This window comes from Bacillus rossius, chromosome 10, assembly GCF_032445375.1.
Source record: "Bacillus rossius redtenbacheri isolate Brsri chromosome 10, Brsri_v3, whole genome shotgun sequence".
In the NCBI taxonomy this organism is placed as follows: Eukaryota; Metazoa; Arthropoda; class Insecta; order Phasmatodea; family Bacillidae; genus Bacillus; species Bacillus rossius.
The window spans coordinates 44,159,603-44,447,960 of record NC_086337.1 but is presented as its reverse complement, the minus strand read 5'-3'; the positions used below and the strand labels follow the sequence as shown (position 1 = coordinate 44,447,960).

The 288,358-nt window shown below is 38.4% G+C and overlaps 1 protein-coding gene, 1 long non-coding RNA gene and 2 other non-coding genes across 4 annotated transcripts in view; 2 read left to right on the top strand and 2 right to left on the bottom strand.

Moving 5' to 3' along the window:
• The window catches only part of LOC134536038 (uncharacterized), a 13,569-nt gene extending 4,524 nt beyond the window's left edge, over nucleotides 1-9,045 (bottom strand). Inside the window, exon 1 of the long non-coding RNA XR_010075750.1 lies at nucleotides 9,005-9,045. This is a non-coding gene — a long non-coding RNA (uncharacterized LOC134536038). The remainder of the gene's footprint in view (nucleotides 1-9,004) is intronic.
• Nucleotides 9,046-77,699: 68,654 nt separating this feature from the next.
• On the bottom strand, nucleotides 77,700-279,053 carry LOC134536329 (homeobox protein Nkx-6.1). The gene is made up of 5 exons (XM_063376082.1): nucleotides 279,016-279,053; nucleotides 196,412-196,957; nucleotides 195,976-196,281; nucleotides 128,736-128,901; nucleotides 77,700-77,918 (listed from the first exon to the last, which is right to left on the bottom strand). Exons 1-5 carry the CDS (start codon nucleotides 279,051-279,053, stop codon nucleotides 77,700-77,702), a joined length of 1,275 nt encoding a protein of 424 aa, XP_063232152.1.
• On the top strand, nucleotides 164,684-164,755 carry Trnad-guc (transfer RNA aspartic acid (anticodon GUC)). The gene has a single exon. It is a non-coding gene; the product is annotated as a tRNA-Asp (tRNA).
• Trnap-ugg (transfer RNA proline (anticodon UGG)) lies at nucleotides 225,980-226,051 on the top strand. Its single transcript has one exon. It is a non-coding gene; the product is annotated as a tRNA-Pro (tRNA).
• Nucleotides 279,054-288,358: the final 9,305 nt, after the last annotated feature.

Sequence of the window (288,358 nt, the reverse complement as noted above, 5' to 3'; positions counted from 1 at the left end):
CCAAAATCACAGTCTTACTGGCGACTGGCAAGCCGAGCCAGGCGGGGATATTGTTGCCTGGCTACGGCGAGTCAAGGTCACGCGTCGCTTTTCGGTTTAGTAGAAATCGCGTGAAAAAATTAATACACGTGATATCTCTCTACACCCCTCCTCCCCCCTTGTGATATTTCGTGATTTTTCCGAACCCCCCCCCCCCCCCTCCTTTCGAGCCTCACGTGATTAATGGACGATCCCTAACCCAGTCAACATTGGGTTGACCTAGGTGTACATGGGTAAACGCAGAATTAAAAAATTCTTAGTGCTTAGTTTTTATGTAACTTTGCAAGCCATCTTACTTCAGCCAGTCTTAAAATTTTTAGCAATGTCAAAACCCCCAAAAGCTGACTATTTATTATCTAAATCTGTGCAGGAGACTTGGAATAAGATGAAAAGTAAACCTAGTTTAATATTTTACTGAGAATTAGTAGCAATAAGTATAAACTAAGCACACATTCCTGAGAAATAAGCATTTCGCCTCATGTCCCAAAATATACTAAAACCGAACACAAGCTGTACTATTGAAACAAAATAGAAATAATAGAATACAAAAAGAATGCACGCAAAGGAACAAGTTATATGATGAATTGCAATAAAACATAACACGTGGAGCCATTACATCATTTGATTTAATAATACAAGTCAATTACTTAAATAAAATAATATTTTAAAAACCCTTTACCAATAACATTGAAATTTAATTCCTTAATTTTTATACAATGTAGGTCAGAGATTTTGTGAGTAGTTGGTAACAAATAATCTACTAATTTGATTATAAAAATTATTTACCTAATTTGATTGATCATGCTTTTATCATCAAATTGTTAAATTACTGATCCTGGTACATACTACGATCAATGGTTGCCCCCATTTTTAAAATTTGTTCCACACAATATACCTATATTATTATTTTGAATAAACAAATACAACTTCCATAATATAATTAATTAGCTGCAGTATCTAGGTATCCATGAGTTACATGAAAATGGATAGCGCTATATGACAAGTGTGGTGGACACTGAGAAATGACATACAATTACTGTTTGTATGTCTATTATCTATGATTTTCTGTTATAAAAATGAATTCACCCATGGTGATGGTTGAAAAGTCTAGAAGTTTATGTGCTACAGCGCTGTCTGGTGAAGAGTTACTAAAATGAATAGCATAAAAAACACTCTCCATGAAAAAACACTGATATGCCAACTTTCATGATGATCGGTCAAATGGTGTGTCTCATATGTACCAACATATATTTTTAACTACATATATCAAGTTTAGTGTAACTAGTAGTTAAGAACGTGTTATTCTTATAAATTTAATACTTCACCATCTTCATAAAGTAACAGCTAATAAAAATTAAACCAATTTTGAAATTGTAATATTGAAACAAAAATTATAAAAAATGTTGTCTAGGTGTACAGTAACTGTGCAAATTTCGCTATGGGTATTTCAAGTAAAATAAGGCCACAAAATTCTGCTTTCTTAACACTATAATTTTTCTTAAAATATCACCATGAAATCTTGATACAATTTGGGACATGCCCCATTGCTGTACATAAGAAACCTTACATTTGTACAAAAACTTTCATTTACAATAAAAGCTAAACATGCAAACACAGAAAACAAGCTAAAATCAGCCAATATAAAAAAAAAAAGCACAGAATTCTACTGTATATTTGTGCTGTTGATATTTCTTGGCACTACCTGCTTTTATTTTGTTTTCTGTGTGTTTGCACATTCAAATTTTTTGTATTTTAATTTTTCTCGGTTATTTTCAGGTTTATTAAGACATACAGTCATACAGCTATGGTTTATGTCCAAAAAAAATCTTTAGTCAATCTTACCCAATGCAGTAACCATTCAAAGACTGAACCATGAAATCTTGTCTTCAGCCATGAGGTATATATTAATACATGAATAAGTGGTGAGTTGTGTATGTATGTAGGCTACACACACAAAAAAAAAACCTACAAATGAAAAGATAAATTGAAATTTTGGCATTACTTTATAAAAAAATGTAACTTACCTCCACAACCATTCTGATCCCTAAACATCATCTACTCAAAGTAACTTTAACTATAATAGGCCTAAATAACACTATAATTGACCATACCAACCAAGTTTAATTATATATAATATCACTGATTTACCTATCCCATTATTTGTTTATTTATTTTATAATTATAAACAAATATTTTTTCTCTTCTTCTTACATTTTGTTGTATTTTTATTTCTTTTTTTTTTACTTATATTCATTCGAGCCCTTCCCATTTACTTTATTTTATAATAAATTTGCAGCTGAACAACACTGCCCATGTTATTAAAAAAAATTGCCAGTTTCACCCATTGTAGCCATAACTTAACATCCCCCACCCATGATCCAGTTCTACCAACATAAAATACCTACCCCTGGCTTAGAATAACTTTCCACTGATAGCCTTACTTTAAACTAAATTAACTTTACTTATTACCTGCCGCTTTGTTAATTTCTGCCAACTAAAGAGGCCTGAACAACTTACATTTTTTTTTGTTTTCCTATATTTTGTTTTCCCAATTATGTTGAATTTGCTTCTTGTTTCTGCTAAATTCTAATGTTTTTTCCTTCCCTGCTGCCTCCCACTTATTATAATCTTCATAACCATAACAACCAAGTTAAATAATATACAACAACCTGATTTGTTCATCCCATAACTTTTTAATTTATTTTAGTTTTCAACCTTATCATTGCTTTTTTTTACAAGCAGACTTTTTTCACATACTTTATTTTATAGTAAATTTAATCCTTAACAACCCTGTCAATGTTATTAGAAAACATTGCCAATTTCACCCGTCGTAGCCATTACTTTACCTCTCCCCCACCCATGATTCAGTTCCACGTACATAAATATATATGATAAATGCTGTTCTGCTAAAGTCTGCCAACTAAACAGTCTGACCAATCAGCATTATTATTATTTATCTAAATTTGCTTTACTTTTGTTTTCACTCTTGTGCTTCCCTAATGTTTTGTTTCTGTTAAATTCTAAAGTTTTTACACCCCATGCTACCTTCTGCTCATAAAAACTAGACAATAACTACATGACCACAAAATTTTAATCCAACCACACTCCACCCAGTTAAAATAAAACCTACACAATTCCAACCAAACTTGTGTCCCCCCCCCCCCCCCCCACACCACATCTTTAAAAAAAAAAAAATAATATTGCAATCAACTTCACCTTTTTCATTGTTTTATTTTCTTTATTATTAAGTAGCTTGCCCCACCATCTGAGGTAAAGTCTTGTGGGTGTTAGACACTTTGTTTACCATCAATTAGTTTTACAATGTTTAGCTGTTCATATTTTTAACCATCAGCTATTGGCCAAATTTTCTATCTGTACTTGAAATATCTTAAGCTTTGAGGGTATTAGACACCATTCTTTAAGCATCATGCAAGCTCTTCAAGCAAACCAATACTTTTCTTTTTTCAAAGTTTTTATTTGCTCAGTTTTTGTTTGTTTTTCCTTTTGCAGGTCTGAATTTTTTTAAGTTTGTGAGGGTTAGACCTTATGTATATTGGCAAGTGTTATATGTACTAGTATTTATTTTTCTTTCCAAAGTATAACATGAGATACTTAAGGCATGCTTAGATTTGCAAAAAGATTAGGCCAGTGCCAATGTCTGCTCTCAACTTTTAACTCCAATTTCTCCATTGCAATAACTGAATGCTTGCACACAAGATTTTTCCTTGCTTTGGCATGTTTACTCTGCCAAATTAACATCTAGCATCACTTGGTTTGTGTACAGGACTGACCTGAGGTGTCTGGGTGGTAGGGTCTGCCATGAGCAGACTTTTAGTGCCCTCAAAGGCTGCCACCTTTTTTATCTTAATTTTATCTAGTGTTTGCTTTTTGAAATAATGCCTGGCCAAAATGGCAAATTGAACATAATAATTAACTTCACTCCCCTAATTATTTAAAAACCTAATGAGGAGAGGGAAAGACACCCCTACCCAGTTCAGCCCTGCATACAACAGGGCTTGTGCATTAACTGTAGGCAAGCATTCAGAAAGATTTAACAGTCAGGTTAACTAATAGGCTCCCGCCCCTGTCGTACCACTTCCTGGAGTTGGCTGGGGAGAAGGGGGTCGCGGCGTACATGACTGTACCTCGGCTGGAGCTTGTAGGAACTTCAATACAGCCTGGTGTCCAAGCTTGGTTGGTCTCTCCGAGGCTGGTCAAATGTGCTCACCCTCAGATGGCGGGGCAAGCTACTTAATAATAAAGAAAATAAAACAATGAAAAAGGTGAAGTTGATTGCAATTATTATTATTTTTAAGATGTGTGGGGGGAGGGGGGGGGGGGGCGCACGACAAAGGTTTGGTTGGAATTGTGTAGGTTTTATTTTAACTTGGTGGAGTGTGGTTGGATATAAATTTTGATGTTTATGTAGTTATTGTCTAGTTTTTATGAGCAGAAGGTAGCATGGGGTGTAAAAACTTTAGAATTTAACAGAAACAAAACATTAGGGAAGCACAAGAGTGAAAACAAAAGTAAAGCAAATTTAGATAAATAATAATAATGCTGATTGGTCAGACTGTTTAGTTGGCAGACTTTAGCAGAACAGCATTTATCATATATATTTATGTACGTGGAACTGAATCATGGGTGGGGGAGAGGTAAAGTAATGGCTACGACGGATGAAACTGGCAATTTTTTCTAATAACATTGGCAGGGTTGTTAAAGATTAAATTTACTATAAAATAAAGTATGTGAAAAAAGTCTGCTTGTAAAAAAAAGCAATGATAAGGTTGAAAACAATTAAAAATAAATTAAAAAGTTATGGGATGTATATTATTTAACTCGGTTGTTATGGTTATGAAGATTATAATAAGTGGGAGCAGCAGGGAAGGCAAAAACAGAATTTAGCAGAAACAAGAAGCAAATTCAACATAATTGGGAAAATAAAATATTGGGGAAAAAAAAAATGTAGGTTGTTCAGGCCTCCTTAGTTGGCAGAAATTAATAAAGCGGCAAGTAATCAGTAAAGTTAATTTAGTTTAAAGTAAGGCTATCAGTGGAAAGTTATTCTAAGCCAGGGGGTAGGTATTTTATGTTGGTAGAACTGGATCATGGGTGGGGGATGTAAAGTTATGGCTACAATGGGTGAAACGGGCAATTTTTTTTAATAACATGGGCAGTGTTGTTTAGATGCAAATTTATTATAAAATAAAGTAAATGGGAAGGGCTTGAATAAATATAAGTAATACAAAAGAAATAAAAATACAACAAAATGTAAAAAGAAGAGAAAAATTTTTTTTTTTATAATTATAAAATAAATAAACAAATAATGGGATAGGTAAATCAGTGTTATTATATATAATTAAACTTGGTTGTTATGCCAAGTATAGTGTTATGTATTATAGTTACATAACGTTACTTTGAGTAGATGATGTTTAGGGATCAGAATGGTTGTGGAGGTAAGTTACATTTTTATAAAGTAATGCCAAAATTTCAATTTATCTTTTCATTTGTAGTTTTTTTTTTTTGTGAGTAGCCTACATACATACACAACTCACCACTAATTAATGTATTAATATATACCTCATACATGCAGTGGCGTAGCCAGGATTTGTGTATGGGGGGTGTTAAGAAGTATGGCCCCCTCCCCCCCTGTATTAAAGTGGGGGGTCCGGGGGTCCTCCCCCGGGAAAATTTGGATTTGAAGGTGTAAAATAGTACTATTTTAGCAGTTTTCGGTACTTAAATTTAAATATTGTAATGGTAAATTTTTTTATTAATTTTAATATGACATTTGTTTGAGTGATGAATAAGAAATTAATTAAATATTTGGTGCTAAGGGGGGGGGGGGTTTGAACCCCTAAACCCCCCCCCCCCCCGGTTACGCCCCTGCATACATGAAGACAAGATTTCATGGTTCAGTCTTTGAATGGTTACTGCATTGGGTAAGATTGATTAAAAAAATTGTTTTATGGACATAAACCATAGCTGTATGACTGTATGTCTTAAGAAACCTGAAAATATTTGAGAAAAATTAAAATAAATGCATGTGCAAACACACAGAAAACAAAATAAAAGCAGGTAGTGCCAATAATTAAAACTTCAACAGCATAAAAAATACAGTAGAATTCTGTTTTTTTTTTTACATTGGCTCATTTTAGCTTGTTTTCTGTGTTTGCATGTTCATCTTTTTTTGTAAATGAATGTTTTTGTCCAAATTTAAGGTTTCTTATGACCAGCAATGGGGCACGTCCCAAATTGTATCAAGATTTCATGGTGATATTTTAAGAAGAATTTTGGTGTTATGAAAGCAGAATTTTGTATTGTGTGGTCTTATTTTACTTGAAATACCCACAGCGAAATTTACACAGTTACTATACACCTAGACCACATTTTTTATAATGCTTGTTTCAATATTACAATTTCAAAATTGGTTTAATTGTTATTAGCTGTTACTTTATGAAGATGGTGAAGTATTAAATTTATAAGAATAACATGTTCTTAACTACTAGTTAATAATAATAGCTTTGTTAGGAATGCAGTTCTGAGGCACTTAAAGTAGCAGGTAGAGAGCAGCTATGACTGGGTTATCTTCGGAACAGGCAGCCTGCCTATAAAAATTATTATTATGTATCTATCTAAGTAAAGTTAGGAAGGGGCTACTTCCCAGGTTCACCGAATTATAGTTTAAGTGCATAGGTTAAGTTTGAATTTATTTAAGGACCGCAGGGAGCTAGGCTCCCTGAAAACATAGTCTATCCAAGTTTTTTGTATTAATTTGATGTACAGGCAGACTAGATCTGACTTCTCACTTAAATTCACTTAGCTGTATTAAGTTAGTGACTTGTGGGGACTAGGTCCCCTTTAAACTTAGTTTTAACCTCCCACATTTTGAGGTAGGGAACCGGCCCCAGGGGCACGGTGAGATTAATTTGACCTTCAGTCTACCCCTAATTTTAATTTTCTTCGGGTGTTTGGCACCCCTGTCCTATTTGGTTGTGGTTTTAATATTGTAAAGGTTTTTCCAGTAAAAGTAAGGTTTTTCTGGAGGAAGTTAAGTGTTTTTGAGAGGACTAGATGCACAGATGCTCAGTGTACAGGTCTTGGAATCAAAATCAAAAGTGAAAGGTTTCTTATGTAATCAGCCATACTTTAAATCTGTAAAATTGTCAATATTAACATTATCATAAAATATCTTCCTTTTTATCCCCTGATTTCTGAAAACTTGTTAAATTTTAAGACCTTTGAAGTCGAGGGAAATGGCTAGTTCTGATATATTACCATGAAACAAATATTGATTGAGATATTTAAATTGCTGTACATTAATTCTTACAACAAGGTAATTATGGAGAGTAGTGAATTTTGGGAAACCAGGCAAAAATTAACTTAGATGAAAAGTTGGTTATAATCATTCGGTTACATTTATAATGTAGCTGACCTAAAAGAAAAAAATCTATTAAAGAGAATTATTAACATTTTCCTCTTACAATCAGATCTCAGCAGGGTTACCAGAAAGAAGGTGCAGAAAAACACAGTTAATTATTTTTAATGTTTTTCACAAACTAATGTGACCCCTATTCACACCAATTTGCAGCCATTTTTATTGTAGATTACATAACCTATTCCTCACCCTCGTAGAAATTGTTTCGAAAACACGAGATAATTTAAAAAAAAAAAGTTCTAAAACGTTTGTTTTCAGGAATTAAAGCATCTCTCCTTCAGAATTACTGAAATACCATTGATTTCTTTAATTTAATTTATTAACAACATATTTCAAAAAATTAAAAGAATGTGATGAACATTTCAACATACTTAAAGAAAGCCAAATCCTTTTCTGCATTTATTTCCGTGACTTACGTGTTTTAGATTTTATTCTGGAACGATGAACATTTTTCTTATGAGTGAATGATGAACTTTTTTCCTTATGAATGCACTATACCAATTACAACAGCATTTCTTAAATTGCAATTTTTAATAATGCTAAACATAATGAGAGGAATACAAAAGTAGAAATCTCAAAATTATAGTTTTATACTTTCTGAAGAGCACCTGCTTTAGCACATTGCCAACCGAGTACAGCGGGTGGCCAGGAAACAATAAACATTATTTTAACCCCATTGGTCAATTTTGTTTGGGTAAATTAGTACGAAACAAAAGCTTTTAAGTGCATGCATAAAAAAAATTCATAGTCCCAAAATAAAATCCATTAGTATATAAAAATTACATTAATAAATCTAGAAACAAATTTTGTTCATCAGAAAGTACGTTGTTAATGTTCATTACATACTATGTTTTGAATATGTGTAGGCATAATAAATTAAAGCAAAGAATACATGCTTAGATAATACTGAAGGATACTTTCCTAAGATAAAAAACTTTCAAATGGCTATTTTTTTTTACTTCCTGACTTATTTTCAAATAATTTTCTAAGCTGACATTTGATACTTCAAGTTGTTCAATTTTAATGGTAAAAGTTCCGTATCGCGTATCTAAGTTGAGCCCTTGATCTTGATGGCATTAAACTGTACATTTTGACCCTGTGGTACACAATGCTTACTGTTTCAATTAAGTACATCATTAGATCCTGAACTTCAGGTAGAACAATAAATAAAGATTGTAAGTTGAATAAAAGTTGCATTTTTGGTTAAAGAGCATAGAATAAAAGTATTTTCGGAATTTTTAATTTTTTTTAACAAATATCGCCCAACTATGAAAATTAAAAAATTCGATATCTCCTTAAGTATTTATAATTTATATCCACCGGGTTTAATGAAAAGAGGAAGTGAAAGAGCATAATATGCATAATAATAAAAGTATTTTCGGATTTTTAACATTTTTTTTCTAAACTACATATTTACCGAAACTTGCGTGTCTTAACCTGGTTATATTATTGGTGGGATAAAAAACTTATATATATATATATAATATAATTTATTTAAATAAAAACAGATACTCTAATTGAACTTACCTTGCGCATGGACTCACAAAATTCTTCCGATTGTATAAAACTTAGAAAAATTGCTTGCTTTCTTCTTCCACACATGGCTGACCACGGTCAACTTCCAGACTAAGCTATTTTTTCATTACATGTAGCAGGTATTTTATCAATCTTAAAAGCAGTAAACTTAATTTCAACAATAATTAATATAAAATCACTAGGAATATCTCTTGAACAATTCCATATATATGCGAATTAAGAAACAGCAACAAAACACGGTAACACGGAATGCATGGGGAAAAAAACAAATGATAGTTCACGAAATAGGCCGAAGTACGCCGAAGTAAATTACGCGCATGCGTAGAGGGTACTAAACGGTGAATGAGAGAGAGGGGCGATAGCACAGCTATCTCTCTCTCTCTAATACCACCGTAATTTTACGGAGATTCCGTTTTACAGAAATACGAAGAGCGTTCAGTTTATTTACGGGTGTTTCTTCGTTGGAATGTCCGTAAATTTACTGTAATTTCTAACAGTGTAGAGGGGAGTGTCCAAACAATTCTGATCCAATTATTAGAGACCTGCAAAATTCGCGGTTTCGATGGCCTTCAGGATAGACAGCCCATACCCCTGTACACTCGGGCAAATAACGCAAGTTCATTGGCTGCCGAATTGTAAGTCGTTTCAGCTGGTTTGTCTGTGATTCGATCTTTCTTTGGTTGAGGGTTTATAACTGGTTGAGATTCGTCCAGATGAACAGTAAGCCAATAGAAAAATTATCTAAGAGGTATATGTGTTTGAATTCTAGCCCCTCACCAAAAGAATCCGCGAATTTTGCAGGTCTCTACCAATTATCAAAGCAAGGCAAAATGTATGCACGTTTGCAGTGGGTCGATTGCGATTAAAAGAATCCACGCAATTTCCGGGTCTCTACACATACTTAATTGCTATTTTACAGGAGAGAAAGTTTTCGAGCAATTTTCACTGAGTGTAATGTAACGCTAAACTAAATTAGACGTTCCTATAGTATCTATTTATTGTAGCATGCATTTTATCGCGAAATTTTCTGTCAGCTCATTAGAATGCAGTGAGGTATGCCCGTGATAGAAATTGTTTCTTTGTAACTGGCGGCCGTCTGCAAGAGAAACCATTCGCTTATTTTGCTAGGCCATTCAGGGCGCGTTTGCTTCCGCACCGAATTGCTGTGATTCCTGGGCCGACAGTGTGCGTTTACCTGAAATAAACGCAACCAATCACGACGCTACAGTGTTTTTTTTTTTTTTTTAGCTCGCAGCTATGCCCCTGAATGTAAATACGTTAGTAAAAATGATATTAATTTACCATATTAAATTGGAAGAACGAATACACAGGATGTCCATGAAAGAATGTCCAGTTTCAGTGTTATATAACAGTTTAATTTAGATTATTTGCAACAAATCATACATCAAATTGAAGGTGGCATGGCGTTGTGTCAGGTGAACGTGCATGCCAGCGAAAAAAGAGCTCTTGTCATCCCGACCATTACGACCAATCCAACAGTCATCCGGCTTTAAAGCAAGTAGCAACTGTAACCGGCATGGACTTTAAACTAAACGCACGTTGAACTGAAATTACAGATTAACTATTATCAAATTGCAGAACACAAAACGCTTTACGCTCAGGAGTCGCCATTTTTTGCGCAGGTGGCCGCTGCAAGGCGAGGAAACAACAAAGCAGTACTGGCGCATGCGCTTATCTAAAACGATTTTGAGTTGCTAACTTTAATTGTGACCTTGAACGAGCACTCTACAACGCTCACAGTTGACACCATTAAAATTTATTATAAGCACATAAATTTTTGTGCACTAATTTTATTTTAAGACTTGCAGTGGTGAGAATCGGACGTTGATATCAGTCCAATATTTTATACGCTTGTATTTATTGGTTAAATAATCTGAAATTAATTGTAAATTTTATTTTTATTTACGTGCAAGTCATTGTTTGGTCGTACTGCTCATTGATGTAGGGGAGGGGGGGGGGGGAGGGATAACCCAGGGGCTTGGTGTCCTCGTTTATATCTTCCCTTCATCAATACTTAGTTGCTTTTGCCGGGGGATGAGGGGGGGGGGAGGCCCCGTCAAACTGCGTAACGGGCCGTTCCCCCACCCGCTGTTCAGGCGGGTGAAGTGAGGGTGAAATGGACGTCCATTTGCAGTATCGGGCCCGGCCGATCTGCCGCGATGGTATCACCAGCAACGCGAGTTTATGGTTTGATAGGTCCGCGTCAGGCGTCGCGCCTGGGTGGGTTCCAGGAGGGGGGGAAAGGAAGGGAGATGGTGCAACGAGAGTGGGCTTGCGCGAATTAATTTTTTTCCCTCTGTAATTGTTCCTTATTGCGTATCCAATTTGTATTTTAAAATAAAATATTAAAAATGAAGAAATGAATTGGTTGTGTGTGTGACGCAAAGCTGAAGAATTTATATATATATATATATATATATATATATATATATATGTGATATTAAAAATAAGTATAAAACTTTGACGAACATTGATCCCGGGAGCAATTTTTCTCTGTAACATATACATTTGTATTTTAACTTAAAGTTATAACATAAAATAAGTAGTTAAATGTGTTTGTGATTTGAAACTGTACAAATTACTTTTTTTTCATTTTGAAGATTGTTTTAAATTATAAAGCATTATAAAGCTTTGATATAAACTGTATACACGAGAGAAATTGTTCCGTGAAACGTATCCAGTTGAATTTTAACGTAAAATAGTGAATTAAAGTAAGCAGTGTTTGTAATGGCGAAATTATAACATAAACAAACAATATTTGACTTGGGAAATATGAATTACAAATCTTTCATATAGACTGGATACGCAATAAGTAGGGACACCTGTATTTCGCGAATATATTTCGTGTCAAGGTATTTCACAAAATACTGTAGCTTTTCTCCTGTGGTTATTGGCTAAGGTCTGTGAGAGGTGTCGTCCCGCTCTTGACGGGGCCAATGAGAATGTGGTCACCTTACTGCTGCACGCTCACAATTTGCCATGACTCTTAGAAAAAGCTACAGTGTTTTGTGAAATACCTTGACATGAAATGAAATCGCGAAATACAGGTGTCCCTAGCAATAAGGAACAGTTGTCTTTTTTTTTCTTTGAACTATCGAAATTTGCTCTCGTGCTGACGAACGCAAAGCTGGGAGAACTTGAAGATGTTAGTTGCGGAAGGAGAGTGAAATACCCATGTATACGCTGGCAAGAGACAAGAACGACGAGGTCTTGAGAAGAGATGGGAGGAAGAGTAAATGTTTGAAAGTTATTTTTTTTATATATATACCGTGTGTTATTTTTGGTTTTCAATTTTTTTACGTAATTTATTCTTGAAAAAAAGTTATTCTTATTCACTTTTGTATTCTTTTATTTTTTCCAGTTTAGTATATGTTGCTTTATTATTATAATTTTTTAGTTGATTTGAGTAATATCTAATCGTTTGGTTATTGGTTTACAAGTAATTATCCTAACATTTTCCTTTACTGATGATATATATTTTTTTATTTGTCTAACATCGTTATTATTTTCTTAAAAAATAAAAATAAAATTTGCCCCTTTACATATTTCAGAAATAATATAAATAGTGAACATTTATGGAAACGCGAACTAATAAAATGTGCAATAATTGTGTGTGTGTGTGTGTGTGTGTGTGTGTAGGTGTGTGTGTGTGTGTGTAGGGTAAGAAAGGAAAAAAGGGGTTGAAAGGTCGCAAAAGCGAAAACCCTCAAAACCCACAAATATAATATGATTAATTTTGTGGTGGTTAAAATTGTGTGTAGTCGTATGTTGTAGAGAAATAAAGAAATTAACACAAAAATAGATTAATAGACACCATTTTTGCCTAGGTAAAAACCAATATTTGTAGGTTATTGAACCAACATGATTTTAAAAATTAATACTTAAAAATAATAACATTTAATGTTCTAAACACCTACCTAAAAAAAATGTCATATTCTAAACACCTCACTGACAATTAAATCTAGCGAAAGATGTTGCATTTCTTTGCGATTCTTTGGGTAAATGTTATCCTAGCTGTAAAACGAACGCGGCAGTACTGTTGCAGCGGTCTCGTCGAGTGTAATAAAACAAAAAAATATATATAATAAAACACCGAGAAAGCGCCACCTTTATGGTTCTGAAGTACATATCACTTCCTGATTTACATCGCGATAAAACGCTTCCCGACGCCAGTTAAAATGGCCGGATGAAAAAAAATATATATAAAATGTTTATTGCGGCTTTCCTCGTTCAGAAAACCCCCCCTTTCTCTCATTTTGTGCACAACCCACTCTAACTGCCCGCAACCACTTCCCCTTCAACCATAACAATTTTACAACACCATTTAAAAAAAAACAAATCCAGGGCACTCTGATTGCCTTTACGTGCAAATCAGAAATTATTCTACGTAGAGGGATTCCAGTATTTTACGTAGCCTATATCTAACTTCTCCGACGAATGGTTGTTAACATTTAAAGACGGAGTGTTTGAAATAGTGGTGCTACGTTCTAAGTTCGATGTTGGAAGTTTAAGACACAACGGTCGTTTGGATGTGAAACTATTCAGCTACAGGGCGAAGGAATTCGAAATACATCTTGACAATACAAATTCACGAATGATGGATCTTTTGACAGTTACTTTATGCTACAGGAACACTCATAATTATGCGTGATAATAGCATACAAAAACGAGTTGAAGTTCTAAATATAATTTTTACTTAAATTCCAGTTTATAATAATATGTTTATCTTAATTTCGTCTACAATGCCCTGTTAACACAGCGTGAGAGACAAAGGCATACATAGGGTTTCATGGTGTACGTTTATTTACAAAGGATTAGGATGACGAGACCTATTTCCGTTGTGTAATGTGCGCTTGTTTCATTACATTTCTGGTGCATACTAAAATTTCACCCTCAACGCGCATAAAGAAGTATGACCGCAAAAACGCAGGCAATGATAAATTCGATCCAAGGGGAAATGACACATGTTCAGCGTTGAGACATTTACATGCGCCGTGTTCGGTACTCCTGTTGTTCGGCTAGCCCTGAGATATCAATAGTACCATCTTGTTAAACAGAATTAATTATAGATAGGTTTTTACCGATTTTCCCTAAATTTAATATTTTTCGTATATTTATCACGCTCGGCATTATTTTAAAAGCATACTACGTTAAATTTGGTGTACTAGTTTCGTAATATAGGTTTATTTTCAGCACGAGAACACATCACTGGCGAGTACTGAAAGACTAGCAAACATTTTTTTGGTAATGAGTTACATTAGATAAACCATGCAAGTTAAAATAGAGGTGTCTTAAAAATTGCAAATTTACAACTAGGGGATTTAGTAACTCCAATGATGAAAGCCCGAGTAGGTTTTAAGACCAGAGAATCATTTGAATCAATTGGGAAGGATATCTCTACTACACTAAGCTTCATCCGCGAGTTAATTTCACTGTTCCCAACGTTTGAAAATCTACGCACATTACATAATTTTTTTGACGTACGGGGATAATCGGCTATGGGAAACAATAACTCCGTATTAACACCCCTCTCCGAAAGCAAACTCGTTATTACATGTGTTTCCCGGTGCTGGTGTGCGTCGCGAAAGGCGTTTTTTTTTTTTTTTTTCCCCGGGCGTCCGAATCATTGTTTGCCATCGGAATTTTGAATTTTTTTTTTTGAGCGGGTGGGGTCCGAGTGTGTTGGAAGGCCTGTCATCCACCTCGCAGTAACCCGTGCCCATCGCAAGTGGGCGTAAGGTTACCGGGAACTATTTTTTTCCCCTCCCTACCACACACACACACACACACACACGCCTCCTCCAACCCCCTGCCGTACGCCCGTGCCTATGTGTGCACAAGCGCACGCCGGCCCGAGATGATTTATCTCACAATGTTCGGGGACGTAATCTTTTAATCTCCGGGCCGTTACCCGGTCACAAATGAGCACCGGGTGTAATATGGTGCTCTGCTGCGGCTCGCGTCTGGAAGCGAAGCGCTCGCAGCGCGCCGACACTCGTATATTTCACAGCGCGCCCACAAATAAAACGCAGCGGCAGTATAGCAGCCCCGTGTTTGAACAGCGGGCCCGGTGCCACACCACACATACACACACACACACACACACACACACACACACACACACCCTCTTACCCCGACTCTAGAATCATGTTAAGTCCGCCCAGTGATCATGGCCGAGCCTTCGGCCATCCCTTTTCCGTTAAAAAAAAAAACAAAACACAAACCCCCTTTTTCCCTTCCCCGCCGCCAACTAACCCCCCCCCCCTCCACCATCCCTGGTGTGATTTCCAGATCGCACCATAAATCCAGGGCGGGTGTGTGTGCGCCCCTGTATAAAACTTCTATTTCCATCAGCAATGATTTTTCATTCTTTTGAATTAAAAAGTCAAAAAACGGCAACAAATCCCTTTTAACAATGACGGATGCGCGCGGGGGGTGTGTGTGCGCGCGTTCTCTCGTTGTTTGAGCTGGTGCTTCTGGGTACTCTGAAAATTGCAGGGGGTTTTACGGGATGTTGGAATGGGAAAACAGGGGCGGGAGGGGGAAAAAAAGGGTGGGTGGGGCGGGGGTAGTGAGGGATTCGACACAAAACTGGGAAAAGCCGACCCTACACGAAAGAGGGTATTGGTGGTAGGATGACGAGTTGGGTTGGGGGCAGGAACGGAAGGGGGGAGGGGGTAGTATGCGCCAATCCAGTTTGGGTGTGACTAGAAAATCTCTTCCAACACCCTTAAAACCTCCCCCGCACGAACCCCGCATGCGCGTCCACCTTAAACAAAAAGCTTAATTTGCGTGAATCATGGTATCATTGTCAATATTTGGAGGGTCGCGGCTGGTGCTAGGGCCTAGTGCAGACCTAACTCCCCTCCTCCTCCCCCCCCACCTTCGAACCCATTTCCAACCACCCTCTTTATCTTCTTCTCTCTCCCTCACTCTTTCTCTCTTTCTCTCTCTCTCCTGCGCGCCGGGAAAAGCCGACTCAACTACAGCCAGATAGATGTCAGTTGTCAGCGCGTGTTGGCGAAGTCATTTGTCGGCCACTTGGAGCGCTGGTGTTGATACAAAACACACACAAGCGCACGTGCGCGGTCATCATTTCCCCCTCCCCCCCCCCCCTTCTCCTTAGCCACCCATTCGGCACACCCTACCCCCCTATAGCCGGAGTGTTCGCTAATATTTACAGATTTACGAGATAGCAGAGAAAAATGACGCTGAATAATCCCTTCCTGAATATGAGCGGAAGACTTATCGATCGCTGATTTTTTTTTTGTTGCAGCCGGTTTAATGGAGGGCGTTGAAAAAAAAATAATAAATCCTATTAATAGCTCCCCCAATCGATGTCTGGTAAGTAAATGAAACCCTGTCATAATCTGTCGGGGATCAGTTTCGTTGTGAACGTTGAATGAAGTACGCTGAAAAGATAAACGGGTGAAATTTTTTTGTGGGAGTAATTTATGGAAATAATATTTTAGAGTGACTTGTGGCCTGAGCTAAGTAACTATCGGAACTTGAGAGGTTATATTTTTAAATCAATATTTTATTGTGTTAAAAAATATGTTTCAATATAAGTGCAAACAACACCTGTCAAACAAATATCGAGATAAAGGTGCAAATATCATACTAGTCAAAAATTCAACGTGTTATTAATTTCACATCTACTTGGTTGTATCGCCATATTATATTTTTAAAATATTAGCTGCAGATGTTCGTAGCACACACAGTCATTAGGAATTTAATTGATTTGCCCGAAAGAAAAAGGATCCTAACATTTTGGATACTTGATGAAGCCAGCATTCGTGACCATGTGTAAATATCACTCCGCTGAATAATCAGTTATATGACGATCCTCTTAGTTGTTGTATGCTGGAACATATTGTTACGAGCATAAAGTGGGGAAAATGGGTTCGTAAGGGATAGCCCAACTAAGTTTTATTAATTAATTATATTTACATTACTAATAAATATTGCATTTAAAAAATATCTTATCGCCAATCACTTGCGCTTAAAAATGTTTATTCGCAAGTGACGCAATGTCTGTCAAATTCCGCAGTTCACACTTCTCACTGGAGCTAGGCTCAGCAGTGATTCACCCCTTACATCACGCCTGTCCTCACACACATAACCTCGCGCCACTCAGTCGCACTCTCACGATCCCGTCTCTCCTCTTCGCGCCGCTCTCGAGGGGGTCTCTCACCCTCTTCGCCGATGTCGCACTTCCCTCCACGCGCGGAAATATCCGAATTCCTCGGAACTCCCGCGGAGGCCGGCGTCGTCGCTTACATCCCCGTGGCGTCCTTCTCGAAGGGACGAGAGCGGCTGTGACGTGTCGCGTCATCCCGGGGCCCGACACGACGCCCGAAAAAGTCCAGAAAGGCGACGTCTATTCGCGCCACTCCGCGCGGCGGCCTCGGGGAAACCCCGCATAATTCCCAGGCCGCTGCAAGTTGTCAGAGACAATAGTCGGTGGTTGGTAGGTGAGGGGGAAGCGGAGGGGGTGTGGGTATCCAGACCCTTGTATTCCTGCTAGGCACGCGTGGCATGCGTGACGTCAGCGCCCGTGCGGGGCCGCTGGCCAGACACGCTGTAAGGCCCACTCAGGTACCTGGCACACGTCGCGGCCTTGCCTCCTAGCACGCGCGTGACAATATTAACGAACGGTAGCAACGTAAATAAGATTCAAATATGTCATCTATGCTTTGTCTTGCCATCATTTGAACGAACAATAAAAAATAGGAAAAAAATAAAAATTATAAACTGAAACGAGGTTTTATCTGCCTTAAATTAAGTTAGCTTACAGTATTAAAACAAAATTGGGTTAAATTTGCTATTATAATTAAAACACTCAGATTAAAACTTAATAGTTACTTGTTTGTCATTCATGAAGACATATTAACTACATACATAACATATATTGCATCATTATCCGATTGATTACATACTCGACAGCAATATCGGAAGAAATGTTTTCTCGCTACGTGCTACTGTATGTGTTCATTTGAATTCTCCTACTTTAAATCGTAATTTTAAACTTTATGTTTTTTGAAATCAATTTACTAATCTTACGTACAATAGATTCAATTTTTGTTTGCCTACATGCAGAATTAAAAATAATTCATATACATTTTTGTGATTATTATATGATAGTATTTATTGTAAGAATACCTCACATAAAAATAAAGTACACTATTAGCATTCACACACAGTGAGTATTATATTTCCTGTAAAACATAGTGTATTTGTATGCATTAGACAGAAAAGAAATTATACGTTTTTATGTTTTTATACTTCCTTTATATTTTTAATTTTCCTTTTTTATTACGTATAAATTTCATAGGCTATAATGATTTATTCAAATGTTTAGCTTTTCTATTACTATACACAATAGAGACTTTCGTTTTGTCAAACTTAACTCCATTAATCAACATAAAAGGTGAAAAACAATACAATGGTTTTCCATGGTTCACAAGTATCAACAAACCTTGTGACATACAATAAATTATATTCAAAATGAACAGAGTTAAAAGTATTGTTTATTAACGATTACAAAGTTTGTAACGAATTTAATGATATAAGCGTAGTAATTAATAAAATTGTATTTCGGTGATAACCTATCCTTGGAAAATTGGTTTTTCAAAAACGTTCGTATTAGCTGGACCCGCACTGTGCAGATGAGCTTGGTAAAACGACCCTACACAGCGCCGCAACACCTTCTGCTTGTCCAATACGTCAGCCGAAATTGGTGGGCGTTGGTTATGCACGGAACAAATGCAAGAAAATAGATCCATCGATTTAAATTGCAAAATCAATGCATTAAATCTTAAAAAAAAAATATCGATATCGTTCTCCTGGCCTCTTTCGGCCAGCCCAGGGGTCGGCAGACTTTCGAGTGATATGAGCCAAATATTCAGTAAAAAAGATTCTACAATTTTTTTTAGAGAGCCGCAACATGTATTTTCTTTGTATCTACGTAGAATTTTAAAACGATAAAAAAAAATAGATGAAATAAAAATATTGTAAGAATTCACAAATTCAACATAAAGTCTTAAAAATAAATTCTACTTACGAAAAAAACAACACTAAAATTTCAAAATTATGGTAGTAATTAGAAGAGACCGGTAAAATTCGCGAATTCATTTCGCGATGGGCTAAAATACAAACCGTTATACGTCAGTGCTGCTTCTGCTATTGGTTCACAACTCACCTGGGTGACTCTGGGCCAATGAGAAACACCCAACCAAAGCTTTATCGAATCACAGGCTGCTACGCTGGAACGTCTCACAAGACAGCAGCCAATGAGTGGGTGGAATTTGACCGAGTGTACGTAGAACTATGGAGTTCATCCTGCAGGTCATTGAACCCGCGAATTTTTCCGGTCCCTAGTAATTAGTATAGCTCTATTGATAAAACAACAAAACCTAAATTATTTTAATTAATTAAGCAGCTTGGCGAGTGCGGGGGCGGGGGCGGTGCGATGGTAGGTGCGAGCGCAGGTTGAAGACGTGCCTTGTGACTGTGCCGCTTGACTTTGTTAGTGAGTTGCAGAGCCTTAAAAACCTATGAGTAGGGACTGGAAAAATTCGTGGTTTCGATGACCTCTAGGATAGACTCTACGATCCACTATGTATGCGGGAAAATTACACCTGCTCATTGGCTACTGACTCGTGACACCTGCTAACTGGGATGCTTGTGATTCGATTCTTCTTACGTTGAGGGTCATTCATTGGCTCACAGTTCTTCAGGCAAACTGTGTTCCAATCACTGAAGCGGCAATAAATTACACGCACTTGGATTCTAGCCTATCGCGAAATGAAACCGCGAATTTTTCCGGTCTCTACTCATAGGTAGAGACCGGAAAAATACGCGCATTCATTTCGCGATAAACATGTGTATAATTCTGCTGGTTCTGCTATTGACTCGCAGTTTAACTGGAGCTCTCTGGGCCAATGAGAGACTATCGACCAAAGAAGCGTCGAATCACAAGCTACCCTGTGGAGACGACTCACAATTTAGTACCCAATGAACACAATGTTTACTTGAGAAGTGCAGATGATAATGGAGGCTATCCTAGAGGTCACTGTATCCGCGAATTTTTCCGGTCCCTACCTATGAGAAGACCCGCATGCGGCTCGCGGGCCGCGGTCTACCGACCCCTGGGCTAGCCCAAAGAACTAGTTAATGTATATGTGTGTATATAACTTGCAGACACTTTTAAGACGAAGCAAACATTCCGTCTCGCACCTTGTTTTTCCGAAATCAAGCTAAAGAAGTTAAACATTTCAGTTGTTTCATTGTGTTGCCAACCCTTTAAATTTTTTTTATCAAGCCAAGTTCCTTGTAAGCAGCAGGAAAAATAGATTTATCATTGGGGACTGAAAAAATAATTCGCGGATTCAGTAACCTCTAGGTTTGATCCCACATTCCTCATACATACTCGGATATAAAAGTATCCTGTTCATTGGCTGCTGACTTGTGAGACGTCTGAAATAGAAGAAGAAGAAGAAAGAGAATTTCTCAGATTACGAGCTGGCAGAAATAATAATTGTCTGCTGTGAATCGGTTTTGATTATCGATTGTTAAAACGAAACGAGTTTTTGGCCATCAGCAGAAAAAAAAAGAAAAAGGGGAGTGGGAGGAGGAGCCTAGATTACGAGCTGGTCAAAATAATAATTGTGTGTTGTGAATCGGTATTGATAATCGATTGTTAAAATGAAACAGGTTTTTGGGCATCACCAGAAAATAAAGAAAAAAAGGGAGGGGGAGGAGGAGCTCAGATTACGAGCTGGTCAAAATAATAATTGTGTGTTGTGAATCGGTATTGATAATCGATTATTAAAATGAAACGGGTATTTGGCCTACACCATAAGGCGGGGCGAGGCGGGGTACGAGCCGAAAGCTGTGCCCACAACCCCGAGAGGAAGTCGCAGACGGAACTCGGCCCGACTCGCTGCTCCCCCTCCTCCCCCCCCCCCTGCCCCCCCTTCCACGAGCAGTTTGTACACCATTACATGGCATTTAGAGATGAGCGGGATCGAGCCGGGCGCGGGTTAGAGATCAGTAAATTGTAATTAGGCAAGCAATTACAAGGGGAGGACTTTCCCCCCCCCCCTCCACCCCTCCGCCCATCGTGCACCGAGAGGATCGACTTCCTCCCCCCCCCCTTTTCGCAAACCTACCAGGGAGGGGAGGGGGGTGGGAGGTCCCGCCCTTCGTAACGACTTCGTTCCCGGCGGTGTCGGCGGGAAGGGTTGAGGACCAAAGGAGAGAGAGAGGGTGAAGGGGAGGGAAGGAAGGTACGTGACGCTCATTTGTTTCTCATTACGGCCGCCAGAGTGTTGCTGCTGCAAGGCACGGCGCGGCCCGGTAGTGGGAGGAGGGGAGGGGGGGGAGTCCCCCTTGGAAGGTAACACGGAAAACACGAAAGCCCAAACAAGATACTAGTCATTTAGTCTGCTCCATCTCCCCGGTTTTCTCCGTCCATCTCTCTCTCTCTCTCTCTCTTTCTCTCTCTCACACACACAGTGGATTTCCTTTCCTTGTGCGCGCTGTCCTTGTCTGTCCCCCCCCCCCTTCTGTGTCTCCCTCCCTTTCGTCTCTCCAGCGAGTAATACAGCCGCGGGCGGACCGAGAGTTTTAATTGCTTCAAAAACACTCACTCGCAGAAATTACTGTCATCCCGTTATGCCCCACTCGCTTGCAAACCACCCCCCCCCCCCAACACCGTTTCTTCTTCTCCCCGCGAGATTATTCCTCGTGGGGGGTGGGGGGCGGAAAACACGCGCTTTAATTGAAGGCAAGCGTGGGATGATAACATTTCCCAAATCTCATGCATTCTTTAAAAAAAAAATATATATTTTTTAATGCTGTCGTGGATTGCATTGAAAGTCTTCGGATTCGGAGCTGTACTTAAAAAAAAAAAAAAAAATTGACTGGAATAAGGGCGGAGAGCAGAGAAGATTTTCATTGCCGTTGCAACACTTTTGCGTCTTTTATGTCTTTTTTTTTACGACGAAAGGCAGCATCTGATTCCAGGGTGAGTCGTTATCGTTGTACATTCAGCCTTTACTCTGCCCATGTGCAACTTCCTGAAAGAGTGAGATAACTAGATAGGATTAACACACACATTCGGATGAAACTGTTTCCACAGAGGACAGATTAAAAAAAAAAAAAGGAACGGACCCACGCAATCCTGACTGATTAATGTGGTCGTAGTTTTCGAGAACGTAAAAAAAAAAAAAAAAAAAAAACTATCATTGCCATAATGATCTAGCGCCTTTTAAATAAATCGTTTCAGAGTAACCTAACTAAACAAATTAATTTGGTTCTGTATTTTCGTTGTATTACAAATTAAAAGTAATATGTAAACTTTAAATAATGCTTTGGAGGGTTCTTTCTTTATATTATTCCTATACACGATTTTGAAAGAAAAAAAAGGGTGTATGTGTAGAGATATTGTCACTTTCAAACCGTGCCAGAATGGTGTTCTCATAAGATAATATTTCAGCTCATTTTAAGATTAAATTAAAAAATATCCCTGGCATAGAAAATTTTCAAACTGTCGATTTAAACAAAAAATTAACTGTTTGGTAGTTTACAAACGTTGGGGTGATGGGACGTGTATTTTTCTTTAAATACCTACATATATGTCGATAATAAATTCAATTTCTAACTTTTTGGTCCTTGACTATTAAACGAGCTATTCTTGTTTATGTGCACTGTTTATTTCGAAAACTGCTTTAAAATATTTTTATCTATGCCTACTTTACGAAATCGATATATCTATAAGTCCCAGCTGTAGGAAAAAAAATCAATTAACTACGCGTTTTAAAATATTAAAATACACGAAACTGAAAAAAAAATATTTACTACTTAATTGAAATCATGAAAATGCCAAACCTATAACACTTTTTTAAAAAAAAACTTCTTACTATCGTATGAGTGTAAACAAAGTTTCATTTCTTCCAAGAAACGCTCGGGTATGCAGATAATGTTTTATTAAAAAAATAAAACGTGGGAAAGGGAATATATTTGTTCAAGAAAATAATCACGTAGCACCCTGCACTGAATGGAGACGTATAATTATGCCAGCTGCATTCTAAATTTGATATAGGTAAGCTTCTCTAATCAGTGGAAATTTTGATTGCAAATCTGTTAGTCATCCAGTGCGGAAGCAAACGCGTACTGAATGGCCCCGGAAAAAATAAGGCAATGGCTTCTCGTGCAGATGGCCGCGAGCATACCCTTTTGACGTCTAATGAGTAGAGACTGGAAACATTCGCGGTTACAATGACCTCCAGGATAGACTCCACTATCCTCTACACACTCGGGCAAATGCCAACGGTTCATTGGCTGCTGACTTGTGAGTCGTCTCGACTGGGTGGCCTGTGATTCAACGCTTCCGTGAGCGAGGGTCTCTAACTGGCCCTCAGTCCTCCAGATTAACAGTGAACCAATGGCAGGAGCAGCACTAAGGTATAATTATTTGAACTGTAGCATGTCACGAAATGAATAATCGAATTTTCAGGTCTCTACTAATGAAATGAGCGATCAGATAATTTCGGGAAAAATACATGCCCATGATTATTGTTCATTTGTTACATTTTCTTAGAGTGTGTCTTTATAGGTATTTACACACAATGTTTGTGTTTGATTCTGTTTTTGTATTCATATAGTGTCAGCCTGGACAATGTCTGCTGTCTAGCACTATGAATATATTAATTAATTAATCAAATATCTCTATATAAGTTGATACCAGGATTCTTCTTAAAGTTTCGTAAATTTTCTAATAGTGTAGTCAGCAACAGCCTGTGGACTGAATTTCCAGTTGCCATAATTTGACTGTTTCAAAATACTGATCGACACTTGGAACACAACGTGCTCTTCTGTGGTGATTTTCATCCTCTCGGACACTCTTATGTCTGGACCATCGAAATCTACGCGCCGTGAGAGCTCCAAAACATTGAAATGTTCAATGATAAAAATTACAGAGTTATTTCTTCCTCGACAGGACCCCATGTTTTCGGAAACTACGAAAGCAATAAAACAATTTTCATCTACCTTAGCAATATTTATAACTTTAACCCACAGTGTGAACGGGAGGCATATTATTGAATTACTTTACTATCTATGATTGTGACTGGCCATCTGGTTGGTGTCATGCGATGTCGCAGAACGACAAATTCATATCCAATCATGAAACATCAAATAAGAAACATTTCACATGTAATTCTTTGCGGAATGCTGATGTGCTTCAAAAAAATTATTAGCGTTTGAAAAAAGTTAATGTATGAAAAAAAGAAAAAAAATAGAGCACTCAAATCATAATGGTTGTTCAGGCACATAAGTTTTGTTTTACTTACACGTAGAAACCGAAAACATATATAGTATTATATTTTCTATATTTATCACGTCATTTTCATTGTACGTTTTTTTTAGATATTACAAATAAGGTTGCTTCTAAACAAGATTTATTTTTAACAATCACTTCTGATTGATTTTATTTTCCTGCTTCAAAAATGATCTTTACTACAACTTACTTCGTTAGGTTCATCATTCTACTTGATTAGAAATAAATATTATTCCAGTAAGAACTTGTATCAAAAAGAAAAAAATAGGTGTTGCTTGGTTTCTGGGTTGTACCCGCGTCCAAGGCGAAGATATTACCGACGTTTCGGTCGACGTTGCAGTCGCCATCATCAGGGTAGCAGTTACCTTTTTCGTTACAACCCAGAAGCCAAGAAACTCCAGAAAATAGCCGCGAAAGCCTGCAATATTTATAAAAAAAATACATTAACGAATATGCAAACAGCAGAAACTGAGGCAATTTCAAACTTCTGAGCGATGAACATCATCAAAGTAGCTACCTATGTTTTAAGGTGGTTTTAGGAAAATATTGTTAAAAATAATAACCCTTTTCTCTTTATCATTGTTATTTATAACATTAAAATAACGTCAAATGTTTAGATTTAAATTATTAGAATAGTTTTGTAAAATAAGTAAATTCAATGCTACCTATACCAATAACATGTCCATCTCAGTGTGAGCATTTCTTTTCAACTATTGTAAGATATTAAATCCTTCTTTATCAAGCAAGCAAAAGTTTCAATAAAACTGTATCAAAAATATAAATATTTTAAACTAAAAAATATTGTATTTTTTTTTCTGTTAATGTTATTTGTAATCCGTTCCCCGAATAGCGTCCCAGTATTAACTGTCCACATTAATAAGCGTAACAAAACAAAATAAAATCAAAATTTTGAATAATCTATTATCTTTTCAATGGTCTGAAAAAAATTATACTTGAATGAAACATCTATTAAAATAAAATATTATGAGCCAATATCCGAAAGTAATACTCATTATTATCTCCAAAAAAACATATTTAATGTACGCAAAAATAACCATAGCCATTTGTTGTACAAAGTTACAATATCTTTATTGTAGTATTACAAACATTTTCTTGGCAATTGGTTTACAAAGGTATCTTTTGCAAAAGTACAGAAAAGGTTTTTCTGTGTACATCAACATTTCTTATGATTAAGAAGCACAGCCATCTTCGAAATTTAAGTACCAGTTGGCTTGAAAACATGGTTTTATTTTTTAAGATTTTATTTTTCTAATTCTCCGTGGAGGGTTGGCGAACCCTCTTTTCTCTGGGGATAATTCCCCCCCCCCTTTCCCGGCAAGTACCCTCTCCAAAATATAAGAGTCCTGCCAAAGTGAATTGCTCAGAAAGCGTGCAAAGTCTAGGCCGACACTGGGACAGAGCGAGTTGATATGGTGATGGGAGACAGCAGTGGTAACTACACCATCGTACGTAGTATGTCGGTGTTGGTTTTTTAATTAAGAATGGTTCAAACAAATTCGAAAATTCTAAATACCACTAATTCCTTAGTATTCGAAGGATTCGATATTCGAGGAAAAATATCAGAGGAACTAAAGCAAATCAAAAAAAATTCTACTCTGATATCCTCTGGAGTTTTCTAGGCCAATATCCGGATACCATTCATTACCCAAGGTTTTGTACTTTGAACATGTAATTATATAAATAAATTACTTTATGTATTTCTGGGAACCTAGTTCAAGAATAAACCATTTTAAGGGTTAAATTTCTCAACACCATAGTTAATAATTTTTAATTTTTGTACATTATTTCATTTTGGACCCTTGAGACCTAGATTCGGATTCGAAGAGTATATTCAAAGTACCTACTCTTTGGGATTCGAATTCGAGATTCGGATTATCAAAAATTTGGATTTGACCCATCACTAACTAGTTTTAATCCATTTCACTGCAGTGATATCTCATGATACACAGTGATACACAGTGATACACAGTGATATCAGCCTCGGCGTGTGCAAGTCGCAAGTCTCATTCCCGTTGCCCCTCAAAACTTCACCAACTCATTTTGCTTTCGGAATAATATTTAATGAAATAAGTACTGCGCTTCAATCCCTTCCCGCCTTCGCACACGCCCCCACTGTTGGGGTGGATGGGGGGTGGGAGAGGTTTGTTTAGAGTAACAACCCCCTCTTCCCTCCCTCCCCCCTCTTCCTTTTTCCGCCCACGACACTCCTCCAAAAGGCCACCCTTCATAAGCCGCGCTCCTAACTGCATAAAGCCGCGCTTAATTAAAACATATTAGTTCGGCGCGGAAGCCGCCAGAGCGCGGGACCGGCGAAATACTATTAGCGATGACAAATGACGGCTTGCTTCGCGCGCTCTGCCGCGCCGTAGTTTTAGCGCGATTAAACGCCAGCGAGGGAGGAGGGGGAGGGGAATGGTTTAGATCACCCAAGGGGTAGGGAGGTGGGGAGGGGCGGAGGCTTCCCGAATGGCCGACGCAGTGAGGACTGTGGGCGCGGCACAGTCACGTGACCTGGCCATTGTTTTAGTGCTGCCCCCGTCCCCTCTTTCCCCCACTCCTCCCCCTTCCCCAAAAATTCACCAAAACGTAAACACACCACCGTACGCGGGTTGGTCCACACCGCACGAAGCCCACCAATCCCAGCTCGGAACCACGGCGGGCTCGCCAACACGTGACCCTGAGCTCGAGTGTCCTTGAAATATTCGTGTTATTATTTGTAGGGACTGGAAAAATTCGCTGTTTGAATGACCTCTAGGATGGACTCCACGATCCTCTATGTAGTCGGGAATATTACACCAGCTCATTGTCTACTGACTCGAGACACCTGCTAACTGGGATGCTTATGATTCGATACTTCTTAATTTGAGGGTCATTCATTGGCTCACAGTCCTTCAGGCAAACTGTGTTCCAATCACTGAAGCGGCAATAAGTTACACGCATTTGGATTCTAGCCTATCGCGAAATAAACCCACAAATTTTTCCTGTCGCTAATTATTTGTCAGTTAACTACGCTGTTAGAGATCGGAAAAAAATTCGCGGGTTCATTTTAACTTTCATATTTATCTTAGGTTGGATATAAACCTGAACATGGTTCTGTTCTTTGGAACAACACTAATTAAACGAATAGTGACAAATTAAAATAAAGTAAAAAACAAAATTGATAAGAATTATAGACCTAAATAGGAATATTAATCAAAATGTAGATCTACATTCTCTACTTGGACCTTTATCATTAAGATAAATATTGTACATAATTGATACAAAAATACAATAAACTGTAATTTCATCCCGATAATACTGGAATTATAGTCAGCAATCATAAAAATACATTTAATATGTACACTAATCAAAACTAATTATATTTTATACAGAATCATCACAAATTTCAATATGTATATAGGTAAGTGACTTTCCTTTATCAGATAAAATAAGTGTGAAAAATCTTACCATCCCATATTTAATTTAAAAATTCTTTTGGACTCAAATAAAAATGTTATGTTGTGTTTTCTACTTTTAGCGGTTACTGTCATAAACTTTCATGTTCATGTCTTATTTTCTGATGTTGTATTTCTTGTAATTGTTATATGTGCATGATTTTTTTTTGTTTCGCGTTTTTCTGTTTATTTTGTTTTTGTTTCGTCTCCACGTATTAGTGTTTTTTGAATTGTGCGTACCATCAAAGGCTATAGGCCGTAAGTATGTAATAAATTTTAAATAAAAGAAAATTCGCGGTATGCTAAAGTTCAAGTAATTAACCCTTTGTGCTGCTTCTGCTATTGGTTCACTGTTAATCTGGAGGACTCTTGGCTAATTAGAGACCCCCAATCAAAGAAATATCGAATCACAAGTTACCCATTTGAGTCTTCTCATAAATCGGCAGCCAATGAACAGACAACGTTTGTTCAAGTATGCATAGGATCGTTGAGTCTATCTTGGAGGTAATTGAACCAGCAAATTTTTCCAGTCCTTATAGGCTGCAAACTTGAACATATTTTGATCATTTTTACGGGTTATTTGACCCAAACTGAAGGTGTAGACGCCAATAACTATACAGTTAGAAAAAAAAATATTTCTCTCGGTCATGTGTAGAACCACTGACCTTTCAGTCAGGAGCGTTTACTTCCGCACTGAACTATTGTGATTTGAGTGCTGATAGTATACATGCACCTGAAATAAACCCAGCCAAATACGAAACACAGAAAATTCTACAGTGATTTAACACGCAGCTGGTCTCAACTTCTATTCGCGAAACACACATGGCCCTAATAACCAGTTACATTACTTTGTTTAAATATGAAAATTTTCGTCGGTGCATCTAGAGCTTTTTAAGTTTGGGAGAACTGCCCGTAAAACCAAAGGGGGTTTCTCAGTAAGCTAGATCTCACTCTAAAGAGAGTGTATTATAATTTCTCGATGAGTTGTATATAGAGGCAAGATTATATGGTGAATGGAATAGCAATAAAACCGAAATAACAACTAAATTAATTCAATACACCGCCAAACACTGAAACGGAAGTTAATAACACAGCATAACACCGAAATGCAGCGAAATTCACCTCAATTACCTTATTATAGCTATTAAATATATAATGCATTTAATAAATTTATATTTTAGGATTTTATTTTAAAATATAAAATATTATATACAAAGATAAGACATTATTTAGTTTCTAGCTATGATTTTTTAAAATGAAATCAGTCTATAGTAGATGCCATACAGTCATGAGTAAAGGTCCATAGAGAAACATCACAAGTAAATGTACATCTACTATAACGATTTTGGGCTTTAACATTGCATAATTTTTTAACCGACTTCAAAAAAAAGAGGAGGTTATCAATTCGACTGTATGTTTTTTTTTTATGTTTGTTACCTCTGTACGTTCGACTGGGTGAGCCGATTTTGATGATTCTTTTTTTCATTTGAAAGCTGGTGCTTCCCGTGTGGTCCCATTTAAATTTGGTCCAGTTCTGACAATGGCATCCACGAGAAAACCATATAAGTCTTAAATTTTCATTAAATGTGTGCGCGACAAAAGGACGAATAACTCAATATCACGCCAACCGATTTCGATAAATTTTTTTTTATTGGAAAAGACGTACTCCAAGGGTATTTTAATGAGAGTTTGGTTAGGTTCTGATCATGGGATCCATGACAAAGTAACGGAACTCTTCAATTCTTAGGAGCCTGCCATGGCGCTAATTAGCAATAGCAACATTTTTTTTAAGTTTGTTATTTTAATTTAATTTAATTTGGTTAAACGTGACTTCAAGAGGCAGTTTAAAAAACATTTCATACCTGTATTTATATTTACGAACTTAAATTAAAAAGTATAAAATAAATAATACTTCAGAGTCCCTAAAAAATGAAAAAAATAAACAAACATTTTAACAAAAAAACCGACTTCAAAATAAACAATTCCAACACAAAATAATATGCACTAAAAAGTAAAAAAAATAATTGTGTATTCTTCTACAACTTAATAATCAAATTACTTTTTCTACTCATCAATATGTATGTACGATCTATGTGTTTACCACGCAAGAAGGTAGGTAGGTACCAACCCACTTCAAATATAACTCAACACATACCTATGAATAACAAACAATGATCAAAATGTTTTATAGAGTTCTCCTAAGTAAAATGAAATGAAAAATATTAGACTACTTAAAAGTCAATCAAATTATTACGATAATATAATGTAGTTACAATTATTGTTATTTTTGGAGTCGGTGTCAGCCAAGTATGCTAGTTTATTTGTTTCCTTGGCTGACACCGACTCCAAAAATAACAATAATTGTAACTACATTATATTATCGTAATAATTTGATTGACTTTTAAGTAGTCTAATATTTTTCATTTCATTTTACTTAGGAGAACTCTATAAAACATTTTGATCATTGTTTGTTATTCATAGGTATGTGTTGAGTTATATTTTAAGTGGGTTGGTACCTACCTACCTTCTTGCATGGTAAACACATAGATCGTACATACATATTGATGAGTAGAAAAAGTAATTTGATTATTAAGTTGTAGAAGAATACACAATTATTTTTTTACTTTTTAGTGCATATTATTTTGTGTTGGAATTGTTTATTTTGAAGTCGGTTTTTTTGTTAAAATGTTTGTTTATTTATTATCCAGTGACTTACTGTCATTAATAGTAGTATTATTGTTTAATGTACATATTTAAAGTGTCTTACCACGAATTTTTGAAGCAGCTGATCAAAGTAATTGTGCTTGACATGCAATTATTACATGTTGTTTAATTTTTAACGACGATAAAGACGAAATCACATATTTTTAATGACGGAATCAGCTTTTTTTTTAATAACACCATAAAATCTTGGCTCTAGTCATATATCTCTAGAAAAATTCGCGTTATTTTGTATGGAGTGAGGATGGTCTACATACACTTATACATTTGAACTGCATCTTCATTGGACCTTAGGTAATTTTCGCCCCCCCCCCCTCCCTCTCAAAAGTCATGACAACAATACCAACATCACAAAATTGAAATTACCCAATCACACGCAATCCAGCTGGGAGATAAAATGTGGCAGTAGCCAATGGACAATAAACGCCGACTTATTTGTGTATAAGTGTGTGGTGCTAATCCTGGTAAAAGAAAATAGCGGGAATTTTCCAGGTCTCTATTTATCTCACATGCAAATTCATTTTCTGTTATAATACGCTGCTATTTAGGTAGGTAACTTATCTCTATTTTAACTAGCCAATCAGGGACGTTGCTGGGATAGCGAATTTTTTTTGGGGGGGGGGGGGGGTTGTACGGATCCCTCCCTAACAGGATTTAAAAGAGAGAGAGAGATAGAGAAAAAGCGAAGACAGGATAAGAACATTATAGCGACGCTGCTACATAGTGTTGCGTAGCGATTATTTTGAAAGGATTAATATTAATCCTTAGTGGGCTGCAATAATGCATTTCCTCCCTATTATAGCCCTCGTACCCAGAAGCGGCAGGAATTGTGTTTACAAGTATAATCTATATTTAATGTCGCTTTGCACACGCGTTGTACTGTAAGCATGTCTTTCATACAAACTTGGCATGTATTTAAAAACTTTTGTATGTATTTACGACTTGCTTTAACGAAATAATCAAAAATATATTCAAGAACAAATGATTAAAAACAATTAATTAAAAACCAAATTTTTAAAATGTTCAGTTTTATTTTCTAAAAAAAAGAACCTTTGTAAATGTTGGCGTTTTAAAAGTCTACTGTTCCCTGAGATTTTAGTGTGACAATTTTTTTTTCTTTTAAAACTCTATTACAAAGAAAACTTACTCATAAAAATGACATAATGGTTATACTAGACCCCCCTCCTTCACAAAATTGTGTCTACGCCCTTGAATCAATTTTAGTTTAGCAAACCACAATATTTAATTTGAACTGAAACATTCAACCAGCACCAGTGTCTCAGTTACCCATTTACTTAATCCTATTCACTTTCCTAACGCAAATTTGCCCAGAATCGACAATTAACAATCGTGGGTTAAAATTCCCCGCAGCACACACAAATAGACTTTCGGAAGCAGGCGGAATTCAAGCAATCCCAAAACAGCACCGAAAGACAACAAACTGAAATGTCACTCGCGGGGACAGTTTTTTTTCTTCTTCTGATTAATCGGCAGAGAAAACAAATCCTTCTACATTTCATTCCGCCCTTTCTCCCTTTCCAATCATCGGAAGGAACCCCTCTGAAATGCAGTGTTATTGGTCACTTGAGAGAGACAGGGCTAGAGAGAGAGAGAGAGAGAGCGAGAGAGAGAGAGAGAGTAAAGGGACGATAGCGATTCAGCCCTTAATCACGGCGGGCGTCAGCCATCGCGCATATCCGTACAATGTAATATATATATATATATATTTTGTAATTTAAACAGATAAATTCATGTATAATTACATGAATTACAAATTTACATATTTTTTAACTTTGTACATTTATACGAATACAGCTGTATCACTACAAAATAGTGTTCGCAGTAATAACGGTATTTATGTGTAAACCGTTCCCTGATTAGCTTTCCAGTATTAACTGGGCACATTAATAAATATAATAAAGATCAAATATTCACTAGTCGATTATCTTTTCTATGGTTTAAAAAAAATTACGCCTGAATAAATCATCAATTAAAATATAAATATATGCGCCAATTTTTGTTAGAAATACTCATTATTGTCTCGAAAAAAACGTATTTAATATATGCAAAAATAACCATAGGAATGAGGTGTAGGTAAAAAGTTAAAATATCTTTCTTGTAGTATTAAATACTATTTTTTTGGCAACGTATTTCCAAAAGAATCTTTTGTAAAAGTACAAAAAAAATTTTTTTTTCTGTGAGTGACGTCGAACGACGGATGGGTGTTATTTCCCCACCCCACAATCAGAAAACCACGTGGTCAGTATCAACTCGGCCGAGATAATGAGAAACAGTCTCGCAGAATTTTTCCGAACACACTAGTTGAAAAAATAAACTGGGCAGTATGGCGGTGCATTTATTCAGAGAGCAATTTTCATATGAAATATTTCGCTCCAAGAGATGTAATGAATAAGACCTGTGAGTGGTGGTAACTCATAATTAATCATCATGTACAGTTTTATTTAAAATTAGTGATGTAAAAATGTTATAGGCCTACTTGGCCATTATAATTAAACATCTACATAGTGTGTGTGTGTTTATATATATACACACACACACACACACATATATATATATATATATATATATATATATATACACTATAGGGTCAGTGTTAGATTTGTATTAAGCTGATATGTTTCTTTAATGAAGTTTAGACCTTGTCATCTTTTTTTTCTCGAATATTAAGCCATATATTGTAGTATAGCTTCCGTATAGTATTTTCTCTCTTTACATGCATAATGACCTAGATTTGGGAAAATAGTGGTGTCAAAATTCGTTTACTAGTATAACAGTTATTATATATTATAGTTGACAGCATTAAATATTCAGTTATTTTCTTCCTGTGGTTCCTGTGGTTCCATATTCTCCACCGTACCACAGGTATTCTGTGTGGATGCCAGCAGTGTTGGGCACAGTCAACTGTCTGATTGGCTGAGTGATGCAGGGGGCTGTGCTGGGATGGGAAGCCTCAGCCTCTGCTCATAGCCGGAGACCTTAACGCCTTTCCCGATTACGTATACGCCCGGAGCGGTAGGGCCTAAGGCCAAGAGCTCCGGGGTAACAAACAAAATGGGGAGCAATCGATTCGACTTTTACTGTGGTTCCAGATTATAACATGTTAGTAAATATTAGGATCTACAAAGACTCATGGGGGGGGGGGGGGGGAATATTGTGCTTGAATATGCCATTAATTTGGATGACTTAACTAAAAATTTAACCGTAAAAAAAAACTGAAAAAAAATTGCAAGATTACTTGGACTAACTTTCCTTAGAACATAATTTTAATTGTAAATTTCAAGTCCCTGCCTTTGCTTCCGGTGCGAATCAGAGAGAGTGATAGAATTTTTGTTCCCCCCTCCCACTTATTTTTTTCGCAGTTCGTCTTCCTGCGCAGCGACACGTGGATTTGCTGTGCCTCTGATCCGCGACTCGGATTGACATTCCGACCGACGCCAACGCCGAGATACAAATTTCTGATGTATGAAATAAAAGAAAAAAAAACATTTCAACTCGTCCCTTGAGTTATTCCGCGTCACCCCTGGGACAAATGCGGCCGGTTCGTCCCACCCTTTCCCCCAATTTTTTTTTGTTCTCTCCCAGTTTCAAAACAATTCACAAAATCCACGCAGAATAATCTTTCACCCTCCATTCCCCACCCTCTCCTCAAAAAAAAATATCTCTCGGTAACGAATGCGTGGAATCTCAGTGTTAGGAGACGGATCGGTGGATCAAAGGGAATCAGAACGTGGGTGGATGAAAAGGTTTGGTTTGGCGTGGTGGAGAAGGGAAAGGGTGGTAGAGAGGTGGTTGAAGGGGCTGGAGTGAAGGGTATTAGGCCCTACGCGTGTTGTCTAGTGGGTGAGAGGGGCAGGGAGAACTCAGTCATTTATGCAGCCTTTTTTTTTGTTTCTGTGGTGAAATGCGGAGAGGAATGAGTGATTACATCTGCTCTCCCCTCCCCCTCCTCACCAAATATTTTACCTGGAGTTTTACTGAATGTTTTACTTACCATTATACACAGAAATTTTTTTTTTCTGTATCCTACATTTACAAAAAATTCTTTTGCAAACCAGTTGTCAATAAATAGTTTGTAATACATGAAATATCTTGTAACTTTGTAAAACATATGGCTATGGTTATTTTTTTCATGTATAATATAAGTTTTTCGAGATAGTATTTCTTAGAAAGTTAAATTTTAAATTTTGAATTAGCTCAATAAGATATAAGGTTTGTTTATAGGAAGTATTTGCAAACATACATATTCGCTTAAGCAACAACAAATATGCATACATATACTTAGTGTTATAATATGTGTTTTAAAATGTTTCAGAATAATGAATAAAAGTAAAATTTCGCTGAATATATCTGCATTTATCTCAATTTATTTGGTGGAATACGTTGCAGACAGACACCCAAATTATTTACAAAATTAAATTTTCAATCGATAAAGTACCCCTAATTTGTTTTGTGATTATTCGATGGTGAAAGTCAAAACTACCGTATTAAAATTGTCATATACGAGTATATGTAGCTACAGATAAGTAACATGACAAAAAAAAAATTAACGTTGCGATTACTCACGCTCGTCGAACACAAAATCTCAATTAAATTGAGATAGTTTAATTAGCTACTTGACACAAATAAAAAAATATAATAAAAATGTGCGAATACATGGATATATCGTACTCCGCGAGTGTCGATTACAAAGGACGCATTAAACTCGATTACCAGCTCACAAGAAGTTGTCCCAGAGCTGGCGCGCATTTTTATTCTTGGAATCACATTGCCAACTAGCTGTTTTTTGTGTGTGTGTTTTTTTAATGTTAAAAATTTAAGAGATAAATGTGACATATTTAAAAAAATAATAATAATTTTGTTACCTAACTATTTAGTCAACGAATGAATTAAGATATGACGTATCGATGATGTAGAAGTCGTTAAGGATGACCGAGAGGTGAAGTTAGGTCAGTGGAGCGTGCGTTGGATTGAAAGGATAGGGTGAAATGGGAGTATGCCACGAAGAAAAAAAAAATTACAGCCTCATGGAATCTCCCGCCACGTTTATTCATTACTTGCAGAAATATATATTCGTTTCCGAATCTGACTCGGAATCGAATCTCGGATCCAAACCACCCTTTTCCCTCGACTGTTCAGCGAGTCTTCGACGACCAATTAAAACACAGCAATTGTGAGCGAGCAGCTAGAAAATTGTACCAGTCTTTAGATATACTTGTAAATGAACAAGCGGAGAGCTGACGAGTCGACGTGATAACCTAAACTGTAAATATATATATATATTTATATATACACACACACACACATATATATATATATCCGTTATTTAAATATATCTACTGTAACGGCTCGGGCTTCTGACTCAAAATGTAACAGCTCGTGGTTCAGGAACCACGAGCTGTTAAGGTGTCAGTTTTGATGGGTACCATTTGTAATGAATGGCTTAACTTCAGGTTCTGACACCACCAGGGATCCCACTGTTAAGTGAAAGGAAAGGGCAGGAGTTTGGGATGTGGTTGGCGGAGGGATTCGGGAATTGAAATTGGGTTGTGAGTTCTCGATTCTCGCACATAACGTTTCCAGTTATGCTGTTTATTATGTCATCTCCGCTCTGTCCAGCACACTGACAGATCTTTGGGAGCTACCACTCTAGCAGGGATTCGAACCACGTACCGCGATCGCCAGTACCCTTCGCCCGACGCATGTCTGGGAGTGACTCTTGGCCTGCTGGACTCTGCTCTCGCTAGTCTAGTAACAACAAAACATCATCAAGTACATTGGCCCGTTGCAACTATCCACTGAGCTGGCTAAAGACATACGTACTCTGAACTAAGCTGTACTCTCTGCGCTCAAATTATTTGTCGGACACTCGTACTTATGTGTGTGGCGCGAGAAATCCCTAATTTGCATTTCCTTTATGTGGTGCAGAACCCCCTTGCTCTCTCTACTAGCTACAAATTTAGAAACTAAACATGATTATTAGAGTCCCGGAAATTTCGCGGATTCCTTTCGCCTCAGGATAGAATTCAAATTTATAGGTGTGCTCGACCCATGTTTACTTTCCCATTGGTTGATTTCTTAGCGAGAAAATTTTTATCCTTGTTATTTGGCACTACCTGATTCGCTTACTTCTCTCCTAGATGGTTATCGTTGGCTCACGGTCGTAGAGGGGCGTGTCCAGATAACTGCGGTCCAATCATGAACACAGTGCGACAGTGTGGAGGTTTGCATTCTAGCTTGCGACTAAATGAATGCGCGAAATTTCCGTGGCTCTAATGATTATCATCATGTTTTATTTTATGAAGGTCTTAATCATTTGGTCGGTCCTGTAAACTTGGAGTGAGTTTTGTACACGACGGGCGGACTCGCCGAGCGTAATCGAGCGTGGCGGACTCGCAGCTACGTCCACGCTCGCCCACGCTCGCCGCAAACCCTCATGCCAGCCTCCCCCCCTGTCCAGTTAATTAGCTTAGGGATTTATGCTATCGTCGGCACCTGCTAACCGGCTCGTAATCGATGCTGTTTGCCGTCGCGATTTGAACTGAGGTTTGGCGTGAATGGTCCGGGGTACGTGGTCATGTTTATTACCTCCTGTTACAGATTGAGCCGCTCTCCACGCGGTTAGATGAGGCGTGCGCGGCACTTGGGGTGTTGTCACCCGCGCCCAACGGCTACCGAGACCAAACATCCCTCAGTCGTTTGAACGGAACAGCCTTGTGCTGTGGTAAGACACTGCACTCTGTACACCAGAGGACCTTGGTTCGACTCCGGTACGGCCATCCTGATCTCCGTTATCCATGGTTTTTTCCCCTACATCGCTCCGGAGAAAGATGGATATTTCATTAATAAAAGCACGTATTAAAAAAATAAGAACATACATTTAAAAAATCTAATCAAAATAATAATAATAATGGAAGAGAAATGTGTATTGAAACTTTAAACATAGACGGTAAAATATTACCTTGCTATCGCTATTCCGACCTGTATGGATTTCATACGATTGGCTAAAAGTTATGTAGTTTTGTTGTTGGTTTGTGGTCCTTCATGGTGTATATAACTATTCATGTAATTAAAATGTGTAATTGTATAAATTCTATCCTGTCTCAGAATAATAACGTGAATTTTTGCATGCCCCTGCTTATGAGATTGTAATAAAGTTTTTTTATTTTCTTCGAGATAGTTGATGTTTTGTAATATTGCTGTTAAGTTTAAGGCAATTGCTCCGGAGTAGACCGTGTTTTCTTGAGCACACCCTTAATAATGGCGTGTTGGTGGGCGCCTCCTTCAATCTCGCCGCGTTCATGAAATATTACTTCATTCTTCCCCTCCCCCATTTCCCCCACCGCCCCCCTTCACAACACGGCCCCGTCTTACCCAGCGGCGCGTTTATTAAAAGAGTGTGCTCATAATACCAACCCCCCTCTTTTCCCCTTCCCCATTACTTGCCCACTCCATTCTACCCCCACCCGATCCTCGTTTGTCTGCAGCCGCGCGGAGAAATAAACGTATCTTGTTCTTGTTCTTTCCCCCTCCTTCCTTTCGTCTACCACGCCCTCCATTCTTTTCTCTTGTTGCTCTTTTGTCCGTGCTTAAAGGACGGATGCCGTCTATATTTCATGAGCAGCGTGTGAGGTTTCTCGAAGCTCTAATTTGCGCCTGTCGCCCGCCCCTCCCACGCATTATGTCTTTGGAAGTTGTGTTGCTACACACCAGCCCCTTTCACCGTTCACAAACAATTTTTTTTTTTTACTTTTGCACAGTGTGAATTTTTCCTTCTAGCTGATGTCCGGATAAAACTTTGTATTATCAGCATTTTACCCAGTTCCTTATTTACGTGATACTATTGAACATGTTGCGCATATCGGTTATAAGTGATATATCTAATTTCATTTTACAAGTTTTTTTTCTCAATCAAAGCATAGTTCATGCTGGATTGTTCGCTTAACGATTTAGAGGTACGAGATGTGAAGTTCACGAAAGTTTAAATAAACCTATTGTGTTTGCTAGCATAACCGCGAGAATTTTTCCCCTAATAGTAATTCCAAATTGTACTAAAATTTAGTAAAAAAAATTTTTTTTTAAACCTATTTAGGAGTTCAGGTCATGTTCTGCATACTAAGTTTCTCCAAAAATTTACTACTTGTCGGGATGTATGAATTTTTTTCATACATCTCTGAGAGTGATTTATTTTATTTAAAAACGAGAGAAAAGTGTGCTTTAATTACAATTTTAAGAACAGTCCGCTACGCACAACTTTATAGATTAAAAATATGTGAAATAATTTCGTCACTTCTAAGACTAAACAAAGGAAACCAACCAAAATTAATTGGATTGTATTCCGGACCAGTGCATCGTTTTCCACTTTATTGTGTACAATTCATCTTGATTGATTTAGTTTACTGATTAAAATGAAATTTAATTTTTATTTGCAGTGAGAATCTCTGCTTCTTGACCTCCGTTTATCTCAAAGTTATTTTACCTGGATGTGTTTTTTTTATTATTAATTTTCTTTGAAAACGTTTTGCCGAAATGTATTCTGTTTCGTTGTGCATGATTTTATTTGCGTGTAATTGCGTCGACTTCTCGTAGAGCATAACTACATTGTGTCTGAATTCGTTGCTTCTGAAGTTTTTTTCACTTCGTTTTTGATAGCACGTATCCTGTTTTTTTTTTTTGGTTCGAATTAATACATTATGTCTGAGTGCATAATATATATACTTATTGAGGCCGTTTGCGAATGGTAGCTTAGCTAAGTGATCCGTAGAGAATCGTAGTGGATGCTGTCATCGTCTATTCACTTCCGTATTCACACAAGGAATAAATACCTGCTAAGTGAAAACTACGAGGGATGCGACACTCACAATGCACTGTTGTGTTCTTACATTCTTCAGCTTCTGAGTTGTTTTGTTTGAAAACAAGATTCATTTAGATTTTTGGACTAGAGAATTGTTGAAAACAGAAACACTTTTAAGTTACAATTTACTTAAATATAGATGAGAGGAAAAAACACTCGGATAGAGATAATATAACCCCAGACGGACTTTGATGAATGAAAATGACTGTTTCCACTTTAGTACAACCACATGACTAAAGGTGGTGCTAGCAATAAAACTACTCGGTTATCATCCATCCTTTATAAAAAAGCGTCACTCCATTGTGGCTGCATTTTCTGAGGTATGTTAGGGGCACGGAAGAAACCCTACGTATTCGGTTACAGCCATCGTTTCTTTTTTTCCTTAACGGGGTATTGTACTAAATTATTTTGCTTCTATTATTGTCTATTTTTGCAAATGATCTTTCTACTTAAAAAAATGCACGTAATGAAAGCTTGCAATGATGTGGTATACAGCTATTCATTAACAGTTCGTATGTAGCGTTCGTCGTAAAAATTTTCGTTTTAAGTATTTCATTCGTAAGTCAATAAAAAATTAGGTCTTCCAAAAATCCTGAAAAGCTCAGGTTTCTTTGGTTTTGGGAAAACTAATTTTATTGAATTAGCGAATGATATACTAAAAATAAAGAGTTTAAAGATGAAGGCTACATACCAACGGTTACTCAAAACCTAATTTCGTGTTTTCAGTACCTGCTAGAACAGACATATATGTTTGCCTTTAAGTTCATAAAAACAATTAAATGATGACAAATTTTTTGTTAAAGAAGCCTTTTTTGTACTGTTAAATATGCTTTATTTATGAGTAATTTTATTTGAAACCACGCTGTTAGAAATTACAGAAAATTTAAGAATTTTCAACGAAGTAGTTACCTGAAATAAACGAAGAGTTCTTTCAAATTTCAAATAACTGAATCTTCGTACCAAACCGCCCCGTATTTGGACTTCCGAATTGTGTGTTTCGCTCTAAACAAAGGGAAAAAAAACACACGCATGTACAAAAGCAGAAACTTAACCAGTTTCGGAATGTTTTGTTAATATACCAAGAATATTCTTTTTAATTCGATTTTTTTTTAACCTAACTAAAACTAAGTGTATTTTGGAGGGGTCCGGGTTAGGGAGGGACCTAGGTGCGTCTCAGGCCGAAGCCTATACGCCTAGTCATGCTGGGATTAGCCATGCAGGGAGAGGGTCGCATGCATCGTGTGCTAGGAGGGGATTGGCCAGCCATGGCAACGATTGGCGCCATGACTAACTCCCCTAAACTATAACTAGAAATAGGTTGGCCCCAGGTAAAAACTGCATAGACACAGGGAAAAACCCTGGGCACATTCATGTAGGATGCAAATTGGCATGCTCATGCTCAGTGTCCGTGCGTTTACGAAGATGGCCGTAGATGTACGAAGATCCCTGGATAAATTGTAGGCCTAACCAGCGTTCTTTTGTAAAATTTAAGGTGAACACCTTTTTTTTTTTTAACAGTGCATGTTGCGAAATCGCCGAAACAATAAAGAGCGAACTAGTATTTTTTCTTGTCGCTACTTCAAGGCAAAGCGACGTTCGCGGGAATTGCAGCCATCACGTCGTCGTCGGGGCAACCTTTGCAAAGGCATCGTTCCCGTGTCTCCCGCCTCTGGCTTGGGCCGCGGCGGCGATCCACAAAAATAATTACGTCTTCGTGACCCGCGAGAGAGATGGTGAGGAGGGGTGGTGAGGGAGGGGTCAAGACGCATGGCGACGACCTGGTGTTCGACCCTTCGCTTCTAGTTCATGGTCGAGGGGCAGGAGGGACCGAGACGGATGTATATATATATATATATTTCACCGCTGCGCTTCCCCTCCCCCCTATTCCTGCTGCTACCCAGCCCCAGGACACTGTGCGCACCCTCTTGTAACAACAACTGTATCCCGGTCCGAATCCACAAATCTTTGCTGCCCGCGTCTGGCCAGAGTATACTCTGACCCTGTAAGACCACACAGCCCGAGTGGATTCCTAAATGATTATTTCGCGTCTATAATTTTTGAAGTGAAAAAAATCTTTAGCCGCGTCGTGCGATTTTTTTTTTAGGTAGGGGCAAAAACTTGTGGGTTCGCGTCACCGACATGCTAGTGACCGTGTTGCGCCGGACTGGCGACGCGCAGCGGCCTGTGTACATGTGTACGCTTATACGTACACCAATACATCGTATATACCCGACTGTATCACGTGCGTGTTTTTTTTGGATGGGTAAAATCTTGTGAGTTCGCGTCACCGACATGTTGTAATAGCAGTAAGTGAAGTTAAAATTGACCACGTGAATACATGACCTAGGTCTGACATCACTGGTAAGTCATAGCTAGGTAATGAATTTTTACGTAATTTTGACATACCACTGACATCTGTTGTGACTTAAAAAATGATGTAAGGCTAAATTATATAATGCTGACATCATACCGATATAATACCAAAATCATTTTCTGACGTACCTTTGAAGTAGAAATGATGTCATATTACACATTTAATAACAAAGTTTTAAGTTTTCACTTATGTCGACAACCCCCATGACTGCATTTTTTTTAAATGTGTAACATCTTAGCCCTCGGTGAACGGCATTAATTCGGCAGGAGTAATAATTTCGTGAATGCAACGGAAGTCTATTGGAACGGGAATGTATAAACACGGTGCTGCCATCTGTGGAAGTCTCGATAAGATAAAGGACTTGCGTGATTGATATTTTTGTATTGCTTTCGTGAACTTCACAGAATTTACACCACGCGTAAGTATTAAAAAATAAAACTTTATTATAGTCCAAATATCCTTCAATACGTTGAGTTATAATTTATAGTCATAAAAAGAAATAGCGACAACTTAAAAAATTCGTTAGAATCCTGGCATTGCAATTTTACAACTCTCAGTTATGATTTAAATGTAGAGATAGCGCAACTTTCGTCATAGTGTAGAGACAACAAATTGTTAACCTACATATATTCGACGCCATGTAAAGCAATATAATTTCGTGATGAAATTTTTACTCTTAATTCTTAAATGTTGAGTCAGCTCAATAAGGTTAAGGTTTATTTGTTGGATGTATTTACAGACTGATTTCAGTCAGTTGAGAAAAAATAAGCGAATATGCAAACAGAGTCTATACTTAGTGCTGTAATATGTGTTTTAAAATGTTTCAGGTTAATATTTTAGCAATGCCACAGACGTAAAACCTTTAATGTGTGTACCTAAGTACATACTCCGTTTTTAATTTAATTATTTCAATTTAATGCATAATAAAACTATTATCGAATGTATATAATTGGTTTTACCAACAACTATGAAATCCGAATTGAAGTCGACTTATAGCATAATTTGAGAGCATATCGTTGGTTCAAAAGGAAAAATAAAGTTTGTTACAAACATGAATAAGTGCAAGTACCTATACTCCTGTTAACAATGAAACCAAACTGTACTTGTCAAATCAGTTAATGTCTTTAAAACATCCGCAAGGAATATGCTCTGATCTTCCCAACGTTATACAGATACAGAAACCGTTTTATTTATCTTAGCTGTTACAAAAACCACCAAATTTCAAGAAACTTGACTTAGCAACTTCTCCCAATGACTCCGCGTGGTTCCTCTACAGTGTTTTAATAGTCTTTATGTTATAAAACAGTTTAATTTTATGATTACATTCATAAATCTCTAAAGATTAGTTTTTCCCCAAAACCCTGAAAACACTGGGTATAAAGAAGTTACTAAGAAAACTGGAAGAACATTAGTTTCTGAAAGAAGTTATTATATCATAATTAGCTTTGAAAGATTTGTGCAATGGGAGTGCATGACTTGATGTAAGTTTTTGGATATACGTTTTGGTAAAACTATTGTGTTCGTTTCGTCTTTTCGTTTTGTCGTGTTTTTGTCTCGTTTCAACTGTTGTGCTGAATTATTTTGGGTTCAATATTTTTGTTTTGTTATCATTTGTGGGGTTTTTTATCGTTCTATTCTGTTTTGGAAAACCATTGTGTTTGTTTCGTCTTTCCGTTTGGTCGTGTTTTTGTTTCGTTTCAACCGTTGTGCTGAATTTTTTTGGGTTCAATATTTCTGTGTCGTCATCATTTGTGTTTTTTTTTTTCGTTCTCTTTGTACATTTTTCTTTGTTTTTCTTTGTTTGTTGACTATATTCCTGTTACGGAATATTTTGTGGTGTTTATATCCTTGTTGACAACAGCAATTTTTTGCTTAATTTTGTGTTTTTTGTCTCTTTTTTTATTATTTATTTACTTTTCATTTGTTAGTTTTTTAGTTTTTCTACAACAGAAAAAGTTCTTAGCAATGGCGTATGTCCAAAAACTTACATCAAGTATATCATAATTAGGTTTACCGAAAACTATAGAAACCAGAGTTTATTATTATTTTTTTTTTAAGTTTTGGGAAATCATTCAAGACGAATATTACATACGAACGATTAATCCAAAATACGAGTTCATGCTTTCAGTACATGCAAAGACTGATAAAAAAAATTGTCATTCATAAAACCCATTAAATAAGGACTTGTTTAGTAGAAAAACGCATTTGAAAACAATTAAAAGTGGTCATATAATGGAATTACTTCAAATCATGTGGAAAAAAAAAAAAGAAATATTGGGAGCTAAATTATTTAGGATACTACCCACCTCGTCAGATGTGTATTTGTTTTAGTTAGGTGGGATGATAGGTGCGATACTCGCTGGTGCTTCTAGCGCGGTGTCGCCTCTAAGCGCAAGGCTCTGAACTAGCGCGCAGTCTTCTCGTCGTGCATAGGACAACTACGAAAATTGAGCGGTGACCGTAACATAATAGGGCGGAGAAATGAAGCTAGAGCTGTAAGGGAAAGTCCCTTAAGTGCTTTCAAGAATCTGTACAGGTTTGTTATATGCCTAAAAATAACTCTGAAAACACGTATTTTTTTAAAGTCATTTTGACCTTTCTAAAAACACAGTTTAAAAACTTAATCCGGAAATCAAACTACTTATCGGCCCTCAGCGAACTCTTAAATGCTTTTCGCGGACAGACCCCACTCGGATATCTTGAGTCGTTTTGAAATCGCGTTGTTTTCCCTGAAGCTCTGCGCACCGCATGTGTGCCCGGGCAGGCGGGGGCCTTAAGGGAGTGCCTCCCATTTCAGGTCAAGATTTTATTTTTTACAGTAATTACAGATAAACTTGTAGACTTTTTCAAATGTTTAACTTTCAAGAAATGAAAAAAAATATATACAGCGCATAGTTTTTGCATAATTAGCTGCCAAAGTTACATTTTTAACGTTTTTGGGTTGTACAAATAAGGAGAAATTAATTTATTGCAGAGCTGAAACTTTTTATTTTTAACTGCAATGCCACTGGCTACTTCATGATACGGTTTGCATTTCTATCACAAAAAAAAAACTGATTTCATGTTTCTTGGCTGTCAAATCGTAACAAATTTGAGAATTTTGAAATACCAGGTAAAATTAATTAATATTTTCTGAAAGAAAAGTCAAACAATTTCTTGAAGTAGCCAGTGGCATTGCAGTTAAACACAAACAGTTTCAGTTCTGCAATAAATTAAATTCTCCTTATTTACACAACACAAAAACTTTTAAAAATGTAACTTTGGCAGCTAATTGTGCAAAAAAACGTATGCGCTGTATATAGATAGGCTATATTTTTTATTTCGTGAAAGTTAAACAATTGGAAAAGCCTACAAGTTGATCAGTGATTAATACAAGTATAAAATCTTGGCCTGAAATGGGAGGCACCCCCTTAACGGTTCCAGAGGCAGGAGACGTCTGAACGATGCCTCTCAGCCGGTTCGCACGTGAAGCGATCGACCGGGGGACAAGCCCGTGAACCGTGAACCGGACCGATGGGGGGGAACCCGGTCACTGCGCGATGACCCGGAAGGATGTCTTGAGGGGGAAGGGGAAAAGGTGAGGGAGGGAATACATTTGAATCACTTTGAGGGAAGAAGAAAGTTCCCTCTTTCGAGCGAAAGATTCCGTCGGGAGTCCTCGAGCAAATACGCGGGTCAGGGGTCGGCCGTAACTCCGTAGGCGGACGGAGAACCATACATTCTGGACGTAAAGAACCAATTTGTACTGGACTCTGTTACACCATATTTTTTTTTGTTACGGGAGCAGAGATATTCACTAATAATTAAATATATTAATAAATTCGTACATTTAAATGAAAACAACTGTTTTCCTACAAAATAGTGTTATTTGTTAACTGTTCCCTGAATAGCGTTCCAGCATTAACTGCGCGCATTAATAACCATACTAAAACAAAATGATGTCCAATTATTCAATTTTTAATTATCTTTTACATTGTTTAAAATAAATATGATCGAATGAAATATAAATCAATACAAAAAATTATGCGCCAATTTTCGTAACAAAAAAATCTAAATATTACCTACAAAAACGTATTTCATTTACGCGAAAATAACCATAGCCATGTGTTGTACAAAGTTACAATATCTTTCCTGTAGTATTACAAACTAATACTTGGCATTTGGTTTCCAAAGAAATCTTTTGTAAAAGTAGCCTAGAGAAAAAATAATTCTGTATGTGGAACATAATTAACTGGAAATAATGCAATCGGCATTGGTCATCATCACTAGAAAAAAAATAACGAATACAATACTAACCCATTTAACGATATATATAAGTAGTATACAATAGGGCATACTGGCGCAGGTATCAGGATGTGGATTTAGATTGTCGGTCAGCCATCTTGGATTTGTGACGTCACGGCGGCAAAAATTCCTCAAAATTCCTCAAAAATGACTCAAAATGACTCAAAAATTCCCGTTTTAAGAAAAATTTTCCCGTTTTCGAGGGAAAAATTCCCGTTTCGAGGGAAAATTTCCCGTTTTATTCCGTAAAAATCCCAGCAGCTAGAAATGTCCATATGTAGGCTTAAGCATCCATGTCTACAGCCTCAGATAAGCCTCATCATGGATGATGTCACCGTTGCAATTTCCGTTACGCCCGCCATCTTTATCCGGCGCCTGGCGCCGGCGCGTGGAGCCGAGAGCCGCGCCACATCTCTGACGTCACGTCTATCTGTGACGTCACGGCGGCCATCTTGGATGTGCGTAACGGGACAAGTAGTACCACGACTTTGACCATGACCTTGACCCCGGCGGCCATTTTGAATCCGCCATCATGGATCCGCCATTTTGGACGACGTCATTGTGTTTTCTCGAACATTCCGGCGATGTGTTTTCCGCCATATTGGATGATGACGTCACCGTTACAATTTCCGTTACGATCGCCATCTTGAAATTTATTATCCGATTTTAATGAAATTTTTTTTAAAAATTATAAAAAAATTCAATTAATAAAAATTTAATAAATTATTTATTAAAAACAAGCATTTACGACACGGAGCTCAGAGTTTTCGGTTCGAACCCAGTTAGGGCAAAAAAAATAAAAATGGCGACCGATCCTTCCTCCACGGAAGTCACCTACAGACTAACCTACCACCAATGTCAAGGTATATATCGTCAGCTGGTATGACGTCATGTCCGCCATCTTGTCATCGTCTGCTGGAGACCACAATCTTGTTTTCGCCCGCTAGAGTGCGCTGACGCCATGTTAGTTTAATTCTTACCCGCTAGAGTGCAGTAATAATTGATTATTACTATGGTGCCCGCCATCTTGAAAATTGAGCGCCATCTTGGAAATCCGTAATTTTTATGCTAGAAATGCGGGAAAAATTTCAAAATTCATTAAATAAATTGGCAATAAATATTCTGATTGATTATATCGATTTTCGTCCTTGGTTGGTTCCCTGACCAATACCAAACAACTTTAATTTAAAAAAACTACCACAAAGGTGTCAGGTTAGAGAAATAAAACACAAGTTATTTTACAAACATAATATTTATTACACAATTTCTGTCATACTACAGGATCACTTGCGAAAGCCATCAATCTTTTAAATATTTAGCCCTGCATAGGCGTGAAATGACTAATTCTCAGCTCCAATCGGTTTATACTAGAAAAAGTCCAGCCAAAACCTTTACAGATTTCTCCAATAAATAATAAAGGCATATTTCTATTGCTTCGTTCCTATATGTAATCCCTGTTAGGGTATAATAGGAGATTTATCAATCTAGTAATAGTTTTATATTCAAATCATATAAACTTCATAACCATCTTCAAAACCTTTACAGACATAATCCTCCTCTTCTTGACAGAGTTTCTGGATACCGTTTTTAACAGTTTGCCTCACATCGTCAAAATTGTAAATTACTGCAGCCGAAGTCTTGAATGCGCACATCTTCACTTCGTCTTCGAATGGATACGGCTTTCCATATATACAGTCCAACCACAAGTTATACTTCAAAGGTCCGTTTGTTGCTACGTCATCAGTAAGCTGATTGATTATGTTCTGTCTGATATCGTCAAGAAAATTACAAATGTCTTTCGTCTCACTAAACGTATTTAGATGATAGTAGTCTTCCAATGTTCCACGAAATGCAGACTGCGCCAAGTAGAAGCCATTACCGTTCACTTGTAATGCGCCGAACACAGTCTTAGGTTTATTTTCATGTTCAGACGTCATAACAATCGGTTGCTAGGCATCTGTTTCTTTTTTTGGTTGTACGCTTTCGTGTCTCCAATCTAAAGCGAGGAGTCGAAATGTCGGCAGGTAGTTCAGCAGTAGGAGCACAGACTCCACCTTTACATTTTTTTTCGCATGACGTCGCAAACTGTCAATTCGAGTAAACCATTTAGGCACTCATCACAGCGAAACTTCATGCGAGAAGGATTCTTCGTGCATTTGCTCCGCTCATGTCTTCGTACATCATGGGAAAATGCGAACGACGTATCACAGTAGCTGCAAGGATACCGTGGTGATGAATACGAGCCTTTCAGACCTGATCCAGATACATACGTTGCAACAGTAGTACCATTTCCAGGCATACTCTTATGCACATCGATGCATCGTTGTTGCGCCGAAACCTTTACTTTCTGCCGCTCAGCAAGACCTTTGCATACCTTTATATGCGTTTTCATATTATCTTTTCTGGCAAACTGCTTATGACATTTCTCACAAACAAACATTTTACGATATAGGTTCTTGGCACATTCGCTCCTCTCGTGTCGTCGAGCATTGCTGCTGTTTGAGAAAATCTTGTCACAGTAACAGCACCGATGTTCGTTAGTTGTTGTCGATTCGGCATCCATTGAAGTCTCCATCGAGGGCGAAACGAAGTTCGTCGAGTTTTCCTGTACAGCCAGCACTACCGACATTAAAGTCTCTTCTGCTGGTGGTATCGCGTCTGATGAAGTCTCCTCCAGTCTTGTCACCGTGGTTGTCAACGGAATCTGCTTCTTCTCCGTCGTAGCTGTCGTCAAGGTTCCCGTAGACGATGGTACAACCTCCATCGAGTTCGACGTTAAAGTCGGTAAAGATGCCATCGAGGTCTCAAGAACAGCATATTGACACGACTTATGCACCAGAAGAAACAAACTAGGCGATCCTTACACCGCCGACGTCAGTAACAAACTGAGCGACCTGCTGTCTAGGACTCACTTATATACATTCACCGTATGGAATAATACGTTAGTCAAATCAAGAACCATTTACAATAATACTAGAGTCAAAACAACATTAAAAAAATAGAAGGACCATCAACGAAAAGGCAGCACATTTGGAAGCTAGGACAACGAAAAGGCAGCACATTAGGAAGCACCGCCAACGAAAAGGCAGCACATTTGGAAGCACCGACAACGAAAAGGCAGCACATTTGGAAGCACCGACAACGAAAAGGCAGCACATTTGGAAGCACCGACAACGAAAAGGCAGCACATTTGGAAGCACCGACAACGAAAAGGCAGCACATTTGGAGGCACCGAAAACGAAAAGGCAGCACATTTGGAAGCACCGACAATGAAAAGGCAGCACATTTGGAAGCACCGACAACGAAAAAGGCAGCACATTTTGGATGCACCATCATAAAGGCAGCACATTTTGGAAGCACCATCGAATAAGGAAGCACATTTTGGAAGCACCATCGAATAAGGAAGCACATTTGAAAGCTCCATCAACAAAAAAGGCAAAAAGGAAGCACAAGTTGCGAGATCTAAGTCTTAATTAGAAATCAGAAAACAAGAAATAAAAACAATAAATTTTTATAATTAAAATTATTTATTTTATTTCTTTACATTATACAAAAGCAAGTAAAATAAGCCATTATTGTATGTAGCCAGCTTTCCTCAGTTCCTTGAGTATGAAGGATATTTCTTTGATGCACGAATAGTTTCCTGCACAAAGCGAACCATGTAGAAGTCTTAGCCGGTCAACCAATATGTTTGGATCTTTCCATGATGTGTAATCATTCTCTTCTACCACCATTTTCCTTGCACCTTTATAATAAATATTATGATCTCTGGTGTCTTCCGTTTTACCACCAACTTCAGGGTAACTTTCATTTTTGAGACGGTGATCATCACAAGCTTGATCAGATTTATTTAATATATCACGTCGTTTCCATCGTTTCGGTCTCAGGACACCACCACATTCTTCGATCTTGTCAGCTTTAGGTGCTTCATCATAGTCTGTCTTTGTCAACAGCCTCAGAGTCACTGTAACAATCACCGTAGAAGGAATCGTCTTCACCCAATTTACCGTAAGAATTCGATGTTGATGATGTTGAAGTGTCTTCATCGTATTCATGCTTCCTTTTTAGGAGTCCATCATTTCTACAAAGTAGGAAAGATCTACTTGAATTCGGCTGGAATATATTCTCACTTTTCACGTTAAGGATTCTTCCACTGTCTTCATTCTTCCATAAATCATCAACCTCCTTCAATTTAAGTTCTTTGTCGAGATCGTAAGAGCCAGGAAAATTATTGTTGTAAAATAGATCACTCTTCCTTAGTCTAGTAGATTCATCGTTGTCCTCTAGCTTGTACGCAGGCTTGGCGTTACAAGTTCTGCCATGTCTATTTAAGCTCTCTCTCCGCGTAAACGACCTGCTACATCGAACACAACTTATCATATTGCGTAGTGGATTTTTTTAACACAGTCATTCTTCTCGTGTTGTCTTTTATTCTTTCTCAAGATAAACTCTTTGCTGCAAAACTCACACCTATGTTCTTTCGATACAGCGTCAGATCCTAAATCGGAATTCATATTAGTTACCGAGACTAATGCCAGATGCAAACTAAGAGTTTAAATTAATAACCATTACTTAAATACAATTTTTTTAATATTTCGTCAGCGAGAGTTAATTTATGTTATGCAAAGGTACTTGCTGCAACTAGTTCCGCTTTTCAACATCAGATGACGTCCGTATTGCGTGCAGGTAAATAATATTTATTTCTTTTATGCAGGATGCGGGATGCTCACTATCGATCGCATAAGAAGGATAGCTACGATAGTCTCCAAGGAGAAGGAAGTTCGTCCTTCCTGCTAGTGCTTCTCAGATTTCTCACGGTCCGCCATCTTGGATTGCGACGTCACGGTGGCCATAATGGATGAGTTTGACCTTGAACTTTGACCGAAACCGCAGGAATGATCGCAAGCACACGGATTAACCATCAAAATATTAACAAGAATAATCGGGAGCACACGGAGAAAACCACCATAATATTGACAAAAATAATCAGAAGCAAACGGAGAAAAACGGCACAAGTTTCCTTTGAAATCGTAAAATTTCAGGGTAAAAAAATATTTAAAAATAAAAATAAATTAATAAAAAATTAAAAATAAAATAAAAAATACATAAAATTCTGGCTTGTACTATAACTCTATATTTGTTCAACAATGAGAAGTTCACAAGCTAGCAGAATATATTTATGTATTTTTTTATTTTATTTTTTATTTTTTATTAATTTATTTTTATTTTTAAATATTTTTTTACCCTGAAATTTTATGATATCAAAGAAAACTTGTGCCGTTTTTCTCCGTGTGCTTCTGATTATTTTTGTCAATATTATGGTGGTTTTCTCCGTGTGCTCCCGATTATTCTTGTTAATATTTTGATGGTTAATCCGTGTGCTTGCGATCATTCCTGCGGTTTCGGTCAAAGTTCAAGGTCAAACTCATCCATTATGGCCACCGTGACGTCGCAATCCAAGATGGCGGACCGTGAGAAATCTTAGAAGCACTAGCAGGAAGGACGAACTTCCTTCTCCTTGGAGACTATCGTAGCTATCCTTCTTATGCGATCGATAGAGAGCATCCCGCATCCTGCATAAAAGAAATAAATATTATTTACTTGAAAGCAATACGTGACGTCATCTGATGTTGAAAAGCGGAACTAGTTGCAGCAAGTACCTTTGCATAAGATAAATTAACTCTCGCTGACGAAATATTTAAAAAATTGTATTTAAGTAATGGTTATTAATTTAAACTCTTAGTTTGCATCTGGCATTAGTCTCGGTAACTAATATGAATTCCTATTTAGGATCTGACGCTGTATCGAAAGAACATAGGTGTGAGTTTTGCAGCAAAGAGTTTATCTTGAGAAAGAATAAAAGACAACACGAGAAGAATGACTGTGTTAAAAAAATCCACTACGCAATATGATAAGTTGTGTTCGATGTAGCAGGTCGTTTACGCGGAGAGAGAGCTTAAAAAGACATGGCAGAACTTGTAACGCCAAGCCTGCGTACAAGCTAGAGGACAACGATGAATCTACTAGACTAAGGAAGAGTGATCTACATTACAACAATAATTTTCCTGGCTCTTCCGATCTCGACAAAGAACTTCAATTGAAGGAGGTTGATGATTTATGGAAGAATGAAGACAGTGGAAGAATCCTTAACGTGAAAAGTGAGAATATATTCCAGCCGAATTCAAGTAGATCTTTCCTACTTTGTAGAAATGATGGACTCCTAAAAAGGAAGCATGAATACGATGAAGACACTTCAACATCATCAACATCGAATTCTTACGGTAAATTGGGTGAAGACGATTCCTTCTACGGTGATTGTTGCAGTGACTCTGAGGCTGTTGACAAAGACATAGACTATGATGAAGCACCTAAAGCTGACAAGATCGAAGAATGTGGTGGTGTCCTGAGACCGAAACGATGGAAACGACGTGATATATTAAATAAATCTGATCAAGCTTGTGATGATCACCGTCTCAAAAATGAAAGTTACCCTGAGGTTGGTGGTAAAACGGAAGACACCAGAGATCATAATATTTATTATAAAGGTGCAAGGAAGATGGTGGTAGAAGAGAATGATTACACATCATGGAAAGATCCAAACATATTGGTTGACCGGCTAAGACTTCTACATGGTTCGCTTTGTGCAGGAAACTATTCGTGCATCAAAGAAATATCCTTCATACTCAAGGAACTGAGGAAAGCTGGCTACATACAATAATGGCTTGTTTTACTTGCTTTAGTATAATGTAAAGAAATAAAATAAATAATTTTAATTATAAAAATTTATTGTTTTTTTTTCTTTTTTTCTGATTTCTAATTAAGACTTAGATCTCGCAACTTGTGCTTCCTTTTTGCCTTTTTTGTTGATGGATCTTTCAAATGTGCTTCCTTATTCGATGGTGCTTCCAAAATGTGCTTCCTTATTCGATGGTGCTTCCAAAATGTGCTGCCTTTATGATGGTGCATCCAAAATGTGCTGCCTTTTTCGTTGTCGGTGCTTCCAAATGTGCTGCCTTTTCGTTTTCGGTGCCTCCAGATGTGCTGCCTTTTCGTTGTCGGTGCTTCCAAATGTGCTGCCTTTTCGTTGTCGGTGCTTCCAAATGTGCTGCCTTTTCGTTGTCGGTGCTTCCAAATGTGCTGCCTTTTCGTTGTCGGTGCCTCCAAATGTGCTGCCTTTTCGTTGTCGGTGCTTCCAAATGTGCTGCCTTTTCGTTGATGGTCCTTCCATTTTTTTAATGTTGTTTTGACTCTAGTATTATTGTAAATGGTTCTTGATTTGACTAACGTATTATTCCATACGGTGCATGTATATAAGCGAGTCCTAGACAGCAGGTCGCTCAGTTTGTTACTGACGTCGGCGGTGTAAGGATCGCCTAGTATGTTTCTTCTGGTGCATAAGTCGTGTCAATATGCTGTTCTTGAGACCTCGATGGCATCTTTACCGACTTTAACGTCGAACTCGATGGAGGTTGTACCATCGTCTACGGGAACCTTGACGACAGCTACGACGGAGAAGGAGCAGATTCCGTTACAACCATGGTGACAACACTGGAGGAGACTTCATCAGACGCGATACCACCAGCAGAAGAGACTTTAATGCCGGTAGTGCTGGCTGTACAGGTAAACTCGACGAACTTCGTTTCGCCCTCGATGGAGACTTCAATGGATGCCGAATCGACAATAACTATTGAACATCGGTGCTGTTACTGTGACAAGATTTTCTCAAACAGCAGCAATGCTCGACGACACGAGAGGAGCGAATGTGCCAAGAACCTATATCGTAAAATGTTTGTTTGTGAGAAATGTCATAAGCAGTTTGCCAGAAAAGATAATATGAAAACGCATATGAAGGAATGCAAAGGTCCTGCTGAGCGGCAGAAAGTAAAGGTTTCGGCGCAACAACGATGCATCGATGTGCATAAGAGTATGCCTGGAAATGGTACTACTGTTGCAACGTCTGTATCTGGATCAGGTCTGAAAGGCTCGTATTCATCACCACGGTATCCTTGCAGCTACTGTGATACGTCGTTCGCATTTTCTCATGATGCACGAAGACATGAGCGGAGCAAATGCACGAAGAATCCTTCTCGCATGAAGTTTCGCTGTGATGAGTGCCTAAATGGTTTACTCGAATTGACAGTTTGCGACGTCATGCGAAAAAAAATGTAAAGGTGGAGTCTGTGCTCCTACTGCTGAACTACCTGCCGACATTTCGACTCCTCGCTTTAGATTGGAGACACGAAAGCGTACAACCAAAAAAAGAAACAGATGCCTAGCAACCGATTGTTATGACGTCTGAACATGAAAATAAACCTAAGACTGTGTTCGGCGCATTACAAGTGAACGATAATGGCTTCTACTTGGCGCAGTCTGCATTTCGTGGAACATTGAAAGACTACTATCATCTAAATACGTTTAGTGAGACGAAAGACATTTGTAATTTTCTTGACGATATCAGACAGAACATAATCAATCAGCTTACTGATGACGTAGCAACAAACGGACCTTTGAAGTATAACTTGTGGTTGGACTGTATATATGGAAAGCCGTATCCATTCGAAGACGAAGTGAAGATGTGTGCATTCAAGACATCGGCTGCAGTAATTTACAATTCTGACGATGTGAGGCAAACTGTTAAAAACGGTATCCAGAAACTCTGTCAAGAAGAGGAGGATTATGTCTGTAAAGGTTTTGGCTAGACTCTTTCTAGTATAAACCGATTGGAGCTGAGAATTAGTCATTTCACGTCTATACAGGGCTAAATATTTAAAAGATTGATGGCTTTCGCAAGTGATCCTGTAGTAGGATAGAAATTGTGTAATAAATATTATGTTTGTAAAATAACTTGTGTTTTATTTCTCTAACCTGACACCTTTGTGGTATTTTTTTTAAAGTTAAAGTTGTTTGGTATCGGTCAGGGATCGAACCAAGAACGGAAATAGATATAATCAATCAGAATATTTATTGCCAATTTATTTAATGAATTTCGAAATTTTTCCCGCATTTCTAGCATTAAATTACGGATTTCCAAGATGGCGCTCAAATTTAAGATGGCGGGCACCTTAGTAATAATCAATTATTACTGCACTCTAGCGGGTAAGAATTAAACTAACATGGCGTCAGCGCACTCTAGCGTGCGAAAACAAGATTGTGGTCTCCAGCGGACGAAGACAAGATGGCGGACATGACGTCATACCAGCTGACGATATATACCTTGACATTGGTGGTAGGTTAGTCTGTAGGTGACTTCCGTGGAGGAAGGATCGGTCGCCATTTTTATTTTTTTTGCCTCACCGGGTTCGAACCGAGGACTCTGAGCTCCGTGTCGTTTAATGCTTGTTTTTTATTAATAATTTATTAAAGTTTTATTAATTGAATTTTTTTATAATTTTTTAAAAAAAATTTCATTAAAATCGGATAATAAATTTCAAGATGGCGATCGTAACGGAAATTGCAACGGTGACGTCATCATCCAATATGGCGGAATACACATCGCCGGAATGTTCGAGAAAACACAATGACGTCGTCCAAGATGTCGGATCCAAGATGGCGGATTCAAAATGGCCGCCGGGAATAGGTCATGGTCAAAGTTTTGGTACTACTTGTCCCGTTACGCTGTGTCCCGTTACGCACATCCAAGATGGCCGCCGTGACGTCACAGATATACGTGACATCAGAGATGTGGCTATGCTCTCGGCTCCACGTGCCGGCGCCAGACGCCGGATAAAGATGGCGGGCGTAACGGAAATTGCAACGGTGACATCATTCATGATGAGGCTTATCTGAGGCTGTATACATGGATGCTTAAGCCTACATATGGATTTTTCTAGCTGCTGGGATTGTTACGGAATAAAACGGGAAATTTTCAATCTAAACGGGAATTTTTCCCTTGAATACGGGAATTTTTTTCTTAAAACGGGAATTTTTGAGTCATTTTGAGTCATTTTTGAGGAATTTTGAGGAATTTTTGCCGCCGTGACGTCACAAATCCAAGATGGCTGACCGACAATCTCAATCCACATCCTGATACCTGCGCCAGTATGCCCTATTGTATACTACTTATATAGTTATGTATTCATCATACCTTTTTGTATGCTGAACATCGCCATTGCGCTTATCAAGCTCACAAAAAGACGTTTGAAAATGTTTCCTCTATACTTCCACGCGCTTGGTCACGCGCTCTTCTACCGCACACGACTGTCTGATTACCGTAGCGCCATGCGTGATACGTTTTATGCGCAGTCCTTCGGTGATCAATGTCCTCCCTGAATCTCCGTGCGCTACTTATACGCAACATGCCGGGCATTCAAGCCATTTGCAATTTGTGGATCTACTCCGTCAATTTTGGAATTATGACTCACATTTATAGGGGGGGGGGGGTGTCATCTATATCCAGTGGTGGACGCACCCTTCCCCCCTACCATTTTTTTTATACTTTAAAATATCAGTGATGCAAGAGGTGAGTTGTTACAACACCTGCTATTTCAACTACGTAAGAAGCAACGTCACCTACGGCCACTTCTTTAGTCCCACGTATCAATGTGTTAGTGTCGACAGTATTGTAAGGTTTTTTTCTTCTTTGTTTTTGATACGGGTGTTCACATTTAATTTACAAAAAAATTCCTTTAGTCTATCTGCCATTGGCTATATCAGCTGAGAGTTCACGTCGCAAAAATAGTGTAAGTTGTCTGCTTTGATCCCCCCCCCCCCCCCCCCCCCCGCCCCCGTTTCCCCGAGAAAAACCATGCTTACCTCACATCGCCCCAGGGCAGAGCAGGGCTCCGCATAGGCGCTTTTAATTTTTGTATTTATTTTTGTATTTTTTTTATTGGACTGTTAAAAGAAATATGGACACTAAAGGGATTAGCAAAACTAAATATGTATTATCCCGTAACTTAATGTGCTGGTTCAATACCTCAATGTTCAGCTCACGATTTCGTTTCAGAGAATAAATAAATATATATACATACATACATGCATATAAGTATTCCAAAGATTTCACCGCCACGTGTAATGACGTGATTGTGCCGGGAAATTTTTTTTTTGTATCTCAAGCACTTACAGGAAAACTAACCCCGAGGATAGGTTTTATGAGGAAAGAATGTCAGATCATCGTGAGGTATAAATGAGCGAAAAACAAATCGTCCGAAGCTTAAGTTTGGGTTTGGAAATGTTTGAATGAGTATATTTTACTAATTATCTATGGGGGTATTGGGTTTGGGATCGGGGGTGGTGGTGGCCTACAAAAAGAGGTAATCAGAGCCCAGGGTACAGGGTCCGTGTAGTCTAGGGCCGCTGCCGTCCGCACGTAGCGGCGGTAGCAAGCCTGTGCCGCCTGCAGTAAGGCTGGCTCTCGGCTCGACCGCGAAATCGCGCACTCAAAGAACAGAGAGGAGGAGGACATAGAGTCAAGAAGTTACTGTCATCGTTCAAGTAGAGGGTGTAACTTTTTTTTTATTTTTAGATCGCGATAAAAAGGATCCCCCGGCTGCAATAAAACCAGTTACGCCCGCCCAGTCGAGTGCCCCATTATAAAGGATATATATATATATATATAATTTTTTTTTTCTCCCGCAGGAAATTCTCCTGTGGCCGAAAGGAAAGGAAACGTGTAAAAAACAAAACAAAAAAAAAAGAACGAAAGGACGAATATTTTTTTTTCTTTTTACTTCATCCTCCCCTCCACACTTTTCCGCCTAATCTTTACGCCTGCCTTCCTCCTTTTCCTTCGCGTAACCTGAGATTCGTCCTTCCGGTGTGCGGGCCACCTTTTTTTCCTTTTTTTTTTAAAAAAAAATGTATATTTAAAAAAAAAGTGTAGAAGTTTTTAAATTGGGGGAGGCCATTCGTCTTCGCCGGTGACCGATCTACCGCGGCTGTGGCCTTATCAACTCTAACCTGACCGCATACCGGGATTCTAATTTGGTTTTTTTTCGGGGGGGGGGGGGGGAAGGGAAGGGTGGGGGAGGGATACTTTTTCACTGTGTCTCTCCCTACTTTTCGCCATTTTCTCGCGTCCGCAGTGCGGTCTGCTCTCCTTGCCACCCAATTTACGTCCTAATACCGACGATTCCGACCACACAATTAATTGCCAAGAAGCTTGCTAATATGTGAAAAGGGTAAGGGGGAATGCGTCCATTTTTTTTCTTCTTCTTCCTCGGGCGATTAAGTCGCTTACAGCGGCTCGGAGCACGGAATGATGACCGTACGAATTCAAATCAAGGCTGTCGTCAGTGAAATTAGGGGAATGAAATGTAGATACGGTTTATCCGCGGTTAATTGAGATTCTAAAAAAATTTAAAAAAAAAAGCGCCGCTTTGGGTTCATGCATCGGAACGCTTTTTGTGTCCTTCGACGGCGCGAGTCAAAGACAGCAACGCCGTAACCCCCGAGTCAAGCAGCGGAAAACCCCCCTCCCCCCAAGCTACCCTAGTCCACACCCGGTGTGCGGAGCTTCAGAAGAAACCACGTGATTTGAAAATTACTTAGCGGGGGTCTGTTTTTGAAAAAGCATTTACTTTGAGGGGGCAATGGTTTTTCTGTTTCAGTACTTCGTTTTTAAGCTGTACTTTTAGAATGGTGAAATGTCTATTAAAAAAAATTTTAAAAATAAAAAATAAAAAATTTGTTTTCAGAATAAGTTTTAGGCATGAAACACCCGGTACTGATTCTTGAAAGCACTCAAGGGAAATGCATTACACCTTTATCTAGATTTCTCCGCTCAAAGTTGCGAGAAGACTGCGCGCCAGTCCACAGTCTTGAGCTTAGAGGCGATACCGCGCTAGAAGCATCAACGAACTTCGCACTTATTCCGCCACACTAACTCAAATACTGTACACCCCTGACTAGGCGGGCCCCTTAAAAATTATTTGTAATGCGTTCCCTGAATAGCTTTCCAGAATTAACTGCGCACATTAATAAGCATAATAAAACAAGAGTCCAATTATTGGATATTCAATTATTTTTCCCATGCTTTGAAAAAAAACTATGTTTGAATTACATAAAATTAAAATATAAAAATTATGCGCCCATTTTTTTTATTAGAAATACTTAGTATTATTTTTCATATATGAAAAAATAACCATAGCCATGTGTTATATAAAGATACAATTTCTTTATTGTAGTATTATATACTATTTCTTAGCAACTAGTTTCCAAAGGAATTTACAAAAAAAAAAAAAATACAGTGCAATGACACGTCTGGCAGGGAAATGTGATGAGTCCAAAACTTCGCTGAACATCCAATCATATCTTATAATTATAAGAAGAAAAAAACAGAACTTAGAACTTTCATAAGTTAGAAACGCACAAGTTGGAAATATGCACCATAACTTAAAAAAAAAATCACAACGTAGAAATATCGTTACTTTGAAAATCAAAACGTAGTACTGTCACGACTAACAACTGCCTTAACTAATAACCATGTAACTTAGAAACACACGACGCCGTGTGTCATAATGCAGAAAAATTTAACTTATAACTACCATAACTTAGAACCGCCTTAGTTAAGAATCACACAAGCACACTTAGAACGGTCATACGACTTAGAACTATCCGCAGTTAGTACCACTTAATTTATAACCGGCATAACTTAGGAATTTATATTTAATGTGTTTCTGAATATGCATAATGTATTTTTAAGTTGTTTATTGCGAGTGCAGCTTTACTACACAAGATTAAAGTTAAAACAGTACCTAATAATATGTTTATGGTTTGGGTTTGAAACGTTCGAACACCGTAAAAACACTCATAACACTTTTCCCTCACTCTCCATGTAATAGTATTGTATTATTGTTTATTTACGTCATTATATTTTGTTTAATCGATAATTCCTAATATGTTTTAAGGGTATGCTATTTCAGCTTCGCAAATTATTACCGTTGTATCTGTTTGAGGCGGATGTAGAACATATATAGATATAGGCATTGTAATAAAAAAAAGGTTTTGCTTGATTGATATCGTCATTTTCACCCACTGGAAGTTTCATTTCCTGTGTTTCCACAGCTCTGCCAGGCATGCGACTTACTTCTGAAAACCACCAACATGGCGACAAGTAAGCTTAAGCGCCTCGTGTAAAAAAAAAAAAAAATAGGTGCGTGTATTTATGCACGCGTGTTAGAAATTATACTTACTTGGTGTAGTAAAAAACTAACATAATTTAGCATGGAGTAAATTCAGTTGATAAAGTATAAATTAAATTAAATTAAATACTCAGTAGTCCATATTAATAGAAAAAGTGTTTAAAATTAATTATTTAATTGAGTAAAATAATCGAGATAAAAATTAATCAATAATGAAAATCAGCAAATATTCCGCATGTTTATTCTAATTTATTAATTTTAATTATTGATTAAATAATGTAAATTTTATAATTTATAATGCAAATAATTATACATAAGGTAAAATAACCTTACTTACATAAAAACACTTACAAATACCGTTCAAAAAGTTTATAAACACAATTACTATCACTAATATTCAAAATAAATAAATGATTTCAATTATATAACCCAGTATTCAAAATAAATAATTAAAGTATAAGATTTAGAAGCACATATGTGATTTTAATTTGTATGTAGCCTTTTTTTTATTCTATGAAAATTTCGTTGCACGCGCCTCGTACAAAAAAAAAATCACTCACATCTTTTTTTTTTATAACGCGCCTAAAGATTTAAAACTTCAAAAAAAACTGGCCGCGGTCGCAAGGTTCGCGGGCGGACTGTACCTCCGCCTTCCTTCCCCCCTTTCCCCCTCCCACGGGAGACGATTCAATTATTGTGGACTTATCCGCACCTTGTCTTTATGTCGTAATGGTCCTCTTCCCTTCGGCCCTTCCCGGGTTCCACTTCCGCCCTTAAATCCTTCTTCCCTTCTCGCTTGATGGGCTGGCTCATAGAGAGCGCGCCGACGACGTGAGGCGACTCCCCCCCCCCCCCCCCCCCTCCTCGTGACCAACTACACTCTCCGGGAAACAGTATCGTGCCACAAGCCATCCCCTCTTTTCCTTCTCGGTCCAGATTTACGGCGTATCTCGCCGCAATCGCCGAGGTCTCTTCTGAGAGGTCCTCGGGAGAAACACGTTCTCTCGATGCTCCGCGCGGACAGGAAAGTACACCTACAACACCCTGGTTGTCGACGATACCGATACCTGCAGGTCAAGGAAGATGGGGGGGGGGGGGGGAACAACATTGATATCGTCTCGAGGTAGACGTTTATTTAATTTATTGAAGTACAACCTGTAAATGGAACAGAAATATTCATTTTAAATTTTATAAATAGTTGTAAGTGTGTGTGTATATATATATATATATATATATATATATATATACACATACACACATATTCGTTTTAATTGATTGTATAAATCCTTAAATTCTTCTAAAACTTTGGCTGAAACTATTTTTGATAAAACGAATTATTACCTACCGTAAAAGCGTGGATTGAAATGAAATAAATTGAACTTTTTTTGTATTATATTCGAATTTATTTTAAACCATCTTTATATTACTTTAATCTGGTGCACGACGTTATTAGTGCAAAGAAAAAAAAAGTGTTTAAAGGTAAAAAAAAAATTACCTTAGTTGGCCTATCTTAATATATGAATTTATTTCTAAGATATTTAATGCTCGATACATCAAGTAAAACATATTTGTAATATTTTCGCTGCATGGATGAGGAAATATTTAATCGATCATTTTTTAATATTGGAGCACATAAAAATGTCATGTACATTAAGTTCTTAAAATGTTCCGGAAGCTTATACAAGTTTCCAAAATATTTCCAGAATAAATAGGTACTTCGAAATATACCTGCGCCTGTATGATGTGCCGAAGATGATTTTTTTTATTCCTATACTTATATGTATGTGCAACATATAAAATTATTGTTTTCTTTTGTTGATTATAACATTTTTAAATCGCGCCCTTTTTTTCCCGAAGAAATTTAGGCTATGTGATTTATTTGTGTCGGTCCTAACTAATTTAGTCGCATTGAGGAGTTCTCTACAGTTTTGATTTTCATTAATTTATTTATCTTATTATCATTTTTTTTTTGGTTTTTCCCCTTATTGTACTTTTCATATTTGAGTAAAGGTTACTTGGTTTTCCCAAGGTTGATTAAATGAGTAATAGGCCTAATCACTACCAGATCTAGAACTTACAAGATGCAGAACTCCACCATTGCAGTTTCTCCTCTCGCAAAGTACGGGAGATATGGGAGAAGTGCGTTTTAAAGTTTCGTTTCCTCAGAGGGAAGCGAAGTTGCGGATTGTGCGTGAAGGAAATGAAAAGTGGGGAAAAAAAAAGAATTGGTGAGGGGGTGGGGATAGAGATAATGCAGGGTTAGTGGGAGGGAAGGGGGTGGTCACCCGAAAACGCATTGTTGCGAACCTCAAACGGGAGCGAATCGTAAAGATAAAACGTGATGGACTGTCTGCGGACGCCGTGATGGTCTCTCGTAAATGGTAACAGCCTCCGACGTCGTCGCGCCGCGTCCCGAGGGAGTCAGCCGCGGCTGTGTTTCCGGAGACCTCCAGCTTACCCAGTCGACATGCGCTCTGCAATCCGACTATACTTTCGTTTCGGCACCGATCGAGTCTGCTCGCGATCGTTTATTATTATTTTTTTGTTCACCTTTACGGATGGATTCGGGCACGTGTTGAAGTTCAATTTTTTTTTTAACACTTTGTAAAATGCCCTTTTTCCAAAAAAAAAAAATGCCGTCAGTTACGTACTTTATGCTCCGGTTAGGACAGCGTAAAAAAAAAAAATTGGTTAAGTCGGTTTACGGACGATAGTTTAACGTGACAACGTCATAACAAAACATTGATGAAATGATTGCATACTTTTATGAATAAAATTGAATCATTTTTATTGAATTATCACTATTTTGTATGGATACAAAGAAGGAGTGAAATGAAATCTACAATTTAATTGATAAATTTACTTTTATTTGCACTCATGAATTCAGATATTTTTATTACTTTAACGAACAAATTATTTTAACTATAACCTTTGTACATGTTTGTTATTTAACTTCTTCCAATCTGTGTTATTCTGTTAAGGATAGGACGATGATAGGAAAAGTAGGAAACGAATGGGAGTGTTTCAAGTTTAATGTGCCTCGAAAAAGTCAAATCGATGGTTGGTTCCAATCGAGTGGAAGAGAGATAGAAGCGACGCAAGCGTACAATGAGCGTAACGGGACACTTTTTCGTGCGTGCAGCCGGCGTTCATCGATTTATTAGACGCTGTCACGTCAAAAATGCCGTCAGTTACGTACTTATGCACCGGTTAGGACAGGGTAAAAAAAAAAACACGCCTGGTTGCGAGATCAGACGAACGAAACAACAATTGTATTCAGAAATGGGGCCGCTTATTAAAAACTTGGCTGCTAGAGGTTCGATTCATGACGAATTTAACATGACGATTTTATCCATTAACATTAGTATCCTATCGTGATTCCACGAGCGGACTGGTTGTCCAATAAATATGGAATGTTATGGAATATATTTAAGGTTTTTGAAGAAAGAAGGAAAATTTGTTCACTTTCATGATGTGATAAATATAATAGTCTAAAACCCCTTTTTAGGTGAAGAAAATTTTTATTATAATTTTTGGTGATGGCATATATTCAGAAGATTCTGAAGAAAGAAGAAAATTTTTGTTTAATATTATTTATTTTGTTTACTTTAACATTTATTTGGATAGAGGAAATTAATCTTACATGAAGATATATAATATGCATATAACATTAACTATGGGGACAAGTCAATATAATCTCTCACTAACCCCGATAAACCTTTTGAAAATAAGTTAATATGAAGATTATATGATTTGAAGATAAAACTATTACTATATTGATAAATCTCCTATTATACCCTAACAGGGATTACATATAGGAACGAAGCAATAGAAATATGCCTTTATTATTTATTGGAGAAATCTGGTTGTCCAATAAAAATAACCTCGCGTCTCCACAGGCCGGTGCGATTCCCTGGGGTCGGTGTTTTTGTTTTCGCTTCAGCCCCTCGGAACCGAATCAAATACTATAGATGGTGCCGTGACCCTTCAGAGGCAAGTTCGAGACTCGTGTTTCCTCTCCGCACATTGTCCTTCGAGGAGGCCGGGTCAGTGCCCCGGAGCTCTCCCGCTCCACCAATCAGCACTCCTCGGACAAACCCAAGTCCCGCCCCCCGCAGCCAAGTTTCATATTCGTGGCCAGAGTTTTCTTGTGTATCAACTTGAATTTTTTATGTTTGTGACACATATGCGTTGGTACGTGGATTCCTTGAATCAGAATTATTATTTTCATGATATTTTAGAAGAAGAAAAAGGTTTGCCGTGGCCTTTGGGTTTTTCTCAGGGTGCTCCCGTTTCCCACACTCGTTCATTCAATCGCCGCTCCAAACCCCTATCTCTTGTCAACCTCGCGCGTTCTTCAGGCCGGTCGGAACGACAGGTCTGTCCCTCGAGTAGTCGATGATTTTCATTTTCATCGACATTTGTAGTCAGCCTTTGTCACGTGACGTGTCTTAAGTAGTGCCGGAGGTGGTAGGGGTTGCAAAGCAACACACACTGCAGGAGGATAACGTGGACGGGTCGTTACCACAACGCCGAAATACCACAAAACCGAACGTACAATAACGCCGAATGCCAAATTGACCGCAACGCCGACAGCTAGAAAACTGCTGTGTACCACAACGCCGAAATACAGTAACGCCGAAAAATGTTTCTGCGGGGAGGGGGGCCCACAGGAGCAAAATGAAAAACAACTGAATGAATTTGAGTGTGTTTCTTAAATGTATCTTAACGCCGAAATACCACAACCTAACCTAACCTAGGCTAGCCTAACCTAGCCTAACCTTAACCTAACCTAACCTAACCTAACCTTACCTAACCTTTGTGGCAGTCCTGCAATGACATTTTTCGGCGTTAATGTATTTCAGCGTTGTGGTAATTCGGCGTTGTGGTACACAGCAGTTTTATAGCTGTCGGCGTTGTAGTCAATTTGGCATTCGGCGTTATGGTTTTCGGCGTTATTGTACGTTCGGCGTTGTGGTGCGTCCCCAACGTGGACTACTCTTTCGTGAACTGTCGTGATTTTGAGAAAAGTTACACGGCACGGACTGTACGGCTGGTACAGTCTTGTTTCTCGGTCGGCTACCAGAGCACTTCCAGGCACTCGTCGCTCTGACCAATCGCGTGAGCCCGACTCGTGAGCCGGCGACGAGATTTTGATTTAATTTCCAGGGAACCAGCTCTTTTGTTATGGGGGGTGGAGAGATAGGGTGTCTGCTAATAGAGATGGTCGCGCTCTGTCGGCCAGGGTGGGCGGCGGAGGTGGAAGGGGTGGATCTGCTAAGGGAATGATAGTGGGTGGCGAAGGGGAATTTCCACGTTGTTAACTAGATCCGACATCCCTCCCCCACCCCTTTTGCAGTCCCCTGGACCATTCAACTCCCGCTCCCCCCAACTCCCTTGACATCACCGCATCACTTAGCGTTATGATGCCGTCGCGTCGGCCAGCGTGGCGTGAATCTCCTCTCCCCTCCCCCCTTCATCCATCCACGTCTCCTCCTCCACCGGCTTCCCCTCCCCCCACCCCCTTCCGGCTTTTTTGTCTTATTCAGCGAGCACTTAGTGAAATAGCCGTCGAGTGACTTACACCCTTCCTCCCCTCGCGAAACAAGTCAAACAACCCCCTCCCGTGCATCGTCCCATCATCCCAGACTCCAACGCGTGCACGCGCTAGGTTGTCTTTACCCCAAACACCGCTGTCGGAATCCCAGGCGCGGCGAGTATCGCGTGTCACGAGCGAGCTGTACCTTTCCTGTACCTTTGCGTACCCGTTTTTGAAGTCAGAGGTAGGTATAGCCCTGATTAATATATATATTTGGAACAATTTTTGACGTGATAACGTCTTGTAAATCGATGAACGCCGGCTGCACGCACGAAAAAAGCACGACTCATTGTCACGTTCCGCCTGAGCCAAGCGTGCAAGAACCGGCCAACCACCGTGCGAGAAAATCTTCTATAATACCAAACAGGTTAAGGCGGGCTTTTTAAATGCAGCAATTTAAAAAAAATTTGATATGACGTTATCACGTAAAATTATCGTCCGTAAACAGACTTTAAAGACAATCCCCTTTTTTTCTCAAAAAAATTAAATTTACAATATAATAATTTAAGATAAAAAAATCTTGCTTGACATTAATGGTAGATATTAGCTAAAAATGTAGGTTTATGTATAGTTGGGTTTTAGATATATAACATACATTAAATAGACTGTCAGTGCATGTTAACGAGATATATGGTGGTCAAAGACCACAATAAAAGCGTGATAGCTCTTCTTGCTGAAGAGACGAACGAAATAATAAAAGAACTTTAAACAGGAGAAACGGGAGAATAGCCCGGAGGAGATTGAAACTGTCCAGGAAGACTTGAAAGAACCAAATACAGAGCGAAATAAGAAACAGCCAAGAAGAGGTGAAGAACACGCTGAATAGTGAAGTTGACGAAATCAAGAAGGCGTAAGAAGGTACGCGAAACGAGCTAGCGACTGCACAAGAGGCACTCGTCGTCTACGAAGAAATGAGAATGAGATGGATGAAACCAGAATTCAGCTGATTTTTTAAATAGTACGGATATATTTTACTGCTTGAAAAAAAAAACCACAGGACCTAGCCTAGACTCTTGTGTAGTTCAACACTCGTGCCCTAGGGTAAATATATATTCATTAAATTCCAGTCACATGCTGGAATATTGTTGTTTTTTTATCACCCAACGATAAACGTGTAAAAAATTATATTTTTTGAATGATTCTTGCAATGGGGAAGGTTTGACTAGACTAGACTCTTGTGTAGTTCAACACTCGTGGCCTAGGGTAAATATATATTCATTAAATTCCAGTCACATGCTGGAATATTGTTGTTTTTTTTATCACCGAACGATAAACGTGTAAAAAATTATATTTTTTGAATGATTCTTGCAATGGGGAAGGTTTGATTTAAAATATGTACATGTACATATTTACATAGATAAACATCAGTAACATACAAAAAAGGATGAATACAACAACACACAGGAAACAAGACAAAATAAACCGATGTCAATAGTTAAATGCATATACCACACAGAGAAATCCGTGGGAGGCCCAAATTAATAACTAATAGTATAGAGTGTAAACGTTAGGGGAGTTAGTCATAGCATCAATCGCTGCCACGGCTGAACAGTCTCCGATTAAAGTACATAATGCATGCTTAAGGCCAATGATTCTACGCGGACGCAAACGCGTTCAAAATGGCCTGGTAAAAATAAAAGCAATGGCTTCTCTTGAAAACGGCTACCAAACCACAAATCATAAATTAGTGCCCCTGACTCATAAATTCCGTATTGCAGTATTACAGAATGTTTCGCGAAAAATTCACGGTTTCAATGCAAGATCCTACCATTACTGCATGGCTGAAACCCAGCATGATTACGCTTATAGGGTTCGGCCTGAGTTGCACTTAAGAATCTTTTCCTAACCCAGACCCCTCACAAAAACAAAATACACTTAGTTTTAGTTACTAAGATTGCGCGAAAATATCCTGCGGTGGGTCGCGGGGAGAAAAAGATGGAGGGCGCGAGGCATTCCTTATTCCGTTTCCGCTGCCGTCGGCGGTCTGAAGTGGTGGGTTGGGGGGGGGGGAGAACACCCGTCTCCCCTTCCTTCCCCTTTCCCAACCTCCGTCGTCTGATTTAGAGCTCCACTGACGTCACATACATAATGCATGCCGGCGCGTAACACGTCGATGGTATTTATTGCAGGCGCGCGGGCTGTGCGCTTTCTACGCTCGCTCCGTGCCCGGCGCAGCACGTGGTCTTTTGAAGCTCTCGGGAAGTGCTTCAAACCCCCTCCCCCTCCCCCCCCCCCCCCAACACTTCCCGGTGTAGCTACCAGGATATCTGAGTTCTTGACAAGTAGTTAAGTTTTTTCCCCCTAGCCTCACTAATAGATATTAATTCTTGGTTAGGGAAGGTTCAAAGTGCGTCTCAGGGCGAACACTATATACGCCTAGTCATGCAGGGTTTCAGCCATGCAGAAACGGTAGCATGCCACCGTGTGCTTTAATCGGAGGAATGTGCCAGTTGTGGCAGCGATGACTAACTCACATATCATGAATCAAGATTAAAACATTGCTAAGTTGGGCCCAGAAAAAAATACCCTGTATATACACAGGAAAAACTCTGGGCACAGTCATGCGGAAGGCAAAGTCAGGCAAGCAGGTTTGGGTACAGGACAAAGAAGGATGGTAGAGGAAGAAGGGAAGGTCAGGGCAGAAAAAGAAACCAGCATACAAGGGGCGAGGAACAGGACATTGCTGTCTGCTTTGGTTTTGGGCAGATTGCTCTCGTTTCCCAGCGAAGAGCCTATGATGTACATTCTGTATTGCACAGACCCGAACAAGCCCGAATATCTACCTTCCGCCAACTTCGTCGGTTTTTTTGTTTATTACTTTACAAAATTGAGGATGGTTGGTTATGTTAGGTTAGTATAGCTACATTAAAAATTACTGTCAAATCATTTCAATATCGACGTTGGCCGAAGGTAGATATTCGGGCTTGTTCGGGTCTGTGCAATACAGAATGTACATCGAAGGCTTCCCTTTCCCAGCCGGTTACCAGCCAGCCCGAGAAGTGAAGAGCTCATTCCTTTTGACCAAAACACACACACACAGAGAGTTTGGAAAATAAAAATAAATATCCTCTGTTGAGCATGCAACGTAATTTTCTTTTAGCGCTGCAAGCAGTTAGGTGTTCAGTGGGTATTGAGAAGTGGAAATGGGTGTTCGTGTTGCATTCGTCTCGTCCGCTAACATCAGTTGTAAATGAACGCCGTCGTGGCGAAACCCCCTCCAAATGTGAATTTCCCAGATCCGTCACACGGCGATTACCACCTCTCCGAAGACACATGTGACAGTAACATTCGTCGCACCGCTTCGACGATGACAATGCACTCCGCGACGCTGTTGCAGAGTGGCTTCATTCCCAGCGGCAGATGTTTTTGAAGAAGGGACTTAATTATTTTTTTTAACGTACTGACAATTACTTCAAACTGTATGGCGATTAGATGAAAAGTAAAGTATAGTTGTAGTTTTCAATTCTACATAATAAAATTTTCTGTAACTGCAAGTGTCTACCATTGATCACCAAACGCAGGATTTTTTTTTGTTAGAAAATCATCCTCGTGTGTGTATGTATATATTTCCATACACCTATACGTAGAAAAAAAAAGTTTATTTACGGCAAAGAAAAAATCTCAACAAATTTTTTGTTAAAACTAAATAATTCGAAAATTTTAAATAATAATATAAAGTAAACATTATCTTTATAGTTAGTAACATATTTTTATCTATATTTTTGATAGTTGGTCATTAATATTTATTTAATGCTATTTTAATGATTTATGTTTATTGAAAACATTACATGTTAAAAAACAATTTTCCTGTAACATCAAAATTTATCAGTGGCTCATATTAAATAAATGTTTTTGTTGACAAACCATTTTTTTTTTGTGGCAAGTGAAGTGGTTTATGGTGTGGCTTAGAGATATCGTGATGTGAACTTTAGACACCGCATTTGCCTTCGTGGTTCATACAGTGTAATAATAACTAGAAATTTTGAATTATAACATACTTATTTGTGTTTATATTTAGTTCACTGTCTATATGGCGATGCCGTAGATGCTTCAGAAAACACCAAAAGAAGAACGTTCAACTACATGTTTGTGTATTAAACCATCGACATATGCTCTTGCTGTAGACATAAATGCAGTTATTGCATTTGTAAAATAAAAAAAATTAAGTAAGCTCTTCACTGAAATTTTGTTTCTAAATTAAACTTAATAATTATTTGTAAAAAATTATGAAAATAATTTTTATTTTCCATCTTCATGTTTGTGCATTATGCGAAATCACGCGACAATAATAACTTGCCATTAATTTGTAGAATGCTATGCTTCATGTTTCAGAAGAAAAAAAGCTTTCTCTACACAAGTAATGACGGCGAATGCATGAACGCACCAAAAATAAAGACTGTTTTTAGACGTAAAATAAAGACGAACCTAATTGACACACAGTATGAAGAAAGATATGATAGATACTACAGGATACAAAATTATTGTCCAGGAGTAGAGAAGAAAAATGATCGAAAATAGAGTAGACTTGAAAAGAAAAATTAAATAGCTGTTTAAATACATGGAACTTGGGTAAAATTCGTGAGCCTTTTGTCGTAGATAGAATATTGTTATACGAACTGTAATGGTAGCGTAGATTAACACAATTAGACATTTTAACTTTACTTTCTAGCTATATTTTAAAAAAAAAGTCAGGAAATAACTCAGTATAATGAAATATGTATTATGGCAAAAATACACAAATATTATTTTTAGCGAGCGACATTTCGTTTTTAATATGCGTTCAGTTCATTTTAAATTTCTTGATTCAACATGGCTGTGATTTGTGTAGTGTTGTTATTTGTTTGCTTACAAGATAAAAATTACGAAAAAGCGTCATATATATTTTGTTCTCATACACAGTTTGTAAGCAAATGTTTTGATTATATAAAATGGCCTCAATTTTCAGTGATCCAAAGCATGTTCGAATAAACAAAATCGGGGTTCTTTTGGGTATTGTGTGTTGCGAACCGCCTGGTCCATATTTTCCACCTCAGGTTTAGATTTGAAAATTCTTACTTTTTATTATAATTTGTATAATTGCCAAGGTTTTCACTTTCAAACGCATGAGAGCCCATCAATATCCAAGCTAACACACTCAACTCTCCTTTAAAGAGACTCTATTGGTCCACTAGCTTGAATCTCATCAGCCTGTGATGCGAAGGATGCAGCTCCACCACGAAATTAACACTCCAGGGTTTCGAATTAAAGCCCGCTGCCTGATTAAAACGCAAATTTAGGGGCACGCGTAGGGATAACTTGACATTAACGACTCTCACCCTATGCGTTATATCACACAAATAGCTTTCATGCGATGGTAGCCTGCTTTAAATTTAAGCAGGCCGACCCTCAGTGTATAAACAGAATGAGTCAGAATCCGACTCATAAACTTTGACTGCAGGTTCATCAAGAGAAAATATGTTTAACAATTAAAAAATAACGAGATTCAATGAAATCATTTTATGGCGCTTGTAGAACTTTGTTTAACTAAACATTATCCTGCTCGCTAGGGTTCCGTAAACTTTCTTTGTTACTAACCGTGTGCCCGATGGGAAAGTATGTATTTATTTGATCCTCATTTTCGACGAATTACCAAAAAACAACTGATACAACTGACTTTTATTTATAAACAGCCATATTTCTAGCTCAAAAAAATGACAGACTTTCAATCTTCTATTTAACCCCCTTAGATGATGAACTTTCAAAAATCCTTTCTTAGTGTCATCTATGATACGTAAGGAACTCCTTTGCAATGTTTCATGCTTTTAGGCCCACCGGTTTCAGCTGTGCGTTTTCTGTAAGTCAGTGTTAGAGTTTTATTAAGTATATTTGCAATAAACCAGTTGTTAAGCTCCATATTAGAAGGCTTATACCAACACTGAGAAGTAGGTACTTTAGAACATGTTTTAAATCTCCCCTCCACCCCAACACCCCCGTAAATCTGTACCCGTAGTTAGTAGGTCGAATTTTTTACTAATATTTTTAGCGGTTGTAATGCAACATTTTTTTTAAGTTCTAGAATAATGGCTAGGAAACAAATCATTATCTTCAAAACATTACGCGTTAAGTATTTTTTTTAAAAAACAAAGTAAATATTTTAGTTCATGGAATTAAAAATATTATTTATAAATCTTTTAAGAGGAAAGACGAATTATTTCAATGGATAGTACGTACATATACTGCAGTTTGACGCATTGAATACCTCATTTACATTTGTTCAACCATATAATATATATTAAATAATATATTCAAATTATTTTGTAGTTGCAGAGTGAATTAAGGAGAGAGACAGATTCACCCCTGACGACGCGGGTTCGAGTCCCGAACCATCAACCCTGATTTCGTTTATCCAGAATTCCCCCCCCCCCCCCCCAAGGCAAATGTTTGGATGGTTCCTGATGTCTGCATCGGATGTTTGTCTCACGTTTAGTCCGTTTCTGGCACATAAATTAAACTAAGTTTTTACAACAACAAAATGTGAGGGAGTCTTTCAGTACTCGCCAGTGCTGATGTGTAACATCTATCTTAGGTAGCGAACAAATTCATGTGTTCTCATTTGCTGCCAATACACTTATAATACGAAACTCAGACACGAAATTAAACGTTTTAATTCCTTAATATAATGCCGAGCGTGATAAATGTACGCAAATTGTGTTTTCAACTACATCTCTGGACGCGAATTACACTGAGTTCCGCACCCGCCACTAGAATTCGCTGCCGGATTCGCTACGTCGACTAACAAAATCATTCTACTTATTTGCAGATCGTAATTACTGTAAACCATATAACGATTTGGTTAAAATGCTAAACTCAGGGCTTTGGACCTGATTTTAAAACAAGGCATTTTATTGAAATACTGTCCATGTTGTTAAAAATTCATTAAACAGTTAAATGTTATAAGTTTAATTTTGTATTTTGTTCACGCCAGCCGCCACAGATGGCAGCACCATGGTCACACATTTACATTCGCTTCACAAAATTAAATCTACCAAATGCTGTATACCGAGACATAAGATGTTTCACATAAAAAAATAATAGGTTAAACTGTCAAATCATAAAATAGCATGAAATCTCATAGCATTTTTTATGTATGTTCGAGTTTAAAGCAGTAATTATTTAATATTTGCTTCCCAGTATTACATTGAAATATAGGGTCAGCGATAAATTACAATTTTACATTAAATTATTTTAACAAATCTCGTGGTTTTTTTGTGTGCATCATTTGTAAACAAATCCACTTGTGGGGTGGGAGTGGGGGTGGTTTCAAAAGTTGTTTTTTTTTCAAATGATTAAAGAACGAAAATTACAATTCTATTGTTAACAGAATTAGTCGGAAACCTCACATGTAATGCGGTATGCACAAATGACGTTTACAGTTATGATCATAGTAATGTTTACAGTCTTTATTATTATTATTATTATTAATTGTGGGTTTTTGAAAAGTTGTACATTACGTAATGGGTAAGGGGCCCGAAAAAAAAAATTGTTTCCCTCGGGCCCTTAATAATTTTCTTTCGACGGCCCTGGCATGTTTCACAGTTCCGATGGCCAATCGCAAGCCAGCGATGGTCCTCGTACCTTGTTGGTCCGTGGTGTGTCTACGCCATCGCGACTCTATGAGCCGGACCGCCATGGCGGGCGACGGCAGCGCTCCTGGCGGGAGGGCTGGCGCGGCGCCGGAGAGACAAGCCCCCACACGGCGGCGCGCCGGCGCGCGGGGGCGGCTGCCCCCTCCAGGGGGGAGGGAGGCGTCGTATCGACCAGTCTGGCGGGCGCAGGGGGGCGGCGCTACCGCCTCAGAGCGAGCCAGCCAGCAGAAGCGAAATGGCGAGGCAACGTCTCTCGTGAATCAACTACGTAGGTAGGAAGTAATTGAGGTGCTGTGTTCGAATTTTTTTTTTTTGCCGTGTAAATAAATACTTGAAGTCAAAATCAGAACGATCCTTCCCCTCAGCTTCCTACCACTTCATGGGAAAGCAAATCCAATTTTTTGTGTTACTAAATTTATGTTGTTTTTTTTTGGGGGGGGGGGGGGAAGTGTGGGTGTATATGATTTTTAGTAGTAGAAACGAAATTATACTTACCAGGAGTCACCTCGTATTTTATTTTGGCGGGTTTTTAGTTCAAATCATGCAGAATGTTTTATTTACAAAGTCAATCAGTCATCTGTTTCATTGCATCTATGCTAAAGTGTTTCAAACTTAGAGAGAGTATAACATAATTGTTCACCGTTGACACATTTATTTAACATATAAATTTGTACCTTGTTAAAAGTTATGTTTAATGAAAATATCGGGCTTACTTATAAGTAGGAACAGGAAAGATTAGCGGTTTCGATGACCTTCAGGATAGACTACACAGTCCTCAGTATACTCGGGAAAATAACGCCTGTTCATTGGCTGCTGACTTGTGAGTCGTCTCAAATAGTTTGCTTGTGATACGATACTTCTTTGGTTGAGCATTTCCCATTGGCCCAGAGTCGTCCAGATGAACAGTGAACCAATAACAAAAGCAGCTTTAAGGTATATGCATTTGAATTTTTGCGTATCGCGAAATGAATCCGCGAATTTTTCCGGTCTCTACTTATAAGTGAAGTAGTGTTAAATAGGCCTACTATATTCTGATATATTTGAAAACATTATCATCAAATAAATAAAACAAAAAAATGTGTAATCCAATCTTCCTATTAGTTTACCTTAACCTTTTATTTATTTCTATTAGTTTCCCTTTACCGTTTATTGAACTTATCTGACGTTGATGTTACATAAATAACAGCTTTTATGTAGGGAATAACATGCAAAGTCATTTTGATGCGTGAAGTACAATGGAAAAAGATTCGGATATCATATTTGTAATAGGCTATATATTGTTATATTTTATTAATAATTTACATTTTACAATATCCACTATAATTCTTTGGTAAACAGTAAACATTTTTGCTGTTCTCTTCATTAAGTCACGTTCTCAGATGAGACATAAAGTAAATTATATTATTTATGTACAATTAAGTGTTTACTCTATTTCGCTGCACACACTTAATTATTCGCATTAAAATCACAACTGTATTGTTTTAACATCACCATGTGAACTGACTTTCTGGTGACCCACGCAGTTGAGTTTTCATGTAAACCGTATACTCATTGTATAGTTTTTTTTTTTCACGTGAGCTTGGAAATAATTTACTGTTTTTTTTATTTAAAGCTAAATAACATATTTTCCTTCGATAATCACATAAACGCCTTCCAGAAAAAAAGAAAGCAAATACTTTTCACTTCACTTAGCTAAGACATTCTCCAGGCAGTTTTTAAAATTTATATCACATTTATTTCAACAATAACCCATAAACTTCGAACCGTTTTCTTGAGATGAAGAATTGCACTGGTTCCTCGCGTTCGCTTTGTGTACCTATATTTTCGCGAATTAAATCTTCACACACACTGTTTGAATTTTACACTTCAAATCTGCTCTCACCGTAAAATACTTATTTTCTTCCTTTCCCCATCTTATTGTGAGACATCGGTTTGAATACCTCGCATCGTTTACAAGATATCCATGCTCAGACGGTTGGAAGTGTTTTATAACAAATGTGGTCAACACGTGCACAGGTTTTGTCCAATGCTTCATTCCGATACTACGAAATCAGACAAACCAACGTTACCTAGGGATTAAAAAGTTGATGAATAGGGGTAGGCCTACGACTGCCCTTCCAAAACCTACAACATACCATGACCCAGGGGGTAGATATGAAAAGAAGACACAAAACTTTAACAACATAGTATAACTTGAAATATTTTGGTTGAGGAGGGTGAGGGATGTAGTATTAGTAATTTCGAAACTGGTATTTCACACAAAATAAAACTATACTATATGTTAAATGTGCTTAAATCCTTTCAATTTATTTATAAATTCTCAGAATTCACGCATTACTGAAAGAGATGTCGTAATATTTCCCATTAATGGCTTTCTTATGTATCTTCAATAACCATGGAAAGGAATGAAGACCTGAGTTTATGTAGCTAGCAGCGGCTTGTTCAACTCTTATGTGGGTTCGTTCTTAGACGGGCTGAAGGCAGGCAAATGTGGCAGAATTCCAGGAAAGCCACCATGGTTGAATTTTATCCAGATAATCGTCAGATATGTAGCCTAATTTCCCCCCATTTAAGGGTATGGCCCCGAGTGGATCTCATGAAGTGATGGTCATAGCAAAACTACAGAGCCCGTCATTCTGAGAGACCGTATAGTTAGCCAATTGGGCGTATTGGGCGTATCTTTCCCCACGTTTAATGCCAAATCGTTCTTATTATTGCTGATTCGTTAGTCTAGTGAAGTGTAAAGCTGGAAGGAGTCGCAATGCCATGACGGGCACGACACGACAGGCCCGACAGTAGCCAATGAAATACAGGATCACCGTGACGTCATCACGACAACGGGGCCCGCAATAAGTACTATATTCTATTTATAATTTCGTCGTGTCGTGCCGCACGACGGAAAGCAAAACGGAAATATTACAGAACTAAATTTCAAAAAAATATTTAACTACTTGATAAATCTTATTGCTGAAAACCAGAATTATTTTTTTTAGTTTGGGTACACGTTCACAATTGCAGTGTGCCTTAAACTGTTTATAACGATTATCATTAATTTTTAGCATAGCTAACAACAGAATTGTTTCCTGTCCGTTATCAACATATTAATAGCTTGCTTCCTCATATCTAAAATAAACTTAATCTCACTTTGTGCAATAGACGACTAAATTTTAACAGGAAATAAAAGTGCCTACACTGTTTTTAGCCCTTTCTGTACTGCATTTTATGGACGCATTTGGCTTGGCAAGACTTGCCGACTGTCCTAATTAGAGTAGGTCGTGTTAATGTTGTCGTGGTATTGTGATCCTACGCTATTAACTCTGTCGTACTGGAACGCTGTACGACGCCTAATCGGATTTGTCGTGTCGTGTTCGTCTTGGCATTGTGACTCCAGCTTTACGCCTTGTATTCGCAATATTTCGTCTTTGAAATGCGACGAAAGGCTTGAATACCATGAGTTGGTCATGTCACATATGAGAATCCCTCATCACTAGTGGTTCTTGGACAAGCAGCAAAAATACCTACGTCATTATTGAAAGCGAGACCCCAGAAATATGAAGAACCATGAGGTGGGCAACGGATCAAACAAAAGTCGCTCTTGAGATCTCTGTTGCTTCAGTTCCTGAAGACATCTTCAAGAACTAGTTGGAGGGTGACTTGACTCGGTCGCTGCCTTTACTGGTGAATCGTGCGCCACGCGGCTGAAAGATGTTATTCTCAGAGCAAAGACATCGAATTGTGGTACGTGCGAGAATCAAACACGAGATCTCCATCTTTTCGGACTGCGCCGTAACGCATCCAGGCAAGGAAAAACTTCGTCGCAACCTTCACGAGGGATTTCGAACTTCGGTAAGGAGCTTTTGAGCTGTTCTTGGATGAGAGACACCACAGACTCGGAGACCAAAGTCGGAACGCCAGAGAACGCGCAAGTTCCCCCCACGGAATCTTCCTTCGCTTCGGACCCTGTAAGTCATCATTGAACACCGAATAAAGTGACTCCATCGTTGTGTCCACTGGATTAAAATCTCCGAATGGACGCGAGGCGTCATTCTCGGAGGAGGGACATCAAAAAATTTGGTCGATCAAGGTTTGGGATGCAGCACATTCGAAAACCTTTTGTGGGAACTAGGTCGACTCAGAACCTGTGGCCGTGTAAGATTGCTGCCACCATTGAAGAACAGGGTAGACGCAAGAGGTTGGTTCGTCGTTCTCGAAGGAGGGGCATCAGAAACTGGACGACCAAGGTCGGGACGCGGCGAGGATATCCCAGGGGACCGCCGGGGACGGGGTCGCTCTCTCCCCGCGACGGGGCCATCACTGGCGGCCCGCCAGCTCCTCCTCTGCCGCCAGCTCCCGCCGCAGTCGCTTGGCGGCGTTGCCCCGGGACGACGACAGGTGGTGGTCTTCGTCGTCGCGGTCGCTGCCGTCGGCGAGGTCGGCCAGCCCCTCCGCCTCCTCCTGCTTGCGCTTCGCCGTCGCCATCTCCGCGGCGTGCTTCTTGCGCCACTTGGTGCGCCGGTTCTGGAACCACACCTGCAACAAAGGGCCCGCGTCGGCGGCTGGTTACCCCACAAGTGCTCCAGAGCAGCAACACTCCCCCATAAAGCAGTTGGGTCGTGGCGACAGCTGCTGCCGCTGCCACGGTCAACCAACCCCCAAAACAAAGCGCACGATTGCGCGCAACCCCTTCTTTCATGGGTGATAGCTAGAGACCGGAAAAATTCGCGGATTCATTTCACGACAGCCCGAAATTAAAATAGTTATACCTCGGTGCTGCCTCTGCTATTGGCTCACAACTCACCTGGACGACTGTGGGCCACTGAGAAACACTCAACCGGAGCTGTATCGAATCACAGGCCGCTATACGTTGGGACACCTCCACAAGACAGCAGCCAATGAGAGGGTGACATTTGACCGAGTGTACGTAGAACTATAAAGTTCATCCTAGAGGTCAATTAACCCGCGAATTTTTCCGGTCCCTAGTGATAATGATAAGAACTTCAGAGGTAACTCTGTTGTTACACTTGCAAAAAAATTTTTTTGTACGTTTTGCAAGGAAAATCTTTGGAAAACCAGTTGCCAGCGATACCACTTGTAAAACTGCAAGACAGAGCTTTGTAAATTTGAAAATGGTACAAAGCTCTGCCTCGCAATTTTATAATTGATATGTATCGTTGGCAACTGAGTTTCCAAGAAACATCTTTGTAAAAGTACAAAAAAAAAAGTTTTAAGTGCACAAGACACCAAGGAAAACAGAAGATTTTGTTAACCATATCTTTTTTTGTAAAGACCTGGATACATTCGCAACAGCACGCACACAGCACAGACGCGCGGAAGTTGGATGCACACAAACAGATAGCATCTACTGCATTGGAAAATAACACACTCACAGAAAAACAGCATGCAAACTGCCTACAGAAAATTATCAATCCCTTAAGTTTTCTTCTTGCTGTGCTTTGAATTTCCGTGCACGACAAATCATCATACAATACTTCATCAATATAAACATACGTTAGCGCCATAGAGTAGCTAGCAATTGTTTTAATTTGTGCATTTCAAAGATAACAGTGAAACATTTTAACGCGGTATTTATTTGCGAGATAAAGCATTGCAGTCAATAATTCGTAGCCCTTCAAAACTAAATGGCGAAATCAAATGCTTGAATTTAGGTACCTACTCATTTGCTTCATGTAATAATCTTATATGACAGTATGAAAACATTTAAAAATAAGAATTTCCTGGAAATGAAAGGAGGGAAAAAGATGGAATTTTTTGAACTTCTGTGTCGTGTGCGAATGTATCTTCGGATTCTGTGCTGAACGTGTGCCGCCATGCTATTTCCATGCTATTTGCGTGCTATCGCGAATGTAGCCCAGGCTTAAGCCGTAAAACAACAATACGTCAACGATTGCGTGACTTTATTTAATTATCTCGAATTAATTTGTAAATATGTGAAAATAACTCTTATTCCATGTGAGTAAAATCTTACTAACACAGGCAACAGATGACAAAGGAAAACTCTAAACTCTGTTGACTTAGTTCTGTATGACCTTGAATACGAGGTGCCGAGGACCAAAAAAGGAAGTTTTTACTTCTTGGAAAATATTCATGAATCCCATGCTAAGTTCAGTTTTTCCTACTTTTTTTTGTATAGATGGAGGTCTTTGCCCTCTTACGCGGAAAAAAAAAAGTACATGCAATTTGAAGCCGTCTGTCAGGATTCGAAGCGGCAGTTCTCATCCAGCTCAGCGATCCGCGTTAAAACCGGCCTTAAAACACATCCAATCCCTTATCACCTCCCCCCTTACCACCACAAAAAAAAAAAAGCGAGCCAGAGGCTGAAAGTGGTTGGAAACCGAAAGAAGTTCGGGAACGCCCATGAATCAAAGTGGTTTCGGAGTGTTTTAGCGGCGGCTGCTCGTTATATACGCGCTGCTACCCTCCTCTCTTCCCTCCTGCTCTTACGTATATACGTGTATATAACGCATGCACACTCGGGACGCGGCACTTAACGTCGTTTATTTTGTTAACTATCGACCGTCGTGACGTAATGAGGTCAGCAGCGGAAGATGGCGAAAACCAAGGGGGTGGGGAAGGAAAACCAAGGGAATGAAAAAGGAGGGAAGGGGGTAGGTAAGGGAGAGAAGATCGTGGAATGGGAGTGTGTGAAGTGGGAGGGGCGAAAGGTTCGCTAATTAGTTCTTCCTCCTTTCTCTCTTGTCTTCGGACGCAGTTTACTTCGCAAGCAGTACATCACCGCAGCCTTAATCATCCTTGCGCCTATCTTTTATCATAAAGTCCAGGGGGAGGATGTTGCTGGGAAGAGCGTCCCAAAACTCCCCCTCCCCCAACCCCCTCCCCCCGCTCCAGAAACCCCTCCTCCGCAGCCTCACTTCTCCTACCATCCGCCCGGTAATCAAGTGTAATTATGCGTTGTATTTGCAAATTACACGGTCTTTAGGCCGGCATGTAATGCTCATTAATCATGACCGGGGTGGGGCGAGGCAGGGAGAGGGGTGTAATGTACGCGGGGCCCTAAAGACCGCCCCAACCCCTTCGGACAGCCAGCCCCACTCTTTCCTCCCCTTCGCCCCTCCCTCTGGCGCCAGCTCCCTTATCGTCTAAATGAAGTGGTATTAGTTAGGCGGCTGTTTCAGGGGAGGGGCCTTGCTTGCAAAATGAGGTCGGGGAAAGGGAGGGGGGAAAGGAGCAGGATGTACGACAAGGATGAAAATGGTTGGTGCTCAGGCGCTCTGACGTTGTAAGGGTGAGAGATGGAAGGATATCTCTCTTCTTTCGCTTGCCGAAGTTGGTAGGGTTTTCCTCTTACGGGAATATCGATAGGTTCTTCTTACTCCAGTTTCATATTTTGCTGTTTTGATTATTGCTACTAAGAGAGTCATCTTGTACTAACTTCTTTACTTCAGAGAAATAATTTTTAAAATTAAATTTTAAGTAGGCTACAATAAAGAAATTACTCTAACCGAACAACTTGGCTTTGAGGAAATGCTTTTGGCTGTATCCTATGTCATGTCGAAAAGCTAAAATTTTGTAATCAAATCGGTATTGGTGGTTATGGTTACGTATTTAAATATCCAATATGGCTGCGCTTGATATCCTTAAATCTCTGTCGAAATGAACGACGAGTTTAAAGCCTTGAAGTGTGTGAAAATTTATTCAGATCTTTAAAAAATGGTCAAAGAATATTTTAATTGTTCATCACCTAATTTTATAGGATATGTAACGTTCTTAATAATATATGTTTAGGTTCTGGAAGCCGTATTGATGAATGTGGATTTTCACGAAATACACACACACAATCAGAGAGAGAGAGAGAGAGAGAGAGAGAGAGAGAGAGAGTAATTAATGAACATAGCAAGAAATAATACGATAGCTGCGGAAGATACATTCGGTAGTATTTAACAATGACGTGCGTGCGTAATAAGTATGCATGTATGGCTAGCATATTTTCTTGAGAGATTTTTCAATGGAAACATCTCAGCCACAACAGACAGTTTGGATTAAAACTTATTTATCTTCAACAGAAAATAACATCGCACTTCGAATACTGCTGCAAAAATTATATAATTATTCTCACTTAGGTTGCAGTGAAATTATGGAGGCACAGTACGAATTAATTTAGGTCTAATCCCATCACTTTAAAATCTCAAGAGTTTTCAAAACACCTTGCAGTTTAGAATTTAGAAATTTTGTGTAACGTTAGTTGGAGCAGTATCAACTTAGACTTAATTCAGATTATAAACCCATGTTTAATGATTTTATCACCTTTGTAATCTAAAAACAAACCAATATTTTATTTCAAGATGCAAGGAATAATAACTTAAAAATTAAAATTTAATGAATTATCAATTCATGTGACGTATCTGTGAACAGTTTTTTCAAGTGACAAGGACGTCTTTGTCATATGTTAGACTCTAGTATTAATGGTCCCGTATCCTTTTTCTCAGTGGCGAAACTACTTCCTGAATATTTTTTTTAAAAAACTGCTTGAATTCGTATTGCTTCGCCATCACGTCATAACAGCTGTAAACATGCTTGTCAACATAGATTTTCTTGCATTAAAAGATGCATGTCTACACACAAAGACGTTTCAAAAGTTTTTTTTTTACTTGATAACATTTATTTGCTTGTTGCAGTGATAGTCAGTTGGTCGAACTTTCTTGTGTGACAAAATATCGACAGATTTGAATCGATAATAACTACGAGACTAATAACGCGTCAAAAATGGTTGATTCCACCACGGATACATATAAAATACGAAACACTTATCATGATTTTATCCCGAAGTTTTAACGAATAACCTACGGCGCCAAACTGAACTACTGCTTTCTCTGTGTGTGTTTTTTTTTTAAATCAATCTCAGTTAATTCTTTCACATTGTTGCAGGATCACTTTCATTTTATCCATACTGAGCCTTCCAGAAAACTGGAATGCTGTTTTATTTACATCTTCTTGTTTGTTTAGCTTGTAAACTATCTGATAAAGGATTTTTTTACAGCGTGGAAAAGTGCAAATTATGTGTGTTTTGTTAAAATTAAAACATAAAATATATAATTTTGAAATGAAATAGATATTGCAACATTCGCAGTTTCACTGTGGCTAACCCGTACACATTCGGGCGCAAACTTCAATTAATAAAAAAAAAATTATTTTCTTGCTTCCAGTTTAATGTATATATATACGTATACACACACACACACACACACACATATATATATATATTCGACGCCATGTTACATAAAATAATTTCGTGATAAAATATTTACTGATGATCTTAAATGTTGAATCAACTCAAAAAGGTTGAGGTTTGTTTGTAAGAAGTATTTACAGACTGATTCCTAATGTTTAAGCAAAAACAAATACATATTAATACATTTATTGTTATAATATGTGTTTAAAATGTGGCAGGTTAATTTTTTTAATGTATATATTGTACTGCAACTTTTAGTTTGTAAAATACTGAACAGATAGCGCTGCGTTCATAATGCCTTAAAGAAAAAACAAAATGTAAAATATCTTTGACGCCATGATTGTTACAATTCAATTTTCGTGTCCGAGAAGACATGAATTTTATTCGTTACCGAGGTTAAATGTTTACACATCATTGGCGAGTACTGATAAAAACGCTCACATTTTTTTCTATAGCAGGAAACAAGCTCAAGAAAATACTTAATCACGTTTGTGGTTATAGCCTCTCCATGCAAAACTGCACTATTTTGTTAGTAGAAATTAAAGTTAAAAAATAAAGGCCTATTTTCAGCGAAAAAAGGCTCTATGGCGGTTACAGATATTTAATAAAATAATTTTTTTAAAGCAAAAGTAATTAATTTAGTTTTTTGTGTATGACTATGTTTCCGCTAGAAAACCAGTTTCCAATATACAACCGAAAACAATCTAAAAGAAAAAAAAAGTGACGTATTATACGTCACTAGCGCTAGAGCTCACCTCCGATTCATCAAACATTTTTGTGTAATTCATCACTAGACACCTATGAGTAATAGTGCCATAGTTTTCAAAACTGTAGGGTTTTTTTTTGGGTGAAGAACTATTTCGTTTGCGACCAACTAGGAGCGCATCCTGCGTGAAAGCGACAGTACATCTCGGTCAGCATCATTGAAGGAACATCCCGCGCGAGAGCGACAGTGCGTCTCTGTCGACATTCTGGAACGAACATCCCGCGTGAAAGCGACAGTACATCTCGGTCAGCATCATTGAAGGAACATCCCGCGCGAGAGCGACAGTGCGTCTCTGTCGACATTCTGGAACGAACATCCCGCGTGAAAGCGACAGTACATCTCGGTCAGCATCATTGAAGGAACATCCCGCGCGAGAGCGACAGTGCGTCTCTGTCGACATTCTGGAACGAACATCCCGCGTGAAAGCGACAGTACATCTCGGTCAGCATCATTGAAGGAACATCCCGCGCGAGAGCGACAGTGCGTCTCTGTCGACATTCTGGAACGAACATCCCGCGTGAAAGCGACAGTACATCTCGGTCAGCATCATTGAAGGAACATCCCGCGCGAGAGCGACAGTGCGTCTCTGTCGACATTCTGGAACGAACATCCCGCGTGAGAGCGACAGTGCATCTCGGTCAGCATCATTGAAGGAACATCCCGCGCGAGAGCGACAGTGCGTCTCTGTCGACATTCTGGAACGAACATCCCGCGTGAAAGCGACAGTACATCTCGGTCAGCATCATTGAAGGAACATCCCGCGCGAGAGCGACAGTGCGTCTCTGTCGACATTCTGGAACGAACATCCCGCGTGAGAGCGACAGTGCATCTCGGTCTGCATCATTGAAGGAACATCCCGCGTGAGAGCGATAGTGCATCTCGGTCGACATCATTGAAGGAACATCCCGCATGAGAGCGACAGTGCATCTCGGTCGACATCTTGAAAGGAACATCCCGGACGCAGGCGGGTTATAGAACGATCGGAGACAAGGAAAGAGCTAGGAGGAAGGGGGGTAAAAGGTGGATCGGTGGAGACGGGAGGGGGAAGGGAGCAGAATGGCGGAGTTTTCGCGAGAGAAGGATTACGTAACAGCATAATGGAAGGAGTGGGGAGAGGATGAGGACGAAGGAGCGTGGAGGGAGGAGTTTTTGGGGGTGAAGGGCAAGGGGGTTTCGCAGCTTAACTTACCCAACATTTCATTTCGTAATAATAAAGGAAACAAGCGGAGCAGAGCGGCTGTGCTAGGGCAAAGCCACCGATTATTAATTACGCGAGAACCGTGTATAACGCGCCATATCGGCAGTGTTCGGCTGCCTCGACGATCCTCCAAGGAGAAGGAGGAGGGGGAAGCAGCGGAGGGTGAGGAGGGAGATCCTAAGCAGATCCCTCCCCTCCCTAACCCTCAAACCACATCCCAACATCCCTTTCCGACTGTGCGAGTTCTGTGTGGGATGATGCGAGTCCCCAGACACGGATCGCTTGAGCCTGTACATCTTCCCCCGTTTGGTACCAGGAACTTTGTTGAAAGTATGACTAACGTCATCTAAAGTAACACGACTAATTAAAATCCAGAACAGGGAACTAAGTAAGTACATAGCTCTGAACCAGGATTGCAAAACTATTTTTTTTGCAGTGTGAAAAGGCGATATTTGCCCACGGAAAACAAAATAAAATATTACGCATTTGATGTTACAAAGATGGACGGATTATCTGTAAAAAAAAATACCGTGTTGTATTGATTCATTTGATTATCTTGAGTGGTAATGTATAATTAATTGTAAAGTATGCGATACTCTTAAAATCTCCAGGAACTTTTGGCGGAGAATCGCAGCCAACTCTAGCCGTCATCGCAGACATTGATAATAAGCATAATCTTTCTTTGAATGGTTATTGCAATGGGAAAGATTGAATTAAATCTTTATTTTGGACATACGCTATTGCTAGTTTAAACTGCATGTCAAAGAAAATAAACCCGTCATAGTGAGAATCCGTTATTCGGGCATACAGTTTAAAATAGCAATAGCGTAGGTCTAAAATAATGATTTAAATCAAGCATTATATTGGGTGAAATAATTTAGGGACTTTGAGCTATTTTTTCTACGGCAGGAAACAAACATTCTGGTAAGTACTATATTAGTTTTTAAATAGTGATACTATTTTTTAGCAACTTATTTTGAATTTCTATGAATGAATTTAATTATTTATTTAAAAAAAAATTAAATTAACAAGTCATTTTATGAAAAATACGGGTCTGTAAATGACGTAAAAGCCAAACTCAACATATTGGGTTAAGTTGACAATTTGCAAGGTCCTTGGTCGTAATGGTGACGTCACGCAAATACGGCAATGAAAGTGGTAGTGGGATGACTGACGGTAAATATACCAACACGTAGTCGGTACCAAGGTGTTCAGAGCCCATCATGATTTCGGAAGTAAAATCGAATTTATTATTTCTTTGTGTAAACATAAAAACGTAGTTATGTGGAGCTGAATACATTATAATTAGAGACGTGTCCGAATTAAATACGCATGTTGTGTACTTGCGTCCGTGCATACTTTACTTGCCCTTTCGGTGTAGTAGACGATCTCGGACACAAGTACAACCCATATTTTGTGTCTTTACAACTACTAAGTTTTAGCAGAAAAAATTAAGAAAAATATAAAATAATAATTAAAGGTTTCAATAAAAGATTTTGTTCAAGCCAAAATTTAGCTAGTTTCGGGGCATTAAGTGTTTTTTCAAGGCTATACTAATAACCGGAAAAGTAGTTCAGTTGGAACACTATGCGTCTGAATGATGTTATATTGAACCAAGTTTTACAACCACCTCAAAAACTTGTCGTAGCAAAATAATTTCAATGAAGTTATTGAGAGTGAGAATGCGTGAATTTTTTTTTTTTTTTTTGTAAATTAGGTTCTTAAGAACAACTACTCTAATAAAGGCATTTTACGATAGCGACACGTTTTGCGGAAGTTGTCGAATTTTGTTCAGTTCGACATTATCTATTCAGTTAGTGTTTATTCATATACCGTATACCAACCTTGGAAAGCACTTCAAAACCATAAGTCTTTTTGTTTTGTTTTCCATTTCCAAATTAATTTTTTTTTTTTTTTTTTTTTTTTTTTTTTTTAGTGGTGAACATGCGGCTGAAGTTGGTCGTTGGGAGTCAGACATGCCCTGGACGAGTCTCACAGATTGTAACGAAAGAAATAAACTCGGGGCTCAGGGTGGAACGAGTGTAGAAATTTTATTGGTGGAGTCGTTGTTTTGCATTTGGCGACGACCTGCCACGACGACGCGACGCCCTGAAGCCAGCTCGCCGTCGTTTTCCGTTAATTTTATTTGTGCGGCTTTGAGGTTTATCGCCCCACCTCCCCGCCCTTCTCGTCGTCCGGCGCGGGCATCCATCAGCCCCCGTGATTCGATTTCCGCGCCGCTTGTTTCTCGCGCTGACCACCAGTCGCGCTGAGGTCAACCGCTGACAATGTATGGCCAGGGGCGTGCCCCCCCCCCCCCCGGGGGGAAGGGGGAGGGAGGAGGAGGAGTAGGGGACTGGACCCACCACAGGAAAATGGAAAACAACGCAATTAATTTCAAAACTGTCGGTCCAATCATATTGATTGCTTTTTTTTTACCCCTTTTAATCTTCGGTTTCAAAATATTTTATTCTCCTCTCCGCAATTTTTTTTTTTTTTTTTTTGGATGACAGCTAACGGTCCGGAGAGTAGGTATTTTTTGAAAACGTTTACAGTTTCTTCTCCCCCCCCCCCCCCTTTTTTGAATTTGCTGATCAGTGGTGGATACAGAATATTTTTTTAGGGAAGATAAAAAAAAATTAAATTTTTGTATTATAAAAAATTACGTCAACAACAATGGGTTCGGACTTTTACATTATTACTCTCAACACGAGACACTTCCTGTGTAGAACGTTCGTTCCAAGCGTTGTGGCAGCTCAAAAACTGCATCACACACAAAAAGATCATACCCCATACACCAAAATATCGCAATTTTCGAAGTGTAAACATAATTTTGTAAGAATAATTTCGTGAGTGGAACGGTGCTGCCATCTGTTACACATATCTGGCTAGTACTGAAAGACTTGCTTACTTTTTTTTTTTTTCATAACTTCAGGGGAGGGGAGGGATGTATCCCTCAATACCCCTCCCACTTACCTTCGCGACCGCCACGGAGGCTGATCACATCGATCATGTGATATTTCCTCGATACTACCATCACTAGTTGCGTATAACGGCGTGATTTTCATTTGGATGGTTTTCAATAGCTTGTCTGTAGCGAAGGATCTGTGTTTGCACGCTCGCAACGGCGAAAATGGGCTCGGTGAAAGCGTGAAGGTCAACTTTATATATGTAGTCGTTCTCCCCAAATCCTCCCAACTCTCACCGTACTAGCTCACTCGGGACTCGATAGTGTATCGAGAGTATATAGTAAGGGGGGAGAGAGAGAGATGAAGACAATTTTCTAATAATGATTAATCGACAATAAATATTACTCACTGTTGAAATAGCCCACGCCTTAAAGAAAAACCGTAGGTGTTACTGTTTCTTCAAACAAATCTGCCATTTTTAACACGCCAAATCTCTGAACGAAATGCGAAATTCATAACAGGTAGCACTCACTATCTATGCGGGAAATGCAGGGATCGTTTCAACAGTGACCTCTACGCTGCTGGTTGAACAAGGAGGAACGCGAGCGCACTGGTAACAAATATAAAATTCAAGGAACTCACAGCTGACTGTATAGGATACCTATATATATATATATTTTTTTCTTAAACAAACGCATGCGCACATCTGTCTTATTCTTTTTTTTTTTAGGTGGGGAACGAATTATCATACAAAGAGGAGAACGAAAACGAGCCCAAAAACGTATACATCATAGTGCTCTCTTTACATATTATTTGCCATGTAGGCTACCAATTATCTGTCCTTTTTTTTCGTGTCAGTAACGTTTCACAACAATGTTTCGCGAAAACGTTGCGTTAAAATTCGGCCTTGGAAATTTTATTCTCGTCGCGCCCAAAAGAAGTTTCACTTCAGTGAATCGTAGTCGATTTCAGAGGCCGCCGCCGGAGATATATGTCCTCCTTCGCCGAAGATCTTCCTCTCCGCGGGCCGTCCTCTGCCGACGTAGCGCGCGACGAGCGGCGACGATCGTTTGTCTTCCTTCCCACCGGGGGGAAGCCTACAACTCACGTAGTTTCGGTTCCCTGCAAGAATTTCCGAAGATTTCCGAAGTTTTGCGTTTTGGTATTAACGCCACTTCAGCCGCTAAATAAGAAGTTTCCAATGAAAACAAGCATGTTGTAATTGACCTAACCTAACCCAACCCTTCGATTTTTTTTTAATTTCAATTTTTGAGAGAAATCCGAAGTTGCACGAACGTGGTAGGGAACCGAAACTACGTGAGTTGTAGGCTACAGCTCACCGGGACCTGGGTTTTCCGTCGAGCTCGGCTGGACGCAGCCTTTTTTTTTTTTTTTTCGGAGGGACATTTTTGATTTATCCGGCGGGCCGCAGACATCGCCGGGGTTTTGGGGTCGTGGTTTGCGCCTCCGGCGCTTCGGTGAAGGATGTGCAGTGCGTTCCGTGATCCTTGGCACGAGTCTGTGCCTTTTGCTGGCGGACATGCGACATGCCGCTCCTTCCCTTCCGGAGTGTCGCCCGACGCAGACCTATTTAATTATATACGTCCTATTTGTATATACGTCCTATTTAATTATACGTCCTACGACCTATTTAATTATACGTCAAATAATAACATGAAACGAAAAAAAAAATTTAATTTTATAAACTGAACATAGTCTCCTTTATTTATAAGTTCCTGGAGCTGATTGGCAGCTGGGTAGGTGACGAAGGTGCGGATACAAATCTAGCAATTTATATAACACTAAAAATTTATGATTTAAACTTTCTAGCCCGGCCCAACTTTTCTCCTGGATCGACTTCTTCTGTCTCATACTTAACCTGCCTGCTTAGTGCATGCTGTATAGCACCTCGCGTGACCTGAGCCCAGGGTTTCCCTGTGTCTGCGCAGAGCTTTAAGACATGGCAGTTAGTCATGGAATCAATCGCTGCCACGGCTGGCCAATTACCGATTAAAACACATGCATGATGAGTAGGGATACCTGTATTTAGTGAATACATTTCGTGTCAAGGTATTTCACAAAATACTGTAGCTTTTTCTAAGAGTCATGGCAAATTGTTAGGGTGCAGCAGTACGGTGACCACATTCTCATTGGCCCCGTCAAGAGCGGGACGACACCTCTCCCCGACCTTAGCCAATAACCACAGGAGAAAAGCTACAGTATTTTGTAAAATACCTTGACACGAAATGTATTCGCGAAATACAGGTGTCTCTAACCATGACACTTAGAAAAAGCTACAGTAATTTGTGAAATACCTTGACACGAAATGTATTCGCGAAATACAGGTGTCCCTAATTGATGAGGCGTATAGGCTTCGGCCTGAGACGCACTTAAAGAGTCTTCCCTAACCCAGACCACTCCCAACGCAATGCACTTAGAAGAATAAGTTGGGTCAGGAAAATAAACCTCAGTTCGTTGAGTTGCTTCTCGTGTTTATATACGGATTGTCTTTGCTCCCTTCTTTTAATTACCCTCCTATTTTCGTATTACGCATAGGTATGCACGTTCTTCGGAAGTATGGTTCTCATTAATAAAGTTTCTGCTCAATCGTGTATCATTTCTGATATCCATGCTTTTTATTGACATCTTTTGATTTAGAAAAAAAATATTCACCTTACTGTAATTTTTTTTAATGGAACAGAAATTTTCATGTGGAGTTACAGATATTTTTAAATCGGTAAATTTACATGAAAACAACTGTATCATTACAAAAAAAAGTGTTCACAATAATACTGGGTCCGGATACTTGCTCGAACATTTATGCTTTGAGTTGTCCTAGTACCTCCAATATTAAGTTATTTGTAAACAGTTTCCTTAATAGCTTTCCAGTATTAATTGTACACATTAATAAGCATAATAAAACAAAATAAAGACCAATTATTTAATATTCGATTATCTTTTCCGTGGTTTCAAAAATTATACTTGAATGGAACATCAATTAAAATATAAAATTATGTGCCAATTTTCTTAAGAAATAGTATTATCTCGGAAAACGTGTTTCAATATGAAAAAAAAAATCATAGCTACGTGTTGTACTAAGTTGTTACAACATATTTATTTGTAACATTATAAACTACTTCTTGGCAACTAGATTCCAAAGGAATATTTGGTAAAAGAAAAAATAATTTAAGTTCTGTGCACCTGTCAAAATTATGAATCTGTATTGGCCATTTTTTTATTATAATTGATTTTTTTCATTTTAACGAGCCTAAAAGTTGACAAATAAATATTTAGGGCCGGTTTCACCAACTTAGTTTAAGCAAATTAATCTCGATTAGTTTCAATATTAACTCGTTTAGTCGTTTCTGCGTTTCACCACATGCGTAATCTCGATTTTCCAGAGTAAAGCGAGATTTTATATTAACTGGCCAAGTTCATCCAGTTTGCGCAGCTAATCTCGCTTAACGTATGTAAACAAATGGCTCGAGCAGCTTACAATGTTATATTCGAAGAAGATTCGGATGGAGATGATTTTATTCCCTTGCGTCGACCTCGTACAATTCGCGAAAGGAGTAATTATTTTGAAAGCTATGATGAAGTGGACTTCAGAACCCATTTCCGTCTGTCGAAACAGTCTGCACATAGACTGATCTAAAAAAAACTGTCTTCTCATGTGGTGAAAGATTTGGACTTCTTTGTCGCATTTCTTTAATTACAGCTAAAACTGCACCATTACCAATCATGTTTATATGCGATATGACCATTTCCACGGTATTATAATTTTAAAAAAAAGTTTTTTTAGGTTGATGCGGCCACCATAAATTACGCTCGGCCAAAAGCTGCATATACATGAGGGAAAAAAAAATACATATTCGGGTATCTCCGACAGATATTCGGGAATATTCGCTAGGTAATGGGTGTTTTTATGTGGAAGGCATTTATAAATCGAGTTTTAGAAATCTCGATTAATTTAAACTTGTGTAACGATTGTGAAACACACGTCGGAATTAAAATTACGATTATACTTCATCTAGTTTTGTAAATCTCGTTTTGTAATAAAATTAAACCTGCTTGGTGAAACCGGCCCTTAGTACTCACCCCGACTAAATATTATGTGAATCACGATGTAGAACTAGGTCATAAAAATCTGTGGATGAAATATTTTTATTTTTTAACTTATTATTTACGAATATTTTTTTAATACATATATTCACAACATTTTTGTTTATTTAACTTTGGTGACCTGCGTCGGTAGGCCTTTTTTGTTTTTGTAAATACTTATGTTTTAACTTAATTTTCGTTCGTTTATTGAGTTTCCGTTCTTAAAGAGTTACGTTTTTTATTGATTATTATTTTTGTTTAAAAATGTTTGTTTAAAATGTTACTGAGTTTGAAATTCATATGCTCATTTTTGACGTGTGTGTAGGGCTGTCTATTTTTTTTTGTTAGATTTTTTTTTTGGATTACAATACAAAACGTTTTAGTACTATCTTTCCGTATTTATAATGAAGCCAACAGCGATACGCGGAACTATTTGTTCCTGCTGCGAATCAAGATCAGCAGATCATACAAACAGCTGAAACGAATGCGTCAATCGAGTATTTAAAAAAAAAAAATCGTTATTTCGTAATTTAGCGGCGACCGAACGCGTGTTAGGCCCTTGGTGGCGCAACGCTATACGTCGCAGGGGCTTTGCGCAGCACAAAATTCCTGCCCCCCCCCCCCCCTTTTCCCCTTTTCGGGCACTAGATTAATTCGCGATTACGTCACTCGCGAAACGCTGTCCCGATGTAAGCCGTGCCCATTATGAATGCAAATTGTTACGGTTATTAAATAAACCGAATCAAAATTATCTGATGGAAAAGAGAGCTCAAAAAGCCGTGGTGATTATGAAGCCCTATCCTTCGTCTCTCTCGCTCTCTCCCTCCAATCCTCTCTGCCCTCCTCCCCCTTCCTTTCCCCCATAATTTTTTTTTACCAAATCCGCGCGATGCTCTTTCTGCGTTCCCTTTCACACCATGTCCGCGAAAAAAAAAACACCCCTCAAATATAGATAATAAATGCACTGAAATGGCGCTGCATTGTTCGTTCGTGACCCGTTCGTTATCAAGCCGGTTAGGGCGCGGGGGGGGGGGGGGGGGGGGGGGGGGTGGTTTACGAGAAAAAAAAATTCACCGTGATATCGCGGCCACCAACTGTCATGTCCGTGATGTACTGCGCTCGGATTGACAAAACACCAAAAACCAACCCCTCGATTATTCTTTTTTATTATTATTTCCCGTTTTTATCCCGCTGTTTGATGCACACAAATCTGGCCCATACATATTCATATATAGGCGGAGGATACTTTTTCGTTTGCAAAAAAATGGTGCCTGGATATAAACAAAACAAAAAATGGGGGTGGGGAATTATTATTATTTTTGAGCGTTAGCCATACCCACGATCCCGAAACATCGTATCTCTTGCGTTCGATATTTATTACGCTATCGGAAAGCGTCCAAGTATAATTCCATAATCTGATTTTTTTTTTACAGCTTTCCCCATCACCACCCCCTTCTATCCGGGGCGAATATGGAAAAAAAAAAAAAAAAGGAAGGGGGCGAAGGCGCCAGATCGTCAGAGAGCGGATGCGTGAATGTGAATTATTATGGGGGAGAGTTTATTAATTGTTTGCTGCCCCCGGGACTAGGGAGGGATAAAAATACAGCGGGGTAATGATTGCAGCCTTAGCCCTCTGTTCCAACAGGCGCAATAATTAATTGGAAATTTATCGAAGTTTCTGATGTCAAAAAAAAAATTGTAAGCGTTATCGCAAAAAATCCCCCCCCCCCCTTTTTTTACTTTTTTTTTCTTCCCCGCTCCACGGGACCAGCAGATTTTAACAAACAAATAACGTTACGCTCTCTTTTGGAAGTATTTTTTTTTACAAAAAAAATTACACGGGATATACTGGCCAACCCTAAAAAAAAAATGCCAGCATTATTCCGGCCATTAAAATGTTTATGAAATAGGAGCTAGGGTGGAGAATAACACAAATGGAAAGAAATCGAGGATCAAACTTAATTACTTTTGATGCCAGAGTTGTATCTACCGGCGCTCGGAGTAATTACTCACGCCGTAGATTCCTACAGCCCGTGTTGGAAAACGAATTAAAAAAACGAGGGGCGAAGTTTCCTGATGTAGGATATGCAGGAAAAATTAAAATGATGGTCCGTAGCAACCACCCCCCCCCCCCCCCTTTTTCCCCACGCCCAACGAATGTCTGGTAACGAAACAAGCGCTCTTGCACACGCGCGATGTAATGAAGAGATCACATGCAAATTGCTTGTTTTTATAATGGAGCAATCGCACGATCTCGCACGATCACTTTTAATTGGGAATAGACACGCGGCTATTAATTTTTATTATTTTTTTTTTCATTTCACAACTCAGACAGATCTGTTTTGCGATCGGATAATTGAATTAATTTCTGTTCGCGCCGCTATTGCGTTACCTAATCGTGCTGATTTCAACTTGCAGTTTTGCTGTTGCACGAATGGGGTGTCGGGGCATTAAATTTTTTTGACGTTAAACGTCTACTTAGTCTAACCTGAAGAGAGAGATTTTTAAAATCATGTTGAATGAATACCTCAATCGTAGTTAGTAACTGCGAAAGTAAATAACTCAGGGAAGACGAAGAACATTCTTCATAGTTCTGAAGTTGTTAGTTATTAGATAGTTATAACATATAGGTACGGCCTACATTAACAAATTATCCAGGTATTTTTTTCGTAAAATTACGAATAATTTCGTATATTTATAGGTAATGATTTAACTTAATATGAAGTTGAACTTACAAAAAACAAGTGTTTGAAATATAACAAGACCTTACACAAATTGTTAAGTCTATATCAGAAACACTCTTCATACCTTCAAGAGCTTGTTTACCTTGTTTACAACGGAACGCAGAACTCAAAAGTCGGAAACTGGCGTAAATTATTTAAGTATAACAGTAGTTTTAGTTACATTCTTCGTTGAAGAATCCGTAAACTTAGATTGGTTGAACTTTAGAGCCTGAAAATTAAAAAATGACTGTAGTAACTAATGCAATTAAATGATGCTCGAATGCGAAACAGGTAAAAATGCTTATTCTGCGAAGCCAGTTTTAACAAAAGTGCGGTAAATGTCACTGTTTCACAGTGACAGTGACGACTGTAATAACATTGGTATAGTTAAAGCCGCGTTTATTTAATAACGGGTTTTGATATTGAGCCGTGACAATGAAAGTAAAGAGGGTGGGCGTCAGACAGGATTTAATGTTCGCGAGGCGCTACAGAACTAATAGCGGTGTTGACTGATCATGTAGGGCAATGGCAAATACACTAGAGACTAGTATCGGAAAGCTCTATACCAACACTGCGAGCGTGTAAAAAATAATCCCGCGGAAAGAAGCGTGACTACAAAACAATTTGATAAATAAATTGTTAAATTATATGTTCTGTTATCTGGTGTCAATATTGATTAACGTCTCATTGACTTAAATCGCGAGTAAAATGTATGGAGAGCCCACACTGTTAGAAATCACAGTAAATTTACGGACTTTTCAACAAATAATTCACCTGGAATAAAAGAAAGTGTTTTTGGTAATTTCAGATAACTCGGTCTTCGCATTAACAACGCCGTACTTCGACTTCCGAGTTATGTTTTTTCCATATAAACAGGACAAACACACGAAGAAGAAGAAATAATTGTGTCTTGGTAGAAGTATTAATCAGTTTTTAATTGTTTTTCTTGTACACCAAGGATATTCTTGTGGATTCATGTTCGAAGTATGTGAACTTAGTACCTACCTACCTACCTGAAAATTTACGAAGATCCCTGGATAATTTGTAACCAGCATTCTTTGTAAATTTAAGGTGAACATTTCTGACAGTACAGGGATCAGTTAGCTAAAAAAAAAACTGAAAATGGGTTACAACATATTTTACGGCAGCCAAAGTTCAAGTATAATGTGGTCTTGAGTAATAACATCGCCCTTTTAAAATGTATGTTTTAACATTATTGATACTTGGCGTAGTATGGTGCGATAACCAAGAGACTAAACATTTGACGAGTTCCTTTTATAATATTTATAGTACCTGACCTTTGCTTAAGAGCAGCACCAGAGTAAACAACTAGAACTACGCCTTACGTATCGCATTTTATGTGTCGATATGCCATAGAAGCTAACTTTGAGCACTCGCTGGAATCAAAATTTACACAAACTATAGTAATTATTTCGTCGGTTATTTTTTTTCGAGTGAAATAATACGTCATTTCATTCCAGCGATATCAGAATGGAGACTATTAGATATTAAATATCAGATCATAACAAGGGGTATGCGTTTAAAAAAAAGATATGATCTATAGTGTTAAATATCAGGCCAATAATTTGGGTAAAGAACTTAACATTTAAATTTAAAAATCGTAGCTTACCAGTACAATTATCAGAAAAAATTGCATAGCTCGTAACAAAAATAAAACGCATTGGGGCGAAATATTATGTAGAAGCTCTTGCTAGAACACATGTCTGTCAGTTGTCGGAAATGCGTGGAGTAATGCCCGCCAGTGACGCACGGTGCTAAGGACGACGCCTGCTGGTGGATCTACTGCAGTATCGCCTTTACGTGCAAGACTCTCAACTGTTGTTCACTTATATTCTACGTTAGATCGCTTCCACACCAACCTAAACTGTTTTTTTTTTTTTTTTTTGGCTACTTTCCTAAACAATGAATGAGAAATTTATTATAGAAAATTTTTCCTGTGGGTTTAACCTTTTAGTAAAAAAAATCTAGGAAAATTCTCATTGATTCATGGTTAGTTATTGTATCCAATTTATATTAGTTATTACCTTCCAATGTACAGACGTTTTGCTCTTACAGTTTTATTATTAGTATAGATAATAGAGACAGTGGTTAAGTATTCAAAGTGGATCACTAAGCTTCTGGATAATGTTTAATCGAATTTTGGTCTACAACCACCGCGAATTTTCTCACTGTAGAAAAATTAATACACGCCACAAAAATATGTGGAAAATAAAGTTGCTACCCACAATTATTTCAATGAAATAATTCAGTGAAATACTGTTTGTGGTGTAGGTACTAATCAACTTACTACGTATTATTCAACAGCTATCGTCGAGTTCCCTAGCTTTGGCGATCCACGCACTGTCAGGTTCGCATATCTTCACATGTTATCACCCTCACACCCCTTCCCTACTCTCTTCTCTGCCCGGACAAGGAAACGAAATGGCGTTCGGTTTCTCCGCGCGCACGACGGCATTTAAGTCCCGGAGGTCCAGAAGCGTTGTATGTTCTTCCCTCCTACCCCCCCTCCCCTTTTCCACAACACACACACACACACACACCAACACACTTCCTTACTTTTCCGGCCTGCTCCTTGGCTTTTAGCGAGCGGCAAAATGGCGGAATAAGGATTCCATCTCCTGCCATTTTTATTATTACGCCCTTCATCTTAGCTCTGCCCCCCCTTTTCCGCGGGTGTGTGTATGTATGTGTTTCCTGCTCTTTTTTTATGATCTCTGGGCCTCTTGCCTTAGAGTGCTCCCTGGGGGCTCGTAAGCCTTTTACCCCCTCTCTCCCCATGCACACTTCCCAATGCGACTCTTGCTTCATCCGGCCATGTTCGGTCGGTAAACTTGGGGCTTGGTTGAGAGTAAGAGAGAGGAGGTGGATGGGAAGGGGGGGTGGAGAGTTCGAGAAGCTGGGGTCCTGCGAGATTAAACCATACGCGAGAGCGGGCGCCACGCGGTCAGAACTATTAATGGCATGATTTAACTTCCGGCCAGCGAGCGCCCTCCGAGTAACACACAAATAACACAAAATGAAAAGGATTCGAGCCCGAAAGGGCAAAAAAAGGGAGGGGGGAGAGAAAATAAGAGAAGCGAAAATAGTTGTGGGGGGAAAAAAGGGGAAGGTGTGGATGCGAAGCAGAAACAAGGATTTTGTCCTTTTTCTTCACGCTTCTTCCCCCCCCCCTCCTCTACCACGTTTCCTACTCCTCCCCTCAGTCCTCCTTTCAGCTGCTCACCCGAGAAAATTGAGTTACATAAAGGTGTGGAAAAAATTTTTATTGAGGGGGTCAGATAACTTGGCTGGCCCTAGACTTGTTTCTTCTCTACCTCCCTCCCCCCCTTTTTTTCTCCCGACCACGTGCAGGTGGTTCGTCGTTTCGTCGCCTCGGGGCTGGATGGCTTCCGGGTGCCCGCTACCACCTCCTTATTCTTCCAGCTTGCTGGAGAACACCGGACCAGGGAACACAAGTTTCCGGAAAGACCCGAAGATACCTTTTCGCGTTGTGGCCACTTGATTTTTTTTTTGTTGTTGTTGTCGAAAGGAATTGGCCGCCTCTCTCTTTTTCCTAGCGTCAACTGGGCTACAGTCGAAGATAGTGCAGACATCCCAGGAGAAGAGGGGGCAGGGACCCCCCCCCCCATGGAATTAAAAAGCCCCTCACTTGAGGTGCCTCGCTTGCGGTTGCAAAATCGTGACTGTGAGACGGCTTTTATAAACGTAAACGTCAAAACTATGTTGTTTTTTTTTTAAATTTTCTGTGTATTTTTTTAAAGATTTCTGCTTATTGTATGCATACAGGCCAAAATATGGACAGTATACAACATACAAGCACACTATCCAGAAATGACTTGTATTGGTTCGCCCCACGTGCAAAACTCTCGGACCGTACCCCCTCCCACCCTCTGCTAATTTTCGCGGGCCCCTCTTGCGAATACTACATATTGTGCGCCCCTGGTGACAACCATGTTGTTTACTTACAGTTAGGAACTGGAGAAATTCGCTGTTTATATTACTTTCAAGATAGACTACACAGTCCTTGTGTATACGCGGGAAAATAACGCCAGTTCACTGGCTTGTGAGTCGTCTCAACTGGTTTGTCTGTGATTCGAAACTTATTTGGTTGAGGGTACCTCGTTGGTCCAATAGTCCTCCAGATGAACAGTGAGCCAATAGCAAGAGCAGAAGAAAGGTATAGGTATTTAAATTTTAGCCTATCGCGAAATTAATACGCGAAATTTTGCGATCTCTGCATGTAGCTAGAGCCGCGATTATTCAGCTTCAGGCTAATCAAAACTTTCCTGTAGCTACACAATCAAGACTTGTTAGAGCAGTCAACCACTTCTTCGCCTTGTTCATAACTAGAGGCCGGAACATTTCGTGGATTCATCTCGCGATAGGATGAAACTATATAATGTTGTATCCGGAAATACGGATGCTTCCGTAGCACACACATCACTACATTCCTTATCAAATGCCTGATGCATTTCTAAGGAATGGATAGTATCCGAATACTTTTACTGCTAGCACCATCTGTTTACAGTCGGTCGTACTAATGTGCACGTAGCTATTTTGAGTCGTGATATCTATGAATAGTTAGCCAAACGTAAATAACAAAGACCAATAAAAAAATTAATTTAGCGTGGATGCTATAAATGTTAACGATCAAAATGAAGATATTTTTATAAATATAAAAATATACTTATAATGAGCATTTAATACCCATAAGTATACGTTTAAGTTCGCCTTTCGGTAATTTTTATTAACGTTTTTATTTGTCTCTATTGGAGTTATCACTTACGCTTCTAACGTTTTAAACAAATCTTATGCAAAACGTCTGAAGTAATATTATATACAAACAAAATAAAACATTGTTCCGTGAATATTAGTAATAGAAATTGTGTTTCAAAACTTTATCAAGTGTATTTTTATAAGTGAGGATATGTAAAATTTATTTGCATTATAAATTATTACAGTATTATTTCATAAATAATTGAAATTAATAAATTATACTAAACATTCAGTATATTTATTGATTTTAATATTAATTAACATTTATCTCGATTTGTTTACTAGATTAAATAATTAATATTATATACATGTTTATATTAATATTGAATAGGTACTGAGTATTTATCTAATTAATTTTTGTTGCTATTAATTTCAAAACAGTTCAGTGTCTTCAATAAAAAATAAGTATCATTTCTAATGCGTGCACATAAGTATACATACTTTTTTATTACGTTAATGATATTTAAAAAAAATACTCCCATTTATTGTGCTAAAAAGTAAACAAAATAATAAGTTAAAACAGAAAAAAAAATCATTACTAGGATTCTCTGCTAATTGCATCAAGAAGGAAAGCTCGGCAAACAAGAGCGGGATAAAATATAAGTGTGTAATTTATCGAGATGACACGATGGTTGTTCGCGTTCACTTCCTTTCTTTAACTTGAATCTCCGCAACGCTCAAGAAGGAAAGAAAGAAAGAAATAAACTTAAGCGGACCCTCATCGCAGCCCCCAATTCCGTCTGCCACAATATAAACCGTCATTTATTTAATATTCTTAAAGAAAAAAAATGCTACCCTCCTTATTAATATCCCCCCCCCCCTTTTCCAACCCTTACGCTTTGCAGGAACTTTTGCCATCATCCGGCCTTGAAAAGGACTTCATAAGCTTCGTCTTGAAATTAAAAAAAAATGTACCGTCCTCGTTTCAGGAGGAACGCAAGAAGCTTCAGGAAGGGGGTAGAAAGATAGTAAAGGGTAAAAGTGTGCTCGTTGTTCTCTTCTACGAAGGTGGACGTCCAAAAAAAGAACAAGGGAAAAAAAGAAGTCATATACCGAGTTAGGGTAATGAGACGCCGCGGCTTAATATTCGCTCTTTACGTTCCCTTCTTTTTTTTTTTCCGCAGCAGGGAAGAATCTCGTTATTCCAGTTTTTTTTTATTACGATTTTCACTCGTTCTTCTCGGCGTGTGTTCGTTCCACCCCTTCCCTTCTTCATCCCCTTTATTTTTCACATTTCAAAAAAAAAAAATTCCCACGAACGCTTATTTCTTTCCTGCGGTATTCTTTCTTCGCGAGCTCTCCCTGTCCAGTCGTGTTTCGGCGACAGTGTTTCCCCTGGCGGCAGGACCGCTAATTAAAAGCGTTGCTGCGGTGGGAAGAAACTTGAACGATGTACAGTTCGTTGCGAAAAAAAAATATAAATAAATACAAGAAACAACATACACGAGAGACAGTGTAGTGAAGCTTTGTCTCGCTTCTTGTGGTCGTAACTCCGTGTCTTCACTTGAAAATTTTTTTTGAGCGGCGGACGGTACAGTTTTTGTATGTTGTACCTATCTAACGAGAAACATTTATTCACGTAGGTTATAAACACAACGTACTCCACAGAAAAAAAAAATTTCTGTACTTTTAAGAAGGATCCCTTTGAAAACCAGTTTGTAATACTAAAAGAAAGATACAACATATGCTATGATTATTAAGTATTGAGCATTTATTACAAAAATCGGCGCATAATTTTATTTTTAAATTGATGGTTGATTTATGAAATATTCTTTTAAACCATGGAAAATATAATCGAATATAAAATAATTGGACTTAGTTTGTCTTATTATGCTTATTAATGTGTGCAGTTAATACTGAAAAAAAATATTAAGAAAACGGTTTATAAATAACTAACTATTGGAGGTACGGGAACAAAACAAAGCAAGAATCTGAACCCAGTATTACTGCGAACACTGTTCTATAGTGATGCAGTTGTTTTCATGTAAATGTACAGATTTGCAAATATCTGTAATTTTACATGAATATTTACAAAAAATTAACAATGCATCGTGTTTAATTTAATGTCTATTTCGATATTTTCTAAGTTAAGTAGCAAAAACTTCAATAATACATTTAGATGAACTAATACAAGTTTACATAAGAGCTTTTTTTTTTTTTTTTATCAATTATAGAACTTGATCAACAGTTACGTTTTATTTCACGTCTTTTTAAGATATGGTTTAGATGCAGTTATGCTTAAGTAATTTTCGGAACTTGTATGTTTGGGAGGTCAGTTGAATGAAGATAATTAATTCTTTTTTCGTGTTTTTAATTTTATTTTAGCAGATTTCATGTTAAGAAGACGTATTGCATCAATAAAAACTGTTAGTAATAAATGTCAGTTCTGATTTCAAAATAAATATAAATTAATGAATGTTGTAAAGAAATTATTAAAATATTTTAAGCTCCTTTTGATGTAAATAATATTTAGTATGTTTTAATAGTGAGTATAATGAGTAAAGCCATAATAATGAGTACAAAAAATATTTTTCCCCTAGAAGTTTATATGCGTAAATATTACTGTAATTATTGCAAAAAATTTTCGTAAGCATAAATTCACTGACTGCATAAAATTCTCTTAATTGTATGTTTAACCAGGTATATAAAATGCACTTAAATCGCTGTTAGAATATATATAGGTAAATGTGGTTTAGTAGTAATATTTAATAATTTACTTCCTAATTATATTTACAAGCAAGAACTGATAAATTTTTTGGCTTTAAAATATGTAACTCCTTTATGTTAGCAATTTTCGGATCGGATGCATAACTCTGATGTTAGGAAAAACAAAGTTAGGAAACTCGCAGTAGTACCAAACATTTTGCTTAGAGAAGAAAAACACGAGGCCACAAAAATACACACCAAAATAAGGTTTCAATTAAAACTATTTACAAGTATATGATTTTGAGTTATTAGTCATAAGTAGTAGGGTTTGTTTTGTGTTTGTAGTTTAGTTCGTAAATAACTGCAACAGGAGCGATATTAAAAATTACTACTACACCTCATTTTTATTTTTGTATTCAAAATCATTTACTAGATGTTCTATTATCATTTGTAACCCGTAGGGTTTTTGAATAGGTTCAGTACAATGTAATTTTTTTTGTAAATGGAACAGAAATATTCATGAAAAATTGGAGATGATAGTATATTTGTACATTTGCATGAAAAAACTGTATCACTACAAAATAGTGTTCGCAGTAATACTGGATACAGATTCTTACCTAGGAATTTATGCTTTGTGATGTCTCAGTACCTCCAATAGTTAGAGTTATTTGTAAACAGTTCCCTGAAAAATTTTCCCAGTATTAACTACGTACATTAATAACCAGAATTAAAAAAAAAAAGTCTCATTATTGAATATTAGATTATCTTTTCCATGGTTTGAGTAAACTATGCTTGAATGAGAAATCGATTAAAATATAAAATTACATGCCAATTTTCGTAATAAATGGTCCAAAATAATATTTTGTAAAAGCACAGAAAATTTATTTTTCTGTGCGCGTACGTATACATTTTTTTAAACAGTTTTTTTTTTTTTTTTTTTTTTTTTTAAACGCTCGTACTTGTACTTACCTCCACGCCTCAATTGCATGGAGGGCATTCAGTTTTTTTCTTCTTGCTTTTCTTAAACCGGGATATGCAAATATGAAAAAATCGGATAAAGTAGCTGTAACAACAACATTCTGGCGAAATAGTCGATAAGGGGGAGAATGTTAATTACCGCTCGCTCCGCGAGGTCCGGGAAAGAATTTGCAAGGCAAATGCGGCGAGATGGAGTTTAGCAAGCCACCGGTTCATTAGAGAAGTGTTTCTTTACATGACGGGGGGGGGGGGGGGAAGGGGGGGGGCTCATTATGCACTTGAGGTATTGTTCCAGAAGCGATTCGTTATCTTCCTGATTTTCATAACAAAACAGGAGTGGGGGGGTGGGGATGGGATATTTCATTTTGTACGCATACAATCGTCTATTAAAAGTCAATAAGAACCAGAGCGGTGCTTTCGCTTTTTTTTTTGTGATGTAAAATGAATGAAAGTTAGCTTGACCCAGTAGACGGGTCTTTTGTGATGGCGTTATAGTGCTACAAGAAGCTAAATTTGTAGGGGGGGGGGGGGAAATATATTGAAAGAAAATTACAGATTCTGTTTCTACTTGCTTCAAACATTTCTTCCCTCTCCGTTCACTTCTGTTTGGTCTCCACACACGGACATGGTGACATCAGTTACCGTTTATCAATGTGCTTTTTTTTTTCTTGTTTATTTTCCCTTGAAATTTTCATAATTTGCTCAAATTGCGGGGCATAAATTAAATTGATGCCAGGAAAGGCCAAAACCGACAATTATTCTTAATGAACTTGTGTCTGAAAAACCAAACCCTGCAAAGTTGCAGGCGCGTACAGTAGCTAAAAAAAATTCAAATTTGGCGTTCCACAGTTGGCACTTACAACATTACAGGGTTTCGTTTCCGGACATTTATAATCTTTAACAAAAATAGCTGGTTTTGCCATTCTCTGTCACACAATTATTTTATGTCCCAAAATTTGCAGACCGATTATATTTTGTCCAATTTTTAATCGATTAGCCTCTCGGATTAAAATTTAAGTGTGTCTTTATACGTTACACAGTTTTGCACATTAATTTTTTTTTGTAATGACGAACGTAAATATTTATGTAAAATTACAGATATTGGTAAATTTGTACATTTACATGAAAGAATTAAAATTTCGTGTATATTAAATTAAAGTGTTTGTTATATTCATCAATTATCAACAGGTGCTTTAGGCACCTTGCAACCTAGGCACATTACAACCTCCTAGATTTACATAGTTATGGAAAGAAATGCTCGAGAGCACGGGCATTTTTGGATTATTTTGGACACCTGACCATTCCTGGATGTTCGGGTGCGTACTGTCTCATACCTTTCCTCGAATCGTTACGCAGCGCGGAGAAGTGTGGAACAGCAACAAGCGATTGTAAAGAATATACGCTGCGAGATTCCATTCGATAAGATACTCGCAAAAGTAGGGATCATGTTCGCACCCCCCCGGCCACTTTTTAATGTACAGGGCACTCGTTTTAGAAAGAGTTTTTTAGGGCGTGGTGTGGCGGGCGGAGAACTACCCCGCCCCTTCCAATAAACTTTCTGAGTAGGGGGGAGGTAGTACGACCTTGACGGTGAAGGGCCAATCGTAGCACGATCCGACCAGGAGGGGAAAAAGGGGAAGGGGCGGGGCGGGACCAGAGCTGCACGTCACAAGTCTCTTCCTAGATGGCGCGTCCAGTGCGTGTTGCGATGTCACGCCGGCGGCAGATGCCGAACCGGGGTAGGCCGATAAAAGCAGCGTGTGTCCGCACCGCCTGCGGAGTCGCGCGCGCTCGTTTCGACCCCCCCCCCCACCCCCATCACCCTTTTACGCCCCCTCCCCAACTCTTTTTTCTTATGATGATAGCTTGGGCCGGGGGGGGGGGGGGGGGCGATAAATCAACGAACATCGCGTCACGGCTGCGTTTCAGTGGCGCATCATCTGCGCTCGCTGCAGTTGCGTCAGCGTCCGAAATGTCACTCCCTGTGGGAATTCTGCTCGCTTCGCTGATATCGCTGATGCCACCGACCGTGAATACGCGGTTTTTTTATTCCCTCCCCCCTCCCCCCAGTCACACCATTTTTTCAGAGTGATCTGAGGGGAAAACACAGGAAAACGGAAAGTGGGATCTTTGGACAGGTGGTTCCAACCCGAAAGTACATGTTATGTTTATCAACACCATTCCCTCACTTGTCATTCTTGTATACACGCATTCTGAAAATTTCACCGCAGCCATAATTTTGCACACTCTTAAGCAAAGTAAGTTGTAGCATAGGCCTAAGTATTGATAGCATTAAATCGTGAAATCTTTCGGGACTTTTTCTTTATGTGTAGCTCTCGGTATTTGGTGGGAGTAATTTCGTGAAAGGAACGGAAATCGTATGAAACGTAAATGTGTAACCACGGTGCTTCAATCTGTGGCGCGAACCAAAGTTCACAAATATAAAAGGAAACTTTATGGTATTATGAATTTTAACAAGATGGACAGTATTAAAATAGAATTCCATGTCGAATCAGGTCTGTAGCCGGGGTTTAGAATTTGTTCATGTCTTTTTCGCTTTTATCGGAGCTATTTCATTTTATATTTTAACCTTTTGCACTGTAAATGTAATGAGTCAATTGTTGACGTAACTGTTCTGGCAAATAATTCTAGTGGCGAGTGCGGAAACTACGTGTGATTTGCGTCAAGAAATGTAGTTTAATAACAATTTGCGTATATTTATATGCTCGGCATTATTTTTAGGAATTCGACAGTAAATTTCGTCTCCGAGTTTCCTATTATAAGTTTATTTGCAACATGAGAGCACACGAATTTGAATGTTGCCGAGGTTAGATATTATTACTGATGGGACTCGCTCAAATGTTTTTTTTTCTAGACACTGTAATTTAGAGTTGCTTTCTGCTGCTGATCCATTCATGATCTTATCACAATTCGGCAATTTAAAGCAAATTACTATTATATATTTATTTATGTTCATGCTGAAATATTAAATTTGTTTGAATAGTATGTGAAACAAAATTAATTTTAATAAAAAAAATTGACAACCGATAAATATGTTCAGCGACACACGGTAAGAATGTGATAGTATTGTTATACATAATTCAAATAATCTCAGGAGAAAATAGTTTATTATATTAGTTTTGGTTTTTTTATTACACCAGTAAATATGAAAACATTTAGAGAACACACATTTACAATCAATTCTACTTATATTTTTGTATATTACTTTACTTATTAATTGAAATAACAGGTAATGTATTTTGCTAGAATAAATATACCTACATGATAAATTGTTTAAATAAAGGCTCATTATTCTTAAAATTTATCTGAAAAGTAAATGTTTATTTTCAATAGTTGACTTTAAATTGGGGCATGTAATATAACAAAGATTTATGGAGTAAACTTGAACTACACTACCGCAGGGGTCCAGTGCGAATTACATATTCAGTTTTTTTTTTTCAAACAAAATTTCTTTCACTTTTAGATGTTGGTTAATGTCATGGAAGGGGATTTTCGTGAAGGTGCCAGTATGCTCAATACAAGGGTTATTTTTAATAGCTTGTTAGTTCTACACATCCGAAAATCAGCTGCCGTGGCAAAAAAAAAAAATAGTCTGGTGGATTGGATTACGACCACAAAGACTTGGCTCTGAGAGAACGTTTGGTAAAGGATGGATCGTGCTGGGCGAGGGGGAGGGGGGGGGGGAGGCGGGAACGAGGGAGGTAGGTGTCTAGACAAATTGCTATTTTGTAAGTGGAGGCAGTTTGGGAGTTAGGGAGGTTGTGGTGATAGCGCTCAAAAAAAAAGGGGGGGGGGAAGGGGGGCGGGAGTGAATGGGTAGGTGCGGTATTAAAACTACCCCTCTCCACAACCCCTGCCATCCGGGGTCGTATCTGGGAATCTGCCGCCGGGACCCCTAACAAAGGCGCGACACTATCCCAGGGCACAAAGCTTAAGAACCGGAGTTAATCCGGGGCCGACAATGGGACGACTCTCTCGTAAAAATGTCGCTCGGGATCTCCTTTTTATTTTCCTGCGGTTGGGAGGGGGGCTTGCGATCGCCCCATGGCGAGGGGGTGGGAATGTAGTTTCGGTAGGCCGATAAGCCTAGGTTAGCCTGATGCCAGCGTGAGAGAAAAAGAAAAAAACGGAAAGATGTGTTTACAAAAACGGCTTTTGCCAAAAGTAATCTCAGTTATTGAAAGAAAGAAAAAAAAATGAGACACTTTCACAGGCCTACTTTACTTATTCCTAACCCCAATTACGTGTCTAGTAAGATTACGTTTCTTTCGTAGTCATTAGCTTACAATTAGTCCGTTTGTTTTTTCATGATTGCTCGGCTGACTATTTTTAACCCCTGAGTTTGAAACATTTGTCTGTCTGGCATTGTAGCTCCCAAATTGATAGACCGATTTCAATCCTTTTTTTTTTATTTGACGGCCGATTTGATCGGGATGGTTCTTAGCTATGTTTTATGGAAATCTGTTCATCCGTTTAAAGATCATCAGCTCTTTTATACAATTTTGCGTTTGTTAGCTAAGACTAATCTGTGTTTCTGAACACACACACATACACATAGTAAAAAAAAACTATAATTAACTACGTGTTGTAGGTAATGTTCTATGGAAATAATTAATTTGGAATTCAAACATGATCTTTTCTGCGCAGACGTTAATATCACAATTTAATAAAGACTTAATAATCCTGGGGTTACTTCCTAACCATGTGTGAGTTTCAAGTAATAGCATTAGCAGTTTTTTAAGTTCATTTTGATGTTTCGGATGATTTTAGAATTGTTAATTTAAGTTTTATCAACGCCCTTAATCATCAGTTTACGTCATAATAGACGACTATTCAAGTATTAGAAACGAATAAGACAGTCGCAAAAGTCACTTTTATGATATTCATACTAACTATACTTCAGAATAATTTGCACTAGAAGTTTGATGAAAGGCCTATTTACTTCGGATTTTTATGAAGGATTAATCCCTATCATATTAGGTAAGCGCATTATTTTGTAAGTAAAAACGCGAATATTTGCTTTTTATGTTCATTAGTGATGCTCTTTTTTGTTGTTGCGATTTCAAGTGTAATCATACCTACTCCTTAAAAGCTTCATAATAATTTTGCCCAAGAAAACTGCGGGAATCACAACAGCGAAACCTTTTTCCAGCAGAATCGCACTCTGGTAGAGGCAGACATTTGTCAGCGCGGAAATCCCTGCGACGAAACAGAAATTCCGCGCTCCATATTTCATCGCGGGCTCGGAGCGGACCAAACTCGCATTTGCGGCCAGAAGTGTGATCACCGGGATTCAGAGTTTTTTTTTTATTATTTAGTGGGGAATTGAAGGGTGGCCCGACTATAAAAAAAAACACCTCCCTCCTCCACGAACTGGAACCAACCCGACCTCTCTCTCCGTTCGTCCCCCGCGTGGAAGGTGCTGGCTAGAAACCGCACCACCCTCCCTCCCTCCCACACACTTCCATCCAGTGGTTACCATGACGTCACTACTACCCCCCTCGAAAACCAAAACCCCCTTCGCAACACTTCAAAGTTGATAAATGTTTGGTAGTAGCGAGTCGAGAGGCTGTGCGTTTTCGGGGGTTGTCGGCGTGTGGTTGTGTGTGTGTGGGAGGGTGTGGGAAGGGGGGTGGTGAGGGTTGGTAAAGTTGTGCGTGTGTGTGTGTTGGTAGATGAGGGGGGGGGGGGTGCGGTGTGGTGGAGGGGGGGGGGGAGAGTTGCGATGGCGAACCTTTCATCTGGGAAGGGGGTGGGTGCTCCATCATAACCACGTGACACATTTGTCAGAGCGGAGTTAGCGGGTTGGTCGGGAAGAGAGAACGAGAGAGTGTTACAGGGGGGAAGAGGGGAGACCTGGCACGAAACGGAGATGGGAAGGTTGGGAAAATGTTATCAGGTCCTGTCGCCTGACGAGACAGTCCTAACACACACAGAGATTCCTCTCTACCCTTCAAAAAAAAAAAAAAAAACCTCTTCGCGTGTGTGTGTGGTTCCCCCGCGTATTCATCGCATCGGGATTTTAATCCTGCGGGGGGCGAATAAAAATCCTTTTCCCCTACCTCCCCCCCCCTTTCAAAACCCTGAAAATGTATCCCACCTTTAACTGTCAGAAGCTCCGAGAGGAATACAACCACCCCCTCTTCAACAAACACACACTCTAGTGTTCCGGCCATCTCGCACCTCTTCCCCCCTGCTTGCCCCTTTTCTCATTTATTTTTTCAAAACGGTAGTGGCGATTAAGATTGGTAAGGGCTGAAGGCCAGAGAGAGAGAGAGAGAGAGCTGTTGCGATATTTATAGGGGCCATTCCGACCCCCTCTTGCGGCGGGGTAAAATTTCGCTGTCGAAGCGGGATTTATGTGGCACTGAAGCGACTCAGGACCTATCAGCGTGTTTGTTTGGTGTTGGATCGCCGAGTGGGCAGTGGTAAAAGAGGGGGGTGAGGGGCGAGAAAGCTGTTGGATTTTATTTATACAAGAGATGGGATTTTTACAGACATATTTCTCTCTCTCTCGGTCCAACCCCTCCCCCCCCCCCCTAATTCCCCTTCCGGGAACGGTCCACCACAGAAAACTGTTCGTTTTCACGGCGTATTTTTTAATTTCTCACCCGTTTCGCCCGTTACTAATACCGGTGTCCCGATACATCTCCGTGTTTTTATTATTAATCGGTTATTGGTTCCCGTGGTTAAATTTTTTAACCCCCCCCCCTCCTCTTTCCCCATATTCATATATACTTCACCGTTTCCTGGCATGTGAAAGGTTTTTCTTCCACCCCTATCATCCTATTTCATTTCTCTTTTTGGATATCAATTTTTTTGTTTTGTTTTACCGATGGGTGATGTGTTAGGTTATGTATCACAGTGGCGTTGGACACGAATGTTCCCCAGGTTTCAACATGAATGTCCCGCGTCGCTTGTATTTCTTCCCGCCGGGATTAAACTGTCATTTCGGGCGCCCGGTGAAGAATTGCGACTCTCTCGCGTCCACGTTTCGAAGGATCACGCTGAAAAACAAAACAAACCAAAATGTGCCGTAGAAACACTTTCCGAGGTAGGTTTGCGAGGTGATGCCCCAAATCTAAAACTACAGTGCCGGCAGCAGAATTACTTGTACGCAAGGAGTCGCAAACACATTTTAAAGTGGTTCAACGCGATGCAAGATTCGTCGTGCGGCTCGGATCAAAGACCAAATACGGACGTAGACCTCGCTCGTGCCCGAGTTGTGCAGTGGAAAATGTTTTGAGTCTCTCATCGAAGGGACCCGCCTAACCGGGCACGCATACGATGTGCAGAGCTTCTGAAAAATAAAACGCGATTTGAAAAAGAAAAAAACTGCTCAAGATATCCGAGTGTTGTCTGTTTACGAAAGAAAAAAAAACATTCAGGAATACGCTGAGGGCGGACGAATAGTTCTGTTTTCGTATTTCGGATTTAAATTGCATTCACAGAAGAGTGGCAATGGCTAAAACGCGTGTTTTCAGAGTAATTCAACGGCACGAAACGTCCTTGAATAGATTCTTGGAACCAATTAAGGGACTTGCATTACAACTTTATCTCCATTTCTCAGCCATAAAATGTCATGGTTTCCTTATGCGCGACGAGAAGCTTAGAGGCGATACCGAGATAGAAACACCAGCGAACGTCGCACTCATCATCCCGCCTCACTAACACAAGATACACCCCTGACTAGGCGGGTCCCTTGGATGACTTATTTGCCGATAGAAGTGTCTGAATCGTGTGTTATGGCGGACGAAGCAGGTTCGTTGCTGAGTGATCTCGTACAGATTTACGTTTCCCCCTCTTTCCCAAAGTTTTTATGCAATTACCGGTGAACTCTTACATGTCTTGCGGAGTGGGTGTTCTTGTTCTGAAGTTGAATTCAGTCTGGTTAGAATCAACAAGGCGCAGCTGTGATAAAAGGCTGAAAGGAACTCACTATAGGAAGAATCGTGAAAACGATATAGCTAATTAAGAGCATTGTTTAACGAAGATGTTAACAACGTATCAGCAAGCAATTAGCGTTAATCTTCACTTCAACTAAAACAAAAGGCGCGTGTGCTTATGTAAGCGCGTTTAAAGTTAAACTTTTTTCATACACTAAGCTATTTTTAAATTATTTGTTGCAAAAAATTATAAAAATTTGGTTACATAACTAATCATCCCAGGCTTCACGCAGAGGGAAATCAATCTTAATTTAGAGGAACGCGGATATGTGATTTTTTTTCAAATCAGATGCATACATTAATTTTTCTTTAATTTGGTATGTCAAATGAGGAAAATTTCATCAAGAACTAGCAAAATTTTTGATTGGAAGGGGTGGGATAGAAGGATAGAGATTTTTTTCTTTTTCTAAATAAGATGAAAAGAATAATTTCCCCCTTTATTTTGAACGTTAAATATGCAAAAGTGTATCGAGTAGAACCAAAATTCTGCTTTAAGAGATAGGAAAAGATTTTGGGATCTTTTTTTCGAAATCTCGTGTGGACAAGGGGATGTGGATTGATATTTTTTTTTTCCAAATCATATTTAGACAATAATGTGTCTCTCTTATTTCTGAAGTCATTCATATAAAATTTATTAAGTAGTTAAGAAATTCTGTTTAGTGGTGAAAAAATCAGGATGGGAATATATTTTATTTTTCAAACTTTAGATTTATCAAGTAATTTTACTCTTATTTTCATCGTCAAATTTGCAAAATTTCATCAAAAAGTACCAACATTCTGCTTTAAGGGATGGGAATGGGAGGTTAGTAAATTTTCACAACCTGACGTAGACAGTGACATTTTCCAAAGCATATATCACAGTAATTTTCCTCTTGTTTTGAATGTCATGTGTGCAAAATTTCATCAAGAAGTAACAAAATGCTGACTAAATGGGTGGGAAAGGGGGATGGGATTTTTATTTCACTCTTTTTTCTATAAATTAGTTGTAGACAGTAATTTTAACCTTATTTTGAACGCAAAGTTAGTAAAAAAATTATTAGTGTCAAAGTTCAGTTTTAAGGGGTGGGAAAGCGGGACGGGACGGATTTGGTTTTCCGAAATCTCATGTGGATAGTGATCTTTCTCTTGTTTCGTATAGGTCAAGAGTTAAAATCAATCACTTTGATTGCGTTTGCAAAATTTAAATTTACTAGCTATATGTGAATTCAAGTATATTTTTAACCTAGCATTAAATTACTAATAAACAAGCTGAGTAATTTGTATTTAAAGTTGTTAAAATTATAAGTTGATAAAATAACAAAAAATATATATAATTTGCTTAAATTATCTATAGTGTAAAAACATATAACAAATTGTATAAATGCAAAAAAATAAATGCAACAAAATAAATAGTTTGCAACTGAGCCATCAATCACTATACTCCGAAAAAACAAATCTTTACTTTTACAAAATAATCGTGTGGAAACCAGTTTTCCAAGAAATAGTTTTTAATACTACACTTTGTACAACACATGGCTATGGTTATGATTGCATATATGAAGTACGTTTCTCAAGGTAATTTTTGGTATGATTTCTTACGGAAATTGGTGGATAGTTTTATATTTTAATTTATTTTATTTTACATTCAAGATAAATTTTTAAAACCACGGAAAAGATAATCGAAAATTAAATAATAGGACTTTATTTTGTTTTATTATGCTTATTAATGTGTGCATTAATACTGGAAAGCTATTAAGGAAACGGTTTACAAGTAACTTTAATATTGGAGGTACTAGGACAACACAAATCATAAATTCCCGATCAAGTATCCGAACCCAGCATTAATGCGAACACTATTTTGTAGTGATGCAGCTGTTTTCATGTAAACGTCCAAATTTACAAACATCTGTAATTAAATATGAATATTTCTTTTTCTTTTACAAAAAAATTTACATCGTGAAATATATTGAAAAATGTTGAATTATTCATAATGTAATTCCATGATTACAACTTATTTTTTAAGTTGCGATTATTTCTTCTTGTGACTATTAACGTTAATAAAATGTATTTAGTGATAGTTTTGATGTCATTAATATTTATTTGGCACCGATACGCTTTCTACGTTCCACGATGTTCACGAAAGCGAACATGTACGTGTTAATGCCGCCACACGTGGTCGGCTTTCTGAACCACTTTCACTCGTGGGCGCATGCGCAATATAGACTTTAACCGTTTAAACTTCCGCGGCATGGTGCGCGCGCATTTCTCTTCCATTTACGTCGCACACTAAAATTCCATCCTCAACGTGCTTAGTGAAGTATAACTGAAAGAAGTTTTCTTTCCATATTATTTTTACTTCAATTATGGACATGACAGAGGCTGCACACAACCGCTCCTACAACATCATGTGTTGGACTCAAGTGCAGAATGCAAGAATGGGTCTATAACATATAAGTATTTAGTCTGTGGTTTAAATAACACGTAATATAATAATGTCTATATTAACGGTACGTATTTGTTCCTTGTGGGTACCGGGATTTGATTCCTACAACCGTACTTCTTTTTTCCCTCAGTGCATGAAGGTTCTATCCACCAGCAAGACGAGGACTAGATAAATGTGTAGGTGGCCGTTTCCTTTATTCCTTTGGAAAGTTTCCGCTAGACAATCACCCAATATTCCCGGGTCGATGGAGCGGTAAACATCTTCCGCGGCGGAGAGATCTTGCTCTGGAACGCATAAAACTGATGACCTGTTTGTCCCGTTCTGTTCTTTGCAGACAAAAATAAAAACGGATATATTTTTTTCCCCCCGGGAAAAATGAGTCTCGTTCAGTTCATAGGTTGTTCCGACTCGTGGAATGCCACAGGAAAATGTTTGGCGACATCAGAAGTCGAAGAATTATTGTGCGTAAAAAAAAATGGTCCGCAGTTTAGATGGAAAGTTGATGTTAGTCTTCAACTTTTTAGAGATAAGAAAATAATATTTCAAGATAAACATAATTGCAAGAAATAGGAATTAAAAGACTCTATATTGGCTCCTATATTATGTTCCTATATTCACGTATGGAGCAGAGACTTGTATAGTAAATTAGAGAGATGCTGGGAAGACCAGAGCAATAGGAATGAAATTTTTGAGGAGTATGTTGGCAGTTACGAGGAGAGACATGATCAGGAATGAGATGTTGCGAGAAAGAGCAGGAGTACAGGATTTGAATGATCATAGAAAAACAAGATTAAGATGGTATGGCCATGTCCAGAGAATCGGAAAAGAGAGGCTGCCTAGGAACACGGAACCCCAAGGAAGACCAAGGAGGAGATGGGAAGAGTAGATAGTCAAATGAATTCATGAGAGAGAGGAGAAGACTGGAATAAAGTGAAGGATGAGGAATGGTAGAAGGACAGAGGAAGATGGAGGCATTTACTTTCCTGATCCGGCCATAGGTTGGAAACAGTTGATGATGGCGATGAAGATAAGGTGATGGCTAAACTCTGTTTTCGCAGGGAAAACAATTTGGAGCAGCCAATCACCATCAAATGCAGTCATTTCATTCAATTATCTACGTACTAAGTTTAACGAAGCCTAATTTTTAAGAATAAAACTATATTAAATTGTAATGGCACGAAAACTGTTGAAACAAATAAGGGGAGTTTCGGTTCGTACCTTTCTCTCTTATACTATTACGATGTGTATTATATTATCCAGACAAATAAGACTGGTGCGCATTTAATGAAAATTTTGCTTACGCATTGATTTAGTAATTTTTTTTTCAGCACGGCGTATTTCAAAAGGCAAGTCCTGAATTAGCGAATTTAAAACAAGTAACTGAAGTGTAATTTATGCTCTGGATTCGCTTGATAATAATAATAATAAATTGGTCTTTGCTGGAACGTCGTTAAAATCAAGACGGCAGAGAGAGAGAGAGAGAGAGAGAGAGAGAGAGAGAGAGACGCAAGCTTCGCAACGTAAGACGTTTACGAAGTCGACCGATCCCTCAAGTTACGATCTTCCGCAGTTGCGACTGTTTTCGCTTTGCGCCCGATAGGATACGGGGAGCAGGTCGGTTTCTAAACCTCGCCGCTGGAATGTTGACTTTCTCCAACCACTCCTTCCACCCCCCCCCCCCTCCCCATCAACCCTCTGCAAATCCTTCTCCACCCCAAGTCCCGCCGCAGACTCCAGCACACAGTCGGCCTTCCTTGCCGGAGAGTTTTGTTTCCGGGTTACCGCAGCGAGTACAGATCTCCGCCGCCGCACCAACAGCGCCAGAAGCGAGCTCCACGAACCAATAGGCCTTCTTGCCCGGCCAGATAATGGACCAGAGGAGAGGAGGGCGAGAGAGACGAACAAGCAGTTATCGGTAAAATTGTATATTTCAAAAAGGAATATAATTTAATTCACTATTTATAGTCACGTCGTTTAGATAAATTATACATTTCACTTAGACTACTTGTCATCAAAATGCAAATGTCTGTGGAAAAATTCTTCCTTGTTTGTATAAAGTGGTATATATGTATCAGATTGCTTGACTTCTGAGTTGTACCCGCGTCGAAGGCGTAGATATCACTGACGTTTCGATCGACATTGCAGTCGCCATCATCGAGGAGCAGTTACTTACTTGTTACAGTTCTCCTGCATTTTACTACTCTCGCCTGAGAGGAGGAGTGTTTCCCGATTGGCTGCAGCTGTGAGCCAATCAGAGTCTTCCTTTCTCTTGGTTGGACTGTTTGTTTTGGCCAGTCGGAGCTGGGCTTATGTGCTCCAGATCGTTGGTTCGGTTTTCCGACGTCAGCTGGTTCATTCTGGTTTTCTGTGAATTTTTTTTATCTTCGTATTTTTTTTTATTTTCGGAATTTTTCCTTGACAAACAGTGCATAACTGCAATGGCGTATATGTCCAAAAAAATTGCATAAAATCAATATAGGGAAAATCCAGGAGAGATGGACCACCTTTTTTGAAACTCATATAATTTTGTTATTTGTCAAGATATTGGTGAAGTAAATTTCTCTAAGATATTTTGGTGAAATATGTATATGAAAAGCAAAGGTATATGTAGAAAATTTACGTTAACAAAGTGAAGAAAAATGTTGAAAAACTTTACAGTACTGGTCCATCTATACCATTTATCTAGGGTTAGATGGACCAGCCTATGTGGGAGAGATGGACCAGCATTGAAAAAGCTATTTAATCATTTATGACTAACTTTAAATTCAGATTTAAGCACTCAATTAAACAAAAATCGTTTCTGACGTACAACAAGTCTACAGTGCTTATACATTAACATGTTTTACAAGGCCTTTCTTCTTTCAGATGTAGTTTTTCAAAACCCGTAAAGATTTTAGTTCTTTTTTTTTTTCACATACATCGCACTTATTTTCGTACTTTGTGCAGTTCTCATGCAACCAACGGGAACAGACTGTGCATTTGATCCAGTCTTCTGTACTTTTTGTAGTATTGCAGTCCTCATTACACCCAACACATTCATCTTCGTCCCAGTCACTATCATCACTGTCATCATACAAAATTAGCTGAGAAACTACTTTGGTGTTTGGTTTCTTATGTTGGGTAGACCTAACAGTCCTAGCTAGGATAGCTTCTTCTCTCCGTCTTTTTCTTTCTTCTTGAAGGTTTAGAGTACAGCTTTATAGTTGGTACAGTATCTTGGTGAGAGTAATGAATATGGGGATGTTCGCGAGCGGCACCACGAAGGTGGTGGTGTTGGAAAGGGGGGGGGGGGGCTGTTAGTGGTACAGCGGAAGCTGGGAGAGGGTATGCAGATGTCCCCCAAACCCAGTCCCTTATCCCCCGGCCCCATTACACCAGTACACCTTCATCTTATCCGGGCTCGGGCACCCGGGTAATCCCACTTATTGATATTAATATCCAACCCCCTACCCCTTCACAAACCGGCGTGGCAGACCCTGCTGGCTCCCGATGGTATAGGAGGGCAAGCAGTTCACTACGTCCGATCGCTTGCTTTGTGCGCGGTCTGAAACCCGGCGCGGCGCTAATCCCTTCCTGGTAACTCCGCCGCCATTGTTGTTGCAGCTAACCGCCGCCAGATGGCTCCAGCGGCGCTGCCCCGCCCCCCGGTCAGTGCGAGAGTGGTCCACGTCCGTGCCGCGTCTCGGCCTTGGCTTCGCAGTGTGCACTTGAATGGACCATTCCACTCTCTTGTTCCCCGCGCAAGACTTCTACCGTCAGCGTTTTCCTTGTTCCGCTGTGGCTCTGTTGCCAGGTATATTTCCATAGAGCACAACAGATTTAGACCTAACTTAATTATGCAATTAAGATTTTTTTTGAATGCATCTGAATCATTGTATTTCGTAAACTCAAATTATAAATAAGAAAAATTTTGGGAATTCATTTCCCTGTTGGATTTCTTTGAGAGCATTATCTGATAATATATATATATTTTTTATTTCTATGGAGTCGTAATTGAAAGACGCCATCTTGGTTTGAACTGTTTAGTCAACAATTTTTTTATATCTTTTAATATGAGTTTTTTTCTTTTAATGGAATGGTTGTTTTTAATAGTTACCGACTGCTACGAATAGTTCCTCGTGTGAAATAATTATTGATGTTTTAGCATTGAATTTTTTTTTGGTCAGAATGACAACTGCTATACCTAATACTGTATGTAATAGACACTAAATTACGGCCTTAATTTCAAAAAATAGTAATATAAAAATGTATTAAAACGTATTATAACTAAAAATGGTGTACAAAAAAAATATATTTAATATTAAGAAGTTTGTTAGTATCAATATGTACACAGTGGTTGACATTTACTATGTATTACAATCTTATCGTGAGACTGACTATGCCTGATTTGTTTTAAGGCCGTTTTGAATTTTTTTTTCATTTTGACGTAAATATTTTTGTTAAGGGTTTTTTCTGCAAATTTAACACGATACCTACCTTACTTGAATTTTATGTAATGCAAGAAATATTTTCAAAATTAGTTTTCAATGTGAAAATTTAAAATGTTTTTTCATGCTTTGATCCAAATTATTAAATATAAAAATCAGAGTTAGTTACTGGCTCAATGTTCGTAGAAGGGCTTGTCAAAATAAATGCGGTCTGAAAACGAACTGAGTGCCGAAGTTTATAGCAAATATTTGCAGAAAATTTGGTTCCGCAAAATTACATTATAGTTATCCTATGATTAGAGATTATGATTTGTCGCTGGATAAAGATAGAGTATACATACATACAAATTTAACTTATTGCTATTATTTTAGTAGGAGGATACATGTTCGGCGGTAGAGGGGTTGTTTTCCTATGAATCACAGGCATTCCCCCAATTCAACCGCTACGTTTTAATTGGCCCACTCGAAGGAGATACAGGCTTCCTTTGCCGAACAGAGCCAGTTACGTGATGAATGTCGCAGACATAAAACAAAAGCGCATTGTAGCCTAAAACCACCAGTAACGTTTTCATTTATAAATAAAAATTAATCATCCCAGCGTATGATTAGGGGAAAACGTCTAAACTCTTATTAGACTGCGATAGTATGTATATGCCCATTGGCTTATTTGATGACACTTGCGCAGCTGTTGCTTCTAGGAGCCGACAATGGCGCTGTCAGGCTGACAAGTGAACGTCGCTGGAGGGGGCTTAACATTGCGGGTAGAGGGGGCTGGAGGATGGTTTAGGGTGGAATAAAAAAATGATGTTTGGGGGGGGGGTGCGAGGGGGAAGGGGGGCGGGGGTTCGTGGAACAGAAAGGAGTTAAGTTAAGCAAACTCAACGTCACTTTTGGCCGCCTCGGTCTGACGTTTCGACATTACGCGTCGCGCACTCAGAATAGCGCGCCGCCGACGACGTTGTAATCGTGGCATGAACGGCTCTCACGTAGGGAGAGGGGGGGGGGGGGTGGATTATGGCTGCGGTATCGCGGGATTTTCCGCTAGGCCCCTCGCACCGCCGGATCGACTTTACGCCTTGACTGGCAGTAGGTGAAATCTGTGCGCGTTATCGCTGCTTGCTCACCTACAACGGGCTGTTACGAGTGGCGTTGCCTTTTTAAGACCCGGCCAAAATCAGCATAGCATAAACGCATTGATAGTTATAAGCACTTTGCACAGACAGAAAGAAACAAAAAAATGTTCTGTACTTTTATAAAACATTCCTTTGGATACCAGTTTTTAAGAAACAGTCTGTAATACTACAAGTGAGATATCGTATCTTTGTAGTACACATGGTTATGGTAATTTTTGCATGTATGATTTTCGAGATAGTACTGAGTATTTTTTTTCATTCGAAAATTGGTCCATTAATTTAGATTTTAATTGATTTTTCATTTAAGAATATATTTTTTAAAACCATGTAAAAGGTAATCGAACATAAAATTTTTTTCACTTTATTTTAATTTTATTATGCTTATTAATGTGTGCAGTTTATACTGGATAGCTATTCAGGGAACGGTTTACAAACAACAGAGACGTCGCTCAGAGACGTCGAAGCAGAAACTCGGCGCCGATAGGAGACGAGGCCGATTCGGCAGCTTAGATGGTTCGCCCGGGGGGGGGGGGGGGGGGGGGAGAGAGCTAATTCCATTACGGGAGTGTTAGAGGAAATCTTATCGCTGAAGCCTGTATCTGGTAAACACGTCGCGAGGAAGCAAGAGAGAGAGAGAAAGAAGGGGTGGTGTGGGGAAGGAGGGGGATACCAAGAACACGGGAAGAGAGCGGGGCGAACAACTCGGGGAAGATGTACATGTTGGTCCAGGGTAGGAGAGGGGGAAGACAGACAGAGACTGGAACAAGGGGTGACGGAGGCTGTGTAGGTCTCTTAATGAATTCACCTCATCTTACCCGCCGTCGCCATAGTAACGAGCTGGCGGGTCGGAGCAAGATGAGGGGAGGAAGAAAACGTAAGGAGGGGTGGAGGGGGGAGGGAGAGAGAAATCCAGCGAAGATCGCGGAGGAGATTCCTCAGCCGAGATTCTGCCGGCTACTCCACTGCGCCATGTGTCGCGTCGCTCTTGCGAGGGGGTGTTCGTCGGTTTTTGGGAGAGAGAGAGAGAGATAGAGAGAGAGGTAGGATGGCGGGAGTCCTGGAGGGGCTTAAAACCGTCCCCCCTTCCCTTTTCTCTCTCTGTTATTCCTCTCCCCGAGACAATTCTCCACGCCGACCACCCTCCACGGCCGTTTATAATTGGGAGATTACGTTAGATAATTGAATAAAGCCACTGGGATGTCGACACGAATATTCCTCAGCCCCCCCTCTAGACCCCTTCGCAACCAACCAGCCTGATGCAACCAAAAAAAAAATTACTCCGGGGGTGGAAATTAAATTACATATATAGTATTTTTTTTTTTCATTACGATAGGTTTTTGAAATAAGCTTGGTAAAAGGGATAGTGGGGGAGGGGAAGTTATAAAAAGACCTCTGGGACAAAGGGGGGTTGGTTCGGGCATGAAACGGACGCGGGTGCCAGGGTTTTTTTTTTTTTTTTTTTTTTTTCCAGCACGCGCCCCACCGTATTCCTTTTCAGCGCTTATTTTCTCCGTATTATAATGCGGCAGCGGCCGGAGCTTACCGGAGAGGGGGGAAAATCCCGGTCGAGTTTCAATAAAAATGTAAATACGAGTCGGAAGGGTAAATTTGGTTGCGCGAGGAGGCGGCACCGAGCCAAGGACCTTGGATTACGGAGGACATCGCAAGCGGCGAGAAGAACAAACAGATACCGGGACTGTGCGGTCGGGGGAGATGGGGTTAAAAAGAGAGTGAAGAGAAGAGAATGAAGCAGCGTGTGTTGGTGTGTGTGTATGTGTGTGTGTGTTGAGAAAGCGCGGTGAAAGGACAAAGTAATCCCCCCCTTAACTCTCTCGGAAGAAAAATTCCGTTCCGGGGAAGGAAAAAAAAAAAAACATAACCTGAAAAGTTTTTTTCTCCCGCAGTAACAAACATCTCTCTGAAATGTTTCAGCTGGAAGGGGAAATGGAAGGAACGAGCACCATTCGGGCCACGTAATCAAGGTTAGCTGATGGAAAACAGGTGAGTTACGCCACGGTTTGTTTTATTTTAAAAGCGCCGTTCGTGTTCTGGAAACCTCACAGCAGAACGAAGAATAGTGTTTACATTTTTAGTGGCTCTTGGGCTTTTGTATGCATTCTCGTTTTTTTAGTACATGCACACCCACACGTGACGTGTGAAATTTAATTATATATTTTATTGCATATATACAGAATGAGTCTGAATTCTACCGACAGACTTTAGTTGCAGGTTATCGCGACAAAATAAGTTGTTTGTGTGTGTATATATGTATGTATATATATATATACACTCACACAGATACACACATTAATTACGGTCTAAAGTGCTTCCCAAAGCTGTAATAGCTACATCTTTGAAGTTGGGGCTGAACTACATTTTTATTGTAAATATTAGAGGAAGCGTTTAAGACGAAAAAACTGAGTATCTGGATTATGTTAAACTGAAGGAAGTTCTACAACCAATAGAAATGTTGTTTTTTTTTGCGATAGAAAAAATTATTTCACTGCGATGTAATTGGGGTTAGTAAAACGTCACAAAAAATGTAGAAAATAAAGGCGTTACTCCCAATAATTTCAATAAAATAGTTTTTCCTCGGGCACATAAATTTCATTTGTTTTAGAACTTCATTTAAACATAATCCAGAAGTTAAGTGTTCCATCTTAAATACTTTCTCTATTATCTACAAAAAAATGTTCAGCCTAACCTTCAAAGGCTTATAACAGCCTTGGGAATCTTTTTTTAGACCATAAGTCTTATAGATGTTTTGAACATATTTTGTCGTGATGAACCTGCGGCCGAAGACTATCTGTCAAATTCAGAATTATTCTGTGTAGTTCAAATAGTTTCCTGCTACATATAATGCTTTTGGTGAACTTTATTGACAGTTCAAAAATTCTGTTTAGATCCTGAAACATTAACTAAGTGACAAGTAGTTGCGAGTATTTTGACAGCTAAGTAAATTGAAATAAATGTTTGCGAAAGAAATTCAAACCATGCCATGATGTATCCAATAAGTAATTCTTTCCTGGCTGTGATTAATTTAAGTATCGTTATCGGTATTGCACAAAAAGGTTGAAAATGTGACGTTGACATTTAAGGATCGGTGTTACACGCCATGCAAATTTTTCATTTTTTACTCTTCATTTTTTTAAAATGAGATACCTCCTTTGCATTCGTCATTCCGACACTAATATTTTCAGCAGATATCCACTTGGTGTAAATATCATGAGTGTAAAAAAAGCGCGCAAGTCTTTTCTTATAGTTAGGCTGTAATCACTTACGCGACATTTTAAACCCATGATGTTACACAAACTGACTTAGTTCAAGCTGAAAAAAAAAATATATGTGGCAATAAAAATGAATGCGAGGGAGGTATCGAGTTAAAATTTCTAGAAACAGCACTGAAATAAATGTAATGAGGAAAAAAATACCAGTAGGCCTACGTTGTGTGTACGAAAGACCGGCCCTTAATTGCCATATAAGTTACATGTGTGTATATATATATGTATATAATTTCGCTAATATTAGCCCATTAAAGAATGTACAGATGTATTGTTTAAAACGTAAATGTGAAACAATGAACTTGGAGCTGGACGAACACCGCGAGAAAGAGCCAGGGATCGCAGCCTGCGCCAATCTGCGCAACTTCAACCCTCGCTCGTGGAGCGCAGTCAGTCGGCCCCCTAACCACCCCTCCTCCTCACCCTCGAGCCGCATGCATTGATGCACCCAGCAGGCGGCGATTGGCTCTCCTCCCCCCCTACCATTTGCATCTGAATGGAGCCCCCGCGCCCTCCAATGGCGGTCGGCGGCGTAGCGGCGCGGCGCAACGCAACAGTCACGCGTTTCCGCTGCGGTTTTTTTTCCCGAGAAAACGTAAAGAAATAATTTTAAAAAAATACGCGCTTTCACCGTATGTTGACTTCCATTTAAATTTCCTATAACTAGGGGCAGGAATTTTTCGCGAATAAATCTGAACGCCTATTAGTCTGCAACACGGTATTCCTTGTGATTGGCGGCCGTCTGCGAGAGAAGTCCTTGCCTTATTTGACCGGGCCACTCAGGACGCGTTTGCTTCCACACTGAACTACTGTGATTGGTGTTGTAACAAAGGACACGCATGCGAAATAAACTCACCCAATTACGAAACACAGACAATGCTACAGTGTTTTAACTTTTAGCTAATCTCGGAATCTTTTCACGAAATCTGCACGACCGTACCTTTAACCTATCATTAGGGACACCTGTATTTCGCGAATACATTTCGTGTCAAGGTATTTCACAAAATACTGTAGCTTTTCTGCTGTGGTTATTGGCTGAGGTCGGTGAGAGGTGTCGTCCCGCTCTTGACGGGGCCGATGAGAATGTGGTCACCGTACTGCTGCACCCTCACAATTTGCCATGACTCTTAGAAAAAGCTACAGTGTTTTGGGAAAACCTTGACATGAAATGAAATCGTGAAATACAGGTGTCCCTACCTATAACCTATCATTTAAAAAGGTTTTTCATATTTGTAGCGAATGGAAAAATTCGCGGGTTCAGTGACCTCTAGGACGCGTTTCTACGCGTAACTTACTCGGCCACATGACTCCCGCTCGTTGCCTGTTGTCTTGTGAGATGCCCCAACTTAGTAGCCTGTGATTCGTTATAGCTTTGATTGAGTGTCTCTCATTGGCCCAGAGACCTTCAGAAGAGCTGTGAGCCAGGTCTATGGTAAAACTATTTGAATTTCAGCCCATCGTGAAATGAATACACCAATTTTCCCTGTCCCTACCTATTAAATACTTATAGGCTAAGATCCTGAATAAGGTTGACCTTCACCTATCTGTTTAGCAAATTTTAAATTATTTTTTTATTAGTCATAATATATGAACAAACATATCGCGAATATGTTGCCTGATTAAATTAAATCAAGGCTACCTTTAATTAAAACTAATTGAATGTTTTCTTAACTTCTTCACTTATTAACCAAACAAAATCAATTATTATTGTGAGTACGAAGCATAAGGAACAAGAAAAAGTAGGTGGTCAATCTTTGACTGGTCCCTACCTCAGGGTTGTCAGGTATAAACAGGTGAGTTGATGCTATATATTTACACTCATCTGTTTTCTTATTGAAAATTGTATATAGAAATAAAGATAATTTTATTACAAACACGATAGTATTAGGTTGTTTAAATAAAAATCGATCAAGACTCGCGGTTGTCGCAATTTTAAAACAGTGCGTGACAGAGAAACATTGCTGTGCGATAGGCAAGGACGCAATATATGACAAAAAAACATATAGGTAGTATACGATAAAACATCTGTGAGACGAAATTATGGAGAATAGTGCGAAAAAAATTACAGCGTCGAGGCATATGGTGAATTCATAATATCGGAATTGCAAGGAACGACCATGAGAAGAAAGAGCAGCTGGTGAGAATTCCAACAAAAGACGCCTCTCACGGACGCCGAACGGACCGGACTCTGCAGGGAGAGGAAGGAAGCTAAGATGGCGGACGTCGCACATTCACACGACGTATTCTTGTGGCCGTGTTCCGACACAGCCTATACCAATATTTCTTTTTTCAAAAAGAAATTATTTAAAGGTCCGAAATAGTGTTCGCAGTAATACTGGGGTCGGATTCTTACCCGGGCATATATGCTTTGTGTTGTCCCAGTAGGTACCTCCAATAATTAAAAGTTATTTGTAAACCGTTCCCTGGATAGCTTTTCCATGTTAACTGCGCACATTAATAAGCACGATAACACAAAATAAAGTCGAACAATCGAGAATTCGATTATCTTTTCTATATTTAAAAAATATATGCTTAAATTAAACATCAATTAGAATATAAAATTATGCACCAATTATCTTAAGAAATACTAAGTTTTATCTCATGTATGCAAAAATAACCATAGCCATTTGTAGTATTACAAACGGTTTCTTTTTTAAACGTAACAGAAAAATACTTCCTCGTTAAGCCCCGGCTCACCCAAGACTCCCGCCTCCCGCTGCGCCCTGGCCCGTTGTTGCGTAACCCAGGCCCTCAGACCCTTTGGGGCCGGCCACACCCCTTCGATGGGCTCTTTTGCCCCCCCGGGGGGGGTGGCTGCAGGCCCGCCCCCGTCTTTAGGGACGGAGTGTCGGGCAACACTTCGGAAACTGCGGCGCCCGACTCTCATTACATTTACATCCAAACAGCTGGCACCCCCTTTTCGACACCACCCTCCCTCCCCCCACTTCCTTCCATGCTTCACCCCGGCTGACCCCGAGCGGGGATGTGCACTGCACAGCAGCACGACGGGGAGATGACTGTGGCTAGACCGCGCTCCGACGTCCCTGCAAACGTCCACGCTATTCCGTGCTATTACGTATGTTTCATCGCGTGGTTTGTCGTGTATAAATGTTTCTCCCTTTGTATTCGCTCGTTTCAAAGTCTGCAAAGGCATTGCAGCTTGTATATTGTCGGCTTACTTCTAAAACCTCGTAGTCCAGATTTATCCAGTTTTATATTCCGGATGTGTTTGGTGTACTTTTTTTTTTCATTTTTTCATAGTGCATACGCTGATAAAATCTCGTAAGTCAACTCTACTTAGTCTCTTTTATATTCACAAATTATAAAACCTCGTATCTTTGTCAGTCGAAACCGTGCTCCAAAACCTCAAAGTTCTCCTGTAAAATTGACTGAAATGGAGTTACGAGGTTTTAGAAGTAAGCCGACGATATATTGGAATGGTTTGTTGTATATTATTATTATTTTTGTTTTTGTTGTAGTATTGTTGGCCTCGCCGCCTATGTAATCAAATTTTCCTTGAGATAAAAGCATTTATAGAAAACAGAACCACGCACGCAAAACAGTGCGCGGCGGGTAACTTTACTGACGAGGCCAGCTCTTCTCCTGGACCCAGCCTCTTCTGCCCCCGTTCTCAACCCTCACTCTTCGCGCGTGCCCTTTTATAACCCCGCGTGACTTAGCCCATGTGTCCGTGCGGGTTTCAACTAGTCGTAGTCCAGAGTTAAGATAGGAGAGTTGGTCATGTCATCAGTCGCTGCCATGGCTGGCCAATCTTATGTAGCCTACTTGGCGTAGTGAAAAAAACTAACTTTAGTTTTGCACGCATATAATTAATAGAAATAAAATAATTAAAGGACTGAAGTTATAATTGTAAATAATGTTGGAAAAAATATAAATCCAATCCAGTCAAATTAAAGCAATTCAGTATTAATATAAATACACGTATAAAATAATTATTTAATTTAGTTAAATATTCGAGATGAATTTTAATTAATAATTAAAATCAATTTATTAATTACATAATAAATAATAGTTTATAATGAAATTAATTAAATATATGGGAACATAACCTCATTTTATAAATACACTAGCTGCCAGACCCGGCTTCGCACGGCTATACTAATGGAAAAAAAAATTAAGCCACATCTCCCATTTACAGTAATAGTAAATAAAAAAAAGTCAGTGAAAATTTATTACAATGCTGTATAATGTACCGGAGAGAAAATGAATAGCACCGGTAGTTTCCCGACTCGTGCACGCAACGTACAACTGATGTACCCGTACTTCGCTACGGCAGTCTACAGGCAGATCACGCTTGCGCCGCTCATTATACTTGCCCCTCCTTGTGGGTACGCCACTGCCGCGCGATGCCCGTTGCCATGGAGACGCAGAAGGCATGAACAATGCAAAATCCTGTTGCCTTGTTTTAACCACCCATGGGATCTACTTTTCGGAAAATGTCATCCTGCGTAACATAAGGAACATTACTGTGAAGTTTCAAGTCTGTAAAATATAAATACTTGAAAAAAAAAGGGTAATTTTTGATATTTAGATACCAGCTAAATTTCAACGGTGATGAGGACTGCACTAACAATGAAATAGTCGTTGTCATAGAGACGAATGAAGCATCAACAAAGCAACAGCCGTTGCCATGGTGATTTCCTACCAAAAAAATGGAAATTTTGATATATTACCCCCCCCCCCCCTCCACCCTCCGAAACTCCCCTTGGGATCGGATTTCCGCAGAATCCGTTCTTAGTGAGCGTCTACATCACAAAATGAATAATTATGCTAAATTTCAAGTCAATTGGGTTTATAGTTTTAGAGATCTCGTGATGAGTGAGTCAGTGAGTGGTATTTCGCTTTTATAAATCGCAATAAATTAAAATTGCGACTATAATTTGAGATTTAAACTATCCTATCTCTCAAGTTGGATCGAACTGCACATGGTGTGCGAATTTTATTATAATCGGTTAAGTGGTTTAGGAGTCCATTGAGGACAAACATTGTGACACGAGATTTATATATATTAAGATTTGAAAAAGTTTATAAACACATTTCTATCACTAATATTAACAATAAATATATTTTAAACTATATGGACCAGTATTCAATATCAATCACTTAAGTATAAGATTTAAAAACACATATATAATTTTTATTTGTAGGCCTATGTAGCCTTTTTTTTACATGTAGTTTTTTTTCGTCATGTAAAAATTTCGTTTCATGCTGCGCGCGCATCGTAAAAATCCACTCGCATATTTATTATTTTTTTTCCTAACGCGCCCAATGAAGTTTAACTTCAAAAACTTGTTTTGGCACCTTCCACACTCTGGTGGCTACTTTAGAAATCAGTAGATTCTGACATCGGACATCGCAATTGTGATGGACAGGGCAGTTTTCCGTGCGACAATGCGACGTCATTCACACTACTAGGATAAGGGCACTGAGGTATAAAGGCACAGGTACGGACTGCTGTAGAAAGGCCTGGCTAGTGTCGCAAAACGGCGAGCAGAGAGAGAGAGAGAGAGAGAGAGAGAGAGAGAGAGAGAGAGAGCTCAAAAAGTTAACGCATCATTCACAAACCGCTCTAGATTTATTACAAGTGTCTGATCACGAATAGCATCCAAGTGCCATTACACTTGTCCATACAAATTTCGCTCCATGCGATTACGTACATAACGTGTATTTTTTGGACAGTGAAAAAGACTAAAACGGGTGTTTTCACGGACCTTTTTAGGCATGCAAAATTCGGCACAACAGTATTTATTGTAAGTGGTATAGGGAGGTGCAGGGATACTTTATCTTTAATATTGCATCTTAAAATGTTAGAGTCACCGCTACAAGTCCCATAGAGGCGCGTTGCCGACGAGAAGACCGCACGCCAATTCTGTGCCTGGCGCGTAGAGGCGAAGACGCGTGCGATGCGCGCGCCATTGTCGCCCTTAACGACCCTGCACTATTGGACCTCGCGCGCCCAGCCATGCGGCCACCTTAAAACCATTCGACTCGCCCTCCAGCTGGGGTACACAGTTGCCATGAAATAGTTTTGTAATACGTCAAGAAATATATTGTCCCTAAACTTGTGCAAAACATGGCTACGGTTATTTTTTGCATATGTGAAATACGATAATCCATGGAAAAGTTCAATAACTGGACTTTGTTAATGTGCGCACTTGATGCCTGAAAAACTATTCAGGGAAAGGTTTACAAAGACATTAAATTATTGGAGGTACTGGGGCAAAACAAAGCATAAATGTCCGTGTAAATGTCCGAACACAGTATTACTGCGAACACTAATTTGTAGTGATACAAATTTACAAATTCGTATAATTTGTCATGGACATTGCTATTTCATTGACAAAAAAATATATATTACATTGTACTCGACTGTAGGAAATACTCGACCAACCGTTGAAAGCGGTGCAGTGACAGGGTGAGCAATGTGAACGAGGCTGCGAACTAGATGGTCAACGAGGCTGCGAACTAGGTGGTGAACGAGGCTGTGAACTAGGCGGTAGGCTGTGAACGAGGCTGTGAACTAGATGGTGAACGAGGCTGCGAACTAGGTGGTGAACGAGGCTGCGAACTAGGTGGTGAACGAGACTGTGAAATAGGCGGTGAAATAGGCTGTGAACTAGGTGGTGAACGAGGCTGTGAACTAGGCGGTGAACTAGGCTGTGAAAGAGGCGGTGAACTAGGCTGTGAACTAGGCTGTGAAAGAGGCGGTGAAGTAGGCGGTGAACTAGGCTGTGAACGAGGCCGTGAACTAGGCTGCGGTGTCTGCTCACCTTGACCTGCGACTCCGTCATGCCGAGCGCGTAGGCGAGCTTGGCCCGCTCCGGCCCCGCCAGGTACTTGGTCTGCTCGAAGGTCTTCTCCAGCGCGAAGATCTGCTGGCCGCTGAACGTGGGCCGCGTGTGCTTCTTCTTGCCGTCCTTGTCCACGATGGACATGCTGGACGGGCCCACTGCAACACGCGGTGTCAGAGCACCTTAGAGACTAGCAGGCAGCGCGACAACATCGATGTGGAAGTCAATACACTACATGACACCGATGTGAAAGTCAATACACTACATGACACCGCTGTGGAAGACAATATACTACATAACACCGAAATGGAAGTCAATACACTACATGACACCGCTGTGGAAGACAATATACTACATAACACCGAAATGGAAGTCAATACACTACATGACACCGATGTGGAAGACAATATACTACATAACACCGAAATGGAAGTCAATACACTACATAACACCGAAATGGAAGTCAATACACTACATGACACCGATGTGGAAGTCAATACACTACATGACACCGATGTGGAAGTCAATATACTACATAACAACGAAATGAATGTCATTGTACTACATAACACCGAAATGGAAGTCAATACATTACATAACACCGAAATGAATGTCATTGTACTACATAACACCGAAATGGAAGTCAATACACTACATAACACCTAAATGGTAGTCAAAACACTACATAACACCGAAATGGAAGTCAATACACTACATAACACCGAAATGGAAGTCTTTATACTGCATAACACCTAAATGGAAGTCAATACACTACATAACACGGAAATGTATGTCAATACTCTTCATAACACCGAAATGAAAGTCAGTGTACTACATAACACCGAAATGGAAGTTAATACACTACATAACACCGAAATGGCAGTGAACACACTACATAACACCGAAATGGAACTCAATATACTTACTACATAACACCGAAATGGTGTCAATACTCTTCATAACACCGAAATGGAAGTCAATACACTACATAACACCGAAATGGAAGTCAATACACTACATAACACCGAAATGGAAGTCAATACACTACATAACACCGAAATGAAAGTCAATATACTATATTACACCGAAATGGTAGTCAATACACTACATAACACCGAAATGGAAGTCAATTCACTACATAACACCGAAATGGATGTCAATACTCTCATAACAGCGAAATGTAAGTCAATACACTACATAACACCGAAATGGAAGTCAATACACTACATGACACCGATGTGGAAGTCAATACACTACATGACACCGATGTGGAAGTCAATATACTACATAACAACGAAATGAATGTCATTGTACTACATAACACCGAAATGGAAGTCAATACATTACATAACACCGAAATGAATGTCATTGTACTACATAACACCGAAATGGAAGTCAATACACTACATAACACCTAAATGGAAGTCAAAACACTACATAACACCGAAATGGAAGTCAATACACTACATAACACCGAAATGGAAGTCTTTATACTGCATAACACCTAAATGGAAGTCAATACACTACATAACACGGAAATGTATGTCAATACTCTTCATAACACCGAAATGAAAGTCAGTGTACTACATAACACCGAAATGGAAGTTAATACACTACATAACACCGAAATGGCAGTGAACACGCTACATAACAGCGAAATGGAACTCAATATACTTACTACATAACACCGAAATGGTGTCAATACTCTTCATAACACCGAAATGGAAGTCAATACACTACATAACACCGAAATGGAAGTCAATACACTACATAACACCGAAATGGAAGTCAATACACTACATAACACCGAAATGAAAGTCAATATACTATATTACACCGAAATGGTAGTCAATACACTACATAACACCGAAATGGAAGTCAATACACTACATAACACCGAAATGGATGTCAATACTCTCATAACAGCGAAATGGAAGTCAATACACTACATAACACCGAAATGGAAGTCAATACACTACATAACACCGTAATGGAAGTCAATACTCTTCATAGTACCTAAATGGAAGTCAATACACTACATAACACCTAAATGGAAGTCAATATACTGCATAACACCTAAATGGAAGTCAATACACTACATAACACTAATGGAAGTCAATACACTACATAACACCTAAATGGAAGTCAATACACTACATAACACCGAAACGAACGTCAGTGCACTACATAACACCTAAATGGAAGTCAATACACTACATAACACCGAAACGAACGTCAATGCACTATATAACACCGAAATGGAAGTCAATACTCTTCATAGCACCTAAATGGAAGTCAATACACTACATAACACCGAAATGGAAGTCAATATACTTCATAACACCGAAATGGAAGTCAATACACTACATAACACCGAAATGGAAGTCAATACACTACATAACACCGAAATGAAAGTCAATATACTATATAACACCGAAATGTATGTCAATACTCTTCATAACACCGAAATGGAAGTTAATACACTACATGGCTCCGAAATGGAAGTTAATACACTACATGCCACCGAAAAGGAAGTTAATACACTACATGACACTGAAATGGAAGTCAGTACACTACATAGCACCGAAACGAACGTCAGTGCACTATATAACACCGAAATGAATTTAAATACACTGAATAACACCGAAATGGTAAGCAATAACCACGTAACACCGAAATGAATATAAATACACTACATAACACCGAAATGGTAATCAATAACCATGTAACACCGAAATTGAAGTCAATGCACTACATAACACCGAAATGGAAGGTAATACTCTAAATAACACCGAAATAATGCAAATTTCACCTCAATTACTTTATTTAATATATTAAAATATAAAATGCATTTTCTAAAGCTTTAGTTTAAGCTTTCGCTTGAAACCCTAAAATATTATGTCTGCATACTAAGTGATAAAGTTATTTAATTTCTATGTATGGTTTCTTTCAAAATGAAATAAATATAATTAGTTTATAGATGATACCATACAGACATGGCCAAAGTTCTACAGAGAAACATCGTAAGTTAATATATACTTAAGTATAATGATTTTGGGCTTTAAACAATCCTTTTGAAATTTTGATTCGTGTTAGTAGTATTTAAATAAGACAGTGATAAAAAGTAAAATTTAACTTTGAAAATATGGTAGCATCAGAAAAAATCCTAATCAACACAACAATAACTACGAAAAATGTAAAAAAAAAAAAAAAAAAAAAAAAGTCGTGGCTCTAGACACTGCATTGAAAAAATATATTGTTAAGCTTAATTTGTATTTTCATATTTATAACTTTATTGTAAACTAAGGACCATTACGTAACAATATTAACAAAATTACAACAAAATTAGTTAGTTTTTTGTTTAACTTACTCTCACTATTAGGTATACATATATGTAGTATTGTTTCATGTACACATTTTAAGTTTCTGGCTAAAAATTGTTGAATCTGTTGATAAGCATAATAACTACAAAGACTATTTTTAATGACGAAATTTACTTTTTTTTATATAATACCATGAATTATTGGCTCTAAACATTTAATACGTCATGTTTGGGCGAGACAGGATCAGGAATGATATGGTGCAAGCGAAGGAGCACAGGGCTTGAGTGATGTTATGGGAAAAGCAAGAATGAGATGGCATGGACATGTGCTGAGAAAGGGGAAAAGAGAGGCTGCCTAGGAAAATGATGGAGTTGAAATGCACAGGAAGAAGGCCCCAATGAAGACAGAGGAGGAGGGGAGAAGAGCAGATAGTTAGAGTGTGGGAGAGAGGAGAATAAATGGGACAGAGTGAAAAGGAGAAGGAATTATGGCTTTAAAATAGTTGTTAGGTATGTCACATAATTTACTTCACCACAGATGGCAGTGCCGTGGTTACATATTTCCGTTCCATGCGACTTCCGTTCCATTTTCGAAATTACTCCTACCAAATGCCGTATATCGAGAACTAAGATGTTACACGTCTATATATATATATATATATATATATATATATATATATATATATATATATATACACCATATACATACATACATACATACATACATACATACATACACACACACGGTAATTTATTGGTTAACTTTCTTCCTCGAGCACGAACTAGTTTGATGTGAACATTAAAGTCGTCATAAGAGTCTGACATACACTTTGCAATTCAGGGAATTCGGCCGCTGCTTATCGTTAAGAACCATGGCATTTTTCTGGACTGATTTCAGCAAACCACGTAAAACCTAACTTTAAAAAAAGGTCTCGAGCCCCCTTCCCCCACAATTTTGTTTTGTCAAATCATACCTCACCAAACTCACAAGATGTTTGTGGTAATTGCAAAATAATGTTGTACCCTCGAGAGAAATAAAATTATTGACAAAGTCTATTGATTTAAAACATTTTTTTTCTGGACATACGCCATTGCTATTTTTCTTTATGACTAACAATGCAAGCAGGCAATGGCGTGTTCTAAAATAGATTTTTTAAATCAATTCTCCTCCAATGCATGAACCGTTCAGAGAACGTGACAAAATATATCTTTCACTTTAATAAGACAATTATAGTAGGCATAAAACAAACGGTCTGTCTTTCACATGTTCCAGCTGGCGAAATAGAAGCATGATACGTCGTATTTTAATGCCTTACCGACCACAAGGATTGATTTCGCAAGGTTTTATAAAACGTTCGGACTGGCGCCATAGTAGCGTGACTAGCCTTTCGCGCAACGTTCCCAGTGATGTGTGTGTATATATGTATATGCTGTACTAGCTTGTTTTGTCTCGCTGACATGATTTCAACACGCGCGCTCCCTTAGACTGTGGTTCAATTTAACCCTTTTTATTTCCTCTTAGAGTACCTCATCACGTCTTTTCAAGAATATCAGAAAAAATTGAGTCCATTTTTTTCCCCTCCCTTCCATTTCATCCCCTTCCCCCCCTTTTTTTCTTTCGCTAACTCCCTATCTCTCTCTGCCCCCATGCAGCGGGCTTCGCGCTGTCTCGTCCCCTTAAACCCCCTCTCCTCTACTTCCTTTTCCCTTCCCCGGCGGCGACGTTTATGGAGGCAATAATGACGTCGTCGGGAATGGCGCGCCGGGATTGGTCCGTTCAGCCGGGCATGCGCCGTGTTGTGGCGTCCGCGCTTCCCCTCTTCGCCGTCTCACTGAAGCCGTGAAACCAAAAGATTCATTGAACGCCAGTCAGCCGCCGGATGATCAGTTTTTCGTGCTTCTTCGCATTTTTTGTTGTTTGTTTTATAAAAGTAATAGTAGGTTTAATTAAGTCTGTTACTTAAATAATGAATGTATAAACAATTTGACACATAAAGTATATTCCAGGGTAGTTTCACTATCATAAATTTTCATTTGGCACACCAGTACGTTTGGCTAACGATTACGAAAAGAAAGTAACTGTATGCGAGATTAATTTTGCTTCAAATGGGTCCACCATCATTGTCCCACATTTCCGTTCATCGACTCCCCTTCCATTTGAATGAAATTACTGCTTCCAAATGCCGTGCACCGAGAGCTAAGATTTTACAAATAAAATAAAAATGTTTTAGAAAATATATATATATTTTTTTCCTGGGAGAGTTGGTTTTCTCTAGTCTAGATGATCGTAACCAAAATCAAAGGTTGGTTGGATTAGTTCAGTGAAGTTTTAAAATGCTCGAAAATTGTGGAAAATTATATAAATTTATATATCTTTAAAAAATTTATATATATTTTTTAATTCCGTCCCTGAAGTTGCATCATGAGCGAGCGAAGAATTTTTGACATCTATGTTCGGGAAGCTGTGATCGGATCTGGGAAAATGTTTTTTTTTTTTTTTGCTTTTCTCCATTTCTTGAGCATCTTTCGACGAGGATGACCATCATGTGGGACCACTGGAAACGAAACTTCTAGAAACTTAGGAAAATGTTTGTGGTCACGACATTGAACTTTTTTACCAATATAAATATAAAAAAAAAAGTGTTCATGTAGTAGGTAGGTACCAGTAAAATGTTGTGTCCTGTATCGTGTCTTAAATATAACAGTTCTCGAAAGTATAATGATCCCTATTTCCTTACTGTCACTGGAAGGCAACACATTATTTATTTCTTTACACAGAAAAAAAAATTCTGTACTTTTACAAAAGATTCCTTTGGAAACCAGTTGCCAAGATATAGTTTATAGTTAATACTACAAGAAAAATATTGTAACTTTGTACAACACCTGGCTATTGTTATTTTTCATATATATAATACATTTTTCTTGATAATACTGAGAATTTATTACAAAAATTTGCGCATAAATTCATATTTTAATTGATTGTTCATTCAAGCATTTTTTTTAAATAATGGAAAAGACAATCGAATGTTTAATAATAGAACATTATTTAATTTTATTATGCTTATTAATGTGCGCAGTTAATACTGGAAAGCTATTAGGGGAACGGTTTACAAATAACTTTAACTATTGGAGGTCCTGGGACAACACAAAGCGTAAATGCCCGGATAATAATCTGAACCCAGTATTACTGTGAACACTATTTTGTAGTGGTGATGTAATGTTTATGTAAATGTACAAATTTACAATAATATGTAATTTTGCATGAATATTTCTGTTCGATTTGCAAAACATTACAGTGTATAAACACTGACAAACACTGTTCGCAGAACCAAACTGGTAGAGTATACTCGTTCATAGACCATTGGTACGTCTAATTTTCATGTCACAAACTATGCGAGTTTTAACTTGTAAAATATATTACCACGTTTTGAAAAAAAAATGGATCGTTATCTCTGAAAAACATCTATATCTTAAGTCACATTTGAAGTAAAAATTTGAAGGGCGCAAGCTTTTAATGCCAACAAAATAAAAACATGCATAGTTGTTTATTTTACAATGCGATTCTTAAAGTGCTTTCGTTGAATCACGGACTTGATTCGAGGACATGACCAGGAGACGAAAACCAGTCCACGAAACTAATCATTAGTCTGTGGTTGGGATCTTAGGATTTTGGTCTGGATTCAAGCCCGAACAAGACACCATTTCTTACATTAAATAAAATGCAACTATGTGCTGCTTGCATTTTTGAGGGAATTAGGGTTTTCTGTCACATAGTTGCAATAAAAAATTAATTAAATCGAAACAAACCCTCTAAATATACTCTTAGTTTGGACTACTCTACCTAACCCCTTTTACGAAATGTTTCAATGTGAAGCAAATTTATATTTTAGTTAGGTACTTGTTTCACTTACAGCTGTAAAATTGAATGTAATATAAACTTAAGTATTATCTATATTTAAATAAAATGTGTATTTAATATACTTGTTCTTAATATTATAAGTTTTGATTCACAGTTTCTAGCTATTTACTTCGACTTTTTGGCAGAAGTAAATTATGTGACATAACAACTAGTATAAAGCCATTTTTTAAACATAAGATTGTGTTTCATTCCTCCTTCACGACAAAAAAAATAGCAGTAGTGCATGCCATAGACATGGAGAACAGCGCAGTATATTTTCTATAGAAAGTCTCACTCGGAATTGGCAGATATGTATGTACAGGTTAGTAAAGCTTTTTGTAACTAATGTCAACGTTATGTCGTATGTACAGTGGTCGTACTGACGTAATAATAATCGAGATTGAACCCAATTAAATTCACACTTCTTGGTTGGTTTCGTAGGTGTTTAATTAGAAGGTTTTGAGATGGGCCTACATCAGTGTGAAAACGCCCATTTTTGGCCTAGTTGAAGAGGTTCGAATGAATATGTACCAAACGCGGAGATATCTTGAAAGTAGGTATACGCATCTCACGTAAATAGTCTGTTTATATGTTGTTGTTTTTTTACGTGCGAAAACAAACGAATTGCGAATACGTAAGGGCGTGTATTTTTCTCGAAAAGATTTCGAGATTAGTTGTGTGTTAAAATACTGTAGCATCCTCTGTGTTTTTTTGACTGGTTACGTTTATTCCAGATACTTGTCTACTGTCCAGCACCCAAACCACAGAAATTTTTGAGCAGAAGCAAACGCGTTATGAATTGACACTGCCAAATAGGGCAATGTCCCCACTAGCTGACGTCCACCTGTTACAAGGAATAAAATGCTGACGCATGCATTACAGTCTAAAAAAAAATGTTCAAAATTTTTCCCATGAAAAAAATATGCTACTATGAATACTTTCAATTTAGATTAGTGTAAAAAAAAAATTATAGCGAGTCTTTCAGTATTCGCCAGTGATGTGTAAATATTTAACCTAGTTAACGAGTAAATTAATGTGTTCTCATGTTGTTCATGTTGCAAATAAACTTATAATATGAAACTTGACTCGAAATATAAAGTGGAATTTTTTAAAATAATACTGAGCGTATAAACATACTGATCAATAAAACATTCGCTTTTCAAGTTCATATCAAAATGTCTAGACGTGAATCACTTACTTACTTATTGCGTCCGCAGCTAGAATTCACTGCCTGAGTGTAAATGTTGCTAGCCACCATCTCCGCAGATGGCAGCAAGCGGGAAATAAATGGAAATCTTATACTATTAGAAACGTCTCCGATAAAAGCGAAAACTGGTCCGGCTTTTGACCTTTTTTGCGACAAGGAATTTTATGTAATTACTGTCAATCTTTTTTAAAAATCCATTAAACAGTTAATACTATTAAGCTTTTTCACACGTTTTAAGTCATACTTTTATGGCATTACTAAAATATTGACATTAAACATTTTAAAACACATATTATAGCGCTAAGTATATGTTAGAATATTTGTTTATGCTTAAACAACTGAAATCAGTCTGAAAATATTTACTGTAAACAAAAAATAACCTTATTGAGATGATTTGATTTTATAAAGTAAAATGATTAAATGTTATTAAAAAGTGTAGGTATCCAGTGACGAAATTTGAACCACGTCCATTAATTTTTAAAACACGTGCTCTACCGCTGTGATACTGAACTCTTTGAGAACGTAGAGAGAGGATATGTATTATAATCATTGCAATGACAGCTTTCTTAGGTATTTTAATATTTGAGATTACTTTTTACTATGAATTTATATAGTTACCCAATATATTCCAGGGTAGTTTCACTATCATATAGTTTCATTGGCACACCGATACGATTGGTAATCCCTAGATAGGCTAAAATACAAATAGTTATATCTCAGTGCTGCCTCTGCTATTGGCTCACAACTCACCTGGATGTCTCTGGGCCAATGAGAAACGCCCGACCAAAGCTTTATCGAATCACAGGCTGCTACGTTGGGACGTCTCACAAGACAGCAGCCAATGAGTGGGTGGCATTTGACCGAGTGTACGTAGAGCTATGGAGTTTATCATAGAGGTCATTGAACCCGCGAATTTTTCCTGTCCCTAGTAATCCCTTAATGTTTACGGGATTGTGTTGCTAAACGAGGATCCGCCATCTTTGTGACACATTTCCGTTCATCGGCTTCCGTTCCATTTTCACGAAATTACTCATACCAATTGCCGTATACCGAGAGCTAAGATGCTTATAACATAATTTTTTTTTTATTGTCTGTAAAGTCAGTTTACGGACGATAGTTTAACCTTGACGTCATAACAAAACATTGATGAAATGATTGCATAATTTATGAATAAAATTTAATAATTTCTATTGAATTATCACAATTTTGTATGGTACAAAGAAGGAGTAAAATGAAATATACAATTTAATTGATAAATTTACTTTTATTCGCACTCATTAATTCAAATATGTTTTATTACTTTAACGAAGAGATTATTTTGACTATAACTTTTATACATGTTTGCTATTTAACTTCTTCCAATCTGTGTTATTATGTTAAGGATAGGACGATGATATGAAAAGTAGGAAACGAATGGGAGTGTTTCAAGTTTAATGTGCCTCGAAAAAGTCAAATCGATGGTTTTTCCAATCGAGCGGCGCAAGCGTACAATGAGCGTAACGGGACACAGCGTAACAGTACAATATGCGTTACGGGACACTTTTTTGTGCGTGCAGCCGGCGTTCATCGATTTATTAGACGTTGTCACTTCATAAAGTGTATTCCAAGCATTGAAATTCACGCCGGATGTATGTAGGCGGAACCCCGTCTCTACGTCGCGGGCTAGTCCCGTTGGCGTCCGGGAGGAAGAGGATGGAAAGAGGACGAAGAGAAAGAGAGAGAGAGAATAAAGGGAGAAAGCGAAGGATCTCCGTCGCAGCGCGGTGGTCCATGGTTTTGTCGTAGCGGCAGTTAAAACATGCAAATTACAGGAATATTAGGGCCTTACCCCACTCCGATTGCCATTTTCTTGCCCCCCCCTCCCCCTTCAACCCCCCCTGGAATTACACTCCCGGTACTTCCTCCCCACCCCTCACAGCCCCTTTCTTCCTTCTTCCACAACGCCCAGTTTTGAAACAAGGGGAAAGCAGTGCTGTAATGTGAGAATATCCTCGGCTGTACGAGGCGCTCGCTTTCGGCGATTGCCCCCCCGCAGACAAATGTCGCGCCGTTTAATAATGTCCGTGTAATTCCGCTGTAATGGCGGGGTGTAAAATGGTGGGAAGGGGAGAGGGAGGGGGGTCGCGAGAGGAATGGGAGGGTAAATGTGGGCTGCGGCAGAGGTTTTCATTAAACTGCGATCGCGCGCGCGCCTCGTACACCCCCGACTCCTCCCCGCGCGGGAAGAGCGTTCCTCCGGCTCTTCGGCGGTCAGACTGCTGCATGTCGGCACTTGCACGGATGTGTCCGTGAGGGGGGTTAGTAAGTGCGATGCTCGCCGGTGCTACTAGCGCGGTGTCGCCTCTAAGCGCAAGGCTGCGTGTGGGATGGCACGCGTGTCTTATCGTCGTGCAACTATGAGATTTCGAGCGGCAACCTTAAACACTACACGGAGGAGAAAAATGAAGCTAAAAAAATGTGTATCGCAAGGCCTTTTGAGTTCTTTCAAGTATCCGTACCGGGTCTTTCATGCTAAAAAAAAAAAAAAAAAAAAAAGATGTTATGAATACACGCGTTTTAGCAATTTTCACCTTAAAAAAAATACAATTTAAGAACCAGATCTACCCATCCATCCACGGTGTATTCTTTTTTTAAATGCTTTTTTTACGGAAACAGACATCACTCGGATATCATCAGCATTTTTTTTTTTTTTCAAATTGCGTGGTTACTGCTGAAACTCTGTAAAACCGTGTCTGTGCCCAGCCAGGTAGGTGCGGTCCTTAACATTTTAACCTTGAATTTACTTTGAAGACTACATAGTTACTGAAATTGACGTGAATACGTCTTATAAATCGAAATGCTAGTTTGTAAAGTGAATTGTAACGATAGTAGGATTTTGATAGTAGGATTAATATAAACTGAAGTATCTGTGCTTCGCTACGGCATTGCCACACTTCGAACAAACAAAACTGAATTGAATTTTCAAAATCAACTCATGAAACAAAAAAAAAAATCATTAAAACTAATATAACCGGGAAGAAATTAGTAGGTTTCTAATAGCCCACAAATTCGCATTTATTTAACCAACAATAGTTGTCAATGTGATGGCTAATATAATAACTACGTAAATACTGGATTAAGATCCGAGAGTGAATGAGGCATCAAGATTGCAGTAGCTGTCGCCCGGAGACGAAGAAAGCATCAGCAATGATACAGCCGTTGCCATGGAGATCAACGTAGAACCCCCGCCCTCCTAAAAAAAATCTTTTAAAATTTTTTTTTTTTTGAAAACAAATATATTCGAGAAAAAACCACCCTCCCCCCTTATCCACGTCTTCACTCCCCCCTCCCTCCCTGGAGAAACCAAATTCCAAATTTCAAGGATCAAGGTCTCCCATCTCCACGCTACGCGAACTACAGACAGACAAAATCTGTCCTTTATTAATATAGATAATGATTTTTCAAACACTATTGGGAACAGCTCCGAACCAAAGAAATCTAACTGCTTATTAGAGGACACTGCTCCACCTGTAAGAGAGAAATCCTACTAATTATTTCACTGAAGGAAATGCAGTGATTTTTATAGCGATTTTCACTGACCTTTCAGAGAAATGTCACAACTCGACGAAGTCCATTGATATGTCAGAGAGATAGAAGACTAGTAGCTGAATTTGTAGATAAAAACATTTCACTAATAATTTAAATATTTTATTCAGAGTCAGAACGAATATAAAACAATGCACAAGGCTGCTTGGGCATGCTATGCTAAAAGCAAAATTGCTCATGTTCTTCGAATTTATGACATTTTTGTGCAAAATGCAAGTATTTATTGAATGTAAAAAAATTATCAATAGTAGATTTTAATATAAACGTATCCTTCAATTTTTTTGTAATAAAATTATAAAATGAATAAGCAATCATGTTGGCGACATCAATTATTATGCCTTTCTGTAGAATTATATGTTACTGCCTGTAATAGCCTTAAAAATATTCAGGTATGTAGTTTTATTTTTTTATTTTTTCAGGATTCTACTCTCGTAGCTTAACACAAGAAACAAATATCAAATCTCGTTCGTTTACAATCCCAACTGCGAGAAGATGGGAGACGGGGAAGCTATCCTATATACAGCATCGCCCAATACTCTACCCCATCGTTCTGCGAGACTTGAAGTCGTTTTTTTCCCAGACCTGATTCCCCGGTCCTTCGTCTCCATTTCTGGTTCGTTCCGAGAGATAGGTGGAAAGAGGGAGAGGGAGAGAGAGAGTGAGCGAGCCAGGGAGAGAGAGGAAAACGAGGGACAGGGGCGAGATTTCGAGGATGGTGAACGAGGTTTCGTATTGCCCGGAGGACTATATCGGGCGAGTTTGTTTCTTGTCGACTCAGCGATACGCCAACCAGAACCTGTCGTCTCTCTACTCCATTCGCCCTTCTCCTTGCGTCCTCCTCCGATCGTTTTTCCCATCTCCATCGTGCTGGTACACTCCTGTTCACGCGGAGAGACTGCTGGTACATCCATGTTCACGCGGAGAGACGGCTGGTACATCCATGTTCACGCGGCGAGACGGCTGGTACAACCATGCTCACGCGGCGAGCCGGCTGGTACACTCCTGTTCACGCGGAGAGACTGCTGGTACATCCATGTTCACGCGGAGAGACGGCTGGTACAACCATGTTCACGCGGAGAGACGGCTGGTACATTCCTGTTCACGCGGCGAGGCGTGCACATCGTTGAAACATTTTTACGTTAAATTTACGAATAACAGTTGTTACAGACTATCCAATGACCTTGGCGAAGATACGTATAAGTACTAAGATTACTTACTTGGAATACGATCTCACAAGTACCCAAACCTCCGTAAACTTGTTATATCCACAGAAAAATAAATCACCACACTGTAATTAATTTGTAAATTGGATATAAATATTTATTTGATTTGAAAATACTTATAGATTTGAATAATAACAGTCATATCTGTACTATAAAATAGTGTTCGCAGTAATACAGGGTTCGGATTCTTACCCGAGAATTTATGCTTTGTGTTGTACCATTAACACTTTGTAACCCGTTTCCTTAATAGCTTCCCAGTATTAACTGCACACATTTATAAACATAAAAAACAATATATAGTCAAATTATTTAATACTCGTTATCTTTTCCGTGGTTTCAAATAATAATGCGTGAATGAAACATCAATTTAAAATATAAATTAAGAGCCAATTTTCATAAGTCTCGAAAAACGTTTACATATTTCATGTAAGTATGAAAAAATAACCATAGCCATGTGTTGTACAAAGTTTCTCATATATATATATATATATATATATATATATACCCTATATAATTTTCGTTGAAGTTCGGCCTACAAGTTTAACCGTGTTAAACTGAAATACCTACAAAATAATGACCTGAAATGGGACCTACGCCCTTAAAAAAAAATACACGAGTTCAAGATAAAAATTCAATTTTAAAAAAACCCTCTACAGTCTATGACACGTAACTTGTCTCAAAATTTACAGTTTTAAAAAAGTAACAATAGTCTACGTATCCTTCTGGCACTGTCATTATGTCAACAGTGTCGGCAAACCACTTCACGGTGTCAGTGTCCGTGAACAAACATATATATAATACTTTTTTCATTTTTAGTTGGCAAAGTTGAATTTTTAAATTATTTTTTGCAGTATGCACATGGAAAACTAAATGGGTTAAATAACTGAAAATTTCCTGGTTTAAAGGCAACGCTGGTGGCCACTGGGTAGTATGGTTTGGAGTTATTTCAGAAAATTTTATTTTGCCTTTTAAATTTATAAATATTATGAGGATTTTAAAAGGCTGGGTAAAATTAAATATATTTATTCTGAAAGATTTTAAATCATATCACACAGTAGCCAGTAAAATTGTAGCCAGTAAAACCCAATAGGTTTATATTCAGTTTCATTCTCCTTATCCGCACTGCACCAAAACGTTAAAAATTCAACTTTGCCAACCAATCATGAAACATAATGCATAATATACGTTTTACATTTTATGAAAGTTTAGCCACTCAAAAAAGTCGGCAATTTTAACCGTGTGGAACGTGTGTGTGTGTGTGTGTGTGTGTATATATATATATATATACATATACACGCACATATATATTTAAAGACATGGAATAAGATAAACACCCTTAAAACACAGATAGTACCTGAAAATATCGTGATTCGTTTTCGCTGAAGTATATTACTCGAACGCGTTACGAGGGTCTTTTGTACCCTTCTACACTTCGCGTAGTGGTAAAAGAATGCTCGTTTCTATCCCAAGCATCGGTAGCTATACGGGTATTATTATCTCTCTTTCTCTCGCTCTCTCTCTCTCTCTTTCTCGTTCTCGTCTCCATTTAAACCCCTTTATTTCTCTTCGCTATCTCCTTCCGCAATTCCCACGCGAGTTCCGCGTCGAGGATCTATTCCGTCGCAACCGTGTTTAAAGCCCTCTTGTCACCCGGATTTTACCCTCTACATCCCCCTCTCCCCTTTCCCGGGAGCCTTTATAAAAGGGTTGTCACGTTGATACACACCCCGTAGCGCCGGATGGGATAGCCTACAGTTCACAGGGATGAACACCACAACCATAACCCGAAATAGTTACCGGAGTTTCCCGAAGTAAAAGTTAAGATAGGTTCGTTCAGCTTATTTAATTAATAATAGTTCTTTTTTTTTCCGGGAGGATAGGTTAGTTTAGGTTAGGTTATCTTAACTAAAATCAAAGGTTGGCTGTTTTTGGTAAGCGTTATTTTGAATTATCTATGACTGTAAATTATGTAAACCTTGCAAAATTCTTTTTTTTTTTTTTTTTCCCCACGGGAGTCGGCCAACTTCGGATAACTTCAGAACTGTTGGGGTGTGGCTCTCATCCATGTGAACTGTATGTAGGCTTCCCCTCCGGATGGCTTCGACCCCCTACTGTAAGCTGTGACGACGGCATTAGGTATCTTATATGGTACACGGTAAAACAAATTACGTAAGTTTAACTGATGTTAAATCAAGGAAACGTGGTTTCTGTGTTCATCTTATTTCATGGTTTAAAACTCGGTCTTATACACCATGATAACATAATTTCTGAAAATTTAAAGCTCGATATCTCCCTTGCTTTTGTTGTCATACACACAAAGATTTTCAACAGATATTCACATAGTGTGGGGCCTGTTATCATGAGTGTAATAAGGCTTGCAAGTCTCCGAAATTATCATCGGCTGAGCAACATTTTACACTCATTATATCGATTATTCGTTGAAAAAATTTGTGGCACAGCAAACAAATTAAAGGGAAGAATCGAGTAAATAATTTAGATGAAGTCCTTACAAAATTAATGACGAAACAACTATTAATAATAATAATAATAATGCCGTGTGAGTCCGAATTTTAAATTTAATAACAATGTTGATGTGTACAAATAATGTTAGTGTATTTCGTGTTAAAGGTTAAGATGGATTAGGCCACGCCTTCTGGGATTTTTCCATATTTTGAACTATTTATCGAAGTTTTAGGCTTGTCAAGGCATGAATCACATCTCCCAGACCTTCTATGCCTTGTTGCAAGGTTCAATCGTAGAAGTTTTTATGGTATTTCAAGTAGTTACATAACCAATTTCACCATGGATAAAAATGTTTCGTTCAACAAGTTATTAACCGGCAACGAGTCTTAACCAAAATGCACTTCAAAATGCAGACGACACCTACAAATATAAAAAAAAAATTCAGCTTATTTAACATGGCTGCATTCACGCCCATTTCCACTGACGGGAATCAACGACCAATCAATTCAGTCTTAGACTGGATGTTCTCGGTATTACTTAAAACCTTTTTAATTGCTAAACGCATTTTAGTGTGGGTTTACAAACTAGGTAATTATCGCAAAAACGCAAGAAAAGTTAACACAAAAAGTTCAATACATATACGTTATCAACTGCACAGAGAAAAATCTTTGTCTGAGACAAAAACTATTTCTTTGTATTTGGCGAAACAAATATTTACTTCATAACACAAAATATTTGGTAGTCAATACCAAATGTTGTGTGTAAAAAAAATTGATTCTGTACCCTAACAAAATATAGAGATGAGTTTACAAAACAAGTTTGTCGGGTCGACCAATTCTTTCCTACTACAAAATATGTGTTTTGAATCACTCACACGTAGGCCTATTTATTTGGCCATTACAAATATATTTTTGAGGCAAACAACCCTTTCTTTCAGTGTTCTCGTTGATAAATTGTGAACTACGCAAGGCAAAAAAAAAAAACGCAACGCTAGCATCAACTAACTTTTTTCTTGTGTGGGTTTTGGCTAGTGTTTCCGCTATCCTTATTTCAAGTGAAGTGTTCATAAACGTTTGAAAGACGTAGACGTTATATGAACAGAGGGCAACGATGTTTTTTTTTCTAAATTATTAACAACAGGTTTTCAACTTGTTAAATATGTTTTGTACTGTTGGTTGCTACGTCTTGCAACTTGCGTGCTTTATGAATAAAACTTTTTTTTTTTTTTGCGTTTGTAACGTTTCGAGTTGTTGCGTCGTCCAGTGCCTTATACCGTAGGGCCCACCTCGCTTCCATTTTGGGTGGAAATGACAGACATAACCAACTTCAGGCCTAGGACAAGGAAAGAAATAGCTTGGTCGAGTCGGCCTCTGCACAGTATTCGCAAGGATTCTTTTCGCTCTTTCACCACTTTATCCCGCATCCCTTGCCCCCCTTGCAAGAGGTTGTCGGCCAGCTGTTGCAAGGTTTCCCCCTTCTCTTTGCCCCTGGCTATCCCCTTGTTCCCAACCCCCTCCCCTCCTCATATCTCTTCAGAACCCGGTCACGTAGACCGACAATGCCGTATCAAAACACGCCGCTGGCCAATAACATAAATATTTCCGCTCGGTGCGACAGGAAAATACTGCGGCATCTCCTTGTGTCCTTGTCCCTTTGTTTACACAGCTCCGGATAGCAGAATATAGGCTCATATATATACATACATACATACATACACACACACATATATATATACACATATACGCATATATATATATATGATTGGTCAAATATCAATTTTCTCGAATTCGGATCACAAAGAGTACCTTGAAATACCCCTCGAATCCGAATCTAGGACTCAAATGTCAAAAAAAAAAAAAAAAAAAAACTACGTGTGTATGAAAATAAAAATATCAACTTTGATTTTGTAGCATTAAGCCCTTTAAATGTTTTGTTTCGTAAACTGAGTTTCCATAATCAATACGTATTGTAGTTTTATTTAAATAATTACATGTTAAAAGTAGCTACACAATATTGGGGAATGGTAACAGGTTAGGTATGCAGAAGAAAATTCATTTCGGTACAGCCTTAGGTAGATTCCGAAATACCTATTTCTTCTGGAAATATTTTGTGAAAAATCTATAAACATCTGGAACAATTTAAGAACTTAATGTAGCCAACATAACATTCTATATGTTTGTCAGTATTATAAAAAAAAAGGCTTAACATTTTTTTTCATGCAGGAAAAATATTTTGAATGGTTTTAACTCAATGAATATAACATTCAATGTCTTAACGAATTTCATATTATGCCTATTTAGGTAGTTATGCAAATATTTTTGATCTTCAAACACTATTTTTCATCCCTAGAACTAATACGTAGACACATAAAATTTTTTTGGACAAAGTTTTAAGGTCACGTTAAGATGGTTGTTAATGAATTCCGACAAATTTGATACTAAGAAAGTTTTTTTTTATTTCAACAACTTTTGTTCCGGTAATACCTAGTTTGTTTCATCATAAATGGTTTCAGCCAAAGGTTTTAGATAAAGTTTATAAGTTTTAAAATAAATGATAATGAATTTGATAGTAAATATATTAAAAAAGTAAAGATATTTTGTCTTTCAACCCTTTTTATTGCCACTCCTTGTAGTAATGATTTGTAATATAAAATTTACTTTGGACAAAGTTTTCAAAAATATTAAAAAAAGTTATTAAAAATAAACATTAATTCGAAAAATTACACGGTAGGGAAGTTTTATTTATTTTATTAATTTAACCCCAGGTTTTATCAACATCTCGACCGAGATGATCTACTACTAGATTTTATGTATCAATTTGGAAGTGATTTATGAAAATTTGCGACAATTACTGTGTCCACAAAATTGTGATATATTAATATACACACATACATATATACTTTTGATTTGACGATGGTTTTGGGGTCTGTGTACCACAAAACGAAAAACTATACAAAAATTTTCCGTTTTTCAGAAGTCGCACCATGGTAACGGCTGCAATATGTAGAATTTCTTTGAAATCTACCTGAATAGAAAAAAAGATCTAGTAAAATTCAGAGGTTATCAGTGTTGAATTTTTAAAATTATTTCCTCTAATTTTTTTCTTTGGATCTTTTTCTTCGAATATCGTATCCTTCAAATACTGAGGATTGTATGTTTTATACGAGGGTTTGAGGATTTGATTGGCCCATTCATAATATACACATACACAGCCGACCTGAATTCTTGCATCACTCAGCAACATAACTCCTTTAAGGGGTCAAACAGTAATCTAAATATGTTTGAAATATGTTTTATTGTTTAAATTTCAAAAATAGGCTTTTTATGGTGTTTTATGGGAATGCCTGAAGTTAAAATGGACTGGCTGCTACAAATAGCTATTTTCCCGGGTGTTACAACTGAATATATATATATATATATATATATATATATATATATTTTATATATAAAATTCTCGTGTCACAGTTTTCGTTGCCATACTCCTCCGAAACGGCTTGACCGATTTTGATGAAATTTTTTGTGCTTATCCGGTATCTATGAGAATCGGCCAACATCTATTTTTCATCCCCCTAAATGTTAGGGGTAGTCCACCCCTAAATTTTTTTTTTATTTCCAGTTTTTGGTAGGAAATCAGCATGGCAACGGCTGTTGCTTTGTTGATGCTTCATTCGTCTCTATGGCAACGGCTATTTCATTGTTAGTGCAGTCCTCATCACCGTTGAAATTTTGCAAGTGGTAGTGGGAGGGGGAGGTGTGGTGGTAGTGGGAGGGGGAGGTGTGGTGGTAGTGGGGGGTGGAGGGGGAGGTGTGGTGGTAGTGGGAAGGGGAGGTGTGGCGGGAGTGGGAGGGGGAGGTGTGGTGGTAGTGGGGGGTGGAGGGGGAGGTGTGGTGGTAGTGGGAAGGGGAGGTGTGGCGGGAGTGGGAGGGGGAGGTGTGGCGGTAGTGGGCAGGGGTAGGGGGAGGGTGGGAGAGGGACCGCCGACGCCGAGCAGATTTTTTCGCGAAATATGCCTGCCCCTAATGTTCCTTATGTTACGCAGGATGACATTTTCCGAAAATTAGATCTAATGGGTGGTTAAAACCAGGCAACAGTGGGTACTTTGTCTGCATGAGAACAGTATTTTGCATTGTTCATGCCTTCTGCGTCTCCATGGCAACGGGCATCGCGCGGCAGTGGCGTACCCACAACGAGGGGCATGTATTATGAGCGGCGCAAGAGTGATCTGCCTGTAGACTGCCGTAGCGAAGTACGGGTACATCAGTTGTACGTTGCGTGCACGAGTCGGGTAACCATCGGTGCTATTCATTTTCTCTCCGGTACATTATACAGCATTGTAATAAATTTTCACTGAATTTTTTTTTATTTACCATTACTATAAATGGGAGATGTGGCTTAATTTTTTTCCATTAGTACCTATAGCCGTGCGAAGCCGGGTCGGGCAGCTAGTATATATATATATATATATATATATATATATATATATTGGGTATAACTTCAATTGTAATAACACTGTCAACTGACTCTATTTTTCGCGAATTAATCTGATCGCTCATTAGACCGCAATAAGGCATTCCTTCGCTAGTTAAACCATTGATTCCCTTGTAATTGGCGGCCGTCTGCAAGAGAAGCCATCATTAATTGCCCTGTTTAACCGGGCCATTCTGGTCGCGTTTTCTTTCTCGCTGGATGTCTAGTAGTCATTAACCTGAAATAAACCAAGGCAACCCACGAATCACAGACCTCACAGCTGGCGTGGGAAACCTTTTTCGCGAAGAATAATACAAATGGCCCTTAAATCATTGGTACTATTGTCAGATTCGAGACAAGTTTCGTGACACGGACTGTATGTAGCTGGCATCGCGTCAAGCCGAAGTGTGTTAATTGAGTCCCTCCTCCTGAGCGGTTCGATGCTGGGGCCAGGAAACTTTCCGCCACCCACTTCATTTCCACGGCTCTCCATTTGTGGGGAGGTTCCGCGGACGATTTACAACCCCCCTTTTAAAAACATTGTTTCCACAGCCCCGACCATGCTATCTGCAACGGCCTTGCCAGCTTCATGTGTTGCCAATAAAATAATAATAATACCACCAGTGTAAACTAAAAAAAAAAATTGTTCTTTGGGAACGAGTTGCCAAAAAATAGTTTATAATATTGCAAGAAAGATACTGTAAATGTGTACAACACATGTCTGTGGTTATATTTTGCAACTATGAAATACGTTTTTTTCGAGATAATACTGAGTATTTCTTAAGAAAATTGTCGCATAATGTATTATTTTAATTGATGTTAAATTCAAGCATTCTTTTTTAAACCACGGAAAAGATAATCGAATATTCAATATGGAATTTATATTCTTTCATTACGCTTTATAAAATGTTTACGTTTATACTGGGTAGCTATTCAGGGAACTGTTTACAAATAACGCAAAGCATAAATGACCGGATAATAATCCGAACATAGCATTGGTGCGATCATTATTTAAAAATGATACAGTAATTTTCGTGTAAAAATACAAATTTACAAATATGTGTAATTTCACATGATTATTTCTTTTCCACTTATAAAAAAAATGTACAGGTTGTCTTGGACTCGGTGCAAAACTGTTTCTCCACTCGCACACAAAGACTTGACGCAGGGAAGTACAGGGAAGCAAGAAAACAAATAGTGTGTGGTACTGTTTTGTGAGATCCACTGATAAAATATTTCACCTTCAATTTTAGAAGAACGCTGGTTAAAATTTTTCCAAGGATCTTCTTATAATGAGTTCACTTACTTTGAACATGAATCCAAAATATATTCTTTGTATATTAACAAAACATTCAAAAAATGGGTAAGTCTCCAACAAGAACACTCTTTTTTGCCCACGTGTGTTTAGAACAAAACATACAACTTGGATGTAGAAATATGGCGTTTGTATCTATGTAGATTCAATTATTTTGAATTGTGAAGAACCCTTCGTTCACTGTAATATATGTTTTTAAATTAAATAGGAAATATATATATGTAAAATTATAGATATTTGTAAATTCGTACATTTAGATGACAACTATATCACTACGAAATAGTGTTCGCCGTAATGCTGGGTTTGGAATTTTACCCGGGAACTTATGCTTTGTGTTGTCCCAGTACCTCAAATAGTTACAAGTTATTTGTAAACCGTTCCCTGAATAGCTTTTTAGTGTTAACTGCGCACATTAATAAGCATTATAAAAAAAATTATGTCCAATTATTGAATATTCAATTAGCTTTCCATTGTTTTAAAATAAATTATGCTTGAATTAAACATAAATTAAAATATAAAATTATGCGCCAATTTTCTTAAGAGATACTCTGTGCAGAAATAACCATAGCCATTATGTTGTACAAAGATACAATATGTTTCTTGTAGTATTGCAAACTATTTCTTCGTACAGGCGTCGCTTCATCGCTCTCGGGAAGGTGGTCAGAGTCGGCTATGACTAGAGACCGGAAAAATTCGCTAATTCATTACGCGATAGGCTAAAATACAAATAGTTATACATCAGTGCTGCCTCTGCTATTGACTCACAACTCACCTGGATGACTCTGGGCCAATGAGAAACACCCAACCAACGCTTTATCGAATCACAGGCTGCTACGTTGGGACGTCTCACAAGACAGCAGCCAACGAGTGGGTGGCATTTGACCGAGTGTACGTAGAACTATGGAGTTCATCCTACAGGGCATTGAAACCGCGAATTTTTCCGGTCTATAGCTATAACGAGTGGCCGAGGAGACCCCATCCCAGCATAGTCGCCGCTTCGCCCCGTCGACTGACTGCTCCCTAGGCCCTGCGTGCAACTCGGTGCTGCTGGCGCCTGCCCCGACCTGCCACCCCCCACGTCAGTCCCATCCTTGGCCGACAGACCGGCTCCAACCTCGATATAAGTTCGATTCGTGTCTCGTTGTTGGAATCGAACCGCGTGGGCCGCGGGCGTAAACGAGGTATCCACGCATTACGTCCGGGGACGGGAGTTCGAATCCCCTCACCCCTGCGCGCCCCGTCCTCTTCCCCGCCACATTCAACCCCCCCCCCTCTTTCCAACCCCCAGCCACCCCAATTGTCCGAACCTAATTGTCGCGTGACTAATTACCCGACGAAGCCCCGCGCAGATGCGGCCGCGCCGATTTGTTTAATGTCGCCGAGGGAACACGGGAACAAACAAGTAATTAATTACCGATCAGCTTGGCCCGCCGCGGGCGAAAATTTGCACCAATGTTACGCCTTTTCTCTCTCTCTCTCTAGCTTCCCCCCCCCCCCTCTCAAAACACCACCACAATCATGGCATCGGGCGTGTTCCACGCCCGCAAGAGCTTGTGTTGTTCTGGGGCGGATTTGTTGGGGAAGGTGGGGTAGGGTTGTTTGCGGGTTTGGAAGAGGGGGAAGTAAAAAATAGGGGGAGGGGGTAATAATGCAGCCTGTTGATTGGTCGTAATGTTGGCGCGGACGTGTCTAGGCGTTAATGAGCGCCGTTGTTGTTGTTTCCTCTACCAATCCCCCTCCCCCCCTTATTTTTGGTCATCGTTGTCCAACAAGGTCGCTTCGGTCGTCTGCCCGTTATTACACCTGCGCTACCACGCCTCTGTCTGGTGTTTCGTGAGAGATTTCCGGTCGAAAAATAATAAGTTATTAAATTAAGGCTGAAGTGTGAATTGGTGAGTTGTCGCCACGCGCGTTAGAAGCGAAACTTCACAATTCAATCATCCACTTTGAAAGATAAAACAATATATACCTTAAATAAAATGCAACCATTTGAATCCAATTGTCACTAAAAGAGCCTTTAGAAAATATGAAAATAAAAAAGTTATCATTAGAATAATGTCATTGACTGACAGCATTTTCGACTCATTCTGTAAGTCCTTTTTTAGTCTTAAAAACAATTTTTTTTCACATAATGTCAGCTTTAATTGGAAAATCAAATGATAGTCTTCAAATAAGCAGCAATAGAATATTTCAGGTTTCATAATAGTTAGGGACTGGAAAAATTCGCGGTTTGAATGACCTCTAGGATGGACTCCACGATCCTCTATGTACGCGGGAATATTACACAAGCTCATTGGCTACTGACTCGTGACACCTGCTAACTGGGATGCTTATGATTCGATACTTCTTACGTTGAGGGTCATTCATTGGCTCACAGTTCTTCAGGCAAACTGTGTTCCAATCACTGAAGCAGCAATAAGTTACACGCACTTGGATTATAGCCTATCGCGAAATGAACCCCTGAATTTTTTCTGTCTCTACTAATAGTTTAGCAGTGAACTACACTGTTAGAAAACACAGTGAATTTACAGATATTTTAACGAAGGATTTACGTGAAATAAACGAAGAGTTCATCGTGATTTAATGTAACTGAATCTTCGTAAAAACTACGCCGTTTTCCCAACTCCCTAGTTCCGTATTCCGTTGCAAACAGGGTAAACAGGCAAGCGTTAGGTAGTAGAGCGTTCTTGCCGTTGCACTAACAAGATTTTGAATGTTTTTGTGGTGCACCAAGATTATTCTTGTGGATTTGTACCCGAATTACCCGTCGATTTACGAAGATAATCGTTAAGTTAACGAAGATTCCTGGATAATTTGTAACCAGCGTTCTTTAGGTGAAATTTTTTTTTTAATATTGTAGGCGATGACAGCGAAATTTCAATAAAACCTGAACCGCGCCCTTAACACCTGGCCATTTGGCGGCCTGGCCAGTCGGCCCGCCCATTCTCTCGGCACAGTCCTCCCTGGCCCATTATCTTTGAGAGGTCGGGTGGCCGTATAACCTCCCCCGCACCAACCTCCCGCGTCCATCTTTGCTTCCCTCCCAGCGGGCCGCGCGCATAATCCTCCGAGGGCTTGCGATCGCATGGGGCCCCTGCAGGCTGTGCCGCAATCAGGTGCGCTTTTTGAAGACCCACCCTCTGGCGAAGCGTGTTCACGCGGATGCAAACAGACGATATTACCATCAAGATGGACACGTCATACATGATGCTTTTCTCCTTAATGCAAGCTTTAATACACTGTAAAAAAAAATTCGTACATGCCACAGAAATAGTCATTTAAAATTACAGATGTTCTAGCCCGGCAATTTTTGCTTTGTGTCATTCCAAAACTTAAAGTTACTTATTTGTAAACCGTTCCCTGAATAGCTTTCCAGGATTAACTGCGTACATTAATGAGCACAATAAAGCAAAATTAAGTCAAACTATTTGGTTATTCTATTATCTTTTGCATGGTTTGAAAAAAATTGTGCTTGTATGAAACATCAATTAAAATATATAATTATGCGTCAATTATCGTAAGTAATATTCAGTATTATCTCGAAAAACGTATAGGCCTACATGCAAAAATTACCATATTCATGTGTTGCACAAAGTTATGTTTCTTGTTGTATTACAAACTATTTCTTGGCAGCTGGTTTACAAACAAATCTTTTGTAAAAGTTCTGATTTTTTTTTCTGTGTAACAGCATTTGTCATTATTAGAGATTACAGCAAATACGATTCTTCGAACAAAGAATTCGCCTTAAATAAAGAAGCCTTTTTCGTAATCTCAATTAACGGGATCTTCATAAAAATCTATGCCTGACAGTCTGCCAAGTTAGTGTTTCGTTGTAAAAAAGGTAAACCACGCGTGGAAGAAAAAGATTTTTTTTTTTCTTGGACTCAACAATTTTGTTAATGTTTTGTGAACACACTTAGATTTTTCTTTTGGATTCATTTTTAAATGAAGTAAACTCAATAGCCATAAATTACAGAAATATTAGCTGTAATGTTACGAAGATCCCTGCATAAATTTTAACCAGCCTTCTTCGTAATCTAAGGTGAAAATGCGTAATAGTGAAGAATAATATTATTTTTCATACTTACTTATTGAGAAAAGAAAGACTATCACAAATCCGATAAACAATTATCATATTATAAGATTAGAAGTTCATTTTAATAAAATCACTAATTATTTTTTATTTATATTTATATTGTTACTTAACTGCCGTAAAACCTTCGCACATATAAAACAAGCAGCATAAATACAGTTTTCAGCCTCCAGTTCCTTTATATTTTTTTTTCCTTCAGAAATAATGACATTAGCATTAAAGCGTTTCACGCTTTGAAGGGCTATATTACATTTCTAATTTGAACATACGTATTTGATCGAACGTTAGTAAAGTACGCTTGAGCATCATTTTCTTCTTTGCCATGCGTGTGAGTGTGTTTGCAACATATTAGGTGTAATTAAAATGAAAGAAGTTAATTACAAATACATTAGGAGTATAACCAAAATGATGTAGATTTTCTGTAACTCAGCAGAGTCGTTTACAAATCAAAATAATACAGGAGATAGTTTTTTGTCTTTCGCATAGAGCAGAGACGGAGAGACCTAGAGCAGTGACATTTGGTAAGTGTCGTCTTTAAGGGGCGTCCATTTGCATATCGTAGCGATCGTAGCGATTTTTCCCAAATTAGATTTAGTTTTTCAAATAATTTGTTTTAATTTTTCGCCCATAAGTATCGATTTTCGCCCTACAATATTCTGAGCGTGTGTTCAAGTTGAGAAACAAATGTCAGGATCTTTGCTGGTTCGTCTCCGCCATGTTTGTTCCAATTGTAAAATGTTATATGCATCATATTTCATTTTAACAGCCTATGCTTTTCTCTAACAGCAGGGGTGTGTGGTCGTCAGCATTGTACTATTCCGAACCTCACGCAAAACTGCAATCTACATTTTATAATTTCTCTGTGTTACTTTTGTGTAAATTCTTAATTAGTTATTACTGCCTTAACAAAGACAAGTGTGTAATTAAAAGTAGCTAAATAGTGTTAAAAACTTATTCTATTGAACATAAGGTAGCATTTTTGATTTATAACTATTGTCATCATTCTTAACGTAAATATTTATATTTTTTTTGTTTCATAAGATTTTTTTCAAATTTCAATATAGTATTTTGTTTATTCGTGGCGTGGAACGTGACAGTGGCGTACCCGCGAGGAGGGGCAGATGTGGACGTAATTACCGTGGCAGTCACTCACTGACATCTCGCATAGGTGCATAGAGTCACTGTAACAGCAGAGGGAATATTTCGCTCAATTCATGCATAATGAGCAGAACGAAAGTGTTCTATCTGTAGCCTTCCGTAGCGAAGCATGGGTACATCAGCCAGTTTGAAATAATAATGGTGTATGTACACACACACACAACACGGGTGAGTCCACTTTTCTGAAAAGTAACTTTATCAACATTATTTTCAGTTTGAAAACTCAATATTCTTCCATGATTTCTGACAAAAAAAGTTATGTTTGATGATTGACTAACCTAGTTCTTTGGAGCACTTTCGTTTTAATACCTCACGTGCACTTGTCAATGAGCCTGGGATGGGAAGTGGGGGGGGGGGGGGGGAGGGGGGGTGGTACGAACACAGAGGAGCAGATGCGAAGGATCAGGGAAGAATGTTCGAGCGAGGGAGGGAGGGAGGGCATTTTTCACTCTTAAAGAAGTAGGCTGCGACCGGACCGAACGAGCGGCAAACACCACGAGCGGATGAAAGGATGAAAAGAACACAGGATGCCGAGGAAGAGGCGTGTAAGGGGGAAGACAGGAAAAAAAAAAAAACAAGCACATATATCGTTGCGAGGCATGGAGAGAACACCCTGAACTGCTGGCTTGATCAGAAAAGCAAACACAGATTTCAGTGAGGAGCTCTTACATAATAAGGGGTGTATGGGGTGGAAGGATGAAAAAAAAAGAGAGAGAGAGTAAGGCGAAAAAAAAAAAAGTTTATATATCTCTTCGCTACTTTTCTCCCGTTATAACAAGACATGAAAGAGGATTTGTTAAGTGACTGTGTGTGCGTTTGCGACCTTTCTCAAAGCTTTGCACGTCCTCGGGAGAGAGAGGAAAAAAAAAGGGGAATAATTTTGACATTCACTTATGTAGATATTACAACAGAAATATCAGATTGTTTGTCAAAGAAGTGAATTATAGAAACTGGAAGAAATGAAACTGTCGGAAAGTAAAAGGTGACGAACAAAATTAAACCTGGGACTGATAATCAGACTGTTATTTAATTATTTACGTCAAATTCTTATGTACTTGTGAGCAATGAGGTGGTCCCCAGGACTTTCTTCGCCGATCTTAACTTACGTCACGTTAATTTAATGGTGACCCTAGTGAGAAGAGAAGGCTAAGCGAAAGCTAAACTATTTCGACTAATTTGCTGTAACTAAACAAAAACAAATCTTCATTGATAGGTTATTAATTTTTTTAAATATTCTTTTCTGGGAGTAGCAAAATTTATTTTTTAACTCATTCTGGTTTAACCCTGCCCGGGTCCAGATGCATTTAGTTTTTTCAATAGCGAGCCCTACTTTCGGAAAGAATTGCCGAATCACCGAAACACGGATTTTATGGAAATTTCATGAGAGCTATATTTACATGTTCAATAATTAAGATAATTTTACATTTATTTTCTTTGCATGTGCTTTAAAGGAGCAAAAAGTTTGAACAAGTATTTTTTTGGCTTCTGTAAATTCTGCGGGAGAGTAAGTATTTGAACATGATTTTTTTTTATGGCATCGTGGTAGATCTACGCAGACTTAACAAGTATGCGCCAGTTGTGGAAAAAAAAAATAATGCTGGTATCAACGTGTCATGCTGGAACGCAAACTCACTCCTGAGGGTGCAATAAAAATCAAAATCAAGTGGTTTCTCTCTCTCTCCTTTTTTTCCCCCCTTACTGATTAACACCTCAAACACGCATCCGTCAGTTTGTTCTAATCTCCCCGGTCTGAAATCACGACACCGCGCGCGCCATTATGTCGTCGAAACAGATTAGCTTGTTGCGAAACCTAATTAAGCACCTGCCCGGCCATATGCCTTGTTGGCTTGAGCCGGGGCCCTGGTCGCCTTCTGTCGCCGTTAATTACGTCGTCGGGCGCTTGTTTTGCATCCGTTCCCCCCCCCCCTCCCCACCCCCACCCTAACTTCTAGGACTATCGCGGGCAAACTTCCACTAAGATGGCGGCCACCTACCCCCCCCCCCCTCCTTTCCACACAGTTCATACCTCTCTCTCTCTCTCTCTCTCGGCCGACAGATGGCTCCAGTGTTGCGCGCTTGAAACGTGTGCTATGCAGCATATCGAAATGTCATGCACGTCGATTTTTTTTTAAATAAAATAATATTGTTATATTAAATACATAAAATGTATAAATAATTATATCAAATAATATTTATATTGTTAAAAATAAAATAATAATAACTAATTAATCTTGAATAAACTTTAAAAGAAAAAAAAATGGTTACTGCGGGTGATACTTAGAAGATAGACGTATGTTATCGCGGACTTTTCCGTAGGCCATTTTTTTTAAAGACCTCCAAGTCTGTACTACGTTATTTGATGTATCAATCATGTCAGACAGCGTATGTCATTTAAGCGCCTTAAAAGCGAAACATCTAGATTTCTCTACTATATTTAAATTTAATATAAACATATTAGACATACAAACCTTTCGGAAAAAAAATTCTCTAAATTATGGTTAAAAACGGCATCAAAATTTGTTGTGCAGTTTATAAGACAGACGCGACTTTGTTTTAAACTATTTAGAGATTTTTACAGTGTATGTCACGCCGGAGTAAAAGGCAATCTCTCTTCACCAACGAACCGTGAACTATGGTGTGTCGGCGTCGTTATCACAGGAGGGTTATTATTAAAAGTGGGCGGAACACCTTCCATATGGCTTTATCAATAAAGTGTCAGATATTGACTGTTGCCGGCGACCACTTCCCCCTCCCCACCCCTCCCCTTGTCCTACAAAAACTCTGAGTAATAAGCTGTGTGTGTGCGGGAGGTGGGCTCTTAGCGCGGAAACCCTCTCTCTTTCTCTCTCTGGTCCCGCTAGCATTATCAGGTGCGGGTTGCGGTAATTAAAAATGTATACTCGTGTTGGGGACTATACGATAAAAATGTTTCGGTGATACCACAACCGTGCCGGATTACAGATTTTGCCGGGTTATCGGAAGTAAATATATTTTATAAGGGAACACCGAAGGAAAAAAATTAACAGACAACGTTATTTAAAACACGTAATAGGCTGTTATATAAAAATTAAATATGTATATACATATGAGCGATGGTCGTCTTCAAAACACCATCGCGGAAATGTACCGCTGAAAAGTGAAATGTAATCCGCTAGAAAACAGGAAACGCTGATAGGCCTACTGAAATGAAAATTTATGGTGAAGATAAACTCTGAACTAAAAACGCCGGAATACACCCGGAAAAAAAAAATCTGGATGCGAGCCCCTCGAATGGTGCCGAACAATAGAAGACCTTCCACGTTTATAAGAGTATGCGATCCGATATGGTTGTTGTGGGGTGATTAAAAACCACGTCTGGGACTCTCACGAGTGACTTCATTCGACAAACTCGAATCACCTTCGTCTGTTGATCATTCGATTTGAAGCTTGCACTCTGAATTCGAACCTGTCGAATTTCAAGGGGGTGAGGTGGACCGCAGGGCCATGGCAAGGATTTTGTGAAGGACGTCCGGTTTAACCATTATATCATTTTTTATGAGTAAGTTTTCTTTGTGATTGAATTTTAAAAGAAATTCGATTGTCACACTAAAAACCTAGGGAGTAGGGGACTTTTAGAACTCCAAAGTTTACAAAAAAAAAAAAAATTAAGCAATGGTTTGGCTTTGAGAAAACTAAACATTTTATATTTTGATTTTTGTTTAATTTGTTTTGATGCTTTCTTCTTAAGTAAATTAATAGAATAATTCGTCAAAACAAGTCGTAAACATAATTATAAAATACGCGAAACACTCGTGTCAAGTTTGGATTACAGAAATGCTTACAAAAACACACGTGCGAACCGGAATTAAATCTAGGCTATTTGGAAACACTTCTGTGTCACGTAGCCCTGGAAGGAGGAGGGGGAGGGGGATACGGAACATGGTGACGCTGTGGTTAAGACGTTAAACTTGCATTCCAAAAAGACACTAGTTCGAATCCAGAGACGGTCGTCGTCACGTCTGTTTCCCGTAAGTTTCTACGTATAGCCGAACCTTCCCAGACATCCCTTCACTGTGTCGTTGTGTGTCTCCGTCCTTCATAGTCTCTTAGTTTTAAAAATAATGAATGGTTACTGTTTCAGTGCAGACGTAACGTTGCACAGCGGTTTGGATGTTATTCATAATATCAATATTATCATATAAATAAGATCTAATAAAAAATAGAAAATAAATACGGACTGATAAAATTAAAAATACACTAATCATCAAAATGCATAATAACAAAGAGAAAATTAAACCAAAAAATATTAAAATTTTAACTTTGTAATAAATAAAATAGTAAACATATCATTAGGAAAATCATTAGGTGATCTTACCAAAAGAGACAAACCTAATGTAGCCTCACACATAATATTGTAAATGTTTGTGTCTGCATACGTGGTTATACAATGAATTATGATTAATATTTTTTTTTAATTCTTTGAAATTTAACAATAAAAACCAGGATAAGATAGCCAATTCTTTTCAATGATAAGATTAATCAGCTAGTAAATGCTGTGTTCTTTAAAGCTAAATAATTCGGCGGTGTTAAACTTTGTGGCCCTAATAACTATCACGCAACTGCAGCCGCTCGCGAGAAATATTCAGTTATCATCTTCCGGCTTATAAAACCAACAGCTTCACGGCACCGTCCGCCAATTAGTTACAAGTTAGCTACAACACTTGAAAAAAAAAATAGAGCGAGTGTTTCAGTACTCGCCAGAGATGTGCAACATCGAACCTCGGTAACGAGCAAATACACAAGTTCTCAAGTTGCAAATACACTAATAATACGACATTCGGACACGAAATTTAACGTTGATTCAACGTGATAAATATATAAGCGATTTGTGTTTTCAACTACGTTTCTTGACGCTAATCGCACGTAGTTTCCACTCCCGCCAATTTAATTTGCTGCCAAGAGCAGCCACGTCGATATCGCATCATTTAATTCGCAGACAGAAATTTTAAACAATATGACGAAACGCCTCCCATAAAAGCGAGAATTATTTTTGGACCTGATTTTCGACAAGTTCTTTTATTAAAAAAAACCGCCATCTTGCTAAAAAAATTCGCTAAAACGTAATACTAAAATAAATTTCCCTTTGGCTTTGTGAACTTCAGTCAGCGTCATCCGCCGCAGATGTCAGCACGGTGGTCACGCATTTCCGTCCCACGCGACTTCCGTTCCATTCACGGAACTACCCCAACCAAAATGCCGTAAAACCGAGAGATGGTATATTCCGGGAAACAAACCCGGCTCGACTCGGTGATAGGCTGTCGCTCTGACCACCCGACCACCTCCGAGTTTGTCGGGAGATGTCCGTGGTACGGCGTAGGATCCAGTGGGAAAAGGGAGGGGGGGTTGAGAGTGTCTACTGATAAGGCCTTCCTCGAGAATCAATCTGGCCGTAAGGACAAGGTAATGACCCCAAAGCCCTTATCACCGCACGCACTAATTTCCCGTGGCGCGCGCGAGTTGCGAGGGGTTCAATTGATTGATAAAGGAGGATGGGGAGGGGGGGGGAGGGTGTAGGCCGAGGCTGCGATAATGATCGATTGTCGCGCTGAAATGTCGTCCTTACGGGTGAATGAGGAGGAGGTGGAGGGGGGGGGGGGGGAGCGTAATGACGCTCTCGAGGGGTAGATAGGCGGGGAGGGGAGACCGGCATATGGGCCTGGACGTGTGTGTGTGTGTGTGTGTGTGTACGTACGCGAGCTGGCATCGGTCAGACACCCCGCAGGGGCCGCGCGCAATAAGGGTCGGGGGCGCGGGCGTGTCAACAGCGCGAGAATGGAAGTGTTATTACGTCGATCAGGTCTCGATATTAACGGACTGTGACCTCTAGGAGGTCGGAGAGGTTGGAAAAGGAAGGGTGGGGAGGGGGAGGAAGCGTGTTTGCCCCTCGGTGATATTGGGCACCGGGGCGACAGGTCTACCTAGACGCACGTCTCTCCGAGCTCTTTGCTCACTCGTGCGGACAACAAAAGCGAAAATACTTCACCCTCAACCTTAACCTAACTCTCACTGTCAGGTATTTTTTTTATTTTAATTTTGCTCATTCCAAATCTCCATAAAGACATATTTTTTTTTTGTACAATGTTATGAATGAAATAAAAAGGTATCCATTTACCTGCAGTAAAAAAAAAAATAACAACAGAAAAATTATACTCTAGTGAGTGAACGTGACGGTATCAGTCGGGAAAAAGTTTTAACTATCAATGATTTCTCCACTTATTTTAAACATCAGATAACTTGTAAACTAATCTGGCGTAAATCCTATTAACGGATCTGACAAAACCTGTGCACACATACGGTGTGTAGATCTTCAGAAGAAACCTCGAGATCTGTAAACTGCTCAAAGTTATCCGAGTGGCATCTGTTCACGAAAATCATCTAAGAAAACGATAAGAGCGGATGAGTAGCTTGTTCTTTTTTTTTTCTTCAGGATTTTGTTTGTAAATTCTATTTGTAGGATATTGGAAATGGCTAAAACGCGTGGTTTCATAGTAATGTTTAGGCATGAAAAATCCAGTACATATTCTTAAAATCACTCAAGGGACTCGCGTTACACATTCAACTTAATTTCTTCGCCATATAATGTTATGGTTACCTTTCAAATATTATATTTGTCCTGTGCACGACGAGAAGACTGCGCGCCAGTCCACAGCATTGCACTTAAAATCCCGCCTTACTAAGATGAATACGCCCTTAACTAGGCAGGCCACTTAACAGCAACGTGAAACATGTGCAGGAATTGCAATAAAAGACACACGCATACACAAATAAAGACGTGTAAATGCAAGACTTTTAAGTTGGCTGATGAAGACGCGCCGTAAGTTCCGTCACGAGACAGCGTCGCTTGCCAGTCAACTTTTTTTTTTTTTTATGCAATCGCCTGTGAGTCGGACGTTAACGCAAAATAATATCGCAAATACGCCATACTTTGGCTGAACAGTAACATACATTAAAGAGAATAGGGCGTTAAAACCACATCGAGTCAGTGTAATTTCACTTACTACACTTTAGTCACTTTCTGTACCTTTTTACAAGGAAAATTCTATAAACTCTGTTTTTTCGTGGTTGGCATGGGTTTATCTCAGACGCATGTCTACTGTCGGCACACCAGACGTAGCAAAAAAAAACGCGTCCCGATTGGCCCGGCCAAAAAAAAATAGGGCAAGGGCTTCCCTTTTCAGACGGCCGCCAATCACAAGGAAACAATCGCTAGCGTGTGCGCACCTCACAGAAGAAGTCTTAATTAGCGATCAGAATTTTTTTTTTTCACGAAAAAATAATTGATCATACCCACCATTTTTGTTAAAAAAAAAAAAAATACGCACACGGCATCGTTGAGATCGGTTACGTTTTTTAAAAGTTCTGTCTTGCACTGGTCTGTGGCCTCGCCCTGGGTTGAGGGTGGTGGTTGTTGGGGGGGGGGGGGAGGAGAGGAAGGCTTGCGCCTGTGGAGGGGGTGAATGAGGAGGAGGGGGGAGCGGCGGCAAGTCGTCTCTCTGCAGCTCCCCGGAGTCGCGTTCCGCCGCGCGCCGGCTAATTGGGGGCCGCCCTTTGACCCGCGGGCGACAGCGGCGCAAGTCCACCCATTCCGCCTGCGCTCTCCTCCAGAGCAGTGGTGGCCCCAACGGGGACGCACCACAACGCCGAAATACCACAACGCCGAAATACCACAACGCCGAAATGCCAAATTGATCATAACGCCGACAGCTAGAAAACTGATGTGTACCACAACGCCGAATTACCACAACTCCGAAATACACTAACGTCGAAAAATGTCATTGCAGGAATGCCACAAAAGTTAGGTTAGGTTAGACTAGGTTAGGTTAGACTAGGTTAGGTTATACTAGGTTAGGTTAGGCTAGGTTAGGTTAGGCTAGGTTAGGCTAGGCTAGTTTAGGCTAGGCTAGGATAGGCTAGGTTGAGTTAGGTTAGGTTATATTACGCTAGGTTAGGTTAGGTTAGGTTAGGTAAGGTTAGGCTTGATTGTGGTATTTCGGCGTTGATGTGCATTTAAGAAACACACACAAATTCATTCAGTTGTTATTTCGGCGTTGTGGTACACAGCAGTTTTCTAGCTGTCGGCGTTGTGGTCAATTTTGACATTCGGCGTTATGGTATTTCGGCGTTGTGGTAACGAACCCTTGGCCAACCTTAACCTTTTTTTAACTAACGCAGGTGCCATACACAAATTAATTAATACAACATTTTCCTTGGCAAAATTTTTTTTAACGTCTTAGTCTCATTTTTTTACAGAATATTATAATGAGTACTCGGCAGTGACGTGTAAACTACTAACCTCGGTGAAGAGCATATCCACGTGGTCTCATGTTGCAAATACACTTATAATAAGAAACTCGGACACGAAATTTAACGTAGATAACGCCGAGCGTGATAAATATACCCAAACTGTGTTTCCAACTAAATTTCTGGACGCGAATCACGCGTTGTTTCCGCACCCGCCGCTAGAATTCGTTGCCGGAGCAGGTACGTCGACTATCGAATCATTCCATTTGCAGACTGAAAATTTTAGACTGTGTAGCCTAGTGAAACAGCTCCAATAAAAAACAAAAATATATAAAAATGTACTGAACATTCGCTTTGGACCTAATTTACAACAAGGCATTTGATTTAAATACTGTCCATTTTGTTAAAATTTATTAACCAGTCAAAACTATAAAGTTTTACTTTGTCTTCGTGAACTTTGGTCCGCGCCATCCGCCACAGATGGCAGCACCGTGGTTACACATTTCCGTTCCATGCGACTTCCGTTCCATTCACTAAATCACTCCTGCCGTATACCGAGAGCTAATATGTTACAAATAAAAAAAAAACATATAAATACAATCGATTTCTTAACCCTTTCAGTCCATTCGTCCACTGAAGTGTAGTTATTCCCAATTATAAATTGAGTTTTATGCAGACTTTGAATGTGTGTGGGTCATTGATTAGTCTAGCTGATATCATCATTTAGTTCCAAGATAATAATTAACTTTTAAGTTTCCATGCATTGTGTAACCAGCAGACGCGATGGTGAAATGTTCCGCCAGATAGGTACGCCCCCGCTTACACATTCCGTCTCAATTTCCGATACGTTGTAGAACTGGGCAAATAATAGTTATAATAGTTTGTATGCATGTATTTTTTTCACTACCCTTCATAATCCTCGGTAGTATAGTGGTCAGTATCCCCGCCTGTCACGCGGGAGACCGGGGTTCGATTCCCCGCCGGGGAGAAATTTTTGTTCCAATTTGTTAATTCAAAATATTAATAGTGTTTCTGTGTGTATTACGCATTAATTTGTACAAAGTTCCTTTTTCCTTTATTAATTTAATACCGAATGTTTCATACAGGGACGTGTATTTATTACCTGTTATAACAAAATCATCAAACACATGACTTAAGGACCAGATATTAAAAATTATTCAATGAAAATCAAAATATATAATTTTCATTTTTTTTTTTAAAGAATAACCATTTATTACATTTCTACGTGTAAACGTTGGAGTTCTAAAATTATGATATTCCCTGTGATTTTAGTGTGATAATCAATATTACAAAAAACATTTTCTCATAAAACTTGGTATAGGTATGTGATGGCTATACTGGACACCGTGCTTCACAAATTTCTGGCTACGGCACTATTTGATTATGAGTTCGAGGCACCATAACTTGTTCTGTGTAATTTTTTTTATAATGCAATTAAAAGCGTTCTTTGAATGATTCTTGCGATAAAGAAGATGAAAAAATGAAAAACCGGGCGAGATGATAAAACAGGGCGTGTAGCAGCGACGGAATAAACTGTGAAAATGGGATGGGGGAGGGAAACGGGACCTTTTGGTTTTCTCGGGGCATTCCCGTTTTCTTACATCTGTTATTCCGTCGCTCCGTCGTTACACTCCATCTCACCTAATCTCACGCATTCTCCAGTATTGTTCCAGCATTTCAGTACCTATTGTTTGTTATATATTTTATGAATCTGTAGTATATATAAAAATCAATTGCTGCACGTATGAAAGCTCATCACTTGAGAACTGCTCTACCGATATGCTTGTTATTATTTTTTTGTGTTCGTAATTGTCAAGGCAAGGTTTGTATGACAGAAAATGTTTGGAAAATCCACCGGAAAATTCTGACAAATTTGCTCAGTTTGAGAGTTCTGCTGTCATATGTCAACAAATTCCGCATTAAATATTTCAGTGTTTTATCAGTGGTTATCATATCTTTGGTGCATTCAAACCGTCACATATTTTCATAACATAACATTACCTTAAAATTCATCAAATTCCACATTGAATATTTTAGTGTTTTATCAGTGGCTATCATATCTTTGGTGCATTTTTAAACCGTTACATGTTTTAATAGCATAGCATAACCCTTAAAATTATCAAATTGAAACATTTAAGTTGATTTGAGTTCGTAGTTAATTGATATGAATGTCTCCAGTGAGGCATCGAAATATCGGTCCGCGTACGCGCAACGCAAGCCAACCACATGGTCGTCGAGTAGATGAGACTGACGAAGAGCGTAGACGCAGTTTGGAAGAAAATCGAATAAGAATTTCTCAAGCGCGATCCATTGTGACTCCAGAACAAAATATAGGACTCGCTCAGTTGGAGCCTACACACAAAATTATTTGGAACGAAGACAAAACAGTTTCCAAGATCGACATTACGACATAAACGTTTCGCGTTCATATATGATCCAACAGTCAATTACGCCGCGGATGTATGGTTCGACTTCGGAACAATGAGCACTGTTTGTCAACCATCGACAAAAACCGTACTCAACTTCTAAATGGTTTAAATCAAACCAGATAACAAATTCTGGCAATGGTTATATTTTTTAATTGTGTTTTTTTAGTTGCTGTAAATGGAAACTGTGTTTTTATCGATGTATTGCTCTTTTTCTTGTAACTTGTATATTATCAGAATCAAAAATGGCATAAAATCAAGGCTACGGAAGGGTATTAGGGATACTAACAGACAATTCAAGACAAAATCTTGGCATGCAAAATATTTTAAAATTATTTTTCAAATGCTGGTTGAATTTGGACCACCCCTTGCTTAAGGTGGTATTCTAATTTTTTGTAGTGAAAATTTCGAATCTCATTGCAACGTGATCGCTCGAGGAAGAAGCGTCGAACGTCCCGCGGACTTGAGCCACTCTTGCCCCCGCGGAGAAGAGCCCAGTCGAAAGCTGCCGAAGGCCCAGAATTTATATTACGGTTTCTGCTGTATTCCGATGCGGTTATTTTTCATGTGTGAGTGTGTCCGAACGGGACTATGGAAAGGTGGGGGGACGGTGGAGTAAAAGGAGAGGGGGTTAAGGGTGTGAGGGGAAGGGTAAAAAGTTGGTTGGCGTAGGAGATACCAGGGGCTCTGACGGGGAGGGGAGGGTGGTGTCGGGGTACTATGGAGAGAGGAGCCGCAAGCAGGGAAAAAAGTTTTTTTTTACGGCGTCATGTTTTGAGGAAGGGATGGTGGGGAGGGAGGTTATAGCTCGGCCCGCGGGGAAAACCGAGAAACAATTGCGGCGTCGTGTTTTTAAAAATTGAAAATGTTCAATAAAAGCAGACGATGGCTTGTAGCCGGACGGGAGGCGGTGGAATTGTGAAATTTGTAGGGAGGGGGTTGGGTGGTTTGATGGTAGGGCAAAGAGTGCACGCTTTCAGGAAAAGTGTGCGCGCGTGTGTGTGTGTGTGTTTGTGACGGGATGAGGGTGCAGTTTTTGGGGTGGAAGGGAAGGGGGTTGAAAGAACTCAGTGGGAAGGGGTGCGTGGACCTACAGGAGGCGCTACAACCCTGGACGTTCTGAAGGGGGATGAAAAAACCTTGTCAGCAAATATGAAGCCTCATCTGTTGTCTGCGCGTCGCGCGTTTTGTTTTATTTTTTTTTATTTAACCGTTCTCTCTCTTTCTCTCTCTCTCTCTCTCTCTCTCTCTCTCTCTCTCTCTCCATCTCTTTCCTCACTCGTCCGCGGCGTTGTGTGTATATCCCCTTCCGCCTCATTCTCCGTGTTATCGTTTTCGGCACCCAGTTGAAGTTCGCGCGCGTGGGAAAAGGGGGGTGGGTAGAGGGTTCCCGCTGTCGTCGAAAAAAAAAACACGAACCCGCCCATTCCGAACAGATATAACAATTATTTCGTACAACGCAAGGGTTCATGGCGGAGGGGGGGGGGGGGGACATAAAAAAAAGAGGATGGGGTGTCCGTATTGCTGCCGGGTTGCTGGAGGGAAAAAGTCCGGGAGGGCGCAAGGGAGGGAGGAAGAGAAATACAACAGAAACGTGGCCGAAGGGGTCGTTGTAAGGGGTCAAAGGGGGTTGGTTTGGGGGAGGAGGGGAAGTAATTGCGAAACACTGGAGCCCGGAACCCGGCGATCGCCACGCTTAATGACCTTTGGGAAGGTTGTTAGGAAACGGGGGAAAGGGGTTGAAAATTCTATCGCGTCCCGTCGGAAACAACGCCGTCTAGGGGTAGGTCTCTCCGCTCCCGTTGCTTCGCTTCGTGACATCGTGACACGCGCCTATATTTTTTCCCCATTCGTATATACATAGAGACACAAACACACGAGACACAAACACACGACAACAGAACAGAGATGCCGGGGACAGAAATTCGGCTATCTATAGGCCCAAATTTTTTGCCTAGGGTGATTTTTCGGTTTCCGGAAATCAATGACAGACGGAACATTAGGATCTGAACCCGGGTCTCCTGAATTGCGGCTGCTGTGTGTGTCGGCTAGCTCCATGATTCAACTCGCACACCACGTTCACCTGAAATTCGCGAAGAACGCTGGTTCACAAAATATCCATATATCTTCGTGAGTTGACGGATGTCTTCGTAACATTCGCGGAGGCTCAACTCGATTCATTTGAACGAGAACTCACGGTAATCATATTGCACAGAATAAAATTCCGTATGATACCTTTGAAAACCTGTTGCTAAGAAATACTAGTTGTTAATACTACATCCAAGAAAGATATTGTAACTTCGTACAAAGCATGGCCATATTTATTTTTTGCATATATGATTCGTTTTTCGAGATAATACTGAGTATTTTTTACGAAAATTGTCCTATAATTGTATAATTTAATTGATATTTCATTTAAGCATATTTTTAAACCGTGTAAAAGATAATTTAATATTCAACAATTCGACTTAATATTGTTGTGTAATGCTTATTATGTGCGCAGTTAATACTGGAAAAATATTCAGTGAACGGTTTGCAAATAAATGTAACTATTCGAGGCACTTGGATAACAGAAAGCATAACTGCTGGGTAAGAATCCGAATCTTGTATTACTGCAAACACTATTTTTTAGTGATACAGTTGTTTTCATGTACATGTACAAATTTACAAATACCTTTAATTTTACATGAATATTTCTGTTCCATTTACAAAAAAAAATACAGTGTGGAGGGTAAGCAAAAATATTTGAAAGTTTGTTTGATTAACAACAGAATCACTTTTATTTTTCCTCCCACACGCATGTTTACTCGTGTTTGCAATTGAACACCGAATTCGGAGTTCAACGAATCATGCGTAGTTTACATGAAGATCAAGTTGTCTTGAACTATGAAGAACTGTTCGTTTTTTTTTTTTTTTTTATGAGGCAGATACCCACTTGGAAGTCCGTAAATTCATTGTTATTTCTATGGGCTGTATTCCAACAAGTTCGGTTAAGGTAGCAAATAAGCACTACCTTGTTGTGATACAACCGTAACCTAACTCGCGGACTGTATTCCAGAACGTGTCCAGACCGAATCCCAGTAAGGAAACAAATCGGTGACCGTTTTAATAAACGGCACCCTGTGCGAGGCTAGAAACTGGTTTCAACGCGTTCTAGCGGACGTGTCGCAACAATCGATACAATCGTTACGGGAAAAAAACACTAGAGATAGCTGCACCATCGTACAAAAATAGAACCGCCTTTTTAATATTTTCAAGTACTTTTAAAGTTGTGATCTTTTTTTAATAGATATCATTAAAGTGCAGATATTCCAGGATAGTTTCGCTATTATAAAGTTTCATTTGGCATACCAGACACAAAAAGGACTACATACTAGTTAATAGCACCAGACGCGGGTACGCCATCTGGACCGTATCAACCGGTTAAAGGGGGGGGGGGGGAAGTGAGCAATGCGCATGCGCAGAATCTGGGAAACAGAATGGAAACGGATAGGACACCAAAATACGTTCCCTTAAAAAAATAAATAAGGAACTGTCCGTATCCTACCGTGCACTAGGAATACGGTTAGGGTACAGGTGTAGCATATTCAACACCTGAACCCTTATTTGTGTGCACCGGCGTGAGAGTTCGCTGCTTAATAAGTTGTGTTTTGGCTGACGGTTCGCAGCGCACGTGCTGTCATTTGCGTTGTCAGTTTCCTTCCGTCAGCAAACAGGATTAACTAACTTCACCGTGAGCTCAACAGATAGAGATGCGCGCAAATTTGCTGAAACGCAACGTCTCGTGTTGAGATTTTCGTAACTAAGAAAAAAATCTGTAGATAGTTTCTTAATATTTTAAGTTTGTTAGGTGAGATGTTTGACAAGGTGCAGCTTATCTTCAGGCCAAAAACAAACTTTTGGTATTACGGCAACAGCATTCTCGTTGGCCTAGTCAAATATGGGTAAGGACTTATAAACGAACATAGCCGATAACAAAACAAATTGTGGAGAAAAAATACATTAAAAAGGTGTTGATGTCTGTCAAATATAATTTATTTTCGAAATCACCGGTGTCTCTCTAGCAATTAATACTTTGCGGAGAATGACGAACAATTCATTTCTAACAGCTGCAAGTGAAGTCGGAAATTATTAAATGTATTTAAATTGAAGCAGCTTTTAAAAAATGTAATTCCATAAGTAAACGTCTTGTCAAGCAAAAAATATTAATGTATATATATTTTTTTACTGACGGCTGAGGATAGATAAGGCAAATAGTTTAGGTTGCGTTAGAACAAAATTTGTTTTTTGAAGTCAGATAAAAAATTGTTCTTATGTATTTTTCTTTTGGGTATTCATAGGCACAAATATTTAGCCTACTTTGTTAGTTCCAAGTGAGATTTCTTGTAGCGTCCCAGCCCTGAACACGCGAACATGTCGGAATCCGACTCGCGACCTCCAAAACACGACGCGAATATCGACCACACCCCGCAAGAAACAGTCGGCGTGAGGGTCACAGGTGCGAGCGGGTTTGTGGTAGGTGTGGAGAAGGGGGAGGAAGGAGTGGTGAAAAAGGAGGGTGTGCGATGGGGGGGGGGGGGGGGCATGCATGAAGACAGGGGTGCGCCAGGCATAAGTGGGGAAGTTAACTAGGGGGCAGTAAAAATCCTTCACCCCTCTCGTCGTCGACTCCTCCAGCCCCCACAGTACTTCCTCCTCTAGCGCTCCTGCCATCACACACCCAATAACGCGGCTTGCCCTTGATTAGCAGAGAAGGGCCACCACCTTCCCCCTCCCCGACTGCCTCTTATAACTCACCCTCTGCTATCCCCCTAGGCCCCGGACTATGACACAATTTCTCCCCCTCTCCGCCCCCCCTTCCCTTCAAAGCAACCACGGTCGGGGGGAGCAGAAAGGGAAGGCTGTTGGAACGACGCGAAGGGTTTTTGGGGGCTCTACCGTCCGCCCGCCGTAACAGCTGTGCGATTACCACGCGTCGCGTGTGTGTCTGGAAGGGGGGGGGGGGGGGGGGAAGGAGGGGAACTAGCCCCCGCCATGTTGAAAACCGATGGGAGAGAAAAAATAACTGGCAGTTTCTCTCGCGGAAAACGGCGGCTGTCTTCTGTCCATCAACCAGTTCACCAATTATGACACCCAGAACTATGTCCTGTGCCATGTAGAAACTGTTAATGTGGCTTCATTATTTGAAAAACCATTATTACGCGTGCCCAGTCCCCTTTCAAGAATGAGAAGTACAAATCAGTACGCGCTGTCTTGTATTCAGTAGCTCTGTTGCCTAAACGAAAATTTTTATACGCTGCTAACATAAATTCGGCTTCACTAAGGCATGCCTATAGTACACTTGAATACAATGCCTGTAATTAATAGTAATTGGCTGCTTCAAAATAATATTCATTCACCCTCCTCCCCCCCCCACCGTGAAATAAGTCTGTTCAAAAAAATGCATTTTTTTTTTAAAAAAATTAATTGTAATAATGTTGATGTTAGTCCTAAATTTTTTAAGCAAAGCTCTAGACTTTGTGCCTTAACGAAGGCGAATTTCCAAAAATGCTGCTGTAAAATACCTACTGTACGTTACTGCAAAATAAAGTCGTAAATTCAAAATGAAGATTATTTCTCTCGGTTTAATTTTGGCTCTTTCTGCTGAACGACTGCCTTGAGGAATGACGTGGCTAAATCAACTAGAATCCATTTTATCCCCTCGAGGAAAGAATTCCTGAAGGCGCATCTTCACGATGTTATCCAACAAATCGTCACGCCTGGGTGGTAGGCAGTCTACGATGTGTGCAACACATGCCTGGAGCCTACCGGTGCGACCCATGCATTCTGAAAAGTACAGTGATCATTGATGATAAGTAGAGACCCAGAAAAATTCGCGGGTTCATTTCGTGTTATGCTAAAATTCAAATAATTATACCTTAGTACTGCTTCTGCCATTGATTCACTGTTAATCTGGAGGGCCAATTAGAGACCCTCACTCAATAGAAGTGTTGAATCACAGGCCACCCAGTCGAGACGACTCACAAGACAGCAGCCAATGAACAGTTGGCATTTGCCCGAGTGTGTAGAGGATATTGGAGTCTACCCTGGAGGTCATTGAACCCGCGAATTTTTCCTGTCTTTAATGATAAGGGACTGAATCCTTTAGTTGACGGTTTGTAATTGGCCCAGGGTCGTCCCTATGAACAGTGAACCATTAGCGAGAGCAGCTTAAAGGTATAAATGTTTGAATTTAAGCCTATTTCGAAATAATGAATCCGCAAATTTTTCCTGTCCCTGATGATGAATTATCAGTGTGTATTCATTTATGTATAGGCTATGTATTTGTCTTACTTAAATTATCATCGAAAACATAACATTATCGCAAACTGTAAACAGTGATATCGTAACTCCGTTAGGTATAATGGTTTACGAAAATAAATTTCCTGTATATAATTATCATCCTGTCATCGGAAACTTTTTTATTCTATCACAATAAAGACTAAGACTAAATAATGCTGGAGTTTACTACTTATAAAATGTCTAAATTTTAAATTAATGGCATTAGAATTTTTAGTTAAATCACTTCGTACTTACAGAAAAAAATATTTTTAACTTAAAATTTGGTTTAGTTATCTAATTTTGCTAACAGTAAAATATTTTAGATGTAATAATTAAAAATCACAGACGGACACTTTATTTTTATTTATTTGTCCTTATTTTGGATGAATAAACTATTAAAGATAAACATCTATACAATTTTATTTCGAATTATTAAATCCTAAAAAAAATATGCAAATTTGTTGTTGATAATTTAGAATGACTGAAAATTATAACAAACATCAAGTGGACTAGCTATATAATTTCGATTAAATGTGTATTACGATGGCTCCTGTAACTCCTTGTACTTATATGAAACTTATTTACTGCGAAAGAGAAATTAAACTCGATTTGCCCTGTTCGAGAACGTGATGTGACAGCTAACAATAGAGCTGGCATACACCGTTAGAAATTACCGTACATTTTCGGAATTTCCAGCTAAGAGCGAATAAACGAAGCGTGCCTTATAGTTCCAGGCAACTGGATCATCGTGGAAACTGCGCTGAATTCCGTCTTCCAAGTTCTGTGTTCCGTTGTAAACAAGAAGAGTGTTTTTGCTGTTCGGTTGTATTCGTGGCTACAATTAGGGGTCGTTCAACGCCGAAATACTACAACGCCGAGCGTACAATAACGCCGAATACCATAACGTCGAATGCCAAATTGACCGCAACGCCGACAGCTAGAAAACCGCTGTGTACCACTATGCCGAAATACAGTAACGTCGAAAAATTTTGCTGCGGGGAGGGGAGCCACAGGAGCAAAATGAAAAAAACTGAATGAATTTGTGTGCTAACCTTACCTAACCTAACCTTTGTGGCAGTCCTGCAATGACATTTTTCGGGGTTAATGTATTTCGGCGTTGTGGTAATTCGGCGTTGTGGTACACAGCAGCTTTCTAGCTGTCGGCGTTGTGGTAAATTTGGCATTTTGGTGTAACGGTTTTTGGCGTTATTGTACGTTCGGCGTTGTGGTATTTCGGCGTTATGGTGCGTCCCCCTACAATTGCAACGTCCTAAATTGTGCCCGACGGACACTGATCGCTGATTGGCCCACGTGACCCTTTGATGTCATGGGTGGTGTGGGTGAAAATCCAAATCTCCCAGTCCGAGTACATTGGTCAACTTGAACTTTTTTGTGATTGGAATTCATTTATTAGCATTTAATTTTTGCATTACCGAATAACTATGTATTATTGAACTCGTACAATTTTCACAAGTTAAATTAATATTCGAAACTAAGCCAACTCAAATCACAATAAACAAAAACGATCTTAAAACACATATTTTGACGCTCTGTTTTTTACTAGCAAATACTTTAGAAATCAGTGAATTCGGACATCGGACATCACAAATGTAGACAGGGCAGTTTTCCGTACGACGATGTGACGTCACATTCAAATTCGGATAAGGACACGGACCGCCCACAGGTTCGTACTGTTGTAGACGGGCCTTATTACTCCAAATGATTCTTGGGCGTACCCGTAAAATTTACGAAAATTCCTGGATAGTTTGTCCAGAATGTTTTCCGTTAATTTACGTTGATAATTTGAACAGTTTAGCTACCATAATTTTTTTTGCAGTTTTCACTATAACTCAAAACGTGGCCAGAATAACGCAGGCAAGATCTTCCTGCTTCTCACCTTCATAAGTCGTAAATAATACCTGCAATCATATAAACAGCCACACGTATAGCGATACGAGTGGTAAATTCTCAAAGAGCGAATAAAAAGTTTCTAACGCGACGTAATGGGCCGCGTGATGCGATCATCAAAGCGTTCCTCTTTTTTTTTCCCCCTTCCTCCTGCGTGCAGCCATTAGCCACGAATATTACGTCATTGATGGAAGTATGCGAGGCTATTAAGGGGGCTATTAGCCCGGATGGTAAGCCTTTTACGGTTCCCCTTAGAAGTTTGGATACGTGAACGATCGAACGTCAACCCGTCGACAATATCGTAGCCGCGAAAAAAACAAAAACAGCTCTCCGTTTATTTCTAACTGTGGTTGTAAGCATATCGCAGTTCGTGTCTAAACTCTGGTACATTTAATTTCTATGTTGCGTTTTGTAAATTCCCCATGAGTGACGATTTATTGACACTCAGTTATTTTTCTGTTGACAGCATTAATTATTACATTCATAGATTCAAGAAGTAGTTTTGGACATACGCCATTTACGATTACACTGTATGTCAAATATAGAAACATACAGAAAAATCCTAAATCAGGCGCTGTCAGAAAAATTAACTAATTAAAAACATAGCAACAGATAATACCGTGGAAGGAATTATTCAAAACATTATTACAGCACAGATAAACACACTAGGCCAACAACGACGAGACAGGAGCAATGAAGAAGAACAGTAAATAAAGACAAAAACCACCTTGGACAACACGACAAACCGAATAAACCAACGATGATACACAGATAAAATTGACAACACATCGACAACACAGAGACGCACAGGTGAACCCTGATGTGACAAAGCAGATATTCTGGACACCAAAATGGTTATTTTGAGTTTTGATAGTTTATTTCTTGTAGAATTATATTTTTTTTATTAAAGCTGTAGCTAAGTGAAGGGGAGAAACAGTCAAATGTTGGTCCTGGGTTCGAAACCCTATACCTACATGCATCCTTATTCAGGTTTTAACATGGTTTCCCTTAATCAATCCGAGTGCATTCTGGGATGTTTTACTTTCCATGAACCATGATGGACTGTTTCACCATTTTCTGTAACTTGTGTAGTGTATGACCGTCTATAATGACATCTTTGTACACGAGACATATATTCAAGATAAATAAATAAACAAGAAATCTTTTTCATATTGGCCACAAAACCAACAATGGAGATAAGAAGTTAAGGGAGATAGCGTGTGCAATAGTTACCATGTTAATAATTGAAATAAAAATGAGAAAAAGATTTCGCCCGCCCGTTTTACCACTTCCCCGCTCGGAGAGCAGACTTTTTTTTTTTGTTAAAATACATTTCAACGCTGATTCCTTTGCCGATGTGTTGTTAAAATCTTTGTTTAACATTACTCACTTCATGATGACATTTTTACGATTCATCCCAGCCAGTTTCTTCCAAATTATGAAACAAGGTTCTAGCTTAATATTTAATAACTCATAAAAGTATCTATTACAATAAATACTTTAAAGTGGGGCACTGTACACCAAAGTTTACAATCCTGGATCGTCATGTCACCATTTCCATTTAACACTGAACTATTAATGAGAGGGCGATGTCGCAAGTTGTTGTTTCTGTATTTGAAAAAAAAACTTTCAAATATTTACGAATAATTGCTTGAGTCCTCCAAAATTTAATTGTACACTTTTATAAAAACTGACCGCAATATATGTATTTTGTCAGGAACAAGCCAGAATCAGATCGTGTCGAGCAGATGGACCCAACGACGAAACTAAACAGATGTTATTGACAACACAACGACAACCACACCGACGAACACGGCAGGTATCCTGTGAAAAAAACAGCTGCGACGTTTCGGGAACTGGCATCTGTTCCCGTCTATCAGGCACTGATTTATAGCTGTTTGTTTTGCTAAAGAGTTGCTAACCAGGGTGACATCTACTTCGGAACGGACACCCACATCGCAGGAGTAACAGGCGATTTGCCTAAAGGCGGTTTGCCTAAACATTAATTTGTTACGGCGATTTGCCTAAAGTCATTTCGCCTAACGTCGAATTGCCTAATGGCTATTTGCCTAAAGGTAATTTGCCTAAAGGCGATTTGCCTAACGGCGTTTTGCCTAACTCCTATTTGCCAAACGGCGTTTTGCCTAACGGCGATTTGTCAACGACGTTTTTCCTAAAATTTTACTATGATGACAAAACCTCGTTTTGCCTAACGGCATTTTGCCTAACGGCGTTTTGCCTAATGCCAATTTGCCTAACGGCGTTTTGTCTAACCTAACCTAACCTAACCTAACGGCGTATTGCCTATCGGTGTTTTGCCTAACTGCGTTTTGCCTATCAGCGGTTTGCCTAACGGTGATTTGCCTAACCACGATATGCCTAACGGCGTTTTGCCTAACGCCGAATTGCCTAATGGCATTTTGCCTAAAAGAGGAAAAAGCGTTTTGCCTAATGGCGAATTGCCTAATGGCGATTAGCCTAACGGCGTTTTCCCTAACGGTTTTTTCCCTAACGGCGTTATGCCTAACGGCGATTTTCCTAACGGCGTTTTGCCTAACGGCGTTTTGCTAAACGGCGTTTTGCCTAAAATTAGGCAAAACGCCTTTAGGCAAAACGACACATGCCCACACTTCCGTGGAACCAACTGTTTAGAAGCTCTGCGGGTCCACGAAGTCCACGCCACGGGATGAGCGACGGAATTATTTGGTGATGTTGGGGGGGGGAGGGGAGGTGTGTTGGAAGGTTTTGCGGGAATCCCGCCAGCTGCCGCCACCAGCGTCTCCATGACGTCATCAAGAAACCCCCTCTCACCTCCTCCTCCAGAATTCCCCGCCCCCTCTACTTCACCCTTTGGACGCGTCACCCCCAGAGACCACGAAACATCTGCGACATCACTTCCGGGCCGACGGAGTGGTTCGTCACTCGCAGGACCGCAGGCGAGAGGCTGCTACAGTCGGTGTCTCGCACATGTCTCGTCTCGACATTGACAGCGCTCAGAAAGTAGTACCAGTGGTCCACGTATCCTTCCGCCACACTGTAATTTTTTTTTTGTAAATGGAAGAGAAATATTCGTAGAAAAATCACAGATATTTGTAAATTTGTTTCATTTGCATGACCACAAACTAGTGGTCGCAGTAATCAGAGGTGCCCCCCCCCCCCAAACACTATGACTCACCCCCCCCCTAATCTATTGATGCCGCCCCCCCCCCCCCGAAATTTTTTATGCCATTTTCTCAATGATTTACTCAATTATTTTATAATATTATACTTTTTTAGTATTATATTTTATCACATTTTGCATTAATTAAAACTGATTTTCTAATAATAATTTTGGTCATATCAGGTAATATTTCCATCCTGAACCGACAGATGCCAAACTGCTTTTGTTGAGGAAAGTGCGGGGTGGCCAATTTGATTTACAAGATCCCTTTCAATTATTAAAGCACCAGAAACGTATTTTCACATTATAAGCTATAATTATGTAAATAATATATACATTTTTCTCGTCTTTTAACCACCCCCCCCCCCCTGAAATTTTAATGACGCAGTCTGCGTCGTTACCCCCCCCCCCCCCCCCTTGTGGGCACCCCTGCAGTAATACTGGGTTCGGATTCTTACCCGGGCATTTTTATGATTCGTGTTTTGTACAAGCACCGCCAATACTTGAAAAGTTATTTGTAAACTGTTCACTGAATAGTTTTCCGGTTTCAACTGCAGACATTAACAATCACGATAAAACAAAACAATGTCCAGTATTTGAATCTTATCCACGGTTTAAAAAAAAAAATCATGTTTAAATGAAAACATCAATTGAAATATAAAATTATCCGCCATGAGAAATACTCAGTACACTGTAAAACAAGTTTGTACTTTAACAAGGATATTCCTTAAAAACTCAGTTGCCAACGATATCGCTTGTAAAATTGTAAGGCAAATTCCATTTGTAATTTTAAAATGCTCTGCCTTGAAGTTTTCAAGTAAAAATGTAAAACGTACATTTTTTTACGTAGTCTATTTCACATATACAAAAATAATCAAAGGCATGTCTTGTACAAAGTTAGAATATCTTCCTTGTAGTACCTATTAATAAACTATATCTTGACAATTGGTTTCTAAAGAAATATTTTTGTAAAAGTACAAATTTTTTCTGTAAACCGGCGTTCTCTCAACCGTTCTTGTAAAAAATAATTATTTTAGTAACAGTCAGTGTTCGTATAGACAGCAGCATGTGTTGCTTTGCTAGTGACCGTTGAGAAACAGGGAAGCAATTATACTATTTTTTAGAACTTTAAAATTTGAGACAAGTTACGTGAGCGAGACTGTACTTCAAGGGACGCAGGATCTCACTAGCTTTACACGGGGACGAAACAAAAATAAACTTATGTCTGCGATTTCATGCCTCGTTCGTGGACAAAGAGGAATTTTTCCCTCTTCCCCCCCCCCCCCCCAACCTTGCTAACTATTCGTCCTCGTTCATTTCCCTGCAGGCAATATGGGGGAAACTGGCAAAACACGGCTCAAAGTGGGCTATGTATTTCGAACAACATTATATGAACCGAATTGCCGTAGACAAATGGTTACACAATTCTTCTATCTTCAATTCCCTAGACTAGTGTAACAATTGAAGACCTAGCTTCATTTTATTTCACGCAACCATTTCTCAAAGTTTAAAAACAAATATAGCATTAATATGTGCAAGTACTATATATAAACTTATAAACTTATACCCAAGATTTAAAAATCTGAGTATTAATAATGCCTTACTAATGTTTTGTGTACACTGATAAAATAAATACGTTTTGCTGCTGAAACTAAAATTTTTGCTGTAACAAGATAATTTTGCAGTGTGCATGAAGTGGCTTATTATCGAAATTGTAAAAAGTTAAATCGAGACGGCAAAATTTTATTAATAACACTACAAAATTGACAAAAAAATATGTTGTGGCGGGTTCGATTTTTTTTTGCCAGTGTAGGAAAGTTAAAAATTATAGTTTGTTTTTACGTGCAAACATCTTAGCTTTCGATATACGGCATTTGGTAGGAGTAATTTATTGAACGGAACTGAAGTCGCATGGAACGGAAATGTGTAACCACGGTGCTGCCATCTGTGGCGGATGGCGCGAACCCAAGTTCACAAAGGTAAACGTTATAGTATTAACTGTTTAATTTATTTTAAAACAAGATGGGCAGTATTTTAATTAAACTCCTTTTCGAAAATCAGGTCCAAAGTCGGGGTTTGGTATTTTTTTCAAGTAAATTTCTCTTTTATCGCGGAGCTGTTTGATTACACAGTTTTAAATTTCGGTCTTATAATCAAAAGATCCAAAAGTCGACGTTGCTGCTCCGGCAACGAATTCTAGCGGTGGGCATGGGAACTACGTGTGATTCGCGTCCATTAATGTAGTTTAAAACACAGTTTGCGCACATTTATCACGCTCGGAATTATTTTAAAAGAATTCTACGTTAAATTTCGCGTCCGTGATTCGTATGAATTTGCTTGTTACCGAGGTTAGATATTTATACATCACAGGCCACTATTTTACATCGTGGTCCCAGATCACAACACCTGCAGTCGCCCGCCTGTAGCAACCAATCACTATCGAGGACGCAGGCTGCGAGAAATGTTGGGAGAAATGTGTTTGGCGGGAGATGCGCAGGGGTATGTTTTTATCACGGAAAAAAGTAATTTTAGAGACCTGTAAAATCCGCGGATTCATTTCGCGATAGGATAGAGTCCAAATACTTTTGACATTATTTGCTTCAGTGATTGGGCCACAGTTTATCTGAAGGACTCTGGACCAATGAAAAATCTTTAACAGAAGAATTAGCGACTCACGATCATTCCAGTCAGTCAACAGGTGTTACGAGTCGGTAACCAATAAGCAGATGTAATTTGCACGAGTGCGTAGAGGATCATGGAGTCTATCCTTTAGGGATTTGAAATCGCGAATTTTACAGGTCTCTAGTAATTATATATTCACTCATTAAGCTGCAATAAGGTATATATGCCTGTGCTAGCGATCGTGCCCTTGCGATTGGCGGCCGTCCCTCAAGAGAAGCCATTGCCCCTATTCGGCCGGGGCCATTAAGGACGCGTTTACTTCCGCACTGGGTGGCTGTGATTGGTGTGCCGACAGTAGGCATGCCCATGGAATAAAACCCAGCCAACCACGAAACACAGACGATGCTACATAGTTGGAACACGCAGCTGGCCTGGAAATCTTTTCACGAAAAATGCATTGCTCTAGCGACCAGTCTACTAGAGTTCCAAGGACCAGTGGTACAGAACGTACAGAAACACGAAATGGTACAGTCAGCTGACAGAAAAATTGAAAGTCTCTCATCTCCGTGGTTATATATGCTAGGTGTATGGAAAACATTGTTTTTAAGTTGTTATGTTTCGTCGAGGGATCATAATGCTTCTACTGAAGGTTTTGCTTCAGTTGTGGAAGTTTGGTGTGACACTAGATATCACATGCGCCAATGCCACGCAGTCTGTGTGAGCTGAGTGCTCTCATGTTGTGTGTTGAGCGAAATGGTCTGCTTACTATGGTGTTATCTAGCCAGTCACCGAAAAGGAAATTCGTGGTTAAAAAGTTTTCATCGAGAGACGTGTACCTACCTTATCTGGATTGAGGACCTTCTTATGGCATTCGTAAACGGGTAGCCTCAGTGGAAGGCGAGAGCTGCGAACATCGCAACATCGTGGTCATTTAATATTAATCTTCTAATGTTATAAAGTCGTGATGGGTAAAATCCCAATTTTATTACATCCGAATCTCTAACTCGAATCCCAGAGACTAGGTACCTCGAATATACCCCTCTAATACTAATCTAGGTGTCCAGTGTCAAAAATAAAATGATGTACAATAAATTAAGTATATTAACTATGGTGTTGAAACATTTTTTCCCTTAAATTCTTGTTTCACAAACTAAGTTTCCATAATTAATGTATATTTTAATATTATTATATATTACATGTTAAAAGAACACTATCACGGGGAATAGGAACAGGATAGGAATGAAGGGAAAAAATTGACCTAGTAAACTTCAGAGGTTATCAGTGTTAAATTTTTAAATTTACTTTATTTCCACTAATATGTTTCTTGTAATATTTTTCTTAGAATATCGAATCCTTCGAATACTAAGAAATGTATTGGCTCATCCTTGTAACAAAGCAAACCGATCTAAAAACATATTGCAGGGTTTCGCAGTAATTGTCTAATAAAATATTTTGGATTTCAGAGTTGAGCTTCGTCTATAAGGGTAGATTGTGCCGACGCGACGTTTCGCTCTGCATTGCAGCAGGCATCTTCAGGGTTGAGAAATCTACTGATTGATTTTGATTTCTCAACCTTGAAGATGTCTGGTGCAATGCAGAGCAAAACGTCAGAACGATCCACCACTTTAACGTGGCATAAATCTGAAAGCTAAAATGGTTTATTAATTTGTAAACCATCTCATCGAGCGTAGATTTGGTACCTTTCCAATGCGTGTAATGTAGTTCAATATGTTTCTGACTGAAATAAATAGGCTGGGGCATCAAAAATATACGTTTAAAAATTTTAAAATACATGTTGCTATCATTACCACTAATTTCTAAACAACTGGTAGAATATTCATTAAAAATACATGCAATTATGAACAATACACTGTAAAGTTATTTCAAAAAAATTAAAACAATAACACAGAAAATATTCAGCCTACACATAGACTTACACTTCTGGTCTTGTTCATTGGTAACCAAGCAAGAGTTTTGTTAATACATACCTACTGTCTGCATTGCAGGTCTTTTGGTTGGATGTGTTAGTGAACCTGTAAGCTGATGCTTAACCTTTAACTTCGGGATGGTTTGAAGTTAAGCATACGTAGACTGTATAAAATCATCAGCAAATTATTTTTTTTTATTATTATTTGCGGAACTTTTGTTTTTAAAGGACATGCCTATAGTCCATAATCCTTTTTTAAACAAACCAGTGAAGCAAAAAAAATAATATATATGTGCAAAAACAATTCAACTAGTTGTCAAAATATTTTTTGTAACAACACAAGTAGAATACAGGACTTGTGTGGAATATACAAAAATAATTATGTGACGTCATGTTTGTGATATATTTGAAGTCTGGGAAACTTGTTCAGATGAAACTTTATTTTTAACTATTTGTCAGCAGAGTTAATATACGGACATACCTCTGCCATTGTTGATTATACTGTATGTCATACGAAACTTTAATAAAAAAAACAAGGAATAACAAATATGCAAACACGCTGGGGAAAAAAAACAAAATCAGACGATGTCAAAAATGTATTATTAAAAACACAGACGGCACATAAAATTCAGTTGAAGTAATTATTAAAAATACTTATTTATTTCAGCACAGACGGACACAGTGGCTTAACAACGACGAGACAGTAGCAACAAGCACAATAAATAAAGACAAAAAAAGACACTGGACCACACATCAATAAACAATGATACTAAACAAATAAAATTGGTAACCCAAGACAGCACAGGTTTTTGAGTTTTCTTATGACATACAGTGTAATCAGCAATGGCGTATGTCCAAAATCAATCTTTCCCATTGTAAGAACCATTTAAAGAACGTAGAGTTAAGTTACGTTCAAATAGTTTTTTCATTGGCAAATATTTCCGAATATTTATTTATATGCGAATAAATATTTTACTGTAGTAATTTTACTATTTTTTTCATTTGTGTAGTTTCTCAGTATCCAAACCTGAATTTAATTATGTTATTTTGCAATGGTTTTATATTTAGAGAGCTAAACTTAGAATAAGATGTGATCTGAAGTAGAAAATATTAGTTTTATGAGATAAATGAGAAACGCCTTCTCAGACACGGGTGTGCTGATGAAGTTACAAATGAAATTATGCTCAGTTAGGCCCACTAAGCCTTCTTCCTATCAGTAGAGAGTTAGTCTCTTTTTTCAAAATCTCACAATTACCCCTTCCCTGATATTCGGAAATTCTATGGTTTCAATGGCAACAATAAAAAAACGCGTTCTTGAAAATATACGCAGGTCACTTCAGAATTTGTTTTTTTCTTCTTCTTAGATCATATTTCACTGAAGGCTATTAGTGAAGGACCTGTACAGGAACAATTTTTATAGTATTTATTTTATCTAATCAAGAGCTTGTTCATGTAATAAATGTGTAGGACAAAATCAGTGTACATATCTCCATGATTATTGCATAAAATATATTTCAGCACATTAGTATAAAAATAAAATCATATTTGTGTTCATGAATAAATTAATTTTATGTTTTATATGACACCATTGTTTGTTTTTAAAGAACCTAAAATATAGGCTATTCGTACTTATTTTAAAATTCCGAAAGAAAATCCATTTTGTAGACTTAAACGTTATGAGTGAATTACTTTTCATGAAAAGTCCGCCCACTAGAGTATTTGTGTCATTTTTATATGAATCATTTAAAAATTATGTTATAATTTAGTTGCTGCTGAAACCTCATAGACCTTTGCTTTTGGCCCATATAATAAATACTTAAATTTTGTTATGCCCACTAGTGTTCATTAATATGTACAATTTGTGATAAATTAGGAAAATACATTTAATTCGTAGCTTACTATTAAATTATGGAGAAAATAAGCTAGCCATCGAGGTGAATTGTGTTTATGGTATCCCAAGTAGAGAATTGTATTGGATACTGAGGAGACAAATCGTTTATATCTCTCCATGCCCACGCATTTAACTTAATGATGAAGCTAATTCCGGAAAACATTGGTTAATACTAATAATGTTAATAATTACTCGTTCCAGGTAAATCACGTGATTTATGATGCAACCGAACTTATTTATTTGATAAGTATGAATATTCACCGAGAGAAGCTTAATTATTATCATTTTGGAAATATACGGAACAATTTCATTTGGTGCCAGTGTAAAGCACTTGATATTGTAGTCAATAAACACAATTAATGTATCATGAAACGTCAATTTTTTTATATGTAAACAAAATCGATTCAATGACATTAATTAATAAATATATATTGCATGGAAATCTAAAACCATGCTGTCAAAACATGTGATAAAAAAAGAAGAGGAAAGGGCGGCTTTTACATCCTTCTTCATCAAAATGTAAAAATTTATTTATAATAGGCATTCTGTATTTTGTAATTGTTTGCATGCTGTTTATATAGGTATACAATATATTTGCCTTCGTTGGCATTAACTACGGATTATTTTTTAAATTTCTAATCACAAGATTCAGTTAAAGGACTTTATCATGTCTGTCCTTCGCTTAGCTTGGATGACCAGTTAGTAGCAGTCAGAGACATACTGTGCGTGTATACCTATACATATACATATATACATGTACTAAATTAGAATTAGGGTCTATGTTAATTTATTTCTAAAAATTTTATATCTAAGTTTTTTTTAAATATTTAATTCCTTGTTAGATATGTTGTATTCATAATTTTAATATTTATTTGTGCATGTTAGGTGGTTTACACTCAAACTACCCAATATGAACGAGTTGAATATTTTTCACCTGTAGGAGTGTCGATTACGAAGTCCGCAGCATTCCTTAATCCAAGAGAATTTGTTTGCGTTATTAATCACAGAATATCACAGCAATAATTTACTTTTAGTTCCATTCCTGATAAAAGAAATTCTGTCAATAGGGAGTAAATATTGCTAATGCTGTCATTTAGAAACATTTCACGATATATTTAGGACCCGAGACACGTTGGTTGTTTAGTTACAAAGTACATATAGCCTACACATAAAAAAGTTGCTATTTTGAAGTGAGGCCAGAAATTTTAGCCTATGAGATTTTCATGCTGTTTTTGTAGGTTGATTATATAATTATTAAACACAAAGTTTATTGTCAAAACAATTAGCTCAAAGTTTAGTGTTGATAGCTTTTAATTTTAAATGCGTAATATTGCTATGTATACATAAAAAACAAATTGTAAGCTTCAGTTTTCAGTGCTAGTTAATCAGGCTTATTAAATTTATTTCAAATGCCTGCCCAGGAAAAATTTTATACCGTACTCATTAGTCACGGCTGAAATTATTTCCTGTTTCTCGGATGAAACAAACTGAAATTTTATCTTTCAAAGCATAATTGCGTTTAAATAAATTTCTTCAGTAATTAGGAAAATGCTTGAGAATGGTTTTGATATGAGTTTTGGAGAAGCAACGGTTTTTAATGGTTGGTTTATTGTAAATTAAAAAAGATTTAATTAATCTAGAATAATTAATTTTATATTTTATTTTTTCTCCTTGTAAACTAACAGAAACTTTTATGAAAGGTGTTTTAAATGTTTTTTTTTATTTTTAGCAAATGTAACAGATAGGCCTATATTTATAAAAAAATTACAGATATTTGTAAATTTGTGCATTTACACGAAAACAACTGTATCACTACAAAATAGTGTTGCCAATAATACTGGGTTTGTATTCGTAATCGAGAATTTATGCCTTTGTTGTCCCAGTACCTCCAATAATTAAAGTTGTTTGTAAACCGTTCCATGAATAGCTTTCCATTATTAACTGCGCACATTAATAAGCAAGGTAAAACAAAATAATGTACAATTATTGAATTTTCTATTATCTTTTCTGTGGTTTAAAAATTTATGCTTGAATAAAACACCGATTAACATTTTAAACTATGCTCCAATTTCTTAAATTATATTCAATTTTACCCCAAAAAACGTATTTCTTATATACTACAAAAATAACCACAACCACGTGTTGTACAATGTTTCAATATATTTGGTGTAGTATTACAAAATTATTTTTGGCAACTGGTTTCCAAAGGAATCTTTTGTAAAAGTATAGAAAAAAACATTTATTTGTGTACAGACAGTAAAATAAAAATTGAATTAGAGGTAAGGAATTTTTTAAATAAAAAAAATGGGGGTTGCCTGTAAAGTCGGTTTACGGACGATAATTTTACGTGATAACGTCATAAGAAAACAATGATGAAAAATTGCATACTTTCTTAATTTTCAAATATTATTAACAGTTTTTGAAAATTTAATTTAAATAATTTGTTTAAATAAGATCACGAACAATTAGTTAAAAAGCCCGCCTTAACCTGTTTGATATTATTGAAGATTTTCTCGCACGGTATGGTTGGCCGGTTCTCGCACGCTCGGCTCAGGCGGAACATGACAATTTTTTCGTGCGTGCAGCCGGCGTTCATCGATTTATAAGACGTTATCACGTCAAAAAATACTTAATTGTAATACCTACCAATAATCTCAATGTATAGGTAACTTGATATGATAGTTTGGGGGTTCGTTTTAATTCGTGGTCGAGTGGGTCCCTCCATCGGCGGCCGAGATCGCCGAGGCTCGACAGTCACGTGGTTCGGGGTCGATGACCGGCTATCAACCCTCGTCGCGATTCAGTTTACGAGCGCTGAGTCGCTTCCCGAGTGGTTTCGAGCCCATTACGATCCCGTGGCAGTCCTCCACGCAAGACCGTGCTGCGCGAAGCCTCGCCTTTGCGCCGTGGGCCCGTTCTACAGTGACACGCAGACGGAGACGGATCTCACGGTAGCACGCAGACGGAGACGGATCTCACGGTAGCACGCAGACGGAGACGGATCTCACGGTAGCACGCCGACGGAGACGGATCTCACGGTAGCACGCCGACGGAGACGGATCTCACGGTAACACACAGACGGAGACGGATCTCACGGTAGCTCGCAGACGGAGACGGATCTCACGGTAACACGCAGACGGAGACGGATCTCACGGTAGCATGCCGACGGAGACGGATCTCACGGTAACACGCAGACGGAGACGGATCTCACGGTAACACGCAGACGGAGACGGATCTCACGGTAGCATGCCGACGGAGACGGATCTCACGGTAACACGCAGACGGAGACGGATCTCACGGTAGCATGCCGACGGAGACGGATCTCACGGTAGCACGCCGACGGAGACGGATCTCACGGTAACACGCAGACGGAGACGGATCTCACGGTAACACACAGACGGAGACGGATCTCACGGTAGCACGCCGACGTAGACGGATCTCACGGTAGCACGCCGACGGAGACGGATCTCACGGTAACACGCAGACGGAGACGGATCTCACGGTAACACACAGACGGAGACGGATCTCACGGTAGTACGCAGACGGAGACGGATCTCACGGTAACACACAGACGGAGACGGATCTCACGGTAGCACGCCGACGGAGACGGATCTCACGGTAACACGCAGACGGAGACGGATCTCACGGTAGCATGCCGACGGAGACGGATCTCACGGTAGTACGCAGACGGAGACGGATCTCACGGTAACACACAGACGGAGACGGATCTCACGGTAGCACGCCGACGGAGACGGATCTCACGGTAACACGCAGACGGAGACGGATCTCACGGTAGCACGCCGACGGAGACGGATCTCACGGTAGTACGCAGACGGAGACGGATCTCACGGTAACACACAGACGGAGACGGATCTCACGGTAGCACGCCGACGGAGACGGATCTCACGGTAACACGCAGACGGAGACGGATCTCACGGTAGCACGCCGACGGAGACGGATCTCACGGTAGCACGCCGACGGAGACGGATCTCACGGTAACACGCAGACGGAGACGGATCTCACGGTAACACACAGACGGAGACGGATCTCACGGTAGTACGCAGACGGAGACGGATCTCACGGTAACACACAGACGGAGACGGATCTCACGGTAGCACGTCGACGGAGACGGATCTCACGGTAACACGCAGACGGAGACGGATCTCACGGTAGCATGCCGACGGAGACGGATCTCACGGTAGTACGCAGACGGAGACGGATCTCACGGTAGTACGCAGACGGAGACGGATCTCACGGTAACACACAGACGGAGACGGATCTCACGGTAGCACGCCGACGGAGACGGATCTCACGGTAACACGCAGACGGAGACGGATCTCACGGTAGCATGCCGACGGAGACGGATCTCACGGTAGTACGCAGACGGAGACGGATCTCACGGTAACACACAGACGGAGACGGATCTCACGGTAGCACGCCGACGGAGACGGATCTCACGGTAACACGCAGACGGAGACGGATCTCACGGTAGCATGCCGACGGAGACGGATCTCACGGTAGTACGCAGACGGAGACGGATCTCACGGTAGTACGCAGACGGAGACGGATCTCACGGTAACACGCAGACGGAGACGGATCTCACGGTAGTACGCAGACGGAGACGGATCTCACGGTAGTACGCAGACGGAGACGGATCTCACGGTAACACACAGACGGAGACGGATCTCACGGTAGCACGCCGACGGAGACGGATCTCACGGTAACACGCAGACGGAGACGGATCTCACGGTAGCATGCCGACGGAGACGGATCTCACGGTAGTACGCAGACGGAGACGGATCTCACGGTAGTACGCAGACGGAGACGGATCTCACGGTAACACACAGACGGAGACGGATCTCACGGTAACACACAGACGGAGACGGATCTCACGGTAGCTCGCAGACGGAGACGGATCTCGCGGTAGCACGCAGACGGAGAAGGACCCGCGCGGATATCAGCTCGGCAATGCTCAGCTCTTCCGTTTACGTCGCTCCGCGCGACCAATAGAAGCCGAGTATTTAGCTGCGGCGGTAGTAACCACGTTTGTTTGTGTTCTAAAAACGTTAAAAATTGTTTCAAGTCCACGCATATCTAGTGTTCTATTGTTACTTTAAGGTGTATTTTTATTATATGTGTATATTATGCCCGTGATATGATCTCGAATCATAATATATATTTTTTTATTGCATTAATATTTCGGAAATTTTAAAAGGCAATCTCATTGGTTTGCCATTTGTTACGTTTCCGTGCATCGTGGAAGCAGCAGACGCGATAGTGTAATAATCCGGGAGATCCGTCTCCGTTTACGTGCCATTGTAGAACGGGCCTATTGTATCTGTAGACGTGATATTAATCACGCGAGTATGTGATTCTGGTAAAAAGAAAAACCTATCTCACTCGCCTCGTTGTTTGTAGCTTTGATCATAATATTTATGAGACTTGATTTCAGTTCAACTAAAAAAAAAAAATGTTTAGTGCATAGTTATAGGTATAGCTAAAACTCTCGCCTTACAGTGCAGATAAAGGCGATTTAGATATGTCAACATTCTAAAACAATTTTTTAAATTGTATGATGTTTTAAATAATTATACCTATATATTCACTATAAGTTAAATTGTTGAAAACTAATTTTACGCGAAATTAAAATTATTAAACAACTTTTAATCAGACTGCACTCTGAATGAATAAATTTCTGTATTTTACGGAACCTTCATTTTATCACACTACTAATTATTTATCTACCAAGTTTGTTGTGTGGTTTGCATTATATGAGATAATAGCTGGTTATCTCGTCACCAAATTTTAAGACGCTTGTAGAATCAATAAGAAACATAGCCGAAGGCCAGGCTTACAAACATGCGAAGCTATAGGTTGGTGTAAAAAACATAATTATGACTTTAGCGAAAATATTTACTTTGAATACAGCACTCGAGCTGGAGCAATTAAGTAAATGATTTTTTTTTCCCTTTCTTTGTAAGAAGATACATATTTTTTTACCTTTGAAACAGTTTTATATCAAGAAGAGCAACTTGCCGTGGTGATAGTTGAGTCTGAGTCAAGAAATGTCTGTGTTAGCTTAACTTTGAATTTTTATACTGCATTAAAACACTGTTTGAGTTAGTTTGATTTTGTGATTCGTGCTGCAGTTAAGACTTGATTTCTTTGAAGTTATATATTTGATGAGCTAGAAAATAGTTGATAACAAATATTTATTTGAACGTATTCAATAGAAAAAAATATGAAAGAAATTCAGTTACGCTAAAAAAAATTTTGCCAGTAGACTTCAATCGTTAAATCAGAGCTCATCAAAAATTATTAGATTTCACATTTTTGGTAAAAACGTACTTCAATCGCATTACACAATGTTTTTTTTTCTTTTAATTTTTTTTAAATATTTCTATAAAGGATGCATCTTTTCTCAATTATGACTAAAAACTGTATAGGCTACAGACTTACTACCTAGTGTTTAATCTAATGTATTTTTAAATTAATAATAAAATACCAGCATGATTTGTATTATTTGTACAAATAATTACAAAACTTAAAAAATATTTATAAAACTATTAGATAACACATTTATAGGCATTCTATACTTAATAATTTTGGGCCTATAAACACAAATTGGGTTTTCCCCCTTTTTTTCTGATATAATGCGTGTAAAATAATTTCTTACAAAATTTACAGTTATTTTTAATCAGTATGTAGATGTGTGCTTGAAAATTGATTTTTTAATATAGCTTTCTGAATGTTTTATTATATATATATATAAAACCGAAACGTATAGCCTAAGCAATAGTAAATATTTGTTATATGTGTTATCATACATCGAACACCATTTGTATTTTATTGGTACTAATGTTTCATGAATGGGTTTAAGACAAATTAAGAGACTTGTAATAAGATATATTATGTAATGTAATTTTGATATAGCTACAAATGGTTTAGGGCTGAAAAAATCAATTTAAGCGGAGCCATTCACGAAAATGAAAATATTTTTGTAACTTTAATCTTAGTTTCTATTATTAATATCCTTACGCCCATGATGCAAGTTAGTTTAAAGGAGTAAAATCATAAGCAATAAATTTACTACAAGAAGAATACTGCCATTAGAAATCCTCATTCTGTCATTAAGTACGTCAAACTAACCGGCGGCTACGGAACACTTAGTAAAAAGGTGTATTACATTATAATAAAAACAACGCAGTTTTCCGGTTAGTACAAACTTTTTATCATCGCTTCAAAGTATTCGCAGGGTGAAGTTTAGAAAAATAAATATATTCATTCACTTTTAATCACAAAATGTTTTATGGTCATTAAAACCTTACATATTTATCTACGAAAAAAAAATTACTTTGCAGTGAATGAAATTTTTTTTTCCCAGGGATTATGGATTAACATCTATTGCGATTCAGATTTTGAGGTTCAACAGTAGCTGTAGTAAATTAAATATATATATTTGTAACCAATAAAGTATGCCTGTATATTTTTTGTTCTATTGCCATGTGCCACAGAAGTAGCCTCATGAGTAGACCAATAAAAAAACGCTTTTTGGTATTATGTTATTATTAATAAAGCAAATATAAATCATCAATGTTGAATGATTCAGCTATTGGAAAAATAAATTTTAACCTGTAACTTACAATAGTTTGCATTAAAACATATTTTGCTCCAGTTAAGATTCCGTTTATGCCATTTAAGAAAACTTTCTATATGTTCACAAATAAATCTTTGAAAAAAAAGCCTACCACTGCAACCGAGTAGCGTAAATTTTACACTGAAAAACGTTTAAATTATGTTCAATCCGAAAAATCAGTTACTTAGTTACTGTAGTTTTTAGATTATGATTAATGTGAAGAAACACAGGTTATTGTGATCATTTAACAAACATTTGATGAAAATGTATGTAATTTTCAATTTTAGTGTTACAGGAAAATGTTGGCATTTTGTATAAAAAAATATAAGGTTTTAATAGGTAGGCCCTACTTTTATTGATTAACTTTGGCAATGTATTTAACTTAATTTGAAAGATACAATTTTTCCAGTAGGCTAATGTGTTTAAAACCACTATTATTATCCTACTAGTTTGGTTTCTAATACAAGTTCACAACTTATTTTACAATTTTTTTTGTAAATGTACAGTTGTTAATTTTCTATGTAGAATACTTAACCTCACGAATAAACACATTTCACATCCACACAACCAACAATGTAGGCGCTTGTATTATGGCCTATTTTATAGAAAATAAATGCGTTTGGTTATTGGTTTGAATACTTATCGTATCTACAAAAATAGTTTAAGTAGGATAGCCAAAGTTTACTTGCTGATTCATAGGCGGATTTAGAGGGGGGGCACGGAGGCACATGACCCCCTCCCCCTCCCCTTCCCACAGAAAAGTAAAAAAAAATGCACTGGAAAATACGACTTCTGAAGTAATAAACAGGTATTATTCTGGGTCCAGATTTGTTAGATTTCTCTTAGTTGTTCGCTGTTGAAATGATTCGTTGTTTGATAATGGCAATGGTCACACAAATCATCTCGAAACTATTTTGTAAAAAAAATAATAAAACCACAAAAATATTAAACTTACTTTAAAAATAATAATTACTTATGAAAACTGTAAAATACATTTATAATACTAAATAAATTTCTAAATTCTAAACTAAAAGTTATAGGCTATTTCAATCCTCAAGAGTTAAAAAAATATAAGTTGGAGTAATCTTCACATAAGCGTATAGAGGCCTGTCGATTGCTAGTTTTGTTCGTCTTCAATAACTATTTAAATTATAGCCATATAAAAGTTTAAAGCTATTTTTGTTGCTCCGTGACATAATTTTTTTACCCTTATCTCATGTTTGTATGTTGTATGCTACTGTGTTATTTTTGTTGAATTATATATAGCCTACCTTCAGATATAGTTCATTAAAATGTTTAAAATAAGAAAACAATATAATAAGTAACAAAATAGACACCTACGGTCTCTCAGAATTCATTTTTAAAACATTTAAAGAATTGAATATAATGACAAATTATACTTAATTTCTTTAATAGTTGTTCTACAGCAAAAACTATTGGATTTAATAAAATAGGATTTAGTAACTCTATTGATGTTATAGTAATTAGAATAAACTAAACTATTTGTTATGTAATTACTTAAAATTGTTATTTTTTAATACTCTTGTATACGCAAACACAAAATGTACTTTCTTTGCCTCAAAAATTTGGTGCAAAATATTAGTTCTAGCAGAGGTAGGCCTACTAAGTAATAAGTACCATACATAGCTTACAAAATATCCTTTAATGATGATAAGAGAGCTATATCGTGCGTCAATACTTGGTAAAAAATTGCCGCGGTACTATAGATGTCGTGATATCTAATTTGTTGCTTCTATCTTACCATTAGATGCTTGTGCAATTTCGTCACATAGACCTAATGTAGGTAATAAAAATGGTAAAGCGATTCTCTCGACATAAACTCTGTCATCGACCACAGGTAAAAATGAAATTGTGTTGCATACAAACAAGTTAGTGCATTATTAATTTATTGTGAATAAAAATATTTAATAATTATCTATTCTTATAATTATTTAATATACTCATTATAGAACTCAGTAATTTAAACAGTTTAATGAACGCCACAATGTTTAATTGAAACTCGACCTGTCAAATATTTTGAGATGGTAAAATAATTTTCAGTGACATAAAATAACTTTTTAGAAAATACTTTTTTTTATCACTTATGGTTTGTAATTAACAAAAATACTTGGAAGTACATGTTTGGTAGCTGAAAAGATTTTTTTTTAATGTATGGTGCTGCCAAACTGGTTGGAGAGAGGCCAGTGCTGTGCAACCTTATTTTTAAATACAGATAACATAATGGAAACGTAAATAAAATAGAGACGGCAATTTAAAAACTGAACAAACGAGTTTGGAAAGGCATTTTTAAAATTATTAGCTACAGATTATTGCTATTAAAACGGGCCGAATATTGGGCAGAAACAGATAAAATGTAGCCCTAACTAATTATATTTTTAAAAGATTTTTAGTAAATTTTAAGGTTGAACATTACCTAACGGGAATTTCTTTTAACGTGTAGGCCCACACATAACATCAATTTACAACAATCTGCGACCCCTAAGAAAACGTGTTTCATTCCACTACTTTCTCAAATATTGTTTCCAAAGTCATGCACAGTGCATTCTATATGATATGACTACTTTGAAAGAAAACACGACGAATATATTTAAGTAAATAAGATTAAATCTAAATGTAAATCCACCTATCCAATAATATGCTGATAGTCAAAGTTTAAGTAAAATTTTTGTGTGGTTCTGGTGGTTGTGGTTAAATTCTCTCTTAGGAAGGTGGTGAGATATTATGTCTTAAAGAAACAAAATTCTTTACATACAACCTTCAAAGACTAATAATATAGGTACGGAAATAATAAACTGAGCTGGGTTGAGATGTTATATTTACACTTTCAATCTAAATTATCCATTGAGTAGGAAAATTTATATCTCAATTAGATATACTTGAAATGTAAAATCAATAAATTTTATTTTACTTTTATTATAGAATAATTATACATTAAAGTTATAATTATAGCGTAAAATAATTACCATACAAAAAATAAAAATAGTTTAGTTATAGAAAAATAATTCGATATAAGCTATCTTAGGAATTGACAAAGTGTGAGTTTGAGTGTTAAAATGTTCCTGCAATATATAGATCATTGTATTCTTGGTTCTTTTGTTATCCTGTTGTAGAAGAGTACCATGTAAATTTATTTTAAAACAAAGATGTAGTCCTTTCGCTACGCATTTTTCTCAATGTGACTCACAAAGTGTTCAGATTATTTTGAATGATCCTTCTACGCTGTAATTATTATTTGTAAGTAATTCTACGAAGAAAGTATTCGAAAATAAATTTCCAATTTTTTTTTTCAACCTATAAAAGTAAACAAGTTAAAATTTTACTAAAAGTTCCTGTGGAATTCGTAACCTTCATTTCTTATCTGAACAAGCAAGTGCTTAAGTTTCTAAAGTTATGATACATCGGAATATATAGAACGCAGCCTGACATTTCAAATGTCCTGTACATTTTTTTAGAAAATGTTCGTGGCTGTGTCAAAATATTTAGTACGTAAATTCTACAAAATAAGTTGTGGTGGAGACATTTAGTCGAGACCAAAAATTTGCGTATTAGTGATTTTTTTCAAATATTAATAAAGGGTTGTTCTGAAACTACACAATTTGTTTTCGAAACAATATTTTGTATGGTCTAGAAATATATTGGAAATTTTATTATTCTATATTGAATCGTCTAAATTTTAGGCCTAATTGAAACGTTCAATTAATCTTCACGTTATAAATGAAACAAAAAATAATTCTTTGCTTTGCGACAGTACGTTGTCCAGATTTTTTTTAAATATGTAGGTATATTAGTAATCAGTTTTAATCAAACGTGTATTTTCCACGTTTAAACTTGTGTACACGCGTAGGTTGCATGATAAACTTAATTTTAACGGTAGCAATTTTTGTTTAACCTTTGATGTGTATTTTTTTTTTAATTATTCATAAATCAATGAAAAATATGTTTTCCCATAATTCTACAAACCTAATTTATTTAGGAAAAAATCAAAATATTTACAAAAAAATTAAGTAAATTCTACATGTCAAAGATTACACAAAATATTAATTTAAAACTACGTATACAAAACGATAACATGCTCGCAGTTCGTGCTAAGGTTGATATAAATATTGGCATTTTAAGTATCTAAATAACTATTAAACAAATACGTATTAAATACCTAGAACGATTTATGAACTAATGGTAGATATTTTATGAATTTATTAAAAACTAACGAGCAAAGACAGGGGCCCACGGAAGCGACATAGGTAATCGAAGAAGCTACCCCTCGAGGCGCGCTACTCACTGGCGGAGAGGCGGTCGCGCCACGCCATGGGGTTGCTGACGAGGCCCTGCAGGCCGGGCCAGTAGATGGCGCTCCTGCTCGTCAGCTCGGCCAGCGGGTGGTGGTGGTGGTGGTGGTGGTGGTGGGGCGGCTTGCCCGCCGCCGCCGCGTGGTGGAAGTAGGACGCCGCCGCCATGCCGGCCGCCGCCGCCGCCATGTTGAAGGCGCGCGGCAGCGAGGCGGCGGCGGGCGCCGCGGAGGCGGCCGTGAGGGGCGGCGGCCTGCTCAGGATGTGGTCGATGCCGTGCGGGTTGGAGGCGGCGCTGGCGGAGGTCGCGCCCCCCGCCGCCCCCGGAGCTGGCCGTCGAGCCGTTGGGGCTGCCCTTGCCCGAGCTGGCGGGGCTGGCGAGGCCGCCGCCGCCCCCGGAGGCGTAGTGGTGGTGCTGGAACAACGCCGCGGACTTCATCTCGGCCATGGTGTGCAGCGCGGCGAGCGGCTGGCTGCCGAGCACGAAGCCGGGCCCGCCGCCGGGGGCGGCCCCGCCCCGCCCCTCCACGTTCAGGTTGAGGAAGGACAGCACGGAGCCGGGCGGCGGCAGGTGGCCGGCGGCGGCGGCGTCGTGCGGCGACCCGTTGGCGAAGTCGAGCATGCCGGCGGGGGCGGCGGCGGCGTGCGGGGGCGGCGTCGCGGGTGGCGAGCCCGAGGAGAGGGAGGAGCGCGTCGTGCCCTGGGAGTCGTCGTGGTGCGGCGGCGGCGGCGGCTGGTAGTCGCGTGGGGACGCCGTGGCGGCGTGCGGGGGCGGCGGCGGCGGCGGCTGCTGCTCAGGCGGCGTCGTCGCCGCGCGCCATGACTCCGCCGCCTGGAGGCGGGCGACCGCGCAGTCCCACACACTGTACTGCTGGCCGCGCCCGTCCCAGAATATCGTGACGCCGCGGTGCCGCCGCCCGGGGGCGGCTGGCGCTCCTGGCTGAGTGCTGGTCGCGGACCTGCGCTGCCGTCTGTCGCATCAACACTCGCCGCTAGCTCGGACTGCGCCTCCACCACACATCGAACTGCTCCTCCGTGTGACGCGCGCAGGTGTCGTCGACTGCCAAGTCCCTGCTGGTCGCGTCAGCCAGCCACGCGGTCTGCCGGTGGATTGAGGCTCCATTCCGCGGCCCGCTACAAGGTAACAAAACCCCCTCCCCCCCTCAGCCAGCCTTCAGAACTTCGGAAAAGGAGGGAGGGGCTTAAGAGGGGGGCGAGTATCCCCTCCCCTCACCGCAGACCCCCTCAAAACAACTAATACACATGGACACGCAGTCAGGAAGGCTCTGTAAATACCGCCGACAACTCCCTTCTACGGGCCCTCTCGGGTTTCTCTCTCTTGCCCGGCGATGGTTGGAGGGGGGAGAGGGAGAGAGAGACGCTCTTTCAAAAAACCTTCCGAAAGAGATTAATGATGATACGATTGGATCGAGGGCTTGGCCTGTTGCCTCGGCGCGCCTCCCCCATTGGCGGAGACGCGCTTCCCGCCTTCCGGAGCAGGAGGGTGCCGCGATTGGTGTGGGGCGCGAGGCCGTGAGGCCCCGCCCACTTTCACTTCCCCTATCCCCCCTCCACTTCCCCACCCCTCTCGGAAACCCCTGGGGATTGGGAGGGGAGTCAGCTAGGGATGGGAGGGGAGGTTGCAGCAGCCCTACCGGAGCCGTGGAGAGAGAGCAGTTTTGAGTGTTGTTGAACAAGACAATTCTCGTGGCTAGGGACCTGGAGGGGAAGGAGGAAGGGGAGGGTGAGAACTTAAATAAAAAAATTATGAGGTAAGCCAGGGCAGGAAGTGAGACAGTGTGGAGTGAGGTTAGGAGCGTAGTGGTAAAATGGGGGACTTGTGAAAAGAGATTAATAAGGGTGAGGCGGAGGAGTTTAAAAAAATGACAGTGAATGTTCCGTCAACTGATACAAACCGCTCCGATTCTTCACTGTGTCATGTGACTTGTCTCAAATTTGACATTTTCCAAAAGTAGTACCAATTATCTACGTATCCTTTTGCAACTGTTAGCTATTCTGTCAAGCATTAGTATTTGTAAACAACTTCATGTGATTTTCGATGTTTGTAGAGAGACGTCACATGGTCATAAGAGTGGAGAGCTCAGTGGTCAAATGAGCAAATGAATGCAGCCATATCAGTCATCCGCGCATTTGGTGTTCCGTCAAAGGTGTGGCATCTTCATTTGGTATTCCTCGAAGAACATTACGGAATAATGTGATATCAGGTAGGACAGACAGAAAACTGGACGATCTCCCGTCTTAACTAAAGATCAACAGATAGAGTTATGTCGAAGGTTCTTTATGCTAGCAGATGTCGGTATGCCTATCACTATAGTGATGTTCTAAAGAGAAGTGTTTATTCATTCTGCAAAGAAAATTTCATTATCATACCTATTTAACCCATTTGAGCACAAAGCTGGACGCCGGTGCCTAAAATTACATATTTCCAAAAAGACACTCAGATGTAGCAAAACGCAATACGCAACATCTAAATCCCCGAAGAGCTTTGGACCTTAATCCTTACATTTTCAAACATTAAGTACTTTGCCAAACTCAGAGATCCTGTGCTAGAATGCGATGTAGCTGAATAAACTCATTTGTTTTACAATGCAGACAAAAAAAGTTGCAGATTGAATATATACCATCAAAAACAATTTTTGGCTCGTAAAAGATTTAAAAGGGTCCTCACCATAGCCTCGGAGCAAGCAGAGAATATAACTGTTATAACACGTGGGAATTCTATGGGACAATTTGTGCCAACAATGATTTTATTCAGAGGCAAACGACGTAAACCTGAATGGGAAGAGAACTTGCCACCATGATCCAATGCTTTAATGATACCTAAAGGGAGCATGACATGAGAAACTTTCTCACAGTGGATTGACCACTTTGCTAAGTATAAAGCTAGCTGTGATGGAACACTGCTTATCTTTGATGGCGCTTCCTCGCTTTTAGATGCAATTATTGTTTCAGCAGCGGACAGAAATAATATAACACTGTTTGTTTTTTTGTTTGTTTTTTTTGCCCAGAAAAAATACCCATGAGCTGCAGCTCTTAGACAAATACCTAAGTGTTCAAGTCATTCGAATCATTTGGGGACGACGAAGTCGTGAAATTTTGGATGAATCATTCAGATCAAAAAATTAACGAAGCATTTTCGGAAAAATTATATTTCCAACAATATGACTCAGGTTTATGACTCCAACAAACATAATATCAGGATTTACACTTCCTAATCCTGATATTGTCTCGGAAGTTACATTTACTCCTACCTCTTTGACGGCCTCTCAATGCACAGATGATGCTCCAGATCTACCCTTGCGTCTCAGTAGACACTTCACAAATGAATGGGAGACATATAGCTTCTTCCGCATCATCAAACCCAGAATCAGTGGATGAACCCTCATTTGCCCAACATATAATGTGCCTTTGCAGAATGTTTCTTCTCGGCCAACTGTGTCAAAAACTCCTGTCTACTGCAGTTTGTGCATCGACTGATACCCTTACTTCTACTCCAACAAACACCCTCGTTCAGAATACCATCGATTCTGTCAACACTTCTGGTCGAACACTCTCCGAAATTCTGGCAACACCAAAGTTGAAAACACTAAAGACCCAGCGACGTAAGTTCATCATCAATTCGACGGCTCAAAAGTCGTTAAATATTTATTTCAAGGAAAAACAAAAACAAGAATCGCGACTAAAGCTTCTAGGAATGAAATGCCCAAAAATCCACGCAAACAGGTAGGGAGTTTGACTTTAGGAAGATTTGTCCCATCCGAGTACCAGAGGAACTCAACGTTACAGAAAACTCAAGACATATGAGAGATTGTACTGCTTCTTTTGAAATCGAGATAATCTTGCAGGTATGCGACTCCGTGCAAGTTGCAAGCAATATGTGCACGAGAAGTTTTTTGTGCTGTCAAAATCAAAGAGATCTTCTATTGCCCCCCGGTGTGCCTAAAGAGGTTTTTGTGCCCCTGACACAAGGATATTCTTAAGTTTATAATAACTTCAGAGGTTTTTCAGCTTCTAATGTGTTATATTTCTATAATTGTGTACCATTCAAACATGTGAGAGTGTGTTAGACTGACTAATCAGACAGAAATATTTTGATTGTCTACTGTTTTTTTTTTTTTTTTGCTCTTTATATAAAGTTATTTTTAAGCGTACCTATATTACCTTCCGATATTGTTAAGCTTCTATTTTGTTCTATTTTAATAACTTAGTGCCATTCAAACATTTCCGAAATTTGTTTATCTTATCCGTGTGAATATTATTGTGTAGCTTTATTTGAATCACCTCGCTCCTAACAAAGCCACTTGGCACTTATTTGGAAAGAAATTGATATATGGCTATGTTCATGTTGGCGTTATGAATTTTTCAATGTTTGTTGAATGGATCTAGCAAGTTTAGATAAAATTGTGAAGTTCCTATGATTAATTTGAAAACTTAAAAAATAAAAATCATTACTCTTCTCTGCTAGCTTTTTTATTTGAGAGAGTAGTCTATATAGAAATTTGTGGGACTTTGTCTTTGAATAAATAACAGGAAGTATTTTTAAATCGGTTGTAGTGTGTGCATTGTGCTTACGTGTCGGACCCATATAAAAAAAAACTAATAAATACACTTATAATTACATATAAAAACAAACATTCTCACACTTTTTACTACGCAAGTTGTGTCGTAGAAATTTGACTTGTGATATTAGCTAGGAACTGAATACTCGGGCAAACGTCGCTTCTTCATTGGCTGCTGACGTATGAGGCGGATAAACTGGGTAACTTGTGATTGGATACTTCTCTGATTGAGGGTCTCTAATCGGCCAAGAGTCCTACAGATTAACAGTGAACCAATAGCAGAAGCAGCTCAAATGCATAATCATTTATTTCAATTTTAGCATATCGCAAAATGAATTCGCAATTTTTTCCGGGTCTCTAGATTTAGCTATATAGGTAGGTATGTCGTTCAGATTCTTAGCCATTCCATGGGCAGGCCTCCAATCATCTATGATTCCGTTCGTGACACCTTAGATCCTAACCTACAAAACAAACATTTGGTAAATATGCATTTTTTCTAAACTACTAAAAAATTATAAGGAATATGTCACACTTCTGCTGCAGGTTCATCATGAATAAATAAGTTGAAAACATTAATTTTTTTGGTACTAATTATGGTCTGAAATCCTTCTTAAAGTTGGTACAATGTAAATTATATTTTTAAACGGAACAGATATACCTATTCTGTAAAATCACATATATTTGTAAATTTTTACATTTGCTGAAAACAAAAATGTTAACACCACAAAATAGAGTTCGCAGTAATGCCCTGTTCGTATTCTTACCCGGGCATTTATGCTTTGTGTTGTCCCAGTACCTCCAATAGTTAAAATTATTTGTAAACGGTTCCCTGAATATGAGCTTTCCAGTACTAACTGGGCACATTAATAAGAAATATTAGGAACATAATAATAATAATATTTAGGAAAATTTGGCCTATAATTTTATATTTAAATTGTTGTTTCATTCAAGCATTTTTTTAACCATGGAAAAGATAATTGAATATTCAATAACTGAACTTTATTTAGTCTTAAACGTTTATAAATGTGCGCATCAATACTGGAAAGCTATTTAGGGAAAGGTTTACAAATATCTTAAACTATTGACAGTACTGGGATAACACAAAACATTAATGATCAGGTAAGAATCCAACCCAGTATTACCTACTGTAAACACTATTTTGTGGTGATACAGTTGTTTTCGTGTAAATGCACAAATTCATGTAATTTTAAATTAATATTTCTGTTCCATTAACAAAAAAAATACAATGTAGCTTTGTCTGTTTGCAGTTGGAAAAACCAATGAGAGGGATGCTTTCGTTCAGTAGCACACAAATCGCAATAAAATGACATCAAATATCCATCACATCTGCAAATAAGAAGTTGCCACTCCCTATTAGGCATTCGGTTGAGTGGTAGGGGATGTAATAAAGTACGTAGCGTACATGATAAATGTTTTTTCTTAATCGAGAATTCAAACACCTAAAGCAAAATAGTTTTGCGATCATGACTAAATATTCCTCGTGTATTCACCCTATGAATAAATATTTTTTTTTCTGGGTACTGCAAAATAATTTTGTTGAGACCGCCCAACTGCAAGACGTTTCGCTGACCAGAATTAAAATTGTTTAGCTATAACGCCGAAAAGATTTGATGCATATTTATCGAAGTCTTGACATGTCTCGAACCCTCCATTTGCCCTTGTATAGTGCCTGCTCCGAAGAGTGAAGCGCGGGAATGGGAGGGGGGCGGGGGGTTAGTTGTCGGGGGAGATGGATAGGCGAGGGTGGGACGGTGGCTAGACGCGCAGGGGGGTTAGAGGAAGAGGAGGGGAGTATTAATCCAACTCTCATCACTATAATGAAATGCTTGATTAAGTGCGGGAGCCCTCAATGCTGGGGACGATATACTGGGTCGCAGGGATACAATGGCGTTGGCGGGTTCAACGTGGGTTGAGGGGGGGGGGAGGGATATGGTAGAAGAGAAGGGTGGTGGAAGTACAGTCTGCTACACTCCGCCCTCGCGCGATTCGTCGTAGGGGAGAGCGGTAGGAAGGCTTGGGAACTTCCTGAATCTGGAGAATTGGTCACGAATCATACGTCAGGGGTCTAAGTATAAGTTGTAAGGGAGGAGAACAGAATGTTTGCCGACACCGACGAGGAGCATATTTTTTGCACCTGAGATGTATATGACGTAATCACGCGTGATTCCGGTCATCTCCCTCCCCCCTTCCCCCCTCCACCAAACTTCACGGCCGCGAGCCGAAGAATCCTGAATCAAGTACTGTCTGTTCCAAAAATAATTCTGCAAACAGTGTAATACATCTAGCACGTCTCTTACTCTGTGTTGTATCTATAGATACTGCAAGGAGTTACGTTTCACATGAGATGCATAATGAGGTATCACACAAAGGAACTATTGGAGAGAGACGCAATTGTAAATATATTGAATTCGTACGTGGTAGGACCGCTAGTTAGATTCAAGGTATCCACTTTTCGGTTTTCTAATAGGTTTTCTGTATACCTATCATTCTATTTTAATTCTGGGATGCTTGCTTGGTTTAATAGGTTGTGGACGATTTACACACTAATTATACAATGACCTCACGGTCAACATAATGGAAGATCGAAATAAAATACTGAAAATATATCCTGATAGTGCTCAAGTAGTACCATTATTGTGTTCAAGTAATACCACAACGTTACCTCAGCAATAGGATGTTTGTATTATTGCACTGGGAAAAATTCAGACAATTTTTAATGTTCATGTGGTGCATGATTTGATTGTTTGTTCAAATATTTTACTTCTACTGCATAGCCATGGCAATCACGAACAACTTAAACTACACAATTATTTGGTGCCTTTTTAACAACACTTTCATCACTGATATTGGAGAAAGTTTACTAAAAACCTAAGCAAAATGAAAGCAATTTTTCTATTACTCTATTTACAAAAAGTGAACACCTCGAATAGTGTCACTTACTAGTTTTTTTTTGTCATGAAAATTTACAATATAGTATTTTTGAGCAAAACGTATTTGAAACAATACGAATTATAGAGACATTTAACATTCCCAAAAAGTTAGCATATTGATAATGAAAAAAATTAAAAATGCAACGGCCTCTGTCGATAGAAAACTGTCTTAAAATGTACACACGTAAGTGTACAAAACGTGTACACTGAAGTACGTTAAAATTTTAATTGTCAATTAAATATTTAAATTCACGCTAAGGCGTATCTATATCTAACAACGTCGGTAATAAAATTAAGGAATGAAGAGGAAGACGACGGCATTTTAATATCATTTTTTTTATTCAAGGGCAAAAAATATACATCCTACTTTAAGCTATGTTCATTAATTTTTTCAATCTAATTTTATTGGATTTTTACTGTCGAAATTGCAACAGTCATAAGACTAATACAAAAATAAGTTAATCGTGCAGGTACATTAAAACTCTATTTTTCAGATAGTAATGTAATTTAATCAATTTTTCGCTTTATTTTGAATAAAAACATTTCAAGTTTTTAAATTCAATGAGCTGTAGACCCCATAGGCCTACCTATATAATAGATGCATACAATTTTTTCTTAAATCTTCGCGATTGAATCTGTAATGGCCAGCGTTAAGTTTTAACACTATTGGGAAGTATTAACATGTGTTAATTAGGGTCATGGGTAGATTTACAAATCCAACCTTGAATATACCTGTAATGATTCTAGGCATAAAGTTTCGACGTTTTCGTGATAGTTATTTAATCACGACTTTAATACTCAACATATTTGGATAAATTTTGAAACAGAGGCAATTTTATACATATGGCTACATATCCCTAATAACGAAATCCCTCCCAACCCTAAAGGAGTAAATATGAGGTAAAAACGGTTTAGTAATAAACATCATAGAATGCAAGTCATCGGCCATGAATTATAAACATAGTTACAATAATGGATGTCAATTTATTCTCTACGCCCTCCGAGCAAAACACACGAAGCCTTGGAGCGAAGGCAAACTGTGCGGTCGTCATGAGCACAAAACATTGGGATTTCCACACGTTTACTCGCATGAATTTTAGGGTAGATAGTGCTAATATTGTAACTTTGTAAGAAATTTGTAAGAAAAAAAATATATATATATATATCAATTTTGCGGAAGATAAATTCACTTCTACGTTTCTGTCAGTACCTAATCTTAATCGTTTCTCGTTTATCACTTACTGGGAACATGCTTAAAGTCTGCGCTCATTGTTTTTTTTTAATATTCTGTCATTAAATTCCTGTATTTTCTTGACTGAAAGTTAATTTATTAAATATTGACAGGTATTTCGTATTCTTTATTTTCTTTTCATAAATGAAATAAAAAATACTTAATTAATGATTTTGCAATTCCTAGAAATTTTAAACAATACATAATTAAATATTCAAAATTGTCGTTTATAATTACTGTATATAAATGACAGAGAATTATGACCGTGTTAAACTTCTTCAACCAGTACTCTTACGTCTCCATTCTTTTAAAAATAAAAAAATTGGTGCTCCGCGCGGCGAAACAAGACAAGCGTGTGTGGAAGAAGCCTCGTACTGCATTGCAAGACTGCGCTAATGTAACTAACTCCATCTCACTCGTGGCGTGTCTGGAAGAGCGAGGAAATGGAAGGGGGTGCATGGAAACAGAGGAAACAGGGAGGGAGGGTGTTGATGGCGGCGCATTAATCAACGCCCAATCACATCGCCTCGCGCGTGTCCCGTCGAGCGTGACGTCATTAAAACATTTGCCGCCCTGCGGCATCATCATTCTTCATTCGGCCTCTGTCCTTGGGCGAGATCCTAACGAGCAGATGCCTTCTCTGCGGAGATTCCTTCCAGACCCGGGGCGATCTTTGCGGGCATTCGCCGGCACGGAGGCTGGAAACATCCTGGTGTCCTTTGGTATCTCATCGCTTAGTATTATATATTTAGTAATTCTGTAGTTCTATAGTATTCTATAGTTCTGTGTTCATTGCATTCAGTGAGCGCGTCGATGGCCAAGTTACGGAACCTACTGCGTCAAAAACAAAATGGCTTTTCAGCAGTTCAGTTGAACTGAATAAAAAGTAAAGAAAAAACAACATTGAATGAAAATAGGCCTAACATTAAAAATTATGTTCTAAGTAGCCATTAAAATTGCAAACTTAAAAATATACCATGCTTGTGCACATGAAAAAAGTTTTTTTTTTTTGCTGGTAATGTTTTGCACAATAATGATTGAAAATTAGGACAAACTGCAAACGATTTTACCTCATACTTTGGAGCCCACGATAGGTAATCGCGGAGGTCCGATCGTCTTAATCCTCACTAAATAAATGTCGGACGGAAACCCTTTTAATACTGCCTTTAAATTAATCACCTTTACGTTGAGTAAGAATTACTTATCAAAATCTTTAAACTATTACGGTTTTTTTTAATGCAACTATGCCGGAACTTTAAAGTGAACAAACCTGAGGCCGTCTGAAATGTGTTCGTTCATAGTTTTCATGCAGATATTAGGCGATATTATTTGGATTGACATGGCATAAATTATATTTTCCAAATCTGTCACACCTTGTAACAACCTCATAGTTATTATTATTTCACGTGGTGGATACAACATTGTGATAATAATTACAAAAACGCTTGTGTTGACTTCAACAGGGGCCCAAAGCCATCTACTACACCATTTTAAATCTTTAAATGCAGTACGGTACCTGTACTGAAGGCTGTGGTATGACATGAGATCAATTTCAGATGGAAGAAACTATTCCCTCTTAGAGGTATGAAGTTCAAGTTCCGAGCGAGTCTAAACAGGTTTCAGGTTAGAAATTCTTAAGGTACAAACCATTATTCAAGGCTGACAGTTGTAATTTAGTTTTAGTGTTGCATAAGCCATACCAGGATCACCTTTCCAAGGATACTATGGTAGGATAAAACTGGAATGCGTCCAGTTTGAGAGCCTTGAAATCTCCAGTACCTTCTTCCCTGAAGGATATAAGTGATAGAGCACATGCAGCTGGATAGAGAAGTGAGATTTCCGACCATAGTGACGCAGTTGGATGTCGGTTTCCAGTACGAGTAGTTCGGGGTTCGAGTCCCTGATAAGGCGTGGTTGTGAAATTGCAGTGTCCAAAAGCGATTAAAAATATTAATTTCTATTGCTAAAGAAATGCCAATAAGGAAAGATACCACTAATTCGACATTTTTTTAAAAAATAAATAAAAAAAATGTGACCGAGTATTTCAGTACTCGTCAGAGATGTGTAACATCTAACCTCGGTAACGAGCTCATTCATGTGTTCTCGTGTTGCAAATACTCTTATAATACCAAACTAGGACACAACATTTTACGTAGAATTCTATAAAATAATGCCTAGTGGGATAAATATACGAAAATTGTGTTTTCAACTGAATTTCTGGACGCGAATCACCCGTAGTTTCCGCAGCTGCCGCTAGGATTCGCTGCCGATGAACCTACTTCGACTATAGAATCATTACATTTTCAGACCGAAATTTTCAAACTATATAATGAAACTAATACGAAAAAAAAAAGCGAAAAATACTTGGAAAAAAATACTTAACCCAAGCTTTGGACCTGATTTTCGGCAAGGAATTTTATTAAAATACTGCCCATTCGGTAAAATTCGTTAAACAGTTAATACTATAAAAGTTTCCCCTTTTGGCTTTGTGAACTTTGTTTGAAGCCATCCGCCACAGATGGCACTTCGATTCCATTCCATTCACGGAATTACTCCAACCAAATGCCGTACACAGAGAGCTAACATGTCACGTACAAAAAAACAACGGTTACACGTCGGATTCGTATTACAAAAAAAAACTTTGGTTCGAATCCCAATCCACCAGTGTTGTGCTGATTCATTCCTCAAATTTCCTTTGTAAAAGCTTTGAATATATATACTGTATAGAAGTCGCGAGTGGATAGGATTTACTCTACGTTTTTCAAGAGCGTAAAATGAGCAGCTTGGGAACTTCACCGCTGCAGTGCGCTGCCGTAACGCCCTGTATCGTCTTAGTTGTTGTGTACACGTTAGAATGCAGCACTGTCGCCCGCTGTCATTCCCCGCACCCCTCATCCATCATTCACTGCAGCTCGAGTTCGTTCAACGAGAGGGGGAAGGGGTGTTTGAAGAGTTCGGCACTTGTCCGCTAGGGACCACCACAAGTCGATGCCCTAGAGATGGTGGCGATTGCGGCGGTGAATTAACCAACTACCTCAAAACCGTATTAGAAATTTTAACCTGGGCTGGCGACTTCTATACAGTATATATATTCAAAGGTAAAAGTCGTGACTTGGGACGATTTTTTTTTATCCCTCTTGTTTCTCCTGCCTAACTGCGCCGGCCGGCGTTAAGGGTCCTCGGCCGCACGCTTGTAGGAGGCGGGCATTCGTCAATCTCAGTAACTTGTTTTTGCGTTCGTCATGAAGCCGCAACGCCGCTCGGCCTTAAAGGGGTTAACTAAACGGGATCCCCGAGTGAAAACGGAATGCATGTTTGTCAAAGAGCGTGGCGCGCGCGTAGCGGAGGGGGCGGGCACTTAGAACTAACTGCGAAAGAGAAGTCAAAGCGCCTCGGCTTAATCCGATTTGCCTCTGGAAGCAACTATCCGTAGGGGGTGCGGTGATATAGCTTCTCGTCCCACAACCCCATCCCCCCTTCTTCCCCACGGTTGGTGATGAGCGGGGTGCCGGGAGGGGTGTGTTGGGTGAGGGAAGGAGGGACGGGGGAGGGGGTAGTTCGGCGTGATTACACTTAGCTGCACCCACCCCTGGGGGTCTCAGTCTCCCCCACCCCTCAACTGGCTGGTGCTTGTTAACTTCCTACCCCCGCTTGTTTCTTAACCCTTTACGTGCAGGCCTTTTCCAACATTCACCCCCCACCCCCCCAAACCACCCTGGATCCACGGCTCTTCCGCCATATTTATGCATGTTAACTTTTTAATTGCATTATCATGGAATGGTGCCTGTAACTTAATTAGCCATCCTGACTCCCTCCGCCGCAGTTTGCTTGCGACCCATTCTCTCCCCTCTCCCCAGTATTCCTCTCCTCAAACCCCTCTCGGTATCGTAAAGACCGCGATTAATTTCAGCAGAGCAGCAAGTTTGAGTTGCACGAAGGGTCGTGAGCTAGCCCAGAAAGGCATTGAAGGGTTGGTGGGAAGATGCCACAACTTCAGGAGTGAGCAACACTATAAGTATATCCGTATATCTCCGGGAGAGGGGCGTGAACGTAAACTTGAGTTTGCGATTTGTAACTATTTATGCATGTCTTTGTTTCGCCTAACGTACCTAATTAAATTCAATACTTTCGTTCGTGGATGAGCTACCTAGACGACTCCGGGCCATTTACATGTCAACAAAAACACGCTTCACTTGCGAGTGGACGTACATGCGTCTAGAATAAATTATTTTTTTTTGTTGTTGCTAAAATGCTGAGCACGATCTATCCAGCTCTAACACCACAGTGTCGAAGAGAATTTAAGAAATTAATTAATGAGTGAGGAAAAAAATACCTTAAAGAGGCCAGTTCACAGTTGACTTACGCTTAGAAAATAAAGAGTTTTATATTTAGAGGTTTGCAGTCGTTATAAAATACTTTATTTGTATAGAGATAACTTTTTTTAATGATGAAAGAAATAGTTTATTTGTGCCATTTTGCCTGCAAAACTATTTGTTACGTAGTTATTGATTAATTATTGTTACATTTATTTGACATCAATTTTTGCAGTTAACCACCAATAAGTTTTGTTACCAAATGAATTCTTTGAAATTCTTTTTTTTTTACTTTTTTTTTATGTTAAAGCGGGGCAACATGGGAAGGGGACCAACGTGAATTCTAATGTTGGCCATGTGAAAGTAATGGTTATTGCTTCGGATTTCTGCGACGCCCGTTCAAGTCACCGAGGCGTCCGAGCTGCGGAAACACGGGGGAAGCGTCCCGGGCAATAAAAACCACTTGCCGGAGACAGTTTTGCGTGAGCGACGCAGGCGCAGTCAAACGGCACCGCTGCAACACCCCTCTATCGTTCTCTTGAACACAATAAAAAGCTGTCGTTTCGACGGAGGACAAGTTGCAGGGGGTTGTAATGGGCCCTGCTGCTGTTCGCGATGACTGTGAGTAGGAACATGCAGAACAAAAAAATATACATATATATATATATATATATATATATATATATATATATATATATATATATATATATATATATGGAAGGGAGAGGTTGAAGAACCGAGTTTGCCCACAAACGCGACCTTAGATACTGTATCGGGGCATTTGCGTAAATACCGGAGAGAAGTGGTGAAGGGGGGGGGGGTCAAGGTGGCAAGGCCCTCCCGCCCCCCCCCCCGCCCCCCTGGAATTAAAGCCCCTCACTGAGGGGGCCCGAGTGCGTTTTCAAAATCGTTACTGTGAAGCAGTGTTGATAAACTTCAACGTCAAAACTATGTTTTATGGAAAACTTTCTGCATATATTAAAATTTTCTGCTTATTGTATATGCTTGAATATGGGCAGTTTACAACGTACAAGCACCTTATACAGAGATGACTTGTGTTGGTTTAAACCCACGTCGATGAGACGGGTTAGCGATGTAAAGTTCGTTCTGTTTTTTTTTTTTTTTTTTTTTCAAGAGCAGAGGAGGTCGGAACGTAAGTTCACAAGTTCGGGATAGGGAAATGTTTCGTCTTCGAGGAAAACGTGAGTACGAAACAGTCTAATCTTAGTTCTAATAATGAATCATGACTTTATATCTTCGTAAATAATGAGTCTGAAGGATTATACTGTAGTTTGGTGAAGCTCTCTTTACTTGGTTGCCTTGCTGTAGTTATAATTACATAATTTGTTACTTGAAGATGTTTTTTTTGGTGTGATTCCGATTTTAAAAGGTTTGTTTTAATCTGTAAAGACTACCTGTTTCTAGAGATTCATTTTAAACAGAGTTTTGAGAATAAATGTATTTGGTATTTAACTAATACTAAGTTATTTTGAAATAACTCCATAGATCTGATATTTCACTAGATATCCTTTACGGGATGCAGAACATAGTCCTTTAGATTCTGAAAGGAAGTATTTTTATTAAGTTAAGATAAATCATAAGAATTAATATTATTACAAGTTGACGCCAAGCGAGTTTTCCCCTAATAAAGTTTAAAGACAGCTCATATGTTCAAACTTATTTATTTTACTTACCTATACGGTGTTTTTTATTATTATTTTTAACACAGCCTCGCAAAAATACTGTAGAATTTAAGTATTTGCCAATATAAACGTCTTCAAATCAGAGAAAACAGTCTATCAGAATCAGCAGAATCTACAAATAATGTCATTAAAAAAAAGCAATTTCTTTTAGTAATGACAACTGATTTTCCCGCGTATTATAGTGATATTCATGGGATTTCATAACCCCAGACATTGATTACCGGTAAAGTTATTACTTATTTGTCAATAACAGTAATCACTTATTCAGCTATAGATTTTACATTATATCTAAGTAGCAATTTTTGCTTCTTCCTAGTAAGTTTTACACATGTCAATAATTATATTTCTGACGCCACAAAAAATGTTTAACATTTTGCCGGGTTCACTTACTAGCTCAACTAGATTCATTTTTACTCAAACTGGCAAATAGTTTGTTTTTATGGGTTCAAGGTCACTGGTTTGAGCGTGAGGCGTACAAAATAGAGCCTCAGTTTGACGGAGTCTTGCACGGAACTTACAGTAGTTTACTGCAAAGTGAACGAAATTCAATGCTATGGCCACATCTACTCGGTTTTTGACACCGGTTTGTTTAGAAAGTTATGGCTTTATATGCTATGGATTTATTAGCAACAGTTTTTTTACAGATAACTGAAAATAATGCGCAAAGTTCGTAGTTATAATTACTTTAAAAATAATATATTTTAGTATAACTGTAATAAAAAAATCAATTAATCGATCGTTCAAAGAACACTAGGTTTTATTTGTACGAGAAAAAAAAATCGTCACCAAAGTATCTACAATAGCGTAGAAGTGATGTACGAAAGAGACTGTAGTCCTGATGTAAAGAAGGTTATGAGTGCGATTGTTTCCTCACTTCTCCGCCGACAGCGCTGACGTCTGGAAGGGAAGACGAAGGGCAGTGGCAGGAGGAGTGAGCTGAGGCCAGAGTGGTCCCGTGATGAAACGCAAAAAAGTCCTTTCCCCCGGAGGACTCAATTCCCTTACGACGATTTCTTTTAACCATTTTCGTTCTTGACTTCCCATCTCTGTCCTGCATTTCTCCCCTTTCCCCCCCTCCCCCACCAATCTTATTTCTCCCCCCCCCCCCTTGCCAATCTTGCACCGAGAACAATTTTTTTTCCTCCCACTCTCCCCCCCCCCCCCACCCTTATCCATTTCTCCTCTGCACCGGATGAATCGATGGGAGAAGACGACGAGTTGGCGTTCTGATTGGATGTTGCCATTCGAAAGCGAATCAGAAATTCAAAAGTGACAATCAAACTTTATTCTTTTGTCCCGGCGAGATGCAGAGGAAGGGTGAAGGGGGGGGGGACGAAGTGAAAGAGAGAAATAGAGAAAAGGCAGATGACGCCATGAAAATCTATGACACGGCAGCGGGGGAAATGCGAGGAGTTTTATCATGCATTGGCTTTCGATTGGGAAGTTTTTTTTTTTTGTTCTCTCTCCCCACAGTTGAAGGATGGCGAAGGGACGCGAAGAAGTAACAAGGAAAACACAAGTATAAGAGTTCGAAAAAAGGAAAGAGGGCGGTTGGGAGACATCTTATCTATTAAAGCCCTTCCGGGACGGGGCATTTCTGAAAAAAAAAAAAAATTATATCTTTACGACCAAACATAACCTGTCAAGCACAGTGTGTTGACAAAGTTTGTTCGCGGCGGGCAAAAACAACGTCGTAACCGCGTAGCCAAGCCACGCCAGGGAAACTTTGCTGATGCATTTTGTTGTGCTTGCAGAACGCAGCAATTTATTTTTAAAATCGTAAAATTGCAATGTTATCTCAAATACATCGGAATTAGGTTTTTCCAACTCAGCGATTGTGAGATAATCACAGAAATGTCCATAAGTTTGTATAATAATAATTGTTCGGAGAAATCTTATTATTCCATAAAGAAACTGAACACAAACATTTATTTACTTACACAAACTTTACTTTGGCACCAGTAAATACTGCGCTGCTTCTCAGTGAATTTTTACAATGATTTTGTGTTGTTGCATTTCCTAAATAAATTTAAGTAGGTAACTATATAAAAATTAGTCAAAGTATGAATTAGTATTTCTTAAATTTATTTACTTAAAACACTTAAAAGTTTATTTAAGTTAAATAAATATAATATTTTTTTAATAATCCATTTGTAATCATTTAGGTATATTTTACTCTATCATTGAAAATATTAGAATTTAAGGTAAAAAATGTAAAAATCACGCAAAATTTTCATGATATGGACAATGATTATTTAAAGTATTATCATTATATAAGTTTGCTAATTATGCTATTCATAAAATTTGTATACTATTGACTCACCCCGAGGCTTGTCTAGACATCACTAATAAATAATGAAATTTTTAATCTCATTCTTTAAAAATTCGTTGATTTGGTAGTCATTTTGTTCGGAGCCCATTATATTATTTAGAGGTGTTCCCTCCTGAAAACTTTCTCTGAACTAACGTTAGTAATTTACCTTCAGGATGATCCGAATTCGATTTAGGTATGTGAATCTGCACTTGTTAATAAATAGGTATATGCAATTCCTAAGCCATACTAATGACATTTATAATTACAGTATACCTACTAGTCAAAGTCTAGCAAGACTATTACATTTATACACATCAATAATGAATACTTTGTAAATAGCGTGAACTATGATATAAACCTATGCATCCAGCCACAAAACTTGCAATGAGATAGTTTTTTAGGGATGGATTTTAACATTTCTGAAAATATTTGTGTAAATTCCATATGTAAATTCATAGAATGCTTTATGGTTAGTAAAATATTTGGTTTTTTAAGTATACTTACCCCCCCCCCCCCCCCAAGAATTGTGACAGTTGTACGATCATTACACAAAATTTAAAAAAAAAATCCAAGAAAATTTACTGATAGAAAACGTTTTTGAAATGTTTTGGTAATTGATAGAAAAATTATGATTTATTGACATATATAAAATATCAAAAGCATCAGAACCTGTGGGACAAGACAGACCGAACAGGAAATAGTAGATAGTTCCTATAGGTCTCTGCAAATAGAAACACAAATATTTTTTTTGGAAAACATACTGTTCTGAGACTCTAGCGAAAAGCTTGTCAGTCAGACCATGCGCTTGACTGCGGTTGGGGTGCGGTCCATTACCGCTACAAGCCTAATATCATAAGCAACGGCGCCTCTTTCCCTCTTCCCTGGCGCTCTCTAATTGAGACCGGAGAACTTTGCGGCTCTTGAGGGTTCGGCACGTTCCCTGAGCCCTGGCTGCGTGAAGTGGCTTAACTAGAACGCCATTGTTCTGGGAGCTTCGGGTGTCAAGTCAACCCTGATGCTGCAACACTTCGAAGGGGTGGGAGACCATATCAGAAGAGGGGATGAGGGGTAGAAAAACCTGTGACGCCAGCCTCAATAGGCTGTGAAGTGAAGAGGGCGAGTGTGCGTATAACATACAAAATTCTTTTCGGAATTGGGAGTGACACAGTTTCATTGCTTGGAAGTACGCTTCGTCGGCCTCGTCAATGTTTGTCTCGGTTCGGTTGTAGAGTCTAGGCTGAAGTGTCTCGACCAACCACGACAGTTCCTTCCTACACTCCTTAGGCCTGTTTCGCACATGTGCAGTTCCAATCGGTTCTGTTCGTTTTCGGTTCTTTTTCGGTCGCTGCCGACAAGTGTGAAACGGTGCTTCGGTTTCTCTTCGGCATCTAATGGAAACAGTAGAGCATCGAAAACGCCCTATACACAAAAAGATGTCATTGAGTTTCTGTAAGGTACGAATGCACGTGTCCAGGGAACAGAAAGGAATCAACGTGCTTACACGCGCGCGGTTTAGTTTATGTTTGAACCTGATAGCGAGTGGATATCTATTTTTTTAAAAAAAAGTCGTAGTTTTTCTGATAAATATGAGCCGTTTGCCTGATGCTGACGTGGATCTGCTGATTTCTGCAGTGCGATCTGAACCAGTGCTGTGGGACTAAACTGGTGAAAAATATAAGGATGACCTTAAGACGCAGGAAGCATGGAATGATATTTGTGTTGAAATTTTCAAGGACTATGATTAGAGACCCGTGAAATTCGCGATTTCATTTAGTGTTATGCTAAAATTCAAATAATTATACCTTAGTGTTTCTTCTGTCATTTTTTCTCTGTTAATCTGGAGGACTGAGGGCCAATTAGAGACCCTCACTCATAGAAGTGTCGAATCACAGGCCACCCAGTCGATACGACTCACAAGTCAACAGCCAATGAACAGTTGGTATTTGCCCGAGTGTGTAGAGGATATTGGAGTCTATCCTGGAGGTCATTGAACCCGCGAATTTCACGGGTCTCTAACTATGATGAGTTTGACCTCACTAAACAAATGGAATTCGGTAGGTATTGAAAAATTCATTTTTATCGAATATGAGACGTTGTGTACATTAGGACAACTGGTGAACTCACCGTGATTTTGAAGAAATTTAAAAGGATTTGAGTTAAATGTTAAGACACAAAAAATTCTCAAGTGTTTAAAAGACATAAATCACAACAAAATCGTCTAAGAATTTTATTTTCTTAAGTGGTTATGCGTAAGCTTTTTTTTTTTTTTTAAATTTTAAGTATAGATCAAGAATCTGATTTTTCAACTCCCGGTTTTGTGTGTTCGAATATATATTTAACCTTGATTAAATCACACTTACCTCCGTGTAATTTAATTCCGTACACAATTTAAAATAATTGTTAACCACGCACCTATTTCATTTTAATTACGTTTATGCCAACGTTCACGCTTACACATTATTTTACTATGGCGAAAGCTATGATTAGAATAATAAATAATTTCACCTAATTAGAAATATCTCCATGATTTTAAGATATTTGGTGAAATTGCATTATTTTTAAATGTACAGTACAGTTACAGTTATGCTTAGTATTACTTAAACAAAATTCCCAAATTGTTTACACCTCACTTTTTCCACAGAGATGCCCATGTAAAAATTCAGAACTATGTAAATATGGCAATATCCGTTAACCAAATAAAACCTGAAAAACTTGCACCTTTAAAAAAGACCTGCATAAAAAATACGGAAAATGGTTGCTGTTGAAGTGGAAACTATTGCAGCCCTGAAGGAAACACCAAATCGGCACCTTTTTTAATTTTTAAGATGATTACTCCCTTCTCTTGAAGATTCCGGATGAATTTGACGCACTTGATTTTCAAATGGAGGTGCTGAAAGTTGTGAAGAAAATCAGGCTGCGGAAGCATCCTGTTCCTTCTACATCTGATACACCATATGACTCCCCATGTAGTAGCTACAACCGATGCCCTCTCCATCTGGTAGTCCACTGATGGTCCCTAATACACATATCTCCGCGCCAGCCAAATCCACAGCCCACTGTCTCGGCCTACCAGAAGCAAATTCAGTCACAAGTGACTGCCGTTCAATTCTACGAGGACGCACATAACCTTGTCCTGTCCGCAGTGCTTCTTGCAATGAGAGCACAGAATATGGGTTTCAAAATTTTGTAAAAACGTCATTTAACTTCACTTTTCCTTGTAAATGCAAGTTAAAATTATTACCCATTTGTAAACCTATGTAATATTTTAATTTTTTTATTAAAATATAAATTTAAAAAGACTTCGAAAAAAATTGTGTTAATTGCATTGTCTCACCTCAAAGTTACGGCCAACAAATGAATCGGTTGAATGCATTTCCTCATAAATGTAACTTGGCGTTGAAGATGGGCCTTAGCTTTACGTGTGATTCATCAAACGATTTCGTTGACATCCTGAAGTAATTCAAAAAATTTGCCTTCATTCTCTCTTAGCTTCGGAAAAATTGTGTAGAATGCTCCAAATTCCTGCCGTAAAGTAAGGAGAGGGTGCTCCCAATGAATTCTAGTACCTACTCCTTATTTTTTTAATTTTTCTAAAGAGAAACAACATGGCGACAGATTGCCTTTTCTCCAAGATCACTACTGAGTTTACGGAAGAGAACATAAAACGTAATACAATACGTATGAGAACAGTATTTGTGTGAAGGGGTTTCAAACGTTTTCGGTTACAACCGAAAATGAACCGAACATAATGGAATCGCATACGTGTGAAACAGGTCTTACTATTATCTATGTTTACTTTCATACCTGACTGCTGCCTACATCACTTCCAGCTTGGACAGCCCTAGTGATGTCACTTGTAGGAACAAGTACGTATAAGTAAGTATGTATACCTACATACATACGTCACAGATCTCGACGTCGATCTGAGAACATTTGATAAGCCAATATTATGGTTATGAATAAAAAGTAAAGAAAAATTAGAAAAGTTTTTATATGACATTTTTTTTTTCTTTCAATATTTTTAAAATTCTCAACCTGCACAAATTATTAGATAGTGAGAGTACATATTTCTGTTACGCAATGATGAATAACCCTACTATTGATAACAATTCAAAATAAATCAAACTACTATTCTTTTGCATGACTTACGTGGCAAAAATTTTAAACGGTAACAACTAGTCATACTGTAATAAAAATACCTTGATATAGCAATATATTTGAAAATATTACACATGTAAGCAAATAACTTACTAAGTTAGCGTTTTTTTTACAGTATGAATAGTCAAAGTTATCTGATAAAATATTTTGGCCACTAAGTCGTACACAAATTTTATTTTCGCAAAAGTATATACGATTTAATTTTTGATTGTTATCAGGATTGCGTAACAAAAATAGTTACAGTACCTAAAAATTTGGTGCAGGGTGGGGATTTTAAAACTTTCGAAAAATTATTATAACTAAAAAACAAAGAAAAATTTATTCAGAACCTTAATTTATTGGTATATCAATTGTTCTCGGCTTGACGTTGAGTTCTGAAATATCTGAACACTTCAGGTGAATTCGGACACGACCTTATTGTTTTCTTTATAACGGCACATAGTGCGTATTTTACCCGGAGCATCGACACTGCACTCGCGTCAAATAATAATTCAGGATTGAAATTTACCGATTTCGGAATTGTGCTCTCATACCGTTCTATAATTAATATGAAAAGGGGGAAAAACTTCTTGAGAATACTTTCACTTTTGCCATTCTTTCTCCCTTCCTTCTCTACCCTCTTTCAGCGAATTTCGGAATCTCGTTTCCGATTTTTATTAAGTTAATTTTAAAAAGTGGGGCTATTAGTTCTGTTACCCGCCCTTTCACTTCACCCTTCGCCTAGATTTTTTTTTTTTTTTTTGCTTTGGACATTGAAATGGCTGCGACTGAGAATATGGCTGGAGTTTTCCGATATAAATTACTCGAAATGTCAATTACCGGCGCTACAAAATAACAGTTGTGCCAACTTTTTTTAGTTTAAAAAACTCCCGTCTCGTTCCCCTTTTTTCGTATCCCCTTTCCCCTAGTACTACGGTAAATAATTCTAACTGAAAAATATTGAAATCGCTTCAGGATGTCGACCAGTATTTATCATAAGCGAATGTTTGTCGCGTCACATTCTAGCTGTAAAAAATAAAATGTGACTTGATTACCAAAAAACGGTGCAGAAAAAAAAAGAAAATTTTTCGACAGCCTAGGAAATGAGATCGTGAAAGATAAATGATCGCTTCATGCACATAAAATGTTATGGTTTTCCTTTCCGAAGTTCTGTTGTTTCCAATAAAACACTTCGACGAAATTAGCCGTCGTTTATGGCGGCGCGAAGCATTCTTCCGGAAGTTTCCTTAATTAAAACTTTTTTTTCCGGTGCAATGAGATTTATCTCAGAAGACTTCGCCGATAAATTGGATAAAACAGAGCGAGCGTTGCAAAAGCTAAGAGTCGTAACGAATCTAATCTTTTCAAATTATTGCCGACGTCACTTTCTCCGTCGTGAATGGAATGTTCTACGACCAAAGGGAACGCAATATAAGTTCTGAGCAGTATGTGGAGACTTGTTGGATTATCCGTACATATCTAAGAAGATGGACATTGTTTGCGTCTCCCTATCAGCATGTTTCAATATGAAAGTGAATAGCTCATGTAAAGGACGATTAGAAGGAGTTTTAAGGAAAGAAATAGTTTTTAAGAAGGTTAAAAATAGTTTTTATGCCTTTCGCTTTCCTATAATTTCGTCGTAAAAATTTAACTTTGTTATAGGGCCTACTAGATGCATAATTTAGTCAAATGATTGAATTTAATACAGGCTGGCTGGTACAAATAGATTTTTCCGCAAATATTTATCGTTTAGTATTAAATTCGTTTTGGAAATGACTATACAAATGTACTAAATAGGTAAATTTAGGTTATGTTATGGTCCTTGTAAATTTATAATTGTGTTATCTCTGCCTTAGTGAGGGAAAATGTTCAATATCAAGCGATAAAAATGTTATATAAGATGTTGAAACTAATTATGGCGTCTTTCCATGCAAAGTAAATAACAGAGAATTAATTTTCTGTTCATGCAGTGCCAAAAGTGGGATTTTTCATTTTAACACGCTTTTAATATTACTATCTTAATGATGCGTAGAAAGACGACTGTACATAAAATGTGTAGCCTTTCAATATGATTCTGAACATTTGCATGACTAATTTCACCGTGTACCTATGTCTGTGGCAGTCACGGTATATATTATGATAACTTAGCCTACTGGTAATTGCGTTGTGTTGAAGCACAATATTTAAGTGATTTAATATTTAAACATGTTGCTAAACACCTTTTTAAATTATAGACTTAATTTTTTGTACACTAACATAGTAATTTAAAGGAAAATAAATTTATTACAATGGGTTACATTTATTTATAAATAATTATTTTCAATATACTTTTATTAGTTTACGTTCATCCCAAAATTCTGTAAGACTTTTGCTATTTACTTTAATTTAAAATTGACACTGATATGTAGAAAATTAGAATTGTACTTATAATATTTTAAATTTACCCAAATAGCTTAAGAAATTTTTCATGCTCAAAACTACGTAGAAAGTTTTTTTTAATGTTTATGTTTGTCTTATTGCAATAAAATGTGTACGAATAGTGTAAATTGGTTGTTTCCAGTCAATACAGAAAATAACGAACACAAGTATTATATTTTAGCATTTAGTCCCCACATACCTCAACAAACTGAAAACATTGTAATATATTCAGGATTTTTGCTGAGCTATATATGATTTTGGTCACAGAAAAAAAAAAATATATTTTTCGAACCAACCTGTTTTTAACGTGAAATGGACTTACATTGAAAAGCCACAGTAAGCTGTATCATTATTTACCCTGGGACTGCAATATTATTAAGGCCAAGTATTTTTCGCGAAAGATTTCCAGATCAACTGTTTTTAAAACTTTGTAGCATTGTGCGTGTTCGTGGTTGGCTGGGTTTATTTCAGTTGCATGTCTGATGCCGGCTCACCTATCACATTACCATCCAGTGAGGAAGCAAGCGTGTCCTGAATGACTCGGCCAAATAGGTCTATAAGCTATGTCCACACTTATGCGCTTTCATCTTCCTCTTGCCTTTCAACTTGCAATTCCTCTTTCTTTTCAACTTTCCTCCAACTGCATGCGTCTAAAGCATGCCTCTGACGCAAGATATAGGTACATACTTGTCCAAATTGGTGCGTCAGTTTCGTTCAACACTCGCGATGGATGTTGCGGACGTGAGTTCACTTGTGATAAGTGCAGCTTATTTAGTAATTAATAGTGAGAAAAAGAAGAAAAACAACAGGCAACGCTCAATATGGATGAAGGAGTTTTTGAAGAAACGGGATTGCAAGATTTTGAAGGAAGTACGTCTGGTTCATGGCCTGTTAAGAAATTTATCAAGGATGTCAGAAGCCAAATTTGACACTTTGTTGAGTATGGAACAGCGGAAAATTAAAATCATGGTGATTCATACCTCTCATCAGTCCCAGAACCCGTCTTTTTCGTACTAACTTTTTTGGGTTCTGTCGAAAAGTATGAGCGCAAGCTTTTTATTTTATTTTGTACGCCCTGAACATCAAGATTATATTTATTTACCAAGGTACTTAAGGCGTCGTATCGAACGTTTTTTGCATATAACTTTGAGGAAACATCCCACAAAGCAGGAAAATTGTTATAGTCTTCTATAAAATTTAAAGTCTCCTCAACCGCGGACGACATGGCTTCAAAAATATCAAAAGCGCAAGGAAAGACGCACGAAATCCCCGACTTGTACGGATCGGCTGACAACACTGTGTGCGCTACGTTCACTCACCCCGTTCAACTCCGATGACGCATGCAACACGTTCGTCAGTTGCGTTCCTCCGTGCGCTAGACGCATGTCTATGACGCACGTAAAAACGCACCAGTGTGGACATACCTTATGGCTAGAGACCTGAAAAATTCGCGGGTTCATTTCGTGTTATGCTAAAATTCAAATAATTATACCTTAGTGCGGCTTCTGCCATTGGTTCACTGTTAATCTGGAGGACTGAGGGCCAATTAGAGACCCTCACTCATAGAAGTGTCGAATCACAGGTTACCCAGTCGAGACGACTCACAAGTCAGCAGCCAATGTATAGTTGGCATTTTCCCGAGTGTGTAGAGGATATTGGAGTCTATCCTGAAGTTCATTGAACCCGCGAATTTTTCCGGTCTCTACTTATGGCCTCTCTTGCATCCGGCCGTCAATAATTACAACCATCGCTAGTGTGTGCATACTTTATTGCATTATTATGGGTGATGATTTTTTTCACAAACAATTCACTACCCTAACTATAATATGTATGTATATATATATATATACACACACACATACGGTTTAGTTCTTCGTCTTTGCAAAATGCGTGAGGGACGATCTCTCAAACAGTGGCGGCACTGGACGGTGAATGGTAACGACACTCGTAGGTTTTCATAAATATTATCACCTTCAATGTATCCGGCTGTGGCCAACGCATGGCCGTTGCGCTGACGTACTCTATGTTAGCCGCCACAATGTCCCGACAATACCCCCGACAGGCTATACACTGGCCAAACCTATAGTCTCCTTGGATGTCAAAACGCTCATGAACTTCGGTTCTGTGACAGATGAACATCGCACGAACGAATCCTTTCAAGATTCCTAACCGAATGAGCTTTAATGGAGTCCGTGTGAAGCCTGGAGTCTGCTATAGGGAGATGATTGTGATGGGGAGCCTCGAACCTCAAGCATAGGAAACAACATGCGCTGAAAACTGGAAACCACTTATCGAAGCCCTTGGCCAACACAATTATGTAGTTTGAAAATGCGAAAATAAATGAGCTTTATTCTGTAGATAATTGTTTACAAAAAAAAAACATTGAAATTACTCCTTTAGAGGAGGCGAAATCCTACATTTTGAACATTTTGAAATCAAAGTAAAGTAACTTTAAAAAATTGTTTTTTAAGAGATGGTATTATTTCAAGAAGTAGCATCTTCTACCCCAAGGATTAAAAAAATACATGGAAAGTTTTACTTTAATAGCTGATTACAAAAATAGTAATCACTTAATCAGATATATGTTTACTTTGATGAATATGTCTCTTATATAATTCTGCAATAAGGAGGATAATGGTATCAATTAAATATTAAATAAATAGCATTAAATTACTGACACTGTTACGGGACTCGCTAGTCTAGAGCTAATATGGGCTTGCTTGAACAGTCTCTACTAGTACGTACGTTTAATCTAGAGAACTGATAATTAGTTTTAGTATAGATAGACACTACAACTTTATTTAGGGTATCAGAGTTATTTTCCATACATTTTTATAACGTAATGTTACCCTCCAATTATTTCAAAGCAATGGTTTACAACTACGTGGTAGAAAATGTTGATATATTTACTATATAAAGGCATGAAATTTCATTTTCAATAATTTCTTTATTATTTACAATGATTTTTTTTTTGCTACAACTAAAACGACGTATGTGTAACAGCCTTAGGAAGAACTTGAGACCATAAGTAAGTTGTAGATATAGGTGTTTCAAATCTACATAAATTTTTGTGATGAACATCTACCTTCTTAATAAGTCATTTTAGATACATTTTAAAATAATATTCAGCGCAGAAGATTTAAAATAAAATAATAAACCCTTGAGTAAATTGTGATGTTTTGTTTTGAATATCGAACAAGTTAAGTTACAACTTTGAATTCCATGGAGAATGCTAGTGTTACTCCTTGAAATACCAAGCTTATCATTTTGCCTTATTATTCACACACACACATCTACACACCCACACACCTACAGACTCCCCTCACACACACACTCCCCCCCCCCCCCCTTGCACCTACTATCCTACACACACAAATTTGATGTGAAGGTAGTCTTTAATTGCTGTCATAACATTCTCTGTGCCATGTTTTTCTCTAAGAGCATCTATTTCTCACTATATATATATATATATATATATATGATCGCTAATTAGACTGCAATAATGTATGTCCACGCAAGCGATTGTTCCCTTGTGATTGGCGGCCGTCTGCAAGAGAAACCATTGCCGTATTTGGCGTTTGCTTCCGCACTGGATGTCGGTGATCTGTGTGCTGACAGTAGACACGTACCTGTAATAAACCCAGTCAACGAAGAAACACAGACAGTGCTACAGAGTTTTAAACTACAGCTGGTCTGAAAATCTTTTCGTTAATTATCTCTTAAAATTGGTTTGCAGAACATGATTTATTTTCTTTTTTTCTTCTCCTTGTTTGTTATTCTGTCTTGCGCGTATTTCGGTCGCGTTTGTTTGGCTGTATTTAAACAAGCGTTTGACGGGCCGAAACGGAACTTTTATTTTCAGTTTTTGCAACGAGGGACAAAAATCGTAAAAACACGCGCCTGTATTGATTCAGTAAACATTATAAACTGCTCACAACTGGTGTTTAAAAATAACGAATGAAATTTGTCTCAATGATAGGTTACAATTTAAGTCCTCTGAGTAATTTTCAGTGTAGGAACCCCAATATTTTTAACTGTAATCTATTCTTACCTGTGTGTGATTTTTGTTTTGGCTTGCTAAATAAAAATTTTTGCAAAAAAAAAGAACATACAAATTTTTAGACTCCCAATATTTCTTAAGTTATTTTAGTCTTGTCAATAACTAAATTTTTCATTGGGGTGATTATACGTAAGTAAATAAATCCTTGTTTTAAAATTAAAAACCAACAGTCACTTTTCCTAATCACGTTTCTGAATGTTTATTCATCTGATTACAGTACGTCAGTATTTTAAACTTTAGTGACATTATTAGAAGTTAAAGGAGGGAAGATAGGAACAGAAAGATGCCATCTGGGGTTTTTATCTTTTGAATTGTCAAAGCATGGCTTCGTTAGATCACAATTCAGCCGAATGCCTGGAAGCGAAAGGTACAGGAGGGGCAGCCGTCTGAGTCGGCGGGCTGTAGGTACGCTCTGACGCCGTGGCTTCGGCGAAGCGTGCTGCGCTGCGCGCGTAGCCAGGCAGCCAGCCAGCGGCGCTCTTTGTGCCGCGCGCTTAGTTCCTCCGCCGCCCGGCGGCGCGTGACGGTCGCGCATGGCCGCACGTGGAGCCGGGAAGAGGGGGGGGGGGGGAAGAGACTCTCTCCCGGGTAAATGGACCTGTCATTGGCCCCTCCTTAGCGCCTCGGCGGGTCAGTACAACTCCTCACCTCTCCTATCAACTTGCTGCTTGCTGATTTTGGCCGTTTTCAGCCGTCAAATGCAGGGGCTTACGCAAGGGAGGTGGAGAATATACCCCTCCTCCTCCTCCCCGTAATAATAATAATAATAATAATATATATACCTATGATATAATTCACATCAACAAATGGAAAGAATTAGTAAACTATTTTTTTTTTTTGGGGGGGGGGGGGGGAAGTGGTATTATCCTCTGCCTCCAGGGGCGTAGCCAGGGGGTTGGGTTTTAGGGGTTCAACCCCCCCCCCCCCCTTTAGCACCAAATCTTTAATTTCTTATTCATCACTCATACAAATTTCATATTAAAATTAATAAAAATTTTACCATTACAATATTTAAATTTAAATACCGAAAACTGCTAAAATAGCACTATTTTACACCTTAAAATCAAAATTATCCCGGGGGAGGACCCCCGGACCCACCGCTTTAATACGGGGGGGGGGGGGGGGGGAGGAGGCATGTTTCTTAACACTCCCCATACACAAATCCTGGCTACGCCACTGTCTGCCTCCCCTTTTTTTCTAAGTTAAATCCTGCGTACGCTACTGGACACACCAGGTTCACATCATGATCGTCGTGCGCAGTCATAAAAACACCTCCTGGTGCAGTTTCGGAGGTGTTTTTTTTATTTTATTCCGGCGTCTCTTCCACGCGGCACGTAAACGTAACGAACAACAACCAACGAGATTGAACTCCACGGTTATGAAAACATAATTTAATTTTTTTAAAAAATGATATCCAAGACCATAACACGGTCAGAGTTTAGATTACAAATTAATCTTCAAAGTGATGATAGAGCACTAGTTAGATATCCCTGATCTTAGGAGAAAAAAAATTTTTTTAACGTATTTGAGACCAAAACAAACATGGCTACCACCGCGGCCAAATACTAGGCTTACCTATATTGGTGGCACGGAGTAACGTATAGGAAGAGCTGAGCCATGCCGAACTAAGCCGTGGCTCGTGCCTGCATGCGCGCCTAGTGTAGTCACTCCGTTCCGTGAGATCGTCTACGTTTACGCCTCATTTGCGGAACGAGCCTAATCCGGCACCGATCGAATGCTCGCGTTCGGATTATTTTTTTTGAGGTGGGATAATGTCATTTGATGAACTTAATCTCAGATACTTTTAGGTTGACTTTTACCATCGTGCGACTTCCGGAAAATTTTACGAAGGGGTTCTTTTTTGTGGGCACAAACACATCCTTAATTTTGCACAAATCGCTGTTAAACTGATACATCCCATCTAATTTGAACATTTAATATTGTTGAAATTTTACCCTGTCCTGTCGAAACCTGCACATGATTCAATTCGAACAATAGCCCGCGTCCAGCTAACAAATAAACGTGCTTCAGCCCCTTCGGTCTCTCTCCTGCTGACCACGCCACTGATGTAGGATCACAGCTGCTTCGTATTGACAAAATTCGAACTTTCAAAAGAATTAAATGAGGAGTAAAAAGTGAAAAATTTCAACATGGGCTTAGTTGCCATACGTTGAATCTATGTAAATTATTTGTGATATATATATATATTCTATTTCACAGCAAATTATAAAAGAAATAATTAATCCAAAAATATAACATTCATAATGAAACGAGTTTTCATATTGTGGCTCAGTGGTCTAGGGGTATGATTCCTGCTTTGGGTGCAGGAGGTCCCGGGTTCAAATCCCGGCTGAGCCCTTCTTTTTTTGTTACACAAAATTTTTGAAATTTTACTTATTTGCACATTTAATCGAGCCTTTTATTTAAATATATAAAATAAAAACCCAATAATGTTGTTTGACGTGATTTACTTATGACCAGGTATACCTAGGTTTTACAAACAACAGGGAAGGCACAGTCACAACGCATGTTTTCAACCTGGGCTTACACCGAATCCGCCCCCATACTCGCCCAGGTGCTTTTTAATTATAATAATTAATTTTTAAAAAATAATTTAGGTGTTCTTGTTTTATCGGTATATTATCTCTACTAACGACTGCAATTTTTTTTTTTTACATTTTTGTGGGTTTCCGCCCCCCCTACGTAGCCCTTTTATTTATTTTATCTCGATGTTTTCATCGTCTTAAAATTCCATGTAGATACAGAGAAAATACATGTTGCGATTCTTTAAAAAAAAAAATTGGAGAATCCGTTTAGGCCTACTTAATATTTGGCTCAACTCACTCTAAAGTCTGCCGACTCCTGGTATAGGTGGCCACACTGATGCAGTTAACCACCGGAGTACGTTGTGATTAATATGTTATATAAGTAAATAAGTCGTACGAAGCACAGTATAAAATATCTCATTATTTTCCACCCTGAATTACGAATATTATTTACCATGAATGCAAGAACACGGCATGCTGGTTAGTTATTTTTTTTAATTACTTTTTTTTTTAAAAGGCCATTCCTGTAAATCCATCACTATAGTTCTCTAGCTATTTCAAAAAAAAATATCTTACAAGTTGTTATCTAATAGTAGTAAAGGTCAAAATGGTTCGTAAATATAATTACTTGAATGGCATTTCTAGCATGTAAATTATGTTTAGTAAATATCTGGTAAATAAATTTATGATAAAACAAGAAATGCAAAAGAGTTATAGTGATAAATAGGAATAACCCTAAAAATAATACTATCATAAAAATATATAAATAACGTGGCGTACAAGACTGAGCCTAAATAAGTCGTAAAGAATTCGTTGCACTGCTGGAATGAGAAAATCCATAAATAAATTTTGTATGTTTTTTTATAAGCAGGCCTATGTTCTAAATAAGATCTGGAATATTTAAGGTTTTGGGAATTGGAAGTAAATAATGTAATCACAAAATAAATTTTACTTTTTATTAATTTTGAACGAAGATAGTATCAAAAATAAAAATAAATAATTAATTTTAAAAAAATTATTAAAAGCTTGCATACTCCAAAAACAGTGTTCAAATTGTTTGAATAACTGGTGCCTGATAACTTGCAAACTGACGATTTCATACATCCGCATACCACCCTCACGGCGCAAATAATTTTGCTGACGTCCGTTGTTGCATTCGTTTCAAAGCACCGGCTGTCAAGCTCAGCGTAAAATAAAAATTACGTTTGTGAAGTTAGGTTTAATTTAATTTGCTGAGGATGCAGCTTGTCTGCTACGGTATTGGTAAGCAAAAAGAGTTTCACACAAGCTTACACGGGAACGGAATAAAGTCTATTGTGAGGTGCCAGAAACAAGGTTGCTAACACGATCTGCGAACTTATTGCACGTGAAAATAAAAACCTTTTGAAACTTCTAACATGTAAAGTTTACGAAATGATTAAAATAAATTTCAGTTTTTTTTAGTACATCACCAAGCACCGTTAAACATAATTTATGAGTAGTCTTATGATTTAAAAAAATGAGTGCGTGTGCTTAGGTAGGCTACGCGCGTTAGATGTTATACTTACTTGGCGTTATAAAAGCTAACTTTAATTTTGCATGGAAATAATTAATAGAAATAAAATAACAAAAAGACTTGAGTGATATTATAAATACGGTTAGGAAATTATAAAATCATTCAAATTTAAAAAAAATTAAATAAATACTCAGTGTTCAATATGAATACAAGCACGTGTATAAAATCAATTATTTAATTTAGTAAAATAATTTAGATAAAATATAATTAACTATAAATATATCCATAAATATAATTAATGTTTATTTTAAACATTTAAATTTTAATCATTTAGTCAATAATAATGTACTAATTTATAATGAAAATAAATTATTCACACGGTAACATACCTCACTTATGTGAATACTTTTATAATACACTAGAAAAAGTTTATAAACACAATTTCTATCACTCATATTCACAATAAATAAATATTTTTTTTTTATTATAATAATCAATATTCCATATCAAACACTAAAGTTTAAGATTTAAAATACATATATATTTTTTTATTTGTATATAGCCTTTTATCGTCCTGTCAATATTTATGTTCCATGTTACGCGGGCATGAAAAAAAAATTATTCTCGTCATTTTTCAATAACGCACCTAAAGAAGTTTAATCTAACCTCACGTACATAAATGCATTTGGAAATGTCTGTGGCTACAATTTGTATCACTAATATTCACAATAAATAGATATTTTTTAATGATATAGACCAATATCAATATCAATCAAGATTTGCAAGCACATGTATAATTTTCATTTGTATGTATACTTTTTTTTTTTTCATCCTGTGAATATTTCGTTGCATGGTGCGTGCGAATCTTAAAAATTCACTATCATAATTATTATTCTTTAGATTACGCAACTATCCCGGCATATTTTTTTTTGCTTTAGAATAAGCTGATAATAACTTTATATCCAAACGCAAATATATATATTTTTTCGAACCATCCTGTATGCGCGAAGTCTTCCCAGGATCCGTCGCGGATACAGTCTGATTCGAAAAAAAAAATGGACGTCGTAGTGTTTTGCAAGAGGTGGGGAGGCGACAAAGAAAGGTTTTGGAGAGAGAGAGAGAGAGAGAGAGAGAGAGAGAGAGAGAGAGAGCTACCATACCCTGGTCGGAGTTCATATTTTAATGAGGCCGACGCGACAATGGAGTTCCGTGACCCTTGAGCGCCGATACCTGGCGAGTCCTCGCGGAGGCATAAATCACGCCGGCCCAGCATTCATGCGCGCGTCCATTCATGCTGCTCCGGTTGAAGGCCGTTGCCGCCAGGGGCGCTCTCGGCCCCGCGCGCTGAAGGGAAGCCTTCTTTTCACAGACGAGAGAGCCAAAACCCGAAGTTCCCCGAAGTTCATGCTCGCTTTTTTTTTCTCCCCCGTATCTTTAATGTAGCTATCCTAACCAAATCAACCGTCCACAATGTTTTAAAGTATTTGTAATGTAGCTAACCTAACCTAATTGACCATTAGTATCCTTTTATCAACACATTTACAATATTACAATGAACAAAAAAAAAAAAAAAGAAGATGCACGATCGGACGTTTGTCTCTCTCGTCTGTGAAAATGTTTTCCGAGCGCTGAATGGTCGGGCGCGCAGACGCGCAGGCCGGATTAAACATCCCCCGGTAATTTATTGCCTTGCAAATACGCACAAGTAACGCTTGGATTAATAAAATAAACACACCTACTTTAAATTAGTAACCAGTTGCCATTTTTTTGTTTCCTTTCTCTAAATGAAACAAAAGCAGTGCTGTAATTGCAGAAATGTGATTATAAAAATTGTCTGAAAAAAATATAATCACTTTTTTTTTCCAGAAAGTTTTCGTTGTTACTAACATAGATTTACATAATTTTGGATGGCTTGATATTTCTTTTCTGCAGATTGGTAGAAACTGTTCAACAACTTTTTTTTCTTTTGTTCCTATCAGTTGTTACAGTGTAGTATGGGTCCTATCCAACTGTCATGTGTTAGGTGAGACATTAAATGGTAAAGAAAAGACAATAAATGTGTTTTTTTTATTTGTTTATGTTTGTATAAAAAAAATTTCATATTTAGTTGTGTTGTCAAACTATAACTCGCTGGAAAATCTCCCGGTTTGGCTAAACATTTTCCGATGAAGTAAAAAATGATTTTTCCAGGATGTTTTCCGGAAAATTAATATCTGTAGCTGTATTCAATGCAAGTTAGGGGATTAGGAAAGTCGTATGAGGTTGGATGAATACATATAGGTTATGTGTAAACAGAAACTCTTATAATGATAGACTTGAGTTTAATGTGTTCACAAACCAACATCTTAAAAAACACACACATTTATACTTTCACGTTTGCACACAAAAATAATGCTTATATGTTAGTCAGATTTCATGTGTATATTCAGGTCAATGCATGAAAACAAACTAAATTTTAAAATTATTCTGCATTTTACTTAAAATATTAAATTGAACATTTTTTGGGACATTTAGATAAGCAGCTCACCTTGCTAAAGCCTGAGGTGATTATTTTGAACCTTTTCTTTAGAGAGACTGTTTCATTTAGAAAGGAAATAACACTTCTAAGTTAAGTCTGATGAAGTGCCTGTAAATGTTTTTGCGAATTCATTTGAAGTTTTTGCACTGGCGTATGTGAGAGCACAATAGAAATTCATCTAACATTTGTATACAATTAATTTATTTTAATGTATGAATGTTTAAGAATTGTGTCAGCCCTACTTTGGATACTTCCGTGTCTGGAGGCTTTACAACTGTTGATGTAGGCATATTTCAGCTCATTATTCGTCAACATTATGGTTTTGCAAACACCCCCCCCCCCCCCCCCCCATTTTTTTGCTCAAGTATTTTTTAAGTTGCGATATTTGTTGTTATGGTCATTTAAACGCAACAATTTATTTTCCAGAATAGTTTCTCCGCCGATGCTATACGAGTTCATGGCGTTAGACGCGGGTCCGCCATCTGAACGAAGTCACCGAAAAAGTGAGTTCTGCGCATGCGCAGTATCAACCTTTCAAAACTTAACACTTCTAACATAAAAAATTTACAAAATGATTGAAGGAAATTAAATTTTTTTGAGGGAATCATCAAAAACCGCTATAGCCTACATCATTTATGAGTTTTCTTATGATTTTTTATTAAAAAAAATAATAATGGTGGTTACCTTACTGTTGCTAATAACCCAATATTCAAACACACACACACACACACACACACACACACACACACACATATATATATATATATATATATATATATATATATATATATATATATATATAAAGGATACCAAAGGGACTGGCCGTGACCTATCTAAGGGTTTGGGAGTGGAAATTTGCACTAGGAATACGGTCATGTTACAAATGTATATTCAGCATCTAAACCATTAAGTTCGTTGTTTGGAATACCGTTCTTAGTTTGTTCGATGAAGTAGTGTCATTTGAACCTGGAGCAGGTTGCATACGTCATCAGCAGACACATCAGTAACTCGCAACGCTCGCCAATTTGACGACAGCGTCTATCATGGTCCTTAGATCTCATTATGATGGGGGGTAGGCAGGGGAGGCCCCTCCCCCTGGAACTAAGAAGCCCCTCACTAAGTGGGGGCCCTACCTTCGTTTGCAAAAGCATGACCGTGAAACGGGTTTTATGTCGAAACTATGTTTTATGGAAGTATTTATATATATATATTTTAAAGTTTTCTGCTTCTTGCATGCGTGCAGGCCAAAATATGGGTAGGATATAACATACAAGCACAGTATCCAGAGATGTCTTGTGTCGGTTACCTCACGCCCCCCCCCCCCCCCGGATATTTCCGCGGGCCTTCCCCCCCTCCCCCCAAATCGAATACTACAGATTTGCGCCCTTTGGCCGTCTATGGAAGATACCAACAGATCGGACAGAAGACAATCGATACATTATCTAGCTCGCCGAGCGCGTGGTTTGAAATCCTCTCCCTGCCTCCCACCACTTCCCCCTTTTTTTTTTTCCTCTTCTCTCTCACTCCTACCCTCGCACCCCTCCCCGCAACGGGCGGGCGAGTCACGTGACCATCACGTGCGCGGCCAATCCCCGTGCGTGATACAACACGGATCAAGTAAGTCGGCCGACAAGATTACTGCTCGCAGAGGGGTTGCGGACGGCTTGGTGGAAAAAAGGGGTGGAAGGGGGGGGGACGGATTACAAGAACCCGTAGATTTGGAGAGAGGGGGTGACGGGTGGATCAAAGCATCTGGGGAAGGGGGTGAAGGGGGTGTTTGGGAGCGTGTCGCTGATCAAGTGGGTTTACAATCTCGCCGCACGGCGGCTCCACTGAGCTTGTTCACACGAGAGATCATAGATAAAGGGAAATGCTGTTTTTCAGCCACCACTTCCTGTCTGAGAACGACATGTTCCTCACACTGTAATTTTTTTTTTGTAAATGGAACCGAAATATTCACGTAAAATTATATTTATTTTTTAAATGTGTACATTAACACTATAAAAAACTGTTACGCTTAAAATTAGTGTTCGCAGAGACACTAGGCTCGGATTCCTACCCGAGCATCTATGATTTGTATCGGCCCAGTTTACCTCCAATAGTTAAAAGTTATTTTTAAACCGTTCCCTGAATATCTCTCCGGTTTTAACAGCGCTCATAATAAGCTCGATAAAACAAAATAATTCCTATTGAATATTCAAATATATTTTCCATAGTTAAAAAAAATACTGTAATGAAATATCAATTAAAATTATAAAATTATTCCCAAATTTTCGTAAGAACTATTCAGTATTAACTCGAAAATCATATTTCATATAGGCCAGGTGTTGTACAAAGTTACAGTATATTTCTTGTAGTATTAAAAAACTATTTCTTGGCTACTGGTTTCCAAAGGAATCTTTTGCAAAAGAACAGAATTTTTTTTTTGTGTGTGTAGCCTTCGAATACGAAACAAAATCGTCAGTGAAACATTGAAATTTTTTTTTATTTTGTTAGCAGCGCAATGGTCACTTAGGTGTTTTGTTTTTCGTTGTATTGTTTTTCTCGAGTGGGAAACTTTTTGAGGTAAACATTCCCGTTGGATTTTTATGTTATGTTCCTGGTACACAAATTCCGGTTGCTGCCGAGTTGAAAGTACAGCGGCACGAATTGACACCTGGAATGTTCTGTTCTTAGAAATACTTCTTGGATAATTTTGATTGAAATAAATATGAACCCACTTAAAAGAAATTTGTGAAAAATTTAAACCACCTATGACGTCGCGTCCTGACGCTCAGTTCTGACTGCAGTTGACGCGCCTCGCTTGAGACTGCCACGGCAGGGTTACTCCGCTGTGGCTTGCAATCAATCACCCAGCGTCAGTACACAGAAAACAATTTTGACGTGACAACGTCTAATAAATCGATGAACGCCGGCTGCACGCACGGAAAAAGTGTCCCTTAACGCACATTGTCCCGTTACGCTGTGTCCCGTTACGCTCATTGTACGCTTGCGCCTCATCTATCTCTCTTCTTTGACTTTTTCGAGGCACATTAAACTTGAAACACTCCCATTCGTTTCCTACTTTTCCTATCATCGTCCTATCCTTAACAGAATAAACACAGATTGGAAGAAGTTAAATAGCAAACATGTATAAAAGTTATAGTTAAAATAATCTCTTCGTTAAAGTAATAAACATATTTGAATTAATGAGTGCAAATAAAAGTAAATTTATCAATTAAATTGTAGATTTCGTTTCACTCCTTCTTTGTATCCATACAAAATAGTGATAATTCAATAAATATGATTCAATTTTATTCATAAAAGTATGCTATCATTTCATCAATTTAAATACTTACAACAAATGGTTATAGTTATTTTTGCATGTATGAAATACTTTTTTTTTGGAAACAATACTAAACATATATATGGTCGCACTTACGAAAATTGTTAAAACATTGATTGATGTTTAATACAATAATTTTTTTTAACCATTAGAAAGATAATCGAATGTTAAACAATTGGTCTTTATTTATTTTTATCATGATTTTATATCGTGCGCAGTTAATACTGGAAAGCTATTCAGAGAACGGTTTGCAAATAACTTTGACTATTGGAGGTACTAGAACTACACAAAGCAGAAATTCCCGGGTACGAACCCAGTAAAAATGGGAATTTTTTAATGTAAATGTAAAAATTTACAAATATCTGTAATTTTACATGATCATTTCTATCCCATTAAAAAAAAAAAATCCAGTTTTCAGTGGCGGAGGGCCAACCCTGAACCCAAACTGGAACTTTTTCACGGGTGAATAATCCCTGCCCCGGCGGTGGACATGTTACCACAAGAAGCTGGACCTTTGAGGCTTCAGGTCGGACGATGTAGTCCACAAAATTAATTACACAAATTTATAAGCAAAAAAAAAGAGAATAATCATAACAGTGTAGGTTTACATTTTCTTCTGGGTTCTCTTTCAATCAGAAGGGAAATCTTGTATGCAATATTTGTCTGTAATTGTTATAAATATAACCTAAACTGCCAGTGCATACTCCTGAAACCACAGGAATTAAATTTTCATCCTTTAAATGTCGCCAACTGTCTTTACTTTGTACATAAAATAATAACAATATAATCACTAGGCTCATCGCCCATATTAATAAACATGACGGGTGTTTTTTTTTTTCATTAATAGGTTAAAATATATGTTCATAACATGTTGGAAGCTTCTTAATCAAAATGTGTTCACTTGTAAGTAGGCCTACTTGTTAACATGTCACTTGTGCTTGTAAACATGTTCTTTGTGTAGTTTTCATGTCTTAAGTTGTAGTAGATAGTCTATTTGGTAGTCATGTCCTTGTGTCTGTGTTCATGTTTGTGGCTTTGTCGCTGTTTATGTAGCTGTATTTTTGTATGGTTTTTCAACACTTGACGTACAGTCACAAAATCAAATAAATAAATGAGGTTCGTTTTGCTATAGGAGACTAGAGAATGATAATATTGTTTCAATTATAAAGAGTTTATTTTCATAAGTGAAACTAATTTGAAACAAAGCACACGTGATACTTATCTTACATGGTTGAAAATCAACATGGCTAGGCGTATAGGCTAGACTTGTGACACATTTGGTCTTCTCCTTAATCTTGAACTCTTCCGAACATATTTATACTATAGCTTTAAGTAGGGCTATGAAAAATAAATGTATTAAAATGATTCAGAATCCTATTAAGTATGCAGCACCCAAGGACCATTAGAAGTTTTGAATTGGGTAATTAGAAGCCGGAGGTTCTAAGAGTTTAACACTTGGTAATTTGACAGTTTGCATGGATTCACAAAATGAAGAGAATACTTGCACATTTTATATTTTAAAATTACAATTTTTTATGTATATGCTTGAAATTATTTTTATTGAGAAGAAATAAAAATAAATGTTTGAAATATATTTTAATATCGTTAACGCGTTTGATTTAAAATAAAAGTATTGCTTTCAAAATTATGACGTTAACGCATCTGAACTTTAATGACCGGGATAATAACAGTCCGTCTCTCTCAGCTGACACTTTTATTTACAGCTGTTTAACGAATAGTTATTACTGTATCTCTTGGAGTTTTTTTCATCCCAGAGGCACTTACGAGTATATTAAATTAAAAACTCGTGTCGCATGTACTCGAGTTATTCCTTTTGACCGTATTTCCTTCCATTCTCCTCGTCCCTCCCTACCTCCCTCCCTCCCTCCCTCTTGCCGACAGCTTGCCATTCGTTTGTCAATAACTGTCAGTGCGCCCCATCCCGGGTAAAAGGAGGGGGGACATAGGAAGCTCGTTCTATGGCAGTTTAATTAAAAGAATGAACATCGGCGCGCGCATGGTGCTCCGACTTCTCAGAAGCTCGCTCTCCTTCCCCCCCCCCTCTCCATCCGCAACCCCCCCCCCTCTCTGCAGCCATCCTCGCTCGTAACTAGCATCAGTATCAATCATAACTCTCGCCCGCCGTATTGGTCGCACGTAGGGAAGTTCAGCGGGAAGGGGTTGGTAAAGGGTCTCATCTCGGACAATGGAAAGCGATGCTCGTCTGTCTCAATTTGATCGTTTACACGCCGGGGGCCGCGGGAGGGTTTGGCACCCCTGTGGTGTACGCGGGACCAGTGGTTGGGGAGGGGTGAAATTTCCCCCCCATCTCGACGAGCCTTTGTTGGGGTGTAATGTATCGCATCCCCTCCCTCCTGCCGCCTGCTCCAACACAACAATCTCGATCCCACCGATTCTGCACTTGCTTAAATCCCCCTTTCCCCTCCCCTTTTTACTTATGCTCGCGACAGGGCACCCCGCGGCGTCGCCTCTTGCTCTCGTATTTACTGACTTTTAACCGAATTAAGTGGCTGTTCGTGTGTCCGCCCCTCCACACTTCGCTTCCCTGCCCCTGGAAAGCTGTCGGTGCGGCAGAACGCATTTCACGGCCGTGTGGCGGGTTGCGTGAGTAAACAAGTCAGGCGTCGACCGTGGAGAAACTTCATCTGGCTATCTTACTGGCAGTTATGTCGTTGGTGACGTACGACAACGATGACTCGGATCGAGTGAACGACCCGTGGGCTCAGTTGAGTAACCAAATTGACATTTCGTACGTGCATCCGTGTTTAGAATGGCCGAACCGCGATTTCAGAAATAATCTTTAAAAAAAGTACCAACAAATAAAAACCAATATGGCGTGTGAGACCTGAGCCTTCAGGTGACCACACGAGTGGGCGCGCGAGCTCTAAAAGCACTGGGGGCGCTAAGGGCGACATTGGTTCGAGCATAACACGTCTTACAGCCTCTACGCGCCAGATACAGGACTGACATGTATTCTTCTCGACGGTAATATGCCTCTATGAGACATAGTAAACACTGGAAAAAAAAATCATTAATCATAAACTAAAATATAAACGTTGAGCTGTTGACAGCATATTGAGCTTTGGCTCAATTCCTTTGCTGCCCATTGAAACTTTTATACATATACTATGCTGCAAACACCAGTAGGCTATATCATGACACCTATTCTGTTCATTGTTTTTAACTAAGATTTTTTCTTAACTGAAATAAGGGTTTTTTTTTAAACTGGTTAAGGTTTATTTTATTTATTTTTAAATTGAACCCTTACATCGAAAATGAAGTCATTAGAGACGAAATTTTATTTAGTAAAATAAAGTATTATTACAACCAGTGGATTGGTATCACGGCTGCAAAGATTTTGGCAGTTGAAAAAATGCTATGTATTGGAGGCTGTAATGATAAACATGTAAAGTATATAGTAAATACTCATATTTATATTTTTAAATAGCCGTATTTGCTTCCATTAAATAATTTTGAAACACTAAGCTATAGAAAACCTACTAAAGAAATATTGAGTTTAAATTAAAATTTTCAGGAAATAAATGCTTTATAGACATGTAAAGAAAATTTTTTAACTTATCACATCATATTTAAGTAAAAAGAAACAATGACAAGAGGCGTACTGGAAAAATTTAATTGAGTGTTAACGACAAAATCCATTACAACGATTAGTAACGAGATCTAAATTCCACCCATCCACACTGTACATATGTGAGAGCAGTTGTAAGCTACAACCGTCATAAGCCCACGGTTTTTTTGATAGCCTACAAGTGAATCATCTATAAACCTGTGAAAATTCACTTGTCATTACAAGTTTTAACAGAGTGCTTTGGTGAAACGACTGTTCAAAAACTTGAAAAAAAAATTTTTTTTTTTACTTGTTTGGTTACAAAACTCGTGGCTGCTTCAGTGAAATGGGGACCCAGATCCGACACGTCAGACGCGCCTGTGCGAATGTGGAGGGGGCCTTAACCCTCCCTTCCACGTCCCTGACTGCCACCCCCCCCTCCTTCCCCGACCAACTCCGTTAACGTCGACGACGCAAATGCACGCCGAGCGCAAACTGTCAAGGGCACCAATCTGTTAGACCGTGATAATCGGATTTCGCCGCGCCGTGAGGCAGATCGCCCCGGGGGTATTTCGCCCTCGTCGCAGCCCCATGCGACGACCTAAATGCTTTCCTTTAATAAACACAATGCGACTTGTCATTCACCGCAGCAGCGGGCAGAAAAGGGAAGGGGGGGTTTGAAGATGAAAGGGGAGGGGGGCCACCGATGTGTCACGCGCCCGTTTCTACCAATTACGATCCCCGGGGCGCCCCTTTCCCTTGCGCCGGTTGCCTGCTCGTTGGTGGGGGGGTAGGGGGGGGGGGGGGGAGACTCCTCTCCGACCGAAGCGGTCCGCAAACCTTGACACCTCCTGCATAAATTCTCCATAAAGATAATTAAATACTGCCTTCTACCACGCTGCGCGACGTTAAAAAAAAAAAAATACTCCATCTTGTTGTGTTATCCCCACTCCCGACTGTTACGGTTTTAAAAAACGCAGAAACTGGGTCCATTTAGGAAATAAAGTGCGCGCCAGGCCTGATGGAATATGTAGTTAGCTCTATTCAACGAATAATAAGTACCTGCTAACAATGTTAATTATTTTTTACAGTAAACTAACTAATAAGTAGTATCGGTTAGAAATTATCACACCCACACTTTTTAGTTTATTTGACTATTTATTTAATTATTTATTTTTAAAATACCAACGTGACAATACTACAAATTATCCCTTAGGTTTTTTTCACGCTTTCCTCCATAGATGGCATCACAGAAGTTTTACATTTCTGTTCCATGCGACTTCCGTTCCATTCACGAAATCACGCCTACCAAATGCCGTACACCGAGGTCATTATAAGACCTAAAGTTTTCAGTACATTAATTCGATATATCAGTCATGTATGTCAGCGTAAGCCATGTAAGCACCCTTAAAGCGTCTTTTTACAACTTGATTGCAAACCAACTTTTCAGATTTATCTACAATGTTTAAATTTAATAAGATGAATGCATTGAACACATAAACCTTTCATGACAAATTATCTAAATTATGGTGAAAACTGCATCAAAACCCAATGTGTAGTTTAGAAGAACTAAGCGGATAGCGACATTTTTTTACTATTTAGAGATGAAGTGATGAACTTTGAACCAGTAAAAATAAACACATTATTTTAAATATATTGCACTTTAGACCATAAGTCGTTTAAATATATATGTATATATTTTCAAATATTTTTTTTCTTTTGCTACGAATCTTTACCTAACCGAAGTTTGTCGGTTGCATTCAGCACGATCTATGTACAGATGATTAAAATTACAGTAGACCCCTGGTCAAGTAAATAAGGGTGAATCTATACGAGTCTTTGAAATAGCTTCTTTCAACACGGCCTCTCTTATTTATGATTTTGGTGTAAATGCATTTTGCGCTGGAATTCATTGGCCCTAACTTAAAATTAAAACGATAAAATAAAGTTTAATAACACTTGAGAATTAATAACCTCGTAATGTCGTTATCTAATTTTTTTATATATATTTCTAATAAGTATACTTTATGAGCTGATGTTCCAAGTTGTTTGGCGACAGTAATGTTACAAATTCTTGGTTCTTATGTGTACATTTCAGTAAAACATTAAGATGTAAAAAAAATTAAAAAGAATAGACGCATTCATTAAAATCATATTTGCGTGCACAGTCGATTTTGTCATGCTATCCAGTTATCTTTTAAGCATGTAATGTACGATTTCTGGCTTTGTTTAGGTCAGTTTTGTACAGTAAATGTGTGTTTTGATATCATATAGTAGGTACTTTAGTTCACTGTTCGCAGTTAACTGTTGATCACATGCTTAAACAAAAATCTAAGTGGAGCAAAACATTTTTTTTGAATGGTGTAGCATCAAATCAAAAATTATATACTCTATACTTGTTTAAGTATTTTAAACCATTGTGTAAAATACCGGCACGGAAAGAATCATGAACGGAAAAAGTAAATTACCGAGGTATAAAAAAAAAAGGGCAGTCGCGTAATATGGGCATTACTTTCCGCGAACTATTAAACGCAATCGAATCCCTCGGGAACGCAAAGAAAAGACGGCGAAGAATGAGAAAGGAAGGAATATCCCGTGATAATATCCTCCTTCATTGTGAGTCACATAAGTTCCAACCAGGCAGCCGCCGGGGGGCGCTAATGTCTAAACAATCGCCAGTTCACGAGTTGGAATCGTAATTCGTGTGTGCGTGTGAGTCGGTGGGTGTTGTCCGCCTTAAACCCCCCACTCCCCCTCCCCTCTCCCTTTATCCCTCTACCCACCTCCTCATTCTTTCTCCTTCCGTTTACTCTCCTCGTCACACTATCTCTCTCCTAATGCGTTTTATATGGCGGCGGGAGAGATGACTTGCGACTTCCTTCAAGGAGGAGGGAAAATGGCCTTCTCTTCCCCCTTCCCCCCCCCCACCCCCCGCAGGAAAAAACGCAGGTGCGGAAATGAGAAAAAGAGATTAAGGGAGAAAGAATAAAAGAAAGTCGAATCAGCAGCGCCATATTATGTTTATGGAATTACGAAGAAATTTCAAACGTTAGCACACATGCGGCATTTATTTTTTTCTCGGCGTGAATACAGCTCAGACGTTAACACAAAAAAAAAAAGAGCCGTAGTCGTTTTCCAACTCTGAAGTTGTATAAAGGTCCCATTAATTCCCTGGCGCATTTTTCCCTTCCGTAGTCGAACTTCCCACGTCATTGTCGTCTCCGCCGCCGGCATCTGTTTCCGACCCGCTCCATTTTAAATTACGTTTAACGATAACTCTGGGTGTTTTGCAGGACGCGTGGAATACGAGTGATGAATGGAGGAAAACTTAGGTACATATTTATTAAGCTGCCACCGATAAAAATGCTTAGTTTTTTTTTTACTTTATGTGTTGTTTCCAACAGTTCTTTTAAATTCGTCTTGTAGGCTATAAAGCAGAGAATCATCAGTTTGTGTCACGAATAATTAATCTATTTTTGTAAATGTAGGCATCACATAATTGTAATAACGCATCAGTTAAATTATGGCATAATCTTCCGTATTTTGCAAACAATGACCAGCGGATTATAAAAATGCGATTGGATTTTTTTTGGCATTGGTCATATGATATTCTTAATTTATTTTTGGCATCGCGATGAAAAATATTTTTAAAAAGCAGTTAAATATACCCCTACCTTCCATTTGCTATTATTTAACTCGGTCAGAACATAAACCGTGTGGCTACTGAGAGTAAATAAATAAAACTCTATCTTTGATGCCGGAAGCACACATGACGTACCTACTAGTCCTGCACATTCCTTTGCAAAACACACATGCAATTATATTTTCATAAGCAATAGTTTATGTGCACGTAAACTTTTTTTTTGTTCACTGAATGTAGAAAACACGAACCCGTAATTTTGGATTATGTCAATCTCATGTCATTATTTTTGTTCTAGGGTATAGTTCCTACAGATATATACACGGCTTATTATAAATAGTTGCAAATATTGTTTGGCGAGATGTATGTGTGTGCGCGTCGAGATCACGAAATTTCTTTTCCCGTTCGTTTTCCTTCCAATAAACATCGGGTTGGCGAAGTTCACCTCGAGTGTCGGATGGCCTGGTCAGAAGACGTGGTTACCAGAAGACAGGGCAGGGCGGGTTAAAGTTGTGGCGCGGCTTCGCTTCCACATACCACTAGCCTCTCCTTTCCCCTCCTTCTTCCTCTTAGGGGTGAAGGTAGTGGAACGGGAAGAAGGGGGGAAAAGGGGGGGGGGGGGCTAACTGAAATTTGTGGCGCAAGTTTTAAAAGCTCTGCGCCATTTTCGTTTGTCACTTGTTTCGCCTAGGCAAAGTGCCTGCTGTCCGCTCCGGCCCACACATCTTCATCTAAACTCCATGATCAACAATGGTCGCCGAGAGGAGTTTGGAAGGGAGGGAGGGTAGGAGGGAAGGTTGGTCCTGTCCTTAACTTACCCCTCCTCGAGCACGAGCTCTTGTGGTGTACAAACACACACCCCCTTCCCTTCCCGCCCTTGTTCCCTCCACGCAAACTCCCGAAAACCATCCAAACTCACGCCGAACCCTTGCAACTCTACTCGTCGCGCTGCTAAAGTAGGGGGTTGCCCCCAGGAACTTAATGGTTTCCGCGGTGCTCGTCCTTTTTTTTTTCCTTTCCTTCTTCTTCCGTTTCCGTTTCCGTTTCCCTCCGATCTTCCACCGGCTCTTTCTGGCTCCAACGGGTCGCTGAGGTTTGTCTCCTATTAGTCGCTCCACGTGTTTTATCGCGCCGAACCGCTGTCGACGACGGCCCTTTGGTAACCTTCGGGAAAAGGGGGAGGGGGGGGCGGACAGGGCTTCGATTTACACACGGCATACCCCTTTAACACGGCGAGGAATGTATACAGGATGGGTCTGAATTCGACTGACACACTTCAGCCGCAGGGTCATCACGGCAAAATAAGTTGAAAACAGCTACTACTTATGGTCTCATTTGCTTCCCAAAGCTGTTATGAGTCTTTGAAGTTGGGACTGAACAACATTTTATATGATTAATACTAGAGAATTTTTTTTTTTTAAGATGGAACACTCAGCGTCTGGAATATGTTTAATTGGAATGAGTTCTTCAACCACCGCGAATTTGGAAATATCATTTCCTTAAAATAAAGGGTGTAGCATCTGTTACAAAAATGCACACCCGAATATTTCAATGAAATAATTTTGCTACAGCCACGCAATTCTCAGTGGTTGTATTACTTAATTTAATTAAACGTAATCCAAGTGCTCAGTTTTCCATCTTAAATACTTCGTTATTTACAATAAAAATGTTATCCAGCCTCTCATTCAAAGGCGTACACCTTCCCCTTGGGAAGCACTTGTGACTATAAGTCGTATGGAGGTTTTCAACTTATTTTGTTGTGACGAACCTGTAGCCAAAGTTTGTTGGTCGAATTCAGACTCAGGCTGTATATTGGCTCCGAGAGCACAATACGCCTCAAGAGGAAGCGAAGGGAGTTGGAGCACATTAGAGCTCTGAGGCGTATTTCTGTGATTTTTTTTTTGGCAACCCCTTTCTATGTTGGCACTCTTGAGTAACAATTTACTATTGGCTCGAAATGTTCATAATGTTTTGTCAACACGAGTAAAGTATGTGGTCCATTATACCCATTTTGCCGTTTGACGCTTCGCAGCGGGAAATAATGAACAATATCTCTTGAGGGCCAACTTATAACTTACGGACGTTACGACAGCTAAATAGGGGCTTGCCTCACATTCGCCATAGAGATTCTAGTCTTTGGAGATTTATGCGGGTGCAAATATACATGTACTTAAAGTTCCTAACTAATTTACAAGATGATGTAGGCTCTGAATGACTTGTTATTTTAGAGGGACAGTGCAAGGGGTTTTTTTTTTTTGTGTGTTTTACATTCAAAACCACAAAAGTTTCCAACTAATCACGTTAGTACGTTTCACACATCTGTGACAAAAAATAGCGGACGCGACAGACTTCCCGATTATAAATATTTCCTATTTTAATCGCATCGCGAGGCGAAAATTATATCTCTTGCAAATAGAATCAATTGGAAGCCTTAAAAGTTAAGCAAAGCACCATGCCACATTCACACCAATGGCCACGGTAACGACTATACCGGGCTTATAAACTAAGCAAGGTTCTCAACGTCGAAACAGCGCGACACGCACCCAACTCAAATAAATCACGGAAGACGTCTTCAACTCCACCACATAAAATTGGTTTTGAAACGCAAGAAAACAAATTTATCCCTTGAAATTTCTTTGGATGATTCATATTTTTCATGAAAACATATGGAACTGTCAATAATGTCATCCATTTACGGGTTATTTTCTTTCACTGTGCGAAAGTTTAACAAGTAAAATGTGATGTATTATATGATTAAAAAAAAACACACTGTAGCTTTCTGTGCCACATAACGAGTACGTCTTCAAAAGTTTTTGGAGCTCTACACTTCAATATGGATGGCGAAAAAGCAACCCGAAACGTAAGGAGTTGAAAGTTGGTAGAGGCTTGCGTTGCGTTTTTGCACCGTGCTTATTTTATAAACGGACATTTCAAAACGTCGTTGTTGAACTTATACTTATAGTTTATAAATCCGGACTTACAGTATAATTTTTTTTGACGTGAAAACGTCTAATAAATCGATGAAAGCCGGCTGCATGCAAGAAAAAGTGTCCCGTTACGCACATTGTTCCGTTACGCTGTGTCCCGTTACGCTCATTGTACGCTTGCGCCGCATCTACATATCTCTCTTCCACTCGATTGGCCTATGCGTCCGAGGAGAAGAAAGACAGCGGCAGCACACAACTTACATCTACACGTGAACTGTTTCGTCGACTGTTTATAAAGTGAAGTGAAAAGTTAATGTAGTTTTCATTGCTTATTACAACAACAATTTCGGCAATAAAGGTTATTTATTCTTGCATTTTAAAAATCTTATTAGTAGTATAATTTCAAGTATTTATTCTTTTATTATTAAAAAAAAGTAGCATCTGTCGGCGAGTGCAGTAATAATAGGTTATGTTACAATTGACTTAAAAATTATGGTGATTCATATAATTGATGATAGATATTTGATGACAGTTATTTATATGAAAACTTGTTCATAATTATATTTAAACTTTATAGCTAAACGCCAGTTTTTAAAATTAATTACAAGTCATCCACACGTGAACTGTTTCGTCGACTGTTTATAAAGTGAAGTGAAAAGTTAATGTGGTTTTCATTGCTTATTACAACAACAATTTCGGCAATAAAGGTTAATTATTCTTGCATTTTAAAAATCTGATTACTAGTATAATTTCAAGTATTTATTCTTTTATTATTAAAATAGAAATGATTCAATTTTATTCATAAAAGTATGAAATCATTTCGTCAATGTTTTGTTATGACGTTGTCACGTTAAACTATCGTCCGTAAACCGACTTTACAGACAACCAATTTTTTTTAACTAAGCACACTCTTTTAACATCTAACATTTATTTCAAAATAACTTTACCATTTAAAGTTTAAGCTCTTTACATATTTTTTTACTAGTCTATATTTCTATATAATAATTGTAGAGCGTAACTGTAAGTTTGTTTGCAGAAAATCAACTAATAAATTGCCAGACTAGTTATACAATTTATAATTTACTGTTATGTAGTTACATAATTCATGCTGAACGAACAACATGAGAACACATAAATTTGTTCGTTACCGAGGTTAGATGTTACTGCACGTGTTAATGACACACAAAACTACAGTAAATTCGTGGATAACATCATGTCAGTGTTAAGAAGACTGCAAGTATCTGCTCTACCACTCTGGTTCTGGGGTAGAGCGCCTGCCTTGTGACTTGTAGGACCCGGGTTCGCGCCCCGGTTCCTCCAAGGCGGATTGTCCAGACAAAATGGTGGCATTTTTTCTGGTAGGAATACAATCCCTTGTAACAAGTCAGGCTACCAATGAAACGGTGGGTGGAACAGAAAAAAACCTTCCAGGTGGCTTCCAAATGGGGAGCCCGTTTCTTTTCTTAGGCTCCCCATGCGGAGGCCATTCCGGGGGAACGGATTTTTGCAAAAAAATTTTTTTTATTTTTAAGCGTTTTAGTTTTTAGTAACTGTAGCATTATCATTCCAACATGTTATAAATAAAGCTCAAACAAACATTGAAAAATATTAGAATTAAGTGTGTATCAGTCAGTGAGTGGTTTTATACCGACGTTGTGTGTTCAACCATTTATCGGTATATTTTCTTGAAGATTTATTGAAAGTTAAATTTTAGTCACAAACTATTGACCAATACTATATGGTATTAGGTGTTTCGCAAAATAGTAGTTTATCTCAACTAGGTACTTTTTAATATTTAATAAATGATATTCCAACTATAATCAGGATTGATCAAGAAAAGATGCTGGTAAAAAAAAAAAATATGTTTGTGAAACTATTCAGCAAGATATTTCAGCTGTCCAAATTTGGTTTTCAAGTTAACAAACGTCTCTGAATTTAAACGTGGTGTCCACTTTTAATACCTTCGAGTTAAGTATATTGGATGCACTTGAAGATCTTAGGTGTTATTAAATTTATAACTTTTTCTGGATAATTACCTGGTTGTGTACTTAGTTCTTAAATGATTAGCTATGAATTAGAATATGGTGTCGAAATTTTACATTAAATAACTAATTTTGATTGAAATAGAAAATGAAAGTATGCAGAAAAAAATTCTTAAACTAACATTTTAAAATTTTAGGCTTTTAAATTCCTTTTAAACATGCTACATTCCTAAATAAATTTAATTTGCATTTTCTATTAACTTTACGTTAAATTAGTGATACACATTTTACTATATTCGTATTATCACCATTTTTTAATCTTCAGACATAATATCTCGGTGTGGATTAAGATTTTGATCATGCAATTATAGATTTAGTGACACTTATAATCCATTAGTAACTATAAAATTTGTAGAAAATTATAACTCTTTTTGAATAATGTAAAAAAAATTCATTGGTAAAAAACGTAAGCAAAAAATTAATTAAAACTTTTATAATCTACATATTTATTTTTTAAATTTATTTTGTTTCTGTTTAAGATATTTGTGAAAACCTAAGTAACCAATTAATTACTATGAACTTTATCAATCTTTATCTATCTGTGTTGTGTTGTTTCGTGTTTTGTCGTAAAATTATTGATATGTATCATTGTATGTTTTTTTGGTTGTTATTATATGTGCTTTATGGTACCTATTTTTTAATGTATGTGTCATAGTTCGTTTATAAGCAGAATAATATGCTACGCATAGTAATATTTTTTTATTTCGTAATAGAAAAAAATACTTAAATTTTAGCAGAGTTTATTTTTGAAAGACTGCAAACCTGTGTTAAGCCCACCAACATTCGATGTACGAGTCTATGTCTCCCCAAGAGCGCCTGTGCTGCTTGACCAGTGCCAACAAACTACACTAGGTACATAAAAATATTTCCCTCGAATTTCAGCATCTTAAATATACATTTTGTATACTTTAATTTAATATGGACATTAGAAACCTTAATATCTGAGATTTTTGTGTTCTATCACCCTAATAATGAAAACATTACATAAGAAAACCCTTGAATATTTGCGTTGGATTTGCACTCATTTAATAATGATATACAATTACTAAAATTATTTTAGTGTGCAAAAAGGTAAATTCTAAGAAGTACCTAGTCTTCCGTTATGGTACTTTTCCGTCGCCTTCGTCGAAACAGGAGGAAAAGTACCATGATGGAAAACTACCATGTATATTTTTTTTTAAATTGTGGGTTTTGAAAATTTGTACATAAAGTATTGAGCGGGGGACCTCCAACAAAATTATTTTCCCCGGGCCATTTGTCGTCTCCCTCTACAGCGCCACTGAAGGTTATATTTTTTTCACCAGAGAGTCACCGGAGACAAAGCGCCGGCCGCTACGAGTTGCGACAGTGGCCGGATAGATGGCAGCACGCTGGGCTAGTTGGCGAGTTCGTTTTAACGGGGCATTGAGGAGGAGGAGGGGGCAACCTCGCTTGTCGGCAGCTTCGTTCAATTAGGCGGGCGCGTTGGCGCGGATACACGGTGTGGTGCCGCGGACCCTCACCCTTTCCGGAAAACCCAAGGGAATCCCTGCGTTCTGATTTACGTGCGTGGGCGCGGAAGGAAAGTGCGGCGAGGGGAGGAGGAGACAGGGCGGCCGCAACTTCCCTGCGGCAGCCGCGACGGCTACCAAAGCCAAGTGGGCCCGGCCAGGAAGCATGATGTTGATGTACGCACGCTGTAGCAGCGTGTTACCGCCGAACCTTCTTCGCAAATTCCTCCAGGATTCCCGGGGAACCGTTCGAAAACAAACGCAGAATTCCCCAGCCAGCACTGCCCCCCCCCCCCCACCACCCTTCCGATCTACAAAAGAAAGGCCTGGGAAGAGGAATAACCCATAGGAAAGGAGAGGGGGTATTATGTTTTGATGTAGGCTTTTGGACATACGCCATTGCTATGTTCATGTATGTCTTTAGAAGAAAACTACAAAAAACACAAATGACAAAAACACAAATTAAGAAAAAAAATTGCTGTTGTCAGGATATAAACACCACACAATACTCCACAACAGGAATATGGTCGACAAAGAAAAACAAAGAAAAATGGGATTATGTTGGCATTTTTTGCACTTCTCCATGCCGGTTCCACAATGTACGTAAACGTAACAAATGGCAGCCAATGAGCTTCAATTTCACTGTTACGAAAAAAATAATATTTAATTTTTATTTTTAGATATAGCACGCACAGTCTTTACACATAAATTTGTTTTTACCATAGTTGATTTTTTTTTTACTCGCGACCCAACAATCAGCACAGAGTAACGTAAACACGTGGCGCAGAGTCACGTAAACGGAGGAGTTGGAATTGCCGAGCATGGTAGGGGTCCGTGTCGGCTTGCCATCGTATACCTAGATTCCGTCCGTTTCGTTGAGATCCGTTTCCCGTGATCCGTCTCCGTATACGTGATCCGTCTCCGCTTCAGTGACATCGCGGAATGTATCTTGACGAGAGGCATCTTAAAAAAAAGCACTTACAAAACCCGGCTGTTATGTTTTGTGAAAGCAAACAGCCTGTATACTAGTGTTATCTAAGTATATGCGGTTACTGGATTAGAGTCATAAACATTTCATTAGATAATCTTTTTATATTGAATATTCAACGGGTGAAAACTGACGTGGCCGGGCCATAAAGGGCAAACTTATCGAAGCAACGCGACGGAGGGATCGTAGCATCCATAGTCGAGGGACGTAGTTCTGGACCGCGTCTCGCTTACGATTGAACAAGGACGTATTCGCTCAAAAAGTATTAAAAAAAAGGGGGAAGGGGGGGGGGGCATTTTAGTTTTAACATCTTTCATGGAGGATTAGGGTCTATGATGCCATGCGATAGTAAACAGATATAACTCAGTGACTCCACTTCGCAACTAGTTCCAGGTAATTGTTTTATATTTACGTACCACACACATTTATGGCATCGATTTGAAAATGGCAACGAACTGAAAATGGCGTGATGATAGTTGTGCAAAACTAACCAATATGTTTGCAAAACTCCGCGACCCTGGAGAAACCCCGGATGGCCTCCGCATTCCCTAGTAAAGAAACGGACTCCCTATTTGGAATCCATCCTAGAAGGTTTTTTGTTTTTTGTTATTGTGAAACACATTAAAAAGGAATTACTATTGATAACAAGTGAAATTGGGGGGGGGGGGGGGGGTTCGTTCTCAGTTTGACTTCATTTATTAACATTGGTAATATTGCACACACACCCACTCCCTCACTTCTTACCTCCGTGTTTTTTTTTTCTTCTTCGTTTCTTTGATATTTTTTTCGACACATTTTTACATAAATACATAATTTTACCAAACCATTATTATTATTTATAACTAATAAAAATATATTTTTAGATTTCTTTCCATGCCTGAAATGAAGACTCCTCATTGGCTATATGTAGGAGAAAGATGGACAGCCGGGTCAATTGTCTTGGCTGGGACCGTTAAGACTAGTTTACGACCGAGTACTTAAGAATTAACGGTGAGGACAATTTATATTGTCTTTAAACTCGAATTATAGTCGTATGACAAGGGCAGCAATAAGTCTTGCTGCCAAGGGCGCATCGGTTATGCGCGCGGCGTAAAAAAAATCACGGAGTTATGGACTGTCAGGAGAGGCCGTGCTGTGACGTACAGTTGAAGTCGCCGGTGATGTGGCGGAGATGGAGCTTGACAAAAACCTGACGATGTTTGATTCAGTATCGATTAGAATTACCGTCGTTTAAAAAAAAAAATAACACCACTGCCATGAATTGCAATCCTTTGAACTTGTTCCCGTGATGCAGACAGAATTTTCAGATGTCCTGCTAACGTAGCGCAGAACATCGGCCGGACATAAAGCGACCCTATGCAGTAGAGTCGGACGCAATGGGGACATTTGAATAGGGTGGATATCCCCCCCCCATTTTTTTTTCTAATTTAAATCGAGGAAACATTTACAGAATATCAGTGAAGGCAATTAGTCGGACGCAATGGGGACAGTTGAATAGGGTGGATATTCTCTCTCCCCCTCCCCCCTTTCCCAATAAAAGTTGAGGAAACATTTACAGAATATCAGCGGAGGGAATTATTTTGGGTGATGCAAGATGAGAAGCCACGTACGTCGTCCTACGGCTAATTCCGTAGGCCCGTATATTCGCCGGAATATAAGTAGTGTCAAAATGTAATGAGCACACGTTTTTAAACTTTTATTTTTTAATACATTTCTTATTAAATCCTGTCGTTTGAAAAATAAAAATTATTCTTGTCTCCGCCACTGTCTCGCAGTTTCCCCCATAATAGTACCTAGTAGAAATTCACGCACGGCACCGTAAAAACGGGGACGCACCACAACGCCGAACGTACAATAACGCCGAAAACCATAACGCCGAATGCCAAATTGACCGCAACGCCGACAGCTAGAAAACTGCTGTGTACCACAACGCCGAAATACATTACCGCCGAAAAATGTCATAGCAGGACTGCCGCAAAGGTTAGGTTAGGTAAGGTTAGCACACAAATTCATTCAGTTTTTTTTTATTTTGCTCCTGTGGCCCGCCTCCCCGCAGCAACATTTTTCGACGTTACTGTATTTCGGCGTTGTGGTACATAGCAGTTTTATAGCTGTCGGCGTTGCGGTCAGTTTGGCATTCGGCGTTATGGTATTCGGCGTTATTGTACGTTCGGCGTTGTGGTATTTCGGCGTTGTGGTAACGACCCCGTAAAAACCACAAACAAAACAGTTCTTCCGTTACAAAAGTGCCAAGTACAGGCCAGGACGCGCAGCCAGAATGTTTCTGTCACACCCCACCCTCCTTACGCGCACGCATATCTCAGCCTCCTTTTCTTTGCAGATTCAACGCCAGGGGTATAAAACCCAGACGAGGCACGATGCAACGCACGGTCCGAATCGCACCCTCGGTGTTTACGTGATCCGACTGCGGAACTACCGGGAATTAAAATTATGAAAAAATAAAAAATAATAAAAAAAGAGAAACAAGGGAAGAAAACGGTGCAATGGGGAAAAAAAGGGGGGGGAGGAAGGAGAGGTGTGGTTTTTCCAAGCCGTCCGAACTATCCTTCATCCCCCCCGCGGCCATCATGAGCGATATCTGCCTAGTCATGACCACCTAATGCCCGGAGCACATGTGGCCACTCGCGGGGGGTGATGTGGAGGAGGGGGTTGAAATATGGGGAGACACCCCTAGACCCCAGCCGGCCGAACTCTTATAGGTGGCCGTTACATTCCGCAGGGAATATCAAAGATCCCGCCTCCCCCCTCCCCTTCCCACGTCGCAGAGGGGTGGGGGAAATAGTCGTCGGACCCCGTGCTCGGGGCGAGAACGGCGCGAGCGAAGCGACAGCTCTCTGCCGGGCGTGGCTGAAACTATCTCGACACGTCACTGATCAGCTTAAACAGATATCGAACTCGCAACTCAGAACTAACAATCCTTCCAACGAAAAAAATAAATGCCGCACAACCTAACACGCATATAGAATTTGCAAGCCATGACCGCTCGCCCTTTTAATCAGTACAAACACGACTTCTCGGCTATTTTTTTTTTTAGTTTTCTTTTAAAAGTAATAATTCTCCGTTCAAACCTTAAATATTAAAAAAAAAAAAAAAAATGAAGGTTGTGACCAGTGACAGGCATCCCGCTGCGAGGTGTACTCCAGGGTTCTATGCCCTTTGGGTCCGCGGTGATGATGATAGCGTTTCAGTTTGTAATGACTCCACGGGGTTGCTACGTTAAGCAATAATTCTGAGCTCCCACCTTCTTTCAATCTCTTTCGTTTATTTTTTTCCGCTCATTTCCGGACGGGAGCCACACATATCTCAGAAATACAAAACTTACAACCATGGAGAAGATGTGCACATAAGTTAGAACGATCACTATTGATTAATACATAACTTGAAAACTGAGAACGTTGAATCACACAACTTAGAAACGTTGTAACTTAGAAAACCATAACTTGGAACTATCGAAACCTAGAAACAGACAATTTAAAACTGTCCTATCTTAGAATCACTAACTTAAAAAAAAATACACAACGCCAAACCACATAACTCAGAACTATCACAAGCTAGAACCACATAACTTAGACATTTTTGTATTTTGTGTTTCTAAGTTGTGTGGTTTTGAGTTATGACAGCAGCCCTTTTTAAAAAAGGAATGCGCCTGAAATGAACGTAGGGTTCATCATAGTCCAGATGACTGGCCCTTCTTACAAACTTTACCTGATGGCAATTTATAGTCCGTTGTGAACAAGGTGTACATGCAAGAGGAACGGAGAAGAGAGACTTTTGTTGAACACACCATGGGGTTTTTTCTTCTTCATTTTCTCGTCATTATAAGAATAACGTTTTTAACTTTATAGCATTTCAGTTGTTTAGTTTTAAGGCCTTAAAATATTTACGAAAACTGTTCACTTGGTCAGTTTCTATACACAATACACAACCGAAAGACGTGAACAATTTTTTTTTATAGTTTCACATTAATGTTTAATAGGAGGAGAATTTTATGCATTATAGCGGTTCAAAAAAATTCTTTAGCCACATTTACGCTTGGTCTCACACGTATGTTGAATTTATATAGTTTTTTCTTCATTACTTTTATTTAACACTTATAAGAGCTATTTCTATAAATTTAACACTTAATCTCTCTTGCATTTATTATGTACCACAAATATCAAGTAAAAATTTTATAAATAGCCCTTAAATAAAAATAATACCGAAAAAAAATATTTACTCGCAATCGTTGGTGCTGTTGAAACCTGCGAAATAATTTGATAATTAATAGACCCCTCTTACGCATTAGCTAGGTTCAAGATAGTCCAGGAACGAGCTCTGCGTTCAGCAACACTTACTAACTAAAAATCACCAAATAATTTTAATTACAAACACGCTAAACTTTACGTGAATTAATTCTTGATAACTTCTTTATTTTATCCTTTTTTATTAATTTATAGATGGTTATTAGATAAGGCTGAATAGAGTCATATTTATACTGTTGGTACGTACATATTATTTTGGTTACGAAAGTGTGCTTTTAAAATTTTATAACTTGAATCAGTTCTGATTATTTTCAATGAATGATTTCCATTAAATTGTCCTGTAGTTTATGTTTGTGTAAAACATCCGTTGTAATTCATGTCGCAGTTTCGATTATGTTTTCTTTTTATCCTTCTATGTTAATCATTATATGATTTCTAATTTTTTTTTTATCGAAAATTGGATTTATGGTTTAGTCTTACGTTTTTTTGTCGTAAGTAAATGTATTGCATGAATAAAATATATTTGCAAGAATAAAATGGTTTTCCCGCAGCCGTACGTAGGTCGCTCTAGCAGGCGGCCGGGAGGTCTCTCGGCCATCAATCCGCCATCTCGCTTCGCGGCGCGGGATAACAGGCTGATGGTCAGTTCGAGAAGATTCCTCCCCCCCGCCAGCCCTTGTGCCCTTTGTAAAGTCCGCGGCCGAAGAGTTTGGCTCGCGGGGGAAACGTCGTTCCTGGAGTAAGGGGTCGAAGGGGGGGAGGGGCAGAGAGGGGGGAAGGTAGGGGGGGAGGTTTGGTTTGGTTTTTTGCGGGAGATAAGAGGCCGCACCTGCAGCCGAGATATAGCCTTCGGGAATCGCGGGGGGCCAGTTTTCGTATTATTAATATCGCGATCGGGAGAATCCTTCGATTTCACCTCCTTCCCCCCCCCCGTCCCCCCTACCACTGCCCCAACCCCCCGCCTCAAAGCCCCATGCCCCGAGGCGTGGCTGCATGCATACGTGCATGTTCCAGTTGGCGGAAGGGGGAGAGGAGAGGGGAAGAAAGAAAAAAAGAAAAGAATAATAAAAAATGAGATGTCGGACGAGTGTCGCCCGGCCAGTACACTCTCTGCCCCGCCATTGTCGGACACCCAGAGGGCAGAGCGAGAGGTCAACGATAACGCCAATTTTTTTTTCCTCCAAGCATCTTAAAGAGGGACTAGGCTCCGCCGTCTTAAAAAATTGTTGCGTCTTTTTGCTATAATTCTAATTTTTGAAGGAAAAAAATTGGTTGTCTGTAAAGTCGGTTTAAGGACGATAGTTTAACGTGACGTCATAACAAAACATTGATGAAATGATTGCATACTTTTATGAATAAAATTGAATCATTTTTATTTTAATAATGAAAGATTAAATACTTGAAATTATACTAGTAATCAGATTTTTAAAATGCAAGAATAATTAACTTTTATTGCTGAAATTGTTTTTGTAATAAGCAATGAAAACCACATTAACTTTTCACTTCACAGTCGACGAAACAGTTCACGTTTAGATGTAAGTTGTGTGCTGCCGCTGTCTTTCTTCTCCTCGGACGCATAGGCCAATCGAGTGGAAGAGAGATAGATGCGGCGCAAGCGTACAATGAGCGTAACGGGACACAGCGTAACGGAACAATGTGCGCAATGGGACATTTTTTCGTGCGTGCAGCCGGCGTTCATCGATTTATTAGACGTTGTCACGTCAAAAACAGTTATCTCAATCTTAGACGTGACAAGGCACAAATAGTCATGTCTCCCAAAACTTTCGTACCTTTGAAGCAAACCGCACATTTACTAACAGGCGCCATCCAGTCTGTAAGCGCCGCGAGAAAATAACTTACTATTTCACGCGGGCGACTACAACTATCGTTATAATCACACCAGTACACAAGTGTTGAATTCAACATGCGGGCAAGGCTCAGTCCTCTGTCATGTCAACCAAAAAAAAAACCGAAGCTTTATTGCAAGCGGAATCAAAATATTTGAAAACTGCAAGATGGGTAGGCCTAATTAATCCCTTATAACCAAGTTTCGACCCCAGAAGCCCGCAGGGAGGATGACGATGGAATAGTATACACTGGGGCAGCGGGCGAGAGAAGCATTGTTCGCGGTCGCTCTGCGAGTGTCTGCTACACAGGACGAGAGAAACACGCTAAACGTATGTAGCTCGTAAGAGGTTAAGGCTGGGTTTATAAACTACCCAAGGAACGCAACGACGCAACAGCGAAACTTGCAACCGACGCAAGAAAATCACAGTCGTTTATAGAGAATGCAATTCGCAAGACTTCACCAACCCTGTAACTTAAAAATTTGAAACAATAGAGAAACATAATTTTACACCGGGTCTCTATTGATAGTTAATTTTAATTACGAAAACAAACGCATTTATCGATAACTTGATTTTTAAAAAAGTTATTTTCAATCACTGTGCGAAAGTTTTATAAGTGTAAAAATTATGCATGTTACAAAAAGATCATCGTGGAATTTTATGCACATAACGTCTGCGTCATTAAAAGTTATTGGAACACTTCTCTTTAAATATGGTCATCGAAAACTCAATCCAAAACGCCAGAAATTTGGAAGTTGACCAATACTTGGCGTTGCGCTATAGCGCCTTGCGTAGTTTGCGACGCTGCCATTCGTTATCCGTAGAGGTACGGACATTTCGCGGAACCATTGGGCAGCAAGCTAGGATCCAAACCTCCGTGCATTCGCACCGTGTCCATGATTGGACCCGGGAGCTCTAGCACCCAGGAGCTCGCGAAAGACTGATCCAGTTTCTCCCGGTTTCCCCTAGAAATGTCATTTTACCGTGCGAAAGTTTTTATTATATTTTATTTTCACAAAATTTACGTTAATATCTATACTTTTTTTTTTTTTTACGAAATTTAACACTTACAAAAGTAAGTTCATGTGTGAGTGCTAAACAGAAAAAGCAGTTTCTGTATTGACAGATATTGAGTGACTTGCGAATAAACATTTTTAAGTGCCAGTAATTGGTGGTAGGATATTTTTAAGTAAAATTATTTATTAGTAATGTAAATATTAGTAATTAACAAAACTGTAGTAAAACTTAATTGTAAAACTGAATTGGGCTATCCCCCATACGAACTCAGTCCTCCCTACAATACTGAGTAATTCTTACGAAAAAGAGCACATAATTTTTTTATTTTAATTGATGTTTCGTTCAAGCAAAAATTTTTTTTAAACAATGCAAAAGGTATTTGAATATTCAATAATTGGACTTTATTTTGTTTAATTGTGCTTATTAATGTACGCAGTTAATACTAAAAAGGTATTCAGGGAACAGGTTACAAATAACTTTATCTAATGTGGGTACTGGAACAACACAAAGCATAAATGTTTGGGTAGGCCCTAAGAATGAGAAACTAGTATAACTGAGGACATTATTTTGCAGTTATATAGTTATTTTAATAAAAGTGTACCAATTTACAAATATCTATAATTTTACATGAATATTTACCTTATATTTACAATAAAATTGCAGTAAAGGTACTAGGCCTATTACATTGTCACTTTGTGATAATTGCTCCGTTTTTACTATAATAACTATATAATAAAAATAATTATAAAACATTACAAAGAATGACAGATACAAAAATTTTCCAAAACAAATTTTAATTCTTTTGTATCGAGTGATTTTGTTTGATGTATTAGGTTTCCGAGTCATTTCCGTATATGTAGATTCATTTAATTTCCATTTGTATCGTTTCAGATTATTTCGGTTATTTCACATTAATATGTTCAAGTAGATAACCTTTCCACACATTTCAGACCTTTCAATTTATTTATTTCGTTAAAATTCATTCAAATGTTAATTTTTTTAAGAACAAATAAATTTTAAGGGAGACAAGTATTACATTGATTAAAAAATATAATATATAAATTAAGATTTAAAGAAAAAAACATCTGCTACCAGATAAAAAAAATTTCATATTAGTGAAACCTCATTGTCAGGTGAATTATTCAGCCAGGGATTGATATACTATTTTATTATCTGATAATTATTTTTAGTCTTTAATTGCTATCAGGACAGAGGAGTTCCGGACCATTCCGATCCGCCGCTGGTCGTAAGCACGGATCGACGGGGAAACGGTTCGAATCCTGGCCGGCTATTGGTTTCTTCCCCGATCTCGAGCTCCAATGCTCCAATCAGATTTCGAAATAGTTATTTTGCAACAGGCCATGGCCAATTCTTCCCGCAGATTTCCCTGACTTTTACTGTTTATCCCTGTCTTTTAAAGATCGGCCTCACACGCCAGGTTGATTTTTTTTTCAGTTTTCTCGTGCATTGCTACCATTTAAGGGCTATTTCTATAGATTTAAACAATGTTGTTTCATCTTAAATAATCTCTTATCGTGTACTAAAATGGTTTCATAAAGTAATGCATGTGTTCGTGATTGTTAGTATTTATTTTTGTTTGCATGATATTAGACGCCAATTATATTACGCGTAGTAAATATCTGTTGGAAATGAACAAGTGTTTAAATTTACCGAACTAGCACATAAATAAGAGTAAAGAGGAGGAAATGAATTAAAAAAAAAACATAATGGAGTATGAAACCGATCTTGAATGACTTTATATTTAATACAATTACTTGGACATAAACCACTGCAGTTTTGCACAATTTAGCACGGGAAAAAATTCATAAATGCAAAATAAGAAATAACATGGAAAACATAACCCACACAGAGAACCCGTGTCGAACAGATGGATCCAAAAAATGAACCTAAACCCGTATTATTGACAGCAAAACTATGACACCACTGACGAATACATTCAAACTTAAATATCAGACAACAAAAGAATTCCATGGAAGGAATTTAGTCACGAAAAAATAAAAAAAATAAAAATTGGTTGTCTGTAAAGTCGGTTTACGGACGATAGTTTAACGTGACAACGTAATAGCAAAACATTTATGAAATGATTGCATATTTTTATGAATAAAATTGAATCATTTTTATTGAATTATCACTATTTTGTTTGGATACAAATAATTAGTGAAATGAAATCTACAGTTTAATTGATGAATTTACTTTTATTTGCACTCATTAATTCAAATATGTTTATTACTTTAACGAAGAGATTATTTTAACTATAACTTCTATACATGTTTGCTATTTAACTTCTTCCAATCTGTGTTATTCTGTTAAGGATAGGACGATGATAGGAAAAGTAGGAAATGAATTTGAGTGTTTCAAGTTGAATGTGCCTCGAAAAATTCAAATCGATGGTTGTTCCAATCGAGTGGAAGAGAGATAGATGCGGCGCAAGCATACAATGAGCGTAACGGGACACAACGCAACGGAACAATGTGCGTAACGGGACACTTTTTCGTGCGTGCAGCCGGCGTTCATCTATTTATTAGACGTTGTCACGTCAAAAAAAAAACAGCACAGACGAACACAGTACGCTAACGACGACGAGACAGTTTCAACAATAACAGTAAATGCATACAGACAACAAAATTGTAGAACGCAGCAAATCTACGAATATAACGACGCAGATAAACAGATGTTATGGACAACACACTGACGAACACGGCAGATTTCCTGTGACGAATCTGTTGCGACGTTTCGGGAACTGGCATCTGTGCCCATCATCAGGCATAAACAGAATGATATCGGTAGAGACAGGAAAAATTCGCGCTTTCGATGACCTCCAGGATAGACTCCACAACCCCCTACACACTCGGGCAAATGCCACCTGCTCATTGGCTGCTGACTCGTGACACCTGTCAACTGGGACGCTCGCCATTCGATACTTTTTTCAGTTGAAGGTTTTCCATTGGCTCAAAGTCCTTCAGATAAACTGTGAGCCATTCAGAGAAGCAATATAAAGGTACAGTTGTTTGGATTCTAGCATATCGTGAAATGAATCCACGAATTTTTCCTGTCTCTAGATATCGGACACTGGAAAATGTCGTATGTACAAGAAATTTTTTTCAGTACAAAAATTTCCCCGTTCCTCGAATCATTTCAAGAACGTCTAGACCGTGCTTGCCAAGTACGTAAGTAAATGAGGAATAATTCCTTCTGAACCGGGGCAGGGGAGGAGACTCGCTGAGGATGTGTTCCCATGACTGCAGGGAACAGACTTCCCGAATGTCGGGTTCTCTTTATATTGCTTATATTTGCCGATAAAGAGGCCCGGTGGGTTGGAGGGGGGGAGATAGTCCTCCCACCGGGAAATGGGGAAGTGGTCCTTAAGGACGGTCACATCTGGCGTGTCCGGCCGTTGGATATCCGCGCCGAAACCCGCCTCCTCTCCCTCTTAACCCTCCCACACGTGAACGTCCAGCCTCCTACTTTACATGCGGGACCGAAGACCCGGCCGAGATATTGGCGCCGGCGAGTGAACAAGGATATATGTAATATATGTAATATATATGTGCGGAGGTTTCCTCCTCCGAGTTGGCTCAGGCCAGTGTCTTCGACAGCTTACAGCCCCCCCCCCCCCCCCCGCACCCACAAACAAACCTAAATAAAACTAAAGCTGTAATCACAATGACCTGCCATTGTAAAGGGTGTCCATAAAATAATGTCACAGTCTCAATGGTGTATTGTAACAGTTTAATTTACACTATTTGCAACATCGCATACATCAAATTGAAGGTAAACTAACCTAGTTTCTTTTTTTTTATTACACATTTTCAATATCAAAGTATTTAAATGCCAACCAGTCTTGGTCATAAAGTATGTAATGTGTGTTTCGTAATAGCTTTTGTAAAAAAAGCGCACACGCTTTATCCGTAAATTTATGTATACAAATATTTAATCTTGCTAAATAAGTTTGTGTAATGACATCTTGTGATCGCATTTAATCCGTCACTGCGTTATACGTATAAATAACGGCTAGTTTTTTGCCTAATGCAGCCTTGGAATAAAAGTCCTCCTCCCCCCCTTCCTTTTCCCTCTGTTAACGCTGCATCGGTAGATGACATGTACTTGCTATTCGGAAACAGCAGTCGTGGTTTCGAGTATGATAGGCGGAACTCGAACTGTAGCTCAGAACCATGGGGGAGGCGGTATTTTAAGTAAGTAGAACGAGATTCGAAAGAAACAAACATTAGGCGTTACTTTATCATTTAACATATTTCAAAATAGGGAGATGTTTTAGTAGACTTGAGAGAAACACAGACACAAACAGAGGTCGAGATGAAAGCGCAACGTTTTCCCAAATATTGGAGATACCTATGTAAAAAAAATTCGTGGGAAGTATGTTTATCATTTTTATATCATTTTATATCATTTTTATATAATTTTTATCATATATTGTATTATATATAATAATTTCTTTCAGTACAACTAAAAATGTCCAAGAATGGTTTTGCTACTAGCCCTGGCTTTGTATTCGCACCTTGACATTGAAAATGGTAGGATAAATAATTCACGCTGTTAAACTTGTGGGCATTTTAATGACGAAATTGTTTACCAAATCCTCGCAAATTTATTAATTTTGAAAGGCTGAGAAAATTTAAAACAAAATTTCATACATAAATAAACTACACATCATAAAGCATCTAACCTAAAAAAAAAAAAAAAAACTTCAATTCTATAATCCATTTAATTCTCATTATTTGTACGCCCCCAAAAATTTTATAAATGTAAATTTAACAACCAACTAAGCAAATAATATGTGTTACTGTGTGAAATTTAAGCTACTCAAAACGTCTACAATTTTAATAGTTTTTTTTTGACGCAAATATAAACTAATTACCTGAAATGGGGCGCAAACCCTTAATATCTTTCAATTATCTTACCTTAATATTAGTGATTGGTCAAAACCCAATTTTCTCGAACCTGAATCATAGAGAGTACCTCGAATATACTCATCAAATCCCTATATATATATATATATATATATATATATATATATCTTTATATATATATCTTTATATATATATTTATTGTGTGCGTGTGTATGTCACTGAACTCCTCCTAGACGGCTGAACCGATTTTGATGAAATTTTGTGTGTGAGTTCACGGGGATTCGAGGATGGTTTAGATTCACAATTGGATATTTTATCTCGATTCTGAGTTAAGAAAAACTAAAAATACACGCTTTAAAAGCAAAAAAAAACTAAGCATTGTTGATAATTAGCCTCCATGGCAACGGGCTTTTGCATTGTTGTTGCCTTCTGCGTAACCATGGGAAAGGTTTTTGGTAACGGCAGTGGCTTGGCCAAGAGGAGGGGTATGTATAATGAGAAGATACAAAATGTCCAGCGTAGAAATACTTACCGCCATATCCATATCTCACAAAAAGTACATTTGGGCAGGACAATGTCTGTCGGGTCCGCTAGAAAGATATATAGAGAGATAGAGATATAAATAGAAAGATAGAGAGAGTTATAGAGATATACATAGAGAGATAGAGAATTAGAGAGATAAAGAGAGATGCTTAGTATACGTTTAAAAAATTACATTATTAATAAATTAAAAAATTGATTGAGGCATTGCAACGCATGCCGGGCATTATCTAGTATATATATATATATATGTCATGGTTCAAAAATTTAAATACTTCACGATAGACGAAAAATATTAACTATGGTGTTGAAACATTCTGCCCTTTAAATGGTTGTTCCACAAACTAAGTTTCCAGAATCAATACGACAATACTTATTGTAATTTCATTTATATAATTATATTATTGAAAGTACAATATATTGTGGAATGGCAACAGTATAGGTATGAACGGAAAAAAAACTGACCCAGTATTCTTAAGAGGTAATCAGTGTTAAATATTTACGGTAGTGGAGGATTTGATTGGCCCATCCCTGCTTAATATCATTTCAATTCATATCTTAATTATATCCCATTTCTCCTGAGAGCATAATCGTACTTCTGCAGAAGTCGGGTTTGAGGGCAGTTATTTACGTACTTTGCTGTGTCAGCACCAACACATCTGGCGATACTGATGCGTGCGGAATCAATCGAGATTTCGTCCATACCTTTCCTGTCAACGCCCTATGCTCTTTGTTTTTACACTTTTGGCGTATGTACACGTGGCAGACAAGAGTGAAAACAACTTAATTCGATTTGTCCGCCGATCTAAATGATTGTCGTCGCTCGCAGAAACTTTTTATTTACAAGCACAGGGATCAAAATAAATGTGCAGGGATTCGTTTTTCCTTTATTTCTTCTCTCTCCATAATCAAGCATAAATTAGATTTTTTTTATATTTCAAAGTGTAAAGTGTCGTAAATATTGCAATCCAGGGCGTTTTGAATCTGTAACTAGTCACTCGAAACATCAGCCATTTCTTGATGTGCTTGTGCTGACGTAAATTGAGTAATTGCTTTTATCTGTTGTCCATTTTTACAAGCCGGAGTGCTTGGAGGGCGAACATATCTGTATAACAGACTCGCGATTTTCCCCCACCCCCCTTTTTTTCAGTTTTACTTTATAAGCTCTTGAAAAAATTACAAAATTTAATGAAATGTTGCTCTGCCTACGTAATTGGAAAGCGTGTTTTTTTTTGTATGAAATGTAATAATTAATTTTAATTATTTTTTTTTTCACGGGCTGTCACCTTTTTCTACTCTTTTATTAAGTTTCGACCTTGTGGGGGTGGGAGGTTAAAAAAAAAAAAAATTACCATTACTGGAATAAATCTTAAAATGAAGGATGACTTCATCGCACGTCAGGCGGGAGAAGGTGGAGTAATTTGTCAAACCGGGTTCGAAAATTTTGAATGACAAGCTGGATGGCGGAGGACACGGAGGATTGGAGGGGTAGGGGGAGGGGGGGAGGAGGGAGGCAGTCGGCGCGGAAAAGATTTTAATCACCCTGTCCTCAGCTCGGAAACGAAGGCGAGAGAGGAGATTTATAGCGGCGTCCGTCCGGCCGTTTGACGGACGTCGCGCGGGTGTTTACAAGCCCCGCCCGCCAGCGGTCGCTCCAATCAGGCTGCGCGCAGCGCCACGTTCGCTGCAAACAAAACAAAAAAAAAAATACACAATTATAAATATTTTAACTTGACTCAATCACGAAAAAAAAAAAAAAAAAGAAAACCCGATCATCCTCAGCTACAAATCAAAAGAGAAAAAATCAAACAACGTACTTTCATCATATGTTTAACATCGTCACAAAAGCAAAAAATTTCGATGCATTATTTATTTTAAGTTTTTTTTTTTAGTGCATAAAGAAATCAAGCGAATTTTTCAATACATTTGTTGTCAGCTCCTTTGTGTTGAAAAAAATAAATCCTGTTAACAATTTTAAATGGAACATAATTTTGATTTCAAAATTTGTACACAAAAAAAATATTTCGAGCCTGAATTATTATAAATTATGTTTAACATCACAATGACAGTTCTATAATATTTAATTTTAAATATTTTTCCCTTCGTTTAGACAGCGTTTTCACTTTAAGTGTTTTACGAAGCCCAAAAAATTGTGTGTATTGGCAGTATTATTACAGTTTTAAAAATTTCCAAAAAAATAAATTAAATACTAAACGTCAATGGCTTTACGGGAGGAAATATTTGTAGCAGCTGATCACTATTAACTTCAGCATATACTATGCTTTAACGAACTCAAATTTTTTAAATAAAACAATATAAATTTTTCATTGTTTGACTTTAGTAGAAACCAAGTCTTTCAGTTCCTTTTCTTCCACCTTTAGGGGGCCCGCGTAGGTGGGATGATAAGTGCGACAATCGCTGGTGCTTCTAGCGTGGTATCGCCTCTAAGCGCAATGCTCTGAACTGACGCGCGGTCTTCTCGTCGTTCACTGGGCAACTAGGAAAGTTGATCGGGAACCATAACATTATTTGGCGGATAAATTAAGATGAAGGTGTAAAGCAAGTCCCTTAAGTGGTTTCAAGAATCTGTGCCGGATTTCGTATGCCTAAATTTTTTTTTTATGAAAACACGCCTTTTAGTAGTTTTTACTCTTCTAAAATTACAGTTTAAAAACAAATTGCTGAAAAAGAACTACTTATCGGCCCTCAGCGAATTGTTGGATGCTTTTAGTAAACAAACCCCACTCGGATATCTTGAGTAATTTTGAAATCGCGTTGTTTTTACTGAAGCTCTGCACACCGTATGTGTGCCCGCGTAGGCGGCGCCCTTAACGTTACATTATCTTGACTGAAAAATGCTACGAAAATTATTTTTTATGTATTTAAAATTACTATGATTGTAAGCATTATATTGATGGAACAAACATAAACATTATCCTTCATTGGAATTTTTTGTAATGATTCTGTCAGTTGTTGTAATACGTCTAACAAGTTCTGCAACTGTTGTATTGCCAGTTTCAGACATACAAGGAAATTTAAACTTAGGATACAGAGGGATAATGTTGTAAGTTTCTGAAAGTGGGAATAGACAATAATTTTCACAAAATGGTTTATGTTCTTATAGTTCAGAAACTGTTTGCAAGAAAGCTTCCATATAGGGGATGTGCTCAAAATACTCTTATTTAACTTGCAACCAATGCGTTCCATTGTTCCTTGTAATTTTTGAAACATTTCCCCCATTCGAATCGAAATCATGTTTTTTTTTTCTCCTCCTTCCATCCTCTCCGCCCAATGTATACGTGTGCTGTTTGGAGACTAATTTCTGATCGCAATATATCTTCCCCACTTGGTAATGTAGGGGGCATTCCTTGGAGCAGGAGTTATTGCAAGCCGTTAAAAGGGAAGCCGATCGCGCCAGGAGAGGGGGGAAAAAATCAGAATTACAATTTCATCGGAAGAAATTAGAACGGCCTCGTAAATCAGCGTTCTGAAATAACGTCGGGCGAAATACGACAAGAAATTAAGCGGGGGGCAATCATAAAGAACAGGGCTGCATGACAGTTAAAAAGTTTTTTGCTACTCCTTTTTTTTTTGTCACCGAAAAGGAAATTGGAGATTGAGAAGGGGTTTGTGTTGGGTTGAGGGTGGGGGAGGGGAGGAGGGGGGGCTGTATCCCGAAGTCCGGCGGAAATCTGAGCGGTGGTACCATACTTGCAATTTCTTTTAATTGCCGGATGAAAAATCGCCCTTGGGGAGGGAAATACGTCGAACGATTTCCGAAAAGACGCGAGTGACTAATTGCCACAATCTACTGAAAGCATTTTAAGTAACTTGTTTCTCGATCTCTGTTCTGAGAGATTGCGCGAGAAGAGGCTGTCCTAAGTGCGGATACAGAAGGTTGTCCGGGGGAGGGGGGGGGGGTAGAAATTGGCAGAAAAAAAAGGGGGGCACCTCTGACCCCCACCTTTTCCGGAGTAAAAAGATTAAACTTAAATCAGAAAAAAAAAAACCTTTGAAGAAGAAGAAAAAACTAGTTGGGAAATAGATACATTTCGTCATATGTTATAAAGCATAAGACCTTTCTTCTTCATGAAAGAGTCTGAATTTAAAAATATATATATAGCCCTCTCCACCCCGGGTTTGAGCTGGGTCCGCCCTTGAACGTGTCTTAGACGGTAGAGTGGTCCTCGTTGTCAAGCACGCTCCCTTTCACTACACGAACCTCCTGGTCTTTTAAACATCTGCTAGTGTTGTCATCGATGATATTCCCCTGCATTGCAGTTTTCATATTTTCAATTAAAGGATATAATTTTCTCATAATAAATTTTCCCGGTTACAATGAAAACAATGTTGTCATTAAATAAAAATATGCACTAAGGATATCTGTGTATATAGACATATATACACACATACATACATAGTCAGTTTAACGTAACGTGTCTCAGATTTGAAAGTTCCCAAAAGGAGTACCAGCGCTATCCATTTTCCAAACGTCACTTCCAAAGTCCCGTGCATCTGAATGTCTATACAATGTAATATACTAGATACACTCAACAACACAAAAAAAAACGGACTCACTGATTTCCTCCCCATAATTCTAGTAAAAACGATTTATTTTTTTTGTAATAATTAGTTCCTTTGTAGGTGTTTTGAACAAAGTTCATCATATAAAAATAAATTTTATTAATAATACTGTACAAATAAATTATAAAGGTTAAAAATAAGAAATAAACACTTTTTTAAAACTGATAATTCTTCATTTTAGTCAGGTTTTCTAACAGGGGATGGCCTCCTAATTCCTAATAACGGGCATTACCCTCTCTTGCGCGGGTAAGGGTACTGTCAAGCATAGAAGAAATTACGCTTTTAACGTACTCCAACGGCACACCATAAATTTCTACGCTCGTATTGAACTGAGCTGTTCTTCATTCATAATGAGGCCCTGACTGCCCAGAGCGTACACTGAGGAAGTGCTTCTAGAGGTTGCTATGGAATATGCTCCATTTATTGGTGAACAGTTCATTTTGGTGCAGGATAAGGCACGCCCGCACACTGCAAGATTGGTCACGAGATACTTGGAGCACGCGGGAATTGTAGTTTTGGACTGGCCTGCACGATCTTCCGATGTCAGTTCGATAGAACGTTTGTGGGATAATTTAGGTAGACGTGTTAGGCATTGCAATCCTCCTCCTAGTGAATTAAATCGGCTTCAAATTGCTCTTCATGAAGAATGGGATACTGTTCCAGTGGAGTATGTTCAAAGTGTAACTTTTTGAATGCCTGGCAGGGTTAGGAGACTTCGCTGTGCAAGAGAGGACAATACCTGGTGTTAGGAGGCCATCCCTTTGACAGAAAACCTGACGAAAATGAAGAATTATCAGTTTTAAAAAAATGTTAATTTCTTATTTTTATCCTTTACAATTTGTTTTTACAATATTATTAATAAATGTATTTTTTATTGTGGACTTTGTATGAATAACCGATAAAAAACTAATTCTTACCAAAAATTAAAAAAAAAATCGCTTATTCTGGAATTATCGGGGAAAAATCAATGTGTATTTTTTTTGGCTGCTAATTTTATATTCACACACACACACATACACATATATATAATATATACATACAACACACACATGTATGTATATATAAAGTAAAAATTTCACGTTTTGTAAAAAGCACTTGAAGGTCATCAGATAGCCAAAAATGCATATAAAAGCATAATATTTTGAAATCTTTTCTGGGGTATGAACACCAGAAGCTTTTCTGTGGACGGGAAAGGGGCGGGGTGAAATATTACATAACTCTCCCCTCAGACTCCAAAAAAAAAAACCAACCTATCAAAAATGTATTCTTGTTATAGCTTTATTTGGTCCCCCCCCCCCCCCATTTTTCACCCACAAATACTAGCGACGTTCGTGACTGCAGGTGTATAATTTCGTTAACACTATACGGGCGTACGTCACGGCGAAGAAAGAAAACTTAAATTGCGAGCGGCTGAGCTATACCATACGAGCGCGGTTCGCGACACGTGTGTCACATGACTCGCTGCCCCCCTCCCCCCCTCGACCCACGCGCCTCCTCACCAGAGTCGCTCCCGCCGACTATAAAAAGTAATGCCCTTGTTATGCGATCGCGGAGCGATATCGGCTACTACGACCTTACACTGTTAAATTTTTCCATTTGAATTTTTACTATACGAAACAATGGATGTGGATTCTTATGGCGATTGTTTGTTTCACCTGTTGTACCATCTGCTCTAAAATATATATATATATATATATATATATATATATATATATATATATATATATATATATAACGAAACTTAATTTTGGAACGGCCCTCGTATTATTGGACTTTTTTTTACATTCTTATAATTTATGCACAATGCTACCTTTCCTATCCTCTTAAACTTCTCCATTATCATTTCAGAGCGATTTAGACTTGAAGGTTTTCTGTGAACCGCCAACGGAGCAAAGCACGTGTGGCAAGGGGTGGCAAGTTCTATACTCCCCCCCCCCCCCAACCCAATCCTCACCACAGGACATGACCCGAATTAATAAGCACTTAGACGGTACCCGATTTATTCGTATCACGCTATGATTTTTGGCGGTCTCGTCTTCAACTTCTGAGCTATAACCACGCTACGTCAAACATTTTTTTGATCAAATAAAAAAAACTGGATATCTGTGAAAACTGCACCGTATGGACTAGTATGGACAAAACAAAAAAAAAGTTTAAAATTATTTTTTTATATACATCAAGAAGTTTACGTTGAACACAGTAAACTCATTAGGTAGCATAATAAGGATCGCAGGCTTTCGCTGCCGTTATCTGAAGTTACTTGGCTCCTGGGCTGTAGCCGCGTTGAAGCCAGAAATTTCATCGTCGTTTCGGTCGGCCTTGCAGTCGCCATCATTAGGGTAGCAGTTACCTTTTGCCCTGCCATCCTGATGACGGCGAATGCAAAGTCGACTGAAGAGTCGATGGAATCTTCGCTAGCATACTTGTGAATTTCCGATGACGCCATGGATTATTTGTATACGAGCACTATTCATGGATTTTCGGCGATAATTTTTTTTTCATGTGTAACATCAGAGTTCTCGGTATACGGCATTTGGTAGGAGTAATTTCTTGAATGGAAAGGAAATGTTTACCCACGGTGCTACCATCTGTGGCGGATGACGCCAACCAAAGTTCACAAAACCAAATGAAAACTTTATAGTATTAACTCTTTAGTGAAATTCAACAAGATGGGCGGCATTTTAAAACAATTCTTTGTCGAAAATCAGGTCCAAACCCCGGGGTTTAATATTTTTTTCATTTCTTTTTTCGCTTTTATTGGAGTCTCTTTTTCATTATGTAGTTTAACCTTTCGCTCTGAAAATCGAATGATTTCGATAGCTCTAGTGGCGAGTGCGGAAACTACAAGTTATTGGCGTCAAGAAATGTAGTTAAAACACAATTATCACGCTCGGCATTACTTTAAAATAATTCTAGGGTTAAAATTCGTGTCGCGAGTTTCGTATTATGAGTTTACTTGCTAGATGAGAAAGAACGCATGAATTTGCTCGTCGCCGAGTTCAAATGTTGACACAACTCTGGCGAGTAATTAAAGACTCGCTTTTTTGACGTGACAACGTATAATAAATCGATTAACGCCGGCTGCACGCACGAAAAAGTGTCCCGTTACACACATTGTCCCGTTACGATGTGTCCCGTTACGCTTGCGACGCATCTCTCTCTCTTCCACTCGATTGGAACAACCATCGATTTGACTTTTTCGAGGCACATTAAACTTGAAACACTCCCATTCGTTTCCTACTTTTCCTATCATCGTACTATCCCTAACAGAATAACACAGATTGGAATAAGTTAAATAGCAAACATGTATAAAAGTTATAGTTAAAATAATCTCTTCGTTAAAGTAATAAACATATTTGAATTAATGAGTGCAAATAAATATAAAATTTATCAATTAAATTGTAGATTTCATTTCACTCCTTTGTATCCATACAAAATAGTGATGATTCAATTTTATTCATAAAAGTATGCAATCATTTCATCAATGTTTTGTTATGACGTTGTCACGTTAAACTATCGTCCGTAAACTGACTTTACAGACAACCAATATTTTTTTTTTACAGTGTGGCACCACCGCAGCAGCGCGTACACCGCGCGCGCTCTTCCTTATTTATTGCAATCCGCGGTCTGCGATACACTACGTACCGCGCGCGCGAGATTGCCTCTCATTCGGAGCACCTTCCGTCCTCATTCCGTGCTTCCCGGGGGCCCCGATCGACGGCGGAACGTCCCCGCATCCGACATTCGGCGACTGGAACGATCCCTGGAAGCAGAGGGCTGCGCTGAAACGACTGATTATTAAAAAGTCCCTTTTATTCTCTTCTTTCTTCTATTTTTGTACCTAATGGACACGTAGCATCTGCACTTTGCTCCGTCGGGTTTGCTTCGTGGCCGTAACAGTGAATCGCTTCGAAATCGCGTCGTTTACTTCGTTATGCGAAGAGTTCGGAACAGCATCCGACGCCTGAACCGAAGTGATACAGGCCCTACAGGGCTTAAGTACCGTTTAGACTATACGCTGCACTGAGAGAGCGCGCTTAGGGCATTGTACGTGCACACATGAACCCGCACTATATGAACCTGCCTGTTCGCGCGCGCACACATACATACACACACACACACACACACACACACACATATATATATATATATATATATATATATATATTTATAAACACACTTATAGTTTGTCCCAGAACTGAATGTCAAGCCGAGAACCGTTGATAAGTCAATTAATGACTGTTCCGAATATAAAAAAAAAATATTGAAAAGGTGTCGTAGTTTTTAAATTATAATCTTTTTTTTTATAAGATTAAAAATTATCAATCTTCACCAAATTATTACAAATGTTGGTTACGCAATCCTGAATAGCCGTAATTTTGATAACAATTCAAAATAAAAAAGGGGGGTTGTCTGTAAAGTCGGTTTACGGACGATAAGTTTACGTGATAACGTCATAAGAAAACATTGATGAAAAATTTGCATACTTTTTAATTTTCAAATATTATTTACAGTTTTTTTTCTTCAAATTTAATTTAAATAACAGAAGCCGAACACTTAGGCCGATCGTGCCTCTATCGCTTGTTCCGCGCTCTCGCTTGCACGCTCGGCTCAGGCGGAACGTGACAAAGAGTAATGCCTTTTTCGTGCGTGCAGTCGGCGTTCATCGATTTACAAGACGTTATTACGTCAATAAAACACGCTATACATTTGAGAGGGGGGTGGAGAGAGAGAGAGAATATTTGTATGACTTATGCGGCAAAAATTTTTAATCGGGTAACTTTCAATATTCATATTGTAAAAAATTACTAAACTAACTTAACAAGTCAATTTCTTGTTACATACGTGAGGGGGCTATATAGAACACTGTTGTGTGACAAGCACAAATCACCGCACGATATAGGTATGATCGGAAGTCAAACCTTTTAAGAGCCAGAGGACAGCACACAGAAAAAAATATTCTGTACGTTTACAAAAGGTTCCTTTGAAAAGTAGTTTCCAAGAAATAGTTTGTAATACTACAATAAATATATTGTAACTAAATACTATACATGGTTTATGGTTATTTTTGCATATATAGTATCATATACGTGTTTAGAGATAATACTGAGTATTTCTTACGAAAATTGCCGCATAGTTTTATACTTAATTAATGTTTCATACAAGCATAATTTTTAAACCGTGGAAAAGATAATCGTATATTCAATATTTGGACTTTTTTGACGTGACAACGTCTAATAAATCGATGAACGCCGGCTGCACGCACGAAAAAGTGTTCCGTTACGCTTATTGTTACGTTACGCTGTGTTCCGTTACGCTGTCGGCGAGTGCAGTAATAATAAGTTATGTTACAATTGACTAAAAAATTATGGTGATTCATATAATTGATTATATATATATATATATATTTGATTAAAGTTTATTCATATGAAAACCAGGTTAAATATTAAAAAAAATATAATTAATTACAAGTCATCTACACGTGAACTGTTTCGTCGACTCCTCCCGTGACTCTTGGGAAGGGGTTGGGGGGGGGGGGGAGAACATCGAGACACGAGAGATAGGGTGAGAGCGTAGGAAAGCGGCGTTTAGCACTTCTACCAAATACACTATATACTAATATCGGACAGCTCTATACTAACAATACAGGCTAGAGCGTGAAAAATAACCTAGCGGAAAAAAAAAAGTGTGAAAACAGAAAAAAATTTATACACAAACCGTTAAATTATATGTTTTATTATCTGGTGTCAAAATATTAACTTCTTTTTTTAAGAAATTTGAAGCACTTGAGGTTTATTTCTCCCCATAAATCTGTATAAATTTTAAAAAATGTTTTTCTAAGAGTTAAGAAAAAAATTTCGTTGTCATGTTGGTACCATATCTATCAAACAGCTATAAGTATGGCTGATACTGGGCATACAGTCTGCCATTTATCGGACTGGCCAGGTATATTCACACAAAAATATTGGAGCTGTCCGGTATTAGCCTATAATGTATTTCCTTCATGTGCTGTATTTTGTAGTGATTTGTGCTTGTACAGTTGAGTTCTGTTAACCCGTAGCGTAATACCACGAATTTTGAAACATTCTTTACCATTAATTTTGTACTTAAAAATCTATACACACTTAGTCGGTTAAATGCGATTTAATTTACCAAATACTTTCCATAAGGGGTCGTGGATAGTAGGAGATTTAAAAAATATCAGTCTACCTGGCGAAGTGAAATAGAACACTTTGCTGAGAAATGGAAATAAAACCCGCCAGTTCGTGGTCCATATAAATGAATAAAAACTGAGGTGAACTAACGTAATTATTCACTTAAAATATTTGCATTTGTAGTTAAAGAAAATAAATTTAACTATAGGTAATCACTAAAATGTGGGTTACGCCAAAAGAAAAGTTCTATTACTTAAAAAAAAATAGTTATTTTTATTTGATTTTAACAAATAACTTAGTTTGTGGAAAAAATGGTTCGCTTGACACAGCAAACTGATTTAATCAACTGAACTGTATATTTTGTTAGATTTACACATTTTTGACTGGCCAATCAAATGTTTGGTTATAGTACATAAGTAATCATTTGTCTCGCCGTATACAAAGAATTTTTTTTTGTACCGAACAAACCTTTTCATTATTTATATAGATGGTTATAACAATAAAAATAATCGTTGTAAAGAATATTCATAATTTTATAAACAGTGCAAGAAAATATGAAAATAAATAAGTATTAATAAATGCCGTATTCAGACAGTACACAAAAATTAGAAAATTTAATAGGCAATTTACTAATTCTAGTCAAGGTTATAAAATAAATCTACGAATATAGCTACGCGTGATGATGCTGTAACAGTAATTTTGTATTTTAAAGTTGTCTTTTATTTTTACTGATTTTACTCAAGTATTTTTAATTGAAATCAAGTTGAAATATTTGTAGAAAATTATAGTACGGTACGAGGGCAAAGTTTATTTACTCATAGATTGCAATAAACTTTGTAATAGTCAGCTGTAAGTCTATATGAAATCGAACGTACAATACACGTAATTTAATTCGAGAATATTTTTAACACCGCGACAATAGTTTTCGTGCTCACTGTCCGTAATTTATGAACGTGTCTTCGGTTTTCTGCAGCATTTCTAATCGTTACATTTACTGTTACCAATAAATGTTTTACGGGGAAAAAGGCCAGAAAAAGTATTAAATACACCATGCTATGCACCAGATGACTTTATAACAATTTTTTTTGCAAAATAAAGTTATAACCTGTCAACATCATGTACGCTAACTAGAAAGAAATAACTTCATACATGTTATCGACACATAAAGAAAGCCAGCTGAAACCTATAAAAAATCAGTCAATGGCTTGTTATCACTCACTTAGTTCTAAAATCACACTTTTCAAACTTATCGAAGTATATTTTTTCGAAATTTTGAAACCAACAGTTAAAAATATTTCAGCTGAATTCCGATACAAATATATATGTACCACATAAGAATCAATAGGTTTTCACAAAAAAAAAAATTATGTGATTGGGTGTATTCCAACTTTAATTTTCTTACAAATTATCGAGACGGTTTTATTGATTACAAAATTATGTGCTTGTAATCTTATCTAATTCCGAAGTAAGTAGTAAGTTACACTTCAACGAACCTTGAGTTAGAGTAGATTGCACGGCGCCCGGAAATACCATAGACAGATGTCTTCCGCAAAATAAGCAACGCTAGAGCCTGGAGAATTTATTTGACCCGAAAACATTGAAGGAGGAAAAAAAATAAATAATAAAAAAGAAGGCCCTGCAGCCTCTCCGAAATAAGACAAGCCGGCACGCCGCGGGGTAAGCCGAGACCGCCATTGGCCGGAGAGACGTATAGCCGCATACCTGTACGTGATCTCTCGTGCTCCGGATAGAGTTTACGACCGCCGGAGTTTACCACTGAGAGGGACTGGTCCCCGCGCAAACAGGCGTATCCGACACCGGGCCGGCAAGAAGGATTGTTATGCGGCGTGGTGGGGAGGGGATGGGGGAAGGAGGAGGCAGAGGGGGGGAATGTTTTTCAATCTTGTCTGATTTGAAGAATGTTTTACGATCCTATCTTATGTCGCGTCTTAAGTCTGGAGGCGGCACCAGGTGAGCGCCCCCGTGGGGCGCTGAAGAAAGTCGGTCTTCGTTCTTCCTGCTTCTTGCTCCTACATTTCGCTCGCCTGCTTTCCTTATTCCCTCTCTCTCTCTCTCTCTCTCTCTCTGTCCCTCTTCCATCTCTCGTGCGTTTCGCTCGTCCGCCAAAACTTCGTCCCTGATGTATTTTTGTAAATAATTTCACCGACTTGTTTTACAATCCTGTGTATTTATTTACTGTATATATTTTTTTAACCCATCCCGTATTTAATTCATGAATGTTTTTTAAAAGTTACTTTCGCTCTATGCTTCGTCCGTTCGTTGAGCTAGCTTCGTCAGCACGAATTACATTTCAGTTACAGTATCAGGCTAGATCATTTAATTTTTTTTGCTTTAGAACCTCGGTATTTCAGGAAAATGGAACACAAATACCTACGTAGGCTGAACATTACCCCTGTTTCCCCTGTGACTTTCAGCTGTGATGAGCTACGCAGGGGTAAAAAAAATTGTTCCAGAATTTTTACAGTGCCTTAAATAACAAAAAAAAAAATCATTTTGATTTCTAAAAGAAAGTCAAGCTACTACATATGTAAGCACTTTATTAAAAAAAAAAAAAACAAATATTACAGCTAAAATTATTTATTTACTATGTTAAGGAAAAAAATCATAATAATTAGAGACTTAACTATCTGTACTCATATTCCGGTACAACACGATAAATTTTCGAACAATTATCTACATTGTCTCATTGTCTCCGCACTGCTCGTGCCAGCGTTCCGATCAAACAAATAAATTATTTTCATCAGTGGTTACACTTCCACCAAATACTTTAAAGTTCACGGGTTAAAACCCAGCATATAGATTAATGAAAAACTCATAAGCCCGCTCTTAGAAACTTTCTACACTAGAGCACAGGTTAAACACAGCGCCCCAATTCGGCTGCACAAAGAAACACTCGGACTTAAGAACTTAAGAAGTTTAATATAAAATTGAATTAATTAATAACAATAAATATGAATAATTTATTCAAAATTTGTACGGCGTGGCAGTATATGGTGCGAACGTAAACGGATCTTTTACGTAGCTCAGTGTAAGCGTATGAATAAGACGGAAATAGAATTACTCCATTTCCCGAATTTAAACTCACTTTCCTCAAAACCTATGGGAGGTACCTAGTTTGTGATAGAGTATTTTCGACTTAGATTTGTCCATAGAATCACATGCAATTTCCAGATTAACTATATTTAGAAACGAAGTTATATGACCATAATTTGAACAATCGCCTTTCAAAAGCCGCTCAACCGTTCTATGACATCCAATATAACAAGTTTCTTAGGAGGAAGTTAACTATATATTAAAATCGGATAGTAAAAATTTAAAATAAAAATGTAAATAATAGTGATATTACTGAAACATTGTTTTAATGGCGAAAAACATGGTTCTGGTCAAGATCATTCTTTCACATTCAACGAATTCCTTTGGAAACTAGTTTTTAGCTAACGCAATTAATGATTAAAACTTTATAAAAATTTAATTGAACAAGTAAGCGCTCTAAATCGTTTACGTGACGAAACTAAAGCTTTTTTTTTATTATTATTTTCAGGATTTGGTTTGTTACATTCTACTGAGAATCAGAAGAGATATTACGATAAAAATTGAAATTTGGTACCTACTTGTTATTACTTTTATGGATAAAAGAAACAAACTGAAATGGTTATCATATTTTGATCTGTTGTCAGAGTAACTGATCAGTAAAAAAAATTCAATTCTTTTTTTCGCTTACTTTATGGCGCGCTACTTTTGCATTTAACTCATGAGTAGAGACCTGTAAAATTCGCGGATTCATTTCGCGATAGGATCGAGTCCAAATACTTTTGACATTATTTTGCTTCAGTGAATGGGCCACAGTTTATCTGAAGGACTCTGGGCCAATGAAAAATCTTTAACAGAAGAATTAGCGAATCACGATCATTCCAGTCAACAGGTGTTACGAGTCGGTAACCAATCAGCAGATGTAATTTGCACGAGTGCGTAGAGGATAATGGAGTCTATCCTTTAGGGATTTGAAATCGCGAATTTTACTGGTCTCTACTCATGAGCGGTAGTTACGGACTGAGCTCCCCCCTCCCCACAACCACCCACGATGATTGTACGGTGAATGAGGTTCGCAGTTGAACGACTTAGACGAGCCTGGCTACCGCGAATCAGCTACGTGGTTATCCGTCGAACGGAAGCGCGATAGCGTAAACTGCGGAGCTAGTGATCCACCACGGAGTAGCGAAGCGTTGCGCGCTAATCTATACTCTTTCAAAATGAACCCCGCTCGAGGAAATAACAATAATAATAATAAAAAAAGAAATCCGTGCTCGATACTGATTTTGTCTGCTACGTGACCATTGGCGCTTTATACTTGCAAGTATCGTTTTAAGCCAAGCAAGACCAACTTTAATTCATTTTGAGGGCCATATATCTCCTTTCGAAACTTATCCGAGAACCAGTTACATGTAGATTGATATAGAATATTTACAATAGTTTTTCATGTCTTATAAGATGAACATTAAATAATTAGGTACATATACAAATTAATGTAGAAATTAAACAGTTTTTAAGAGGAGTTCTGTACTTTCATGAATTTAGGTTGGTATCACTTATATGAGCTGAAAATAGCTGACGGATAAAAACTGTTCTCTTTATAACCTCAATATTTCATTTAGAATTGGCGTGTCCGCTTGAAGTTTCCACATTAGTTGAATAACGTTCAGTTTTTTTTTCTTCCTGAAGGTGAAAAACCTGCTGAAATATTTTCTCGGATGATTTTATGATATGGTGAAAAATGTATGAACCGCGGAAATTTTTATAAGTGGGTAGAACAGTTCAAAAACGGTCGAACCTCAGTGACTGACGAGCAACGTCCTGGCCGGCCCGTTGAAGTTTCAACTCCTTCGCTGGAAACCCGTATTGACAACATTATTCGTGAAGACCGATGTGTTACATTTGAACATGTAGCAAAAACAGCTGCATAAAGTGTTGGCACAGTTCGTAACGTCAGTAACAAGCTGAATCACAGAAAAAAACTAGTATAGTGCAAGGTGTGTCCCGAAAGATTTAACGCAACAACACAAGGAAACAAGACTCAAAGTGTGTACAGACTTGAAAAAAAAAGGGATATGAAAGGGAATTTGATCCTTTCCTAATAAAAGATTTTAACGTGTGATGAAACACGAGTTCGCCATTTTGAACCAGAGTCCAAAAGAAAAGCATAGAATGAAAACACATCTGCTCACCTGTCCGAAAGAAATTCAGAACGCAGGCATCAGCGGGAAAAGTAATGTTGACCATCTTTTGGGAAGCCCAAGATGTTGCCCTATGCTATTATTTGTAAGATCAGCGTACAATAAGCAGTGCCTACTACTCAGACATGCTGACGAACAAAGTAAAGCCAGAAATGAGGGGAAAAAAACGTCGTGGACCTCAAGGAAAAGACGTGATATCACTGCACGACAATGCTTGTCCATACACCGCCAAGCTGACCCAAGAAACCATTTAAAAAATGGGCTGGGAAATACTACCTCATACTCCTTACAGTCCAGATTCGGCTTCCTCGGATTTTCCTTTGTTTGGTCCACTCAAGGAGGCGTTACGTGGAAAAAAAGGTTCAGTTACAACGAGGAGGTCAAGGAATTTGTGGGAATGTGGCTTAGACAACAAGACAAAGACTACTTTGCATCAAGGGCGTCGCCAGCCGATGGCCTAGTGGGGGGGGGGGGGGGTAAGCATTTGGCTACATTTTTTTGAATCTCTAGGGCTCTAGGGGAGGAAACTTCCCTCCCCTTGCCCCCCACCCCCCTGGTGACGCCCTTGCTTTGCTTTAGAAAAGAAAAACACTAGTTCATCGTAAGGACGTGGCGGAGATTATGTTGATAAGTAGTAAAATTCTCATTTTGTAAAAAATGCACACTTTTTTTTCCTACATCAATGTGTCTCCTTAATTATTGAATGACCCTCGTATAATTCCGTACATTGACATATAAATAAAATTCGCGGAAAGTGACGAAATAAAGGGGGAAAAATCCTTTTCGGCACAGCGTACAGGCGTTGATAGCTTTCGAAATACCTGTCACTTCTCGAAATATTGTGGAAACTTCTATAAACTTCTGGAACATTTTAAGAACTTAATGTACATACCATTTTAATGGTCTCAAATTTTTTACAAATCGAACTATTAAATATTTGCTCATTTTCCATGCAGCCAAAATATTACGACTAGGTATATTTAACTCAGTGTATTCACCATTGAATAACTTAGAACGAATTTCATATCATATGTCAAATAAGGTAATTATTTAAGTTGTTTAACCTTCAAACACTATTTATCATACTTTGCACTAATAACGTGGTCGTATAAAAATTTGCTTTGCACCAAGGTTTAAGATAATATTAAGATGGTTTAAAATAAATTCGAATGAATTTGATACTAAGAAATTTTGAATTGTTTTAAATTTTAACCCTGTTTTACGGTAATAATTTGTTTCACCAAAAATTGTTTCAGACAAAGTTTTAGATGAAGTTTAGGATTTATACAGTAAATGTTAATGGATTTTATAGAAAATTAATTTTTTTAAATAATGACCCTTTTTTTCTTTCAAATCTGATTTCCACCCTTTGCAGTAATGTTGGGTTAGATAAAAATTTGTTTTGGCAATATTTATAAAATTAAACAAAAATTAGAATGGATTCGGTAGTGTACATGGTAGGGAAGTTTTATTTATTTTCTTATTCCAACCCCAGCTTTTTTCAACCTCTTGCAATAATGGTTTGTTTTATCAAAAATTGTTAAAGACAAAGTTTTTAGATAAAAATTATAATATTTACAAAAAATTCTGACGGATTTTATAGTGTGCCTAGTAATAAAATATATCTATATATTTTTTTGCGGTTTGCAATGTATACAAAGACAAGTTATCATAAAATAAACTTTAAATTTGAGAAAACGTGTGCGACACAAGCAGTTGCGATTTTCACCGTTCACTGTTTTTCACCGTTAAATTTCACCGAGACCTATATTTAACTGGGACCGAGTTCACTGATGCTCAACAGTGACAGTTAAAGCCCGCCGCTACTGGCAACTGGCCCGCAGGCTCCGGTTCGGAAGGACGCTCGACATAGAGCGTGGTGACAGTGCGTGTGGCGAGGGGAGACCTCTCCTCCCCCCCCCCCCCCCCCCCCCGGGCAAGGGCACTTCACGCAGTTAAAAGCACCGTTTCTCACGGGCATTTATTACCCGCCATATTGCGCTTTTTTTTAATCCACGCGTCGGCGCCGTCTTTTTTTTTTTTTTTTTTTTTAGTTGCTGTGGAAGGGGGATAAAGAAAACTCGTGTCGAACAAGTGCCGCTAGTCTAATGGAAATGATTCTTTATTATCTCTTCCTCGCTCTGACCGTCTTTGTCTATACGACGCTTAGAAACGATACGGCTTGGCTCCCCCTTCACCCCCCCCCCCCCCCTCGCCTTCGCGGGTCGTACAGAGCAATTTCCACCCGCTCCATTTCCGACAATCCACTTGTCTTTTATTTTCCATCCCTCTTCCACAGATCCTTTCCAAGCTCTGCGGAAGGAGGGGGAAAGCACGTTAAAAGAAATCGCGTTCGATGAAAGAAATTAGCCAGATTTATGGCGCTGGAAAATGAAATAGATTTGTATTTCCCACCGATTCTTGAAAGCCCGTGTGTTCCAGCGAAAATGTTCCATTCGCATAGGACAAACATCTACTGCCACTTACTCCCAGAAAAAAAAAACACTCATGTCTTTCGAGCACTTAACGATTTTTAAATAAATATTTTTTCCGAGGAAGTCTTGTGCTTTAGTAACTACACTCTGACTCGCATTCATTTTTAGGGAGATTTGCTACAAAAACACTATTGGCATTTTCAGAATTAAAGAGCACAAACATCTCTTAAACTGACATGAAATTCGTAGTTAAAAATGCTGGTGTTTGAGTGCAGTGTAGGATTTGTCCAGTCTATTGTGTGTTTATTTTTTGCCAATGATCTTTTTTTGGTGCAATTTTCACCCGTACTATGTTCAAAACAAACATTATTTTTGCATATATAATGTTTTAACACGTGTAGTGACAGTATACTTGTAGTGTAATATTCTCTCAATAAATATTAAACATAACATTTTTTAAAATTTTAATCTTCTCAAGATACATGTTCTTAACTAACTATGTCAGTCTCCGTGCTGTAGTTGGTTCAAATTGCAGTCAACTTTGCGTACTGTGTCTGTGTTCAAATACCGTGTAAGGCGTGGATGGGTGTGTGGTATCTTAAATTGAAATTATAGGTTTACTTTCGTTCGTAGACCGTCTCCAGATTAGCCAATCGGTATGAAAACGGTGACGTTAAAAAGCCCAAATCCAAACTAAATATGTGTCGCAAGGTCTACAACTGTTTGATATTCTTGTCAGTCCTTCAAAAACTATTGAAATAGCCTTTACCACACAAAAAACGTACCTTTTTTTAGTGTATGCAGATTGATTCTCAGCCTATATCCAGCGTAATTAGGTAAATGAGGAAACAGAGTGATAAAAAGCAAAGTGATTTTGCCAAAAAAATTAATCACCACGTGGTCATATATTCAAGGCGAGCAGGAAGAATTAAAATCTTGTTCATTACTAACTTAAATCACTACAAAGTCGTGCTCTGGTGTAAGTCTGGACCAAGAAGGTTTACTTATATATGGAAAGAAATTCATGAGTTTGATAATAAGTGGTTGACTACTCTATACTTCGGTCAGCTTACAGGCTTGTGTTTGCGAAATTGGGTAGACTGTTAAAAAAATCTTCACCGTAGATTTACGAAGAAGGCTAGTTACAAATTTTTCAGGATCTTCGTAAATTTACGGATAACTTGGTGAATTTACGAGTAATTATATTAATAACTTTGAACAGGAATCAACAAGGATAATCTTGGTAAACTAACCAAAAATTCGTAAACTTGTTAAGTTGACAGTAAAAAATACACTTATCATTCCACGTCCCTGTTTACTCTGAATATAAATGTACAGGAAACTCGAAAGTATGAATACGGCTTATTTTCTACGAAGGTCCAGTTATTTTAAATTACGAAGTTCTCTTTTTTTTTTAGGTGCATTCTTCGTTGAAAAATCCGTAAATATACTGTAATTACTAACAGTGTACTAACTGGGTGGTTCAACAATCTCTTCTCTTTATATACTAAAGCATCTTAATGTTATCGTTATCCATATCAAAGCTCCTTTTAGCACACCAACATTCTAAGTGTATTCTGCTAATTAGTGATTGAGTTTAAACAGGTCATGATATCGGCATTTTTTTTATCTCTTCCATCAAAAACAACACGAAATCTAACGAAAGATCTTCCATCGTTTGGTATTATCGCGCGGTAATGGCAACAGTAAAACGGCAATAATTAAGTTATCGTAACGCGTGTATTTTGACGCGGAATCCCAAGGATTTTCTGGTATAAAATCCCTGCCAGCCGTTCAACACGTGAGTGAGCTTAAAGAAACTCTGCTTACGACACGATCATTGCAATCAAGAACGCAAAATGTTTCTCAAGGTAAGGAAAAATATTGAAGCGTACGGCGTTATAAATCAAATTTTAAGGCTGCAGTTATACTTTTTTATTTGTTTTAATAATTAAATTTTCAGCATTGATAATTACAATATAAAAAAATTAAAAATAACCACAATTGAATTAATATGTACTAGGTTTGAAGTCACATATTAAAATCTTTTAGCTATTATCAAAGTCGAAATAATAAACAATGCTAACTGATTAGATTTTCCATCAATAACAAATATATTAAATGTTTTTTTCGTTAAATATATTCTTCTGTGACAGTATATCATTATACAGATTAAATAAACATGTCTATACACTATGAATATTTTTGGCTCCAAGTAAATTCAAGAAATGTTTAGACTAATATTAACTTTATCACTCAAGTACTAAATTTACTATACTATTATTATACTCTAATTAGTACTTTTAAAATACGTAAATGGTTTTAAAATACAACAGTTATTTAAACTTTTTTTGTGATTGCAAACAATTTTATTTTAGCAGCGTACATATGTTATTTTGTAGCGTACGTTTTATTATACCTTTCTAGCTAAAGTCAATATTTATGAAAAAATTTAAATGCTAGAGGTATTTCACGTGCATAAGTATGCATAAGCAGTAATTATTACGCATATCTATGCCTACTAACGTATGCAGAATGTATGTAAACGTATTCGCAGTGGCTTCATAATTTTTTTCACATTAAAAATGCATATTTTTATAGGTTTATATAATCTATTTTTAAAATTTTTCTTCAAACGTATCATGTTCCTCACCTTCGTTTTTCTATATTTTGGACTAATTTCGGACCTGTTATTTTATTGTTTCTTGGTTTAACTAATCGATTTTTGAAGTTCAGCTCATAATCTCCTTTCTTGCCACTAACCATCCGTCTAATAACTTCTTCGCTACGTACCCGAGCGAAACAGTGACATTTTTAGAAACACAAGTTAGACCATACGTATCTTTGCGAAGTTAATTTGTTAGAAAGGCTTAAAGAGTACGAAATGGTCAAAGCTAAATGGCAGGATATAATAACATTTTGAACTTTAAAATTTTTTAGCGGATTACAAAAAAATCTGTGATAAAAATCCACCCTCCCCATTATTTATTTGTTTTGTCAAGAAATGCAAACTTTCATAAGTGTGAGTGAACCAATTATATATTTATTTTGTGCATTCTTTTTGTAATATCGATTTTTCACATTATTAAAAAAAGTTTAAAGATATTTGATTACTTTACATAGACTGTAAAATAAAGGTCGCCATATTTGTTAGCGACCACGAAAGTCGACTTCAAAAGGTGAATCATTACCTTAGTGTACAAATAAATTATACGTTAATAAATGTACAATACTATATACTACTCTTGAAATCACATAACGACTCTTCTACACTGCCTATCACGCCACGTTGATTAAAATATAACAGAAAGTTGAAAATTTTTTATCCTGGTAAAGTAAACTCTTTAATTACGAGTGTACATCTGAAACTTGATTCCGATTAACGAATGGCTGAAGGCAGAAAATTTTCATTTATGAGTACATACATGTAACTCATGAGAAATAAGGCACTTAGCCACAACGATCTAATAACGTATTGCAAGGAAGAATGCGATACTTAGGGGGCCTAAGTATATGGGTCAACACACAGTAAACAATTTCGTCTGTACAGGAATCGAAGATCTTGCATGCTTAATGGATGAATCAAAATGATTTTTTTTGTGTAAATTTTGTTAATATGTTATTCAAAAGTGTTTCTGGGAGTTAAACTGGCGGATTTTTTTTTCCTGCAGGTTTTCGTCATAGCTGTAGCAGTCTCGCTGATAACCAAACCCATAGCGGACGGATGTCGTAGAAATCATTGCGTTAAATCCATCCACAGCTGTCACGGGCACATGCACGAAACTCCAGGGTGTAGCCACCAGGTTTCAGGGCACAGCCAAGAGACTCATGTACGCAGGCACAGATGTCGTCATCGGCCACGCAAGGAACGTCGTCGGCTCCACCAAGAAAGCCATGGGTGTGACTGCTAAAATCACGGGCTTAGCCAAGAAATTCACGGGCCTAGCCAATATAGTCACAGGCTAAGCCAAAAAGTCACGGGACTATCCAAGAAAATCATGGGTTTAGACATTTAGATTATGGGCATGGCTACGAAATTCACGGGACTAGCCTAGATAGTTTTTGGGCAATTATGGTCAGAACTACGATTGGAACCACTACTAATAATGCCAAGGACACAAGTGTTAGTATCCAACCAAATGTTATAAGCACGTGCATTAAAACTCACTTTAAAATGCTAAAGTTATTTCTTGCTCGTGTGATTATATATATAAAATTGTGTTATTTGATCAAAAATTTGGCCTCAATTAAAATTTTCATTGTACTGTCAAATTTTCAAAACGTATTACAAGTGTTACGATATAAATTTTCACCATCCGCATGCTAATTGGCAAATTTTGCACAATTCTTGCGAGTTAATTTACTTTCTATTTATTTCACAAACTACGGAAATATATTTTCATTAATTATTTACTGTACCTATATGACTTACAGAAGCACCGTTTTAACAATCTTACTAACTGAATTTTAACACTTAATAGTTCTTATAATCTACTGCTTATCATCCATCTCCATTAAAATAAATGAGCATTGAAATGTTTCCATAAATGTATACCAAAGCTGGTTTATAATATTTTATTCAACGCGTGATAATTGTATATAATTTGGTGTAGAATCACAGTTACAAATAAAGTATTTGCACTGTAACTTAGTGGGTTAAAGTATCTGCGACAGCTGACGCTGACAGTAACTACGCCCAAGTACTTCGTTGTTGTCAGTGGTGGTAAATCAAGTTATCTTCCAACATATCAGTGACGGACAAAGAACGAGGCGTCTCGTGATGTCGGATGTCGTGATGAGAGTGCTCGGGAAGAGAACGAAGGCGACCGGGCCGACGAGTAGATACCCTAACTCGCTCGGCGAGTGGGAAAGGTTTTTTTTAAATTGAGGCTCGGGCACGTAACTGAAGAGCCGAGCACGTCTTGCAGCCGAGTGTTGGCGTGCACACCCGCCAACACTTAAAAAAGGACGCTCCGTCGTCAACACATTGTGACAAGACTACCATCACCACTGAAACGTTCCCGAATGTTTTGCTGTCCTCGTATGCAATAACAGACAGCGGGGTTTAAAAAAGTGATTGATTTCTACGTTCTATGGTACCAGGATTTCAGGAGTACGAGTGTGCTTGTTCTGGAATCAGTTAACTTTGGATCTCGCCGAGGAACGGAGTGGATACGAGCTTGGAAGCCACCGCGCGTCACCGGAACGAGTCGACGGAGCGAGTCGACGGAGCGCGTGGAGTACTCGCTCGTGAAGTCGGTGTACTCCAAATGTTTGACTCCACGAGAACGTTACAAGGCGAGAAACAACGGCGTCAGTAACAACCGCGTCAGTAACAACCGAAGTTGTCGCGGTGGGTTTTTTTTTGGTAAAAATCTTTTTTTGTATGAAAAAATATTGTAAAGTTTGTTATTTATATTGCTACGGTATTAACCCTTGTAATTAGCGTTGTTAGCGTCATACTATATACGCCTTACCATACTGGCTTTTTATTTCTTTGGCTGCACCTTAACTGAAAGTGACGCACAAGTTATAATGCTGGAGCTCTTTTTTTAATTATTTTTTTTACGTATTTGCTTGAGCTGTAAGTTTTTGTCAGCTTTGTGTTGTCTCAGCAAGCCGGTATTTCAATTTTAATTGTATTTTGTTATTTTATGTCATGGCTCACGAGTTTTGGTTATCAGCCCGTAATATATTTTTTAGTAAATGTTTGCATTGATAATGTATTCCCTTGAGACTTAATCCCAATGGTTTGTGTTTTTACAACTGAGGCGAGTGGTTGAATTCAAGACTCGAACCCAAGTTATAAAGCTCGTGTGTTTTTTTTTATCCTGTAATGAAATTGTGTTTTGAGCATTGTTAATAAACCAGTGGCTATAATCAACACCTCGCTATTATTTAAGATCGTTACATTCCTTACCCAGGTTGTAACATGGTAGTACAGGGTTATGCAATACCATCAAAGATAACTTAACATTTACGATATGATGGTTATCCCTAAAACAAATGTGAACTTGCATGAACTAGCCAATCAGATCACATATTCCATTTTCCATAGCGTCTTATTGGAGGATGTTAGGGGGAATACGTATCCTCTGTGGGTCTTGAGGGACAGGGAAGAAGTAATAGGGAAATTTTGAGGAAAAAGTGATTTTTTTGAGAATTTTTGAGAAATATCATGGGAGTTTCCATGAAATTACGACAAATTCGTGGATTTCTATGACGGCAGGTGTCGAAGGTCATTTACTCAAACTCCAATGCCTCTAGCGCCTGCCTCCGGAGAAATCAAATATATCAACTTTGTTTCATTAGTTACTAATATATATATATATATATATATATATATATATATATATATATACTAGCTGCCCGACCCGGCTTCGCACGGCTATACTACAGGGAAAAGAAGACCAGATATCACATTTACAGTAATAATAAATTTAATACCATGGCAATTAATTTATTACAATGTTTCTTAATGTATCGGAGAGAAAACGAATAGCACCGATGGTTTCCCGACTCTCGAGCACGCAACGTACAACTGGTGTACCCGTACTTCGCTTCGGCAGTCTGCAAGCAGTACACTCTTGCGCCGCTCATTTTATATGCCCCTACTTGCGGGTACACCACTGCAGCGCCTCGAATGGAAAAAGAAATCAAAGCGATGCCCGTTGCCATGTTCTGTTCAAACGTTTTAAATTCGAAAATTTACAGGAAATTTCCCTGAATCTAATCGCAGCGCCATCTGCCGGGTCGAACTGAAATTACTATAATTACTATAAGATACTATAAATGTTATAATGTTATAATTTATTTTACAAACTTATATTTTTATTTTCAAAGAGACATCAATACGTCATAAGTTGCATAGAATAAAATGAGAACTAACAATTTAAAATTGTAGGTTAAGTTGATTGTTATTGAATGCACGTCTATACATAATTAAAAGTAATGAAAAATCGTGTTAAATACTCACTTTGATACTGCACCTTACATATTTTGCACAATGTATATTTTTATTACATTTTAATATGTAGAATAAAATGAGAACTGACAATTTAGATTTGGAGGTTAAGTTGATTGGTATTGAATTCACGTGTATACATAATTAAAATCACGAAAAATCATGTAAAATACTCACTTCAATACTGCACCTCACAAATTTTCACCTATATTTTTAATTACACTTTAAAATGTTATTTCAATAAATAATAATATAATAATCTCAATAACCAATTCTATTTTAATTTTAATGTAATAACAACAATTCATAAAATCCATCCAAAGATTAACAACAACACATAAATAAATACACACACACATATATATACTGTAAACCTAAACCATTCAAAGATCAACAACAATTTATAAATAAAAAATTAATTAAATAAACATTTTCCAGTGGACAAAATTGTGAATCTAAACCATCCTCGAATCCCCGTGAACTCACACAAAAAATTTCATCAAAATCGGTCCAGCCGTCTAGGAGGAGTTCAGTGACATACACACGCACACAAGAAATATATATATAAAGATATATATATATTCATATATCCAAAAAAACCTTATAACAGACACATTTTGACTAGCCTGTTTTTATTCTACATAATCGTTATAAATAACAGAATTTTTAAAAAATAATTGTTAAAAATAAGAGTTTAATTAAACCTTAAATGATATGAGAATAAGATTAACTGCCTCAATGTCAACCATGATTACAGATATTTAACAATTAATAATCAAGAAAAATTTATGTTCTTTTGTCCGATGATTTTTATATTTGTTGGCTTGATCGTTGGAAACTTCGTGTAGAATTTTGAAAGGCATAGTTGTGTTTATTCGTACACTTTTAAACGAGGGATGTTCACGATTTAGGCTTTTAATGTGCAATATTTGAAAACGCTACCAGGCGACAAATTTACAATGTTGTCAGGTAAGAGTATCGTAAGATGCAGGTTAAAATAACTATGTTGTTAACTTACGACAATGACATGTTTTGCAGATAATCCTTCTAACAGAGTACATAGCTTCACATTTAGGCCTAAAAATCCGGGCATAACCAATAGAAAATATATCAAACTATCTTACGTTCCTATAACTTGACAAAAATATACTAAATAATTTTTTTCTTTAAAAAGAATGTATAGTTTGTGTTTTACAACATTTAAGTCTTACAAACAAGGGCACAGTTACGTTAAAAACTATTTAAAATATTACTTGATTTAGCCTATACAAAATATGTTGTGTTTTCCTAATTGATTTAAACACATCCCTGGAAATATTCTCCAAATGAATAATAATAGGAATTAAATATTTTAAACTAGCTAATGCCTGACATGCATTGCAATATCTGTTTAATTATTTTCAAAAATTATTTTTTGAAATTCGTATACACATACAAAGCATCTCTCTCCATCTATATCTATCTTCATATCTCTGTAACGCTATATATTGATATATCTCTTAATATCTCTATGTATCTCTATTCACCTATTCATATTACTCCAGCTCTCTCAATCTCTCAATCTCTATCTAAAGAACTCTACCTCTATTTCACTATATATCCATATCTATCTATATCATTATATGTATCTTCACATCTTTCTATGATCTATGTATACATAAATATAGCTGTATAATTCTCTATATCTCTAACCGTTCAGTTTTATCTAAATATCCTCTATGTATATATTTATATATATCTTAATCTATATATCACTCTATATGTCCCTCTATCATTATACATTTTCTGTATATATGTAACTATATCTCTCCATTACTTTATTTTTATCTATCACAATCTATCTCTATTCCTATCTCACGCCATTTCTCTCTGTATCTTTATATCTCTCTATCTCTCTCTTTTTCTTTGTATATATATATATATATATATATATATATATATAGACTCGCACGCCACCATTATTATTCGGACCATAGAAAATAGGAACTGACATAAAAACTTACTGGTAATTATCCGATACTATTCACGCGCCACCTTAACTTTTTGCTGTAAGGGTTGGTTTTATCGAAATCTTACTAAACACCTGTTGTTTAAACATGGAGGTAAGAAGTAAGGTAGTTGCTTTATGCAATCTTTGCCATGTTACTACTTAAAATCAAA

Coding starts and splice junctions, on each gene's coding strand:
- LOC134536329 (XM_063376082.1), bottom strand. CDS start 279,053: ATGGAGCGGGTGGAAATTGCTCTGTACGACCCGCGAAG. Junction 196,282..196,411: donor GCCGAGATGAAGTCCGCGGC/GTTGTTCCAGCA, acceptor GACCTCCGCCAG/CGCCGCCTCCAACCCGCACG. Junction 77,919..128,735: donor TGACGGAGTCGCAGGTCAAG/GTGAGCAGACAC, acceptor CCTTTGTTGCAG/GTGTGGTTCCAGAACCGGCG.